A 273,483-nucleotide genomic window follows, 5' to 3' on the forward strand; every position below is an offset into this window, starting at 1 on the left:
GCAAAATAGTTAAGCCCATACCTAACGGCTGTATACTAAATGGTTGTATATTTACAATCACAATGAATTTTTGATAAGATTCATTACAGTTGAAAGGATTATTATTAGGGCAAGAGATTTTTTCCCCTCAAGATTTCAAGAGGACAATTTTTTTGGTCTTTATTTTACTAATTATAAAATAGTGGATTCTAAACATTGCTGATGTTTTTATGTCTTGTCACTGACACCACCAGGGAGTGCCATAATCCATAAGAAATAGATATAAAGATACACACCTCTAACCAAGTTCTACCTTTGGGACAATTTAGAGGAACTGATAGATATGTATACTGCTTTGAACTCTAGAAAGGAATGGACTTTGGAAACCCCCAACCAACAGTGTGGGATTTACCAGATCTTCTAGGTTTTACAATTTCCCCTCAATTGTTTTAAAAGAATTTCCAGGACTCAAAAGTACTTTGAAGTAATGTCTGTCCACATCCAGTGAGTGTTGTATCTCTATGACTGCAAAACTTGAAAACTAGGAAACACTAAAGCAACACTACTCACAAAATGAATAGTAAAACTAGAATCTCTGGAGTCAACTATGGAACAGGATTTACAAAGATATTGTCAAATTTATTTTTAATAAGTAAAAAATCACTAGTGGTACCATACAAAATCAAATCATTAATTTTTGCACCTGGTATTTCAATCACCAGCAGTGATCTCATGGTACAGAAATAAAACAGATAATGAAAAAAAATTGTCATTAAATTCACTGACTTTCCAGCTTAGTAGAACTAAAAAGAAGACATTAATGGCAATAACCGTTACCTATAGCAAAAAAAAAGCAATGACAAAATGGTTTCAGATTTAATCACAAAACAAACTTAATCCTTGTTGGTTTTATTTATAACTGCTAAAGCACTGATCTCTGTAAATAAGAACTGATAGCATGGTTCTGTTCTAAATTTAATTCTGAAGAGATGTGGAGATTTAGATCAAATATAAGCAAGCTACTAGATCATAGTTGAGAATTACTGAATGGCTACCTGGAAAATATCAGTTCTTGTCATAGAGCACAAAACAAAAAAGAACAGACTCCTTATAGAAAAGTCCTTTTATTGCTGCTAGCCTCTAAAGTTCCAAGCCATAAAGCTTTGATATTCCTGGATTCAATTTTAAGTAATATTAATTTTAAACATTATATTTGCAATATATATGATGGGAGAGGGTAGGATATGATGAACCAAAATTAATTGCTTATTTTAGAGGTAGCCATTTCTTTAAACTCATTCTGTCCATTTAGCCTCACCTCCAATGCAAATCACCCTTTAATCATACAAACTCACCCTTCACTCCCAAATATATTTTCCCAATTGGAAGATACTTTTACAAAAGAATGAAACAATACAGCTGGTTGACTAAGTAATTTAAACTATTTGTAAGTGGAATAAAAGGAAAGTTAAGTAGAGAATATAAAAACATACCAAATTGTAGTAATACTGATGTGAATCTAGTTTTTAATTTATCAAAGTACCTATTAATGGTTTGAACAGAAGAGCAGAAGAAAAGCAGCTAGAGGGAAATGATGTTCTGTGGTTACAAAATGCCAATTGCTTTAGAATGCATGATAGCCTTGGAAATAAATGAAACACTTGCTGTTTTCACCGAGTTTATAATGTTGAGTACATGTCACGTTACTTTAATGAAAGCATTTCTATGAAAATCTGCAATAGCTCATATCAGAAAACAGAAAGTTTCTATCAATAAAGACCTAAAAAAATAAATTTTTATCTTTGTCAACTCCCTTTCTGGGAATGTAGGATTAAATAATACATTTCCCTTTAAAATAAAATATTAAATTATTATTTTTTTCTGTCTATTAGGTTGCTGGAAGAAAAAAAATCAAGACAGCTAGTGATAATTTTTTAATTTCTACTTTTCATCTACTTCTAAGGACACTCCCTTTACAAAACCTTTTAGTCTCATATACTATAACAATCAGGTTTAGAGTTCCAAATAAATAAAATAGCCACATTAGAAGGCATACTGAAGAATCAAATGACTACCCATACTTATCTGTTCACATTCATGGATTCTTTAAGAGGGCTGTAAGAAGTCCATACACTATTGTTAACATTTAGTCCCAGTTAACACCTGTCATCTGATGTGCTCATGACTTACAACACTGATGCTATCAGCAAAGATCCTGATTTTGGGGAGACAGTGATATAACAAACTCGTTAAATTAGCAGAGGTAACAGGTCAGTAAACTGTAACTGTACAATTTTAAATGTCTACTCTTCATCCACTGCTACTATCACTCCTACACTGGTGTTAAATTCAAAGCCTCATCATGAGAGGTGCAGGGAGCCAAACACTGTATAGAAAAATGGGCCTCAAATGCTAAACAAAAAGAAATTCATAAAATGGGATTAAACCTTTTGGATAGTTGCATTTGCTACTTTCCATTTCTTGATCTTTTATCTCTTCTGGTCTTGGATACATATTTTTTCCTTCTTTTCATCCAAAGAGGTTAATACACAATTTTTTGGTAAGCATTATAAAATGGCATTCCAGTTCAAAGTTGCTTGTGATCACATCCACATATGAAGCACTACATAAGTATATACTATGCTTCAAAATGCTTTACAATTCTTCACTGTAGTTTTTTTTTTTTTTAACTGATGTTTCCCTTAAATTAAGGCTTCATCAAAGAGAAATCCATAGCATTATGAACTGACTTTTTAAGCTCCTGAATAAGTGCATTCTTTCCGAAATCAAGTAGTCCTAAATTTAAGACAACTTCTGTTAATCAGTGTCATGACTAAAGTAGTATCTTACTGGAGGTCCAGGTAAATCTTCATCTCCATCAGTATCTGGAGCAAATGACACAGTAAGATCCACATATTTCTTTTCAGTAGAAGGTTTCACAAGTTTATGCATTCTAAGAAAAACAAGGACAAATAATTTGGTAAATTCTGTAAAATTAAAGAGTGATTTGGTGATGATGTTGTCCAAAGAATCTGGGCTTGTTTAAATTTATTTTTAAATCCAATAATTCACCTGCTGTCACACAATTATTTTCTTTACTAAAACCTCTAAAATCAAGATACTCATTTACCTAACAGTGAATCAATTTTTACCTCTGCTGGTAATGATAAAGAATACAGACCATTTATTAAAAAACAAAAAACCCTACACAAAAAAACCCAAAATGTGAGCAATGCTTTTAAAAAATCAATATATCAAATATAGATTCCTGCCCTTGCGAATGAAGCTTATATTACTGGGAGGGGGGACCACAAACAATATAGTAACTATTAGTGATAAATGCTGTGAGAAAGAGAGAAAGTAAATCAGAGTAAAGGGGATTAAGGCATGCTAGGCTGGGGTACTGGACAGGATGCAGTATTAAACAGGGTTCAGAGAGGTCTCTTCAGGAAGTACAAAGACCAGAGGTGAGAGTTAGTCAGATGGCCATCTCAGAAAGAGTTGCAAGCTGAGGGAAAAACGAGATCAAAGGTCCCATGCTGGAGACTGGAATGTTCAAGGAAAAGGAGGCTAGTAAAACTGGAATATTGTGAGCAAGGAGAGAGAAGTATGAAAGAAACTTAGAGGGGTAAGTGGGAACTAGATATTTTAGGGCCTTGCAGACCCCTATAAAGATTGGCTGTTTTTGCTCCCTCTCTTCCTTTAAGTCTCTGCTCAAATGTCAGCTTATCCAACTAGAATATGAAGGGAAGAGGGAATACCTAGATTACCCTATATGCTGTAGCAATTTAACACCGCCTTATTCTGCTTTATTTTTCCATAGCCCTTATCACCATCTGACATACATGTCTAGTTGTTACGCAAACTCCTCCAGCAGGGCAGGGGCTTTGCTTTGCTCACTGCTGTATTCCTAATGTTTACAAAAGTACCTGGTACATAGCAGGCATTCTTTAAAAAAAATCTGTTCAATAAATGAAAACAACAATTTGGTATTAAAAAAAAACTTCAGTCTCAAAAGCCTAGTCCTTATGTGTTTGCACATAAGAGGTGGATCTACTTTTACCTGGTATATTGACCAAATCAGGTTTCTAAGCTTATTAGCTTAAAAGCTGACTCAAATATAATAAATTAACAAGGGTATTGTAATCCTATAAATCTTGCTTGACAGGCAGCCTGTGGAGCTTGGTAGATTCACTGTCTTTATTTATTGCCATTAGATAGGAGTAAATGACATATTTTTATCTGAACTTCAATAACCTCTATATTTAATTTTGTAGTGTGCATCCAACTTATATTTCAATTTTTGAGAATCTCTTGCATATAATGTTCAATACTTACGTTAACTTCAATCTTTTTGCATGACCAGGCATTACAGGAACATAAAGCATTTTGACTCCCTGTACCACCATTGTTGGCTCAATTCCGTACTTCTCCTAAAAGTGAATACCCAAAAGAGAAACAATCAAAGCTCCATCCAAATATAAAATGCTGGATGACAATGTTTTACAACCAGTAAAAGAGAGCAAACTCCTGCTAAATAATATTTATAAAAACCTCTAATGAAATTATGTATAAAACAGACTCAAAGCAACTAATGAATAATTGTCTCACTTTGACTGCATTTATGAAATCCAAAAGGGTGAAATCTTCTTTTCCATGTATAGTCCATCTGTCCCAAATTGTAAATGATATTCCATTTCTGTTGTAGAAAAATATTCAGAATAAAAACATTTACATTTTCTTCTCTTTAGTAATAATCAAAACCCCCAGAAGTCCACTATTTGTGATTTAGCTAGATATAAATGTGGGAGTAAAAAAGAAAAATATAACTTAAAATATTCCATAATTTTAATTCCCCATCACACCACACAGGTAACCACTTTTATCAGTACCTTATCTTTCCAGTATCTTACTATAAATCAATATGTCTTAGCAAGAGAGTTCTGTTTCTCTCTTTAAATAGTTACATGAGTTTTACTTTGTGGATGTTCCAGTTTCCTATTACCAGACACGGGTTGTTCTAATCTTTGCCAGAATGAATATCCTGTTTTGAGATGAGAGCAAATGTATCTGCAAGTTTGAAATATAGTGTTATATTTGCCTTAATATGGGTTATATTATTTCATACTCTCATCAGTAATGTGTGAGAGTACTTTCTTACGCTCTTGTCAAGGTAACAGTTTTCACATTTTTGGTTGTTAACCAATTTAAAAAGTGAAAAATGGAAGTCCAGGGGAATTGTTTCGCTTTGTTATACAGCTTTTGGAACTAGATTCTTAATCTCATTATCCATTAGTCAGACACTAGAGTGGCTTCTAATTCATCCGTGTTAGGCAGACACTGATGAAACCATAAGAAAGTACTGTGCTAAACAGTGTGGCAGATTAAGTGTTGTGAGAGTTCTACGGCTAGTTTAGTCAACAATGCTTCATGCTACATGGAAAAGAACGAAACTGGACTCCTATCTTACACCATACACAAAAATCACCGCAGAATTGATTGAAGACTTGGATGTAAGACCTGAAACCATAAAACTCCTAGAAGAAAACTTAAGTGGTAAGCTCCCTGACGTTGGTTTTGGTGATGATTTTTTAGATTTGACACCAAAAGCAAAGGCAGCAAAAGCAAAAATAAATAAGTGGGACTACATTAAACTAAAAATCTTCTGCACAGCAAAGAAAACCACCAACAAAATGAAAAGAAAACCTACTGACTGGAAGAAAATATTTGCAAATCATGTATCTGATAAGGGGTTAATATCCAAAATATATAATGAACTCATACAACTCTACAGCAAAAAACCCCAAAGAATCCAACAACAGAATGAGCAGAGGACCTGAACAGACATTATCCCAAAGAAGACATACAGATGGCCAACAGGTACATGAAGAGATGCTCAATTATCACCAGTTATCAGGGAAATACAAGTCAAAAGCATGATGATATATCACCACACACCTATTAGGATGGCTATCATCAAAAAACAAAAGATAACAAGTGTTGGCAAGGATGTGAAGGAATTGGAACCGCTGTACATTCTTGGTGGGAATGTAAAAATGATACAGCCACTATGGAATGGAGTATGTAGGTTCTTCAAAAAATTAAAGACAGAACTACCATATGATCTAGCAATTCCACTGCTGGGTATTTATCCAAAGAAAATGCGAATCCTAACTTGAAAAGATATCTGTACTCCCATGTTCACTGTAGCATTATCTATAATAGCTAAGACATGGAATCATCTAAGTGTCCACTGAAAGATGAATGGATAAAGAAAGTGTGGTATTACATACAATGAATTATATACAGTATTCAGCCATAAAAAGAATGAAATCCTGTCATTTATGACAACATGGATGGACCTTGACATTACGCTGAATGAAGTAAGTCCGAAGAGAAAGACAGATACTTTATCATCTCATATATATGTGGAATCTAAAACAAACAAATCCCACAAAAAAACTCAACCAACCAACCAGACAAAAACCAAAAAAATCCCAAGGTCATAGATATAGAGAACATTGATAGTGCCAGAAGCAGGTGGTGAGGGTGGGCAAAACGGATAAAGGGAGTCAAAAGGTACAAACTTACAGTTGTAAGATGAGTTAAGTCATGCATATATAATGTGCAGCATGGTGACTATAGTTAATAATACTGTATTGCATATTTGAGAGTTGCTAAGTAAATCTTAAATGTTATCACCATCAGAAAAAAAAAATTCTGTAACTATGTATGATAATGGATGGTGACTGGACTCGTGATGATCATTTCACAACAAATACAGGTGTCGAATTATTGTGTTGTACACTCGAAACTAATATAATGCTGTATGTCAATTATGCAATAAAAAAAGAAAAAAGAAAAAAAGAAAAAAAAGAAATGCTACATGAAGCATTTGAAGTGATGGGAAGGATTTATATACATACGAGAAAAAGAGAGATAAAATTATTTTTGCCTTTTAAAAGGTAAATAAATTATTTCATTCTCATTATGCAAGAGAAACAGACCTTCACGCATACCTGATTTCAGTTTTTCTTACTTCAGATGTCTCTGTAAACACTATAATTGGAATGGCTAAGTTAAGGAAACAATTTTTGTAAGCTTCAAATGGATAGTCACCAGCTACTTTGATCATCTCCAATGCAACCTAGATAAAAGAAGGTGATCTGATTATATAAATCACCTAACACTATTCAAGACTTTAATTGCATCTATATAATTTTCCTGAATTCTTCTCAAGCATTTCTGTGTAGAGAATAAAAGCAGCTAGTGGACTGGAGTAATATAAATTTCTTATAAACCTCTAAATATAGTAGCCTAAAATCATTTAATAATAGGAACAATAATTACAAAGCTTCTAAGAATAACACTACAGTATGGTATGATAACTAGGGCCATTCTAAAGATTCTCAATCATTAAGGAAAGACTAAATTGAAAGAAATTCAAATCACTAACAGGAATTATATTTATTTTAAGACAAAGAACTAAAATCCAATATAATCAAAGAGCAAAGACTAGGGCAGTTCATTTTATTCAAGAAAAATAGAGTATCTGGATTGTATGGAGGATACAAAGATGATTAAGAGGATTATTGCCTGTAAGAAAAATTATACTCTATCTTGACAGAGCTTATTTTTTTATGTTAAAATGTATTATCTGTAAAAGTTCAAAATACAGATTACTGTATTTTCAGAAATATCCTACAATTTAAAATTATAAGATCAATATGTATCCCTCCTTCTCTAAGATCTCTGAGTGAATGGTTTGGGATGGCATAACAGGGAAGACAGAAAAGAAGCAATGAAAAAGATGCATTTTCAAAGAGTAATAATCTCACCAAGCCAGAAACTGCAGCAGTGGATGTTGCAATAGCAGGTATAATTCTACCTGCTATGCGTTTTGTTTTCAAACGGTCAGCAGGTTCAATGCTATACATTTTGGCACGAAGATTTGATGCAGCTGTGATGAAATCTATGTGTCCATTATGATCATCATCTTTTTCAAATGAAAGCACTGCCATCTGAAGGTCACCTGATGACAAAAACCAGAAAAACAAAGTTTCCTAGTAAGTGATAAAGGCTTTTACTAGGTAAAAAGCAATGTAGCTTCACTACTGTCAAAGATTCCTTTTTGTTTAGGTTTGCAAATGTCTGAAAAATACAAAAATAAATAAATAAATAAATTTTAAGAAATCCAGGGAACTGAAGTTATTGAAGGACATGAAAATGATGGCTTTAATACCACTAAATTAGAAAAGTTTTGATATTAAAAAAAAACTTTCTAAAAAGTAGAAATTAAGAAAGCCATGTACATCTGCTATTAAGTGGTTTACAATAAAAAAGTCAACACTGGATACTGTTCAAAAATTGATTCCACAAATACTACTCTGAAACATTTTACCTATGGTAACTAAGAATAGGGTATAATAGTCTAATAAAAATAAGTGTCTTTGTGAAAGATTTCTAGATTAGTAGTTCCCCAAATCATTCTGTAGACAGGTGCAGTTTAATCTGTGATGAAATGAGAAAGTTAGAAATGATAATAAGTTTTTTCCAGAATTATATTAACTTAGGATATCAACCTCTTACTTGCAAAATAAATAGTCGGCTAATCTAGGCTTTTTTCCCTGAATTTTACTGGTTTTTGTGTAAAATTCCATAAGTTTGGAAACTGCTGATTTATGTAGTAAAAAAGATGTTGAGCAGGTCTAAAAACATGAGTTAATACAGATCTGTTTTTAAAGAATTAAAAGTTCACTTTCCCTATATTTAAGACCATTTAGCAAGGGTGCACATAGGTTAGGTTAGTATTCCCTGTGTGTAATTATGGAGACTAAGCAGCCAAGAAGAAATCTGTCTATGATTTTTTTCCCTAAAGTGTTTTAACTGGGTCTCAGAGTTAGTCTCCAAAGGACTCCATTTTTTATTCATTATGCTAGCCATATGTTAAAAAGGATTCACACAATAGAATCTTAAGAACTAAAACAATCAGAACAGCAAAAACAAAGCAGACTTACATTTCAGCCTTCTACGGTAGGGAAATGGTGAAGAAAATTATGAATTGAGTCACAGTTAAAGATGAACACTGACTTTCATATGATCATGAAATCAAGTAATATTATTATTTTTGCTGTTATGATTTAATTCCACAACTTTCCGAATGTAGGGCTTAGTGGAAATAAAAATCCCTTCAGTTCAAAACATTTTTATAAAGATTTCCCCTTACTTGTGGTAGCTTCATTAGATGAAATAGCCTTTTCTAGCTGGAAAACAGCATTCCTCTCATCTTCACTGCTAACAGGAACATGGTCTGGTTTCCTTGCAGTTTCATCTGTTTGAACAACCTTTAAATATACGTATGAATATTCATTAGTGATATCACATCCTACACCTAAGTTCGATTAACAAATCCATTTTTATCAAACAGGTCACAAAGAGAAAACATTCTATCTAGTTTAATTAGATTATCTATCATTATGGTCCAATGCATTTTACACCTTCTATTGGTAAGTAATCTTAGGTTTTTCACCTATTTATTATCTATTGCCTCACACTTGACATGTAAACTCTAAGAGAACAGGGATCTTTATCTTGTTCACTGAGAGAACCTCAATATATCTAAAATAAACTTGCTTACAGTGGATGTTAAAAATACTTACTGAACAGTTTATAAGATCTAAGTTCATACAAATCTCTTTTAAAATTCCGCACTAAAATAAAGTTAATCAGCAGTTTGTGATTCTGACAAATCAACTTCCAACCAAATTACATACTTCTAACTAGTGTAGAGCTGTTTTCTGTCTCCAAAGAAATTGAAGAAAACCACAAAATATATAATATGAGCATCTTTTAAAATATTTATTGACTGCTGACAAGAAGTTCTATCCCAAAGAATATGTCTTCCTTCATATAACTGCATGGTTACGGCAGCACACATAAGTAATTTATCTTTAAGAAATTACTTATTAAACACAAGGGCAGTGAAGTTAATATTCTCAAACCAGGAAACTAGCTACATCATCACTAAAATACTATTTCTTATTAAAAAGACAAATCTAACTTGCGTTTTTAAAAAATTTTTTTATTTTATTTTTGGCTGCGTTGGGTCTTCATTGCTGCACACAGGCTTTCTCTAGTTGTGATGAGCGGGGGCTACTCTTTGTTGCGGTGCACTGTTTCTCATTGCGGTGGCTTCTCTTGTTGCAGAGCACGGGCTCTAGGTGCGTGGGCTTCAGCAGTTGCGGCACATGGGCTCAGTAGTTGTGGCTCTTGGGCTCTAGAGCACAGGCTCAGTAGTTGTGACACATGGGCTTCGCTGCTTCAAGGCACGTGGGATCTTCCTGGCCCAGGGCTCGAACCCATGTCCCTTGCATTGGTAGGCGGATTCTTAACCACTGCACCACCAGGGAAGCCCCCTAACTTGAATTTTACATATTAAATATCATTATAAATATTCGAGAAACATTAGGTCAGGAAAGCAGTAATTTTTATTTGTCAGAATGTGTAGCTGGTATTTTTTGGCTGTGGCATCTGTTAACTACAAGTGCTAGACCCTGAAGCTTCGGTGGGAGCTGCTTCAAGGAGTTGTGAGAAAGCTCGTAAGTCATGTTAAAACTGTAGTTAAGTTGCTCAGGATAATTTATTACCCCTAAACTTCAATAGAGAAAGATGCAATTCAAGCTAGAAAATATACTGAAGGGCAGTAGAGACCTGTAACGTTATTGATGCATATTTCCTTGGCTTCTGTCTAACAGTTTTGTCCATTAGAAACATGGGCTAGGAATTTTCTTTATATAGGAATTTTGTTTTTCCTTTGTGTACTTTTGTTCTTGATAAACTACAAGTCTGAACATTTCACTCAGAAAACTTACTTACTTATACTAAATGAACTGCCTACAAGTTTTTCTTTTCCCTAAAATAAAAATGCAGAGTGGAAGACTGCACACACCATTTCCTACTTGAATTTTGCAGGAAGGCAGTCATTACCTCACATTTTCCAGTATAGCTAAAGGGTTAAGGGAACAAAAGTTTGTTTTGTGATTTATTTTTTTTAGAGTGCATACAAAAAGGCATATAATGAACATGTGAAATATTTAGTATTTTCAAACTTTTCTATTTACCCTGCCTAAATTTCATGTTTCATCTTTATTAATACTCCGTCTCTTTCTCCTTCCAACATATTTGCCTGACAAAATTCCAACCCTTGTTACAATCCAATTTTCCAGCTATTTATAGTAGCACCCAAGCAGCTGATTTTTCTCCAGCCACATTTACTGGAATACATTAAGTGGAATTAACATTAAGGGGATCCTAAATATTGTCCCGAAATACTACATCTTCTAATTCCCCACTTTTTCCACTCCCCTGGGCAACTATTTCAAATCTTTTTTTTCTCTGCTCAAACTTCCTCTGTCTTCTCCCTGTCATTCGGAGCTATTAAGCTTGCTTCTTTTTTCAACTAAGAAAATAATCTTTTTTTCTCACACACTCAAACCAATTCCTTACAAATCCTGTGAGCGCTACTGCAAAATACGCACAGAATCCAACCTCTTACTACAACTTCCCTGTTACACCCTACTTCATTCAAACCATCATCATCTCTTGCCCATAATATCCTAATAGCTATTTCTGCTTCCTCTCTCCTGTTCCATATAATCATTTTTAACACAATCACCAGGGTCATCCTTTTAAATATGTCAGATTGTGCCCTCTGCTTAAAATCCTCCACTGGCTTCTTAATCTCACAGTAAAACATGAAGCACTATCATAACCCTCACTATCTCTCCAATCTCACTGTCTACCACTTTTCTCTTGCATATTCTCCTCCAGAAAAATTCTGTTCTTCAAAGTCTTTCAAAGCCTTTCTCTGAACTTGTTCCTGCTGTTTCTCCAGGTAATGGCATGGCTTACTCTCTCACTTCCTTCAGGCTTTTCTGGTCAAATGTTACCATATCAGAGAAGCTTTCCCCTTTTATCTCATATACAATGACACCAGCTCCATCATCCTTTGTTTTCCCTGCTTTATTTTTTCTTCTTAGCACTTAATGCCCATAATGCAATATTATACAATTATTGGCACTGTTTTTTAATAGTCTGTCTCTGGGCCATTAGAATATAACTCCCACAAGAACAAGAATTTTGTTTTGTTCACTATGGGCTTCTCCAGGTTCAGAATGAGACTTGACATAAGTAGAAGTTCAATGAACTTGCACACATACCTTGTTGGAAGGTTTGAATTCCTGAATCTTTACTTCGGAAAGAATATTCAACAGGGTATCTGCTGATAAGTCCTGGTTTTTAAAACAGTAATTTTATCAACATATTCTTAAAATTCTGAATTCTAAAGTTAAAAGCAACCTAAAATAGGTCTTTTATCATACTAAAATGTTTGAATAATTTATGATATAACTGTTTATACCATATCTATTTGTGACATTTACTTTTATTTCTACAGAAATACCATCCATAAAGGCTGGGAGGTGAGGGTGGGTGTGTGTAAAAAAGTACTTATTAGTCAATAAATCTGAAATCATTGTTCTTTCCACAAAGTTTTTAAAAGGTAGTTTTAGGACAGGTTGTGAATATCAGACAGAGTGCCTTGAGATAAGAACTATCTCTTTATTGTTTTACAAAGTTCCCTGTGGAAAGATACTCAATATACATTGACTCAATAAATAAATGAGTAAATGGAATTCATATCTTCGGAAGCAGGAAAATATTTAAATGGTTTAAGATAAACTTAGATGAATTTAAGGCCATATACATGTTTATTATTAAGAATCTGCTTAGGAAAAACTGAGACATGGTGCTTCTAAGGTCACCTATAACTCTTTATCACAAAATTACCACTCATTTCACAAAAAGAATACCCAATTGAATGCCACTATTTTTACCAGACTTTTATGTTATATTCTACTGTATGTTAATTCCAAAAGGGATTAATGTACAACAGGCATTTTTATCTGGATCCAAAACAGCTAGTGCTAGTTATGGATCTGGCTCATATTTCCCATTCAGCCTAGTACCTAAAAGTATAGCAATTTATTCAGCTCTATTATGCATTTGGAAAGGAAAATTCAGTAATGCAGACCTGCCTTTCAAATAAAACTGTATTAGATTCTTTACTTATTAGTAACTGAAGATGATGTCTAAGAGAAAAGGTACAAATGACAAAAGTTAAGAAATGTCAATGTAGGGTAGCATTTTCAAATCTCCTGAAAAGCATGTAAGTTAATTTCACAAAATAAGTCAAACAAATGTTAACAAAGAGAATTGCTAAGGAATATTTAAAAATTATTATGAAACAGGTCACTTTGGGTTTTCAAAGTAATTACAATAATTAAAGTCAGTAGGTTATGTTTTAAAAATATAAGACTGCTTTTACGAATATTTGTTTCACTACTTAAATTCAGAAGAAAAATTTGACTTTCTTACTTAGTAATGCTGCAATGAGATTCTAAACTTCTGCTATATTAGAATGTGCAACACCACAACAAAATGAAAAGTTTATATTGAAGAATTACTCATAACATAAAACACATTTTGATGATGCAATTAGCTAAGTCATCTTATTCTAATCTTTTCTATCACTTGTTAGGGCTTGAAGAATATCTTACCTCTTCTGTAAATGGAATGCAATAGACTGTAGCATATAATTTTGCAGTGTTCAGAAGGAAACTGAAGTGCCTTTTGAAATTAAAAAATAAAGTGTGAATGTACAGTTTCAAAGATGTTTATCGGAAACTATAGCCTTTAAAATGCTGAAGATAAATAACCACAGAATTTTTGCAACAGGATTTTTTTTTTAAAGTTAGGCAATGAAATTCTGGTCTACACAAAGGCACTGCAGAAGTTATACAAGAGAAAACAGCAGATATTTATCCTCATAAGCACTAATATTCAGGTAGTGATCAAGACTACTTTGGGGAGAGAAGTGGCCAGAAGTAGAAAAATTAAAGTATTGAAAGAAAATTCATTTTAATTCATAAGAAAATATTAAAAATTTGGTTTTAAAGAGTGTACAATAAATTCAAATAAGCAAATGAGTTTGTTTAAAAAAAAAAAGGTAAATTTTATAGAAGAAGCAGTCAGGATAAGGTGACTACAATAAGCATCAGAGGAAAAAACTAAGCACAGAATTACTTGTTGAAAGGAAGGTTAACAAGCTAAGTGTTTAATTAAAATATATACATATAAGTGTGTTTGTGTACAAAATATGTATCTAATATAGACAGAATATATAGGTATTTATTCAAAGATCAACTCCTTTGAAAATTAATCTGAGATTATTTAGGGAGTTATTTAGTAGTAATAAAGTGTCTCACATACTGACTTCATTAAATAGGAAAACATTTGTCTTCATTTCACTTTTTTAATGAATAAAGTCAAAGAGATGACACTTTGGCTGCACTTCAAAGAAGACAAAAATAATAAGATTATTTACCATGTAAATAAACAGATTCATCTATGTGTGAGGAAAAGAATTGTGGCTGGCTTTGTTGGCCAAAATGCTATGTTAACGCTTAGATTAACAGGGATGCAATGATTTAACATTAAAGGGCATGTAGTTTTCACCCTGCAATGTAAACCTATACAGTTAACAAGTTTACAATGAAGGGTGTAAATAAAACTGTATATATATACTTACAAAGGTTCATTTAGATCAAATTTTAATGGAGAGGGGGGCCTCTTTGGTGATTGCCAAAACAAACCTAACAAAATACAAAAAAAAAAATTATTTTCTTTGTCAGCAGTCAGTAATAAGTTGCATTAAACTTTCTTCTCAACACTGTTATACTTACTGCCATCTTTTAATCGTGTGTCCAGAGGGAAACAGTGAAGAAGCTGAAGAGCCTAAAGAAAAAAATTGAATTAAAAAAAATCACTACTTAATATTAACTGAAGTTAAAAAAAAATAAACATACATATAAAAGATATACAGTGAAGTCTTCTAGTCACCCTTGTACTCCATCTGTCTATTCTCCAGTCACTGCCTCCCACCCCAACTTGGAATAACGTCTACTGCTATTTTTTATCAATACTTATAGTTTTTTGTGGTTTTTTTTGCATCTATGGCAAACATGAACAGATTATTTTATCCCTTTTACACAATTAGTGGCATATTTTACATATCATTCTGCTCCTTTCAAACAGCTAATCCTTAAAATAAGCAAAAAAACCCCAAACAAACCAGTAAACATACATACTATTTTATATTTTGAAATGATATGCTGTTTAAGAGTTGCTTTAAAACCATCTAGGGGGAGGGTATATATATTGGGTGGGATTATCAGAAACAAGATTTTCTATGATCTGGTAATTGTTAAACCTGGGTGACAAATGTATGAGGAATACATGGAGATTCATCATATGCTATTTTCTCGCTTATTTCTGTGGCTGAATTTTTCCATAATAAAAAAAAGTTAATAAAAGCCATAGAGGATAAGGACAAAAAAGAGTTCTGTAGATTTTGAAACATGAGGTCATTGATAGTCATGGTAAGAATAATTTCAATAGTCATGGGGAAAGAAGACACATTTACTAGATGAAGACACGGCAACAGTGAGTTTAGACCACTTTTCCAAGAAGCAGAGCAAAAAAGGAAGAGAAAAGCAGGGATAAGTATAATTAAAAGACTTTAAAAAGATGAGCTTATTTTATATTCCAATAGGTAAGAGCCTAAAGAGAGGGACAGACTAAAGAGAGTGCCGGACACATTCTAGCTTCTGTATGTAACGAGTAAGAATAACAGCTAATAATTCACTAAATATTTATGGGTATTTATTTATGGGCCAGGTTCTATACAAAATACTTTGCATGTATTAACTCATTTGATCCTCACCACTTATGCTATGAGTCAGGTATGAATTGATTACTCCCATTTTACAATGAGGAAACAGACAAAATGTGATTATTAGATATAGATGGGGAAGGCAAAATTCCAACAAAATTTCTGATGGAATCTCTATTCTCCCAGTCTCTTGCTTTATTCTGAAAAACAAACTTCTTTACGACTATTGACTAAATGTATTCTTTCTTCTCTTGAAGGAACCCCTATTTTATTAAAACCCATTTTGTACACAGAAAGACAAGTATTAGTTAAATGAATAAATGACAAGCCAATGGGTGGCATTTAAATGCATTCTTTAATTAGTAACATTCTGAGAGAAATTAGTTGTGTGCCTCTGTCACTTGTTCTCAGTTAACTTACTAATTTCTGAAAAGCTTCCCGAAAGAAAGAGTAGATATTTCAGGTCAATGAAATTAATTTCACAGTAATTAAATAAGTTTAGACTTTTTTAAAAATGTTTTATAATGCACACTTACCTTATGGTTAAAATATTTTTCAAACTTTAATCTTGCTAACTCTACACACTGGGACCAATTTCTAGGTCTTCTGCTAAGTAACTTAATAACTTGAAAACAGCCTTCTAAACTGTGTCCAGTTTGTATCTTCTAAAATGAGAGGAAAAAACAAAACAAAGCAAACATATGTCCAATGAATCACACAAACATACACACACATATTCCCAGGAAATGTTAGCCAAAGTCTGAAGTGCCAGCTCATGTGTCTTATGATTTTATTATTTTCACCTCAAGCTCCCTGTTCTTGTCTTTCTACTTTCCCTCTTTCTTTTCTTTTTTGGAGGAGGAATGGGAAAAGACAGCATGTAAAATGTTAATTCTAAAGTTTCTTATCTTACAAGGTTATCCTCATGTCTTCCTAGCTGTAAGTTAGTGCTATATATGTAGTTACTACAAGAAGCTCTATGAATAATATTTTACACTAAAAAGTTGGCCTTTTTAGTGTAGGATTAAAGGAAAGTATGAAAACAGCTTCGAAGCTGCCCTCACCATGAGACTAATAAATCTGAGACTATTCCATTCCTGAAATTTTCACTAGAACTTACCTCAGTTTTTTCCAAAGAGCTTAACAATCTGTTTTATTATTTGTAGCTGTCTTATCATTATTATCACATCCTTATTAGGTTGAACCATATGAATTGCTGTTCTGTGAGTCAAACATGGTAAAATATTTGCAATTCCATATAGCTTGACCAAATTAAAAAAAGAAGGGTTATTTGTGACCTGCTCACTTAGCAATTCCTCATATACTTACTGTATATAATAATAATGTATAATCTCTGTTTAAGGAGGTTAACTATTTATAGGCAACTTGAAAATAAGATTACACTGACATTAAGTGTTGGGGTTAACAGATGTAAACTATTACATACAGAATGGATAAAACAACAAGGTCCTACTGTATAGGACAGGGAACTAAATTCAATATCCTGTGATAAACCATAATGGAAAAGAATATGGAAAAGAATGTATATATAAGTATAACTGAATCATTTTTCTGTACAGTAGAAATTAGCACAACATTGTAAATCAACTATACTTCAATTAAAAAAAAACCGTATCAATTTTTTTACCTGTAAGACTTCTTCTGCAGATGGATAGGTTTGCCAAAATTTGTTAAACAATGAAGGCTTGTAGGAAAAGGAACTTTCAAACTATAAGGGAAAAGAGGAAACAACATTACAAATAGAAGTCTTTAAAAGTTGGAAATATCATCTTTTCTACTTCAAAGAAAAATTTCTTAAAAAATATCTCTATTACCTTATCTCTTGCCCATTGTATAGTGTGTTCAATAGCAGCTGGAAAGGATTTTAGGGTACAAAATGGTATTTCCTCTTCTGGGGGATCCCGCTATTTTATAAAGTACGACAACAGTTAAGAGAAGCAATGACAATTTTTTATGGATTGAATTTACTTGAGTGTTTTAAGACCACTAAATAAAATTAAAAAATAAAATAAATTCATTTTTTATCTTCTTTCTCCTAGGCATTAAGAGGAGAAGTTGATTCTTTTGACACTTAACCCACTTGTTTATAGCAATGTAATAACAAACACGAATTCTATTGTCACTTATTATCTGTGCACTCCTTTGGCAGCATGTAGTACTCATAACAGACTACCATATATGTTTACCTTTTTTTTTCCTTCAAGTATCAAGGTGACATTTAAAACTTTACAATATTCTTTATTTTGAAAAGTAATTCAAGAATTCCCAGTATAGTGCTCAGCATACTATGAGTTTCTTTCTCCAGGAAGAGAAAATATTTGTAAGCAGGAATCATGTTCTTGATGCTTGGTATAGTTTCTTGCAGAAAGTGTGTATTAAATAAATGGCAAATGTCTTTGTTGTGTCATGTGAAAAAGTACCATTGAAGAAATCCATATTCTCTTAAAGGGTACATGTGGTACATTTAGTCTCATTGGCTTACCCAATCTAAAACAACTCATTTTGTCTCTTTTTACTTAGAAATTTGTATTTTAGTGTGATGACCTATAAAATACCATGGAATATTTTATAAATCAAAGAAGAAAGCCAGATGGAGTATTCAATTTTTCTGAGTGTGAAGTGAGAGAGTATAAGTATAGGAGGATTGGGAAAGATGTGGTAGAATGAGAGAATCAAGGGAACTTTCTGAACTTTGTAACATCCCCTACTTTGAAGATCTTCTAGTATGACCCCAGCATATCATGATTTTCTCAATCTAACTTCCTTCAAATCAAACTTAGCAATTTTGCCTATTACAATGTTTTTACTATATAAACTTCTGATTGCACAAGAGTAAAGAGGAAACCAAATTTCAATGAAATTAAAAAATTTTACTAAACCAAACATATCCATTAAATAAAGGGATATTTATGCTTATAAAATAAAATTCTTCTTTTAATTTTACAGCTTGGGTTGACCTTTTTTTAAATCCCCAAGCCTACACTTCCTAGGCCAGTGATTTTCAAATATGGCAGTATCTTAAAATCACTTGTGGAGGTTAAAACAAAAGTTACATTTGTATCATTTATATAAAATAAATGGATATAAATGGCTTGGTCCCTCATATGGAGATACTGAATCTTCAGTAAGATTTTGGGTGGGTCACCCGTTCAAAGGTTGCTAAAAAATGAATCAGCAGCTCTGACCCCAGGCTGTGGACTGGTATCAGGCCATGGCCTGTTAGGAATTGGGCTGCACAGCAGGAAGTTAGCAGTGGACAAGCAAGCAAAGCTTCATCTGCCACTCCCCATCGCTTGCATTACTGTGTGAATCATCCTCCCCATCACTTGCATTACTGCCTGAACCATACCCACCCGCACCCCTCCCCCCACAATGGCAAAACTGCCTTCCACGAAACTGGTCCCTGGTGCCAAAACAGTTGGGGACCGCTGCAGTAAACACAAGAATAACATTCCAGAAACAAAATTTTGATGATCACAAAAAAATAAGTTCAGCTACATTTTAAAAAACCTCTGCACATATGCACAGACATCATTGGCAGATCAAAAACAAAGGGGATTAGGAACACTAAACCAAATTTGCTGACTCATGAAGAGAAATAAACCATGAGATATAAAAATGATGAGATATAAAGAAGAGACATTTACTTAAAAAGACTGGTTCACTTACATGACTATTATAGGATTCAGTTAAATGAGGTACAATAACTTCAGTGTGTCCCTTAGTGCCCATTGTTCCAGAATCTAAGAGGGGCCGTAGATTTGCTAAGCAACGGCTACATGAAAAGAAAATAGGTAACAAACATAAAAGTGAGCAATAACAATGTAAGCAGAGGAAACCTTACCACTTTCTACTGACCATTTCACATGTTGATCACTTCTTGGATATAATATTTTAGGAAATAGATATATTACCACCAAACAACCCATTTATTATTACCATCCTCTTCCTCCCATAAACTCTGTTGCTCAACCTGGCAATTTTTGTCTCCACCCTCCATTACCAAAGTTTGGTAGATTTAGAACAAGATACATTATGTTTATCTTGTTCTAAAACTCCTGCATAGAATGGATGAACAACAAGGTCCTAATGTATAGCACAGGGAACTATATTCAATATCCTGTGATAAACTATAATGGAAAAGAATATTAAAAAAAGAATGTATATATATGTATTACTAAGTCACTTTGCTGTACAGCAGAGAGTGGCACAACACTGTAAATCAACTATACGTCAATAAAAAAAATTGAAAAAGAAAAAACAAAAAACAAAACTCCTATGAAGTTTTAGGCTTCAACTTTTTTTCTCTGGGTTAACTCTTAATTAATGTGTTACCCTTTCTTCTTTTGCTTTCTATTTCTTCTTTGGTTATTTTCTGACTGTAAGTTCTACCTCACTATATCTTTCCAACATTTTCTCCAACCCAAACCTTCTTTCTCAACACTTACAATAACTATATTCTACACACTTTAATTTCTTAAAGTTTCTTTTTGCCTTTCTCTGTCCAAGATTACAAATTTTCCACTATACTCTCAACTGGTAAATTTTCCTGCTAATAAATCTGCTCTAGCACCCTAACATTAAAGAGGCATATAAAGATATGAGAAGGATTTTGTAAGCTGTATACATCATAGTCATTTATTCATTTACTTATTTAACAAATATTTACTGAATGATGCCATATATTGAGCACTGAGGATAGTGATGGGAAAATAACTGAATAAATGATTTAGTGAGGAAACAAACATTAAATAAATATGCATGTCAATAAAAAATAAGTGCTATGAAGGAAGGAAGAGTGCTGTGAAAGATTATCACAGGAGGATCTAATTTAGAATTTCAGGGTTAAAGAAAGTTTATTTGAATAAAGACATTCAGGCTGATACTGAAAGGATGAGGGAAAAAACTAAAGGAAGTGAAGAGTATGCAGGTAGATTTGGGGTCAGGCATTTCAGAACAAGATAAACAAAATTTCCTGAGGTTGAAGGAGAGTATGTGCAAGTTCCTGAGGTGAAAAGTGTTGGAGGCTCCCCTGTAAGAACTTACAGAAAGAATGTGTAGCTAGAATAAGGGGAGCCAGGAAGAAAGAGTAAATTTTAAGCTGGAGTGGTGGACAGATTGTAGATAATCTAAGAAAAACATTTAGGCCATTTAAAAATTTTTAAATTTTATTCTATCTGTAATGGGAAATCATCAAAAGATTTGGGTTCAAGGAGAATGATAACAGGAACATAAAGAAGAGTCAGAAAATTCAATAAATAGGTATGAGAAATGAAGTGAAAACAAGACAATTTCTATGAATCTGAATTTCAAGAACATACCTGTCTACATATCTCCTGGCTTCCACATTATCTAATGCTGTAATAATTATATCCTGCTTAGTATAGAACTCATCATTGTAAATCACCTCAGTGGCTGGACATATTTTGTTCAAGTGTGCATCTATCTTTAATTGAGGATTTATTTTCAGGGTTGCATCAGCAGCAGTATAGCTTTTAGGTTTCTAAACAAATAACATAAAAACAGAAGACATAAAATGGTAAACAGGAAAAATAGACCATGATTGAACTTATACACTTTATATATGAAGAATAATGTAATGAGACCAGTTTTCATTTCTAGTTTGTGGAAGTTACATTTATTGCAGCCATGCCACATTTAATAATGCACATTAGAATAATTCACACATTATTAATAAAAACAACCTCTATTTTACAGCTAAGTACTTTAGAATTCTTAAAATATTAGTTAAAAGTCAAATTAAAAGAACATTTTTCCCTAGTAATGAGGTCTGAATTGAGTAAGTACCTAGAAAAAAAATGAGATCCCATTCAATAAAATATTAGAAATTCAAGCTCTACAGAAAATAAACTCTCAGAGGTATGGTAACTTAATATCAGTACTTTGGTACTAAAATCTTTAAAAAATTTTTACCATTTCTGGATGGAAATATTAAAAAAATTATTATATATGTTTCATTTTTATAAAAAGATTGCTCTTTTCTTTCAGATTTAGTGATCATTTTTAAATCACTGATGTCATATCAAGTGCAATCAAAGTTTATTTGGGAGTACTGGCTCTGACACTAAATACCTATCGACCATTCTGTTTGAACGCATGCATCTAGTTTTAATGGTATTTGTCTCTTCTCATATTGTTAGGCTGAAATGTATTTACTTCTCCTTGCTATTAGCATATATACAAACAAACTGTAAATTTCACTAGAAATTTAAAACAAACAGGCCTTAATAGTTCTTTTATAGGTAAAATGCACAAAGGTCAGTGAATGAGTCTTGTGACATAAATTTTAGTTCACGTGAGTTCATTTAGTTCAATGGCCCCTATTAGGGGGTTCTTTATATTTGGATAAGTGAGGCCATTAGGTTAACTATGCCACTATTTAACCATATAAAAGTATGCTTTAATTATTTTTCTGTTCACGACACTTCTAAGCTTAGTTTACTAAGATTCTCAATGAGTTGTACAACATAAAGTGAAAAAAATTTCTAAAGAGCAAATTTGCTTGACTGACTAAACTGTTTCTTTTCCTGACAAATATTTTGATCTCTATAAAAAAGAAGACTGAAAATAAGTATTATTTTATAATAAATAGGAATGTTAAATAATCAAAGAGGAAAAGAGCAAAAAATTCTCTTAAAATTTACCTGTTTTGTAGTAAAGATTAAAAAAAAGATCTATAAAAACTTCAAATTAAGGAACCTGTTTTTATATACTAAGATGTTTCCAAAATGAAATACATAGAAACATCTTGATTATAAAATGAAAAAAATATTGCCCATGATTCACAACTCAGATTTTAACACCCAAAATCAGTGCAAAAATTAATTTTTATATTAAAAAATTACATATTTTCCCTACTGTCATTCCCATTATTTGATAATTTGAGAGATTCTATTAATAAAAAAGAAACTCTCTTCTTTTTTGCCTAACATAATAGATGATTCAAATTTGAAACAGTGTAACAACACACCTGTATGTGATGAGGACGAAACAGGAACTGTCTATTCAAGTTGGATTTTTCTATCAAGTCAGGATCTGTTACTGTAACCTAGTATCAAGGAAAAAAACGGCTGAAATTATATAAGAGATAAATTTAAATCTACTTTGCTTTTCTCTGAATGACTAAAACAACTCCCACAAGTTATTCTAAATTATTTTGGCTGGTGAAAGTTATAAGAATATGAGTACTCCAAAACTGGTTACCAATACCACTGCTTTTATGCTTATATTTAATGATAATGTTTAGCATAGGAACATGTCAAACAAAACAGTTGAAATCAAATGCAACTCCTGCTCAAAACTTTTTTTAACTATTCATAACAAAATAGAGGCTAAACATCACTATCACATTTTAAGAACATGTAATGGATTAGCGATAGAGGAGTTAGCTCTTCTTTCTACACATATTTATTCTCAATCCCAATCGACTGGGAAAAAAAGCTTGCACGTTTCAATTTGAAAGGAACTCTTGCTAAAGCAGAGGTCTACAAATTACAGTGTAGGAAGGCTGCCTGTTTTTGTAAATAAATTTTACTGCAATACTGCCATGCTACTTGCTTAAGTATTGTTTCTGGCTGTTTTCATACTGCAATGGCAGAGCTCAGTAGCTGTGACAGAGACTTAAGATCCACAAGCCTAAAACAGTTACAAACTGGTTAAGAAAAAGTTTGCAGACCCCCATTCTAAAGATGAAAGTAAACAGATCCAAGATAATCTAAAAAGTACTCGTAATGCATGTCACTTAAGCTAGTACTTGTAAAAGATTTCACTAGAAAGCTGTACTTCTCAGAGTGTGTTCCAGCTGTTAGATGTTGATTGGTATTCACAAACACATTCACTTTCTTTTAGCTGGTATTTCCCTGATATATATTTTTTTGTTTGTTTTCAACAATTCTATGTAATTATGTGGTAGAGGGTAGCTCTTTGAAATGGGGGAAAGCAGCACAGAAAATATCTTTTAAGAAAAAGCTTAATCAATGTATAATTATCGTGATTACTGATTAAACAGTTTTTTCTTCCACCTCCCCCAGCCCCACTTTTTATCTGCTCTGAATTTTTTTTTCCTTCTACTGGATTGATCAAGTGTTCTTGATCCTAATCTTCCCTAAACCCCCCACCAACCTCTCATTGAACTGGTATGGAAGTTAAACCTATTTTTATGTGGGTATATTCAAAATTTTAACATGTACGGTAACTTAAGATCTAAAATTAAAATCTCCATCTTCCTCCTGAACAATTAGAGGATATCTGAACTCTCCCTTCTGTTCTCTATGATATCAATGAACATTTTACTTACTTTTAACCATCCCATCCCCAAATTGGTCAATATTTTAATTAAAGGTTTTAAAAATCAATGCTTATTTAAATCTAAGAATGTTGATAAATGCCTCTATTTACCCTTGCTTCACACATGGCCTATATTAATCCATAGTTCTTCCAATGAGAACTAATAAGTGATAATGTTTCATCATTTTACTTGTCAATTATCTTTTTTTCTCTTAGATAATTTAGCTGGGTATAGAAATCTAGGCTGATAATTCCTTGCACTAAGATATGCTTCTCTATCTTTAGGTGTGCATTTATTGCTGACTAAGTAATCTCTCTTTTAATCTTTGCTTTTGATTTGTTTGGGATTAGTTTACCTTTTCAATCTGAACACACTTGTCTCTTCAACTCTGGAAACTATTGTCATTATCCTTAGGATATTATTACTTCTCCTTTATCTTCACTCTCTCTGGAAATTCTACTACACTTAAGTTGGACCATGAAAATGTATCCTCTTTCATTTAAAAAAAAAGAATCTTTCTACAGTACATTCTGGGTATTTATTTATCTTCTATTCATCAATTCTCACTACAGCTATATTTGAATTTTAAGTTCACTAACTATACAGAAATTCTTTCTTGGCTTTTTGTAAAAACTTCAGTGCCCTTTTCCCTCATGTTTCCATTCCTCTTTCTATGTCTTTGGTCATTATTTAACTTTATAGTTTGTTCTATTATCTGCAGCACTCCTATTATCCATAGTTCTTAGAGAGCTAATTCTTCTGTTTTCATTGGCTGATTCTTCCAGGTGGTACTTTTTTCTACTAGGTTGTCATTTTTCATTGTGAATTGTCTTGGATGGATGTTGATTTCTCTGCATTGTCCTATGTACTCTCAGTGTGTAAGTATCACCATGATGCAGTTTTGCATTTGTTTTAACCAGAGCTCTAGAGGTTTCAAAAGCCCTAAATTTGTTACATTCATTTCTCTGCTTGAAGTTTTTATATGATAAAATTTTGGCCCCCATACACCAGTAAGGTGCAGCTCTAAGTCTCAATTTCTCACAAATAGATTTCTAGTTAATGTATCAGAGATATATATTCAAGATAGAAACACTTGTGAGTCACCACAGCTTTTAGTTCAGGAATTATTTCCCTCTTGGTTCCTAGAACCAGGGGATTTCTCTTTCCTTCCTTCTAGTTAGTTTGGCTATATATGGAAACATTTAAAAAAAGAATAATTTATATAGCAAGACGATGTATTTGCAGTAAGCTAGAGATCTGTCCACATTAACTTACCTTGTCTTGTTACCTCAAGTAAGTAGGTTTACTTACTATAGTTCTTTTCCTGACTTTTATATGCGGATATGTATTATGAATTTCTAACAAGTAAAGTAGGTGATATCCAAACTTGTGTAATCAAGGATTTTTTTTTTTTTAAAGAAATACTTTAAAAACTACCAGAACTAATAGTCGTTTGTGGAAAACAATTTAGGAAATGCTGAACAGGAATAATATAACTGTAGGACATCTGCCTGTAACTGTGATAGTAAGTTTAATGAACTATAAAATATGAACTATTATATAAATTTTAGTCATTTAATTAATATTAGTCACGATAAATCTATGAAATCACTACAGTTTACATCTTAAAGGCAAACAGCATCAATGAAATACATTTTAATTTAAATATATGACATGGTTTTCCAATTAACTTACATTTATCATCTTAAGAATTTATACTGTACATCAAAGTTTATATTACTCACTCTTCTTTTGATACTTACCAACTGAAACAATATCTGAGTACTCTGTAACTTTCTAATGTTAGCTTCTCCCATCTTAAATATTTATTTAATAATAGGAGTATCTAATAGAAATAACAGTATTAACGCGCTTTATAGTTTGAAAAGCCCTTTCACATTTATCTTCATAATTACATTATGAGCCAGGTAGTACAGAAAACAGTTTCACAATATTAAAGAAAGAAACTGAGGAGCAGAGAACTCAGGTTATGTGCCACAAGGTCACATAAATTTTGAAAAATGGTCAGGGTAGAATCAGAATCTTCTGATTTTTGGCGTAATGCCCTATCCTCAAAAACCAGTACTTCAGAGCTTCCCTGGTGGCACAGTGGTTAAGAATCCACCTGTCAATGCAGAGGACACAGGTTTGATCCCCGGGCTGGGAAGATCCCACATGCCCTGGGGCAACTAAGCCCGTGTGCCACAACTACTGAGCCTGTGCTCTAGAGCCTGCGAGCCACAACTACTGAAGCCTGCATGCCTAGAGTCTGTGATCCATAAGAGAAGCCGCTGACTGCACTGAATAGCCCACGCACTGCAAAGAGTAGCCTCCGCTCTACAAAGAAGAGTAGCCCTGGCTCGCTGCAACTAGAGAAAGCCTGTGCACAGCAACGAAGACTCAACACAGCCAAAAAATAAAAATAAATTAAAAAACAAAAATAAAAAAACCCAATACTTAAGATCTAAGCAGTCAAATATGGTTCAAAAATGGGCAGCCACAGAAATATAAACTTTTAACTCTCAAGGATTTATAGCTTACCATTCCCTTCTCTTTCCCTGTGCCAACACCCAGCAAAGCAAAATTTTTTAACATTTCACAGCCTATGGCTCCACATCCCACCTATGGAGAAGAAAAATAAAATGTATCAAATTAAATAAAATTAAAAATCTACTTACTAAAGAGCAATTTCATCTTAATATTCTTCAAATGCTAAGTTAAAATACATACTTTTAAAAATAATTTGAACATTTAAAGTAACTTTTAAAAATAATCTTATTTTAAAATATTTAATGGTTCATGATATCACTGTGTGTCACTTAAAGAAAAAAAATATATAAATCATAGTAGGAAAGGCATAATATTTACAATTCCTTTAAATAGAATACATTTTAATATTCCAAACAAAAGACAAAGATTGAACTCATTTCTTTTATAAGATGGAAACAAACAGCATGAAACAGTGCAACACACATTATAATTAAAAAGATTATTTGTTTACAATTTTCTAAATTCATTTGATGAATATAATTATTCTAAGACAAACAAAAACTAATATTAGATTCTACATGTAGGTAAAAGCTTAGGATTAACTGCTGATTTTCAAAATATGATTTAAAAATGAATATTAAAAATCAGCAGTACTTTTAGGACTGATTGTAATAATTTAAAAAAGTAAGTGGCAGAAGTTTTATGCTACTGGGGAGAGCTTCCCTGCCAATGCACTAAGAAATTTAAGAAAGATCCACTTACATATTCCTACATTTGGTAAGAAAAAACAAAAAACTCCCCATTCCCCACAATTTTTAATGTATTTCTAGAAAATCATTTAATGTTCAAAACTATTATACTCGTATTTTAATTTTACATTTATTAATTCTCTAGATGATGCGTTGGCAAACCTTTTATATAAAAGGCCAGACAATGAATGTTTTTAGCTTTGTAAGCCATATGGTCTTTGTCATAACTACTCAATTCCACTATTATAGTATGAAAGAAGTCACAGACAATATATGAATAAATGGGCTTGGCTGTATTCTCGTGAAACTTTATAAAAACAGGCAGCAGGATGGATTTGGCTTGCAGGCCATAGTTTACATATTCTTGTTTTAAACATTTCTTGAATGTCTACTATGTTAGAAACTGTACTCAAATTTCCTTTAATAAATTAATCTGACACATAATAGAAGTTTGATTGTACTATTTATTCTCATTATTATTCCTACTTACTAAAAAGATATTCAAATTTTGCAGCTTCCGACACAAAGTGTCTCCAATGCAGGCTCGTAAGGCATCATATCTATCTCCTCTGTAGAAAACAATAAAAACCAAAAAAGTAGAAAGGCATAAAAAAAAATTAAGATTAGTTTCAAAACTGCTAGTACCAATTTAATGTAGTACTTTAAACTCTTTAAGAGTTTCTTCCAACCTAACAGATAAATTATCTTATTTGAAAGAGAAAAAAAACCTCATAAAGAAACCAGTTTTTTCTCTTTTCCATTTGACTTGATATTCTAAGCCCTAATGACTTAAGTGAGGGTGACTTTAGTTTATCAAAAAAAATGTTTAAGGCAGGGATTTTTAATAAAGGTTTGTAGAGAAGTCTACAGTTGGGCTTTTAAGTTGTTAACCCACTTAAACTGAAGGCAGAACTTCGGGTTATGTGTATTTTGGGGAGAACGAATTCATAAGCTTTTATCAGATTCTCAAAGAGATACGTGACCCAAAAGATGAAGAATGACTGATATAATTAAAATCTGCAGGTAGCAATTGTTTTCATCTAAAATCAGAATGGTGTTTTGAAATCTAACCATTCTCATGATATAAACTGAAAACTTTAAATTCATTATTTATAAAGTGGTAAAGAGATACTGCATTATTATGACACAATCCCTAAGTAGAGGAGAAAGGACTGCAGAAGTTAAGTGAGTTAGGAGAAAAGACATCTAAAACAAATGCATGTTTGCACAAAAACTCTTTAATCTAGTTGCCTCTTATAAACATACAGCTCAGAAAAAAGCAACAAAAATGTCAATATTACCGTGGGAGAAATTCTTCACTTTCAGGTTTGCCTAGGGATTCGACAATATCTGCTGCTTCAATATATAACTTGAAGTAGAAGATAAAAACATAATTTACTATGTAGAAAACTATATTGCTAGAAAAATTCTCTTCTGTAGTTATTTACTAATCATTAAAGAAAACAATGATAAACATGCCACTTCAGAGTAAAATAACAGATTAAAAAATATAATTGTTTCTTAGGCAACAGACATTCCTTACATTCTTTCATTGGAACAATGGTTAAATCTGGAGGAACTGTAAAAAGATATAATTTGATATATGTCATTTAGCCATCTTACAGATGATACAGTCTAATCTTAACAAATGAAAGGAAATTTCACCTCCAAATCCATTTTTTATAACTACATAAAAACTCTGGCAGCTTCATTCAATTTCAGCCTGATTTGAGTAATTTGATTACTTTTGATAGGAAAGTACCTAGTCCATATTTATTTTCCAACTTGGGTATACTATATGTCATCTATAATTATTACATACACTACAGAGGAAATGGTCTAGGAAGCCACAATTTCAGCACTTAGAATAATGTCAAACAGAATTAGTTTAGGTTAATGAAAAAAACCCCTGAGTCTCACTCCCATTTTCATTTTGAGTAACTTATGTGGCTAAATAATGTGAACACAACCATGAACACGAATAAATGGTTATTTATTTATTTAATTATAACAACACAGAATCTATATTAACAACATAATTTATATCCCCCATGCTGTTAATAGTTATATCTAAACCAGACTTTTACAATGGAACTTGTACTCTGTGTTAAAATAAACCAAATAATTCAGCAGCAAAATAGCATTAATTAATAGCATCTATAGTAAATTTACATTATAAATTTATAAATTGTAATTATTAAAACTAAATTTAAACTTTTTAAAACATAAAAAAACAAGATCGATGTTATATTCAAATGTTTAAAGTTTTTTAAAAAAGAAAGGGCCTGAAGAGTATCCTTTGATATACTCTGCCAATTATTCCTTCTGGCAACAGAAACCAGGGTTTTTCCATCTTGTGATGTTTTAACCTTATATACTTCTGAAACTTTTGCCATTCCTATGCTTTCTACCTTTAGAAGTTTATACCTAGAAACTAGGGAATCTGAAGATTCATGATGCCAAAAGACTCCATGGAACAGCTCAAGAATCTTGAAAGCATATGACTGCTAAACTAACAACAGTGGAAACTAAATATAAGAATAAGAAAATTCATTCTTTCACTCTCACAAATGAGGGAAATACATCCTACAATGCAATATGCCAGTAGCCTCAATAAATGATCTTGTCAGTTTCCATTACAGAATTAAGTTTTGGTGGCACATCACATCTAACTTATGCATCAAAAAATATTTTAAGGTTGCTTTTATAATTCATAACATACATTCATTATATGGGTGAATAATTCAATCTTAAGTACAAAAGAATATTAAAATAGAGAACTAACCCACTGGCACAAAGGAGAAAACTTTCCTGTCACAGCTTTCAATACTTCTTGGCTGGCAACACCTCCTACTGCAGCAGCAAGTGGGGGTAAAAAGCCTCGGGCAGTCCAAGAGAGCCAACGCACAATGTCATAATTTACTTCAGGCTGAAACACAAGCCATGAAAGACAATAATCTTAACAGTATTCACATGGTATACTCAAAATTTCAATGAATAATTATACCTTAACTTCTAAAGAGCTGCTCAATTTCCCTAATCATTTTTAAGTGCTAAAAAAAGTCCCAATCTCATAATAAAAAATCCAATTGCATGTCAGTTACCTTAAACAGTATTTTTTTTTTACCAGTACCTGCCGAATTTTGCTTTTTGACTCTTTTATATCACACTAGGGGACAATTTAGAATTAACTGGATTATCTACTGTTTATAGTTCTTGTTAGAGAACAGCACTGTGATGTCGGACAAACAACCAGAATTTTTAAAAACATGTTTTAATGAAAACTATGGAAAAACCTTGAACCTAGATAAATGAAAATAAAAATAAAATGATCTGTAAAAATGATAAGGAGCTCTCATTTGTGCTTGAACTGGTAAATAAAAAGTAAAACTGTCAAAAATGAGGCAATACATTGTTAGAAAAGGCAGTTCAGGAAAAAAATTAAGAGAGTAATGGCCCCTCTGCATACAAATCTAATCTAAGAGCCAATCATCACAACGTTCTCATTACCATACTTAAACTGAAATGATGCTCCTCAAAATAAAATTTATTAGTATTTATAAGGAAAAAATGGAGAACTGAATTTTGTAGCTATTATTTTAGCACAATTTCTTATTTGTCACAAAGATCTCTTCACGAGCTCTGGCTTCTCTTTCTCTTCCTGTTCTTTCAACATCAGTAACTAGAATCTTAACCTAGGATTCAAGTAGGGTTCAATTAACCTCTTGAAATTCTATGTAAAATAATAGTACTTGTGCTTTTAGGGAGGAAGAGAGAAGACTTTTATTACGTTTTCAAAGCTATCTATGACACAAAAAGGGGTTACTCTCCACTCACTATTCCACCCACTTCATTTCAATTTTCTATATCTTATTATTTTACAACTATTTAGCACTAAACTCAACTCGGATTACAACTTCATTTAAGTTGTGCCATTTTTGAATGCAGAGATATTGGTGGTAACGATAATATTAAAAACAATGAAAAGAATGCTAACAGAAGCAAGTAATTTGAGCATCTACTTTAAGTTGTATATTAAGTCCACATGTAATCTTCAAAATAATCCTAGGAAATATAATTTCTATCATACAAATTAGAAAACTGAAATTTTGAAAGATTAAGTAATTTACTCAAGATTTTACTGCTAGTAAGTGGTGAAACCAGGATCTGAACCCAAAAAGTCCAACTCTCTAGCTCTATTCTTATCATTGGGTTATACTATCTTTCAAGATTTTATATTTTTTAATAAACAAACATCCAAATCTGGGGAGTTTTTCGTTACCCTAGGATAATGACTATGGCCTATATCTACATTTCTCCACACAGTCTCCAAAAGATGATACACATCCACAAGAAGAGAAATAAACCAGAGGCAGGGCTTCAGCATTACTAAGAAACAGAGCATACTATGAACTTCAAAGTACCTGTAAATAGAAAAACAAACACCAAACCCCAACAGAACTATTTCTGGACTCCATATTGCTGCAAGCCTGAACAGAGAACAGGAAGCAAAGTAACCACAGAAAAGAGAATGAAAGGCCTAACGCACAGTCAAAATCATCCTGAGAAAACAGAAGGCCTCACACTAAGTGTAAAAAGTACTGAACATGTATGAAGTCTGGCAGATCTCAGCAGTGGCTATGGTGAGAGAACTTCTCTGGGGAGAATGATATAAATAGAAAGGGGGAGACATCCTTTGATAGAGAAGGCTAAAGAAGGAAGTAAGAGGAAGTTAAGCAGGATTTGGCAGACCCACAAGATACACCAACACCTATCCACCATAAAAATTTTTTTAATTAAAAAAAAATCATCTATTAAAGAAACTCCTTTTCAGTATCCTGAGAGAAGAGGAAGAGGGGCTCTAGAAATAGAAATCTGAAAAAGCACCCAAAACCCTTACCCTGTCCAAAAACATATACAGAAAAATCAGTTAACCAAACAGAGCTGATGTAAGGAGACAGAAAATTAGAATCAAAACAGTTCAGTACTGAAAATTTCTCCTCCAAACTAATCACAAGGCAGAGTAAATTTGACTGAGTGAATTATATATCCTCAACAAACACTTGGAGATGTGGAAAACAAACACAAAAAACCCCATCTTGAATCAGAAATTTAATAACTAAGAACCAAAATGATCCATTCCACCTCCACAAAAGGGGAAGAAATAAATAAATAAAAGAATATATGAACCTACAAATCAAATGGGCTCATGGTGTACCTGGAAAAACTGACTCAATGATAAACCCTGAGTTATAACCTGGTAAAACTGTTAGACTTCAGAGATGAAAAAATACTCAGGAAAAAAAAAACATACAGGGCCTCAAGGCAAAAAGACCAGTAAAGAGTAAGAAAAGTAAGCTGACAGCATGTTTCTCAACTGTAAGATACAAAGCAAGATATCAAGGAAGAAAGTTAAGAGCCTTGAGTTTTACTTTCAGCTAGCCTGCCTTTCCAGAATAAGGGCTACAGGAAAAATCTGAAACATGTAAGAACTCAGGGAATACCGTTAATTTTAATTGCTTTCTGAGAAATACATCAGAGACCAAACCTGATATCAAGTCTTACTATAAAGCTACAGTAATCAAGATAGGATGGTACTAGCAAGAGGATGGAAACAACCAACGGTAATACTGAGTTCCGAAAAAGCCCTACACATATATGTGGTCAGTAAATTTCTGACAAAGATGCCAAAAAAACTGAATAAAGAAAAAACTGTCTTTTCAATAAATGGGCTAGAATTACTGGATATTCATATACAAAAAAATGAACCTTAATTTATGCCTGGCAAGAGAGGAAAAAAAATGAATTAATAAAAGTACAAAATTGCACACGAGTTCAAAATGTATAGTCATGTACTCGATCTATGCTTTGCATGATATATAAAAATAAACTCAGAACAATAAACCTTTTAGAAGAAAATACAGGGGAAAAGCTTTGTGATTTTGAATTTAAAAAGGGCACAAACCATAAAAAAGAAAAACTGATAAATTAAACTTTAACAAAATTAAAAACCTGTGCTCCTCAAATACATTGTAATAAAATGAAAAGATAACTCACAGACTGGAAGAGAATGTCTGTAAAATAAGTGTCCGATAAAGGACTTATTTCCAGATTATGTAAAGAACTCTCTCAATCAATAAGAAGAAAACAATTTAATTAAAAAACAGGAAAAGCACTTTGTTATACAGCAGAAACTGGCACAACAGTGTAAAGCAATTATACTCCAATAAATAAAGACCTGAAAAACAAAACAAAACAAAAAAACAGGCAAAGATTTGAAAAACTGAAGCAGAATAATGTCAAGTAACTTGCCTACTGTCACAGAATCAATAAGTAGCAAAATTGGAATTTGACGGATAAGAGAACAGTAATATATAGAAGATTTATATGTTACATAATTTTTGATGGCCATAACTTTGAACATTCACCTTCTCTTCCAAGGTTTCACTTATAGATGTTGCTAGTTTCAACAGCTCTTCTGAATCTTGTTGGCATCTAGGATTCAAAATAAAACACTCCAATTTTAATTTTCTCAATTGCTATTAAACAGTAGGTCATATTAAAAACTGAAATTTAAGAAATATGTCAAAAAACTGTGCAATTTTGCCAACATATAGCACAAAGTGCTTACTGACTTGAAGGTAACTGGTTTATAAACACATTACTTCAAAATCATGCTCACCTAAGAAAAGTATATAAATAAGATTTAATTTTAAATATACAAGGCAAAAACTTTTTGTATATATTTTTTGTATATATTTTGTATATTTTTTTTGTATATGCTAGGAAGTAAAAAATTATATAGTAAAGCAATTGTATTCCAATAAAGAGCTTAAAAAATTATACAGTGGATTCATAATTTAATAATTCTCAGATTTTTTGTTTTAAAAAGTTATAGCTTTTGAAGATTTCAAAATGGGAAAATTCTTATTTAGTGTAACTCCATTCTTATAAACTGATCTCTCCACTCCTACCAGAAAAAAGACCAGGTCAGAAATGTTTATACAGTTTGGTATATCTAGTGGTATTACAATAAGAAAAAAGTTATTTCAAACAAAGAACATTACCCAATATTTGGCTTGCGACTATGGTTCTCCTGAAACTGGTCCAAGGCAAGCATGGCTGAGTGAATCTCTAAAGATGCCTATTTAGAACATCAAAAATTGGTCAATATTTATTGAGTGTGTAATATGTGCCAGGCACTGCTAACGCTTTTAAGACATTATTTAATTTAATCATTATAAAAAATGAATTAGCTTATTACTATTATCTTTATTTAAAAGATGAGGAAGCTGAGGCTTAGAGAAGTTAAAGGACTTGACTTCAAGGTCAGAAAGCTATATTTAAGCAACAGATCAAGTTTTAATGTCAGGCTGTATGACATTTTTTTATCCATATGAAACAAAGTAGTATCAACCGAACAAAAGAAACAAAATGTATAAGAGCACCAGATCCCTGTTGTTTATCAACATTTACAAATTTGAAAACTGTTAATATAATTCTTTACTTATCACAAAAACACTCACTGCTACAAAACTGACCCAGTGATTTAAAAAACAGAATAAACACTTCCAAGGTTTCTAGGGACGAGCTATGTATGATATAAAACTGTTCATCGTTCAGAAAATCTTTTAATATGATCATCTTTGCATAAATTAATGAAACTATCTTTTTACTAACCTGATATATCATTATAAAAGTAAACCTTTTTCCTATTACTCTAACATTTTCCATTACATAAATTCCTATTTTTAATCCTTAGGAGTCAGCTCTAGATACACGAATACAACCCTTATTTTTATAAAATTCGACAGCCTGACAGAAAGGTATATATGTGGTTGCTCCGTTTTAACTTCATAATCTCTTACCAATTTCCCCCCCCCCACTGTGCTGCCTTTCTCAAACCTGCAAAGTGTTTATTTACCTCAGGTTTGCTAAAATCGGCAATAAGGCACTTTGGATGTTTTATCTGCCTCTCTAATGGTTCCTAATAGAAAAAAACAAACAACAGAAAAGATCCACTATTACTTCAGAGCAAGCACGTGATTACTTCACAAACCACACAGAGCACTAAAAGAAATGGCTCCCTCCCAAAGGTCTGAAATAAATAAGGTGGGGCTAATATGTTTTGACTGAAATATAAAATAGCTACCATTCCCTGGTTACCTCTTTTCTTGTTATCACACTTTATTTTTTTAATGTTAAATGAAACTAGATGACCTGCTCCAAATAGGAAATTTGGGAAGAACTGGTGCAAACGTTTGTATACTAGAAAAAATCTATAATCTTAATTGAAGAGCTACCATATTTTTCTGATACGAAGTTATCAGGAATTCTTATGCCTGACAAGACTTGAATAAATACCCAGTAAAAATTTTCTGTGTGGAGTAAAGAATATACCAAGGCCCAAAAAACCCAACCAACCAACCAACATTCCACCCCCTACCCACCACCACTCAAAAAATCCAAACCCAATCTGAAATGTACTTGAGGCATAAACTGAAGCATAATTAAAAATTGGGGACAATGACAAGAGGAAGTAATGCAGGGGCAGATTTGACTAGCTGTAGCACTTTAATCTGTTGTTACGCTCTAACTTTGGCTTGAACAAAACCTTGTAGAGGACTTTAGTTAATAATTGTTCTGGAAAAGAAAAGGCAATCAAGTTAAAATCTTGAGAATTTGCAAGAAAAAACAGAAATGTGTTAGACAGCTTATACTGAGAAGTGGCCTAAGGATTTAAGTAGCAAAAGGCTCCTTGGTTCCTTGATACAAGTAGCCTCTATATTCTCTCTATGCAGATACTTATATTTCCTTTCAATGCCAGTTTATAAGAATTATTTAACATTTCCAACATAAACACTGTTTCTTGAAATCCAAAAAATTAAAATTTAAAACCCTGGATTAACAACTATGATAAATGAAAGAAATATTCCTTTTACTTTAAAAATGTAAATAACTGAATAATAAAACAAAACGCACTGAATCGATGCTTATTAAATCTTTCAAATATATATCAGTTACATCTTCTATCTTAGGAAGTAATTATAAGTATGATCAACTCTTTGATGATTCACAAAGGTGTAGTTCCTTTGAGGCAACTTATATACTTCAATTAAATGGATAGGTATTGCAGCTCTAAATTTTTTTCTTGATTTATTTCCATAGATTGATTCCATTTTCCTCAAAGTGTGTACAAATTAAAAAACAAAATCTGTTCAGCCTTTGAATTAATTTTATTGTTTCCCCCCCCACCACCATTCTTCTGTAAAGAAATACTTTTTTAAGTAGAAAAAAAATACTTACAAAGCAAAATGTTTTAGGAGTCTTAACTTGAACAGCTATGCCTCCATGTAAATAAGGTTCCAATTCTGTAGTATCACCAATGCTAAAAGAAAATGGTGATATCACTAAAAGAAGGAAAAAAGAAAACCATTATATACTGATATAAGTTTTTAAATTTGAAGGTTTATCACCATAAAAATGTTAATTTTTCCTGGTTTACAAAATTAAGATCTTAGTATAAATCTTTTTTATTTGGGGGGTGGGTGGAAGTGTGGGGAGCTAGACAGATTATTTTTCCCACACTAATATAAGGCATTAACAGAGTATTTTATTCAGTAATAGGCCCACAAGGGACACAATTAAAGTGGTACCTCAAACCAGTGAAGAAAAGATAAGATTACTCAATAAATATTTTGGAAAAAAAGTAATCTGGGAAAGTATTCCAAGTGGATAAAAGTTTTAAATGTCAAAAAAGATGCCAAAAAATTATTAGATAAGAGCATGGGAGAATAATTTCTTTAAAATCTTGCAGTAAAGAAGGCTTTTCTAAATATGACTCAAAATAAAAGCCATAAAAGAAAAAACTGAAAACTTTGACATCATATACACACAGTAAAAGCCATCACAAGCAGTCAAATGCCAAACTAGAAAAAAATTATTGCGACTCATATTAAAAAAAAAACCTCAGTAAATAACACCCTATATATTAGGAGTTCTGGAGAAAAATGATCAACAACTCAACAAGAAAGTGGGCAAAGGATAGATGATTCACATTAAAGGAAAAAGAAATAGCTCTAAAACTTAAGAAGATACTTAATCTCATTCATAATATGTAAAATGTATATTAAAATTATACTATAGTATTTTCAATCATACCATGAAATACTATGAGCCATAAAGGGGTGGGGGAGGGGGAAGACTATTCTACAATTACTGATGTGAAAAGACCTTCTAGTTGTTTAGTTTAATGAAAAGACAAAGGGTAGCTCTATTCACTGTATGTTACCTTACATGTAAAAATGCGTAAGAAAACCCTGGAAGGGCACACAATAAACTAAGAATCATGGACAGGTAAGAATGATGGGAGCCATAGGTGGGCAGAAAAGTTTTCACTATAAACATGTGCCTTCTATTGTTTTTGCTTAAAAAATTTTTGGTACAAAATGCAGGTTTTCTTTATTTTCATTTCTTGATATCCAGCGGCTTCTCCTTTTACATGTATAGCCTCAAGATTCAGAGCCAGCACCACAACCCACCATTGCATGGACCCCAAAACAACAAAGGATAATCCTAAATAATAAGCTGAGTCAATTTATGTAAAAATAGATACAAATTCTTTAATATCAATGATCTGAACCTGTATTTTACATATTTAGATACAGTCTGGGAAACAAAACCCAACAGTTTGTTACCACAGATTCTTAAATATAGGTCCAAAGTTGTTTTGCTATAAAGAGTTTGTAACAGGGACTGATTTTTTTTTTCTCCCCTAAGGAGCCATTTTGAAATATTTATGTATTTATTTTGGCTGCACTGGGTCTTAGTTGCGGCATGCAGGATCTTCATTATGACAGGCATGTGGGATCTAGCTCCCCATTCAGGGATCGAACCTGGGCCTCCTGCATTGGTAGCACAGTTTTACCCACTGGACACCAGGGAAGTCCCAAGGATGCATTTTTTTTTTTAAGAACTTTTATTGAGATATAATTGACATACAATGAACTGCATATATTTAAAGTGTACAATTTGATTCAAAGATGCATTTTGTAGTCATTAAAAGAAAAGTAAAAGTAATCCATTTACTAGTCTATACAGTAATCATATAATTATATTTTCAGATGCCCTAAAAATAAAACTGAATCACTCTCAGCTGAACAGATGTAAACATGCTGTCTCTGAGTTATAAGATGTCTAACAACGTCTTTAACTTTTTTAAACATGGCTGGAGGAAAATGACAAACTATGCAGCCTAACACTGCTATAAATTCATTATCTTCAACTTCAAATGGGCCCTAAATGAAGCCTGATAATTTTTCTATTTTTTAAAATGTTTACTTTCCTCAAATCTCTGGTCTTGCCATCTTACCTCTCCTCCAGGTCATGATTTCATCTTAGTCCACTAACAAAAGAGATTCTTACAGTTTCTTGCCAATAAAACCACAAATCTGCCTGCAGTAACAGCCATTGCATCCCTTTATCGAAGCCACTGAACAAAAACATATACCTTCACTTGAATACTTCATGGTCACCTCACAAGCCCAGACTGTACTCATCATCATCTCTTCAAAACCTGCTCCCCTTCTTGCACTCCCTAATGTGTAAATAAATAAGATGCCAGAATCTTCACTCACCTACCATATGAGATAAAGTTTCCTCTTAAATATCTTAAGACTCTTGCTATCTCAACTACCACTGTCACCCCTGAGATGTTTTATCTTTAAGTTCCTTGAATTCTATCTTGCTTCTTACTGTTTGTCTCTGCACAGAATATTCTTTTCATCATCTTCCTAAGCCACTGCAATCAATTTCAGTCAAGACACCCTGTCCCCACTGCTGCTGTACCAAAAGTGAGTAGGATTCCTTGCTAAGGCTAGGGTCCCCAGAATGCCTTTTCTCTCTTTATACCATCACTCTTAATGTTAATATCTCCTCACTTGGACTGAATGTCTTGGGGTCAACAATTGGATCATGTCTGTCTGAGCTGATGGTGTGTTCTCAACACTGAGTAGAGTGTCTAAACTACAAACGTGCTGAAAAATGAATAAGTATAAATGAATTGGGGACTTCCTAGGTGACACAGTGGTGTAGAATCCGCCTGCCAATACAGGAGACATGGGTTCGATCCCTGCTCCAGGAAGAACCCACACGCCACGGAGCAACTAAGCCCATGCGCCACAACTATTGAGCCTGCGCTTTAGAGGCCGTGAGCCACAACTATTGAGTCCATGTGCTGCCACTACTGAAGCCCACGTGCCTAGCGCCCGTGCTCCGCAACAAGACAAGGCATGGCAATGAGGAGCCCGCGCACCACAAGGAAGAGTAGCTCCCGCACACCGCAACTAGAGAAAGCCCGTGTGCAGCAACGAGACCCAACACAGCCAATAAATAAACAAATAAATAAAAATAAATACATAAATAAAATTTAAAAAGTATAAATGAATTAATGAAACATAAACTTACCAGTTATTTGTTGTGTAGATCCATTTAAGCCTGTCATTCCATTAATTTCTCGAAATGTTAGGACTTGTCCTGTTTCAAGTTTGTGAGGACGATTTTCAAGGCAAGTGACAATGCCAGGATTAGCCTAGAAATAAGAGTAATATACTAAATAACAAGTCCATGTCTTCCTTTTTTTGTATAAATTCCAAATCTCACACAAAAAAGCACCATGTTATCATAAAGTTCTCAAAACAACCAAAATTCCAAGTCATCCTTCTTCCATAGTTAAAGCAGTGCTTCAAAGAATTGTCACAAAATAGTGACCTATCATTTTATTATGTGATTTTGAAAGTTATCATTTTATTATGAATGTTTAAAATATAATTTCTACGTTTGGGGGAAACAGATTCCACAAAGGAGTTCAAATATTTCACGAAGATTCTTGTGATTTATAAAAAACATTTGAAATGACTGTATGTTTTAAAGTCATTTACGAGAGACTCTGTATACATAAAAGATGAGTCTAACTTTGAAGATCAAAGAAATGTAAGAGCGAAGGATGGAAATTTAAAGCCAGGAAAGTGGTAGTTTAAAGCTTATACAACACTTTAAAGCAAAGAAATATTATGTAGCCCTGCTTATCAAGATAAAAATAGGAAGAAATTGGCTTATCTCATCTAAAAGGGTCAATGAGATAGATCAGACACCTGGAAATTTCCTAATTGCATACAATCCATCACATTGCTTGAATAATGTGATAATAACTTAATTTACATAAAACCTAATGGAATTATAATTCTCTCACAACTGTGTAGATTCTGAAAATTCTCTTGTTTAATGATATCAGAAACACTATTATGATTACAAACATGTAGATAAAATTAATGTAATGTGGGTATACTAATATCTCAAGAAGAATAGAATTCATAAGGACTTTAAGAAGGAGAAATAATTTGCAGATAAGTGAAACGGGAACATTTATGATATTTTTCTAATTTTTTTATGGATAACCTCCATTATTCCTGAACTATTCAATAAAAGAAAATACCAGTGTAATACAAGACTCCTTGGAGCTTATTCTAACTCTATAATATTCTTAGGGAAAAACTAACAATAACTAGAGAAGGTAAAAGGCTGAATAATAACCATTCTGTAAGCAAAGAGATATACTAAATTATCTTTCATACACAAAATAATTTTTCTTGAAAAGGGGTGAGGAAGGCAACATTACACTGGGTTTAAAGAGACAGCATAAAAATAGAAGCACAAATCCTATTTGGTCAAAGTATATTATTTCCTTATATTTGTCTTCCTTTGAGCTTTAATGTAAATTGATTATGATTATAAAGAATGCAAATAAAGTTAATGGCTAAAAATAAAGAGCAGTAAAAATGGATCATAATAATTTCTCTAATTCTTTTAGGGAATAAAAAATTAAGCTAACATGATATTAAGAGAACATGGTTAGAAAATTCAGAGGTTTTGATTTGAAGGTTAATTCTTAAGCTTTTTTCCTCCAAATAATGTTTTAGAAATATAACAAATTAGAAAAGCTTTTGTCTATGATGACTTAAGTGTCCATTTTCCTGGAGTCAGACTATTAGGCCACGTGACTTATGACATGCTTAGTACATCTATGATCTGACACAATCAACAGTTCAGTAAACACTGACTCACCATTCATGTCCCATAGGAACATGACAAAGAACAAAATTAAAATTAAAATTAATGACCTAAGCAAATGTTGATCTATCAAGTGTTAAATAATGTTAGACAGAATCCAGAATACTCTCTTAATATACTAACTTCAATTTTAAACAAATAAAAAAACTGCGTATTACAATATTTTGCAAATATTACCTTTTAAAAAATAGTTAAAAAAAATCAATCATATACATATACAATAATATACATATATAATCATACTTGCGTTATATCTGAAATGAAAATTTCTTTTGGTTCTTCTCCTGTTGTATCTGTAACTTCAAATTCATCACCAAAATCACAAAACAACCGTGACCAAATTCCATGTATACCTGCACTGATGAACTGTGAAATGAAAAAACAAGTTCAAGCTTATACATTTATATAAAGAAAAAAACCCCTCAACTATTTTAGACCCTTTGGTGACAATTTTATTTATAATCAAGCATATTCTTTGAGATATAAAGTGATCACAAATATGATAAATTGTTTGTAAACTGGTTTCAGAATCAAGGATTTTGGTATTTTGGACTGGATATCTAGTGTTAACAAAATTAGAAGAAACATCAGTACATCATCATTGTACGTTCTATACTTTATCAATAACAAAATTCCTGCCTTGCCTTAAAAATCAAGCACAGAATATAAGAAAGATATCTTGGTTTAGTCGTCTAGCAGTGAATTCTTACTTTTCATTTTACAAAACAAGAATGGAGTGTCCATTCACCAAAAGTGGTAGAGTTAAAGGAAAATAAAACAGCTAAAAGCTGAGTGGAGTCAACAGGAAAGGGGCTGAGGAACTAATAGTGTACATCCAAGCCATGAATGGTAAAAATCAGATTCTTAAACACAATCATAAACGTTCTATTGAAAGTGATTTTTGTAACATATATATACTGTCCAGCCTAAGAAAATGTAAAGAAGTTGTTTTTGTGCTCATTTTTAGAGATACTGATAATAAAGAAAAATTCTTAATCTGTAACACATATCATCCTGTATAAAGTGATATTTTTTTAACAAAAACTAAAGTCTAGTCATATTTGGGCATAAGAATGTAGCCCATTAAAATGATTTATTATTATATGAGGTAGTGAAATGGCTAATAGAAAACTACCTCCTACTTGATCATGAACTGCCTTTACTACCAAAATAGGTACCTACAGCACTTTTTATGAGACATAAAACTAAGAAGAAATTTGTAAGCTTTTTTTTTTAAGTTTAAAAGCTGCAAACTCAAGGACAATTTCTTTCTTTGCAAAACAACTTTAAAGTATGAATACATGCACCAATCACATAAACAAGATTTTAGTTTATAACCTAGTGTAATTATTTTGTAAAACTTTTGTGTCCTGTTCTAAGTTTACTGACTACTCTGCGTCTTATTCATCCACTTAATTTGTGAACCAGAACACAAATGTTCTACAGAGTATAAATATGCTATGTAAATACCACAATCCAAAAATTTTCAGCACATCTATTTTATACAGTATGATGATAGTTTAGTGCCTATCTCAAAGGAATAAATAGCATTTGCCTTTTTTCCAAACAAAGGACCCCAAAAAGGAGGTGGAGTTAGTAGTATGTATTCAATTGCAGGGGATGAATTATGATTTCTCCCATCTAGACCTCTTTCTAGTCTTCTCAATGTCATCACTACTTACAATACCTAATTACTCTGAACAAAAATCTGGAAGACATTCTTTACCATTCTTTCCTTCACAACTCTTATTCATCCATTCTCAATCCCATTAGTCTTTTTTTACAAAAGATATCTCAAATTCAATGACTTCTTATAATCTCTATTTCCATCATCTTTGAATAATGCACCAGCATCTCTCACTTGGACTACTTACTGCATTAGCCCCTAACTGTTCTAGTGACCTCTACTGTTACAATTCAGCAGTCTTTTTCTTTTTGGTTTCACAATTCCTTCATTTTCTTAAAAATTATTGATGACTCAATGAGCTTTTGTTTATGTGGGTTATATCTACTAATATTTACTGTGTTAGAAAGTAAAATGAAGGAACACTTAAATCCCAAGAATATACACACACATTCCATTAGCTATCAGAGCAATGATATCACCACACATCAAGTAGACTCTCGAAACTTTACTGTACCCCATAAGAGAATCAGAGTGAAAAAAGCAAATAATATTTCAGTAATATGATAAAAATTGTTTGACTCTGCAGACTCTGTGAAAGGGTCTCAAGGACCCTCTGTCCTTGAACCACACTTTAAAAACCGAAATTAAAAAGAAAAATATTATTGTGATTGTCCTCATGTAAAAAGAGTTTCTTATATAACTCACTGAAAAGCTACAAATTGTAACACTGAAAGTGCTTTTCCTTTGGTAAACTATGTGTCATTATTAAGTGATACTATTACCTTAATTGGAGGGCACTGAGAACGGCAAAAGTCATTGATCTTCTTTTGCAATGAAAGTTTGATCTCAGTCAATACTACACACTGTTGAGAAGAATACAAGAAACTAAAGATTAGAAAATAAGCAATTATTTTGGTGATGTACAACTTCTAAGCCAGAAACATTTCAGTTTGCACTATGTTAAAAATACATTGTTTTCTTTGTAAAAAATACTATCCTATTGTATTCCATTTTAAGGTTAATACCTTCAGAGGTAGAGAATAGCAAAAGTAAAAGTAACACATACAGCGTCTCTAGGTATCCGCAAGGGATTGGTTCTAGAACCCCCTGTGGATACCATAATCTGCAGATACTCAAGTTCCTTACATAAAATGGCATAATATATACAGGAGAAAATCTGCCAACATTAAATTCAACTACCATCACAATTAGAAGCAAACCTTAACATTCTATGTGGTATTTATGCACACCAAATGGTTGGAGATTTTATCTGTTACTGCCATGGAAATGTTAAGTTAGTTATCAGAATATTAATTCAATGCTAGCTTAAAGGGATAACAATTACATTTTTAAAGAGATACATTAGTTGGCTTAGCTTTCCTTTACTTTTACTTCAGAGATTCAACAGATTCACAATATAACAACTTTTGTTTTATGACAGTGTCACTAGTGAAACCAAGTTCTGTTATTTAAGATAGCAGGTTAGAATTTTCAATGCTTGCTTTAATTTTTTACCATCACCCTGTGAGATAAGTAGAGGAGATTTTATAATTAGATTTTATCACAACTAACTTAATCTCATAAAGTTCAAATACTTTCTTAGGGTCATTCATCCATCAAGTGGCAAAAGCAGGTTGAGACTCTTAGTCCAGAGCTTTCCATTCTTCTGGTTCCATGAAATGGAGAACTCAGTTTCACTACAAATATCTGGGTGTGGATTTAGTTTTATCCAGCTTAGAATATGGGGTGATTCCTACAGAGCGGTAATCCTCCATGGATCTCTCACTTTTTATACATCTCTTACTAGGTATACCATGAATGCAAGGCTCTGAGCATTCTTTACATGGGCTGTTTCTCAGGATTGTATTTGCCTTGTGCAAACTTGAGAAATGAGGTAACATCTCCCTCTGGGGACAAAGAGCAAGCTTGTTCACTGCTTGCTATAAAAACAGCAAGTTTCCTGAGCTCAATGTTCCTTTCCTCTAAAGGAACCCACTACATGTGCAAGCATCCACCGAGCCTCTGCACTGTGCAGGTGGGATTTGGAGGAAGGCAGGAGGAAGCAAGGCAAATATCATGCTCACAACATTTACCATGCTCTGACCCAGGAATCTCATGTTTTCTGCCAGCATCCACGAAACTGTAACAGGCTAACTTATTAGCTTGCAATTAGGGTAAAATCAAATCCTATTAGACCCAGTACATTTGTGTTTCATCAATGCTGGAAAATTCTCAACCATAATTTACTTGAACATGCCTTTTCCTAGAAGTCGAATCTCATGAATTAGACATTTTTATTCTTATTCAAGCTCTCATTTCTTTTAATTTCTTTTTAATATATTCTCATTTCTGTGTGCTGTAGTTTCAGTAATATTCTCAGTTCTATCTTAATTCATTAATTCTTATTCCAGTTGTATCTACCCACTGTTTATTCATTAAGTTTTAATTTTTAGGACCATATTTTTTCATTTCTAAAAGTTCTATGTGGTTATATCTGCCTAATTGTTTTCAATAGTGTCTTATTTTCATATTGTATCCTTATAAGATTTAATCAGTTTGAACATCTATATTTTAAAGTTCCTATTCAATAATTCTAGTATCTGAAGTTCTTGGAGGTTTAATTCCATTGTTTGTTATATCCACTGACTCTTGATCATGCTGAACTGCTTTCTCCTGTCTTATTTTGTATTATGAACATAACCTCATAGGGGCTTTACATATTAGAATATATTGTGGCCTGGTTGAGGGTATATTCTTCTAAATCTTTTAGTTTTGTTTCTATCTGGCATTCTAGCATATCATCAGCTTAGTACTACATTTCATGTTAAGTTTTCAGCTTGGGAAATTTTAGAATACAATGGATTATAAAGTTCACTCTAAACATGTGCAGGCAGGCCTTTGGTTATGAACTCACAGAGAAGATCTATTTTTTTATCCAGAGCTCAAGAGAAAACAGACATGCTTCTTGTTCTGATGGGCAAAGACTGTTCTTAAACACCTTTTCATTAAGGGTGTAGCTTTCCGACGTTTCAGAGAGCTAAGAAGAGGTGGTAGGTCTCAATTACATTTTTCTATCTCACGTAGACAAATTTTTATCATTTCTGTGTGACCATTAATTCCCAAGAAGTGTGGTTACTGAGAGAGGCAAACCCTGTCCTTGAAAGTGACCACAGCCAACAGTTAACTGGTCTTCTGTTAGCTACCTATTTATTTTCGGTTTCTGAGCACTTCCCTTGCAATATTTTGACCTCATGTAATCAATGAAAAGGAAATATATTAAACAATTCTACTGTAGACCGTCTGCGAAGCATCTTTGTAGCAGGATGGATTTCAAGTTATCCAGTCAAGAATGGAAGTCTAAAAAGGGGAGAAAAAGATGGCGACGGAGTAGAGGGACGTGGAATATGCATCCCTCTCCACAGATGCATTGAGAATGCACCAAAAGACGCAATAATTACCACAGAGAACAAACTGAACACCAGCAGACGACCTTGGACACCAGAAAGGACCGCAAGGATCCCGACATAACCGGTAGGGAGGCATCTACGAGGGCTCAAAGAGGGTGAAGCAGCAGAGAGGTGGCAGACGGGAGGGAGTGAGAAACACACGGAGGGTCCGCACCGCAGCTCAGCGTTCCTGGACCGAGATGTCGATTCACAGCTGAACAGAGGGTCTGGGAGCGGGAGCATGGGAACCAGAGAGCTGGTTCACGGTGAGAAACATTGTTGCCAGAAAGGTGACGGACCGAGAGGACAGGAGGGAAGAGGTCCGCGGCGAGCAGTGCCTGCCCCTGAGAGCTGCCCGGCCATGATGGCGGCTGGAGGCTGCAGGCTCACGGGCGGCGGGGAGGAGCCGCGGCCATAGCCTCTCTCTCTCTTTCTGAGCCGCAGCAACAGGCAGTGGAGAGATGCCCTGTGGGCCACCTAAGGGGCTCAGGGATAACAAGTACCCTCAGGCACTCCGGCGGGGCTAGATTAAAACCCCTTGGAACCCTGGCAGCAGGGAGGCTGCAGAGAAAAAAAAAAAAAAAACTGGAAGAGAGGCCCAACTCTGAGACTTTCTGTTACACCTGAGCCACCTGCGTCCCTCTGCAACAGGCACCTCCAAGCCTGACTGAAACAACAGTGCACCACTGCTCACTCACTCCCAGGGGAAGGAGCCACTATTGTACCCTCTCCCTCCCCACACACCGATCCTTACAGACAAACAATAAAGGAAGCTCTGCTGGCCACAGAACAATGCAAAAGAACCCAAGGCGAGTAGAAAGACACTTACAGCTGAGACTCTAAGGAAACAGAAATATTAGTATCAATCCTATTGAACTGGTCCATTCTGGGATCAGTTCTGGATTTTTTTTTTTCCTTTATAATTACAATCTTAGTCCTAAGGGATCTACAAAATTTATAACATAATTTTCTTAATGCTATTTTTTATTCTATTTTTATTTTTTTTTTTGCCTTTTTATATACTCCTATTTCTAGCTAACTTTTTGGTCGTATGGATAATATATCTCTCATACTTTCCTTTCATCCCTATCTTTTATACATTTCTATTCCTTTCTTTTTATTTTCATATTTCCAATAACACTATGCTCTTCTCTTCCTCTTCCATCCATTTTTAGTTTATTTTATCTTAACATACTTATAAGCAAAACTATCGATTTGCTCAGACTCCTTGCTCTATTCTCCAGATGATGCACCGCCTTGGTATTTAATATTAGGTTTCTGTCTTTATCGTAGTTCTTAGTACAACTGTCTAATTTCATTCTGAGAATCTCCATTCTGTCTGGTGGTACTCTAGCTCTTTTCTATATTTGATCCTAGCTTACAAAATCTCCCTGGATTAGTGTCCGTATGTGTAAGGTGTTATTTGTTTGTTTGTTTGCTTTTGCTTTTCTTTCTGTTTGTTCTGTTCCAGTTGTCATCTTCTGTTGGGTTTCTCTTTGAATATCTGATAGCATACGGTGGTTCTATCAGGTCTTTCCAGAGCCTTATGTCCTAATGCATTCAGTAATTGTGTGTCTTATACATGTATGTGTTTCCTAGACTTAGTATTTGTTTAACCCAACACTTGGATATTAGTCTGAGGCTTGGACAGTCTTCTATAAACACCTCTATCGCCAGGACAAGCAACCCCAAAAGTTTGGACTACCACGAGGAAACAAAGAACACCATGCAGGCAAAGGAGCAGGAAAAAAAGCCACAAGATCAAATAAATGAGGAGGAAATAGGAAAAATGCCTGAAAAAGAATTCAGAGTAATGATAGTAAAAATAATACAAAATCTTGATAACAAAATAGAGAAAGTACAAGAAACAGTTCATAAGAACTCAGAAAAACAAACAGCAATGGATAACAAAATAACTGAAATTAAAAATACTCTAGATGCTATAACCAGCAGAATGACTGAGGCAGAAGAACGAATAAGTGAGTTGGAAGATAGAATGGGGGAAATAAACGCCACAGAGCAGGAAAAAGAAAAAAGAATAAAAAGAATAGAAGACAGTCTCAGAGACCTCAGTGATAACATTAAGCGTACCAACATTCGAATTATAGGCATCCCAGAAGAAGAAGAAAACAAGAAAGGGTCTGAGAAAATATTTGAAAAGGTTCTAGTGGAAAACTTCCCCAACATGGGAAAGGAAATAATTCACCAAGTCCAAGAAGCACAGAGAGTCCCATACAGAATAAACCCAAGGAGAAATACACCAAGACACATATTAATCAAACTAACGACAATTAAACACAAAGAAAAAATATTAAAAGCAGCAAGAGAAAAGCAACAAATAACATATAAGGGAAAACCCATAAGGATAACAGCTGACCTTTCTACAGAAACTCTGCAGGCCAGAAGGGAATGGCAGGATATAATGAAAGTCCTAAAAGACAGAAACATACAGCCAGGAATACTCTACCCAGCAAGAATCTCATTCAGATTTGAGGGAGAAATCAAAAGCTTTCCACACAAGCAAAAGTGAAGAGAATTCAGCACCACCAATCCAGCCTTACAACAAGTGCTAAAGGAACTTCTCTAAGTAGGAAACACAAGAAAAGGAAAACACCTACAAATACAAACCCAAAACAATGAAGAAAATGGTAAGTGGAACACACATGTCAATAATCACTTTAAATGTAAATGGATTAAATGCTCCAACCAAAAGACACAGACTGGCAGAATGGATACAAAAACAAGACCCTTCTATATGCTGCCTACAAGAAAACCACTTCAGACCAAGGGATACATATAGACTGAAAGTAAAGGGATGGAAAAAGATATTCCATGTAAATGGAAGTCAAAAGAAAGCTGGAGTAGCAATACTCATATCAGACAAATTAGACTTGAAAGTAAAGACTATTAAAAGAGACAAGGAAGGACACTACATAATGATCAAGGGATCCATTCAAGAAGAACATATCACAATGGTAAATATCTATGCCCCCAACATAGGAGCACCTCAATACATAAGGCAAATGCTAACAGCTATAAAAGGGGACATCTACAGGAACACAATAACAGTGGGAGACTTGAACACCCCACTTACATCAATGGACAGATCATCCAAACAGAAAATAAATAAAGACACACAAGCTTTAAATGACACATTAGACCATCTCGACTTAACTGATATTTATAGGACATTCCATCCAAAAACGACAGAATACACTTTCTTCTCAAGTGCACAAGGAACATTTTCCAGGATAGATCACATCTTGGGTCACAAATCAAACCTCGGCAAATTCAAGAAAATTGAAATCATATCAAGCATCTTCTCAGACCACAACGCCATGAGACTAGATACCAATTACAGGAAAAAAACTGAAAGAAATATAAACACATGGAGGCTAAACAATTCACTCTTAAACAACTAAGAAATCATTAAAGAAATCAAAGAGGAAATCAAAAAATATCTAGAAACAAACGACAATGAAAACACAACAACCCAAAACTTATCAGATGCAGCAAAAGCAGTTCTAAGAGGGAAGTTTACAGTAATACAGTCCTACCTTAAGAAACAAGAAAATGATCGAATAAACAACCTAGCCTTACATCTCAAACAATTAGAAAAAGAAGAACAAAGAAACCCCAAAGTGAGCAGAAGGAAAGAAATCATAAAGATCAGAGCAGAAATAAATGAAAAAGAAAGGAAGGAAGCCATGGCAAAAATTAATAAAACTAAAAGCTGGTTCTTTGAGAAGATTAACAAAATTGATAAACCATTAGCCAGACTCCTCAAGAAAAAAAGGGAGAAGATGCAAATCAACAGAATTAGAAATGAAAAAGAAGTCACAACGGACACCTCAGAAATACAGAAGATCATGAGAGACTACTACAAGCAACTATATGCCAATCAGTTGGATAACCTGGAAGAAATGGATACATTCTTAGAAAAATACAATCTTCCAAGACTGAACCAGGAAGAAATAGAAACCATGAACAGACCAATCACAAGTACAGAAATTGAGGCAGTGATTAAAAATCTCCCAACACACAAAAGCCCAGGACCAGATGGGTTCACAGGCGAATTCTATCAAACATTTCGAGAAGAGTTAACACCTATCCTTCTCAAACTCTTCCAAAATATTGCAGAAGGGGGAACACTCCCAAACTCATTCTACGAGGCCACCATCACCCTGATACCAAAACCAGGCAAAGAGGTCACAAAAAAAGAAAATTACAGACCAATATCACTGATGAATATAGATGCAAAAATCCTCAACAAAATACTAGCAAACCGAATCCAACAGCACATTAAAAAAATCACACACCATGATCAAGTGAGGTTTATCCCTGGGGTGCAAGGATTCTTCAATATACGCAAATCAATCAACGTGATACATCATATCAACAAATTGAAGGATAAAAACCATATGATCATCTCAATAGATGCAGAAAAAGCTTTTGACAAAGTTCAACATGCATTTATGATAAAAGCTTTCCAGAAAATGGGCACAGAAGGAAATTATCTCAACATAATAAAAGCCATATATAAAAACCAAAAGCCAACATCGTTCTCAATGGGGAAAAACTGGAAGAATTCCCTCTAAGAACAGGAACAAGACAAGGGTGTCCACTCTCACCATTATTATTCAACATAGTTTTGGAAGTTTTAGCCACAGCAATCAGAGAAGAAAAACAAATCAAAGGAATCCAAATTGGAAAAGAAGAAGTAAAATTGTCACTCTTTGCAGATGACATGATATTATATATAGAAAACCCTAAAGACTCTACCAGAAAACTGCTAGCAATAATTGACGAGTTTAGTAAAGTAGCAGGATACAAAGTTAATGTGCAGAAATCTCTTGCATTCCTATACACTAACAATGGAAGAGCAGAAAGAGAAATTAAGGAAACTCTCCCATTCACCATTGCAACCAAAAGAATAAAATACCTAGGAATAAACCTGCCTAAGGAGGCAAAAGATCTGTATGCAGAAAACTTTAAGACATTGCTGAAAGAAATCAAGGACGACATAAACAGATGGAGGGACATACCATGTTCCTGGACTGGAAGAATCAACATAGTGAAAATGACTGTACTATCCAAAGCAATTTACAGATTCAGTGCAATCCTGATCAAATTACCAATGGCATTTTTCACAGAACTAGAGCAAGAAATCTTACGATTTGTATGGAAACGCAAAAGACCCCGAATAGCCAAAGCAATCTTGAGAAGGAAAAATGGAGTTGGTGGAATCAAGCTTCCTGACTTCAAACTATACTATAAGGCCACAGTGATCAAGACAGTATGGTACCGGCACAAAAACAGAAAGGAAGACTAATGGAATAGAATAGAGAACTCAGAAGTAAGACCAAACACATATGGGCACCTTATCTTTGACAAAGGAGGCACGAATATACAATGGAAAAAAGACAGCCTCTTCAATAAGTGGTGCTGGGAAAATTGGACAGCTACATGTAAAAGAATGAAATTAGAACACTTCCTAACACCATACACAAAAATAAACTACAAATGGATTAAAGACCTACATGTAAGGCCAGACACTATAAAACTCCTAGAGGAAAACACAGGCAGAACACTCTAGGACATCCATCAAAGCAAGATCCTTTTGGACCCACCTCCTAGAATCATGGAAATAAAATGAAGAATAAACAAATGGGATCTCATGAAACTTAAAAGCTTTTGCACAGCCAAAGAAACCCTAAGCAAGACTAGAAGGCAACCCTCAGAATGGGAAAAAAAAGTTGCCTATGAAACAACGGACAAAGGATTAACCTCCAAAACATACAGGCAGCTCATGCAGTTTAATACCAAAAAAGCAAATAACCCAATCCAGAAATGGGCGGAAGACCTAAATAGACACTTCTCCAAAGAAGACATACAGATGGCCAACAAACACATGAAAAGATGCTCAACATCACTCATCATCAGAGAAATGCAAGTCAAAGCCACAATGAGGTATCAGAATGGCCATCATCACACCAATCAGAATGGCCATCATCACAAAATCTGGAAACAACAAATGTTGGAGAGGGTGTGGAGAAAAGGGAACTCTACTACACTGTTGGTGGGAATGTAAGTTGGTACAGCCACTATGGAAAACAGTTTGGAGGTTCCTTAAAAAACTACAAATAGAACTACCATAGGATCCAGTAATCCCACTCCTGGGTATACACCCAGAGAAAACCATAATCCCAAAAGAAACATGTACCATAATGTTTATTGCAGCACTATTTACAATAGCCAGGACATGGAAGCAACCTAAATGTCCATCAACAAATGAATGGATAAAGAAGATGTGGCATATATATACAATGGAACATTACTCAGCTATAAAAAGGAATGAGATGGAGCTATATGTAATGAGGTGGATAGACCTAGAGTCTGTCATACAGAGTGAAGTAAGTCAGAAAGAGAAAGACAAATATTGTATGCTAAATCACATATACGGAATCTAAAAATGGTACTGATGAACTCAGTGACAAGACAAGAACAAGGATGCAGATGCAGAGAATGGACTGGAGAACTCGAGGTTTGGGGGGGCGGGGAGGGTGAAGGGGAAGCTGAGACGAAGTGAGAGAGTAGCACAGACATATATATACTACCAACTGTAAAACAGATAGCCAGTGGGAAGTTGTTGTATAACAAAGGGCGTTCAACTCGAGGATGGAAGATGCCTTAGAGGAGTAGGATGGGGAGGGTGGGGGGGACCCGAGGGTGGGTTGGGGGGAAGTCAAGGGAGGGAGGGAATACGGGGATATGTGTATAAAAACAGATGATTGAACTTGCTGTACCCTCCAAAAAATAAAAAATTAAAAAAAAAAAAACAGATAAAGAAGAAAAGAAAAAGAATGGATGTCTACACTGATTTTTAAGTGGCTGTGATATTGTGATTACAGTAAGAAATATATATTTTGGTCTTCATTCATGGTTCCTGGCACATAGCTCCTACCATTCTTTTAATTTCCTATATAAAAAGTTATAGGTGCATCTTTTGTTATAATACTTAGTTTTGTCCTACTTCCTGAAGTAGCTTCAGAGTGATAAAGGTGAAGTGAATGTCTTGTTATTCATAACAAGCCCTTTCAGCCACACCTGTGTTTATGTTAATGAGGTGACTTTTAGAAAGCCCCTAAGGATAGGGGCTGGTTGTTAGTGGAACCAACCTTAGGATTTGAGGTTCAGAACTTTCAGCCCTATCTCCCAGACCTCTGTGGCTAGAGACTGACTTAGTCACTAATAGCCAATATATTAATCATTCATAGTTATGTAATGAAGCCTCCATAAACATCCCTGAACCAGGGGCTTAAGAGAACTTCCAAGTTTGTGAACATGTGGAGGTGCTGGGAAGGTGGCATACCTGGAGAGGGCATGGAAGCTTGGCACACTCTTCCCCATACCTTGATCTATGCATCTCTTCTATCTAGCTGTTCCTGAGTTATAGCCTTTTAGAATAAACTGGTAATCTAGTAAGTAAAATGTTTTCCTGAGTCTGTGAGCTGCTCTGGCAAATTAACTAAACCTGAGGAGGGGGCTGTGGAAACCTCTGATTTATAGTCAGTCCTCAGAAGCAGAGGTAACAACCTGGGCTTGCAATCGGCCTCAGAAAGGGTTGGAAGTGTGTGGATTCTTGTGGGGCTGTGCCCTTAACCTGTGGGTTCTGACACTATCTTCTCCAGGCAGACAGTATCAGAACTGAATTGAACTGTATGACACCAAGCTAGGTGTCCATAGAGTTGGAGAATTGCTTGGTGTGGGGGGAAAACCCATATGCATAACACAAGTCCCAGAAGTACTAAGATCTTAAAGAAACACAGGAGTGCTTTTCCCCAGACCATGGGTAATATCATAATTTAATCACAGGGAAAATCAGGGTCAACCTAGTCACTTTTAGAATTTCCAAGGTGCTGAGAAATTTTGTTTTTATTTGTTACCTAACATAGACTGAACTGTCGGTCCAGATTATTTACTCCTTTGTTCCTGGGTTATATGTTACTCTTTGCCCATGGCCTTAGGAAGAGTAGAATGTGCTTTCCTGCTCCTTTACTTTGGGCTTGACCAATGTGACCTGCTTTGGCCAATAGAATATTAATGGAAGCAACACAAACAGAGGCTTAAAATGTACCTGAATGGTTGCACTTGCCCCTTTGCATTTCTGCTATGTGAGATCATGTCTCAGGTAGCCTCCTGAGGTACATGGACCAGAGCCCAGACTGTGGAGTTCAAGTTTAGCCTAAAACTCCAATTGACATACACATGCATGAGAAAGAAATGCATGTCACTATAAACCACTGAATCTGGGTAGTTTTTCACGTACATTACTGTGAAAACAGCTGATTGACATATTTGCTTTGTGAGTAGTTCTAAAGGCCCTTTCCCTAAAATGAAGCACTTGAAAGGTATTAGTCTAAGTCTTTTAACCTAAAATTTTTTGATCTGCTCACTAGACTAGGTTAAATTAGTTATACTATATTAATACGTAATGATTTGTCTTATAATCTGTCAATAACATCTAATATAAAATGGAGTACCAACCTGGTATTTATCTAAGAAGGAGAGATCTGTGGTTTCATTTAAAGGCATAGAAGATGATGTGACACGAACGTATGGATTTAATTCTGCAATATGTTGAAGTACAGCTTCAGCCCTTAAAAAAAAAAAATCAGACCTTTACTCCTCTTTTGTTCAATAACTACATTCAATCTTTCAAACCTGGACACTTTGATGACATCAGAAAAACGTGAATGTCACAAAATTTCAATAGGAATTTAAACTGGAGAGGGAAAAATGAAGCTAAGACTTATTTTTACTATACAATCTTGAGATGTAGCATACTGTCATATTCCATAATAAGTCACACAATCTCAAAGTGTACCCTTATATGTCAATGCTCCTTAAGTCTCTTAATGATTCAGCAATAATAAAGACCTACTTAAACAATCTTTAAGAAATGCAATTCTACATAGCAATGTGAATGTATTAAAATTTTGACAAATATAAATAAATGTCAAAACATTCATCTACGGAAGAGTGAATTTACAGTGATGAGTTAAACAACTATGACTGAACTGGTGTTCTGGATAGAGAAAATATTCTAAGTAACTGAAAAAGTAAAAAAAAAAATCCTATAATAATACATCAAAATATCTTATCTTCACCTATTTCTCATATTAACAACATCATCTTCACAGAGAAAGAAGTTGGTTCCTAGATCCCATGCTTGGCATTTTTCTGTATCATGAATTGTAAGTGCCTTCAAAAAAGAGAAAAATATCTGTTAAAGTCAGGAGTAAGACAAGGATGCTCACTATGTCTAATACTATTTACACTGGGTTGGAAGTATTATCCTGTGTAATTAGACAATAGAAAGTAATTAAAGTCCTAAAAACTGGAAATGATATAAAGTTAGATTCATTTGCAAATGATATGACTATATACATGTGGAAACCCAGAAAAGTTCATGGAAAACTACTTTATTATTATTGTATTTTTTATAATGTAACAGTTTTTTAATGCCACTATATGATTTTTTTGGTAGAGATTAATGTTACATTAACTTGAATATAGTTTCATTATTCAATTCTGAAGTGAGATAAGGCAAATCTTAAAAGCAGGTTTTGATTACTTAACACAGTAAAATTGTAATTCCAAGTTACAGAGACATTTATGTAACAATATTTTTTAGCTACTAATAGCTTGTATATTGATGACAATAAGTAATACTTTCCACTTATGACATTTATCAATAACTTCTCAATAAAGTAAAAAATAATTAACACAATGGTCATTCTGCAATTCTAAATACTGGGAAATTTTACTATAGGTTTGCTGTAGGTGTGTGTATGTGTATTTTTATTTTTCAGATAGTACTGAACCCTAGTTGACTCTAAAAAATGAATAAATTAGGCATATTACCACGCACTTACGTTATGAGGGTGCCTTTATGTTATGTGAAAAACTACTTTAAAAAACAGTGAGAGAATTTAAATTTAGGAAAGTAGCATGTTATATAGATCAACATACATACAAAAATTTTAAAAATGTACATAAAACTAACATTTCCAAATGGTCATGTTCAAAGTAAGAAAGATAACTGACTAACTGGAAAAATATATTTTTAACTTATATTACAAGCCACAAATCTTATAGAAGGGGCAAGGTGTATGAACATGGAATATACTGAAAAAGAAATACACAGGGCCTTTTAAAATATTTAAGCATGTTCAACCTTGCTCAAGAATGAAATACCTTTTCTCATTCATTAGAATGGCATAAATCCAAAAATTTGATAATATGCTCTATTACTGGTGAGACTGAAGTGAATCAGGCATTCATTCTCACACATTATTGGTGGGAATGTGAGTAGCACAAAACCTCAATGGAAAAAAAATTTGGCAATCTTTAGCAAAATGACAAGTGCATTTCTCCTTTGATACAGCAATCCCACTTTTAAGAATCTATCACAAAGACACTGGAAAAAATATTAAATATATATATGTACAAGAGTATTAGATGTAGCACTATTTGTAATAGCAAAAGACTGGAAATAATCAAAATGTCCACAAATGAGGAACTGGGTATAATTATGTATGATACATCAGCACAATGTATAACCATGCAGCTATTAAAAAATAATGAAAAAAATATATTTATCACTATGGAGTGATATGCTGGCATGTGATAAAAAGCAGAGTAGAAGTATGGCACTTTACACGCATACAGACTTGCATGTCTACATGTACGTATTTGCTTATATTTAAAAACAGATTAAAAAAAGGTGATCTAATAAGGGAGGGAGGAAATAGGGTAGAGAGATGCTAGACTTACCTGAATATAATTTGCTTTATAAATCTGACTTTGGGTTATATGTCTCATATAACAGTAAAACTAAATCAAATTTAAAAAAGCAATCCATAAAATTCCAAAGTAAAATGAATAAATGGACAAAACCATCTATTTGAATTTGTTGCATAACTACACAAAGGAATTATTTAAAGTGACTTAAGAAAGCAGTTAATTTGTCTGACAAATCCAGATGGGATACTAAGGATAAAAAAAATCACCTTAAACTATTTTTGATAATCATATTGTTATTAATAATGCTGGAATTGCTATTCCAAAACTATGTCATGGACAAGTAGGATATAACATAGGATAAAGCAAATAAGTAATCAGGTTCATGTCATCAAGACCCAAAACCTTATAGTAAGAGAAGAGATACAAATGTAAAATCTAAGAAGTAAATACCCTATAATCCTAAACTTGAAACTCAGAAATTTCAGTGTTCATTCATGATTAACGTTTTAGCTCTGTCTACTGATAAGACTTTACAGTCGGTGACAATCAAAGACTACTGGGGTAGTGCCAAAAGGACTCAAGAACTTGAAGAAGATTCCCCAATGAAAGCATGAAACAATGTGAGCATCAATGAAAATAACAAGTACAATGGCTGAAAACACATCAAATATGTTTAAATCCATCATGACGTTCACATACACACATACAGCACAAGTTTCACTGGTCACTGTTGAGGGATGATAGGAAACTAGTGATTCTGAAAAGTAGTAAACAAAGGGAGAAAATCAAGTATTTATCCTGCCTGTTACACAAGTACTATTAGTGAAATCAAAGAAGTGATGAATGGAAACTTTTCTTTCTAAAATATTATTACCATTAATAAATGAAATAGAAATGAAAGAATTAAAATATCACAGCCCAATAAAACAATGAGTCTAGGCAATGGTCATTAATAGGTAGTAATAATCACAAAAAGAGATAACAGAATATTATTCCCTCCTGATGAGAGAACACAACATCACTTGTGAAGCAGCAGTGCCAAAAGAATCAAATCTGAATCTGATTCTCTGGATATAACTATCAGTTTACAAGAAATACAGAAATGGAGGTACATGTGATAAATGACCTGATTTCTTTAACAAGTAAATTGCAAGGAAGAAAAAAAATCAGGGAAGGGCAATCTATTGATTCAAAGAAACCAAGTTTAGTATAAGGACTTTACTGGGCTCCTGATTAGAACAAAACAAATTAAAGAAAAATTCTTTCATTAGACCATTGGGAAAATATGAACTCTAACTAGATACTTGATGATTGTGGTAGGCAGCCTTCTAAGATAGCCCCAATGATTCCCATTTCCTGATATTCAGGCCTTTGTGTAATCCCCTCTCCTAGTGACTTGGTTTTAATGACTACAGCATTGGTGATGGAATGTCACTTCTGAAATTAGGTTACAAAATATGGAAATTTATCTTGCTAGCACATTCCCTTTCTTGTCTTTTGCTTGCTTACTCTGATGAAACAAGCTACCATATTGTGAGTCACTGTATGGAGAGGGCCACATGGCAAGGAACTGAGGGTGACCTCTGACTAACAGCCAGCAAGGAACTGAAGTGGGAATGTTGAACTGGCACAATCTTGCCACTGAATCCTTTCAATAACTACATGAGCGAGTTTGGGAAGCAGATCCTTTCTTCAGCCTCAAGATGACTGCAGCCCCTGACAATATCTTGACTGGAGCTTTGTGAGAGACCCTCAGAGGAATCGGTTAAGTTGCACCTGATTCCTGACCCAAAGAAACTGAGGTAAATGCTGTTAAGTTGCTAAGTTTTGTTTAAAAATAACAATGATCTTTAAAAAACTGTTAACACTTTCAGGTGTGAAAGTGATATTGTGGTTATGTTTTCAAAAGGCTCTATTACCTTTTAGAGTTATATACTTAAATATTTAAGAATGATATAATAGGATATCTGAGATTTATATCAAAATAATTTGACAGTTAGGGGGCAGTGGGGAATGGGAAGAAGATACATGAAACAAATTTATCCATGAGCTGATAACTGCAGGTGCATGATGGATACATGGGGTTTTGCTAAAACTATTCTCTTTTTAAAAAAAACCCAAAAAACAAGTATTCTCTTTTTTTGGATAATTTTGAAATTTTCTATAATAAAAAGTTTTTTAAAAAGAGGAAAATAGAGAATTAAGACAACCTTGCTACTAAATGAAGAAAATAATTAGGCCAAAGTGAAAATAATATTAGCACTACTGATGGGGGAAAAAAAAAAAAGAGTTCATAACAAACAATTCTTCTTACCAAAGACGTTTACTCACTTACCTTAATTCCTGCAAGAACAAGATTCTTTGCTATAAAGGGGGGGGAAAAAAGGAATAACTTAATATTAGGAATTGTATATTAGATATTTCTTCATGGAGTTTGGTCACATTGTTGGCTGAATAATTTTAAAAAACTTTTTTACTACTTAAGAAACATAGATTCCTTAGAAAATATAGATGAACAAAAGGAAAAAAATACAATTTTCCATAATCAAACCACACTGAGATAATCACTCTTAAAATTTCAGCATATGCTTCCAGACATGCTGTTATGAACGTGTGTGTATGTGTGCTCTACCATAATGAATTCATTGATACAGAAAAAGATCATTAATAGCTATTAACATCACAAAAAGCAAGATAGTCATTACTGGTTTCTTGTGGAAAAATGTAACAGTATGAAATACCCTTGCTCCCGCTGCCACTGCCCTCCCCATCAAAACTGAATCTGATCAAGGTTTTGGATCTAATTTCCTTTATAGAAAATAATACAAGGGAAATGAATTAAATTCTTTAAATTATGTTGCTCAAAAGCATCATGTAAAATTATGAATAAAAATACTGCTTACCAATTTCCAAACCAAGACCACCCATACCACTTAAGAAAACATGGGACTTGGCCATCTTCTGCATTGCTGTGTCTCCAAGAACGTACCTCTGTCGACTACATGTAAAACACAATGAAAAACAAATTATTTTACCAAAACTGTATATTCTTTTAAAGTCATTTGCAAAGTAATAACCAGGCAGCTATATTCTGCCCACAGACTTATTTTGGATCACTTGAATAGTGCTCAAAATTTCTGAATTAATTGCCAAATACATGACATATTTTGAAATATTAGAATATCTGGCACCACAGTCCACATTCCCTCATGGCTACAGAGTTGAGCAGGAGTTGCCCTGTTTAGAGAGGGAGGACTATGTGGTCTAGACTTGCCACAGTTCCCATCTTTCTGCTCTCATTTATGACCTCAGTGGCCACCACAGGCATTTGAGTTTGCCACCTCCACTTGAAGCCTTTCACTGTGAAAAAGATTTATCAGGCAAAAAATTGGTTCCCTTCTTGGAGTTTAGATGACTTAAAGGTAAGCAGTTTTCAAACATTATTTTAAATATAAAAGCTGATAAATTATATAAAGGACCTTGTTAAGTTATCCATCCTAACAGTCACAAGGTAGTATCAAGATGGGAATTTCAAAAAATACACACTGGCAATTTTAAAAAGTTACATATACTAACAAAGTCAATAGTAAGAGTTTATTTGAAACAACACTAATAAACTTGATGCTATACTAGTTTTTGAAGATAGAGGCATTCCAATGGATTCTCACCAGAATCATTCTGAAAGATGAGTTCAGTATAAATAAATAATTCCAGAACCCTTTGGGTTACAAGCATTTCTTTTTGGAATTCACACACATGCACATATACACATGCTGGTTTAATGTATGTTTGTTTAATGTATAGATGTTTATTTAATTTCCATATTTCAACTATTGATATTCAATACAAAAGCCTGAAAAGGGGTTGCTTGTCTAGTAAGAAGAAACTTTATAAACACAAGCTCTCTTTACTATTTCCATCCTTATTCCCTACAATATATAATAAAACCCAGACTTTTCTTCTTTATTTTTTAAAATTTATTTTATTGAAGTATAATTAACTTACAATGTTGTTAGTTTCTATACTGCAAAGTGATTCAGTTATACACATATATATTCTTTTTCATATTCTTTTCCATTATTGTTTATTACAGGATATTGAATATAGTTCCCTGTGCTATACAGGAGGACCTTGTTGTTTAACCGTTCTATATATAATAGTTTGCATCTGCTAATCCCAAATTTCCAATCCATCCCTTCCCCATGGCAACCACAAGTCTGTTCTCTATTAGACTTTTCTTTTTAAATTGGTATTTACCATTTCTGCTTCAGAGATAAAATTGATGCATTTATTTATGAAATATTTATTGAACATTTAATATGGTATGTATGGAACAGGGTATTATATAGTCTTACAACCCTTATTTGTGTACCCCTAAACAATATATTTTTAAGTTTTCTCTGTTTTGGAACTTTATATAAACAGGATCATTTTGAACACTTCTAAGAGTTACTTATATCAATGTAGCTATTCATTAATTTTCATTTCATGTTGTATTCTATCATATTACACTATTCTATTGTGATAGTGTACCATAAGTTAGCTATTCTACAGTTTTGGACAGTTACCAATAATGAGACTACAAGTATTCCTATATATGCCTCATGGTACATGTGTAGTAGTTTCTACAGTGCATATATCTAGGAGAGGAAATGCAGGGTAAACTATTAGATAATGCCAAACTGTTTTCCAAAGTGGATGTATTAACATACTCACCTCCTGGCAGTGTACCAAAGCCCCCATAGTTTCACATCCTCAGTGTGCTGGAAAAAGTTAACATAGCAGGCCTGATCTTTAGCTTGCTTATAGGGCTAGCCCTTGGCCACTGCCTGTGAACTTGGCTTTTGAAATGTCTCCTATTTTTCTTCCCTGAGTTTCCTAAAATTTTTAGGTTTTCTTTTTTAAATACACATGTAAAACTCTAACTGATCTTAAACAGCACCCCAAATTTTGATCCATAATACCTTAAGTTATTATTCTCCAATTTTAATTATGATTCTTTTTTTGACTTATGGGTTCATCTGAAGTGTATTTTTAAATTTCTAATTTTATGAGGAACTTTAAAATTATCTTTTGTGTTGACTTCTAGCTTAAATGCACTGTGAATAGACATCACAATCTATATAATTTTCACTCTTTGAGACTTTCTTTGGTCAATCTTACAAATGTTCCATGTGTTCTTGAAAAGAATGTGTACTCTGTAGTTGTTAGATACAGCATTCCTTACATGTGCATTAGATTAATCTTAATAATCATGTTCATGAAATCTATACCTGTTCTGACTTTTTTGTTTTCTTATTCTTTGGATTATTAAAAGCAACATTTAAAAAATGCCCCACTGTGACTGTAAATTTGTCTATTCTCCTTATATATCAATACCTGAATTGTGCAGACATGTAAGAATAACAGCTAACACTCAGTGTTTATTACACACTACACACTGTTTTAGTGTTTTATTTGTATTAACTCAATCCTCAAAAATTCTATAAGTTCTATTATTATTACCATTTTTACTGAGAGGAAAACTTAAGCACAGAGAAACTAAGCAAGTTATAAACAGTGGAGGCAAGATTCAACCCAAGCACTCTGGCCTTAGCATCCATATTCTTAACCACTATGCTACCCTGTATGTAGATGAAGAAAGTCAAATCATTCTACAAGGCTTACAGGAAGAAAAAAAACAGTTCCTGACCTAACTCTTCCCTACCCCGATTCCCGAGCCCTCAGAACAACCACCCTCAATTCTTTTAGTTATTTCTTCTAATCTTTACCCCCTTGTTTCTCAATAGCACATTTGTACTTTTATTTCTTGATTTTTCAGTTTTACATATTATCTATTAATTTCCAACTAAGGAAGATGGAATGATTTTTTTGAATACAAATGTGGTCAAATCATTTTCCTGCTTTAAAAACTCCAGTGGTTTCCTATTTCCCTTATGATAAAGTTTAGACTCTAATATTAATCACAAAGCTGTTCATAATCTAGTCTCTGCTTGGCTCTCCAGTCTCACATTCAATCTATTATAACAATTACCACAGTGTATTTTCACTATTTGTTTTTCCTAGGAGATGCAGCTTCCTTAAGACAGGGCCTGACTTATTTACTACTGTAACCCCATTGACTAAAAGGGTCTGGCATGTAACACACACACAAAACCAATTTGCTAAATTAATGAAAGAAATGAACTGGCACACAAGAACACTTTTATGCTCTACTAAGCAGGGGGCTTGAATTCTTTTTCCTACATTCACAGTCACAAGAACTACATTTGAAAAATGTTTTTCATCTCACGTTTGTCTTCATCAATTATTTTTAAGATTACTTAGGGAAATAACTAATAGACATGACACAAACATGGTTATAAATGACAAAGGACATCCAGACAAAAGAATAAAATTAAGACATATGAGCCAAGGTTTTCCAAAAAATCATATAATCTCAGACGAATTCTCAACAGTAAACTAAATTACCTGCCTTTTCAATGTTTGGCCACCAAGGGGAAGGGCACTAAGTAAGCGCTTACTTTGTGCTAAGCAATGTCAGGTACTCTGTAATTGATACTTAAATCTCATGAGATGGGATTTAAAGAGCTGAGAGTGTAACTTCAAGACCAGCACTGTTACATTACAGCTGACTGTATTAAGTGGACATGCAACATATCAGTGAATGTATTCAGTAAAAAAGAAATTTCTAAGGCTAACTACTCTACTTTTAGAGAGCCCTATTTGTTAAAGATTCTCCCTTTTATGAAGGTATAATAGCTCTCTGCAGTTTTCACCACTAGTCCTAATTTTACCTCCTTGGGGCCATAGGGAACTCGTCTAATCCCTCTTCGATGTGACAGCCCTCCAAACATTTGAAGATGGTATTCAGGTTCCAGAGTCTTCTTTCTCCAGGCTAAACATCTCCAGTTCCTTAAACAATTTCAAACATGACATCATTTTGAGTCCCCCTCAACACTGATCACTTTTTTCTGGATGTTCTTCAACTATCTTCGTGCATTCATAAATTTATTAAAATATCTATTTCAAGCCAGGCACTGGCACTGTGTGGGGATCATGATAGCAACAACCTCGTGAGGTACCGTGAGGATTAAATTATATAAGGTAAAATATATAAAATACCTAGCAGATGCCTGTGACATGTTATTGGGAGAGAGAAATAATCAAATAATCCATTATTAAGCACTACATACAGAAGTACCAGAAACTGAGGGAACGAAACTGAAATACAGAATAGGAAGGGATTCTATCAGTGGAGGTCATGGAAAGCTCCACAACTTGGAGGTTCATCCAAGTTGAAATCTGAAGACTTGAGAGGAGTTAAAAAGTTAATCAAAGAAGGAAAAGCATTCTATGCCAGGAAAAAGAAAAACATGAAAAAATATGGCAGGGCTTCCTAGGTGGCACAGCGGTTGAGAATACGCCTGCCAATGCAGGGGACACGGGTTCGATCTCTGCTCCAGGAAGGTCCCACAGGCCACAGAGCAACTAAGCCCATGTGCCACAACTATTGAGCCTGCGCTTTAGAGCCCGTGAGCCACAACTATTGAGCCCATGTGCTGCAACTAATGAAGCCCACATGCCTAGAGCCCGTGCTCCGCAACAAGAGAAGCCACGGCAATGAGGAGCACACGCACCACAATGAAGAGTAGCCCCCACTCACTGCAACTAAAAAGAAAGCCCGTGCACAGCAAAAAAGACCCAACACAGCCAATTAAATAAATAAATAAATAAATAAATTTATTTTAAAAAAAAATGAAAGTTAAAAAAAAAAGAAAAAATATGGCAGATAAGAGATACATAGTATGTACATAAGACTTCCACTTCCGGACTTGGTTAAGTAACAGGGACCAGATTTATCCTCTTCCTGCCTTAAACAATTGAAAACTAGACAATATAAATGAAACAACAAATTTCAGACACTGGACAACAGACAACTGAGGACTGTAATCTCAGAGAAGAAAAATAAATGAGGTGAGCTTTATGATTATTACCCTAGCCACTGCCTGGAGAGTTTTCAGGATACAGAGCAGGAAGGGAAACCCAAAAAGAGCCTGGTGGTCTCACTGAATTGAAGAGGCAGAGCTGTGAATTTAAGGCTAGAATTTGTGAGCAGAAAGTTGCAAAGAAAGAATGCCAGACATCTGTAGAGGGTACTCCTTGAGTCCTCAGCTAAGTTAAGATGAGGAAACAACCTCAAGCTGGGGATAGAACCACGTGAAAAGTGCAGGTGAAACAATCACTGTTTTTAAACAGGACCAGAAATAGTTTGTGTTCCTCTCCAGCCTAGTGGAAAACCGTATAATACAGAGGGCACTGGATAGAATACTCAGAAGAATATTATATAAATACCGGGGGGAAAGTAGCCTCAAAATTAAGTCTTCTCTGGTCTCACCTAGCAAAGCTTAAAAGTAAGCCTTGAGAAAATAAAATTGTTTTCAACTAATTTAACTGTGTCCCTGAGAAAGCTCAAGAACTTCCCTGATGGTACAGTGGTTAAGAATCCATCTGCCAATGCAGGGGACACAGGTTTGGTCTCTGGTCCAGGAAGATCCCAGGTCCCCCAGAGCAACTAAGTCCATGCACCACAACTACTGAGCCTGCATTCTAGGGCCCACAAAGCCACAGCTGCTGAGCCCACGGGCTGCAACTATTGAAACCTGTGTGCCTAGAGCCCATGCTCCACAACAAGAGAAGCCACTGCAATGAGAAGCCTGCACACTGCAACGAAGAGTAGCCCCTGCTCCCCCCAACTAGAGAAGGCCTGCGTGCAGCAACAAAGACCCAAGGCAGCCAAAAATAAATAAATAAGAATAAAAAAATTAAAAAAAACAGTTAAAAATAAAAAATAATTTAAATAAATATATTAATTAAAAATAATAAAAAAATAAGTTAAAAAAACTCAAGACGTTTTAAAGGAATTCAAGATTATCCAGCACCCAAAAAGATAAAATTCATAATGTCTGACATACACTAAAAAATTACAGATATGCAAAAGAGCAGGAAAATACAACTCATAGTGAATAGAAAAATCAATAATAGAACAGACTTAGAAATGACAGATGATAGAATGCGTAGACAAAGACATATGATCAAGAAGCAGCAAAATTTCTAGAGATGAAAACTGTAAAATCTAAGATGAAAAATACTGAATGGAATTCACAACAGACTCAACACTGCAGAAGTGAACCTGAAGACATAGCAACAGACTTTACAAAATGAAACACAGAGATGAAAAAAAAAAAGACTGGGGGTAAAAAGACCAAAACAACAAACCCAAAAACCCAGAGCTTAAATGAGTTGTGGGACTTCACTTGGTCTAATATATGTGAAACTGGGGTCCCTGAAAGAGAATGGAGAAAGGGGGAGAGAAAAACATATTTGAAGAACTAAACTGTTAAAATTTTTCCAGGAGCACAATAAACTCACAGACCATAATGTAAACAAAGAACAAGACATATAAAGAAAACTACATCAAGGCATATCATAATCGTTTAAACTCAGGTATGAAGAGAAATTATAAAAATAATCAGAGAAAATAGATCACGCAATTTACAGAGGAAAGGTTAAGAATGACAATTGACTTTCTCCCGGGAAGCAGTACAAATCAGATGACAGCAGCACATTTCTGTAACAAGGTAGACAATGTCAACCTAAAATTCTACACTCAATTTCAAAAAAAGGAAATAAAGACTTCATCAGATAGAATTCACTGCTGGCAGACCGTCACTATAAGAAATGTTATAGTAAATCCTCAGGCAGAAGGAAAATGATACTGATGGAAATCTTAATTTACACAAAGGAATAGAGAATATCAGAAATGACAAATCTATGGATAAATACAAACTCTTTTTTCCTTATTTTTAAAACATCTTTTAAGGATAATTGACTGTTTAAGTCAAAAACAATAATGTATTGTGAATTAATAACATATATAGAAGTAAATATTAAGACTACAATAATTCAAATACTGGAACAGGAGAAACAGAGTACACTGTTGTAACTTTCTTATATGAGGGTGAGTCAAAAATCATCTGCACTCTGGCTGTAGAATTCATTTTAATTAACTTTTAGAAAAGAAAAATACATCATTTTTTGACATAATCTCCTTGGTTTTCAATACACTTTGTCCACTCATCAACAAGCTTTCGTGTTCCCTCATTAAAAAATGTTTTAGGCTGAGCTGAGGTGCACCACTGTCTTCACTTCTTCATCAGAAGTGAATCTTCATCCTCGTAGGGCTGCTTTCAGGGGACCAAACAGGTGACAATGCAGCAAGATCAAGACTATAGGGAGGATGCTTTAACATCTCAAAATGAAGTTTTTGCAGTGTTGACAGTGTGGGCAGAAGTGTGCAGACGTGCATTGTCATTGAAGATCACAATGCCCTTGGATAGCAGTCTTCTGTGTTTAATCCTAAGTTTAAGCTTCAGCTCTTCAATAAGCATCTCACTGTAACGAGCACTGTTGATTGCTGAACTTTTTCCTGATAATGTTCCAATACGCGCCCTTGAGAATCGCAGAAAACTGTAAGCATCCATTTTCCAGCTGATGGTTGACTTTTGAACTTTTTCTTGGTCAGCGATTGAGGATGTTTCCATTCCATACTCTGCCGCTTACTCTCAGGCTCATAGTGATGAATTCATGTCTCGTCAGCAATAATGATTCCCTTTAAGAAACTTTCACCTTCCTTAGAGTATCAGTCCAAATTTTGTATGCAGATATCCAAATGCTTCTGTTTATGCTCTTCTGTGAGTTGTTTCGGTGCCCATCTCCCACAAACTTTTCGAAACCTAAGTCTGTCGTGGACTACTTTGTTTTGAGGTGTTAAAGCATCCTCCCTATAGTCCTGATCTTGCTCCACTGGACCTTCATCTGTTGGGTCCCCTGAAAGCAGCCCTACAAGGACAAAGATTCACTTCTGATGAAGAAGTGAAGACAGTGGTGCAATTTGTGGCTCGCAGCTCAGCCTAAAACACTTTTTAATGAGGGAATATGAAAGCCTGTTGACAGATGGACAAAGTGTATTGAAAAGTAAGGAGATTATGTTGAAAAATGATGTATTTGTCTTTTCTAAAAGTTAATTAAAATAAATTCTACAGTGAGAGTGTGGATAATTTTTGACTCACACACGTATCATACAGGAAGTGACAAGATTTGAACATACACTGTGACACATTAAAGATGTACACTATAAACCATAAATTAATCACTAAAAAAGGCAAAAGAAAGTACAGTTGACTCTCGACTGAGTGCATCCAGTTATATGTGGATTTTTCTCAATAAATATACAGTAAGCCCCCCATATTCACATCCGAGGATGTGGAGGGCCAACTGTATTCATATAGAGGGCCAACTGCATTCATTGTACTACACCACTTGATGTAAGAGGCTTGAGCATCCATGGATTCCAACCTCTCATGAACACTAAGGGACAACAGTATAGTAACATGCCAAAAAAGGAGATAAAATATAATTAAAATGCTCAGTTATTCAACAAAAAAAAAAAAAAGAGAGAGGAAAAAAAAAGGAACATCAGTAACAGAGAGATTAGGCAATTAGAAAAAAAATAGCAAAAATAGTATCAATATTCCACATTAAATATAAATGATGTAAACACTCCATTAAAAGACAGACTGAATAAAAAGAAAAATCTGACTATATTCTATCTACAAGGAGCCCAATTTAAATATACAAACAAATGAAAGCAAAAGGGTGGAAAAAGATATAATGCTACCAATAATCAAGAAAAAAGCGGACTATTTTAATATCAGATAGATTTCAGAGCAAAGAAAATTATCACAGCAAAGAGGGCCATTTCATAATGATAAAATGGTCAACATATCAAGAGGACATAATTCTAAATGTTTATGCACTAATAACAGAGCTTCAAACTATGTGAAGCAAAAACTGGTAGAACTGAAATAAGAAATACACAAATAGGAAATTATGGACAACACCCCTCTCTCAATAATTGGTATATAGACAGAAAATCAGTAATAATACAGAACAGTTGAACAACACTATTAATCGGTTTGACCTAAATGACACTGATGACAATCCAATAAATAACAGAATACACATTCTTTCCAAACGCACACAGAACACTGACCAAGATAAACCGGATTCTGCATTAAAAAACTTGAAAAAAAATTTAAATCACACAAATTATATTCACTGATAACAATGGAATTATTAGAGATTAAGAATAGAAAGATCTCTGAAAAAACTCTGAAAAAAGAAAAAACTCTGAAAAAAGAAAATCACAAAGTTTTCTGAACTGAATGAAAATGAAGACATACCTGTCAGATACACACAAAGCAGTTCTTAAAGGGAAAATTTTTAGCGGGAAATGGATATATTAATAAAGAAGACTATAATCCAAAAAGAAACATGTACCACAATGTTCACTGAAGCACTATTTACAATAGCCAGGACATGGAAGCAACCTAAATGCCCATCAACAGATGAATGGATAAAGAAGATGTGGCACATATATACAATGGAATATTATTCAGCCACAAAAAGGAATGAAATTGAGTTATTTGTAGTGAGGTGGATGGACCTAGTCTGTCATACAGAGTGAAGCAAGCCAGAAAAACAAATATCGTATACTAACTCATATATATGGAATCTAAAAAATGGTACTGATGAACCCAGTGGCAGGGCAAGAATAAAGATGCAGATGTAGAGAACAGACTTGAGGACACGGGGTGGGGGGCGAAGGGGAAGCTGGGACAAAGTGAGAGAGTAGCATTGACATATATACACTACCAAATGTAAAATAGATAGCTAGTGGGAAGCTGCTGCATAACACAGGGAGATCAACTCGATGATGGGTGATGACTGAGAGGGCTGAGACAGGGAGGGTGGGAAGGAGTCGTGGGAGGGAGGGGTATGGGGATATATGTATAAATACAGCTGATTCACTTTGTTGTACAGCAAAAACTGGCACAACAGTGTAAAGCAATTATATTCCAATAAAGAGCTTAAAAAAAAATAAAGAAGAAATGTCTCAAAATTCAATGCTCTCAACTTCTACCTCAAGAAATTAGAAAAAGAGCAAATTAAACTAAAAATAAGCAGGAAAAAAAGTCCCGCAAAAGAACAGAAATCACTGAAATACAAAACAAAAAATATTAAAAAATCAGTTAAACTAAAAGCTGGTCCTCTGAGAAGACAATAAAATTGATAAACCTCTAGCCAGAATGATCAGGAAAAAGGAGAAGACAGAAAAATTACCATTATCAGGAATGAGCAAGGGAACATGGTTCAGATCCTACAGAGACTAAAAAGGATATTCAGGGAATATTACAAACAACTTTATGCCACTAATTTCAACCACTAAGATAAATGAACATATTCTTTGAAAGACACAAACTATTAAAGCTCACTCAAGAAGAAATGTGTTACCTGAATATCCTTGTATCTATTAGCTGTTAAATGTGTAGTTAAAAATTTTCCCACAAAGAAAACTCCAAAGACAGCTTCAATGTGAATTCTATAAAAAATTTAAGAAAAAAACCAATTGTACACAAACTTTCCAGAAATTTGAAGGAGAAATACCTCTCAGCTTATTTTGTGAGGTCAGCATCACCCTGATACCAAAACCAGACAAAATCATTCAATTAAAAATTACTCAACACCAGTATGCCCCATGTACATAGCTGCAAACACTCTTAACAGAATTTTTATGTATACGTGTAAAAATGCATCACAATCAAATGAGTTTTATCCTAGAAACAGAATGCAAGGGTGGTATAATACCCTAAAAGACAACATTGTAATTCACAACATTAAAAGACTAAAGAAGAAAAATAATATCACTTCCATGAATGCAGAAAAAGTGTCTGACAAACAAAACACCCATTTCTAATTTTAAAGAACAACAAAACTCACAGCAAACTAGTAATAGAAGGGCACTTCCTCAGCCTAATAAAGGGTATCTATGGAAAACCTATAGCTAACACCATACTCCACTATGGAGGAATGAATGTTTTCCATCAAAGACCAGGAAGAAAGAGAGGGTGCCTGCCTTTACCTCTTCCATTCAACACTGTATTGGAGGTTCTAGCCACTGTAATAAAGCAAGACGAAGAAACAAAAGGCACCCAAATTGAAAAAGAGGAAGTAAAATTTCTTTATTTTCAAACAACATAGCTGTCTAGAAAATCCTTTGGAATTTACAGAGAATTTTACTAGAATAAGTGAGATTAGCAAGAATTCAAGTTAAGAAGTAAATATGCAAAAATCTGTTGTGCTCCAATTTAAGAGTAACGAATAACTGAAAACTGAAATTTAAAAATTACCACTTACAATAGTATGAAAAAAATACAAATACTTAAGGATTAACTTGATAAAAGTTATCCAAGATCTTTGCACTGGTAACTATATAACACTACTAAAGACAGTAAAGAAATAAATTGACAGACATATCAATGATTCTTAAAGTTCAATAGTTAAAATATCAATATTCCCAAAACTGAACTATAGATTCAACACAATCTCAAACAAAATTCCAGGATTTCTTTTGTTTTTTCTTTTTTCTTTTCTAAAGAACTGACAACCTGATTCTAAAACATATATGGAAATTCAGAGAACCTAAAAGAGCCAAACCAACTTTGCAAAAGAAATCAAAATTGGAGGAATTATATTCCCAGATTCTACAATTTATGATAAACCCACAGTAGTCAACACAGTGTGGTACTGGCCTGAAGAGAGACACATATATCACTGAAATACAAGATTCCAGAAATAAAGCCAAAGGTATTTAATTTACTGAATTCTGCCAAAGATATCCAGAGAATTCAATGGGAATGGAAAATCTTTAACACATGGTGCTGAAACACTGGAGAGACATACACGAAAAAAAGTAAACCTTGACCCCCCCCACTTCACACCATGTACAAAAATTAACTTGAAATGGATCATAAACCAAAATTTAAGAAAAATGGTACAGATCAACTGGTTTGCAAGGCAGAAACAGAGACACAGATGTAGAGAACAAACATACAGACACCAAGTGGGAAAAGTGGGGTGAGGGGGGGGAGGTTGGAGTGGAATGAATTGGGAGATTGGGATTGCCATATGTACATTACGAATACGAAAAAAAATATCAAACTGTACACTTTAAATATATGCAGTTAATTGTATGCCAATTATATCTCAATAAAAGTTAAAAAAAAAGAGTTAATTCCATGAAACTTCAAGAAGATAACACTGGAGAAAATTTCAGTGTCCTTGAGTTTTGCAAACATCTTTTATTTTTTAATTATTTTAATTAATTAATTAATTAATTTTGGCTGTGCTGTACAGCTTGAGGGATTTCAGTTCCCTAACCAGGGATTGAATCTGGGCCACAGAAGTGAAAGCCTGGAATCCTAACCACTAGACCACTAGGGAACTCCCACAAACATCTTTTAGGTAGGACAAAAAAAAAAGCAAGCAGTATAAATAAAAAAGTTGTATCTTATCAGAAATAAAAATGTTGCTCTCCAAAACACATTGTTATATAAAAAGACAAGTCACAAACTAGGATAAAATATCTGCAATCATACAGATAACAAAGGACGCTCTCATAGATGTCCTTACAGAGATGTTCTCACAGAGAACATACACTATAAAGAACTCAATAAGACAAACAAAAAAAAGAGAGGCAAAAGATTTATAGAAACATTTCAACAAAGTAGATAGATGGCAAATAGGCTCATGAAAAGATGCTCAATATCATTAGTCATTAATGCAAATTAAACCACAACGTAATACTACTATATACAAACTAGAATGTCAAAATCAAACAGACTGACCATACCAGGTGCTGAGTGAACATGCAAGGCAATTCCAACTCTCATACACTACTGGTGAGAATGTAAAGCGGTACAATCATTTAGAAAATATTCTGGCATTGACAGGGAGGGTGGGAGGGAGTCGCGGGAGGGAGGGGATATGGGAATATATGTATGAATACAGCTGATTCACTTTGGTGTACCTCAAAAACTGGTACAAGAGTGTAAAGCAATTATATTCCAATAAAGAGCTTAAAAAAAAACCCACCACAATGAGATATTACCTCACCCATTTTAGGATGTCTATTATCAAAAAAACAAGACACAACAAGTGTTGGCAAGGATGTGGAGAAAAGGGAACTCTTGTGCACTGTTGGAGGGAATCTAAATTGGTGCAGCCACTATGGAAAACAGTATAGAAAAAAATTTTTAATGGATCCAGCAATTCCACTTCTGGGTATATATCTGAAGGAAGACATTGAATAGGTGAAATAAGTCAGTCACAAAAAGACAAATACTGTATGATTCTACTTTATGAGGTAACTAGAGTAGTCACTTTCATAGAAACAGAAGGGAGAATGGTGGTGTCTAGGGGCGGGGGGAGAGGGAGTGAGGAGTTAGTGTTTAATGTGTACAGAGTTTCAGTTCCGGAAGATGAAGAAGCTCTGAAGACGGATGGTGGTGATGGCTGCACAGCAATGTGAACATACTTAATGCCACTGAACTGTACGCTTAAAATAGTTTAAATGGTAAATTTTATGTTATGTACCTTTTCCCACAATATAAAATAAACTGCTTAAAAAATATATATATATACCTACCACACAAACCAGCATTCAATTCTAGGTATTTATCTAAGAATAAATGAAAGCATATGTCTTCCTTAAAACTTGTATGTAAATTCTCACGGCAGCCTTATTTGTAACAGCCAAAACCTGGAAACAACCCAAATGCCCATCAACTATTATTACGTGGTTAAATAAATTGTAGTATATCCATACAATAGAATACAACTCAGCAATAAAAAGGAACAAATTACTCATACAACATCATATATGAATCTCAAAATCATTATGCTGCCTGAAAGAAGCCAGGCCTCCCAAAGGTGTATATATTGTATGATTCCATCTATGTAAAATTCTAGAAAATGAAAACTATTCTACAGTACAAAAAGCAGATCAGTGATTGCCTGGGGGAAATGGTAGCTGGAAAGAGAAGAGAGGAAGGGATTACAAAGGGGCGCAAAGAAAATGTTTAGTGTGACCGATGTTATCTAGGTTGTGGTGGTGACTTCATGAGTATACCCATGTCAAAACACATCAAATTGTACACTTTAAATATGCGCAGTTTATATTAATTTATACCTCAATAAAACTGTGAAAAATATGTATTTATGTTGGGAGACCTCCTTCATGGGTCTTTCAACTCCTAGATGTCTCTCTAGATATGCCTAGTAGGCAATGTCCTGACTGCTCTTTACTTGGCCTTTTCTCAGGGTTGTATTTAACTCTGAGGTATGAGGTGAATTGCTCTCCAAGACAAAGAGCACGCTTGATTACTGCTTTGGATGGGTCTCCTAAATTCAGTGTTCCTCAGCAGTGATGTACGTACAAAGCATCCATTTGGGCCCATGGCATCACTCCCATGGGACTTGAGAGAAAAGAGAACCAACACCAGGCTGATGCTCATGCTATGTACTGTATGATAAGTAATGAAATCCTTTGTTTCTGACCCAGATGTTTCACATCTTCTGCTAGCATCCACTAAACAATAACGGGCTAGCGTTTAGCTTGTAAGTAGGAGAAAATCAAATCTTGGACCCTGATAATATTTACATAAATTTTGACAAGGCTAAAGAATAGAATTTCACAGAGTAAGTGGTGAGAAGTGACGTGGAGGCTAAAACGAAAGATATGGCCATAACTCATGGTACATTAGAAGTTACTGAACTCAAAGGTACAGTATTATTCTTCATGATTAATTTGCAATTTGTGCACATTTTCTCATTAAATATTTGTTGAATAAATGAATGTATGAAAAAATGAATAAATGAAAGAAATTATTAGACTTAAAGGTTAAGTAACCTAAGATCATACAGTCAATAAATGATGGAGAAAGATTCAAATTCAGATCTAATATGAAAATTCAAACTCTCAGCCACTGTTATGCTGTATCCAAAAAAGGGCTTAAATGTATATTTTTCATTTTGGCCTCATCAGTGTAGATTATAGGGAACGATTTAAGGATTTTAAGCTGAGAAGCCATGGACTCCGAGGTAAGTGCCAAAAATACAATTTTGAATAACTTATGAAAGATGGATTAGAGACAAGAATAGTCCTAAAGAGATCACATAAGAGAATATTACAATAGTTCAATTGAGAGATTCTAAATGCAGGAAGAGAAAATGAAAGAAGTGGAATTAAGAGTTGTTTAAAAAGAACTGAAAAGATTTAAAAAATTTAATTGAATATGGAAGATGACAAATAGGGAAAAATCTAAGATGACACCAATGTTTCTAGCTTAGGTTACTGAGTGGGTGTGGCACCATTTAATTAAGCTTGGGAATGACAAGAGGGAAGGAAAAGGGTTCCAATGGTTTGAGTGCTACTTTATGCTGAAAATTACTTTATACTAACAGTTTTTTTGTGAACTATTTAAGACTAAGATATTATTCTTAAGAGATATTATTCTTATTTACACATGAGAAGTATGAGAAGCAGAAAGATTAAATAATTAGTTTCGGTTCATATAAATGTCAGGATTGGATGTAACACTCTTCTCTAAATCCAGAGACCATGTTCATTTCACTGTACCATAGTGCTTCTCTAAGAAGTAGATATTCTAACACAACATTGTAAATCAACCACATATCAATTAAAAAAAAAGTAGATATTTGCTGAACACCTGCCTGGTTTACATTTAAAGCACCGTGTATGCATTTAAAAATAAAGGCCTTGAGCATGGAAGAAGAAAGCTGAAGAAAGAGACTCAAGTATAAGTATAGAGAGAATGCTAAAATCATGGAAATGGCTATGAACTAGACTATGAACAGAGAGAAAAATCCTAAAGTTGGAACCTGGCATTTATGGGGCAGACAAAGCAAAAACAGACTAAGAAAAGTCTGAGAAAGAAGTCAGAGGAATAGAAGCAAATCCAAAAAGACTTATCTCAAAAGCCAGAGGAGTTTCTCCTAGTATGCCAGTAGAATGCACACAGTTTTGATATTATTATGATTGTATTAATGCAGAAAGCTAAGAATACCCTGATGCTCTGATGCTGCTTTGATATTCACCCCTTGTTCATACAGTGGTCTCTACATAGGAACCTCTATACAAGGAACACACAAAAAGAGACAGCAAAGTACCACTTTATCACTATCTGAATTAGTTTTAATTACATCCAATGCAGAGTTCTTTGGTAAAAGCAGAGTTAGAAAACCAAGGCTTCAGTCCTAAATTGGGGCTCATTCATTACTTTAGATAAATCTTGAGATTAGCAGACTCAGGCATATCTTCAGAGGAAAAGAAATGGACAGATCTACAGAACTGGCTGAACTCTAACTAGCTCTCTAACTCACCCAACAATTTGCCAGCTATAAAGATGCAAAACTAAATACAGATGTGTATCAGAATGCTGTTAGAAGTGCTCCCCCATCCCAAAAAAGAAATCTTTAGATTCCGAGAATAATTTCAGGTTTAGCTGATCAGTAACTATGAGGTGATTCAAGATTGAGTAATAAGAAAAAAGTGAAATATACTTAGCAAGTCACTTTGTTAAAGTAGGTATTGAAACTGCCCTAAAAAAATTTCCTACTTAAATATATATACAAATGTCAGAAACTTAGGTAACATTCAAAATTTATAGATTTAAATGCCCATCAACAGATGAATGGATAAAGATGTGGCACATATATACAATATGACTCGGCCACAAAAAGGAATGAAATTGAGTTACTTGCAGTGAGGTGGATGGACCTAGAGTCTGTCATACAGAGTGAAGTAAGCCAGAAAGAGAAAAATATTGTATGCTAACTCATATATATGGAATCTAATAAATGGTACTGATGAACCCAGTGGCAGGGCAAGAATAAAGATGCAGATGTAGAGAATGGACTTGAGGACCTGGGGGGAGTGGCAAAGGGGAAGCTGGGACAAAGTGAGAGAGTAGCATTGACATATACACTACCAAGTGTAAAACAGATAGCTAGTGGGAGGCTGCTGCATAACACAGGGAGATCAACTCCATGACTGGTGATGACTTAGAGGGGTGGGATAGGGAGGGTGGGAGGGAACTCTGGAGGGAGGGAATATGGGGATATATGTATAAATATAGCTGATTCATTTTGTTGTATAGCAGAAACTGGCACAACAGTGTAAAGCAATTATACTCCAATAAAAAGCTAAAAAAAAAAAAAAAAAAAGATTTGTAGATTTTAGAGAGTTTTAGTTTTGTAGGAAAGCCTAAATGTTTACAAACAATTATAACCTGAGATTCAGTTATTCATATCTGGGAAAAACCTGTATACTTAGTAAATATTAACCAAATTTCAATAACAGTATCTAGGAAGAAATAAACAGTATTTAAAGTACTGATCTTATAAATATCAATATGTAAGATGCCAAAAAGTTACATGTTTTCTTTAACTTTTAGGTAAAAATGAATTTATGTGTATCTGGTCTGTTAAAAAGATATTCATTTGGACTTCCTAGGTGGCGCAGTGGTAAAGAATCCGCCTGCCAATGCAGGGGACACGGGTTCGAGCCCTGCCCTGGGAAGATTCCACATGCCATGGAGCAACTAAGCCCATGTGCCACAACTATTAAAAAAAAAAAAAAAAAAAAAAAAAAAAAAAGATATTCATTTGCTCAAAATACCCCAATTCTAGAGAAATGAGAAATTTTCTGTTTTTCTATCCTTTCAGCTTACAGAATTTTCCAGATGTAGGAGTGTCATACTGCAGCAGCCTCATATCAGACTCCAGCAGAGGGGAATGTCACACCTTGCCCTGATACTGGTTTTGCCTCAGGGTGAAATGTGTAAATACCTTCTTAATATCTCCTAATGTTAGTACCATAGGCACCTTTTTCAGACATTTCTGTCACATCTCTTGATTTGCCTAGTTTGTATTCCTGCCCACCCACTGAACTGTCAATTACCTTGGGTTCCAGACTGCAAAGTCAATTTGAATCCTTTGTCTTATTCTAGCCATTCAGTAATCATTTAATGAGTCTCTTTTAAGAATTAGACACTTTGTCATGGTCCTTCACTTTAAGAAACTCACACTTTAAAAGAAGTGACATACATGTAAAAAAACACTATGAGACAACATGAGTACTTTAAATAGTAACAAGAATAATGTGCTTTAGGACTGAGCAGAAAGGATTAGAAGTAACTCATGAGATTTCAGAGTAGATATTTGAGTGAGTCTTAAAAGCTCAATAGAAGGTGCTTTTGAAGCATGAAAGGGCGCTCTAAGAAAAGACAACTGAGGTGTAAATGTATAAACTACAGTAAGCAAGTAGTCTAGTATGGCCAGTATACTCAGGGAAAAGGTAGATCTGGACTAACAAATAGTGTTGGGAAAATTGGATTTCCAAAAGCAAAAGATGAAAAGATTAGAAATTAGACCTTTACCTTATACCATACACAAAATCAACTCAAAATGGATTCAGAACTTAGACAAAAGACCTGAAACTACAAAACTTCTAGAAGAAAACATGGGGGGAAGCTTCTTAGCATTGGTTTTGTCAAGGATTTCCTGGATATGACATAAAAAGCACAACAATAAAAGCAAAAACAGACAAGTGAGACTACTTCAGACTAAAAAGCTTCCACACAGCAAAGGAAACAATCAATAAAATGAAAAGGCAAACTATGGAATGGGAGAAATATTTGCAAACCAGGTATCTGGTAAGGGGTTTAATGTCAAAAATATATATGAAACCATAACTCAACAGCAAACCACCCCCCGCCCTACCTATAACCTGATTAAAAAATGGGCAAGGACTAGACTAGACATTTCTCCAAAGATGACACAAATGGCCAACAGGAATATGGAAAGGTGCTCAACATCACAAATCATCAGGGCAATGCAAAAGCATAATGAGATATCACCTTGCACCTGTAATGATGGCCATTATAAAACAAAAATAAAACCCTAGAAAATAACAAGTGTTGGTGAGAATGTGGAGAAACTGGAATACCTGTGCACTGCTGGTGGGAATGTAAAATGGTCCAGTTGCAATGGAAAATGGTATGGAGGTTCCTTAAAAAATTAAAAATAGAACTACCTTATGATCCAGCAATACCTGATCATATATGAACTGCTATATATGATACCTAAACTGCTATATTCTATAACCTTCAGTCCAGCAAAATGATCCTAAGTGAACTGTAAGCTTACTTACCTAGCTTTGCAAATGGAAAATTTAAACTCTGGTTTATTGAAAATTATGTTCATTAATCAGCCACTATAGGATTGGAGGGATATAAAATTGTTTCACAAGGACTGTAACAAATAATGAAAAAAAAATAGCCAATGCTATCTCAAGGAGCTGCAATTTGTTATCCCAAGAAAATGATCACAAGGACATTAAGAACATGGTAATTACAGATTAAGAGTCCAAATTTAAGATGACTTCTAAAGTATAATCATAGTCAGGAGACCATATGGTAAAACAGCTTTCACATAAGTAAAATCAAGTTAGTCTTTATCTCTTCTTCCAAGGGTATAGCACAAAATAGGACCTGAAATCAACATACCAGGTGGTATATATCAGCTCCTCCTAAACTGCTCAAAACTGACTCTGCATCCCACATAAAAAAATATAAAAAGAAATCCAAAATACATAATGAGCCTATTGTTCCAAATTCTACCTACATAAAACCTATTTTTTCATGATTACATATAGAGGAAATCTAAAAACTTTTAAACTGAGATTATACTATCTTCCATGCAAACATCTCAAAGTATTTTAAAAATTTACTACAAATGATAGCAATTTATGTGTTCTTAATTTTTCTTTAATTTTGAAAAAAAAGTATTTTGATTTCATGAAAAAAATATGGTAAAAAAATGTCCCATTAAATTCCATTCAAATCACAGCTCTTCAATCAAAAAATACTTCTCCACTGTCTATACAGTACAAACATGCAGTGTTATTAATGAGACTATACTGAAGTAAACATATTCTCTAGATGCAACTGTATAACTAAGTGAAATGAATTGTCTGAGACTCCTGCACTATTAAGAACATAAATATGTACTCCTGGCCAGAAACAAGAGGTACATTTTGTAGTAGATAGCAAAATCATTCTTAGTCATAACACCTAAACCTAAAGCAACCAAGATTTAAATATTATTCAAGCTTTCAGATTACAGTTAAAAAAAACAAAAGAAAGAAACCCTAATTTTTAACTTGGGTGGAACTCTTAGGATATATTTTACAAAATTATGCATAGGCCTAATGGTGTCTTTGAATAAACTACTCCATGACTGGAGAACAATGAATGGGGGAAATGTTTCAGTTTCCATAAAGTTCTTACCTGTATAACGCATCATCAATCTCCACAGATTCTGTTGGCATGATGGGCAAATTTGAATTCGCACTGAAAAAAGAAAACATAACTTATAAGGCCGAGTATGGCTATTCAATATTCATATTCTGTAATGTAAAATTTAATTTCTATATGGGACCAGATTCACCAGTTACAAAACAGGTTTTACAAACCAGATATTTTATTATTTACCACTTTATTTAGATTTTAAAAACAGGTCAAAATTAAATTCACTGACTGCCTGCCCTGTGTGTATTATAAAATTAGAGCCTATGGTTGTTTTAGTCTCAGGTGTTGTTTTATCATTGCTACATATATTCTGATGGATCTATATTTTAGCAATTTTGAGTGCCCCATAAACCTTCTATAATATACACACTCAGAATTTACCATATACTGATTATATCTAAGCTTACTTCTACATGTTTAACTTCTCCTCTGCCCTCCAGATTTTATACATCTGCCAGAACAGTATCTCTATTCTGATGTCTAACTGGTATCACGAACGTAACAAGCCTCAAACAGAATTCAATTCCTCTTGCTTAATCTATTCTTCCCGTCTTTCTCAACTCACTTGGGACCACCAAGCAAACGATACCACCATTTAGCCACTTGCTCAGGCCAAAAATCTAAGGATCGTAACTTGCTGCTTTCTTTTCTCTATCGGTGACTGCTGTTAGATCTACATTCAAAAGGGATCTCAAATCTGATCACTTCTCACAATTTCAATCAATACAATCTCAGCCCAAACCATCACCATATCTCATCTGAACTACTTCAAAGGCCTAATAACTATTCTTCTATTGCCCTTCCCTTCAGTTTACTTTCCATCTAACTGCCTAAACCTTTTAGAATGTAGTCAGAAATTACTCCCTAACTTAAAACTAGCCTTCAGTGAGTTTCCTTTACCCTTAGAACAAAATTCAAATACCTTAGCACACATAGAAGGCCCTTTATGTATGTCTCCCAACAACCTGTCCAACCTCAAAAGCCCACAACTCTCCCTCTTGCTCACTATCTTCAGTCACACTGGCCTACTTGATATTCTTCAAAAAGCCAAGCTTGCTATCACTTCAGAGTTTTTATACTTGCCATTCCCTGTTTCAAATGTTCTTCCTTCAGATCTCTGAATAACTGACTCTTACCATTCAAGCTTCTATTAAAATATTGCTTCACAAATATCACACAGACCATTCCATCACCCTATTGAAACTGAGCAGGACCCCAGAGGGCCTTGTTTGTAAAAAGTTTTAGCCTCCTAGGCCTTCCCTGAGTTCCAAAGAGCAAATTTAATCAGAGAAGTGAGAAAATGTAGAACTAAAGAAAAGCAGTCAAGGAAGACAAAGTAATAACAGTTTAGCTGTAAAACAAAGTCAAGGACCTTTTTGCCTTGCAGATGCTAAAGCCCCCACCAGGTGGAAGTTAACTGCGTGCTGACCAGCAGCACGTAGACCCCAGATCAGTTGGAAGCAGAAGGTTGACTGAGGTTCCAAAAACATTACTCTGTTACCTCACCACCAAGCAATCAGAGAACTGAGCATGGATCACACACCCCTTCTCCCTCAGACTGTCTTTAAAAACCCTTCCCTGAAAGCCAATGGGGAGTATCTTTGAGGATGAGCTGCCCATTCTCTTTGCTTGGCCCTGCAATAAACTGTACTTTTCTTCACCACTACCTAGTGTCAGTAAATTGGCTTTGCTGCGCATTGGGTGAGTGGACCCAAGTTTGATTTCGTAACACAATCAACTAAATGGCTCCCCTTCTCCTTAGGTGGCTCCCTAACTTGTTAACCTGCTGTATTTTTTTTTAATCACTTATCATTAACTATTTACCATCTGCCTTACCCTACAGAATATATGATCCATTAGGAATTCACTACTGTATTCCAAATTCCTAAGGCAGTACCAGGCATCTAACAACAAGAGCAAACATGTCACACACTGTTTTAAGGGCTTTAGATGTACTCAGTTAACACTTTTAATAACTTTATGAGATACACATTATTACTATTTCTATTGAACAAGGGAAAAAACCTGAGACTGACATAGATTAATTTAAATAATCTGCCCATGGTCACGGAGCAGGTAAATGGCAGAGCCTTGAATCTAATCAGTCTAGCACCTGACAACCACATCATACTGCCTACTGCCTCTCACAGCAGACACGAAGAAAGCACTCAATAAATAGCTGTTAAATGAATTTTAAAGATTAAAAAAAGGTTAAACATACTAGCATAAAAAAGATACAGAGTGATATATCATTTACTGCAGTTCATTCCAATTTTTTCACAGCATGGCATAAAAGAAAAATGGTAATAGGTAAACACTGGGAAACAGAGATGGTTCCTGGGCAGAGAGAACCAGCCGGGAAATTTGGGTCTGAACCACAGTGACAACTAAGATCAATATCATCTTGGCAAAAGTGTGATCCATTCTAGGTTTTGGGAAGCTCTAATTATCAATTACAGTATTCTAAAAACAATGTGATAGCACAAAATTCATTTTTGGAATCCAATTTCCTAGGCTTGGTATTGACTTGAAAATATATAATCAACATGTTATTATTTCTTTTATCAAACGTTGATTAGATGATCAAGTGATATCAGCTTCTAGCTAATAAAAACATACAAATACACAATATACCTTGGCATTGTAACAAAAATTCTTATTATAGTTTTCTTATCCCTGGTACATACACTTTCACTAGCTATCTTCCTTGCATGGAGGGCAAAAGTCTAGTGGGTAAAGCTCTTAAGAGCTACATTCCAACCAGTTCTGTCACTTAATGATACGACTGGCACCTACTTTTCAGAAAGTTCTGCCTTACTAGAACATTTAAAAATCATTCTTATGATAAGGTCTACATGGCAATCAAAAATGCTTAAAATAAGGGGAGGTTTTGTTTGTATTACATAATACCCCCCAAGTAAATTTAGCAGTGCTGGCAACGGCAGGCAATACCATGGTCCCAAAAGCATCGCTTCAGTCTGAAGCTGGTGAAAAAGCTACACGTTTATGAACATTCACATTAGCTCAAAATCAAATGTCCATCACTTCTATCTTTGGCATACTGTATTCTGGTAGTGGGCAGAATGTAACTATCTGCTTTATTACTATGAAATGAATGAAACAGGAACTACACGAACATTTCCCCTCTATTTTTGCAGGAATAGAAAAGACGTGAACCTCAACACCAACAGGGAAATAAGAAATAACTCGTATTTTTTTCCCTGGATCTCTCTCTCTCTCTTTCTTTCTTTTTCTTTCTTTAAGTGTAGTCACCAGAGGCCTCAGGGTGTCCTGACTACTACTGATTCATTATTACCAAGTTCCCTCTGGTAACAGTTTTCAAAGGAGGATCTCCGCGGAGGATAGCGCGCGGTGGAGCTTAGCTTTCACTTCACCGAAAGGAGGGAAGAAAGTGTCCGGCACCGGGGCTGGGAAGCTCACACCGAGAGACTCTGACCAGAACTCTCCGCCGGAGCCCCTCCCTCCCCTCCATGTCCGGTGACTGAGAGGAAAAAGGATGGCAGACCCCAACCAGAACTGAGAAAGCGCTGTAAGGGGCGATAAGTGGGCTTTCTCCTCAGCGAAGCCGGGAGGAGCAGAGGCCGGAGCCCACACCGCCACACCCACCCCGCGCGCTCCCCTCGCCGCCCAGGGCCGACTCTGCCCGGCCCCGCGGCCTCTCGCGCGCCACTTGCCCGCCCGAGGGAGAGAAGCGGAATGCCGGCCCCTGGGTCCTGCCCGCCACGCCTCGCTTCTCCGCGCCCACATTCGTCGCCTCACCTGCCGGCCCCCCAGGAGGAGCAGGACGCCTCTTCCCCCTGACGTGCGGCCACCGGCTGGGAGCCCTCCATCGCCTCCTGAGACGCAGCCACCGCTGGCTACTGGGAGGCAGGGAAGGGGGCGGGACCGCGAGGTCAAGGGGCGGGCGGTGACGTCACCGGAGGGGGAGGGCCTGGGGAGCGCACCGCCCGGCGGCGCCTTCCCGTCCAGCCCAGTGATGTCCTGGCTTCCGGTTTGGGTGTGGTCGCTGGGTGGGCTTTGCTGCAGGTGATTGTAGTGAGTGGCTCTGTTGCGACTGGGGTCTGGCAGGCGTAAAAAGGAACCAGAACATTGAAGGTACGCGTCACCTGCCAAACACAGAGGATTCCAGTAGCCCCCGAAATGATGGGATTGCGTTGCAAAATCCTTAAGCGTTTTATAGCAAGAGGAAGAAACCCCTTCATTTTGTAAATTTAAAAAACCGAAGGCTAGTAATAAGTAGTTCCTGATTTCCAGCCTGGGATTCCATTTTAAGACGTTACACATTTAACAAATAATTTTGGACGTTTACTACATGTCAAGCACTGTCACAAATTTGATAGAAGCATGTGATTTTATGAGCTATGAATGACGTATGTCATCCAGGTTGCCCCCTTAACTTTGTGAGTGAGGGACAGAAATTTACAGTTGGTGTAAGTAACTTGCCATATTAAGTACCAGAACATATGTCTAAGGATCTCTCACTAATTCCTTTTCCATTGACTACCCTTTCACTTTTCTTGGAAAACAATAAGAATTAGTGTGACAATAACATTGATTTATTTTTCATTCTAAATAAGTGTATTTTTGGAGAAATGTCTGTAGGATTTTAAAGATGGACACATACTTTGACTCTCTATTTATATCATCTGTAATGTATGATATTTTTACTTAATTAGAATTTCTTCCCTTTCTGGTGTGGTGAGAGGGTACGGCAAAAGGGCATTATCCTTTGTGCCTCTCTCTTCTCTTTTCAAATTGCACATCTCCAAATACCTGGAAACTTCATATTGCTTACCTATGGCATCATTCAGATTTCTCAATCAAGTGATTTCTGATTTCATCAGTCTCATTGTGGGAAGCCAAAAAGTGGAAAATAACATTAGAAAGTAAATACAATGAAGAAAACGAAAAAGATAAGGCAAGGAAAGAGTCTTGGGGAGGAGGAGAGAGACAATTTTAGACAGTAATCAAAGGTGGCCTCTTTGAAGAAGTGACATTTGAGCTAAAATCTAAGTGACGTGAGCGCTGTGAATGTCTAGCAGAAGAGCGTTCTAGACAAAGGGAAAGCAACTGTACAGTTTAAAATTTTCCTTTTTTAGGATTTGTCACCTTCTGGTGTATATTTGTTTATTTGTAAATTGCCTCTCTACCTTTAAAAAAGACTGGTCTTTTCCTGAAGAAAGAGATTCAAAACGTGAGGAGGAATTTGATTGGAGGGAGAGCTCCATTGCTGACTTTGAAAAGGGAAGGGGCCGCATAGAAAGGAATGGTAATGGCCTCTAGGGCTCACAGTGGCCTTCAGCTAGCAGCCAATAAGAAGAAGGGGACCAGGGCTTGCTAGGTGGTGCAGTGGTTATGAATCCACCTGCCAGTGCAGGTGGTGACACGGTTTCGATCCCTGCTCCAGGAAGATCCCACATGCCACAGAGCAACTAAGCCCACGTGCCACAACTATTGAGCCTGCACTTTAGAGCCCATGAGCCACAACTATTGAGCCCATGTGCTGCAACTACTGAAGCCCATGCACCTAGAGCCCATGCTCCGCAACAAGAGAAGCCACGGCAATGAGGAGCCTGCGCACCACAATGAAGAGTAGCCCCCACTCACTGCAACTAAAGAAAGCCCACGCAGAGCAAAAAAGACCCAACACAGCCAATTAAATAAATAAATAAATAAATTTATAAAATAAAAGAAGAAGAAGGGGACTTTGGCCTACTACAGCTGTAAGACACTAAATTTGGTCAACAACTACATGAGTTTGGAGGAAAACCCTAAGTTCCAGATCAGAACAAGTCAACTAATACCTTGATTTCAACCTTTTGAGGCCCTGGGCAGAGAACCCAGCTGTGATGGGCCCACAATTCTGACCTGAGAACTGTGAGCTAATAAATTTGTGTTTTATACTACTATGTTTATGATAATTTGTTATACAGCAATAGAAGATGAAAATACTGAATGTTATCTAAGACCCACATTTTTCTACGTTTTAACATCCTTGAAATTGCAATGTGTTTTTTCTTTTTCATTATACAGAAAATAATAGTGTTCTTAAAATTGAGGTCATCATAAATTTGGTTATAGTGTAAATTATTTCAAACAAACAATATAACAGATACCCAGATTTAACAGAAAATTGGAATATCGCTAGACTTTTTTCTAATAAATTTATTTATTTATTTATTTATTTATTTATTGGCTGCGTTGGGTCTTCATTGCTGCACACGGTCTTTCTCTAGTTGTGGTGAGTGGGGGCTACTCTTTGTTGTGGTGTGCGGGCTTCTCATTGCGGTGGCTTCTCGTTGCAGACCACAGGCTCTAGGCATGTGGGTTTCAGTAGTTGTGGCACATGGGCTCAATAGTTGTGTCTCTTGGGCTCTAGAGTGCAGGCTCAGTACTTGTGGCACATGGGCTTAGTTGCTCTGCGTCATGTGGGATCTTCCCAGCCCAGGGCTCAAACCCCTGTCCCCTGCATTGGCAGGCAGATTCTTAACCACTGTGCCACTAGGGAAGCCCTCACTAGACTTTTGACAATGAAGCTTTTGCCAGAAGAAAGTAGAACAACATATTTTGGGTACTCAAGGGACAAAGTATGGGTTAAAGATTTTATATCCAGCAAAACTAACTCTCATGTACAAAGGGTATAAACTATTATCAACACTTGATATGATGTCAATATTTGATGAGACTATCATTCTCATGAGCCCTTCTTGGAGAATTACAAGAGAATGAGCATCAGACAACTAAAATGATGAGAAAAAACATTGACTTAAGGATTGGTTCAGGTTCTTTACAGAAAATCATAACCTGTTCTGTGTAATTAATTCTTTATTACTAATTCTCCTGAGTTCTGTCACCTTAATTTCTGAGTTTTTCTATTTTCTCCCAGCTTTATCAAGATATAATTGACAAGTAAAATTATAAGATATTTAAAGTGTACAATGTGATGATTTGATACATATACAGTGTGAAAGGATTCCCTCCATAGAATTAACTGAGTTTTTCTAATTCTGAATCATCTTGTTCTTTCATACCTCATATCATTTGCTTAATGTCATTTAGCTACTTTACAAATAGTAACTTTCAGTTTTGATCTATTTTGTGGCACATCTTTCAGGCATGATTTCATTATGTGTAATGATGATGTTATACTCCTTATTCTCTCTTTTTAAATAATAATTTTGTATAGTATTTGAACTTAATACTTTTTCGTTGCTCATTTTTATGTGAAATTAATGTTCTTTAACTTTTAGTATGAGGCAGACTTCCTAGTCCAATAAAACTACATCCATCAGAAACAAAATTGTATTCCAAGAGTGTCAGGTTTCTGGCTCATTGCAAGGAGGGAGGCCACATTCTATGGAGGTCACCATGGGATGTCTCATAAAACAAAGGAAAAGATAGGTTTATTATAAGAATTTGGGAAGTGTAGAATTTAGGAGAAATTAAAATGAAGTAGTATTTTAATGGACACAAAAGAAAGGAAGGATGTATGTAAAAGGGTATACATTAAGGTCTAGACTATAACATGGACCCAGGGCACTATTTTTTTGGAAGCTATAGACTCAAAGTAGATGGGAAGTGTCCACAAACCCCTTTTCTGAAGTTCTGGAAGTAGAGGCTGTTTCTCTGTGTCATGTAACTTAGATCATCTGGCCAAGAATGGGATATTTCAATCTTAATGAAAGATTTCAAAGAGCAAGTTTTTTGACAATCTATAATTTTAGAGAAAAGAGTTCTCTGTGAGTAAAAAAAAAGCAGCCATTACTCATAGTAGGTTTTTTTGGTGACATGACAGCATGTTCTTGGGAGAAATATTATTTTCTGCTAACTTTACAGCTGGCTTTTTCTGTGTCTATTATCTATATCTGATAAATGGCAAAGCAGATTTTTAGTTTCTTAGTCCAAGCTCATTATTCCTTTCTCACAGGTTTCAGGAAAACTTTTCTAATACTAGATAACTCCTTTTTTGTTGCTTTGGTGTAGTGCTGAAAAATATGGTGGCTTGACTTCTGTGATTTCCTTCATTTCTGTTGTCCCTGTGCTGCATGCGTGTTTATATGTATGTATGTATGAATGAATGCATAGTTACATTCTCAAGGCATAGTACAGTAATTTTATTTTAAAATCTTTATTTTGGGTAATTTTAGATTTACAGAAAATTTGCAAAGGTGAAACAATTTTTATATATACTTCTCTCAGCTTCCTCTAATGATAACATCTTATATAACCATGGTCCATTTATGAAAACTAAGAAATTAATATTGGTACAATACTATTAGCTAACTACATCCTTTATTTGGATTTCACCAGTTTTTCACTAATGTCCTTTTTTTCTGTATGGATCCAATTCAGGATACTACAATACATTTAGAATTGCCCCATCTTGATCATCATGTAAGTGTAACAGTAATGAATATCTTCCTGAAATTTTATGTGCAAATTAGATTTCTATAAATTAAATAGTTCACCTCATAAATTATAAAGATAGTAAACAATATCTATATTGTATTTTATAATTACAGAGGCTATTTACATGCATTTTCCACTTCATACTCCTAAGTTATTGACTATTAGCACAGAAAGGATACTTAGCAGTCACCTAAGTATACAACCCCATTGTTTTACAGAGGTTGGCTCAAAGATGTAAAGAGTTTAAATGTCTTGGATAGATTCACATCATTATAGATACAGAGCTATGACTAGTTTCATCCCTTGTTGAGTATTTCTCTAGTATATTACATATACATAGATTCCAATAATCGGAACACTTGTTCCATGACTATCACACAGAATAGGAAGTATTGAGTCCTGAGTTCAGGCCTTCATGAACATGGCTGGAAAGCAGCCAACCTCCTGAGTTTTGAAGCAGGCTTCTTTGTCCAAAGGTGTTGTAGTAACATTTGAACTGGCTTGAAGCTGACTATTTAGAAGAACCCAGAGGGAATTCCTTTGTGAAGAAAATAAACCTTTTCAATGTGAATAATTATCCTCAAGTGGTCTATGAATTAAGATATGTACACATATGTACACATTTTCCTGAAATATTTTTTAAAAATTGCCCATAGAGCAATAAAAAAATAAGTCATTGTAGATTAATGACTAAAATACAGTTTTTATTATTGATTGTTTATTGTTTGATTTAACTACTTATGCAACAGTGACTAGAAGTAAAATATAATAAATCATGCTCCTAAATTCAACCTTCTAACATTGGTAGAAAACAGATGACAAACCTGAAAATCCCTAAGTGGGACTTCATGTTTTTGTGGCTTTCTGGACAATATGCTGTAAACGCATCAGGATATGTCCTAGTTGGATAATAAAGGCACCTCAACCCCTTTATGAAAGAGGATGTTCAGAGCCCTATTCCAGAGATCCAAATTTAGTCACAGTCACTGTTCTCCGTAGACTCAAACTATACTATCGAATTTCACATCTTTTTTCTTCACTGAAACAATGTTCAGATCATCTCCCTTCTCATCTTTGGCTTGTTTTCTCATCTTTAGTTTGACAGCCAGCACCTCTAGCCTGGGGCATCAAACTTCAGCACACACCAGAATCTCCTGGCTTGCCTGTTAAAGCAGATTTTTGACCCCACACTAGCATTTCTTCTTCATTGTGCTTGGGTAGGGGCTGAGAATTTGCATTTCTAACAGGTTCCCTGGTGATCCGTGCACTGCTAGACCTAGGACCATATTTTGCGCAGCTCTAATTCACTTCCTCTAACTCATTCTTTGGGCTACATATAAATGTCTTTTCAATATGGCTTTCCTTATTGAGTTCTGGCGTGCAATGATCTTTGTGTTAGTCTTTTGTTTCTGTTGCTTAGTTTATTTGCAGTCCCATTCCTCTTGGCTCTGATGTCTTTTTCTTTTTTTACAAATTTATTTATTTGTTTATTTATTGGCTGCGTTGGGTCTTCGTTGCTGCACACAGGCTTCCTGTAGTTGTGGCGAATGAGGACTACTCTTCATTGTGGTGCGTGGTCTCCTCATTTTGGCAGCTTCTCTTGTTGCAGAGCACTGGTTCTAGATGCGAGAGCTTCAGTAGTTGTGGCACATGGGCTCAATAGTTGTGGCTCGCGGGCTCTAGAGTGCAGGCTCTATAGTTGTGGCTCACAGGCTTAGGTGCTCCGAGGCATGTGGGATCTCCCTGGAGCAGGGATCGAATCCATGTCCCCTGCATTGGCAGGTGGATTCTTAACCACTGCACCACCTAGGAAGCCTGGCTCTGATGTCATCTTATACTCTGGATCCTGCCTTTAAACATGCCTTATATTTACAAGGGTATATATTGCAAGGGTCACATGGTTGGTTAACTCAGAACAAGTATTAGTAATTTCTGCTACAGAAAGTGTTTACAATTGGTTTTTTTAAGTAAAGATAACTGGAATATATGTGGACAGAGGGAGGGAGGTATGGAGATAGAGAACAAGTTGGTATGGAATTCTGTCACATAATGTGCAAGGCATCATAAAATCTGAGGGAAGCAGTAATGGAGAATACAATCCTGCTGATAATGTGGTTAGGGTTATTGTATATTGAGTGCTTGTAATCAAGGTACACAAATATAGATAGCCTCAATATCTCATATAAAAGCACAATTGTAATACTCCAGAGTAGATGAAGTTGAAGACTTCAGATATCGCTAAGAAAAACTAAGAAGCTGGGTAAATGGAGAACTATTCCTATAATCAACTATCAGCAGGAATGAGAAGTAGAAACTGGCTTTTCAACTAACCAGCGGAAATCCAAGAAATCCTGAAACTACACTTAGTTCAGCTAGCTTCTGAATCCTGTCCAACACTAGGTCATTAATTGCCTTTTCAATGATGTAGTTCCTAGAAGCACAGGTATTTGCAACATCTTTGCCAGTGATGGCATTCCAGAGAGATCTTCATCACTTAAAATTTGTTGTGGGTCTATAAACATTCTTGTGAGGCCATACTAGACAACACTATTCTTACTGAAGAAAGTACTGAAAGAGTTATCTCTCATAATCCTCTTATCACTGGGCTTTGGGTAGGACGTTGGATTTTATATTTCAGGTGGAGCTCCCAGCAGCTATTTCTAATCTGGACACTAACCTCACCAGTATGGTTAGAGATGCTTTAATGCAGGGTGGTAGAGACAGGAAGCAAAGGTGTGGGAATAGATAGAGTCCAGGTTATCATCTCCAATAAGGCAGCAAGAGAGATATCTGATCTAATAATTAGTGAAACAACAATTTTAGGATAAAGATGCTCTGAAGATTCTTTATTATCAATTAAGATAATATTAAGTAACAACAACAACAACCAATTACCTGCATGAATCCTCAGCTCTCTGCTGATGAGATTTCATGTTTAGTTTCAAATGTTGGGCAATTCTGGATGAAAGGAATAGGCAAGAAATAGATTTGCCTACCACCAAGTTTTGTGGATAGATCTGGTGATTGCTTCAAAGTGGGAGATGCTCCCATCACTTCTAATACTTCTACTGGACGGAAATGATAGTCATTGATGACATCTAATCACAGCTTCTCTTTAGTCATTCAAATTGCTGAAAGACAATTTGACAGACACCATACCCCTTCTTTCTTGGTTAAATCTCTCTTGTTTCTTGCTAACAGAATATCAGTTTTGTTCAGACATAAGACTGCCATGAGCTTCATGGGAGGCTAGATTTCTCCCTAACCCTAGATACTGAGTTATGACTGATCTAAAATAGTCAAAATCCCAATTTCCTTGGAGTGGACTGGTTTAGGCATTGGCATGTTAGGCAATTCAGGATAATAAGTGAGAGGTGGTCCCATGGATAGGTTTCTGAAGAAGATTCTCCCTGTTGATAAGAAGAGATACATCACGGAAATATTCCCTTTTGTGTCTTTGGACTTATTCTATGAAGAGGTGACTCCTGCAGCCGTTTCAGGTTTTTTCCTGGCACAAATGGACAAGCCTGAGATCAAAAACTGATATAGTGCATATGCCAAAATCCTAAATTCCCTGAAACTCTGACTCATCTAAGCTCTGGAATGATTGTTATGTGAAATAATTTCTTTTTGTTTAAGCCACTTTTAATTGGGTTTCTTATTCTTCTAGCTTAAAGCATCCTTATTGATAAAGATAGTATTTCTCTCCATTACTTTATAGAAACAGTAAGGCAGCAAACTTATATTACATCTGCACTCTGAAAATATCACAAAGGATTTTACAGAGCTTTACATATTTCATTTTTCTTAGCATATATGTGTAAATTTATATATGAAATTATAAATATATTTTATATATATATTCTTGAACCACAGTGTGGGTCTTGCTGTGTCACTCTTTAGGAACAATGATGATATTATACTCATTCCATCTTTTTACTGGAGAAGGAAAAAAGTTACATTGGCAATGTCCCACAGCCTCTCAGCCTGAAGTCAGAATTGATCATTCAGAGTTGCTCTAGAACACCAAGATAAGAAATTTGGATTTTGTTGTAAGTGTGATGTGGAGTCATTAGAGAGTAAGCAGAGGAGTGACAGTTTAATTATATTTCAAAAAGAGCATTCTGGCTGCTTTGTGGAGAGTGGATTATAGCAGAGCAAGAGGAATTTGGTGAGAAGTTTGGGGATCTAATCAGGTTAAGAGAGGTGATGAAAGATTAGACTAGGTCAATGACAATAGAAACAGAGAAACGGACAGCTTTGGAAAATATTTTGAAGACTAGATTTATTGATGGATTAGATATAAGACACTACGGAAAGGTAAATTAAGAATAAATCCTGGATTTCAGCTTGAACAAATTGGGCATATTTTGGTGCCAGCATTGAGATGGGAAGAATAAATGAGGAAGTGATTTAGAGAAGAAATAAAGAGTTCATTATCACATAATAACAGTATATTGAGTTTAAGATGTGCATATACAGAAATCACGTAGAAATTTGGATCTATGAACTTGTAGCTTAGAGAAGTCTGAGCTAAACATATAAATTTAATAATATATAGTACATACATATGTGTGTGTGTATGTGTGCATGTGTTTGTATACACACACACATATGTATATATATATGCCACACATACAGAGGACTGGGTGATACCCCCAAGGGGGAAAGAGTAGACAGATAAACCAAGAATCCCTAGATCTGGGCCCATGTAAATATTAGGTAGAAGAGAAGGAGCAAAAAATGAAACTGAGAAAGAACTGCTAGTGAGATAGGAGGAAAACTGGGAGGGGATGGTTTCACAGAGCTAGGAGGAGTGTCTCAAGTGGGAATGAATTGGTACAGGAATTCATCACTGTCCAGTTCTACTCAAGTATTGATGCTGGGCTTTCTCCTTAATTTGTTAAGGAATTACCACCCCATCTTTGCAAAGGAATTAAAAATATACTAGACTGATGAAAATTGCATTTCTACCCAGAATAGTTATTCAGATGGGGGCTCAGCCCTGTTTTAGGATAATGACTGTTTTCGTCAATGGCTAAGGGATATTGCACTGATATCTGAAAATGGAAGGCTATCACCAGATTGTGATAAGAAAAACAGCAACAGGGCTTCTCTCTGATGGCAATATTATTTACTCATTTGAAGAGGGAGGGATAACCTTCAGACATCAATTAAGCATCCGTGTAGCTCCCTGGTACTTGACAATTTCCCAACCCACCTCTTTGTCTTGTGGTCTCTCCCAAGTCAAGCCTTCTCCTCTTTCATCTCCTGCCACTCCAATTTCTCCAAGATATGGCCCAGTCCTCCTTCACCTGAGCTTCTTACAGAGAGAATGAACAATTGTTTTAATGTTGATGAAAATTTTTACAGTAAGTCAAGAACAGAGAAATCACCATTAGTTTTGATAGTAGGGTGATCTTTGGTGATCTCTACTAGAGTTTCACTGGAATAGTAAGGACAGACTACAAGGTGACAGGTGTTGAGGATTAAAAGGGAAGTAAGCAAGAGGAGTTATCAGGTGCGGACAACTCTTGAGAAGTTTTCTGGGAGGGAGAGTAGAGAAATAGATTGTGGGAGGTGAAGAGGAAATTGAATATATAGCTGAGGGGGATTTTCTTAAAGATGCAAAATAAAAAGCATTTTCATATGGCAGTGGGAATGATTTAGTAGAAAGGAGGAGATTGATGGTGTAGGAGGACAAGGGGATATCTAAAGAAGTGATGTCCTTGCAAGGTGAGAGAGAATGGTATCCATAACACAAGGAGAGGGATTGGCTTTTAAGAGGAGCAGGGACAAGTCTTCCATTGTAATAGAAGAACACAGAACAGGATGTAGTTTAAGAAGGTTTAATAGTGGGAAGTTGAGAGAGTGCTCCTCTGATAAATCTTCATCAGTTTCTGCATTTCTATTTCCTTGGGATCTATTTTCTATTGAATTTGACAGTGCTATTCTGATAATGGTTATATTTTGTCAAATAGATGATCATGGGATTGATATCTGCAATGGACTTGGGGAGACCTCACGAAGGTATTCTTGAGAACTACATCTATTGGGGCAAGCAACTGTTGTAGAGGAATCAGCTATCAGTAAAGATGGTAAGCACAGCCTAGAATGTAGAACACATCCAGCATATTTAGTGATAGATAATGGGAAGTTCAGGAGATCAACTAGTAATAGAGAAAGCGATGAATGAGAATACAGCAAGAGACGTCCAGTCAGGTGCGTGGAGCATAGTAATTGGAAATCTATAAATGCAGGGAGCATTAGAGATTTTGGTACACAGACCAGTATATAGTTTGCAGCAGAGATGCCTGAAATAAAATAGCATGTCTTCCTTAGTTAAAGTCAGTTTAGGAGCAGACTTCAGTCCCATTCTAATGGAGAGGGGGCATTAGAATGGCAAGAGTAAAGCAGAACCCCATTCTAGCAAGTCTAGCTTTCTGAAGAGATCATTGGGATAGTGAATTTGGCAAGAAAATAAGATTTGAATCCTTTACCAGAACTAGTGTATAAGTTTGGAAAGTGGGAAGTGGTCTCAGAAATAATGCAGGGGCTTAGTTCCAATCAGAGGGATTCATGTTTTGTGGAGTCTGAAGTTTTTGCAAACATCATAGAATCTACAAAAATAGTGTAATCATTTTAAGCAGTAATTGCTTGACATAACTCTAAAGTACTTTTTCCCCCAAATTATTTTGGCTGCATACTCCCTATTTATGTCTTATATAACAACGTTTTATAATATAATGTTTTATATATTGACAGTTTTAAAGTTTTTCTTTCAATTTCAAAATTCTTTATAAGTAACAACATCCTAACATTTAATCGCTTACATCGGGATGCATAAAACAGTTATACTCGCTGGCTTTAGTACTGTCATGGTTTTGTACCCTACAAACACAGGAATTCTGATAAATGTTACATTTCCAGTCAAAAAGAAAAAAATAATGTAGGCATTTATAATTGTATATGCTGCATTGTTAAGTATGTTTCTGAAAGGAGAGAATTTCTGTTTTAACTAGGATTTGATGAGTATCCCATCTTTTTCTTACAGTTTTACATGCTAAGTATATTAGTATATTAGTTTCTAATTGTTACATAATAAATTACCACAAGCAGAGTGACTTGAGACAACACACATGTATCTCACAGTTTCTGTGGATGTGGAGTTCAGGCATGAGACTGGGTCTTCTGCTCAGGGTGTCAGCAGGCTGTAATCAAGATGTTGGCCAGGCTATGCTCTTCTCTGGAGGCTTGGCTAAGGAAGAATCCACTTGCCAGTTTATACAGGTTGTTGGCAAAATTCGCTTCCTTGCATCTGTATGACTGAGGGTCCCAGCTTCTTACTGGCTGGCCACTGGAGGCTACCCTCAGGTCCTAGAGGCTGCCCACAATTCTCTGCCACGTTCTCTCTGCAAAAGTAGTTCACAACATGGCTGTTTGCTTCTTCAAGGGCAGCAGGAGAATTTCTGGCTTCTGTCAGCTGAGATAGTCATATATAATGTAACATAATCCATGGGAGTGATATCCCATTGCCTCTACTTTGTAATATAGCTTAATCAAAGAAATGATATCTCATTACCTTTTCCATAGGTAAAGAATGGTTGGAAGTAAGGGTAGATTATACAAGGGTGTGATTTATTGGGAGTCACTTTTGGGTGGACATGCTAAGGAATGAAAGAATTTCTGTACATTTTATACCCTGCTTTTCCTCCACTACTCCAATAGTTCTGGTGCCAAACTGTAGACACATCCATATCATGATATGACCTCTGGCCCTACATTTTCCTGTCACTATGCCAGGTAAGTCAGTATGGGGATAACAAGATTTTATCTAGTATTGTGCCTAGATGCTTACTGTGATGGTTAGCAGTGACTTAACTACACATGAAAGTGACCAAGAACCACAAAATATCCCTTTGGATTCAATGTAAATATATCCTTAATTGAATTTCCCCTTGGCTGAATCCCAAAGCTGAATCTATGACCATCCCAACATCACCTCATCTGAGGGATGAGTGTGACAGAGAGGAAGTAAAAGTGAAAAGAGATAGTCTTAACTAAATGCAATTTTAATATTTTACTTTTGTGAATTTTATAAAAATGTATAACCACGGGAAGATTTCTTTTCCAGGGCTCATGCGGGGGCTAAATGAGGAGCTTTGAAGTTGTTTCATTGACTTCATGGGAAATCCACTTCAGATTGCCACATTTTTAAATTATTAATTTATTTGACAATTATTCTTGATCTAAAGTGATAGTTAGAATTTTTAAAGCTTATGCAAATTTTTTATCCAATGGACTAGTTATAAAAGAAAGTCAATAATTGGGTGGAAGCTACCCTCTATTCATCCGATGAAGATTCCAACCACAGGAGTTTAAATGTTTGGATTTAGATTGTGAAAAACAATAAAATCTGTTCTTTTTGCTTAGGGCTACATTTATTGTGTAATTACAATGTTCCAAGACTATATTTAGTCCTTTATTCTTGGTGTTTAAATTTTGTGCTATTTAAACTTTGTGGTATACATAGTCCTGATTTTATTTTGAGAAGGTAAATGGTGATTGTAGCAGGTAGTTCTGCTTTCTGATCCCCAAAACATTGCCCTCTTGCTCTTGCAGAAAAAGAAAAAAGAAGAGGAAAAAAAAGAACTAATTTTTTTTTAAGTTATCAGGTGACTAAATGTTCAGAGAAATTGAGTGCTGCTCTCCATAAGATAAAACATAGTTTTAAGGTGTTTAGGGTAATCCTTTTCTCCTTTGCTAGTGATAGTTTAGAGGTGGTCATGTGCTCCAATGCTAGCCAATTTAAGAGAAAGTGCTGAGGCTTCTGGGAAAGAGAGATGCATGGTGAGAAACCACCCTTTCTTTATGCCTTTGAGACTTCTGGTTGGTGACAACTAACTTGTAATCACTAAAGCCTAGAGGAAACTGAGAAAATGACTCAAAGCTCTGAACTAACCAACTCTGCATGCTTTCTTCTGGACTTCCTGTAACATGAAATGAAAACATGTCACTTTTAGTCTGACATTTCTATTACTTACAGCAGAAAGCACTCTAACAGAAACAGAGTAAAATAAAAGTCATACAAACACACACATATAATATTTATTGTACCTTTTTCTCTTTATAAAAGCAATATATGTTCATTTTGGGAATTTGGGATACAGGTATTCACAAGAAAGAAATTTAAAAAAATCCTTCAGAGATAACTATATCAATACTTTTTGAATATTTTCTATTGTTCCTATGCACACACTTTGTATATTATATAATTAAAAAAAATTAGACTCATTGTTTTATACCTAATTTTTAAACTTAATAACCCAAAGAATTAAATTGAAGATTTAAATCAATTAATCTTAATTAGAGATTAAATTGAATCTTATTTTGTTTAGTCTCCTATGGACACAATTTATAGTAATTCGACAAACTCCAAGAATTGGTTCGACATTTGAAACTAGGCTAAAGGTAAAATAGTTGAAATTCAAATGTATTTTAACTGCTTGCAAATATTATCTCTTTGTGACTACTAAGTAAGTTCCGAGACCAGGGCACATTTTTTTTCTAACTCATTTACACTGATTTATGCTCCTGGGAAGATAATGTTTGTAGTACTCTGACAATTTTTGGTATGTTTGTTTTAAGCTATAATATCTCTGTTTCATAGGCTGAAATTAAATTTGTACAATCTTTAATTCACTGTTGTTTGTTCATGTCATGTATTACTAAATTGAATTGCAAGAGGAAATCCATTTTAAACCAGTTTTATATGTTAAATAGAAGAGGAGACATCCAAGATAGAATTTTAATTATTTGATATATTGGATTAACTCTGCAGAACATATCCTTTTTTACAGGGAATCCTCATCTTTATTATGATTGAAAATAGAGTAAATGACTGTAATACCAAATCCTTAATACCTTTTGTTGAGTAATATACCTTTAACTTAAAAGCCACATTGACCTTTTACACTATTAATTTGGTTTAAATGTTTATCCACATTATAATTTACAGACCATGATACTTATATAACAGACTTATTTCTGCAAAGTTTTTCATTACATGTTGAGCCTTAAGAGAGTTTTTAAGGTTGAAAATGGTGAGTGATCAAATTGAAACACTATAGTTTCAATATTAACATTATTAGGTATGTACAAACAGATGAATACATTCTGATACATTTTTATTATAATAAACTTCTTTATACAAAATCAATTGGGAATTCTTAATCTTTTTTGTGACATTGGCTCCTTTGGTAGTCTGGTTTGGCCAAAAAACCCTTCTTAGGATAATGTTTTTAATTGCATAAAATAATATAAATAGGAATAAAAGAAAAGCAATTGCATTGAAATACAGTTTTGTGCATGGACCACAGTTTAAAATATCTGCATCAAGATTTTGAATAGCCCTTTAGTTAAAGTATTAAAAAATGCCTGAAAACATACCTAAGTAGAACAGTTTCTTGAGCATCTAAAAGCCAAACTGACATATGTTCAATAAACACATATCTAATAAAGCCCTTAGATTGTATCTTGTATATTTTCGCCTTTAAATCCATAAGAATTGTTATCAGTTTGGGAATAAGAATATATATGATAAAGAGATGGTAGAGAAGAGTGGTTTTGTTGTGATTTATCTATATTCCTGTATCAGCTAGTAGAACTATAAATTCTTGGTATCAGTACACACACCTTTAAAGTTAACTTTGAACATTTTAGCACATTACAAATTTTGAGTCCAGCCCAATTCAACTGTAGAGTTGGGGTACTGATTGGCTAATTAAAGGTATGAGTTTAGTAAAAAAAAGATATGAATGAGAGAGTAGAAGGAAGGAGTTCAATAGTGCCAGAAATAGGACCAATGGAGACACAACTGGAAAATAACCAAGAATGTGGAAGAAAACCCACCACACACAGTACAACACTAAAAGGCAAAGTATGAGAAGAGAAAAATAGGGAAAGGAAAGTTTAATTAGCAATTTACTTAACACAGTCCCACAAGGTCTGGAATATGTGGAAATGACATTTCATCTTTTGTGTGGCACTACATATCTCATGTGAGTATTATAATATTTTACCTATTTCCTTAACAAATAAGTTGAACTGTGGTTGAATTTCTTTTAAGTCCCTTATATGGCTTTCTTATTTAATGAATATTATACAACCCTTTCATCCCATCCTCTTTTTCATGGAATGGGTAGAAACAGGCTTGAATTAAAAGAGGTATTGTGCTGACATATTTTGGAAACTATACACTTAATGTGACTATCAGCACCTGTTAGTTATACATTATGGAGAGCTTTTATTTTCCTTTTTCTAATACTCTTCTGTCTACTTTGACCTATATATAGTGAAACTGAGGTGTTCGGAGTTCATTTTTCATATTAAATAACTTTTTGCTTGTGCATTTGCTTGATTATTTTTTTCTTTTTAGTGGTTCATGGGTTATGGATTAAGAAAGATCTGAAGATAGAAAAAAAATTCCCTGATATTAAAAGGGAGGGTATATTATTTATAGAACATAGTCAGCATGTCTTTTCTTGATTGTATTTTAAGTGTTATTATTACTACACTTAATTACCACAAACTCCATAGACTACACAGCCGAGAGGAATGTTCTAACCCCTGCCCAAATCCGAACCCCTCTGAAACTCCCTTTTATGTGGAGGCATTTCACAACCTGTACCACATGAAGAATGGGATTAAAGAGAACTGTTTATAAGTCTGTCAGTGTGGAAGAGTGGATGGTGTGTTGGTTGCTGAATACTCCAAACATCAGAATGCTTGCGAAACCAAAGAAAAATATTTGATTCATTGCATTTTGTTCCATTAAACCACAGAAGGGAAAACTGATCATATGGGCAGGGGAAACATTGTCTCTGTGCTCTATGTATTTATTATCTTAGCATAAGATTGTAATTGTTGCTAAGCCCCTTTGGAGAAAAACTCTCCAAGGCATGCTGAGGTTAGGACCGTGTTTCTCAGCATTACTTTTTAGCATATGTTTGCCTTAGGCCACGGCTATTTTAAATATTTATATATTATTACACAAGAAGAAAGTGATTAAAAAACCTATATAATGTGTTATAGGAGCTCAGAAAGTGAAAAGATTAATTCAGAAGCTTATGGTTAAGTGGAAATATTTAATTATTTTTCCTAAAAAAACTTTTCCTTGGAATTGAGTTTCTGACAATGTGATTTCCAAAGGAATAAGTATAATAACATAAGCTGAAGCTCTGCTTTGTTTATATGTAAATGTGCTTGAATATGCTTTGTGCTTATCATTCTCAAGGGGGGAAATTCATCATCTTGTCCTTCTTTATGTGACTTCCTATGTAGTCTAACAATTACCGAGAGAAATATCCATATATAAGTGGATCGAAGCATGGATTTAAAAAAGCAAAGAGAAAGAAGAAGTGATTTACTGGATCTGACACCTTGTTTACCATTTCAGGATCAAACCAATACCAAATTCCAAGGACATAGTAGGGAGTCCAGCAGACAGTAAATGAAGTGGCAAATGCAACTGTCATCTTTAGGGTCTTCAGCCGAGCTCGTGGTATATTGTTCTTGGATTGATTCAGTTGTAGTTCTTTTAGATAGAGAAAAGGAAGGTGTTTAACAACCAGTTTTATTACAAAACCAAAATAGACAAAAAGGAAGAATCATAATTCAACCTGATGAATATAATGGAAGCAAATTTCTGATATTTTTAATAATGACAATTTGTTTGAAAAGCATGTTTATATTTCAAGTTTTTCACTATGTTACATAATAAATAAAAAATATTAAAGATAGTAGTGCTCTTAAAATAAATTTTCCATCAAACTAATGTGGGTTTGAAATATGGGGTTACGCAAATTCTTAAAATATAAATTTAAGACAGTAGACTGAGGTTTAGCTGAGTTGAACTCCCTGCCTTTTGGTTGTCATACCAGCATAACCATGCTTACTTTATAAATGCATAAATTTGCCCCTGTTTCCCAACTGGCTGAGCAGGAGGTGCCATCACCATTGTGGAGAAAGTTGGTGCGGGGAAGAAACACATGTATTAGAATTGGTATCAGAATCCTAGTTGGCATGAAGCACACTGAAGGAAGAGGACAACATGATGGAGTAGAAGGAGGTGAGCTCACCTCTTCTTACAGAAACACCACTGCTGAACAACAAATGATGGAACCTACCCCAAAAGATACACTATATTACAAAGACAAAGAAGAAGACACAATGAGAAGGTGGGAGGCACTCAACTGCAATAAAAACAAACATGCTGGGCTGGTGACCTACAAACTAGAAAATAATTATACCACAGAAGTTCTCCCATATGAGTGAAAGTTTTGAGCCCCATGTATGGCTCCCCAGTCTGGGGGTCTGACAATGGGAGGAGGAGCCCCCAAGAGAATTTGGCTTTGAAGGCCAGTGGAGTTTGATTGCAGGAATTCCACAGGCCAGGGGAAAACAGAAACTCCACTCTCAGAGGGTGCACACAGAGTCTTGTGCTCACCAGGACTCAGGGAGAAAAACAGTGACCTCATAAGAGACTGAGCTAGAATTAACTGCTAGTAGTGGAGGGTCTCCTGCGGACACTGGGAGGTAGCTGTGGCTCACTGCAAGAACAAGGACAATGGTGTTAGTAGTTCTGGGGAGTACTCATTGGCATGACCTCTCTTGGAGGCTGCCATTTTCTTACCAAGACCTGGCTCCACCCAACAGCCTGTAGGCTCCAAAGCTGGGATGCCTCAGGCAAGACAAATAATAGGGTAGGAACACAGCCCCACCCATCATCAGGCAGGCTGCTTAAAGTCTTCCTAGCACACAGCTGCCTGCTAAACACACCCCCTGATGCAGCTCCAACCACCAGCAGGCAGGTACCAGTACCTCCCACCAGGAAGCCTGCAAAAGCCTGTTAGACAGCCTCATCCACCAGAGGGCAGACAGCAGAAGCAAGAAGAACTACAACCTTGTAGTCTGTGGAACAAAAACTGCAATCACAGAAAGTTAAACAAAATGAGATGGCAGGAAACATGTCCCAGATGAAAGCTCAAGATAGAACCCTGGAAGAACAGCTAAGTGATGTGGAGATAGGCAATCTTCTGAAAAATAATTCAGAGTAATGATAGTGAAGATGATCCAAGATCTTGGAAAAGGAATGGAGGCACAGATCATCACAATACAAAAAATGTTTAACAAATACCTAGAAGAACTAAAAAACAAACAGAGATGACCAATACAATAACTGAAATGAAAAATACTCTAGAAGGAATCAGTAACAGAATAACTGAGGCAGAGAATGGATAAGTAAGCTGGAAGGCAGGATGGTGGAAATCACCATCACAGATCAGAATAAAGAAAAAAGAATGAAAAGAAATGAGGACAGAGACCTTTGGGACAATTTTAAATGCACCAACATTCAGATTATATGGGTCCCAGAAGGAGGAGAGAGAGAGAGAAAGGACCTGAGAAAGTATTTGGAGAGATAATAGCTGAAAACTTGCCTAACATGGGAAAGGAAATGGTCCAGGAAGCTCAGAGTCCCAGGCAGGATAATCACTGAGATACATAGTAATCAATTTGACCAAAATTAAAGACAAAGAGAAAATATTAATGGCAACAAGGGAAAAGCAGCAAGTAACATACAAGGGAATCTCCATAAGGTTATCAGTTGATTTTTCAGCAGAAACTCTGCAGGCCAGAAGGGATTGGCATGATTTACTTAAAATGATGAAAGGGAAGAAACTGCAACCAAGAATATTCTACCCAGCAAGACTCTCATTCAGATTCAATGGAGAAATCAAATTCTTAGAAAGGTACAATCTCCCAAGACTGAATCAAGAGGAAATAGAAAATATAAACAGACCAATCACAAGTACTGAAATTGAAACTGACTAAAAAACTCCCAGCAAACAAAGGTTCAGGACTAGATGGCTTCACAGCTGAATTCTATCAAAGATTTAGAGAAGAGATAACACCCTTCTGAAACTTTTCCAAAAAATCGCAGAGGAAGGAACACTCCCAAACTCATTCTATGAGGACAGCATCACCCTGATACCAAAAGCAGACAAAGATACCACAGAAAAAGAAAATTAGAGGCCAATGTCACTGATGAACACAGATACAAAAATCCTCAAAAAAAAAAAAAAAATACTAGCAAACAGAATCCAACAGCACATTAAAAGGATCACACACCATGATCAAATTGGATTTATCCCAGGGATGCAAGGATTTTTCAATATCTGCACATCAGTCGGTGTGATACACCATATCAACGAATTGAAGAATAGAATCCATATGATCATCTCAACAGATGCAGAAAAAGCTTTTGACAAAATTCAACACCCATTTATGATAAAAAGTCTCCAGAAGGTGGGCATAGAGGGAACGTACCTCAACATAATAAAGGCTGTATATGACAAACCTATAGCTAATATCATACTCAGTGGTGAAAAGCTGAAAGTATTTCCTCTAAGATCAGGAACAAGAAAGAATGTCCACTCTTGCCACTTTTATTCAACATATTTTTGGAAGTCCTAGCCATGGCAATCAGAGAAGAAGGAAAAAAGTAAATCCACATTGGAAAAGAAGTAAAACTGTCACTATTTGCAGATAACAGGATACTATACATAGAAAATCCTAAAGATGCTACCAGAAAACTATGAGAGCTCATCAATGAATTTGGTAAAGTTGCAGGATACAAAATTAATACACAGAAATCTGTTGCATTTCTATACACTAACAATGAAAGATCAGAAAGAGAAATTAGGGACTTCTCTGGTGGCACAGTTGTTAAGAATCCACCTGCCAATGCAAGGGATGCAGGTTTGATCCCTGGTCCAGGAAGATCCCACATGCCGCAGAGCAACTAAGCCTGTGTGTCACAACTACTAAGCCTGTGCTCTAGATCCTGAGAGCCATAACTATGGATCCTGCATACTGCAACTACTGAAGCCTGAGTGCCTACAGCCCATGTTCTGCAACAAGAGAAGTCACAGCACTAATAAGCCCATGCACCACAATAAAGAGTAGCCCTGCTTGCCACAATTAGAGAAAGCCTGTGCACAGCAACAAAGACCCAACACAGCCAAAAAATATAAACAAACAAACAAACAAACAAATAAATAAAGCTGGGATTTCTTTCCAGTGAGTTTAAAAAAGAGAGAGAGAAATTAAAGAAACAATCCCATTTACCATCACATCAAAAAGAATAAAATACCTAGGAATAAACCTACCTAAAGAGGCAAAAAACCTGTAACTTAAAAACTATAAGACACTGATGAAACAAATTGAAGATGACACAAACAGATGGAAAGATATACTGCGTTCTTGGATTGGATGAATCAGTATTGTCAAAACGACTATACTACCCCAAGGTAATCTACAGATTCAATATAATCCCTACCAAATTACCAATGACATTTTTCATAGAACTAGAACAAAAAAAATTTTTTTTTTAATTTGTATGGAAACAAAAAAAGATCTGAATAACCAAAGCAATCTTGAGAAAGAAAAATGGAGCTGGAGGAATCAGGCTCCCTGACTTCAGACTATACTAAATAGCTACAGTAAACAAAACAGCATGGTAGTGTAACAAAAACAGACATATAGATCAGAGGAACAGGATAGAAAGCCCAGAAATAAACCCACACACCTTTGGTCAATTAACCTACAACAAAGGAGGCAAGAATATACAATGGAGAAAAGACAGTCTTCAATAAGTGGTGCTGGTAAAATTGGACAGCTACATATAAAAGAATAAAATTAGAACATTTTCTAACACTATACACAAAAATAAACTCAAAATGGATTACAGTCCTAAATGTAAGACCGGATACTATAAAACTCCTAGAGGAAAACATAGGCAGAACACTCTTTTACATAAATCACAGCAAGATCTTTTTGGACCCACCTCCTAGAGTAATGGAAATAATAACAAAAATAAACAAATGGGACCTAATTAAACTCAAAAGCTTTTGCACAGCAAAGGAAACCATAAGCAAAATGAAAAGAAAACCCTCAGAATGGGAGAAAATATTTGCGAATAATGCAACCGGCAAGGGATTAATGTCTGAAATTTACAGACAGTTCATGTGGCTAAACAAACAAACAAACAAACAAAACCAAACTAAACAACCCAATCAAAAAATGGGCAGAAGGCCTAAGTAGACATTTCTACAAAGAAGACATACAGATGGCCAAGAGGCACATGAAAATATGCTCAACATAGCTAGTTATTAGAGAAATGCAAATTAGAACTACAGTGAGATATCACCTCACACCAATCAGAATGGCCATCATCAAAAAGTCTACAAAAAATAAATGCACGAGAGGGCATGGAGAAAAGGAAACCCTCCTACATTGTTGGTGGGAATGTAAATTGGTATAGCCACTGCGGAGGATAGTACAGAAGTTCCTAAAGAAACTGAAAATACAGCTACCATATGACCCTGAAATCTCACTCCTGGGTATATATCCAGAGAAACACATAGTTCAAAAGGATACATGCACCCCAATGTTTATTGCAGCACTATTTACAATAGCCAAGACATGGCAGCAACCTAAATGTCCATCAACAGATGGATAAAGAAGATGTGGTACATATATAAAATGGAATATTACTCAACCATAAAAAGGAACAAAGTTGGGTCATTTGTAGAGGCATGGATGGACCTAGATACTGTCATACAGAATGAAGTAAGCCAGAAAAAGAAAAACAAATATCATGTATTAACACTTATATGTGGAATCTAGAAAAATGGTACAGATGAACCTATTTACAAAGCAGAAATAGAGACACAAACTTAGAGAACAAATGTATGGACACCAAGGGGGGAAATAGAGGGTGGGATGAATTGGGAGACTGGGATTAACATATATACACCACTATGTATAAAATATGTAACTAATGAGAACCTGCTGTATAGCACAGGGAACTCTACTCAGTGCTCTGTGGTGTCCTAAATGGGAAGGAAATCCAAAAAAGAGGGGATATACATATATATATATATCTCTGATTCACTTTGCTGTACAGAAGAAACAAACACAACATTGTAAAGCAACTATATCCCAATAAATAAAATAAAATAAAAGATAACCAACAAGGACCTACTATATAGCATAGGTAACTGTGCTCAATACTCTGTAATAATCTGAATGGGGAAAAGAATTTGAAAAAGAATAGATACATGTATATGTATAACTGAATCACTTTGCTGTACACCTAAAACTAACACAACATTGTTAATCAACTACATGCCAATATAAAATTTTAAAAATTCACAAATTTTAGTTTTTGAGAATGCACCAGATTCTTGAAGCAAAAAAGGCACAAGCACATTTGTGAAGTTAAAGATGAAATAGTCAATTACACATTCAATGATATTTCACACACTCAATACACACACGTTCACACAAATATGCATAGTGTGTGGATACATTGTGTGGATACAGGAGATTTCAATGCAGTACAGAACAGCTTAACTGTAACAAGTCTACTGGCTACCATTTAATGAGTTGTACTTTGCTACATTCTAGACATCAGGGGTTTGATAGTGTTGTGATGGACCAGCAGAAAAATTTGTCAATGCTTCTTCTACTGGATAAATGGAGTAATTGTCCTTTCATGTTTAATTTCATACTGTAAATTTATAATATTAGAAGATATTAAATGACTTCATCTCTCAATTGGAGATAATAAAAGTATTGCCTCATGGGGTGATTTTGAATATTAAAAGAGTTAATATATGTAAACTGCTTAGAGCGGTATCTAGCACATAGTAAGTGCCACTCGCTTGTCTGCTTTGAGTAACGCTGTTAAAAACTGTCTACCCCCAATAAATACCAAATCTAAGGAATACATACTGTGGGGATCCTGATGAAGGACGCTTGTCAGGGTGAAGATGATTTTTGCATTGCAGATCAACATGATGAGAAGAGGGATGATGAAGAGGCAGCTGAAGGTGAGAAAATTATAAAAAGCTTGATGCCACCATTGTGGAAAACTGCAGTGTGTTACACATTGAGAGAAACCGTCTGTCTGTCCAGAGTCATCTGCTAAACGGATCATCCTGAAGATGTATAACTGTATGAGAAAATTTTTAAAAAATTAAAAAGTGATGTTGCTTATTTTCAAACAGTATTTGCAAGTTTTCTTGAAAGTTTTCTCTTCTGTATTCTGCTAACCTTCTAACATGTTCTTGCCCAAAGCAACTGCTAAACATCTTGATATTATCCTTCTGATATTTCTATAAAAAGTTATAAGTAGAGTTTTACTTAAAATATGTTTGGGTAATGTAAATGGACCTGCAGGATTTTGGATTTCTTTTGAAACTACTTCAACCTTGCAGCACAATCATCAACCAAAGATTTAAACCTTGTTTGTAGTTCAATATCAGATGCTATTTTGCTGAGTAAACTTTTTGCAACTGATTTTGCGAGTGATTTTATTGTTGCATTGCAGCACATAAAACTGTGTCTGGTATTTAGAATATGCCCTCAAAATACAAATTTAATTTTTGAGACATAAGATCTCATTAAAATGGTCAAAAAACATGAACAGACAGTTTACAAAAAAGATATAGCAGTGGCCCTTAAGCATATGAAATGTTCAACCTCAGTTATGATGATAGTGCCAACTAATTAAGGCTACACTGATATGCCTTTTTCCACTAACAAGACTGGCAAAATTAAAAAAAAAAATAGCACACTTTCATGCCAAGGCTGCTGGGAAACAGGGACTCTCATACATTGCTAATGGCATGGAAACTGGTACAACCATTAAGGAGGGGAATTTGGCAATAACTAGCATAACTACATATGCATTTACCTTTGACTCAGCAATCTGACATTCAGCTATTTACGCTGAAGATACACCCCTACCTCCATTATATGAAAATACATATGCACAAGGTTATTCATTGATGCACTGTTTGTAATTGAAAAAATTTGAAACTAATCTAAATACGAATTCATTGAATAGTAGTTGAATAAACTATGGTTGGCCACACAATGGAGTGCTGTACAGTTGTAAAGAAGAGCAAGCGTAATTTGTGTGTGTGTGTGTGTGTGTGTGTACACATACATACATTTATTCCAGCTCTGTCTGTGGAGGGAGCCTAGGAACAATGACATCCGAGTAGCAATGAGTACATCCAATACTCCAGCACCCAGAGTTTTCTAAGTATCATTCTCTACCAAAAGGAACCAGAGCTCATTGGAGAAGTGGATGATTCGAAAGATGAAAGCAAAGTAAAATATGTGCTTGGAACAGCTGTTGTGCCCCAAAGTCAGGAAACACCCAGAGAATGATGGAGCATGTAAAAAAATTTCAGGCACCAGCCTGAAAGAGCTCCCATTGGCCGAATCTGGGATAGTTTAAGCATGAAAACAAACAAATACAGATAGAAAAGAATGATAAAGTATTGAACAAAGAAAGAAACTATGACTCCGTGCTGATATAAATTACAAAACAACAACAAATAAATAGGGAGAGGAAAAAGCTCTTTACTGTAGAAAGTCAACTAATAAATGTAAAAGGCATAATGCAAGTAGTGATTACCATTTTGTAATCACTATAATAATAACTGATTCAGGCAAGAATCACCAGTGGATGGTAAAAATATGGGCGTAAGTTTGAGGACAATAGTTTGTTTATATCATTTCAAAGTATCTACCTGCAGGATACATATCATTATAAAGAGTAACATAATAACTTTACAGTAGAGAAATAACCAAATAAAGTTAACATTGCCAACAGTGGGACCAATCGACGGCTTCTGCTTCCTTCTAGAATGCATTGCGGAGAACCCAGTGCCACCTCTTAGGTATTTTTGCTTAAAGTGTGTGGATGAAGAATGTCACCTACCATATCAGTAAACAAAGGACGTTGTGGTCATCAAGTCATCAGCCACTGCAGTCACCCTCAGCTGTGCACCCTAAGGGGATTCAAGCTGGAGAAAAGCAGAATACTGGCCCTAGATAGTTAAGATGCATATTAAACGGATGATTTCAATAAGTCTGGAATCTTGCATCTTTCCGTACTTAGAAAAGCACTAAATTCGTTAACTTGAGATGTATGGTTTTTCTCTAACAGTAATCTCTTAATATTCCGAATATCCGGTTTTTGTTGCAAAAAACCCTCATATATTCTGGCTTCTCCTTTCCTTATTGGGAACAGTCCCTCAGAATGATCCGAGAGGCTGTCTTCCTGGCTTATGTCCTCAGAAAGTCTACTGAATAAACGTAATTCTCAGCTTTTAGGTTGTACTTTTTTTATCAGTTGACAAGTGTGTAACCTGAATCTACCCATGAGAAAACATCTGACAAACTCAAATTGAAGTGCATTCTACAAAATAATTGGCTTGCACTCTTCAAAAATGTCAGCATCATGAAATTCAAAGGAAGACCAAGAAATGGTTCCAGTTTAAAGGAGACTGAAGAGTTGTGGCAACTGACTCCCTCACATAATCTTGGATTTTCTTTTGTTAAAAGGAATATTATTGAGACAACCAGTGAAACATAGATAGGTATATAGATGAAATAATTGTACCGTATTGGTGCTAATTTCCTGATTTTGATACTCCCTACTGTGGTTATGTGCTAGAAAAAACACACAGAGTTATTGAATGGGAAATCATGTCTGAACATTTAAACAATCCAGAAAAAAAAAGTATACGAGAGAGAATAAGGCAAATAAGCAAATGTAGTAAAATGTTAATATTTGGGAAATCTGAGGGAAAGGTATCCTAGAAATCTTTGTATGATTCTTGCAACCTTTCTTTAAGTGTGAAATTATGTTAAAAAAAGAAAAAGTTGAGTCAACTATGAAGGAAATGTTGCAAGTGGTTTTCTTATTTTTTTTAATGAAGTTATTTATTTATTTATATATTGGCTGCGTTGGGTTTTCGTTGCTGCGTGTGGGCTTTCTCTGGTTGCGGCGAGCAGGGGCTACTCTTTATTGTGGTACATGGCCTTCTCATTGCTGTGGCTTCTATTGTTGTGGAGCACGGGCTCCAGGCATGTGGGCTTCAGTAGTTGTGGCATGTGGGCTTAATAGTTGTGGCTCACTGGCTCTAGAGTGCGGGCTCAGTAGTTGTGGTGCATGGGCTTAGTTGCTTAGAGGCATGTGGGATCTTCCTGGACCAGGGATCCAACCTGTGTCCCCTGCCTTGGCAAGCGATTCTTAACCACTGGCCACCAGGGAAGTCCTGAAAGTGGTTTCAAAAACAAGGTCTAGTGGACATTTATTCATTCTTCCCCCATTTGTCAAGAACACTTCTTACTTTGTCATTTCCAAGGTTTTCTACTGAAAAAGTTAATTTTACCATGAAACATTATTAAAATGAAAAAATAAGAGTGCCCAAGCACTTTAAAACTGATAGCAAGGTAATTCAAAAAAAAGTGTTACAGGATTTTTTCTTTTAAGCAAACAAGGAACAGTATCCATTTTCTTTACTTGTTGACTAAATTAGTAAATTTAAATTACATTTAATTAACTTAATAGGCCCCGAATTTTTTTTTCCTTTTTGAGGTGGTGGAGTGGGAGTAGAGTATGCCTTAAAAATACTGTTTTTCCTCTTTGTAGACAAATTTTAATAAATATAAAACATAAGTATAATAAAAATATAGACAAATATAATAAAATATAAGTAAGTATAATATGAAATATAAACCTTTTTCTTTTATTTGTAATTAAAATGTTGATTTTCAGTTTCAGATCTTTTCAGCTTCAAGGGGAAAAAAAAGTTTTTAAATCAACCCACTAGAGGGCGCCCAATGATCATATTATCTTCTTTAAACGCCAGAAAAAACATACATTCCGCTAATTCTATATTACCATCCAGACCAATTTTTCCCACATTACAAAGTGATCCTTTCAGTTTTCCATACTTCTTTGCAAACTGACCTTATTTAAAGTTCAGCTTTGAGTTTGACTCAACAGGTGTTGTGAGTTGAAGTCCCTGGAAGAGTTCATTTGCATAGAACCCAAGTCTTATATTTCCTAAATATCTTTTTATCTCCACCTCCCCAGTTAGCCTTGAAACCAGACGATATGAATCTGATTTTCTGCTCTGCACTGGGTCACATTTTTTACTTTAATATTTCATGTTTTTAAGTTATAACAATGAAACTTTCAATAAAATTGACTTTATAGTATTAAGATTTGAATTTGGTTGTCATCTTTATTTATGTAACAAATGCTTGTTTTTTAAGCAACTCCTCGGTCAAAAAACTATACTAGGTACACTCTGTCATAAAAGGTGAACATATATCTTGCTCTCAGGGAATTAAATATTTGGTAAGGGAAACACAGTATGTATGTGACACCTGTAATACAAGATAGATTGTGATAAGTTTCAAAGGAGAGGTATAGTGTTATGAAAATTCAGAATCTTACTTGCCCATAAGCTAATTTGTTTTAGGCTCGGTTCAATTTATTTTCAACTCCAAGGCCATGTTCAGTGAATGATTAATATAGAGATCCACTTCAGTTCCTGTGGTTCTTTTGGATTTGGATCACATTTTAAAAATTTCTTTGTGTTTCTTCTCTCTCATGTCTGGCCCCAGTTCTCATCATTGTTTGCTTTATTTTGCCCTAAATAATAGCAATCTGTTTTCCATCTTTACAGTCCTTGCAGATGCTATTCCTCTTAGCATATTATTTTTAATCTTCACCTTATCCACACTAGTAACAATGTGACCTAATGTTTTCCAAAGGTGATTATCTTTAGATGATGTGCTTCAGGTTCCTCTCATCTATAAAAGGGAGATATTAAGAATATCCACCTCTAGGAGCTGTCATGACAATTAACAAGTGAATATTTGCCATGCACTTAGAGTAGTGCCTGGCACACAGCACTATATAAATCATAACCATTATTAAAATAAAAATTTCGAGGCACACAACTTATAAATATGTATCATATATTTATTTATATATTTATAAATTTATACCATATATTTTTTCCTGCTCTCTCTCTCTCTCTTTTTTTTTTTGACCACACTGTGTGGCATGTGGGATCTTAGTTCCCTGAGCAGGGATGGAACACTGCACTGGGAGCAGAGTCTTAACCACTGGACCGCCAGGGAAGTCCCTCTGATATCTCTTAGCTATCTATTCTCACCTTAAGATTTTCCTGCCTTTTCCTTCTCCAGCCTCCGACAGGAAAAAAGAAAATAGACAATGTTGTATAGTGTGATATAGTTGTTAAAAGCTCTGGGTATGGAGTTAACTGGATGTATTGACACCTCCACTTATTAGATGGTAATCTTGGGCATGTTACATAGCATTCTTAACCTAAGTTTCTTTATGAATAAAATAAAGACAATAATTGTACCTAATTTATAGGGTTATTGGGAGCCTTACATGAAGTAATGAACACAGAAGGGTGTCCCCTTGTGGGCTAGTGGTTAGGATTCCAGGCTTTTACTGCTGCGGCCTGGGTTCAATCCCTGGTTGGGGAGCTGAGATCCTGCAAGTTGCGCAGCATGGCTGAAAAAAACAAACAAAACAACACAAAAAAACACCACAGAAGAGGGACTTTCCTGATGGTCCAGAGGTTAAGACTTCGTGCTCCCAATGCAGGGGGCCCAGGTTAGACTCCTGGTCAGGGAACTAGATCCTGCTTGCCACAACTAAAAGATCCTGCAGTCACAGTGTGATTTTAATGCAAACCTCTCTCAAGAGCCAGATCCCTCTGTGTGGGAGATGTCTCCTTTAGGCCCACATGGAAAGGTTAACAGGAGCAACTAAATATCCTGCAAGCTGCAAATAAGAATCCTGTGTGCCATAACTAAGACCCAGCACAGCTAAATAAATAAATAAATATATAAAAAATAAAAAAAACCCCAAAACACAGAAGTATTTAGCATGATTCCTGGCACATATTTATGTACTGAATAACTATTATTTATCAAAATCATCATCATTATTGCTATTTTTGCTCCTAGCATGCTATTACTATGTTCCAGCTCCATTTTTGGCATATTGTACACATGCAATGGGTATTGAATTTAAGCTGCTTGTCAAGGTCAGAAGTGCATTCTAGCCCTGTAAGTTCTGTGTGTAACAGGCAAAGCTTCACATTTATTCAGACCATGTCTTCATACCAAAAGATAAAGGATCGCTCATATACAGCAGACCCTCTGAATCTGTGGGTTCTACATCTGCAGATTCAACCAAATGTAGATGGAAAAAGTATTTGGAAAAAAAATTTCAGAAAGTTCCAAAAAGCAAAACTTGAATTTACTAAGCTCCACCAGCTATTTACAATAACATTTACATTGTATTTACAATTATTTACATAGCATTTACATTGTATTAGGTACTATAAGTAATCTAGAAATGATTTAAAGTATATGGGAGGATGTGCGTGGGTTACATGCAAATACTATGCCATTTTATATAAGGAAATTTGGGAAATTTGTTATCTGCAGCCGTGGAGTGGGCGAGAGAGGGAGGGTACCCAGGAATCAATCCCCAGGACAAAGAGGGATGACTGTATCTCTCCTGCAGGCCTGGGTTACCTATAGAATTGAAATGTAATTCTCCCTAGTAATGTGTTGAAACTAGTTATGTGAACTCTATTTGCAAATTATCTGCTACTTGGGAGTTCTTGTGGTCTTAGCTGACTGTCATTGGAAATCTTGTGAGTTTTAACTAGATATGGACACACCTAATTCAGGAAATGTTTTCTCCTTAACATGCTCTTACTAGCCTAACCATAACCAGTCTTAAATCAGATATCCTTTCAAGTCCTGTTTGTTGCCTTGCCTCCCCTCCCCTCCCTTCCCCTCCCCTCTCCTTCCCTCCCCTCCCCTCCTCTCCTCCTCTCCTCTTCCCTTCCTTTTCCTTTCCTTTTCTTCCTAGCCCTTCCTCCCTTTCTTTCTTATCCTGCTTTTAAAAACAATACTTCCAAGACTTGAATCATTATGCTCTGGCATGTAGAGATTTCAGAGTAAGTAGGACAGCTTGGTGACTAAGGAGTACTTTGGTCAAATTTACTTATCACTCAGAATAAATGTCATAATCTTCATATAAGCAATTTTCTTTGCTGTTTCTTAAATAATTATTTTATTTTCATACTCATATTTCCCTATTATTTTTTTCTCCTGACTTCAAAAACCCTATTATGAAGGAAATAATGAAGATAGGAAAAGAGGAAGGAATAAACATTAATGGGTGTTTAAGTATAAAGTTTTGTCCTGGATGATTTTATATATCTTACTCTTTACAATGTTCTTTACAATTATCCTTTTAAACTTAGTTAAGTAATTTACTCAGATAGCTGGTAAGAGACAGCATTGAGATTTGAAACTGTAACAGAGAAGAGCCAAATCTGACTGCATGTTGGATCTCTTTCTTTTACTTTAACCTTTGCTTCCTGTTGCTTTTGTTCACTGAAAGGATACTGTCTATACACAATGGCCTGCCTTGGAGAACCCTGCCCCTCTGCCTGAATGTTAAACCAAAGTGTCTTTGTTCAGGGGAATATTTGGACCCTGTCCACCTGTGGATGGCTGCAAGAAAGAAGAAATTAACACATCCCCTCCCCGAGGAAGGCCATTCCAGGGGATATTTGCAGAACTTATGGCCTTTTTACTTTACTTCATCATCTCCTCCCCCTCTCTGTGCCATAAAAGAAACTGGCATCCAAACCCTGAGAAGATGGTTATTTAGAGACATTAGTCTGCCATCTTCTCGGTCTGCCAGTTTTCTGAATAAAGTCTTATTCCTTGCCTCAGCACCTTGTCTCCAATTTATTGGTCTGTCCTGCAGTTAGCAGATTGAGCTTGGACTTGGTAACAAAATGAGCTTTGCTTAAATCCAATGTTCACGCTATTTCAACTATCCCATTGCCTTTCAGACTTGCCGGGGGATCTGGGGTCTTAAGAGGTTATGACTGGCACTAGTGAATAGCCAAGTACAGGACTGGGGCACTCTTATCCCTATTTGACCACAGCAACTCCACTTATATCTGTTTCATTTATTGAAGTTCCACATAGAATTCTGTTTTAAAAGAAAATTCCATTACTAGCAAAAAGTATGACATTTTGGCCACACTATGCTGAAACTTCTGAAAATATATCCCCAACATGTCACAGAACTCTGAGTTTATCAGAAAGGTGGAAAAGCAATTGGTGATCAGTTTGAAATTTGGTCATTCTGAGCTCTAGCAAAATGTCAGAAATTCCCAGATTCCCAGGAATGTGACAACTAGCTTGTTAAGTTTTTTTCTTTTTTCAACCTAGGTATGAATTACTCAAGGGATATAATATCAATATATGCACCAAAAGATGAAGATTAAAGTCACCCTTTCAATGTAAATTAGCCACGACGGGATGCGCCTTTGTCAACGGACTTCTCTAGGAGCGTGGTGAAGCTCGAGGTGTACTCACTGTGTCACATGATTGGGAGATGAAAAGTCCTCCCTACCTCTTGTCTTCCCCATCAAATACACATAACATTAGTCTCAGGGTTGAAACCTCTTTTATTCAGAGAGAGTGCAGAGAGCTATAATAAAAAGATAAACTGGACTGAATAAAAAGGAGTCTAACAGGCCAGGTGGCGTTGGGCAAACAATGAATCCCTTTAAACCAGTGCTTTTCAAACTGTGGTTGTACCCATCAGTTGGTTGTAATCAACATTAAGAAATGAAATGGATGGAGTAGAATGTTTATTTTATGAAAACTCTTCCCAGTTGTAAGTGTGTGAGAGAAAGAGAGACAGACTAAGTCTTTACAGAGTATGTATTTCTTTGTTTCTGTCAAAACGGCCTGAAGGACATTACTTTCAAAGGTTCTTTTTGTATGTTCTCTTATATGTGAAATGGGGACAATAACACAGCTTTTATGTACCTCACAGAGTCAATGCAAATACCAAATGAGACTATGAATGTGGGATTTTTCAGGAAAGTTCAGCAAAGTGCTTTATAAATTTAAAGTGTTGCTGAAAGCAAAAAGGAGTCATTTGTTTTACAAAATGAAATAGTACTACCATTTTCTGTGGCCCACGTTCACACAAATCGCTTGGGTAGAGTAATGTATTTGAGCTCAGGCTATTACATGAAATTCCTAAGCAATTCAAAATTAATTTCATATTTTCATTACATCAAGACAGGTAAGTGGCATTTTCTTTCTATTATTTCTGTGATATACTTAGATGAAAATAATTGAATTAATACATCAATGTTTTATTTATACCCTCTGGGAGAGTCCTTTAAAGAAAGTGAAATTGTGGGTTTCTGTTTCAGTTGTTATCACAAATTGACTTATTTAGACTTTTGTTTAGACTTCCTTCTGCATCAATATCCCAAATTACCAACTGCTTTCCAAACAGCTGTACTTACACTAAAACCTTATGCTGCCAGTATCATGTCTCAAATCAAATATTTTTAGCTCTTTTAATATCCTGCCTTCTCTCCCCTTCAAACAAATAGGCAGACAAACAAACCCTTCTATTCCCAACCTACCTGTCTATTCCAATGGTTTTAAAACTCCTCGGCTAAAAATATTAGAGTTTTACTTTGGTCTATTACTAACCACCCCCTAAATCCAATTTGTTGCCAAGCTTTGTTTTTTGGTTGAAATATCCCTCATAAATACTATCAACTTCCACTAACACTGAAACAGGAGGGAAGGGGGCAGGGCACAACCTTTAAAAGAATGACATAGCCCGAGGACATGATGAAAACTAGTGAGAAGCAAGTAGGCTCAAGATGGTGGAAGATTCGACTTCCAGTAGACCTTGAGCCTCATTGTATGCTCATTGTAATACGTGAGCGTGCTAAATGATACACCCACAGGTGCCATGACGGTTCTGAGGTTAACCATAAAAGGCCAAAAATTGGGTGGTGGCCAATTCCTGGAAGCCCCTGCCCCTTCCCCAGAATAATTGGAACAATCCTCCCTCTCATCAGCCTATGAAATTACCCAGCCCATAAAAACTAACCACGCCATATTTTGAAGCCTCTTGCCTCTTTCTTCTTGCCTTCCAAGATGGCCCACACTCTGTCTGTGGAGTGCATTTCTCTCTCAATAAATCTGATTCTTACCTGTTGCTTTGTCTCCAACTTCTTTTGCATTGAAGAAAAAACCTTAACTTCACTGGGAACAACACCATCCTAGCCTCTAACCTAATCATCTCATCACCAAAAACCCTGAAAAGGCTTCTTTGCCTCTCTCCACTCTTTTTGTTTGGGTTTATGTAATTTTCTTAAAACATTTTTGTTAAGAAATCATGTTAATAATGTACAACATAATGGCTACAGTCAACACTGATGTATGATGTATAGAAAAGTTATTAAGACAGTAAATCCTAAGCAGTCCCATCACAAGGAGAAAAAATTGTTTCCTTTTTCTTTTCTTTTTATTGTATCAATATGAGATGATAGGTGTTAGCTGAGCCTATTTTGGTAATCAGTTCACAGTACATGTAAATCAAACTACCATGCTGTACACCTTAAACTTATATATCAATTATTTCTCAATAAAACTGGAGATAAGAAAAAAAAACAAAATAAAATCATTTTACTCCTTGCACAGGACTCATGAAGGTTATAGGGCTTCCACATTATTTTCAGAATTTCCCCTGGATATTGATGTCTTCTGTTATATATATCCATTCCAACCCCATTGATTGAGTCATTTATCCAAACGTTTTTTCTTTTTTTTCTTTCTTTCTTTTCCTTTTTCAGTAAAAGGTGAAAGGTTTATTTGATCTGGAGAGAAACTGGAGTATCTAAACATTTAAGATTTCTATTTCTGCTGGGTATTTCATTGGGTACTGTGAATATTAAGTTGAACACAACAATCTTCACTATTGTAGGAGCATATACCATAATGGCAAAGACAAACAAATATATAATCACAGTATTTTCTCATAAAGAAACAGTGTGCCATGAGGTCAAAGGAAAGGCAGCAACCACCAAATCTAACTTCCTGCTACTCACTCTCAACTCTCAATCTTTCACTTCTGCCAAACAAGTCTCCTATGAAAAGTAATCACTTTTCAACCTTTGCTGAGAAGCACATGTGATCCTTGGCTCACTTTTTCCATCCAAACACCATTCATCCTTTAAAAACTCAGTTCATCCTTCTCTTACTCTAAAATCTTCCTTCGCCATTTCAACTCTTGTTCATCTCTCTCTCTTCTTACACTTGTAATAAGTTTTAAAACTTTCTGGTACATAGGTGTATTCATTTTATATAAGTTTTGTCTCTACAACTGAGTGACATTTCCTTTGAGGGCTAGTTCTTTGTTTCATCAGTACCTGGCTCAGTGTTAGGAACCTAACTTGTGTTTATCTTCTCTAAGAAAACAACATTATGCAGCACTCATATTTTAAAGACATAAAATGGAAAATTTCAGAGCCTAATCCTCTGCTAAGTAACCTCATTTTAAGTGACATATTTGCTAAACTAATTCTTGTATATGCAGTCACTGTGAGAATAATTGTAATATGCTTTTTTCCCAGGGAAATCAAAGCATTTTGGTTTTTCCCATTTCCTCTTCCATAACACACACACTGATATCCAAAAAATGTTAAGTGAGGAATTGGTGGGAGAATTTAGTTATCTAGCTTTCTAGTGCAAGAAAATGCACTGGAAAGAAAGAAAGAAAAATTTAAAGGGTTACAAATATTCAGGTTTTTTAAAATAAAGTACTGTTTCTTTTTCTTTTTTTAAACATAAAAAATGTTGTGTTTCATTACCACCCTGGAGAGCAAGCCCGGAGACATTAAGGCAAACAGCTAAAGTGAAGGCACATGGTAAAGGGCCACAGTTGGAATTAAAAGGGAAAAATTCCAGGAAACAGCTGTGTGTGTTCCTTGAGACAGCCAGCATTCTGCGGCAGCCACCTTGCCAATTTTATTACATAAAATACAGATAATCAGAAGTATACAATAAAATAATGGCTATATTGCAGGAATGTAATTAAGGTATCATCTTTTTTTTTTAGTATGAATTTATTTATTTATTGGCTGTGTTGGGTCTTCGTTGAGTGGGCTCAATAGTTGTGGCTTGTGGGCTCTAGAGAGCAGGCTCGGTAGTTGTGGCACATGGGGTTAGTTGCTCCACGGCATGTGGGATCTTCCAAGACCAGGGATCAAACCTGTGTCCCCTGCATTGGCAGGTAGTCTCTTAACCACTGCACCACCAGGGAACTCCCAAAGTATCATCTTATAAAGAGCTTTTATTTAAAAAATAAAATTCTGCGGACTTCCCTGGTGGCGCAGTGGTTAAGAATAGGCCTGCCCTCAACTGGGAGGATCCCACATGCCGTGGCAACTAAGCCTGTGTGCCACAACTACTGAGCCTACACTCTAGAGCCCGTGAGCCACAACTACTGAGCCCGAGTGCCACAACTACTGAAGCCCGTGCACCTAGAGCCTGTGCTCTGCAACAAGGGAAGCCCCCGCAATGAGAAGCCTATGCATGGCAACGAAGAGTAGCCCCCACTCACCACAGCTAGAGAAAGCTTGTGAGCAGCAACAAATACCCAATGCAACCAAAAATAAAATAAATACATTTATCAAAAAATAAAATAAAAAAATTCTGTTTAAAAATATACCACACAGGTGGAAAAGCAGAAAAGAAACAAGGATGATAACAAATTCTCCAAATTTCACTGTGGCCTAAGACTTAGGGGAGTGAACCTGACCCATAGGCTAGATGGAAAAGTACCTAACAGTCTATCTGCAGTCTTTTCCCTGCAATGTTGACCAAAATGTCTGTTAGGATGTGGCCACTTAACAAGAGGAGCTAGCTAGGAAACACTGATGTGAACACTTGGCAAGAAAGAGCCATGCTTCCTGTGATAGGAGAAGAGGCCTGAAAGGAGGAATGGAGTGGAAGCTTAGGAGAATGCCAGGTCAAAGCATGGGTAAGCCAAATCTGGGATGCAAGGAGGAGATGGAAAGGGGAAGAACTGGATTAGACCACCTTTCTCTCTCTACCTATCCACAGCACAATCCCTGATGCCCTACTAGTGCCCAGTAATCATGCACCCCCTTATCAAAATGACCCATCCAGCTCAAACAATTGCCAGAAGGTTTTTAGTGTCTTGCACTATTTAGTGAGTCCTGTGTGGCAGTTTTTGTTTGTTTGCTTTTTGTTTTTTATGCTACCTGGCCAGTTTAGAATGTCTAGATAAATTCCCGTTTGTAGTGACAAGCTTTTGGAGAATGATGGTAAATTCTCACTTTACTTCTTGACACATCCCGTACCCCGTGTTCATCAAATAGTACATTTACAAACATAGAGACAACTTGTTCATCTGTTATTAAAGGATCTTTGCCTTTTTCAAGAATGTGTCCTTTTCTTAAGAGATCTGACTGTTGATGAGGCACATTCAACAGGTCAATCAACCAGGTTGCCTCTGATGACAGATCTGCTTTCTGTAGGAGAGGGCCTTGCCTGAACCAACAGTCTTACAGTTTTGCTAACAGCCTGTTACAGTCTAGCCTACCTCCAAAAAAGCTCAAGTCAACCTCAGGGAAATGTTCAAATTTCCCAAAGTCTGAGATTTCCCACATTCCCTCTTTATTCAATCCCACACAGCTGTAAACTGCAGCACAACATACTAATCAAGTCAGTTCTTGATTACTAATCAACTAATAGTTCTCTCTGAGCTGCAATGACAGAAGACTGAAGAATCCCAAATAAAACAAGTTATATGCACTTTCTACCTATGCCAATTTCATTGTTCCTGAAGATTCTCTCAATTTACCATGTCAACCTGAGTGAAAGGAAAACTAGATGGAAGAATAGAATGAGGATGAGGTCAAATTTGAGAATAGCTACATTGTGGGGGAGCATTTACTGTGTACCAGAGATTATGATAGATACTTTAACAAACTATTCATTTAATTATCACAAAAGGTGCATAAAGTAGGCATTACCTCCATTTTATAAATGAAGGAACTGAAACCCAGAGAGGTTCAGACATTTGCCCAAGGTAACAGGGCAGAGCTAGGATTAAATCCTACACTATAACTTCCGTAACCCAAGCTCTTAGAGATAATACAATACTGCCTTTGACAAGATCTTCATTCAAATTTATATAGGAAATCTGTGATCTTCGTGTCCTAAAAAGTTTACAACACTGGTTTACCTGCGGTCCAGCAAAGATGCTACTGAGGAGCCAGGCCAAGCCAATCATGAACTGTCTGAGCTTGCTGTTGCTTTTCACAGCTAGGGGCCTTGTGATGGCCAGGGAACGGTCCAGGCTGATCACCACCATCATGAAGGCGGGAGCGTACATGGAGAAAAGCTTCAGATAGCTGAGGACTTTGCAGAGGAGTTCTCCAGCATACCATTGCACAGTAATGTTCCACATTCCGTCCAGTGGCATGACAATCAGAGTCTCCAACAGGTTGGCTAAGGTCAAATGTTTTAAAAGTACCTTCATTCTTGAGAGTTTTTTCCCTTTCTCTTTCCTTTGAGTCCACTTCTGAAGTTTCAACAAGAAAGAAGCATTGAAAGTTGTGGAGAGTAGAAAAAGGAAGAAAGTAACTGTCACTCGAATCTTTCCAGATAAGGTCAGGGTGGGGAGGTTGCCCTGTGTCAGTGGGATGCTGCTGTTGATTGCTGAGCAGTGATTTTGATTCTGTTCAGGAGAGGCACTGTTTTCCATCCTTCACGGCTGATACAGCTTCAAGACTTGTATTTCTGACACTTCTAATGTTTTAATCGTAATTGCACTCAAAGTCCTGTTTTATTTCAGCCTTCTTTGGATGGAAATGTCACAGGTTTATATTTATGTCAAATTTTGTCCCTGAGATACTTTAAAGTGAAAGATCAAGGTGAACTTGTTTTGTGGGCTTATAATCCAACAGAGTGCTAAAGCAGAGCAGATAAACACTTCCTGAGGGTCAAATGTAACTGTAGTATCTCAGCAGATGGCCTGGTTTTCACAACATTTTTCCTAAGTGAAGAAGGACATTTGAAGCTTAATTTTATATTTAAAATTCACTTATGATACTATTCAAATAACTTTAATGAAGAGATTTTCTAAAAACTATTACATGTTAGTGTTCTGTTCAACACATGCAAAATGAAAAAGAAGCAAAATACTAAAAAAGAACTTGATCCAGTTAAAATTTGTCTTAAGAAACTAATATATTTCTCAAAAACATTTGTTTCCTTTTCAATCACACCCTGCTGAGCATTCAAACACTAGATAAATATATTTATTTAAAACCACCTCTCACAGAACACCAAATTAATACCTTAGCAGATAGAATCAATTTGATCTAATACAAATTGGGCTGCATTCAAATTTATCAATCAATCTTAATAGTCAGATTATCCATGCTTAAGTTAGAGTAAAATCATTAACTATTTTTTCTGTTATTGCCTTGATTTTATAATTGTCTAAATATTGTACCTGCCATAATTGCATATATTGCAAAGTGTGACTAGGTATTGGAGAGAATACTGTACAAATGCTGTAGCCATATCTATGTATATTTATATATAATATGAACATTTGTTTATATCCCTTTACATGCAATCTGATTGTATCACATTAGGGCCACTTAGAAACTTTCTCTATGTTATTGCTCTAACTGTCATGATGAGTGCTTGATGGTGTTGTTTACTAACACTGGTATGACTTAGGTTGCAATTTATTAAATCACCAGTTTGATTTAATATGTCAACTAATTTGCTTCTGTGGCAGCCAAAGAAGGAATAATGTTAAGAGTAAAGGTGGCTATTTTAATTTAGATGGTCCACTCTTGTGGGCTTAATTTCTTTGTTCTGTCTTATATTCATTTATTTAATAAATAATTACTAAATACCTGCTATAGATATTCTCCCGGCCTTAGCAGGTGATTAAAACGTGAGTGTGGCACGGTCCAGGCCCTGAAGGAGCCTATCTGGTACTAGAGAGGATTAGATGAGAGCACTGAATTTACCTTATGTGCCTTCTCAGTTCCTTCTGTGCTGGCTCCGGGGTCTTGAGCAGCTTAGACCATTTTCTTACCTGGGTTCCCCTTTCTCTTGTTGCGGTGAGCAGAGGTTACTCTTCATTGTGGTGTGGTGGGCTTCTTTTTGCGGTGGCTTCTCTTGCTGCAGAGCATGGGCTCTAGTCATGCGGGCTTTAGTAGTTTGGTGCATGGGCTCTAGAGCACAGGCTCAGTAGTTGTGCTGCACAGGCTTAGTTACTCCGTGGCACGTGCGATATTCCCAGCCCAGGGATGGAACCCGTGTCTCCCGCATTGGCAGGCGGAGCTTAACTATTGCACCACCAGGGAAGCCCTGGAAATATTTTCTAATGGATTATTTTGGTTCTGAAATAAACTGCTTTAGAAAAATTAGTGGGAGGAATAGATGAGTCAGAAATCAAGAGGAGTGTGTGTTTTTTTTTTTTTTAGAAAAATGTAACAATGAATTTTAAGCGAAAATATAGCATAAATATACAGTTCACTCTACTCATCATTTGTGGTAGTTAGGTTCTACAGAGCTGAACTCTGTATTAGTGAATACTGAACTGTTGCTCCTAGTGAAAATATAGGGTTAGGTTTCCGCAAGCCAAAAACATCATTTGCATCATACAGGTTCATTTGCTAACTTCCTTGTAAAACAAGCCAAACTCATCGGTGTTGAATACCTGCTCTTCTACATAATCCTTTTCCTGTATAACACATAGCAGATATTTTAAAAATTCTTTAATATGATACTGTAAATCAACTATACTTTATTTAATAATTCTTCCCAAGATCCCTGATAAGCAGAAACACTGTATCACCTTTCAAAATGTACAAACTGGGTACCATAAGTTTCTTTGGCTTTCTGTCTCATAACAGTGCTGTCCATTATACTATAAACAATCAGCCCTCATCGCATGCATCCACAAATTTCACCACTTACACAGCTTTCCCTGATTTCATCACATACTATAGATTTCACTTTAGCACTCTCTGAAGCAGCCTCATGTACAGGTCAGAAAATTTCCTCTTCCTTTTTCTGGGTGTACCATGTTTTTGATTAATTAACACTGAACTCATGGGCACAGAACTATAACTTTTGCCTGACAAGGCCCATATAACACATGCATTTTTCTCCGTAAAGCACATCCCGGCCTTCTTGTGTTTAGGAACACTGGACAGGACTTCAGCACTATACTTGGGGGGCCATTTTAACAGTGAAATTACCAACAAAAAGCACAAAAATGTGAAAAACATGATACTAAATATACCATGAAAAGGATGCTAGCTTGAAATTTGAGAGCTGAAACAAGAAACCAGAGCATTCCTTGTTCATCCTTAGCTGGGAAAATTGCACCATGGGTGACTCAAGTATTTCCCCATTCTGTGCATGAACGTGCCTGGGAAAATCTTAAAATCATGTGAATATGATTTGGGGGTTAAAAATATATTTTAGCAAATAGATATATTTGCAAATAATGAAGATCAACTGTAAATAAGAATCAATAAGTCGAATAGCATAGTTAAAGAAAAATTAAAAATCCCACTAGAACTTCCAAATAATTTAAACTGTATTACAAACAAAAATGTTCTAACATTAAAAATATAGCATTATAATCTAGAAGTTCACAATAGATTAAAATATATTTGTTGAACTCCAGTTATTTTGATTTTATGTAGAATATTGAAGAAAGCTATTTTTTTCACATCTGATACTTGATAACATAAATTCTGTACCTACTGCATTAGCTATAAAAGGTTCCTTAAAATCAAACAGTCTTGATTATAACAGTTTATTATTCTGAAAAACTCAAAAGACTTTGCATATATATCATGACAATTAATCTGATCAAGGCCATATGCTTGAGACAAAGCAAAATAAGGTAACCATTGGATAGTTTTATAAATCTGAAAAGCTATTATATGTGGGTCAGCAACCAAAAGAATAAAGGAAAAAATGTTCATGGTAAAATCTTATTATACTGAAGTATATTTTGCCCTTGTCTTCTACATTTAGGGAAAGAAAAACTGACTCATAAAAATTTCATTGTTTCTTTCCTTTCTATTTCTTTCCCTTTCTCTTTCCAAGATTTAGCTTAGTTGAAACTTCTTCCAATATGTATTAGTCCATCAAAGTAAGAATGGAAATAGATGAAGACAGAAAGAAAGAAAGAAAGGAAGGAAAGAAGAAAAGAGGAAGAGAAAGAAAGAAAGAAAGAAAGAAAGAAAGAAAGAAAGAAAGAGAAAGAAAAAGAAAGAAAGAAAGAAAGAAAGAAAAAGAGAAAGAAAGAAAGAAAAAGAAATGAAGGAAGGAAAGGAGAAAGAAAGAGAACTTATGACAACGGCAAAAAGGTGATTGGGGAATGAAGTAGATGAATGGGGAGGATTTTCTCAGAAGCTGGAACAACATGCTCAAATACAATGTTAGGATATTCAATGTGACTGGAAAAGGGACTCTGAGTACAGGATTGGCAAAAGATGAAGCAGCCATCAGATCAGGAAAGTCTATATTACCTACTAAGAAGTCTGGGCTTTATGTATAAACAGTGTCTTGAAGGATGGAGTAATATGGTGTAGATATGGCCAGGCGGAAAAAGTGTACTTCAACATAGAGTACTTACTTGTAGTGTTATCTGTATAATATTTTTTTTTATTGTATAATTATTTAATTCCCCCCATTAGCCCAATAAGACAGGAGCACAGTTGACATTACAAGAAAAGGAAACAAACTGGGTGATCAAATAACTTGCTTGAGGTAATAAGTCAGTGGCCGCTAATGGAGCAGCAGTCCTTTCACAGTGAGAATCTCTAAGTTCTTGCTATAGGTCTCCTTCTATTTCTCAGTGTGAAGAGGTATTATGTCTCTTTCACTTTTTTTTTTTTTTTTGGGGGGGTACACCAGGTTCAATCAACTGTTTTTATACACATATCCCCATATTCCCTCCCTTCCTTGAGGCCCCCCCCTCGAGTCCCCCGCACCCTCCCTGCCCCAGTCTTCTAAGGCATCTTCCATCCTTGAGTTGGACTCCCTTTGTTATACAACAACTTCCCACTGACTATTTTACAGTTGGTAGTATATATATGTCTGTGCTACTCTCTCGCTTCTTCTCAGTTTCCCCTTCACCCCCACCCCCTCCCATACCTCGAGTTCTCCAGTCCATTCTCTGTATCTGCTTCCTTGTTCTTGTCACTGAGTTCATCAGTACCATTTTTAGATTCCGTATATGTGAATTAGCATACAATATTTGTCCTTCTCTTTCTGACTTACTTCACTATGTATGACAGATTGTAGTTCTATCCACCTCATGACATATAGCTCCATCTCATCCCTTTTTATAGCTGAGTAATATTCCATTGTATATATATGCCACATCTTCTGTATCCATTCATTTGTTGATGGGCATTTCGGTTGCTTCCATGTCCTGGCTATTGTAAAGAGTGCTGCAATAAACATTATGGTACAAGTTTCTTTTGGGATTATGGTTTTCTTTGGGTATATGCCCAGGAGTGGGATTATTGGATGATATGGTAGTTCTATGTGTAGTTTTTTAAGGAACCTCCAAATTGTTTTCCATAGTGGCTGTACCAACTTACAGTCCCACCAACAGTGCAGGAGAGTTCCCTTTTCTCCACACCCTCTCCAACATTTGTGGTTTCCAGACTTTGTGATGATGGCCATTCTGATTGGTGTGAGGTGACACCTCATTGTGGCTTTGACTTGCATTTCTCTGATGATGAGTGATGTTGAGCATCTTTTCATGTGTGTGTTGGCCATCTGTATGTCTTCTTTGGAGAAATGTCTATTTAGGTCTTCTGCCCATTTGTGGATTGGGTTATTTGCTTTTTTGGTATTAAGCTGCATGAGCTGCTTGTATATTTTGGAGGTTAATCCTTTGTCCGTTGTTTCATAGGCAATTATTTTTTCCCATTCTGAGGGTTGCCTTTTAGTCTTGTTTATGGTTTCTTTTGCTGTGCAAAAGCTTTTAAGTTTCATGAGGTCCCATTCGTTTATTCTTGATTTTATTTCCATGATTCTAGGAGGTGGGTCAAAAAGGATCTTGCTTTGATGGATGTCATAGAGTGTTCTGCCTATGTTTTCCTCTAGGAGTTTGATAGTGTCTGGCCTTACATGTAGGTCTTTAATCCACTTGGAGTTTATTTTTGTGTATGGTGTTAGGAAGTGATCTAATTTCATTCTTTTACATGTTGCTGTCCAATTTTCCCAGCACCACTTATTGAAGAGGCTGTCTTTTTTCCATTGTATACTCGTGCCTCCTTTGTCAAAGATAAGGTGCCCATATGTGTTTGGGCTTACTTCTGAGTTCTCTATTCTATTCCATTGATCGTCCTTTCTGTTTTTGTGCCAGTACCATACTGTCTTGATCACTATGGCCTTGTAGTATAGTTTGAAGTCAGGAAGCCTGATTCCACCAACTCCATTTTTCCTTCTCAAGATTGCTTTGGCTATTCGGGGTCTTTTGCGTTTCCATACAAATCGTAAGATTTCTTGCTCTAGTTCTGTGAAAAATGCCATTGGTAATTTGATCGGGATTGCATTGACTCTGTAAATTGCTTTGGGTAGTACAGACATTTTCACTATGTTGATTCTTCCAATCCAGGAACATTGTATGTCCCTCCATCTGTTTGTGCCGTCTTTGATTTCTTTCATCAATGTCTTAAAGTTTTCTGCATACAGATCTTTTGCCTCCTTAGGCAGGTTTATTCCTAGGTATTTTATTCTTCTGGTTGCAATGGTGAATGGGAGAGTTTCCTTCATTTCTCTTTCTGCTCTTCCGTTGTTAGTGTATAGGAATGCAAGAGAATTCTGTGCATTAATTTTGTATCCTGCTACTTTACTAAACTCATCAATGAGTGCTAGCAGTTTTCTGGTAGAGTCTTTAGGGTTTTCTATATATAATATCATGTCATCTGCAAAGAGTGACAATTTGACTTCTTCTTTTCCAATTTTGATTCCTTTTATTTCTTTTTCTTCTCTGATTGCTGTGGCTAAAACTTCCAAAACTATGTTGAATAACAGTGGTGAGAGTGGACACCCTTGCCTTGTTCCTGTTCTTAGAGGGAATTCTTCCAGTTTTTCCCCATTGAGAATGATGTTGGCTTTTGGTTTTTCATATATGGCTTTTATTATGTTGAGGTAATTTCCTTCTATGCCCATTTTCTGGAGAGCTTTTATCATAAATGCATGTTGAACTTTGTCAAAAGCTTTTTCTGCATCTATTGAGATGATCATATGGTTTTTATCCTTCAATTTGTTGATATGATGTATCATGTTGATTGATTTGTGTATATTGAAGAATCCTTGCATCCCAGGGATAAACCCCACTTGATCATGGTGTATGATTTTTTTAATGTGCTGTTGGAGTCTGTTAGCTAGTATTTTGTTGAGGATTTTTGCATCTATATTCATCAGTGATATTGGTCTGTAGTTTTCTTTTTTTGTGACATCTTTGCCTGGTTTTGGTATCAGGGTGATGGTAGCCTCGTAGAATGAGTTTGGGAGTGTTCCCCCTTCTGCAATATTTTGGAAGAGTTTGAGAAGGATAGGTGTTAACTCTTCTCGAAATGTTTGATAGAATTCGCCTGTGAACCCATCTGGTCCTGGGCTTTTGTGTGTTGGGAGATTTTTAATCACTGCCTCAATTTCTGTACTTGTGATTGGTCTGTTCATGGTTTCTATTTCTTCCTGGTTCAGTCTTGGAAGATTGTATTTTTCTAAGAATTTATCCATTTCTTCCAGGTTATCCAATTTATTGGCATATATTTGCTTGTAGTAGTCTCTCATGATGTTTTGTATTTCTGAGGTGTCCATTGTGACTTCTCCTTTTTCATTTCTAATTCTGTTGATTTGCATCTTCTCCCTTTTTTTCTTGAGGAGTCTGGCTAATGGTTTATCCATTTTGTTAATCTTCTCAAAGAACAAGCTTTTAGTTTTATTAATCTTTGCTATTGTTTCCTTCCTTTCTTTTTCATTTATTTCTGCTCTGATCTTTATGATTTCTTTCCTTCTGCTCACTTTGGGGTTTCTTTGTTCTTCTTTCTCTAGTTGTTTTAGGTGTAAGGTTAGGTTGTTTATTCGATCATTTTCTTGTTTCTTAAGGTAGGACTGTATTGCTATAAACTTCCCTCTTAGAACTGCTTTTGCTGCATCCCATAGGTTTTGGGTTGTTGTGTTTTCGTTGTCATTTGTTTCTAGATATTTTTTGATTTCCTCTTTGATTTCTTTAGTGATTCCTTGGTTGTTTAAGAGTGAATTGTTTAGCCTCCATGTGTTTGTATTTGTTGCAGTTTTTTTCCCTGTACTTGATATCTAGTCTCATGGCATTGTGGTCTGAGAAGATGCTTGATATGATTTCAATTTTCTTGAATTTGCCGAGGTTTGATGTGTGACCCAAGATGTGATCTATCCTGGAAAATGTTCCGTGTGCACTTGAGAAGAAAGTGTAGTCTGTCGTTTTTGGATGGAATGTCCTATAAATATCAATTAAGTCGAGATGGTCTAATGTGTCATTTAAAGCTTGTGTGTCTTTATTTATTTTCTGTTTGGATGATCTGTCCATTGATGTAAGTGGGGTGTTCAAGTCTCCCACTATTATTGTGTTACTGTCGATGTCCCCTTTTATAGCTGTTAGCATTTGCCTTATGTATTGAGGTGCTCCTATGTTGGGGGCATAGATATTTACCATTGTGATATGTTCTTCTTGGATGGATCCCTTGATCATTATGTAGTGTCCTTCCTTGTCTCTTTTAATAGTCTTTACTTTCAAGTCTAATTTGTCTGATATGAGTATTGCTACTCCAGCTTTCTTTTGACTTCCATTTGCATGGAATATCTTTCTCCATCCCTTTACTTTCAGTCTATATGTATCCCTTGGTCTGAAGTGGGTTTCTTGTAGGCAGCATATAGAAGGGTCTTGTTTTTATATCCATTCAGCCAGTCTGTGTCTTTTGGTTGGAGCGTTTAATCCATTTACATTTAAAGTGATTATTGACATGTGTGTTCCAATTACCATTTTCTTCATTGTTCTTGGTTTGTATTTGTAGGTGTTTTCCTTTTCTTGTGTTTCCTACTTAGAGAAGTTCCTTTAGCACTTGTTGTAAGGCTGGTTTGGTGGTGCTGAATTCTCTTAATTTTTGCTTGTGTGGAAAGCTTTTGATTTCTCCCTCAAATCTGACTGAGAGTCTTGCTGGGTAGAGTATTCTTGGCTGTAGGTTTCTCTCTTTCAGGACTTTCAGTATATCCTGCCATTCCCTTCTGGCCTGCAGAGTTTCTGTGGAAAGGTCAGCTGTTATCCTGATGGGTTTTCCCTTATATGTTGTTTGTTGCTTTTCTCTTGCTGCTTTTAATATTTTTTCTTTGTGTTTAATTGTCGTTCGTTTGATTAATATGTGTCTTGGTGTATTTCTCCTTGGGTTTATTCTGTATGGGACTCTCTGTGCTTCTTGGACTTGGTGAATTATTTCCTTTCCCATGTTGGGGAAGTTTTCCACTAGAACCTCTTCAAATATTTTCTCAGACCCTTTCTTGTTTTCTTCTTCTTCTGGGATGCCTATAATTCGAATGTTGGTACGTTTAAGGTTATCACTAAGGTCTCTGAGACTGTCTTCTAATCTTTTTATTCTTTTTTCTTTTTCCTGCTCTGTGGCAGTTATTTCCCCCATTCTATCTTCCAACTCACTTATTCGTTCTTCTGCCTCAGTCATTCTGCTGGTTATAGCATCTAGAGTATTTTTAATTTCAGTTATTTTGTTATCCATTGCTGTTTGTTTTTCTGAGTTCTTATGAACTGTTTCTTGTACTTTCTCTATTTTGTTATCGAGATTTTGTATCATTTTTACTATCATTACTCTAAATTCTTTTTCAGGCATTTTTCCTATTTCCTCTTCATTTATTTGGTCTTGTGGGTTTTTTTCCTCCTCCTTTGCCTGCATGGTGTTTCTTTGTTTCCTCGTGGTAGTCCAAACTTTTGGGGTTGCTTGTCCTGGCGATAGAGGTGTTTATAGAAGACTGTCCAAGCCTCAGACTAATGTCCAAGTATTGGATTAAACGAATATTAAGTCTAGGGAACACATATATGTATAAGACACACAATTACTGAATCCGTTAGGACATAAGGCTCTAGAAAGACCTGACAGAACCCCAGTGTGCTATCAGATATTCAGAGAGAAACCCAGCAGAAATTGACAACTGAAACAGAACAAATCAGAGACAAAAGCAAAAGCAAACAAACAACAAATAACACCCTACACATACAAACATCAATCCAGGGAGATTTTGTAAGCTAGGATCAAATATAGAAAAGAACTGGAGTACCACCAGAGAGAATGGAGATTCTCAGAATGTAATTAGACAAGTGTACTAAGAACTAAGATAAAGACAAAAGCTTAATATTAAATACCAAGGCAGTGCGTCATCTGGAGAATACAGCAAGGAGTCTGAGCAGATCGATAGTGTTGCTTATAAGTATGTTAAGATAAAATAAACTTAAAAAGGCTGGAAGAAAGGGGAACAGAAGAGCGTAATGTGGTTGGAAATATGCAAAGAAAAAGAAAGGAATAGAAATGTATAAAAGATAGGGATGAAAGGAAAGTATGAGAGATATTTTGTCTGTACTATCAAAAACTTAGCTAGATATAGAAGTATATAAAAAGGCAAAAAACAACAACAACAAAAAAAAAGAATAAAAAAATCATTAAAAAATTATGTTATAAAACTTGCAGATCCCTTAGGGCTAAGAGCGTATTTAATAAATCAAAAAAAAAAAAAAAAAAGAACAAAAAATATCGTTAAAAAATTATGTTATAAAACTTGTAGATCCCTTAGGGCTAAGATCGTATTTAATAAATCAAAAAAAAAAAAAAAAAAAAAGAGGGAGGGAGAGAGAGAAAGAAAAAAAAAAATCCAGAACTGATCCCAGAATGGACCAGTTCAATAGGTATTGATACTACTATTTCTGTTTCCTTCGCGTCTCAGCTGTAAGTGTCCTTCTCCTTGCCTTGGGTTTTTTTTTTTTTTGCGTTATTCTGTGACCAGCAGAGGTTCCTTTATTGTTCGTCTGTAAGCGTCGGTGTGTGGGGAGGGAGAGGGTACAATAGTGGCTCCTTCTCCTGGGAGGGAGTGAGCAGTGGCGCACTGTTGTTTCAGTCAGGCTTGGAGGTGCCTGTTGCAGAGGGCGCTGGTGGCTCAGGCGTAAACAGAAAGTCTTAGAGTTGGGCCTCTCTCGGGGTTTTTATCTTTTTTTTTTTTTTTAAGTTTTTTTTTTTTTTAATTATTTTTTTTTTTGGGTGGATACACCAGGTTCAATCAACTGTTTTTATACACATATCCCCATATTCCCTCCCTTCCTTGACGCCCCCACCTCGAGTCCCCCCCACCCTCCCTGCCCCAGTCCTCTAAGGTTTTTTTCTTTTTGATGCTGTTGTTTTTTTTTTTCTCTCGGCAGCCTCCCTGCTGCTCGCGTTGCAAGGGGTTTTAATCTAGCCCCGCCCGAGTGCCTGAGGGTGCTTGTTATCCCTGAGCGCCTTAGGTGGCCCGCAGGGCGTCTCTCCACTGCCTGTTGCAAAGGCACCGAAAGAGAGGGAGAGGCTACTCGCGCGGCTCCTCCCCCCTGCCCTTGAGCCTGCAGCCTCCAGCCGCCATCATGGCCGGGCAGCTCTCAGGGACGGGCACTCCTCTCCGCGGACCTCCTCCCTCCTGTCCTCTCGGTCCGTCACCCTACCGGCAACAATGTTTCTCACCCTGACCCATCTCTCCGGTTCCCACGCTCCCGCTCCTGGACCCTCTGTTCAGCCGCGGATGGATGTCTCGGTCCGGGAACGCTGAGCTGCGCTGAGGACCCTCCGTATGTTTCTCACTCCCTCCCATCTGCCACAGCTCCGCCGCTTCACCCTCTTTGAGCCCTCGTAGATGCCTCCCTACTGGCTATATCGGGCTCCCCGCAGCCCTTTCTGGTGTCCGAGGCCGTCTGCTGGTGTTCAGCTGGTTCTCTGTGGGAATTACTGCGTCCTTCCGTGCATTCCCAATGCATCTGTGGAGAGGGATTCACTCCACGTCTCTCTACTTCGCCGCCATCTTTTCTCCTCTCTGGCATACTTCTTAAATGCACTAACAATGTACCTGTTTTCATATCAAATTATTTTGGAAACATAAATATTAAGTGTTTTGTACTTTTTTCCCCCACAGGAATTTTATATACTTCCTATACACAAAGAAATCAGATAAAGAGGAGTACTATGACTTAAAGTATTAGCCCATCTTGTTTTTTTTCCAAGATACCAAAATATGCATAGTGTGACATTGTTTTATGGAAAATCTGATTGAAACAATAAACATATGAAAACATAGGATCTCTGTTGTGAAGTAATATGATTTTGAATAACATTATATCGATCCAGAAGACGGTACATTTTCCATTGCATAACAGACATCTTTCTTTTTTTTCCTTTTTTTTTTTTTTTGCCTACCAGCATTTTTTTTTCCAGAAAAGCTCCTTCCTGACCTGAGAGGCTATCAGTAAAGGGCCCCACCTCCTCCACTACAAGTGGTACCTTGATCCTAGCTGAGCCAATCATAGGCATCTCAGGACTTTTTTTTTACTCAAGGCAATGTGTAGGAGAGCTCTATTTTTGAGGGACTGTTAGCCTACCACTAAGGTAAATCTAAGTCCAGAGCCAATCAGCCTGTCTTTACCACCTTAGTGGGTAGCATCTGGTCATGAATGAAGACAGAGGAGAGGAAAGTTAAGATGTGGCTAGAGATCAAGACATTGTTTGAGCCCCTGGATCTAGCCTCAGCTGTGCCATCTGTAGATCCTTATATTCTTAATTAGATGAGTTAATATATTTCTTCTTTTCACTTAAGCTAGTGTTAATTGAGTTTCTATCACTTGTAACCAAAGAATTCTGGCAAATATGCGTACAGTTTTTTGTTTATTCTTAACTTCTAGACAATAAAAATGTAGAAATATTAATTCTCATAAATTTATAACTAAAGGTATATGAAAATATTTTAAAACCAATTAAATAATAAACCTGCTATATTAATTCATCCACAAATTTTATGACAAATATTTCATTTTAGAATACTATGCTATGGTAGATACTTAGTTACAACCATATCACATAATATAGTATAGTTGTTATAAGTGTTGGCTCTGGAGTTCAGTTGTCTGGTTTCGAATCCCAGCTCAGCTAATTATAAACTCTCTGATCTTGACTTCTCTCTACCTCAGTTTCCTTATTTATAAAATGAAGTTTACAAGGGGACCATCCTCACAGGGTTGTGGTGAGAGTTCAGTGTAATAATATACGTAAAGTGTACCTGGTACATAGTAAGTGATCTATGAATGTTAACTACTATTGTTAATGCAATTATTTTTTGGGTCCTTGAAAAAAATTATATCATAACAAAGGCTATTAGTGATAGCTGTAGGAATGTCAGTGATGAAAAAGAGAAGGCAAAACTGCTATAGAGATACTGGTAGACTGCAGTCTGGGAAAGCACCCTGATGAAATAATATTCCAGATAAAAGCCAACTGATCTGGTTATTTGGCAAGTTGGCATGAGGCATAAAATTGCATTTTATAGATATCTGTGCCATAATCTAGGATCTTTCTGTATGGGAAAAAGGAAAGTGGAAGCAACATTTTTATATTGTTTATTCTGTTTGATAATTTGTATTGTCGAGGAATTTTAAGACATTGGAGATATGTAATATGGTGTTATTTACATAGTGTATTTAAACCTAATAATGAAATATAGACCATGTGTCTGAGGATAATTTTACTATTGTATGTGTATATGTGAGAACTGTCGTCTAGTCTTGCTTTCACATGAAAGAGAAGTAGAGAGAAATCAACAAGCATCAACATGTGTCAAGGGATCTATCAATGCACTCCATGGGATTATCACGCTATTTTGTATCACTCAAGGAGCGGAAGCCATAAATAGAGGAGGGATTAGCGTTGGTACAAAGACTAGAAAGAAAACAGGTAAACAGATTTTCCTGAAAAATTTTTACAGTCAGTATTATTGCAACTCACTAGCCTACAATCCACCAATATTTGGATCTTGTGGAGTCCATGTGATTGAGCAGGGGATTGTTTACAGAAGCGAGTTTATTGCTAACACCTATTCTGTGGTTTTTCAAGGAACCTGGATCTGCAAACCAGTAGAGAAGACCTCCTTAGTAAAGTGTACTCCATATTTACTCATACAATTCCCTTCAATCTAGAAAGGAGTACGATGGGAATTATATGTCCTGAACCATTACTATCACTAAACCCTTGTCAAAGTCTAATACACAAACATTTTTCATAATTCTAAAATTATATATGTTTAAATTTGCAATCTTAAATGTACATAAAGAGAGGTGATTCTAATTTAAATGTGGTTTGGAATTACAAACATATTTAACAAGGATATAATTTTTGAACTTTAATCTAAAAGCATTTATGCACTAGAGACCAGTTTTGGACATGATCCAGTCTCTATCATATGTCACTCAAGTGTAGACTCCAGGCTTATTTGGAAGGGCACAAAACTCTCCTATTTTCATTCAGATGTTGAAAAAAAAAGTAGTTTATATTTACTCACCACCAGCACTGGGCTATTGTTTTTCCAATCTTGTGGAAACATCCCTCCAGTTCTCAGAACTGTGTAATTTGGCTAAACTACCCTCTATACTCCTTTATGGTTTTCATTTACTGATGTTTAGGCCATTTTACCAGAATGATGGAACACCTTGGCATCTAGATTTTTCTTTGTTCTAACATTTCCCATCATCCTGGATAGCTTCAACACCTATTGGATGAAACCATAGCCTTTTGGTTTCTTTGATTCTAATTGTCTGCATATTTCTGTGTTACTCCTTGTCATCACCTGGATCAGCTCCACCTCTGAAATGCTATTACTAGCATTATGATTGCAGTTTTTTCACTCCACTACTTTTTACTCTACTTCTGCTCTTCAACTTCATTAAGAATGCTAATTTTTGACTCCTTCCTTTTCTCCCAGTGTATTAATTTACCTCTTACTTTCCATCTTTCTTTATGCAACTAGATTCCATAATTTATCCATACCACTACTCTTTCAATGGGGATTCTTAACTTCTTAACTTCCTCCCTACTGTAATCTGGGCCAACCATACACTGTGAAAGAAAATCATGTTACAAATTTACATTCTCAAACCAACACCTCTCCTCAGTAGTTATGTGTCCCTTGCCATATTCCTTTCTCATTTCTAAGAGCAGCCAATCCAAACTCTTCTCATTTCATAATTTTAAAAAAATCATTATTTTTTAATTGTGTAAAATATACACAACATAAAAATTGCCATGTTAACCATTTTAAGTATGCAATGCAATGACATTAAGTACATTCTTTTGTGTGATCATCATGACCATCCTTCTCCAGAACCTTTTCCATCTTGCAAAACTGAAACTCTATACCCATTGAACAAATACTCCGCATTGTCCCCTTCCCCCAGCTCCTGGCAAACACCATTCTACTTTCTGTCTCTATGAATCTGACTATTTTAAGTACCTCATATGAGTGGAGCTGAACAATATTTGTACTTTTGTGACTGGCTTATTTCACTTAACATAATGTCTTCAAAGTCCATCCATATTGTAGCATGTCTCAGAATTTCCTTCTTCTTAAGGCTAAATAATATTTAATTTTATGCACATAGCACATTTTGCTTATCCACTTATCTATCGGTGGAAAGTTGTGTTGCTTCAATCTTTTTGCTATTATGAATAATGCTGCTATGAATATGCATGTACAAATATCTATGTCCCTGCTTTTAATTCTTTTGGGCAAATACTTAGAAATGGAAATGCTGGATCATATGGTAACCTATTTTTAATTCTTTTGAAAAATTGCCATGCTGCTTTTCAGATAGGCTTACCATTTTATGTTCCCACCAGCGATGTACAAAGCTCATTTCATAATTTTTAAATTTCTCACTCTGAACCTAGTGTCTTACTTAGTTTTAATCCATAGAATAAGTAGAGAGTAACAGGTAGCAATCTCTCCATTTCTTGTCCTTGTCCCTTTTGATTTCCCAGCTCACCTACATCAGCCCACATCTGTATTTACTCTCCTTTTCAGACAAAAGGATGTTTTTGGTTCTTTCCAAGGTTAATCTCCCCATCTGTTCTTTGAATCAAGGACCTTGTTTTGTCAATAATTGTTTTGTGTATTTGTTTTTTCCTAATATGTCTTCATTTCCTCCACTGTCTTTTCTCTCCAGGCATATACATTTTTTGTTTGTTTTTGGTCTTGCCTGCCTGAAAAATGGCAACCTTTCTGGATTTTAAGACCTCCTCTGTTGTCCTAATTACCTTCCACTCATAGCTAGGTGACTTGAAGTAGCAGTCTATACTGAAGTTTCCAGTTTCTCATTCCATTCTCCACTTCTTTTTTTCAAAAATCGAGTTATGATTAACATACAATATTATATTAGTTTCAGGTGTATAACAGTGATTTTATTTTTTTATACATTATGAAATGGTCACCACGATAAGTCTGGGTACCATCTATCACCGTACAAAGTTGTTACAATATTATTGACTGTATTTCCTATACATTACACCCTTATTTATTTCATAGTTGGAATTTTGTATCTCTTGATCCCCTTCACCTATTTCATCTGTTCCCTCACTCCCTCCCCCCTGGTAACCACCAGATTGTTCTCTGTTCCTGTAAGTCTGTTTCTGTTTTGTTTTGTTTTCCAGATTCTACATGTAAGTGAAATCATATGGTAATTGTTATTTTGTCTGGGTTATTTCACTTAGCACAATACCCTTCAGGTTCATCCATGTTGCTGCAAATGGCAAGATTTCATTCTTTTTTATGGCTGAATAATATTCGTGTGTGTGTGTATGTATGTGTACACACCACATCTTCTTTGTTCATTCATCTATTGATTTTCACTTAGATTGCTTCCATATCATATGGTAGTTCTATTTTTAATTTTTTGAGGAATTTCCATACTGTTTTCCATAGTGGCTGCACCAATTTACATTCCCACCAAAGTGCACAAGGGTTCCTTTTTCTTCACATTCTCACCAACACTTGTTTCTTGTCTTTTTCATAATTGCCATTCTGACAGGTATGAGGTGATATCTCATTGTGGTTTTGATTTGCATTTCTCTGATGATTAGTGATGTCAAGCATCTTTTCATGTGGCAAGAATAGTAGGCAGTGAGGAAAAGACAGTCTCTTTAATAAATCGTTCTGGGAAAACTAGACAGCTACATGCAAAAGAATGAAACCAAACCATTTTCTTATACTATATACAAAAATAAATTCAAAATGGGTTAAAGACTTAAATGTAAGACCTGAAACCATAAAACTCCTAGAAGAAAACATAGGCTGTAACCTCTTTGATATTTGTCTTAGCAATATTTTTTTTGGACATGTCTCCTCGGGCAAGGGCAACAAAAGCAAAAATAAATGAGACTATAGCAAACTAAAAATCTTTTACTCAGCTTACTTCTAAATGGTTTTTTCCATCAACGCACCTTTCCAAATGTTACCAATAAGCAATTGTTGAATTTGATAGACTCTTTCCAGCAATTATCTTACTTGACTTCTCGATGTTATGTCACTATTAACCATCCCCTTTTTTTTCTGATTCCTGGACTACCATGAGACCAATTTCTCATGCTTTTCTGTTTTTCTGATCTCTTACTGTTAGCCCTTTAAAAGCATGTATACCTGAGTTCTGTTACTTAGCTGCTTCTTATTTTATATACTTTATCTAAGCTATTGCATCCTTGCCCATAAATTTAACTACCAGCTAGACGACAATGATTCTTAGGAATATGTCTCTAGCTGAACTCTTTCCTGAGCTTGAAGTTTTTATTTACAGTGATATATTGGACATATGTACCTGAATATTTCACAAGCACCTCAAATTTAGCAAACCCCAAACTGAACTTTTACCCTCCTTAAATATGCTCTTTCTCCTGTACATCCTCTCTTCAGTTGCTCAGGGAAAAATATGGAGTTAGCAGGTATAACTCCTTTTTCTTCTTCCTTACATCTAATCAGTCCCACAGTTCTGGTTACTCAACTGTCTTATGGTCTTTTCATTCTTACTGTGTCTTAGTTGAAGCCCTTATTAACTTTCATAGGCAAACTATTTTAATAGAGCCCACTATCTCTAGCTTTCTTGCTTCTAGTTCATCTGCCACACTGCATATATTGAATTTGGCAGTTAGAAAATCATTAGTAATCCTGGCTAGAATACTTTCAGTGGACTAGTAGGGCAAGAGTCTGTAAGCGGTAGGTCAGAGAGTAAATAAATTGAGAATTTGAAACAATGGTTGTAAGCTATTCTTTAAAGATTTGAGCAAGAGGGGAATAAGAAAGACAGAATAGAATAGATTAAGGGAGAGAGCTAATAATATTTGCAGAATATTTGGAAGAGTGTAATAGAGTGAAAATTTGGAAAATAGAGGAAAAGTTCAAAATTAATGAAAAGTTCAAGTATCTGTGTAGATGAAAACAGAGTGGATTAAGAACACAGACAAGAGATAAGCTTTTCTTTTCTTCCTAATAGATTTATATTTGTACTTATCCTTACCTTCTAAGCTGAGGATGAACAAGTTTCTTCTAGTACTCAATTGGGAAGGAAAGAAATTAAAGGAGTAGTTGCTTTCTTTTTTTTTTTCTTTTCTAGTTTGTAGGAGGAAATGTCATTTGTTAAGGAATATAAGGGTGTGGTGGGATATTTTCAAAGACTATAATGAAAGTTTGACATAGCACCATAAACGATGCATTAAAGGATTCTACAGTGTGTTAAGGATCCAGCTGTAACATATGACACAAGGCTTTACATTTATAAGGCAGTAAGATTTCATCTAGCTGTGCTCAGGAGATCGCATATGAAAGCAAATAAGGTAGATAGATTGCTTTGTGTTTGGAGATTAGGATGGGTGTGGGGGGAATTAGAAGATGGTGAAATCATTGAGGGTGCTGTCAATAGAGTGGTTGAAATAATAAAACATGGGCTCTAGGCTGCATAAAGTTAGAAGAGAGTCATGGTGTTGAGGGTGAGGAGCTGAGAGAAAATTGAGAGAAACAGGAATTTAAGTTTGTCGTGACTTTGAAGAATAGCTTTAAAGGGACAGTTGCAAAGATGGGAATCTGTAATAAGAAACGATAATTATGTATTAGAAGACTTGTTTGCATGTCTTCTAGCTCCCAGAGTGCAAGAATAATGTGTAAAATGAATTGAGTGAATAAAATAAGGGTCCTTCTGGATTTATCACTGATTCTGCCTTCCTAGATAACTTACCGTGGTACTTTTGTTAGTTCTAGGACTATTGTTTATAAACAGCATCAGAGGTATTTGAAGTATATTAAGCATGTGGAGAGGCAACTTCATGTAGCATTCAGAGTATAGGCTGTGGAGTCTAATTCCCTGAATTTAAATCTCAGTTCTGCCACCTAATACCTGTGTTGGTTCAGACAAGTTAACTTGATCTCTTTGCCTCAGTCTCCTCATTTGAGAAATAGGGTTTATAATAGTATAAACAAACATCACAAGATTGCCATAACTTGACTAAATTATTATTTGTAAAGAGCTTAAAACAGTACCTGGCACATGAAGATACTATATAAGTGTTGTCAAATAAATAAAATATTTAGGATGTTGGAGCCACCCTAAGTCAAGAAAATTCCATGATCCTTAGGCTTGTTGTTGGACCCCGTTGTGTTTCTCACTCAGAGAGGGCCAGTTGAACTAGAGTCACCAATGTTCAATTTCATCTCTTCATTGCTTACTCTAGGTTGAGTCTCATCCCCACTCCCATTCACAGCTTCTTATAACAATAAGGATGATTTAGTCCTACAGTTCTTTAATGAGACCTATCTGATAGCAGTATAATTTTAATCAGTTACATTGGCTATAAAACACACAAGTCCTTAAAAATTGTCAGCCTTTTGAGACAATTGAACAGGTTAATTGGAAATTAAAAACCATATCAAAAAAATCCTTTTGAAAATGGAATAAGCAGATTTACCTGGCAGGCATCCACACGTCCCTCCAGGAACCCGGCACACAACATTCCAGGTGTGATTGCACCAGCATATACCGCTTTACTATTGCAGGTCTTATTATCTATTATCTTCACTAATCCTTTTTGGAGTATATTAGGACTTGTTCCTAAAGGAAAAAAATTATTGCTAAAATCAATATTAATCTCCCTGGCTAGGTTATTAGTATCTAACATTATGTAAAATTTCCAAATCAATGTAAAATGTTTTAATCAAACTTGTATTTGTGTGCTTTCTTAATAGCAAAGAAGTAACATTATGAACACACCAAGCATTGTTAAAAATGATCATTTTTAGAAATACTTAGTGTGTGATGGAATTTCTTTACTTTGGAATTGTTTTGGAAGTTTAAATTTATTACATGTATGCTTTAGAAAACAAAATGAAAAATTCATATTCCAGAAATGTGTATTTTATGATCATGTTTAGATTTTCTACTGATTGTTACTATAATTCTGAGTGTTGGAATTTTGTGGGGTTTTTTTTTTTCTGCTTTCAAATGCATTTATGAACACAAACAGTCACTAGATCTTTACATTATCAGGGTCATGGTTTAAATGGTCTTTGCTCAAGTATTGCTTTATCACAGGGGGCTTCTCATTTTACCCCATAAAAAATGTGCAAATTCCTTGTAGTTCTTACTTTTGCTTTGGTACTTGCCTGCATAAAATATGCTATGTAATCTACTTATTTCTTATATGATTATTGTCTTTCTTTGCTAAGAACATAAGCTTTGTAAGGGCAGGAAGATTTGCCTATTTTATTCATTAATATATCCAAACAACCTAGGACAGTATTTGGAATAAAGGTTGTAATCAAAATAAGTGTTTACTGAATGAGTGAAAGAATAAATGAAATGGAGGAAAATGAATAACATTTAAATGATACATTTCTGTAAAAACTGCCATTGTTAAGGGAAATTAAGGTAAACAGCTCTATGAAACTGTAGTTTCTATATGAATGTTGTTGAGGATGATTTGCAGTCCATTGCACATCACCTCCTTTAAAATGACCCAGAGAGAGAATTTCTCAGGTTTAATTGTGATTCTGAGTATTTTTTTAAACTCCTAAAACTCAAACCATGTAATGATGGAAGGTTAGGAACTCACCATCAGACTTTAATGTTCCCCATCCAGTGACCACCGCATCAGAATTGGGTGAGAATGTGTAAGAAGCTTCTGGAAGACATGCTCTTCGGATGTTGCTTGTATATAATATCGGTGAAGATAGATGCACAAGAGCAATGTCATTATTGTGTGCGGCATAGTGGTAGCTTTCATGAATTATAATATACTTGACACTTCTCTGTATTTGTGGATCACTTAAAAGCAGCCCAAAACTAACATTCCATTTTTTGGGATCCTTGGACCTAAAGAAAATAGATTTATTTATTAAAAGTCCTGTATATTGGAGTTGTAGAAATTAATATCTTATACATTTTTAAAGAACTAGATAATTTTGAATTCCCATAGTGCATATAAACATACAAAAGCAAAGCTATATTTAAGAAAAAAATTAAAATAATGATAACATGGATAGATTTTGAAAAACTCGATAAGCTCTATTTTAAAAGATAACTCATGGAAACTACATTTTATTCTTTTTTGTACAGAAAAGACTCAAGAGGATTTAGATAGATAAATATAACAACACAAGATAATAAGAAAATAAAAAGTGGGCAAGGATATGGGACAAAGTAAACTTATGGAAATTAAGAAAATAGTTTAAATCCTCTTTTGTAATCATTAAAAACTATAAATAGAAAGATATTTCTGACTTTTACTATTACTTGTTAATCAAGAGTTGTACATTAAGCATTGAAAAGTCGTGCTGCTGGAACATTTTAAAACTGTCAAGTTTGAGAGGGGTTTTTGTTTATATATAAAAGCAATAAGTGCTATATAAAACCAACAGAAATTACTGAAAGAATCATCAAACAAAAGGATAAAAAACTTTTAGGTATAAAGAAGCAAACTTTTGGTGTAGCAATATATCCTTTAAAGAAACAATCATTTCAAATAGAGATATAACATAGAGGATGCAGGATGGATTCAAATACTTATGATTAAGTAAATAAGACCAAATGTAATAATGATGAGAAAGAAATAGAAGACCCATATTCAATTTGGGATTTATAGTTTCCTTATAAAATTGAATTAAGTAGATTTAGCTTGGTGATTCTCAACTGAGAGCTATTTTGTCTTCCAAGAGATATTTGCTAATGTCCAGAGACATTTTTGGTTTAAGTCTTGTCCTCTAGACTTTGACATTTGGTGTCTAGAGGACAGGGATGCTCCGAAACATCGTATAATACATAGGATAGCTCCCCACAACAAAGTATCATTTGGTCCAAAATGTCAGTAGTGCCACTGTTGATGACTCTGCTCTCTCTGAATACATCTTTTTTAATTTATTTTTTTAACTGATAATCCGCTGAGTAATTTTGAGCTATACCTCACAATATTGTACAGTTGGAAGTGTAGTTGTATATTCTTAAAAGATCTGTATCAGACTTTTAGGTACTTGAATGAATTTGAGGCCTTTAAGTGTCCAGAGCTTACTTTATAAAACAGTGAGCAGCAGTGACAAGCCAGCTGTTACTAATCAGAGTGGCTCCACATCTGTGGACATTGTTCTGTTGAAGGCTAGCTTGCCAGGGCCATTCCCCTTCCTCGGCATCCATGCCCCCAGCTATCTTGTTACCAGAGGGAGTTATTGTGTGTTGTCCACAACCTGCTCAAAATTGAGTCATTAGCATACAATGATATTGGTACCACTTATGCATGCATTCCTATAGTAAACAACCTTCCTATAACATGGGTCACTATTAACTTTTAACTGAGAAAAAACATAGTCTTGGAAAAGTTAGGGCTAATTTACTGATGACACGAGATTTCCTGAGAATTCATTCAAAATAGATTGACACCTTTCTTCCCCATCCTCATCACTCACATATATCTTTGTGTGTGTATGGCCTTCCTATGACCTGTTGAAAGAGGTAGGTGGAATTAAATGTTAAATTTGGAAGATAATTATTGTATAACAAATTACAAAGTTGCATGGGGAAATGTGTGCTTTTTAACTTTGTGAACAGTTGTTTAAAGTAATGATTGCTATTAAACACTCATAAGAAAGTGTGAATGAGATATTGATTAGAGACAGAGTAGACAGAAGTATATTTGCATTCAAGTTTCAATACATAATACTTGGATAAAAGGAAAAACACTTGAAGATAGCCAACGCTTTCCCCAAAGTTATATGCTTCTCTGTATCAGGACTGTGTTTTAGTGTCAGTTTAGATCCAGAGAAACTGCTTCTCTTAAGTCTTTGAAGCAAATCTGCAGTAATAGTGTACCTTCACTATTATTTGACCTGTCTGACTCTCTGATTCTCTTGACTATCTTGTCTGACTCCAACTAAAGCACTGAGCTTGTCCCTTAACAGGTTTTGATACTTTTTGAGAGAGATTGTCAGCCTCACTAATAAATACTTTTAGAGAGCAAGAACTGTATCTTTAAAAAAAAAATGTATCTCCAGAACCTACTGGAGAGAACCCATCACATAAAATGAGCTCAAACAAGTTCTCAAGTATATGTAGAAATGAAGTCTATGTAGTGTAATCCATGAGACATCTTAAAATAAAAATATTTGACTGCAAAACCCTCTTCTGTATTAGGTTTGTTCCTAAAAATTTGGAGAGGGAATAAGACTTGCCAAAATCAATGCAGTGGGCGTAGATTAAAGTAGTGGTCTCAATCAGTGTCAATTCTGCATACCACCTCCCATCCCCAGAAGTAATTTGGCAATATCTAGAGACAGTTTTGGTTGTCTTCACTGGGAAGGGGTCAGTGTTGGGCTACTGGTATCTACTATGTAGAGGCCAGGAACACTGCTAAAAATTCTGTAATGCACGAGACTGTCCTTGAAACAAAGAATTATCTGGCCTAAAATGTTAGTGGTTAAGATTGAGAAACTCTGAATTAAAGAAAGGTGTTTGTATCAAGAATAAGAATATTTAAATTAATTAGAAAGGTTAGATGGTCAATTGCTTCACAGAGATGTTTATTATATGTGACAAGATGTATCTTGAGATATTCTTTCCTGAGGGTGGAAAGGATTAGAAGGAGGGACATGTGGACTTTGAAAAAACCTTCACTAGCCCCTTGAAATCCTTAAGTTTGCATATTGCTTCTGATTCTAGATTGTTCTCTTTGATGAAACCCAAACTTCGGGTTGTTAAGGCATCCTTTTCATTAACATCACTGAGTTGAAACAGAGCCTCTGTGTGTGCTATTTTTGAATGAGAGAGTCCTCACATTGACTCACTAAGTGTAACTCCCTTTTCTTTCCCTCTTTCTTTCCACTTCCTTATCATGGACACTACAGAGGATAAAGCAAATAATGCAGAACCTAAAGGTATAAGGGTTCCTCCCAGTCCTCCCTTCGGTTTGGACAACTCCTAAAGGAAGTTGGCTTTTACTCAGCTTCCTTCAGAGGAATATAAAAACAAAGATGCTTCTCTGTGGGCTAGGAGAACCGTCCCTGGGTGACTCTACTTCCCTGTTTCTGCTCTTACTCAGAATTTTAATCTAATTTATATCCATGCACCAATTTTCATTCTGAGTTGTTATTTACTCATGATTGTTGCATCTGTTAAGCCTTTAGCTGCCTCCTCTGCAGTATTACCTTGTTATTACCTCTGCTGAAATCTTACCTGGCACCTTAGTGCTTTTGTTATGTCAGAAGAGGTCGTGTGACAAATTTCAAGGATTTAGGAATACGATGAAGACTCTCTGGGTGATACTTTCAGAAACATTAGATAATCTACAAGCTCTTAGAGTCTTGCTACCCTTCTAACTTCTACTCCATCAGCTATTACTGCACTTAAAAAAATTTTATTGAAGTATAGTTGGTTTACAATGTTGTGTTAATTTCTGCTATACAGCAAAGTGACTCAGTTTTATATATATATATGTGTGTGTGTGTGTGTGTGTGTATTCTTTTTCATATTCTTTTCCATTATGGTTTATCACATGATATCGCATATAATTCCCCTTGCTATACAGTAGGACCTTGTTGTTTATCCTATTACTACACTTTAATACACTTTATGCCACATGCCAAACTCTATTCTCTCTTCAACCCTGTTGATTTTTCTTGCCTACCTCTCCCTTCTCCCTTCTTATTTAAAGTACAATTAAAACTTCAGATAAACCAAGTCAAATTCAGGATACTGGTCTGGATGGCTGTTTAGTGTTCCAGATGGGGGCATGGACAAATTGGCGAATGTCTCTCTTACCACTGCTTTTGCTCCTGTGTTGACTATCTCTCTCCACCAATCCGACAAATTCCTAATTGTGGATTTTGATCATACGAGTATTAAAGTTTTTAACTGGAATAATTGACTTAAAAATGTCTTATTAGTTGCTTAAGGATATGCCAGTCAAACTATATCACAGAGAAAAGCAATTTAATACAGATTTGTGTTTAAGTTTTACCCAGGTTTCTCAGAAATGACTATGCTGTCACTGAAGGATAGTAAGCCATTGGGGTCGGTGTCACCTGGCTCTGGAGGGCAATTCCTCTAATCCATCTGCTCCAATCAACCTCAGGTAAGAGGAGTGCTTCTCCTGACAGTGTGCTCCAGGTTCTAGCAACCTTGAGGATCACATTTCCCAAAGCGGCTAGTGGGAGAGTAGAAGCAGAATGCCTTGGCCAGCAAGGAGCTGCTTGCATGTAAGGCAGCTGACTTCTTAGTACACTAAACTTGGCTTCTAGGATCAGAATTCCACAGTGAGTTCCTAGGCCTGAAGTTTTCATAGGCAGAGTAGAAAATGCAAACAGCTGACATCTTTTGAGTGCTTATTATGAGCGGATACTCTTTTTAAGTACTTGTACCTTCGTTTATAATCACAATAAGTTGGAACTGAAGCTTTGAGAAGTTAAATAACCTGTGTAAATTCATCCAGTTAGTAAGTGGCAGGTCTGGGGCTCAAAACTAATGTGCAGCTAGTTTTAGACTAATTATCACTGCTTGTCCCTCGATCCCCTTTGCCATTATGGCATGCGATAAATATGTTCCTCATTTTAAATCCATGACATCAGTCAATTTAACACCATCTACAGTCACCTTCATACAAGTTTCTAAAAGAAAGCTTCCCATTACACCTTTATGGATACTACACTGACTTTCAAGTGGAGGGTTTTTTGTTTGTTTGTTTTTGTTTTTTTTTCCCATCTAATGAATTTCTTACTAGAAAATAATTCTTTGTTAATTGAACTTACAGGTATTGAGAAGATCTTCTGCTGTTGGCACTGAAATGTCTAAAAGTCAAGAGAGAAGAAAATGGAAATATTTACACTTAGGAACACATTTTGTTTTAATATTAATTCATATTAATTATTTTGTTTTGGAGAACACATTATTCTGTAGGCATAATCATTTTATTCAATCTTGACTATGTAACTACTATGTTCATAGATTAGCAAAGAGTAATAAAATCTTAGTATTTGTTATTCCGTTTCTAAAAAGACTCTCAAGTTATTTGAAAAAGAGGTCTGGGTCCTAGAAAGTACTAAAATATATTAAAAAATGGTAATCTTTCACCACATCTTGAGTACAAATCACCAGATACTGAATGCATTTGACACTTTTTATGCCACTTTAAATCCTCTTGGCCCATCTTATCCCAGCCACAGTATGGTGACCTGTTCCACACAGATTTGGATCTGCTCTGCTCAGGAATAACAAATGCCCTTCTCAAGCCAGCACCTAAGACTTCTCACTTTCTGCTTCAAAGAACCCACTGGACATTCCCAGATGCACAGTAGGAGATGAGGGGGGTAACTCCAGAATAGGCTGAAAGCTGATGGACAAATGCTTCCCCCTTTAGTCACAGGGGAACACAATTCTGAAGGATAATTCATAAGGTCCTATAGGATGGAGCTAGAGTTGCCACTAGTGATGGCCAACTTCCTTTCCCTATTTTATTCTTTCTGTCCTTTGTTTACTCTTTCTCAAATCAACTACTGAATGCAAGTTTCTGTCTCAGGTTCTGCTTTTGAGGAACCAGGCTAAGACACTCAAATAGCTACATATCAGAACAAATAATACTTGTAATTAGGAGAGAGTATATACATTGTTATAGTTAGCACATTTTTTGGTGTTGCGTGCATTTTGCTATATTTTGCTCATATAAAAATCAATACATTTTGGGTAGTAAGTTTCAATTATCCAGAACATTCAATTAAGCATGCCATTCTACTTCTCATTTATTTTGGATAAAAATATATTTTAATAACAAGGTACACTTTAACATTGTTTACTCATTCCTAGACATCTAGGGAATATAATAGAGTGAGGTTTACTCCAGATAATTTTGCTATGGGCCCCACATCCCTGCAAAATTTCAAACCTGTTTAATTCATATACAAAGTATGTGAGGAGAGGGTGAGTGAATTATAATTATGTCCCAAGTTTCAGATGCAGAGAACTGTAAATCCAGTAGCCATTTCTACTTGAGTTTCTCTTCAAAAGGAAATCACCAGTTCCTCTATAAGTTAAACACTATAAATGTCAATGTCAATTCATTTTTATTATGCTCCTGGATTTCTATAAATCCAGGAGGGAGTATCCAGTTATATACGCCAATTACAATTACACACTCATATTAGGTTGCACAACAAATCAGGGAGACAAAAGAATCCTTTACCAGAAAGTCAACCTGTCTGAACAAAAAGGCAGGAGAAATTCAGCAGTTAGATGAACTATGAGTAAATATGTGCCACACCTACTTAAACAGATGGCGTATTTCCATCTAATCCTTTACGATTGCCATCCAGAGGCTAATTTTTATTCAACATGATACTGGTAGAGCTTGATTTTGAGCTTTGTGTGGTTGGTAAAATATATCAAACCATATTAAGATTTTGGAAAATAAACTCCTGTAACTCTACTGGAAAAAGTTAACTCCTATATCTTAAGAACTAATTATTTAGAAACCCTACTTTGTTCACAGACTTTCTTCTTTCTTTGAGGTTTTCTTTGTTGATGCATGATATTCTAAAGAGAAGAAATGTTTTTGAGTTAGAACTTACTTTTAATAGTTGTATTATTTCAGAGCTTAATATAATAACTATCACTTGGGTAGGTGGAAGACAGACAGGTACAATGAATGGGGAAATGACATAAGCTGTCATTGTTTTCGACTGAGTCACCACTGTGGCTGTCAAGCCCCTTGGCTCACATTCAAAGGCTGGGACTCCTATGGATTTACCTCTGAACCAGGGAGTCAATACTGTAACCTAAGATATTCTGTTTACCATATACCACATAAAGGAATGACAAAAAACAGTGGCACTGCCCCTGCCAAGAAGATTCCATCAAAGAATAATATGACAAAACAGTTTTAAAAACAGCCCAGCAAATGTTAACATTGGTCTTCTCTAATGGGCTGGGAATCAAAAAAGTAGAGACATGTACCCTCTCCTCATTGAACTTGGGAGTGCAGTGGGAGAGATGTACAATTAAGTAGATAACTTGATATTATGTGATAAGTGCTATGGTAGATGTATGCATAGAAAATTGGATGCACCAAGAAAATTCACCTAACACAGAGGGATGATGGGAATAGGAACAGTTAACATTCTTTTGGAAAAGAGTCAAGAAATTAATTTTACTGGAGCAAAATAGGCATAATTCACTCACTATTGAAGATCAGATTAGAAATGATGCATAGATGCTCTCTAAATGGACTTTTGGATCTGTAGTGTTGCAAATCCGTGACCATTGTTTCATATTTGTTGTCTTTCTGAGGTTAGGAAGTAAGAAATGCAACTTTGGATGCACTGGTAAGAAGGAGGACTCCCTAAAAATCTTCTATCTAGTGAAAATTTTATTTCTTAAAAAAGAAGTCTGAAACATAACAATAATGAAAACTAAGCTGTATGATTCTAATAAGGAAGAATTGTACGGTAGCAGTAGATATATCTATAACATGAATTTTACATAGACTGTAGGGCTTTAATCCTATTTAGGTGAATTTACTATACTTTACATGAGTCCAAATGTTAAATTAATTGATTCATCCTACTTTTCAGATAGTTTATCTAGGGTTATAGCAGTAAAAATGTAGAGGAGATCAGCTGAATTCTCTTATGAAGTATGTTTTAATAGCTATTTTAAAATGTTCATGCAGTAGATTTCTGAAAACCTTAAAACTAAAATACTTGGACTTACTGAGCAAGATAACTACTATAAATAAAATTGTTTTATGACTCGGAAATGATCATCTTTCACCATGTGAGTTCATTCATAATATACTCATCAAAAAAAAAGCTACTCAGGAGCATTAATATGACTGATCTACATTAAAAGACAAAGAACAGAGCATGGACCTGGATTGTGGTTGAACAAAATCTGAATCCCTCACTCACTCACTGCAGGTTTTGATTAGTCACTTGGCTGCAAATTTAACCTCAATAAATCCTTTTCTTTATGTTTCTAATAGACTGAAAATTATCTCTGTGGTTGGATATTACATATTATTTGTCATTCCTCAGGGTGATGTAGATTAGTTTTTCACCATACAGATCTTTGGTATGTTTGCCATTTTGACTCTGAAGATAAAATTTAAAAATATTTTATTAATATTTAAATAATTATTATAAATTAACTAAACAGTTAATAACCAGTTGTATATGCAGGTGGTAGTTTGAAAGATAGAACTATGCTCCTTGCAGGAAATATGAAAAATCAGAAGTATCTATTTTATTTGGATATTATATATGTTTCTCCAACGACTTAGCCATTATTGATTTTAAGCTTTGGAAGCAGTATAGAAGATTACTGTAATGAAGAGAGGAGACATGCACCAAGGAGTATATTTAGACAGTTATGTTGATGTAGTATGCAGTAGGTAATGTAAGTGATAACATCTGTCTTCATGCTTTTGAAATGCCATCCTTGTGTTTCTAAAAGGCCCTTTTGAGGACACAAGTTGGACAAGGAAGTTAATATTTAAGATTAGCTCTCAGTTTGGAAAGTTTCTGGTTTGGCTCTCTCAGATAACGAGACAGCTTGTGGAGTCTACATTTTGATGGTACAGCTCTAATGTTGCACCCAGCAGAGAATTAGTTTGTGGATTTCTTTCATTTCATGCCCATTGCTTTCTTTAAGACTCATCTTAAGGGGTAGCTTCTCCAAGAAGCTTTCCTTCTAATCTCCCTTTTCTCAAATAATTCCTTAGCTTCATATTCCCTTGCCAATTTGCGTATAGTAGTTTTTGATGTAAAATAACCACCACCTGGTAATATTCACTTGTTCATTCTGAACAAATTAAATTTTTTGTCTGGAACTTATTTCAAGTTGCTTGTTTTAAATGTATCTTTCTTACAGTAAAAAATTCTTCTGGGAACTATATATATTTGAAAAAATATAGAAAAATAAAAATATTCAGGGAGTGATTAATATATCCAATTGCAAATATGACAAAATTTATAGACTTATTTTATGCATTACTTATGAGTAAATGCATGACAATTACATGGTTTTTGAAGTTGAACAAGTGAACTTGTTCATCTGTCATTAAAGACAAATCACAACTATTGCTCTTCTTACTCAGAACACATAGGACTCATGTGTTTCTTTGGAAATTCTACATAGGAGACAAAGAATGTAGAGGGTACAAAGAATGGCAAAACTGGTTTGGGAGAAATTTCTGAAATCTTTAAGTTTCTATGTGTCCTGAGTTGACAGACTTGGGAAAGATATTTCTTTCTTTTTAAAAAGAGATAATATTTTTAATGTCTTTATCTCACATTAATAAAAGCTCTTCAAAGGAGCCAAACTCATCAGGACATCTAAGATCTAATCCCAAGAAATGTGTATGGATGCTTTTTATAATGCAATTAAAAAATCATATTTTGTCAGAAACAGAACTCATTTTAAGAGGAAGACAACATTAAAATTGGCATTTACTATATGGTACTTTCAGCTATTTAATGCAGGAAATAGAGTCATATGCAACTCATCAGTAATAAAAAAGAAAAAATCAAAGTGGTTTTGCCCAATAGCTTTAGTACCTTCACAATCTTATATAAAGTGTTTACAAATGTCAAAAGATTTCAGGCTGCTGGAATGGAAGATAAAATATCATTATTATATTTTAGTAGTAACTCCGTTACATTTAGGAGTAATTCCGTAATGCTAGCTTTTCAGAGTCTTAAAAAGATATCCAAATTTCTCAAAGACATAAAAAAACTTCACATTATAACTCATTTAAATAATATTTGTTATGACAGTAACTCCAAGATCTAGCAACATAAGAGATAAGGAGCCAAACTCATCAGGACATCTAAGATCTAATCCCAAGAAATGTGTATGGATGCTTTTTATAATGCAATTAAAAAATCAACACTTTGTTATAATTGTAGTAGATTAAGGTGCAGTTGTCATAAATATCACTTATGTACTCTTTGCCCAATTTCACCCAAAGGTAATATTTTGCAAAGGTGTTGTAAAGGTAACATCTTCAAAACTATACTGCAGTATCATAACCAGGATATTGACATTGGTGGTGCTAAATTACAGAACATTTCCAACACCACAAGAATTCGGCATATTGCCCTTTTATAACCACATCTGCTTCATCCCACTATATTCTGTTCTTAATCCCTGGCAACCACTAATTTGTTCCCCTTTCTATAATTTTGTCACTTCAAGAATGTCATATATTCATATAAATAGAATCATACAGGGTGTAACTTTTTGGATTGGCTTCTTTAAGTCAGTGTAGTTTTCTAGAGAGTCATCCAATTTCTTTTTGTTGTTGAGTAGTATTCCATGTCATGATGTACCTTGGTTTGTTTAACCATTACTTGTTGATATCTCTAGGTGTTGTTCAGTTTTTGACTATTAGGAATAAAGCCGCTATAAAAATTCATGAATAAATTATTGTTTGAACCCAAGTCACCATTTGCCTGGGATAATGCCAGGGAGTGTGACTGCTGGGTTATATGGTAGTTGCATGTTTAATTTTTTGAGATACTACCAGAGTTTTCCAGAGCGGATATAGCATTTTACATACTTTTTTTTTATTTAAGCTTTTTTTTAAAATTTATTTTTTAATTGGAATATCATTTCATTACACTCTTGTACCAGTTTCGGAGGTACACCAAGTTCAATCATCTGTATTTATACACATATCCCCATATTCCCTCCCTCCCTCCTTCGACTCCCCCCAACCCTCCCCGTCCCAGTCTTCTAAGGCATCATCCATCCTCAAGTTGAACTCCCTTTGCTATAAAGCAACTTCCCACTGGCTATCTATTTTACAGTTGGTAGTATATATATGTCTGTGCTACTCTCTCGCTTCATTTTAGCTTCCCCTTCACCCCCCGCCCCCCCCCCAACCTCGTGTCCTCCAGTCCATTCACTGAATCTGCATCCTTCTTCTTGTCTTGTCACTGAGTTCATCAATACCATTTTTAGATTTCGTATATATGAGTTAGCATACAATATTTGTCTTTCTCTTTCTGACTTTACTTCACTCTGTATGACAGACTGTAGTTCTATCCACCTCATTAAATATAGCTCCATCTCATCCCTTTTTATAGCTGAGTAATATTCCATTGTATATATATATGCCACATCTTCTTTATCCATTCATTTGTTGATGGGCATTTAGGTTGCTTCCATGTCCTGGCTATTGTAAAGAGTGCTGCAATAAACATTATGGTACATGTTTCTTTTGGGATTATGGTTTTCTCTGGGTATATACCCAGGAGTGGGATTACTGGATCATATGGTAGTTCTATTTGTAGTTTTTTAAGGAACCTCCAAATTGTTTTCCATAGTGGCTGTACCAACTTACAGTCCCACCAACAGTGCAGGAGAGTTCCCTTTTCTCCACACCCTCTCCAACATTTGTTGTTTCCAGATTTTGTGATGATGGCCATTCTGATGGGTGTGAGGTGATACCTCATTGTGGCTTTGACTTGCATTTCTCTGATGATGAGTGATGTTGAGCATCTTTTCATGTGTGTGTTGGCCATCTGTATGTCTTTGGAGAAATGTCTATTTACGTCTTCCGCCCATTTGTGGGTTATTTGCTTTTTTGGTATGAAGCTGCATGAGCTGCTTGTATATTTTGGAGGTTAATCCGTTGTCCATTGTTTCATAGGCAACTACTTTTTGCCATTCTGAGGGTTGCCTTCTTGTCTTGTTTATGGTTTCTCTCACTGTGCAAAAGCTTTTAAGTTTCATGAGGTCCCATTTGTTTATTCTTGATTTTATTTCCATGATTCTAGGAGGTGGGTCCAAAAGGATCTTGCTTTGATGGATGTCATAGAGTGTTTTGCCTATGTTTTCCTCTAGGAGTTTTATAGTGTCTGGCCTTACATGTAGGTCTTTGATCCATTTGGAGTTTATTTTTGTGTATGGTGTTAGGAAGTGTTCTAATTTCATTCTTTTACATGTAGCTGTCCAATTTTCCCAGCACCACTTATTGAAGAGGCTGTCTTTTGTCCATTGTATATTCGTGCCTCCTTTGTCAAAGATAAGGTGCCCATATATGTTTGGGCTTACCTCTGAGTTCTCTATTCTATTCCATTGATCTTCCTTTCTATTTTTGTGCCAGTACCATACTGTCTTGATCACTATGGCCTTGTAGTATAGTTTGAAGTCAGGAAGCCTGATTCCACCAACTCCATTTTTCCTTCTCAAGATTGCTTTGGCTATTCAGGATCTTTTGCGTTTCCATACAAATCATAAGATTTCTTGCTCTAGTTCTGTGAAAAATGCCATTGGTAATTTGATCGGGATTGCATTGACTCTGTAAATTGCTTTGGGTAGTACAGTCATTTTCACTATGTTGATTCTTCCAATCCAGGAACATGGTATATCCCTCCATCTGTTTGTGTCGTCTTTGATTTCTTTCATCAGTGTCTTAAAGTTTTCTGCATACAGGTCTTTTGCCTCCTTAGGCAGGTTTATTCCTAGGTATTTTATTCTTTTTGTTGCAATGGTAAATGGAAGAGTTTCCTTAATTTCTCTTTCTGCTCTTCCGTTGTTAGTGTGTAGGAATGCAAGAGATTTCTGTGCATTAATTTTGTATCCTGCTACTTTACTAAACTCATCAATTAGTGCGAGCAGTTTTCTGGTAGACTCTTTAGGGTTTTCTATGTATAATACTGTGTCATCTGCAAAGAGTGACAATTTTACTTCTTTTCCAATTTTGATTCCTTTTATTTCTTTTTCTTCTCTGATTGCTGTGGCTAAAACTTCCAAAACTATGTTGAATAATAATGGTGAGAGTGGACACCCTTGTCTTGTTCCTGTTCTTAGCGGGAATTCTTTCAGTTTTTCCCCAAGGAGAACGATGTTGGCTTTTGGTTTCTCATATATGGCTTTTATTATGTTGAGATAATTTCCTTCTATGCCCATTTTCTGGAGAGCTTTTATCATAAATGGATGTTGAATTTTTCAAAAGCTTTTTCTGCATCTATTGAGATGATCATATGGTTTCTATCCTTCAGTTTGTTGATATGATGTATCATGTTGATTGATTTGCATATATTGAAGAATCCTTGTATCCTAGGGATAAACCCCACTTGATCATGGTATATGATTTTTTTAATGTGCTGTTGGATTCTGTTCGCTAATATTTTGTTGAGGATTTTTGCATCTATATTCATCAGTGATATTGGTCTGTAGTTTTCTTTTTTTGTGACATCTTTGCCTGGTTTTGGTATCAGGGTGATGGTGGCCTTGTAGAATGAGTTTGGGAGTGTTCCCCCTTCTGCAATATTTTGGAAGAGTTTGAGAAGGATAGGTGTTAGCTCCTCTCTAAATGTTTGATAGAATTCACCTTGAATCCATCTGGCCCTGGGCTTTTGTTTGTTGGGAGATTTTTAATCACTGCCTCAATTCCCGTACTTGTGATTGGTCTGTTCAAGGTTTCTATTTCTTCCTAGTTCAGTCTTGGAAGATTGTATTTTTCTAAGAATTTATCCATTTCTTCCAGGTTATCCAATTGATTGGCATATAGTTGCTTGTAGTAGTCTCTCATGATCTTTTGTATTTCTGAGGTGTCTGTTGTTACTTCTCCTTTTTCATTTCTAATTCTGTGATTTGCATTGTCTCCCTTTTTTTCCTGATGAGTCCGGCTAATGGTTTATCAATTTTGTTTATCTTTTCAAAGAACCAGCTTTTAGTTTTATTTATTTTTGCTATTGTTTCCTTCCTTTCTTCATTTATTTCTGCTCTGATCTTTATGATTGCTTTCCTTCTGCTCACTTTGGGGTTTCTTTGTTCTTCTTTTTCTAATTGTTTTAGGTGTAAGGTTAGGTTGTTTATTTGCTATTTTTCTTGTTTCTTAAGGTAGGACTGTATTGCTATAAACTTCCCTCTTAGAACTGCTTTTGCTGCGTCCCATAGGTTTGGGGTTGTTATGTTTCCATTGTCGTTTGTTTCTAGATATTTTTTGATTTCCTCTTTGATTTCTTTAGTGATTTCTTGGTTGTTTAATAGCATATTGTTTAGCCTCCATGTGTTTGTATTTTTTGCAGTTTTTTTCTTGTAATTGATATCTAGTCTCATGGTGCTGTGGTCTGAGAAGATGCTTGATATGATTTCAATTTTCTTGAATTTGCCGAGGTTTGATGTGTGACCCAAGATGTGATCTATCCTGGAAAATGTTCCATGTGCACTTGAGAAGAAAGTGTATTCTGTCGTTTTTGGATGGAATGTCCTATAAATATCAGTTAAGTCGAGATGGTCTAATGTGTCATTTAAAGCTTGTGTGTCTTTATTTTCTGTTTGGATGATCTGTCCATTGATGTAAGTGGGGTGTTCAAGTCTCCCACTGTTATTGTGTTGCTGTCGATGTCCCCTTTTATAGCTGTTAGCATTTGCCTTATGTATTGAGGTGCTCCTATGTTGGGGGCATAGATATTTACCATTGTGATATGTTCTTCTTGGATGGATCCCTTGATCATTATGTAGTGTCCTTCCTTGTCTCTTTTAATAGTCTTTACTTTCAAGTCTAATTTTTCTGATTTGAGTATTGCTACTCCAGCTTTCTTTTGACTTCCATTTGCATGGAATATCTTTCTCCATCCCTTTACTTTCAGTCTATATGTATCCCTTGGTCTGAAGTGGGTTTCTTGTAGGCAGCATATAGAAGGGTCTTGTTTTTGTATCCATTCAGCCAGTCTGTGTCTTTTGGTTGGAGCATTTAATCCATTTACATTTAAGGTGAGTATTGACATGTGTGTTCCACTTACCATTTTCTTCATTGTTTTGGGTTTGTATTTGTAGGTGTTTTCCCTTTCTTGTGTTTCCTACTTAGAGAAGTTCCTTTAGCACTTGTTGTAAGGCTGGATTGGTGGTGCTGAATTCTCTTCACTTTTGCTTGTCTGGAAAGCTTTTGATTTCTCCCTCAAATCTGAATGAGATTCTTGCTGGGTAGAGTATTCTAGGCTGTAGGTTTCTCTCTTTCAGGACTTTCAGTATATCCTGCCATTCCCTTTTGGCCTGCAGAGTTTCTTACATTCCCAAAGCATTGTATGAGTGATTCAGTTTCTCCTTATTCTTGCTAGAATTTGGTTTTGTCATCATTTAAAAATTTTTAGCCATATCATAAGTGTGTAGCAATATCTCATTGAAGTTCCAAGTTGTATTTCTCTAATTGCTAATGATATTAAACATCTGTTCATGTGCTTATTTGACATCTATATATTCTTTTTGGTCAAATATGTCTTCACATCTTTCCTGCATTTTCTAAATGAATTGTTTGTTTTATCATTGTGTTTTGATAGTTCTTTATATATTCTAGACACTGGTCCTTTGATATATAGTATGCAAATATTTTTTCCCAGTGTGTAGTTTTTCTTTTCATCCTCTTAACAGGGTATTTCACAGTGAAAAATTTCAATATTGATGAAGTCCAACTTATTAATTTTTCCTCTGATGTATCATGCTTTTGCTGTCAAGTCTAAAGAACTCTACCTAGCCCTAGATGCCAAAGATTTCCTCCTATATTTTTTTTCTAAAAAATATGATCCTGTATATCAATTTTGGGACAATTGATATCTTTACTATATTGAGACTTCCAATCCATAAAGATGATTTTTCTTTCCATTTATTTAGATCTTCTTTGATTTCTTCCATCATTGTTGTGTAGTTTTCAGTATACAAGTCATACACATTTATTAGAGGTTGGTGAGAATAGCAGTATAGGGTTTCCACTTGGCCTTTGCTGGCATGGGTTGGGGTAAGGCCATAGCTTTTCCTATAGTGTTTTGGCTGGAGTACAGCAGCTATGCTGATGCTTTCCTGGTCCTTTGGATAGAAAGCACAGACTTTGATGGAGGCATTTTTTCCCCCTTCACCCTTGGGAGTTTTGGGGCTGCTGGCTTCTTCAGTCCAATTTCAGGATATATAAAGCAAACTCATGGGACTCTTCCTCATGCTTGCTGTTGCGCCCTGAGGTCACTGGTCAGTCTGGGCTCTTATTTTTTTTTTTCTGGTTGTATTTTTGCAAATTAAGCTTTTTATTACAATTAGCAGCCTAACACAGGCATCACCTGTCTTGCTGAAATGTGATATTTCATCTAAGACTCTCATAATCATAGCCCAATGGAGGAGACTGTGAAACAATTCCCTGCCTATTTTTCACCAGCTTTATATGAAATGATTTTTATTCTTTATACATGCTAGTTATCTCCAAGGAACTCAAGGAAATTTAAAAGTGTTTAATTCTCCTGACACCCAGGGAGTGTAGGAGGTGAGAGAATAGACTGTATAGGTAGGGAAGAAGAGCCATGTGGCAGGATTAAGTGCCCTGCAAAAGAGACTCATCTAGTCCCCTGAGCCCACCCTATTTATTTATTTATTTATTTATTTATTTATTTATCTACTTATTCTTATTGGTGTATGGTTGATTTACAATGTTGCATTAGTTTCAGGTATACAGCAAAGTGAACCAGTTATACATATACATATTTAATCTTTTTTTTTTTTTTAAGATTCTTTGCCCATATAGGCCATTACAGAGTATTGAGTAGAGTTCCCTGTGTTATACAGCAGGTTCTTATTAGTTATTTATTTTATGTATAGTAGTGTGTATATGTCAGTCCCAATCTCCCAATTTATCCCTCCTCACTTTTTTCCCCTCTGGTAAGCATGTTTGTTTTCTACATCCGTGACTCTACTTCTGTTTTGTAAATAAGTTCATTTGTACCCTTTTGTTTTTCAGATTTCATATATAAGTGATATCACATAATATTTGTCTTTCTGTGTCTGACTTATTTCACTTAGTATGACAATCTCTAGGCTCATCCATGTTGCTGCAAATGGCATTCCTTTGTTCTTTTTTTTTTAGCTCTTTATTGAAATATAATTGCTTTACACTCTTGTGTAAAGCAGATTTTGAGGTACACCAAAGTGAGTCAGCTGTATGGGGATATATGTATAAATACTTTGTTCTTTTTTATGGCTGAGTAATATTCCATTGTATATTCTTATGTTTGTTTTATATATAATAGCTAGGGGTTTTAACTGTATTTAGTGGGAAAAATAGGGAAAAATATATCCATTCCATCTTCTTGGAAGGTAAAGTCATGTATCCTTTATTGAATATTTATAAATCTTTTTTTCTCATATCTTTTTGTCTGTTCTCTATGAAGTTATCATCTCGCTATTATTCAGACTTAAAACTTGGGTGTTGTATTAAATTCCTTTCACTGCTGTGTCTCATATCCAGTTGTTAAGTTCTGTCAATTCTATAAATATAATATCTTGGACATATGTTTATTATTTCTAACATTATTTCACTGTGGCTAGCTCAGGTTTTTAATTCTTCACACTTGCACCATTGTTATTCCTTCCTAACTGATCTCTTTGCTTAAAGACTCTCTCCCACTAGTTCATTTTACACAATATCATCAGCTAAATTTTAGAAAGAAAAGCTTTGACCATATGTTTTTCATGATTTAATAAACTTTAATGGATCTTTATACCTACCAAAGCACAAACTCTTAAACCTAAAACTAATCACTCTTAATTTTGATTATAACACACTCAAGCTGAGGATACAGAATTCTGCAGCCTCAAAGGCTTAAATTCCTGGAAATGAAAGGAAGCTAGGAGAAACTTGAAAGGGGATAGGGGAGTTGGTGTAGCTATAGGTACAATTGACCTCTTAGAAGTATGTGAAGCAAGTGGGATTTCCAAAAGCCCATAGTAAGTTTGAGCTTGTTTGCGTTTGGTGGTGGTTGGCAGTGCACTCTGGCAGTTTGTATTAGTTAGAGCTCTCTAGAGAAACAGAAATTATTTAGTTATTTATTGTGAGGAACTGGCTCACAGGCAATGATGGAGGCTGAGAAATTCCATCATCTGCCACTTGCTAGCTGCAGACCAAGGCAGTAGTGTCATTCCAGTCAAAGTCCAAATGCCTGAGAAATGGACTGCCAATGTTGTAATTCCTAGTCTGAGGGCAGGAGAAAAACCAATGCTCCAGCTCAATCAGCCAGGCAGAGAGAGACAGAGTTCACACTTCCTTTGTCCTTTTGCACTGTTTAGGCTCTCAGTTGATTGGGTTATGCCTACCCATATTGGGGAGAGCAATGAATTTTACTCAGTCTACCAATTCAAATGCTAATGTCTTCTGGAAACATTCTCACAGAAACCCAGAAATAATGTTTAAACAGACATCTGGGCATCCTGTAGCCCAGTCAAGTTGGCACAAAATTTACCATCACACAGATGTATCCCAATCTCAGATGGGTAGTGCTGGACATCAGTCAGGACAGTAGTGTCTGGGCTGCAGGTGTTAAATGCCATGGGTAAAAGACTCCAACAATTTTATGGGTAGGTGGTGAGAGCTAGCATAATTATTAGGACACCAGCCCAAGTGGCTGAGTTTCTGAGAGGAACTTCAGTTTTGGAGGAGAATGAGAATGTAAAACCACAAACTGATAAAATAGAAATCATTCAAAACTGTCTAAAATGGAGAAGCAGATTTGGAATAGTCAAGAAGTTCAAGGAAAGGATGTGATGCAGAGAGCAGAGGGCAGAAGTTCAGGATTCATCTCAGGTATACTGGATCTAAATTGGCAAGATGAATTTAGAACTCCATTAAATAAAATCTGTTGGGATCTGATCAACTAATAGCTTGCATATTTTGGTCTAGAGTCTCAGTCATGCTAGATGGATCTAGCAGGTAGTCCAGGCAAGTAAATGAATGGAACCACTAGATGGAGTATGATAGTGTTAGTCATTTAAAATTAGGGCCTGACTATCAAAAATAACCAGTATAAATTATAAGGTTTTTCCTTTCATAGAGATTAGAAAATAAGGATGATTCATTTGGAAGAACATTCTTGTTTCACAGATAGTTCTGTGGCAGTGTGTCTTACGTGCCCTATTCATAGTGAGTCCTTTAATGCAATGACTATTAATAATTTTTAAGTTCTCTTAAAGTATCTGGACACTGTCTAATAGCTATATCATTCAATAATATATGTATATGTTTCAAGCTTGCATTTGAAAAATATTTAAAGAAATATTATTTTAAGTAAATTCCTGGCTTTTTGAAAGATATTTTGAAATGCCAACAGGAATAGTGCTCCATATCTCTTGGTAAACTTGGCAACATTTTCTCTGGAATAAAGTCAAGAATTGGGAAACAAGGGTATCTGAGGAATCAAAAGATATATCGAAAGCTATATCAAAAAACCAACTCACTGAAGCTTATATAATTAAATAAGAGGGCTCAACACACCCTCATTCAAAAGCTATTTGATTTTTCCATTTTTAATGTAGAAATTACTATAAAATAGTTGAAGTGAATTTGAAGAAGATAGGAGAAAGAATGTAGAGAAAAAAAGTGACAGCAAGAGCTTTTTTTGATATTGAAGTATGAGAAAGAAATAAAATAGAGAACAAAATGAGAACTTAAAACCCCTTGTATTGGGGTTATTTGGTGAAGGCGTCAATAATCCTCCTTTTCCCCAAATGCTCTGAGGGCATTACAACATCCACTATAAATTAATGGAAGTCCATAGTAATATCAAAGAGGAGGTGGTAGGTTTGAGAAATATTTTTGTAAAAAATATAATTTTAAAGAGAAATTTTTTATCCTGTTTAAAAGATAAAACATAAACTCTTCAGAAAATTTGCCTATTTAGAAAGACTTATTTCCAGGGAATTGTCAGTGGTCAAGGTCTTATACTACTTAGACTATTTTAAGAGATACTTTGCAAATAAAACAGGTTTATAGAACTGAAGATTGGTTCTTGGTTAAGAAAGGACACTCTGGGGAACAACATGCTTTTAAAAAATGTCCTCTATGCAGATGCAGAGAATGGACTGGAGAACTTGAGGTTTGGGGGGGTGGGGGGTGAAGGGGAAGCTGAGATGAAGTGAGAGAGTAACATAGACACATATGTACTACCAACTGTAAAATAGATAGCCAGTGGGAAGTTGCTGTATAACAAAGGGAGATCAACTCGAGGATGGATGATGCCTTAGAGGACTGGGACGGGGAGGGTGGGGTGGAGTCGAGGGAGGGAGGGAATACAGGGATATGTGTATAAATACAGATGATTGACCTTGGTGTACCTCAAAAACTGGTACAAGAGTGTAAAGTAATTATATTCCAATAAAAAAATCTCCTCTAGAAGTTATCAAAGAATGATTGGTTAAAATTGCTTAAAACACGGTACAAATGTAGTCATGCAGCATCTCAGGATCAAGCCACAAGAACAAGGTGTGTTCTACTAACATCATTTATATCTCAGTATTGGTCAGCTACTCACAAATGAGTGCTAGGCCAGAGCTTCACTCTTCTTCTAAAAACCTTAATAGTGGGTCAGGACAATCATCCTTGTGTATGAATTTCTATTACTTTCACATACTTTGAGTTTTTACTTTAACCAATTATGATTTAGCATAAGTATTTAAAATATTTTTCATGCTTAATCAGTAGATGGTTAAGTGTAGCAGTATGTACAAGGCATTTTTCTGTAGAAAATAATGATTATTTTTTAAAACAAGTTACAGTCATATCCTTAAGTATGCCCATTAAAGTTATGAGCATTGAACTTTATAAGGCATTTCATTAAAACCCTCACTTCAGCTTATGAGGCATTTCTTGGTTTTCCTTCCAAAGCTTCCAAGAGAGAAACACCATGTGGTCATCCTTGCCATTGTGTACTTGGTAGATCTAGTCTAGTGTTACATTTTCTTCTTAGCTGTTGGCTTGATAGTTTATGGCGGTGATAGTCAAGTGCATCGTGCTGTGAGGTCAACTGGTTTGGTGAGATATCACTTGCACTGCTTTACTTGTTCCTTTCTTTCTTTCTTTCTTTCTTTCTTTTTTTTTATTAAAGTTTGAATTACATAAACATTAAGTATCATATGTATGTTCTGTTTTGATTGTTAAGCTATAAAATAAGATCATGTAAGCATGATCTTATAGTTTACAAAGAAGATAATTTAAAAAGGAAAAACTGATTGTGTTAACTAATTTTAACTATTAAGGTTATCATTTCTACTTTAAAAATAATGTGATATTGTTTAAACATACAGCATAAGCGAATATAAATTCAGGGGTTTGGGAATGCATAAAAATTTTCACCAGTGAAGTCAATGGTGTTAGATTAAGAAATTTGCCTCATGAGAGATTTTTCAGGCAACTATTCTATCACGGGCAGGGGAAAACTATACCATCAATGTTTTTTCTAGGTTTTATGCCCACTAGTCAATTTGAAAATCTTCTGATCTAGTAAGTTTAGAATTGATGGAGAAAATATTTCTCTCTCATTGAAGAATACACCATAAATGCTGATTGTTAGTACCTAGGAAGGTAGTAACAGTGTCATTTTCCTGGAATTCAGGAGTGAGTGGAAAATAAAATTACATATTACGTTCACAGGTCTTAATAACTGAAGCGTTCTTTATATCTTAAGTCTGGGGATAGAAATGTCTACTAGCAGCATACATGTGCCAAACTCACCATCTGCTTTCCTCAGCTGGGGTCTGGAAGAGAATTAAGCTCTAAAGTCCTAGGTGGCTTTTGTTTTAATGAAACTTCCCTTTCATGCAACTGGAGTGTCTTCCAGATGATACACAGTTTATGCATATTTTTCTATATGCCTTCTTTCTAGGCATAATAGTATAGGAACCCTGGTATTGTATTCAGCCATTCATTGTAACTAATAGCACTGGCCAGTGATGTCTTTTTCCTCTGTGTTAGCAGCTTGTACGAAAATGGAATTCACAACTTTGACACGCTTAGGGGCAGGCGCTAAGCAACTGAACCAACCAGGCAGCATAAGAAGGTCAGGTTATTCAGTAAGATGCTGTGACAGCAACCTTGGCTACCTAAATAAGCTTTCATAAATCCCTAAGCCAGAAACCCATTTATGTGGTGACCAATGAAGGTTCTTAATCTCTTTAAGTAAGAGCTATCTTGCATGTGAGCTTTGTGTTAACTCATTTCATTGTGGTTTTGGAGCCCTGGCCCCGTTGGCTTCTGAGTTTGATCCTGCACCTGTGAACACCCAGTCAGTTTCATAAGAAACCTAGATTCTGATGAGATGTGAAGGAGAGAGAGGGAGTTTATAGGCAACAGGTAGAGGCTAAGACAGTACCAAAGCACCGTATGTGCTTAAGTGTATTACGCTTATCAGCCACTGCTCTTCATAAACTTGTAGGATGGCATTGTAATAAATAAAACTGCTGAGAAAAACCATAAACCTAGGAAACACCTCCCAGAAAGTCTGTTTTCCTGGGATCCTACATAATGTTCTTAAAGTTTGGAGGAATCCCAGGAATATAATGCTGCTTCTTTACTACGTGAGTTCATGTTTTTAGCAGATGAGTTTCCAAAAATATGTCTTTGGTGGTGAATTCTCTATAAATCAGAGAACTGCTTTATTTCTCTGTGTTTTTTTGAGGTCATCACATATAGGATAAGCTGTGTGAGAAGGAAGGTTCTAAGACAAAGCATCTAATATAACCCGAGGAGAGTCACATTTCAACAACATGATGGATTTTTATCCAGGAGAAGCATGTTCAGGTTTTGCCTTTTGATCCTTTTGATGTTCCAGACAAATGAACAATTGGACTAGTTTTTTCTTTTCCCCACAAATACTTAGTCCTTTAGTCCTTCCTGTAGGGATAGGATACTTTTCTGCCCTTGATCAAATTTGTTGTAGCAGAGAACTGATAGCCTAGCTTAGATGTGCTAGGCGTTGGCTATACATTTATCAAGACCAGAGAGACATTGACTGTTCTCGGAATGGAGGACATGTGTCCCTATCTTTAAGAAGCCATCTTTCACAATATTGTTACATGACCAAGAATAAGAATTAGATTGTACATAAGATTGAGAGAGATGAACTCCATCAAAGGGCTATCAAGAAATAAGTTTGATGTTTAAGAGATTCAAACGCAATTCTTGAATTTGGGAGTCTAGATTCTTGAGACATCCAAAAGAATCAAGAGAGAAATCATGACCCGCAGAACAAGCCATAAGAGTTTGAGTTTAAGGCTGCTTTGTTTTGCAAAGAAATGTTATTTGGGACCATGATTGCTCTTTTAAAAAAACTCTATTATTAAGTAAAGTTTAATTTCCAGAATACAAGAATGATACTATATCAAAAAATTGATTAACATAGACCTTAATTACTTTAACAGTGGTTAAAAGTAATTACCATTATCTGTGAAATGATATGAAAGAGAGAAGTATTGTTTTCATTTGCCCAACAAAACACCATATTCAAATTAAAAGATGAAAATCATTCTGTACCATAAATAAAAAGGCTTACCTGAAAATCTAAATGAAGAAGAATCTATACATAAAGACCCAGTTTTGCCCTTCAGCTTCTGATGTAAAATGGTTTCAATCCTGTCCCAAAATTTTGCTGTATTATTTCTATAACAGGATTTAAACTTAAGCACAGCATGTATTATCACTTTTCCTTTGGCTCGGCTGCAGAACAGAAACAGATAAAGAAATTATGCTTTTATTACTGCGCCTCTATCATTCTTAGTGGAGTCATTCTATCCTTTGTTAAGCAGAACTCCTAGCAGTTTTCCAGTTCCTTCAAAGGTAGTGGAAATGGTGCTTTACGGACATGATGAACAGTAAAGAGACTGTGACCTAGACACATGGGAACTGAGTTTGTATTCTAGATTCACCATTTGGCAGCTCCTTGACTGCAGTGAGGAGTACAGTACTCTGTACTGTACATCTCTATAACGGGGATAATAGTATTATTTACTGGGTTATTGTAAACATCATATATAATAATATATATGGAGGCATTTCAAAAATTTCAGAATGCTGTGCAACAATTATTTATTAATATAAATGTATCTATGTATTATAAATGCACTATGGACCATGTAGGAAGGGCCAATAGCAAATAACAAAATGAAATGTGATAGGTAAGGTGAGAGATTGATTGATTGATTGATCGATTGATATTTTTTAGTAGAGGCACAATTTGCAAAACTGGGTCAGTTCTCCCTTCATGAAGATATGAAAATTTTACTTTTCTTTGGGCAAAGCCAATTAGCAAACAGAGATGGCCTGAGATCTCGCTCTCACCCCAGCCTTTAAAAACCCTGCAGTGCTTTGCCTCAGGGAAGTTAAGACTTAGTTCTGGTTTCTCTACTCTGTTGCAAAAGCCTTGAACAATGTCTTCCTTGTCTGTTCAGTTTTGTATGGTGTAATTTGTGCTTTGACAGCCCTATGGTGGGAAAAATTTTGGCATGATTGTTGGAGAAATAATTGTATGACTATCAAGTGTTGAGTGAGCATGAGGGTATGAGATGAGGTCAGAGAGAAGCAGGGCCATATCAGGTAAGGTTATGCGCACTATATTAGAAATGTGGAATTTGTGGGAAACTGCCAGAGGATATCAAGTAGGGGGATGATGTCTTTTTCTAATTTATTTTGATTGCTGTATGGAGTATGTATAACAGTGGAGCAACAGTGAAAGCTGAAGATTAGACAAGTTGATGCAATAATCCAGATATGATTGCTTGAGTTCAGAATGTAGCTTTATTATATATTAAATATGTGACCTTGGCAAGTCAATTAACCTATTTTTGCTTCAATTTCCTCCTCTGCAAAATGAGAAACTAGTATGTACACACCATACAGGGTTGCTATCAGATTAAATGAGTTAATATAAATAAAGTTCTCCAGGGGTTCTGGTTAAGAGTATGGATTATTTAAAAAGGAACCAAGAAAATTAAATAGCACAAGTTTTAAGAAGAGGTATATTCCAAAGCATATTAGCTTTTCTGTTTGTGATTGTGATTATTATTTTTCCACATCTATTGCAGGTTATCTGTTCCTCACCAGTGTTTGGATAAACACCTTTGCTGCTAGAAAATAACTGTAGAATTAGGAAGGTAAGGTAAAAAAGTGAAGCTGCTTGGGTGTAAATATATATATACATTTGTGTGAGTGTTAGGGCCTGCTGCAAACAGTGCAGCTTCAGTTTCAAAATATTGTAACCATGTGGGAATGTGGGTCCCGTGCTGTTGTTAGATCTTTTGATTTTTTAATATATTCTGAGAATTTTTCTTTTTATGTGAAATTTTCAAACTTTTACATTTACTCCACAATTCTAAGCAAGATGTGGTACATAAGCTACCAGTTTGCCACTCCTGGGTCAGACATTCTGTATGTGGCTCTCTTATCTTATCCATTCTTTTCTTATGTTGCAATTATCTGATTTTAGATTTGCTTTTTGATTTTGTGCCTTCAAATAAAAAACAAACCCATTTAACCTTTACCTGATACTCACCATCAGCTGGAACTCTTGGTTCTGGTTTAATAATTTTCCAACAGACCTTGAATACATTTTTTTCACATTTGAAAATGTTAGTGGTTTTGAAGCCCCAAATTTAACCTTTTGATTATATACTATGCAAAGATATTCTGTTGAATATGAGACATGAAGGCAAAGGAAAAGTTTATTCTCTGTGCCTCTCAGGCTGTTTTACACACCTTACTTGGATAACATGAGATTTGACATACTGTCTTCTTAGTCTTAATCCAAGAAATGTTTCATTTATCTGTTAAAAAGTAAAACAAATAATAACTTATGTTTTTAATTTTTAAGTTTTCATTGTGGAGAACTTCAAATATACATGAAAGTAAATAGAACAGTATAATGAACTCCATGTACCCATCATTCAGCTTCACCAGTTATCAATAAATAACCAAACCAGTTTCATTTTATTACTACCCTCATCTTAGGGATTAAGTAATTCCTTAATATCATCAAATACATAGTGTTAAAATTTCCCCAGATCTTATTTAAGAAAGAGATGTAATGTGTGTTAAACATGGGATTTTTTTGAAAATTACCTTTATACTCGCTCAATTAATTCACAAATGTCCTTAAATCAATAAATTGTGCAGCAAGGTGAGGCAAAAATATTTGCTTACTAACAGCAATGATAGGGAAGAATATTCACTTTGGAGAGACAAATTCAAGGGTCCAACAGATAGAGTTTGTCTCCCACAATGCCATAAAACTAAACAGAAGTGACCCCTGAAGGAGGAGATCTTTCTTTCTTTCTTTCTTTTTTTTTTCTGTACTACAGCAGCTCGCTTTTCACCTCTGGACTGCAAACCATTTCCCCTGATCTTTCAGTTATGTGCTACCGATGGGTTCAAAGCAGGATATGTAGAAATCTCTCAGAGAAATTTTATGTAAGAGTCATTTTCTCAGCTGTTCTAGATCTTAACCTAATGGATGATTTCTCACAGCAAGACCTTCACAGGCACGTTTTGTCTTAAACGTTGCACTGTCCATGGTTCTACTTTGGCAAAGATAGTCCTTCAAAAACAGTGACTCATTATTGGAATTGCAAAGATTTAATTTATATTTTTCCTCTCGCGCCAAAGAAATTGGAATATGTTCATTTATTCAATAAAAATCTATTGAAATTAAACATGAACAAATTAGATAGAACCACACTTTCTTGGGGATTCAATGAAGGAGACAGATAATAAGCAGCCTAAGAAATAAATATATAAATATGATAATCTGAGATAGTGTTAGGTGATACAAAAAATGTAAAATAATGTGATGGAGTGATTTAGGGAGTAGTATTTGAATGATAAAATAATATCTCTTTCAAGAGATTTGATTGAGACCTGAAAGATGTAAAGTTGACAATCAAGGGGAGAAGAATATTCCAAATGGAGTGAACAGCAAGTGATATAATTTTAGGTAACAATGAGATTAATATATTTGAGGGATAGAAGCAAAGTTGTTGTGACTCAAGTAAAGTGAGCAAGGGAGAGCGTATAAGTTGAAGTTGGTCAGGTAGGTAGCAATGTGATTACAGAGAGCTTCTTTGGCCATGGTAATAAGTTTGGATATTATTCCTAAATATAGTGAATGGGGGAATCCTGACAAAATGGTAACTAAACTATACTGTATTTTTCTTCTATTCTCTCTTCCAATCTGCCACTCCTGGGGCCAGGTGGAACTGGGTTTTATGGGAGTCCTAGAAACAAGAAAATGATGAGGAACTTTCTTTTCCATTGGTCAGGGAAGAACACAAAGAATAGTCTGAGAGTCCTGTGCGAGGATAGAATCATAACAGGCCCTAGGAGGGCCAGCAGAGGTGTGTGAATACCCAGGGATAAGGTCGACATTGGACTATGTGAGTGTATTTCCATGGCCCCACAGAGGCCAAGAAAGAACTGCAAGGGACTGAAGCCTCCATTCTCCTGATGCTAGGCTAGTACTGGGCAGAAAGCGGGGAGCTGGAAGACTTCCTTCTGGGTCCTTGGTATGGAGGTGCAGAAGGCCTGCTGCCCCACCTTCAGCTTACAGATTTAAGAACATCTCACCTTATATCTTGTAGGAATGTCTCCAATAACAAGACAGTGGCCTGCATAAACCAACAAGGAAAAATGATAATGCGAATAAAGAAACCCAGCAGCCAGAGAAAGGAAAGAAGAGATTAGGTGCTCATCAAAAGAGAACTTTTAGAGAAAACAGCAACCTAAACAATGACAATAAAAGCACACATAAGAATATTCAGGTACATCAGAAAATGACTATATGGCACTAAGAAGCACAATTTTCAAGTTAAAAACTTTAGTAGGTCAGTTTAAAAAGATATGTCATTCTTGAGATCCAAATTTGTGGCCTGTAAGGCCAAAAAGAACAAATACATCAAAATCGTAAAATTTAAAAAGAAGAAAACAATGAGGGAAGATAAACAAAACACTTAGATCATTATTCCAGAAGTGGCTATAAATAATAGGATCTTGAAGAGAGAAAGAGGTAGAGGCAAAAAAATAATAATAGTAAAATAAGTAGGAGGAGGAGGTGGTTCTGAATTAAACAAAGATCAAAATCTGTAGGTTCAAAGAGATAGACTGAGTTTCAGGCAGATTTGATGTATCAGGGGAATATTTTTGAATTTTAGATACAAAGAAATATTTCTACAAACTTCCATATTGAAGTAAAAATATACTGACAGAAGAAAAAGAATCATTTCATCTATAACATTTGAAGGTGGAAGCTGGTGGAATAATATCCTTATACTCTGAGAGAAGAAGCTGACAATTTAGCAATCCTATTCTCAGTCAAGATGTAATTTCTTGTTAGAGTAAAAGAAAGGTATTTTTGGATATTCAAGAATTCAGTAATATAGCATTCACATATCACAACTGAGAAGAATACATGACTAAGGATTCTAGGAAAGCAAGATATAAACTAGAATTGAGGTCTCGATAGAGGGGCAGGTGAAGAGGAGAGGGAAAAAATATTAAGCAATGAAACCTGAGGGGTGTGTATACAATACAATGAATGTATAATTGAAATGCTTGCAGCAGAAGCGACATGCTTTAAGAAATAGCCTACAAAGAGTTTAGCATTTGAGGTGCTATCTTAGCAAAACCTATTTATTAGGAAAAGGAAGGGAGGGCAGGAGAGGGAGGTGAAACGAGTGCTAAAAAGCCTTATCAGGAGTAGGGAATGGGAATATGAGGAGAGGATAGAAGTGAAAGTATGTTAAAGGCTTTCTGTTCTTGGGTTTGGGTTTAGGTAAGAAAAATAATGTTTTGTTAGGACTAACAATTCTTTTAACAGTAGAAAAATATTCATCTATCTTTGAGTTTCAGGATGGATAAGTTAACTATTAACTAAGTACATTGAAATTTTCAAGAGGAAAAGAATAGAATGAAAAACAGTGAAAATCAGGAAGAATAAGGAAAAGAAAGTAAAAAAATAAAAGACATTATTTTCTTAAAGCAAACTGGAGAAATAAAATCAAGAATATTACCTGCTACAATTAATGAGAATAGATAAAACTTTGTTATTAAAGACTCTACCAAATTGCATTCAAAACTGAAACCTAGTTATTTACTATTTAAAATAACCATACTTATAAATAAAGGTGTGAATGACTGCTGAATATGAAGCTATGAGAAGAAATGCTATACAATTAACATGGAACCCAATACAGAATCCAGGAATAGATCCTAGATTATACAGAGACTTAGAATACAACAAGGATGACATTTTATTTTATTTATTTATTTTTCAAATTAACATTAAAATTTTATTTGGAAAAGTCTAGTTTAAATTAGGGAAGATCCAGGTTTATTTCATGTATGAACATGTGTACCCACTGTTTAAGAACCAGAGGTTTGAGTCCTAAAACACAGAAATTCTGTTATATTTTATTTTGTGTGATTTCCATTATGAGGAAGAAATGTAATGGTATATTTATGATTTTATATACTGCCTTATCAAATATTTTCCCCAGTACAAGGGAACTTCTGTTTGACCATGTACTAAAATAATGTGTACTGATGGATGTTAACCAGACCTCTTGTGGTGACCTTTTCACAATATACACATAGAAGGAATCATTATGTTGTATACCTGGAACCAACACAATGTTGACAATGTTAAATGTCAATTATATCTAAAAAACAAAAGAACTGAACCCTTTAAAAAATTTTACATGTCTGATGACTGGAAGAATTTCCCACATAGTAGATTCTGGCTCCATAATACCAAGACTCATTTATCCTCCTCTTCCACATACTTCCAATGTTGATGCTCATGATGCGTTCATCACCATTCTAGGGCCCTATCCTCCTCCTCATATGACAATGGTAGTTTTCTGTGAGATGTGTAAATGCCAGAAGCTATCTGTGCAGTAAAGAATTAACTCAGTGGGCTTAGGGTGTTCAATCCCTGAACATTCCAAAGAAGGAATGACCCTTGATCAGCTTCTGAAAGGTAACCTTTAAGCCCTTGGAATATCCTGCCTGAGGAGAATGTCTTTGTTTACCTGGGGCTTTGGGTTGCACCAGACAGGTTATGTTAACACTGTAATCTGTGGCGAATGCCTGCTTCTGTTTGTCTGGACCCCTAGGTCAGGGTATATCAGTTTCACCTCTGGAGGAGCTGCAGACTAACTAGTTAAGGTCAGTCATGTGGACACTCCATGTTTATGTTACTGTCCCCCAGTAGTTACTCTGGATGCCCTAGCTCGGGTGAGATTCACTGGTTGGCAATATTTTATATGTGTTGTCAAACCTTTTGTGAAGGGGGACAGTAATTATAGGTAGCTTATGAGTTGTTATGATGATTAAATGAGATAATATGTCATATGCTTAGAACAGTGACAGACACTGTTCTAATTTAAAAAAAAAGAGCTGTATAAGGGCTTATTAAATAAAACTAAGGGGTCAGTACAGGAAAGCCAGAGTTTAGAACCTGAAAACATATATCAAGCATCAGATCTGGGATGATGAAGTTAGAGCAAACAACCAAAAGGTCAAAAGGGAAAGGAATCTGGAGCAAAATATATATATATATATAAGACACGTACTCACACACAAAGTATGAAGTAAAGGGAAACTGATTTGTTTCAGGACATAGTTTCCAGTCTAACAAAAGTGCTAGAAGACCATCTCGTTGGGTTCTGGCCAATAGAGAAGTAGGATTAAGTATAGATCCTGGCAAATAAATCCCTCTTGCTCTTTCTTACACTTTATTCTGCAGAAAATTTTTTGTGAAGCAGTGGCAGCACCAGTGGCTGCTTTGGTGAAGGAAGCATGTTGCGCTTCTCCCCAAAGCCATGTTAAATGCTTATGAAAGGACAACATTTTAAATCATAGGGATAAGTGGAATTATTCAATAAGTAGTGCCAGCTCAACTGGCTATCTCTACCTGAAAGAAAAGTATCTTTGGGCCCCCACCTTGTACTAAAACTATTACCATGTGGATAAAGACTTAAAAGTAGAGGGAAAAAAAACTCTGTAGGAAATTGAATACATTTCTTTTATGGACTGTGGGATCCATCTGAGTCAAAACCAAAAATTCAAAAAATTAAAAATAAAGTAGACATAAGATTTACAAATGGACAAGGATAAGATAAAAAACCCAGTAGAAAAATTGGGCAAAGGACATGAACAGGAGATTCACACATGAGCAAGCCCAAACAGCCACCATGTAAAGAAAAAGATTCTTAACCTCAGCACTAGTCAGGGAAAAGCAACTTAAAGTGACAATGATATGCACTTATCGAACTAGCACAAAGTTAAAAGTGTGATTGCACCTATTGCTGGCAGGGATGGAGAAGAGTACTCAAATACACAACTAGTGGAAATATGAATTATTTTCAACCCTTTGGAAGACAATCTGGCAACATTTATTAAAATTAAAAATCCTCATTTGATTAAGAAATCTCTGTCTAGAGACTTATCAAATGTATATTAATATAAGGATGTATGCAGAAGGATAATTTTTGCAATGTTGGTTATATTAGTCAAAACCTGGAAAAAAAGTAAATACCTATAAATAGGGGAAAAGTTAATTATACTGTGCTATTCCATACTAAAGAATATTATGCAGTCATTGAGAAGATTATATTAGACCTTTGCATTGACTTGGAGGAATTTCTGCGTGATACTGCTGAGAAAAGCAAACAAGTTTCATAAAATTGTGTGTAATACGCACTCTTTTCAGTAAAATACTGACAAGTACCCCTATGTCTTTTGTTTTTCTATATATTCTAATTAATCAAGGAAGAGAATAAGGAAGGATACACACTATTTTGTTAATATGGATTACTTTAAGGTGGAGTTTGGGGATGTATGTACAGAGGGAGGGAGAAGTGGGGGGAAAAAAGCGGAAAAGAGGAACACTGTACTTTAAAAAATCCATTTATGTGCTTTTATTCTATTCCTTCACTTACATAAGTTTTAATTAAAAATTTTTCTTTTTTATGTTTACATCTATATATAAATATGAACGAACTTGAATGTCTTTGAAGGGTTTTTAAGCTGGTGAGTGATATGATTTGATTTTTATTTTTAAAGGATTGCTTTACCTCCTGTGTGGAGAATAGATTATAGGGAAATTAGGCAAAAGTAAGGAAACCACTTAGGAGGCAATTGTAGGACTTAGACAAGAAAAATAATAGGGGCTGCAATTAAGCAGAGAAGTAGATAAAGTTATATTTTGGTGGTGGAGTCAGTAGAATATACTAATTTGTTGGCTGAGAGGAGTATTTCTTTGTTAAGTTTTTAGATTGAGGAGCTGGGTTGATTTTGGTGTTATTTACTGAGAAGGATAAGGCTGGAGGAGAAACAGGTCTTGGGGTAAAGATCTAGAGTTTCTCTTTGGAGTCATCGGTGTATATGGCTTTTAAATAGAAAGTCTGGATGAGGAAATTAGAGGGAGTATGGATAGAGAGGAGAAGATAAAAGGAAGGGGAAAGATGGAGAAGGAGGGAGGCGGGGAGACTCTGGACAATACAGAAGGGACCACCTATATTTAGAGATCTACAGATGATAAGGAATCAGCAAAGGCAGCTGGGAAAAGCAGCTGGTGAAAAAGAAAATATGGAGGAAGAGGTATCTTGGAAACCAAAAAAGAGAAAAGTTTCAGGAGGGAAGATATATAATGGTGAGAAGTTCAAGTAAGAAGTGACCGTCAGATATGGCAACAGTGAGGTATTTGGTGACCTCTATAAGAGTGGTTGCATGGGGTGGAGAGAAAGAAATTCCAGCCAGACTGTGTTAAAGTGAGAACAGGTAACAAAGGAGGTAGAAATGACAAACATATCTAACTTTTTCAACAAAATTTTACTCAGAAGGGGAGCAGGAAAATGATGCTGGAGGAGAATGCAGAGTCAAGAGCAACATTTTTAGATGAGAGTGTGTGAGCTAGCTACTGATATCTCTAAAGAAAAGACTGTGAAATACTGTACTGCACTCTAGAAGAGCAATAGTATTAGAGTTGTTTCCTGTGGAAAAGAAAATCCTGTGGAAAGAGAATAATATAGCTACTTATATGCTTAGAATAATTCAACTGTTGGCTACTGTCTTAGGCTGCAGAAACATTTCTGCTGATCCGTAAATCTACCTTTTTCTCTTTAAGCTGTGTCATCATTTTTCTTCTCTCACTCCTTCCTGACTCCCTTCCCTCTGAATTTTTTTTCTTCAAAAATTATTTGAATATGAGGAGATGATTTGGGGCAATAGATATAGGGAACATACCTGTAGCTACAAAGAGAAGACAGTAAGTGACAAAATTAGTACCATAGGCTGTGGTTTCTGTAGGTATTTAGAGACGGGAGACAACATTTTGAGTTGGAGTGGTCAGATAATGGCATCCTAGAATTGATAGTAATAAATCCACAGATTCATGGAATTTAAATCTACAAACCACCATATAAATAATCTTAATCAGTCCTATTCTTCAAATAAGTATATAGAGTCTTGCACAAGCTAACTACTTATGAAATTGAGTGATTACGCCAGAAACACAAGTAATATCACTTCTTATATTTTCCAGATGGCTAGTTGATTGTCCCAACACTGTTAAACATGAAATTGCATCTTTATCATAAACTAAAGGATTGTACTGGATTTATGACCAGTTTGGACAGAACTGATACAATTAAAATAATGAGTTTTCTGTACAATTTGTGTTAGTTTTGTTCATGTATATCTTATAGTTTTTGTAGCTATTAAGTGGAATTTAAAAATAATGTTTATATTTTGTTATTTTTGGTGATTAAGAAAACTATTACTTCTTAATGTGTTGGTCTGGTATCTGGTCACCTTTCAAAACTCTGTTATTATTTCTAGCAATTTTTCAACTAAGTCTTTTGAATATTTTAAGTATGTAGTAATGTTGTCAGTAAGTAATGACCTTTTTCCCTCATTCTTTTCAATGTACAAATGTTACTTCTTTTTCTTTTTCTAATTGCATTGGTATGGACTTTTAGTAGAATGTCTGATTCAGTCCTTTAATTAATTTACAATATATTATTTCCTGTGGAAATAATTAATACCTTATATAAATTAATTAGTTACCCACTATGACTTTCTTTCATAACCTTTGCTTTCTCTGATCTTGAGTTTATCTGAAGCTTCTGTTAGGAAGACTCACTTTCTTGAAGGCTGGTATTTTACCTCCAGGGCTCCAGGGCATTGTGGTTTTGTCGGCAACTTTACTCTTAGTGGAACTCTAGTTTTTGTTTGTTTGTTTGTTTTGTTTTGTTTTTCTTTCAGAGCTCTAGTTTTTGTCTTCCAGAAACTCCTCACTCTTTTAGTCTATTGGTGGCAACATTTCTGTCATTGTAAGACACATTGGGTTGTTTTCATTTGTCTTCTCTCATTTCAGTGAGATTTGAGGAGAGAGGGGGATAAATGCTTGCTTTTTATCAGCCATCTTGCTTTGGAAGTCAGGCTGGAAATACTTTGAAGGAATAATTAGTAAAATTTGGTAAATGGCTAGATAATGGAGAAGGAGGGGTCAAAATTGACTTTGAGATATGGTGACTAAGTAAGTGGGAGAATGGGAATACTATGAACCAAACCAGGGCAAGAGACTAGACTGAAGACCAAAAATGATGCCTGCTAAATGATACTTTAAAAAAATAGGCTTCAAAATGAACTCAGACACCAAGCCCTAACATATAGTATTTGTTTAATAAGGTGTGGGTAGATGGATGATGTAGAACCATCCTTAGAGTGAATAGTAATTTCAGGCTCAGGGTGTTCCAAGAAGCTATAAGGTGGATTTAAAGGAATTTCCCCAGTAACACTCATACAATCCTGATTTTTAAGAAGCTTAGTCTCTTGGCACACCCTGTAGGAAAAGGGTTGTTAGATATTTGACCTGAAACCAAATGCCAAGTTTCAGAAACTCACTTAGAATTATGTTAGTGTTCATTGTTACCACTCCACCCCCTACAATCATGTCTGCAGACATCCTGTCCTGAGCATCTAGTGTTTATTTTTTCTCTCCTTATTTTCCAGCTGTAGAAAACTAGTGCATCAGTAATTTTTGTAAGTTTTCTTCATGCCATTTGAAATATGAATAATATCTCTGTAATGTTAGTTGCATTTTTTGGATAAATCTTGGATCTTCTCAATTCCTTCATGGTTAAAAAATTAATGCAAAATAATTTTCATTTACTATGTCAGATCAGCATTTTTTTCAATAGCCTGTATAGGAGAGTACAGTAATCTTGAATTTAGTTTTCTTATAAGTTTTGAGGGGCATGAAACTGAATGAACATTAACATAATTTTTACTTATATTAGATGGAACAGGAATCCTGCATATTATCCTTCACTTTATCTTTGAAAATTTATGTACTTCTAATCCTGATGAATTCCATAGATAATCTGTTATTTGGTGGGCTGCAAAGAGAGGCATAAGCGTAAAGGTGCATATACCCACACCAGGTTTAGGTTGGCTCAGATTGGCTCAAATTTTCTATTTGATGAATGCCCTGTTTATATAATGACTAAAGATGCCCCCTGCTCTTGGGTACTCTGGTAAGTGGTTTGATGCATAAGCTTGGCTGACCTATTTCTTATGGGTAATCTTAGATACCTTACACATCTCAGGTATCATTTTGGTCATCTATAATCCACTGCATTTATATGTGAAAACCACATAGGATTTGGTTAAATATTTTGAAATATTTGACCAGTCATGTGAAAACTGATGTACTCTGAAATGTGCTTGAGATTTTATAATGTTTGCATGCTTATTAATTATAGGACAATAAATCATAAAGAAGAAGGAAGCATACTTGGAGTATGACTTTGGGTAAATTAACCTCTTCATGCCTCAGTTTCCTCATATAGAAAATGAGGATGTCAGGATAATCAAATAAGTTAATATATAAAGTGCTTAGACCAGTACTGAGTATTAGTAAAGCTAAGTTTTGTTGTTAAGGTGCTACCTCACCCCTAAATTTTAGAATTTATATTCACTGTAGTTGGGCATCATATCCACCGGAGAGCTACAAAAAAATAAGAAATAACAGAGATTTCTTTTTGAGTTTCCCACTAGAAAACCATATATTTAAAACATGAAAATGTTCCCTATGAAGGCTTATTTTCTGTAGTGGAAAAAAAAAAACTATGATTCATAGTAAAGCAGCATCTCTATTCAACTCCTTTTCTCCTTTTAGAGTGATTTATCATCAGAATTATTTAATGTAAATCAGAAGAAAAACAGGCTTTGTGCCTTATAATAATGACCAATAGGTAAACTTGAGTGATTCACAACTCCATTTGGTACATAATATCATCACCAGTGTTGTACTTATGAATGTTGTGTATATGGTAATAATTATAATACAAGGAGCACTGAAATAAATGAAAATAGAAAGAAAGGCATGTAAAAGCAGGCATTCTGACCCATGTAAATGAAAAAGTATGAGAAATATTTGGTGACTGTTTTAATACAGGTGAGTTAGAAACTAGGAATAAGGGCTGCTAAAGGAGGCTGAAGTAAGATGTCAGGATTGGTGGCTGATTGACCGAGATGATATGATAATAGATCAGACTGATAATTTTGGAATATTCATTTGTGAAGTAAATGTAGGTTAATTGATTTGAATATGTTGATTTGAATTTATAGCAGAAAAAGTGAATTTCTTAGTGTGGGCATATTTGGAGTTATTTTAAAGTTATATATTAGCTTTGTTATATACTATAATTTATTAGGTCTATTAATGGAACTTATTTTAGGTAATTGTTTTAGACTATCCTTATTTTAAGGGTTTACAGAATAATAGGACTTCTGCTAAGATTATGACATATTTAACCTTATGTCATGCCAAGAACATTCCCATGGTGTAGGTATTTGTCATTTCATTTTTAGTTGGAGTAACTGAGGTGTGGGTAGATTAAAAAACTTGTCTGAAGTCATACACCTAGTAAATGGCTAAACTTCGAATTGAACAAGGACTCTGAGTCCGAAGCCTATTTATTAATCAGTGTGTTATATTGCTTCCTTGTCATTTCCTTCTTTATCATAAAGCTAAACTATAAGTGGAATTTTCTTTCTCCATTTTCTACTTGCTAACTCTTAGTTTAATGGTAAAAGCACACCTAAACTTTTAAAGTCTTTAGATTATTTAGAAATTGGGAGGTGGTGGAATGCTGTGGAAAAACTACAAGCTTTAATCAGAGAGAGTTAGGTCTGAAAATGTCCTGTCAGGAATCTGCTCAGGGAAATGGGAGATGAATGATGCCACCACTGCTCTTGGCAGAATTTGGTTTGGTTGATAGAATTATTTGAGTTAGTCAGAGTGATATCTATGATAAAGGAAGCTTATGTCCAAGGGGCAGTCAAGACTCTTCATTATGTCTTTACTCAACTAAAGTTTAACTTATGACAAAGCATATTCTCAAGTAGACATTTGAAAATTTTTACGGCACTGAGGATCAACAAGAAGATCTTTATTTTGGGCTGTATATTCTCTTCTTCATTGGCCATTTCTCTTCCTTGAAGGACTGGTTAAGTTAGGAGCAGAAACAGCATGGCCTGGGTCAGGTATCTTGGAGATAGAGTAAGTTTTATTCATTTAATTTATTAATATATTAGCAATATTCTTTGACTGTCTATCACTTGTCAGGCATTTCTCAGGTGTTCTCAAAATGTGTCCCTCTTACATTTTTCCTCCCATACATGTTTTATAACAGACTTTCTGAAAGGGCTCACTATCCTCATCTGGAACTGAGGTAGTGGTAAGAAATAATATCAAATTATCAATCATTTCCAACTTGGAAGGTGATTGCTAGAATTCTGGAATTTGAGGAAGCATAGCATTTAAAAAAATAATGCTAAGAAAAGAATTTCAACTTACCAAATATGTTATCTTTTTATTTAGGTCCATATATTCTTGTGAATATGGTTTTTTAAACTCGCTGTCATAGTCAATGTTATTGACCTTAAAGCTGATGTCATAGTAGAAAAGTGTCTTTCCTGAGAAGGAGAAAAAAAATAGTTCCCACTTTGCTTATTGTATAAGTGCTTTCATTCTTAAGAAAATCATATGAAATTTTAAGTAACTTGGCATTTAAATAGTCTTAATTCCTAGTGATTGTTGAAATAACTTTGACATGTATATTAAATCATAATATTGCCCAAAAATGTAAACAATTTTGTAACATTCCAATAAAATTCTTCATGTGAGTAGCCACAGTTAATTATTTTAAAACATCTTTCCTATGCACTCACAAATAATTTAAAAAAAGCAAAGAAAAATGAGATAGCATTTTTCTTGGATTGTATTGTCAAAGATGACAAAAATAATCATACTCAGGCTGGAGTAGCTATATGTATATCAGATAAAATAGACTTTAAGCTAAAAATAGTAATAATATATATAATATAATATAAACCTATTACTATACAATGGTAAATGTGTCAATTCATCAAGAAGACATAACAATCATAACTATGTATGCACCCAACATCAGAGCATCTAAATATATTAAGCAAATACTAGCAAATCTCAAGGGAGAAATAGACAACAATGTAATAATAGTAGGGGGCTTCAATATCCCATTTTCAAGAATGGATAGATCATCCAGAGAGAAACTCAACAAAGAAACATTGGACTTGAATCATACTTTAGAGTAAATTGACTTAATAGACATATATAGAACATTCTATCCAACAGCAGCAGAATACATGTTTTCTCAAGTGTACAACAGAGCATTCTCCAGAATAGATCATATGATAGGTCACAAAATAACTCTTGGAGCATTTAAGAAATTGAAATCATACCATCTATCTTTTCTTACCATAATGGTATGAAAGTAGAAATCAGTAACAGGAGTAAAGCTGGAAAATTCACAAATATGTGGGAATTAAACAACACACCCCTAAGCAGCCAATGGATCAAAGAAGAAATTGAAAAGGAAATTGAAGAACATCTTGAAACAAATTAAAATGGAAACAGAACATACCAAAACCTATGAGTTGCTTCAAAAACAGTTCTAGGAGGGAATTTTGTAGTGATAAACACTGACATGAAGACAAAAGAAAGATCTCAAATAAAAGCTCTAAATTTACACTTCAAGGAACTAGTAAAAGAACAAACTAAGCCCAAAGTTACCTGAAGGAAGGAAATAACAAAAAAAAAAAAAAAAAAAAAAAAAAGAGGAGAAATAAATAAAACAGAGACCAGAAAAACAATAGCAAAGATCAAGGTTTTCTGAAGAGATAAACAAGATTAAAAAAACTTTAGCTAGACTGAGAAGGGAGAAGACTCAAAATCAGAAATGAAAGAGGAAACTTTACAATTGATACTACAGAAATACAAAGGATCATAAGAGATTACTGTGAACAATTACACACCAAAAAAGTTGAATAACCTAGAAGAAATGGATAAATTCCTAGAAACATACAACCTGCCAAGACTAAATCATGAAGAAACAGAAACTGAAAAGACCAACGAGTTAGGAGTTTGAACCAATAATCAAAAACCTGCCCAAACAGAAAAACCCAGGGCCAGATGGTTTCCCTGGTAAATTCTAGAAAACATTTAAAGAATTAATGTTAATCCTTCTCAAAATCATCTAAAAAATAGAAGAGAAGGAAACACTTTAAAGAAATTTTTTTATTGGGGTATAGTTGATTTACAGTGTTGTATTAGTTTCAGGTGTACAGCAAAGTGAATCTGTTACACATATACATATATCCACTCTTTTTTAGATTCGTTTCCCATATAGGCCATTACAGAGTATTGAGTAGAGTTCCCTGTTCTAAACAGTAGGTCCTTATTAGTTATCTATTTTATGTATAGTAGTGTGTATGTGTTAATCCCAGTCTTCCCATTTATCCCTCCCCCTGCCCTTAACCCCAGGTTACCATAAGTTTATTTTCTATAGCTGTAACTCTATTTCTGTTTTGTAGATAAATTCATCTGTAGTCTTTTTTTAGATTCCACATATAAATGTTATATGATATTTGTCTTTGACTTACTTCACTCAGTATGACAATCTCTAGGTCCATCCATGTTGTTGCAAATGGATTTATTTTGTTCTTTTTTATGACTGAGTAATATTCCATTGTGCATATATACCACATCTTCTTTATCCATTCCTCTGTTGTTGGACATTTAGGTTGCTTCCATGCCTTGGCTATTGTAAATAGCACTGCAATGAACATTGGAGTGCATGCATCTTTTCGAATTATGGTTTTATCCAGATATATGCCCAGGAGTGGGATTTCTGGATCACATGTAGCTCTATTTTTAGTTTTTTAAGGAACCTCTATACTGTCCTCCATAGTGGTTGCACCAATTTACATTCCCACCAACAGTATAAGAGGAGAAGGGAACTTCTGAAGTGTAAATTCATTTTAAGAGGCCAGCATTACCCTGATACCAAAACCAGATAAGGACACTACAATAAAACTATAGATCAATATCCCTGTTGAATATGGTACAAAAATCCTCAACAAAATTCTAGCAAAATGAATTTAACAACACATTAAAAGGATCATACATGACAATCGAGATTTATCCCTGGAATTCAAGGGTGGGTCAATATACACAAATCAATAAATTTGATACACTACATTAATAGAATGACAAATAAAAATCATATGATCATCTCAATAGATGCAGAAAAAGCATTCGACAAAATACAACCTTTCATGTTGTAAAAACCCATTGGGTCTAAAGGCAGCAAACATCAACATAATAAAGGCCGTATATGACAAACCCAAACTCACAGCCAGCATGATAATCAAGGGTAAAATGTTGAAAGCTTTTCCTCTAAGGTCAGGAACAAGATAGGGGTGCCCACTTTCACCACTCCTATTCAATATAGTTCTGGAAATCCTAGCCAGAGCAATCAGGCAAGAGAAAGAAAGAAAAGGCATCCAAATTAGAAAGAAAGAAGGAAAATTGTTATTTGTACGTGGATGACCTTACATATATAGAAAATCCTATAGACTCTGCCAAAAAACTGTTAGAACTATTTGGGTCAGTAAAGTTGCTGGATACAAAATCAGTTGTGTTTATATACATGAACAATGAAACATCTGATAATATATAAGCATGTTGTGGTAATCATTTTGTAATATAGAAGTGTATGGTGGTAACAATTTTGCAATATATAAGTACATCAAATCAACTTGTTGCATACCTTCAACTTACACAATGTTATATGTCAATTATATCTCAGTAAAGCTGGAAAAAGAAAATTCCAAAGGAACATAATATTTTTGTTATATATTTTTATTTGTAAATGCTGTATGACTTCTTAATTTTCTATTAGGATATCAGGGTTGAAAATCTAGGGCATTAAGACAGTATTAGTTTCATTAACTTGTTGGACTACTAAACAAATTTTAAACACTAGAAAGGAAAGCCATTCCTTAGCTCTGTTATCCTGTTACAGCACTGAGTCCTGAATTAGAAGGTGTAGTGATAAATTAAGTGCTACTATTGGTATTTAGAGGAACTAGCAAACTATTATACGAAAGGATTAGTTTCTCTCCTTCAAATGTAACCTGGGATTTGAACAGAGAAAAGAAAAATTATGATCTAGGATCTCTTCCAAGTGTTATTTTGATTGTTTTTTCCTCCTAGAAGAGTCATATTTTTCAAATAATCCAGATTCCCTTCCCTACTCTTTATATCTTTCCAAAACTACTGAAAAGTAATATCCAAAGCTACTGAAAAGTAATCTAAAAATGCTGTTCAAAGAAGTGGATTTATGTTGAATTTTCTTTTAAAATGCCACTTGGCCTATAAGAAATAGAATTCTTTCTGTAGCATAGCAAGATTGAAGGAGCCTTGGTCCCTGACATCCTGAAGTGACATACTGAACCTGAGTCACTGACCTCTGAATGTATTTGTATCTGAATCTTATAAATAAATGTATCTCTTTCCCTCTAGATTAGTGGTTCTCAAACCTTGGCTGAACATTAGAATCACCTGCAGAGCTTTTAAGTTAAAATTTCCACTCCAGAGAGCGTCTTTGAGTGGGGCTTTTGTGCTAGTAGTTTTTTTTTTTTAAAAAGCTTTCCAGGTGATTCTAAGGTGCAGTCAGGGTTAGAATTTATTAATCTAGATCAGGGATCAGCAAACTATTAAATCTAGCTTGCTGCCTAGTTTCATATGGCCCATGAGCTAAGAAGGTTTTTACATTTACAAGGTTGTAGTTGTATGAGAAATTACAACACTCTTATTTCCAAGATAACCTCTTCAAATATTCTTATCTCCAGTTTCTGCCACTTTTATACCCTTGATGAAAAGCAGCAAATTCTGTGTCTGTCTCAAGTGAGCACTTCTTACTCAAAGGTTTATGGGCATATGCTATAACGATGACTCTTGGATTGGCTGTGGTAGCAGCTGGCATTATAATCTACCTAATGATAGTGTTCACACAAATAGTCTCTGTCTCTAGAAGATGAAATGGACCATAGTAAAACACTTAGTTCTTAGGAAGATGGCCTCTGTACAACTCTGTTTCTCTCTATCTAAATTCTTTTCCCCTTACAAACTGTAATGGATGTTTAGCCTGAAAGCCTCTTTTCCAAATGAGTATTTTTTCAGAAAATACTACTATGCTTTAAAGCAGTAGTTGCCATCCTGTGAGCCATGAATTATATGGCTTACATATAATTCATATGTAATTATATTAATTACATATTCACATAATGTATGTAATTACATAATATATATTTGGCTTCGATAGCGGAGGTGGCAGGAGAAGATGATTCTAGGGAAAATTATTTATAAACACACCAGGCATTGTTTTTTTAGACTTAATAAGCAATGATTTTTGTACATATATGTATTACTGATTTTCAAACATATGTAGGTATAATTAACTAAACACAGGTTAACTTAGCGTTACTAAATTTACATTACTTATGTCTTTTTTTAATTCAAAAATAATTATTCTCTTGTGGAAGTGGAGAAAAAAAATTTCCCCTATAAAAAGGTCCTCATTCTTTGGGACTTCCCTGGTGGTCAAGTGGTTAAGAATCTGCCTTCCAATGCAGGGGACGTGGGTTCGATCCTTGGTTGGGGAACTGAGATCCCACCTGCTATGGGGCAACTAAACCCGTGTGCCCCAACTATGGAGCCCGTTGGCCACAACTAGAGAGCCCATGCACTGCAACTACTGAGCCTGTGTGCTCTGGAGCCTGCATGCCACAACTAGAGAGAAGTCTGTGCCCCACAACTAGAGAAGCCCGTGTGCCTCAACAAAGAGCCCACGCACTGTGATGAAAGATGCTGCATGTTGCAATGAAGATCCTGCGTGCCACAACTAAGACCCTATGCAGCCAAAAAAATAAATATTTTTTAAAAGGTCCTCACTCATAAAAAGGCTAGGAAAGAGTGGGTTAAAGAGAGTAACAAGAATAGGACAGAGAACTTGGCACAAAGAGCTATTTTTAAGAAAAATCAATTTTGAAGGCCCCACAATTTTTCTATTGTATACAAAATATATAGAAAATTTGTACTGACCTTTTAAATTTTATTCCTCAATAACAGGGAATTCTTTTTAGTAAGAATTCTATAAGAAAACTTTGTATAGAGAAAAAATTACAGGCTCTAGAATAAGAAAGCTTAGAATCCCATATTATAAACTTTTATGTTTAACTCTGATTATCTCTTCAGAAAGTTATAAGTTCAGAAAAGGTAGGGACTATGACCACTTGATTCACTAATATTTTCCAAGAATCTAAATCTTTACCAGGAATTTAAAAAAGAGTACACCAAATCTGTGGGTTTAGAATGCCCTAAGCCAAAGTTTGCTAAAGAACAATGTCATTAAATGTTATTAGCCATAAGAAATTCTCTCTGCCTAATAATCTTGTCTGATTGCTTTCCTTTCCTCATTCTCAAAATTCCTAATTTTCCCAATAATGGAATCAGTAATTCTGTGATTAGAATATTGAGTACTCACCATAAGTGACAAAATAAACAATGAGTCCGATGACTACTATGGCGATGACCAGCATTAAGATCCCCAGGGTAATCTTTCCACACCTTGTGATTTTCATTTTTGTGTTTGAATCTGTTCTTTTGAGCAGAAAGGACAGGAAAGCAAGTGTTAATATGAGCAAAATATAGGATACTCTCAGAAATAAATATGGTAAGTGTAAGAGTCTGTTTTGTTTTACAGCAACGATGGACCCAGTGGACTGCTGAGCTTGGAGGACAACATGTAGAGCTAGTGAATTAATATTTCACCTGCTTTCTTTTTTTAGCACATATGAATAATATAATACTAAAATCAAGCTTCATTCATTCAACAAATATTTGTAGATGACCTACTAGGCACAATTGTAGGAATAAAAATCTCTTTCCTTATGGAGATTACATTTTATTGAGGTCAGATAGGCAACAAAGTATAATTAATAAATAAAATACATAACTCATAAAAAGATAATACATGCTGTAGGAAAAGTAGAGCTAGGTAAAGAAGATCAGGAATGTGGGCTTGTGTATGAGATGGTGATGGTGGCAGGATGCAATGTTAAACAGAGTGATAAGATTAGGCCTATTGAGAAGGTAAAATCTGAGCAGACTTGAAACAGGCAATGGTGTTAGCCGTACAGGTATCTGGGATGTTCCAAGCAGATGAAATGACTCTACAAAGGTCCTGAAGGACAGGCATGTTAGGAAGGCAGTGTGGCTAGAGCAGTGAATGAGGGGTAAAGTAGTAAGAATAATTCTTAGTGGTACCAGGGCCCAGATCATATGGGGACTTGTGGGTCATTGTAATAATTTTTTTTTCCCCTCTGAGTTAAATGTGAGATGTGGAAGTCTTTGAGAGGAAGACTGTGATGATTAGGCCTAATTTCTTAATGGGACCTCTCTGATTGCTTTGTGGAAAGTAAATTATACAGGACAAGGTTGGAAGCAGAGTGACAAGATAAGAAATGATTAGAATAATTGAAGCACAAGTTGATGTTGGCTTGGACCAGAGTAATGGAGGTGGAGGGAATGAAAAGGGTTTGAAGTCTGGATATATTTTGAATACAGAATTGATAGGAGTTCCTGATGAATTGGTGGAATGTGAATAGAAAAGTGGTGTCAAAGATGGTTTCCAGTTCTTTAGCTTGAGGATTTGAGGGAGGAAGTTATCTTCATCTGAGATGGGAAGGCTATTGATACAGCAGGTTTTAAGGGGATGATTATGATTTCAGTTTTATGTTTTAGATGTTCACTAATCCAAATGAAGATGCAGGTTGGATATACAAGTCTAGACTTTCGGATAGAGGTCTGGGCTGGTGATATACATTTGGCATTCCCCAACATAGAAATTAGGCTCTGGGACTAGATGAGATTACCAAGGGAGTAAGTGTAGCTGGAGAAGAAGACGAAGAAATGATCACTGGGACACTCCCATATTAAGAGATAAGGGAGAAGAGGAAGACCAAGCAAAGGAGGCTGAGAGTGTATCAATTTGGAGATAACTGACATCTTTACTATGCTGAGTTTTCTAATCTACTAATATAGTATGTCTTTCCATTTAATTAGATCTTCTTTGATTTCTTTCATCACTGTTGTGCAGTTTTCAGCATACAAATCCTATAAATATTTGTTAGATTTACACATGTTCTTTATTTTATTTTTATTTTTAGCAATTATAAATGGTATTATGTTTTGATTTCAAAGTCCATTGTTTGCATATAGAAATACAATCAATTTTTGCAGTTTACCTTACATACTGTGACATGTTGGGCTCACTTTTTAGTTCTAGGAAGTTGCTTTTTTTTGTTTTTTTTTTTTTTCGGATTCTTTGGGATTTTCTATGCCCTATTGGCAAATAGGGTCAGTTTATTTCTTACTATCCAATCTGTATGCTTTTTCCTTTCTTTACTTATCTGATTGCTCTGACCAGAACTTCATCACTATGTTAAATAAGAGTCATGAGAATAGACATTTTTGTCTTGTGCCTGATATTAGAGGGAAAGCATTTAGTCTTTCACCATTAATTATGATTTAAGTTTTTTGCAAATGTTTTCAAGTTGAGAAAGTTTCTCTCTATTCCTATTTTCTCTAGAGTTTTTGTCATGAAACAGTGCTGTCTTGTCAAATACTTTTTTACATCTAATGATATGTAACATTTCTTCTTTACTTTGTTAATATGGTGGATTATATTGCTTTTTAAAAAAATATTGTCTGCAACAGGTTTGCTTCCCTGTCATCCTCCAGAGCCTAGGTGACTTGCCTGAAAGTCAAGACCTCAGAATAGGAGGTATGGACATGCCATTTTCATGTTGCTACAGATTATATATATATATATATATATATATATATATATATATATATCATATACTGGTATATGTAAATGGGAAGCTATACTAGAAGGTGAATTATATTCTATAGGAGGTCATTTGCTAAATAATGAATGGGGTCCCCTTCCCAACAATTAAATCAGAAAAATATAAGCTTGAACTTCCAGTCTCCAATGTAAGCAGCAAGACTGAAATAATCAATTTTATTTCTAGCAAAGAAGCACAGTGGATCCTAAAGAGTGACTTCAATTTCCCAGTTTTAACGTGGTGGCTCTACAATGGAAACCGCAAGCAGCAATATAATAATAACGATAATAATAATAATACAAACTTCTTTCACCACCATCATGAAGTTAACTTAACCTTTCTAAGCCTAATTTGAAATATGACCATAATGCTTACAACTACCTTATAAGGGTTGTTTGAAGATCTAATAAAGTAATATATATAAAACACACTGAGTTCAGTCCCTAGAATACCTAAACGCTCAACAGATAAAAATTCCCTCCCCTCCTGCAATTCACTAGCATCTGTAGCCTTTGCTGCTCCTGCATCAGCCTCCACAGGCTATGCTGATGTTTTGGTCATTAAACTCTGGCTCCTCCCTCAGCCCCCAGCTGTTTCTCTCGGTTCTAGTTGTCTTACTCCTGGTTTCTAAGAGGATCCTGTCTATATGTAGAGATAATGCCAGTACCAACTGTGGATTCAAGAGGTGTTTGGAGGGCACTTGAGCACTCAGCAGTTTTTGATTGTTTTCCAGAGTTAATTGGTTTTGGCTCCACAACTGGCTGTCTTGACTTCTACAAGAAGAGTGCCACGTATGCACAGTACTTCAGCAGTACACAGACTAAGCAGAAAATTAAGTGTGCTCACAGGACAAACCCTTAGCAAGAAGATGTCTTTGCCTATTTTCTGCTCCCCAGAAGATCTGTTAAATCACAGGGGCAATAAACCTTCAATAAACTCTACAGATGTAGCCAAAAAAAAAAAAAAAAAATTAAACCAGACTTGCACCCCTGGCATAAACCTCACTGTGGTTTTATTTTTTTTCTTTTATTTTCGAGGTGTGTGTGTGTGTGTGTGTGTGTGTTTGTGTGTGTATGTTTAAATTGCAATTTCAATTTACTCAATAATTATGAGTCTATTCAAATGATTTATTTCATATTGTTTGAGTTGGGATAGTTTGTGTTTTTAAAAGAACTGGTCCATTTTGTCTAAATTGTCAGATTTATGTGTTTAGAGTTGTTGGCAGTATTCCCTTATCCTTTTGATGTCTACATGTATGTAGCTATATCCCCTGTTTCATTTAGGATATTAGTAATTTGTTTTTTTTCTCTTTTTTTCCTTTGTCAGTTTTCCAGAGATTTGCCAATTTTATTGACATTTTCTAAGAACCATTGTCTTTTTTTCTCTTTTTCTTTCTTCATCTCATTAATTTCTGTGCTTATCTTGGTAATTTCCAACTTTCTGCTTGCTTTGGGTTTCTTTTACTCTTCTTTTTCTAAGTTCTTACAGTGGGAGCTGAAATTATTGATTTGAGACTTTTACTTTTTTCTAATGCATGCTTTTTTTTTAAAAGCTCTTTATTAGAATATAATTACTTTACACTCTTGTACCAGTTTTTGAGGTACACCAAAGTGCTAATGCATGGTTTTAATGCTATAAATTTCCATCTCACCACTGTTTTAGCTGTCTCACAAATTTCATATATTTTATCTTCATTTTCATTCCATGTATTTTTTTAAACATCCTTTGAGAATTTCTCTTTAAGTTCTGGATTACTTAGAAAGGTGTTGTCGAGTTTCCAAATGTTTTGAGAAATTTCTTTTTTTTTATCGACTTCTAGTCTGACTCCACTGTGGTTGGAAAACTTATCATATATGATTTTTCAATTCTTTTAAATTTGTTGAGGTTTGTTTTATGGCACTGAATATGATATATCTTGGCATATGTTCCATGTGTTCTTAAAAAGAATGTGTCCTGCTGTTGTTGGAGTTTTCTATGAACATTGACTAGGTCCTGTTGATGTTGGCATTGTTTTTTCTATATCCTGCTTTTATGCATAGATATTCAACAATTGAGAGAGATGTGTTGAAATCTACAACTGTAATTTTGAATTTTGAATTTCTCTTTTCAGTTTTTTTTCTTCACATGTTTTTCTTCTCTGTTTGGTACATACACTTTTAGGGTTGGTATGTTGTCTTGGCGGATTGACTCTTATCATTATACAATGTCCCATTCTGGTAATTTTCTTTGCTCTGAAGTCTACTTCTTTATCTGATGTGAATAGAGCCACTCCTGCTTTCTGTTTAGTAATGTTCTAAATAATGTTACATGATAGGCCTTTATTACAAGTAGACCAATATTACAAATGTGATATTATTACATTTGAAGTGAGTTTCTTATAGACAATGTATGACTGGGTTATGTTTTTTAATCCATTCTGTTAATATATGTCTTTTACTGGTGTATTTATGCTATTTACCTTTAAAGTAACTATGAGTATTTTAGGGCTCAAGTCTGCCTTTTTAATGCCTTAATCAAAATAGCCTTCAGAAGGCCTCTGGAGGCTAGAAGTATGAGATCAAGGTTTCAGCAGGATTGGTTGCTTCTGAGGCCTCTCTCTTTGGCTTATAGATGACTTCTCCTTGTGTCCACTCACAGTTTTCTGTCTGTATATATCTGTGTCCTAATTTCCTCTTCTCATAAAGACACCAGTCACATTGGATTAAGGTCCACCTTAATGACCTCCTCATAACCTAATTACCTCTTTGAGAACCTATCCCCAAATGAAATCACATTTTGAGGTATTAGGTTAGGTCTTCAATATATGAATTTTAAGGGGACACAATTCAGTCCATAACATATTTTTGTATTTTATGTTTGGTTTATATATGTTAACATAAATACTTCATATTTACATTACTAACATAATATATATATATATTTATTTGTATTATATATTTTATATGCTATATACCCATGCATACAATCGAAAGATGTTCCTGATATATATATCAACATTCATTGAAATGACCATACTAAATGTTGATTAGTTTAAAAACACTCATGTTAGTTTGATTTTAATTTGGAAACAGAGTCAAATATCTATCAGAAAATTTATTTTTTAGTTAACAGTCATTCTCTGAAAGGTGATATTCCCTGAAGAAATATTTACTAGGTGCCCAGTGCAGATAAATTTCAAAATCTTAAGCTTTTTAGAAATTTCCTTCCACTTAAAAAGAGAATCCACTTTATTGATATATTGTTTGTCAAAAGTATGTTTGCATCCTGCACATAAAAATTAATATATCTCAATATTTCTATGGAAGTATGATGTTTATGAATCCTTTTGGTCCATAATAAAATAAAAAATCCTAAAGCACATCTCACTATGTAAATGTTTGGAAGAAAACACTTTTCAGTTGGACCAATTCACTTACTGAGTCTAGAACAGTGTATAACATAAAGTTTTGGGAAAAATAAAAGACTAAATGATATGGTAAAACCCTTGTAACTTAATTTCCTGTAGATGAGTATGTTATCCTAAAGCATCCTCTTCCATACCCAAAGGTATATATCTGTATGTTTTCCTCAATAAAGCTTGCCATGGAGTAAGCCTCAATGAAAATGTGATAAACAGAGTGTGAAATCTGATATGGCAGATACTTGGAGTATATTTTCTATTTATCTCAATTGTGTTCTTCTAACACATTGAACTATATAAAGATGCTGCTTTTGTAGATCAAAAAAATTGAATATTGTCAACTTTACAACAATTCAACCTATTGATTCAGATACATTTCATTTATTGTTTCTCCTTATTTGTCTGTAAGGTGACAAAAAAGTGATTCTTGTAAACAAGAACTTGTTTACTGGGGAGATTGTTTGACTTTGAACTTCTCTTCAGTGTAAAGTTCCAAACATGAGAGATGCATGGCCTTTTGGAGCTGGCAGGGATTTTGCAAATCACCCATTCCTGTTTCCTAAGTTTAAGAAAGTGGAAATTGTAGGACAATATTTTCTCTTTAGGACCTTTCAAATCTATGGAAGACAAACATTCTAGGCAGAGATTTCTCCTTTGGTTATTACCAGTATATTTAGGGTTAGGGTTAGAGTTTGGTTTAAGATTCTTTCCTGATCTTCAGAAGGAAACTTAAACCATATAGGGCACTCTAACTTACAACTTAGATTTGAGCTGTAAGATAATTACAGCCCAAATCTAACATCAGTACTGTGACTTAACTATCTTGATTCACAAATATAAAATTATGGTTAGTGAACAAATATTAATTCTAAGGCAAATGAAATGTGTATTTCTGTCATTTTTACCTGAGCTTTCAAAGATGCAGATGGCCTTCCTACTTACAAAGGGTTTTATTGATTTGGAAAGTAGTTAAGCTCTGTGTGAGTGGTGTGTGCGTATGTTTTTGTGAGTGTGTATTCCTAAATTCAAAAGAAAAATGAAAATTTGTTACCATCTGGATTTGTTAAAATATTCTCTAAAAACAATGTGAGATTTAAATTCCACTTTCTCAAAGTATTATTATTATGTGAGTTGTTAGTTGAAAAATAGACCACTATTTAACAGAAGTTGGGTCTTAGGTGGGAGCTGACATGAGGAACAGAAAAGCTTATTTTGATTTCAGCAACATGCCTTAATTTTCCAGAGTTTTATTTATTCACCACGTGCATCTTGAAGCTATTCAGGTGTAATAATGATAAAGTGTAATAATGGTATTGAGGATGATTTAGCAGTTTCAGAAAGTGTGACTTGCTGGTGAGTTTTCATAAAAATTATTTCCTTGAAAGGATGAAATCAGGGTCTGTCTATACATTATTTCTCATATTGTTTTTGGAGCATAAGGAACTAAGCAAGTTAACGTGGACATAAAACATTAATTAGAGCCAAGGCCAAATATTTTTACTAGAGTTTTTTGTTAATTAAATCATAAGGATTAACACTCACAATTTAATGGAATAGATTTCAGGGGTTCTTTTATAGTTAATTAAGTTAAATATAAATGTGAATGTGTAAAGTGACTGATTATTGAATAAGTTACATTCTGCCCAGTATTAAACTGTTCACCTAGAATCTAGATGTTGGCAAGATATCAAAGCCAGAAAAGTTGTTTAAAAATTGTTAAAAATATGGATCTGGCCCAATGGGTTTATCAAAGCACGCATTTTGGAGTGACAGGAAAGACTGTAATGTGTATGTGAATGTTTATCTTTGTGTGCTAACTTGATTAGCTTAAGAATTAAAAATTATTTGTCCATCTGTGTGCATGGAACCAGTCAGCACATTTCTTTGACTTTCAGGCCAATTGCTATCTAAGCATATGGCACTGCTAATGGAAAGAAATAAAATCCCCTTTTATTCTTGTTTCCAACTGAAACATTAAATTACACCAGTAAAAAGGTATAGCAGTGAAGCACTGTGATGTTTCAATGACCAAAATTAAGAACTAAACTTTTATTTACCACTTCCTATAGGTAAAATAGCTTATTGTAAACATAAATATTAATGTCTCTATATCAACACACATCATTAAGAGTAGATAAATATAACTATCTTGTGTTCTTTCAATTTTCAAAGTGAAATTATCTTTTAAAAAGTAGAATGCCCCAATTTTACTTCAGAAATTTCAGCAATTTATACATACACTTCTCATGAATGTTTTAATTGTGATGGAAAGATTTCTAACAAAAACTAACAAGCAAAAGAAACTCTAATGATTAAAATTTATCAATCTTATTCTTGTTTTTCTTTTATTTAGAACATACATTGTTCCTACTTCCATAAAAAGTTCATTTTGAGACTATAAAATACAAATGAAGCTACTTTAATGAATTTGGTCCCTTCAGAAAATTTCCCTGAGGAGCAAGGGTAAGCCCTCCTGCTGCCCAGCCCCCTAAAGCCACCTGCTCTGCAGTGGTGTCCATGTCTGCTCTCTCCGTGGAGGCTGTCCCTTTGCCATCTTCTCCCTGACTACTGTGCAGAATAGGTCATTCTCCACCTATTTAGCTTACGAGATTCTGTGACTTTTATGTGTTTTATGATAATGGTGTAATGATAATACTTAGCACTCCTACAACTTTTCATCTTCAAAGCACTTTCTGAGCATTTCCTAATTGTACATTAGTAAAACATGAGCTGTATATATGCTGTTCCATAAATAATAATCACATGACCAAGCAGAGTCCGAGTCTGAGACAAGACTGCCACCCAGGCTTTTGAGAGGACAGCTGTGGAGCATTGAAATGCCTGCAGGTGGGGCAACATGCATCTCAGGAGGTGACAGTCTGGACATATGATGACTGTAGATCAGCCCCCTCAGGCCAGTGCTTTGATACTATGTAAGCTGGGTCACCTAGAACTTAGAGAAAGGGGAGGAATATGGTAACTCACTTGATAAAACCCCAAACTGTCTAAGAAAATCCTGAATTGGCTAAATCTGTCAAGAATAGAGCATACAGCTGTGGTCATTAGGCAGAATGGGGGCTTGAAAGAGATACAATTGGAATACAATGGAATACTACTCAGCCATGAAAAAGAATGAAATTTGGAGGGTATTATGCTAAGTGAAATAAGTCAGAGAAAGACAAATACTGTATGATATAACTTACATGTGGAAAATAAAAAATACAACAGGGACTTCCCTGGTGGTCCAGTGGTAAAAATTCTGCTTTCTAAGGCAGGGGACGCGGGTTCCATCCCTGGTCGGGCAACTAAGATCCATATGCCACAGGGCAACTACGCCCATGCACCACAACTACAGAGCCCACGAACTCTGGAGCCTGTGCAAGGACATGAGCAATGAAGATCCCATATGCTGCAATGAAGACCCAACAAAGCCCAAAATTAAGTAAATAAATAAATATTAAAAAAATACAACAAACTAGTGAATATTACAAAAAAGAAGTAGGCTCACAGGTGTAGAGAACAGACTAGTGGTTACCAATGGGAGAGTAAAAGGGGGAGGAGCAATTCAGGGGGAGGGGACTAAGAGGTACAAACTATTATGTGTAACATAAACTACAATGATAAATTGTACAACACAGAGAATATAGCCAATGTTTTATAACTATAAATGAAATATAACCTTTAAAAATTGTGAATCACTGTATTGTACACCTGTAACATATAATATTGTATAGCAACTATACTTCAATAAAAAAATTTTACAAAAGCAAAAAAAGGGGGCTTTCATAAAAGCTTTAGTTTTTAAGCAATGAGTATCAAGGAAAAACATAGGGTGGTAGCTTTAAAAAATTATGTAGAAGAAAGATGCCATAGAAAGAGGCTATATGGAAGTTACAACTCTGTTTCTTTTTAAATTCCATAATTTTATGTTTGAAATTGTCTTCTCTATATAGCTAACATTTGTGATGATGTACACTAGAACACTTTCAAAAACTAAGAGTATCTCCTTTTTTTGCTTATTATAAATCTGTGTCCACTTTAAAAACTACAAATAGAACTACCATATGATCCAGTAATCCCACTACTGGGCATATACCCAAAGAAAACCATAATCCCAAAAGAAACTTGCACCATAATGTTTATTGCAGCACTATTTACAATAGCCAGGACATGGAAGCAACCTAAATGCCCATCAACAAATGAATGGATAAAGAAGATGTGGCATATATATACAATGGAATATTACTCAGCTATAAAAAGGGATGAGATGGAGCTATATGTCATGAGGTGGATAGAACTACAATCTGTCATACAGAGTGAAGTAAGTCAGAAAGAGAAAGACAAATATTGTATGCTAACTTACATATACGGAATCTAAAAATGGTACTGATGAACTCAGTGACAAGAACAAGGACACAGATACAGAGAATGGACTGGAGAACTCGAGGTTTGAGAGGGGGCAGGGGGTGAAGGGGAAGCTGAGACGAAGCGAGAGAGTAGCACAGACATATATATACTACCAACTGTAAAATAGATAGTGGGAAGTTGTTATATAACAAAGGGAGTCCAACTCAAGGATGGAAGATGCCTTAGAGGACTGGGGGGGGGGAGGGTGGGGGGGACTCAAGGCGGGGGGAGTCAAGGAAGGGAGGGAATACGGGGATATGTGTATAAAAACAGATGATTGAACTTGGTGTACCCCCCAAAAATAATAAATAAATAAATAAAATTAATTAAAAAAATCAACCAATCAACCACTGAATTGAAATGAGAATTATTTAAAAACTAATTTTTAAGTAAATATTAATGGATGCATTGACATATGAAGTAAGTGAAAACCTAAAACCTTTTGATAATTATCATGAAGCAACGTAAACTAATGTTAAAGATAAAATATAAAGTGGATAAGGCAGAATACAAAATTGTTCTGTATTGTTGGAGGAGGTCATGGAAAGGAAATGACTGCCAGCTGACTCACAAGCTGGACCTGGGCAACTGGAGGCTTCTTGCCCCCTCTCCTGTCTTTGGGATGTGGTTCTGCCCACCATTCCCACAGTGGGAGCCTTTTTCAAGGATGCAGCCTTTAGAGCAATGTGTTGCCAAGATCACCTGGACTGTATATGTGACTGAGCTCAGTTAAGGCCTCTAACTACTGTAAACTTTAAAGATTCTGGTGGACAGGTACGGAGATCTGCTCTTCTTGTGGTCACCCATGACAAGCTTTGCATGTAAGTTCTCTTGTTTACTAAAACTGCCACCTACCAGTCTGGAGTGGTCTGCCTCTTTCTTTAGTCTCTCCTTTCCATCTGTGCACAGGGGCCAGTTTGGGAACCACAATTATGATTACAAACTAAGTAAAATTATGCATATATTTAGATGAAAACTGGAAGAGAATATGAGAAAGTGAAAATTGATATTATTAGCGGTCACTGATTTTTTTTTAAAGCTTTTCATTCTCTTCCATTATTATAATGTTGTTTACACAATACATTCTTTTAAAATGAACATTTAAAAAAATTATGGCTTATTCGTGTATAGCCATTTGTAACATTTCAAGTGAAATTTTTAAAATGGATCTCTTTTAAAAGTAAGTATAAAATACATGTTATGCACTTTTCTATCTAATTTTCAAATAGAAAACATTTAATGAAGGGAAAGTTTGAAAAATCACAAAGGATAAAACAAAGATATTTCAATCTTTAAAAGATACTTGGGAAAGGATAAATTTTATTGGTTTTTAAATTTAATAAGTCATTTAGAAGATACTGTTCTATGCAAAAATTTTTATTTAGAACACCTCAGACAAGGGCTAGTCTAAGAGGTAAACCTAGAAAACATGCAACTCATGATTTGAGAAACAGTATCATGGATTTTGTTAATGAATATATATTGTGTATACTCATTGTTGGTAATTCCTATTTTAATTATTTTTGTAAAAATTGTTTAACTCATAAAAACTAATTAGTCAAATTATTCTTATCTGAGAATAATTTCTTTGATTTTTTTTGTTAATGTTCATATCATTGTGTTGCTATGAATATGTATAATTCCTTTAAGTTCCATAATTGTATATGTTTTAAAGTATCTGTGTCTCTGTATCTGTATCTCTGTATGTGCTTGTCTCATCCATTAGCTCTGTAACCTTTAGCAACTCAGGCTGTACACTTAAAAATTTTTGGCAGAATGTACTAAAGTTTTAAACAAATGCATTCTAGATATTTTTTCCAAACGTATTTTGATTTTGGAGGCCATAATAAAAACAATGACTGCATATAAGATAAAATTTTTTGTGGCTACAAACTCCATCCACTTTGAGAAAAAAGTTAATTTTTCCTTTAATGCCATTGAATTTTTTTAAAATAAATTTATTTATTTATTTATTTTATTGGCTGTGTTGGGTCTTTTCTGCTGTGCGCGGGCTTTCTTTTAGTTGCGGTGAGTGGGGGCCACTCTTCGTTGTGGTGCGCGGACTCCTCATGGCCGTGGCTTCTCTTGTTGTGGTGCACAGGCTCCAGGAGCATGGGCTTCAGTAATTGCAGCACACAGGCTCAATAGTTGTGGCTCACAGGCTCTAGAGCACAGGCTCAGTAGTTGTGGCGCACGGGCGTAGTTGTGGCGCACGGGCTTAGTTGCTCCGCAGCATGTGGGATCTTCCCGGAGCGGGGATCGAACCCGTGTCCCCTGAAGTGGCAGGCGGATTCTTAACAACTGCGCCACCTAGGAAGCCCAATGCCATTGAATTTTAACTCTCATTTTTTCATGTTTACAAACATTCATTGAATGTATGTTATCTATTATGCATCATGATGGGATTTCTGAGATGAAAGGCAACTGTTTTAATTTATTGAAAATTTAAATCCCGTAAGAATTTTGTGGAAAGTTTGTGTACATCTGTTGTGTGATTGTGTAAATCTCATGAGAAACCTGTGACATAAACTGACCATAAGATTAATTGCCGTATATTTTTGTCTCCTCAGTCCCAATGATTATATCAATCAATATTATTCAGTTCCATAAGAAACCTAACCTGTAAATATACATACACATATCTTGCTTTCTTAAATATTAAAAACGTATCCAATTAAAATCCAATATGTCAAAATGTAGGATCCTATTAAACTTTTCCATATGTATGTAAGTAAATCTGAAATATATACTCACATATCAGTAAATATTTTCTTTTAAGTGATGGACATCATCTGCTTGAGGCAAAATTATCATGGAGAATAGTCTCATAGATTATAGGCCCTCTAGTTCTTATTCCTCCTTTTTCTTTGTGTCATTTATGAGCCTGTTTATTTGGTCCAATTTTAAATTATTATCGAAAAATTTTCAATTTTACTTATAAAATTTAAGAATATATTTTAGAGGAGTGTAATAAAAAAATCTTATTTTTGAGTCAGGGTAAAACAATCCCTCTAATTAGAGGGGTCTTTCTTATGAAAGAGTTATTCTAATTTTCTTTCTTTTTTTTTTAATTTATTATTTTTTGGGGGGGGTACACCAAGTTAATTTTCTTAATGTTTGCTTTGAGTGGAGTCCTACAATTATGTCTCTACGCTGGCATTTATCCAACAGATTATATGAACCTACAAGGAAATGAAAGTCACCTTACATATGGGTATCCAGAAAGGAAGTCTTCATTTCAATCTCATGCCATTGTTACTGATCCTTTGGAGTCAGGCCTTAACAAGGGTCCTCCTGACTTATGTCTTGCTCACGAATATAATGAGACTGAGTTTTGTTCAGAAACAAAGGAAAGCATTATTCTAGGATCCAAGGATGGAGAGTTTTGATCTCCAGCTCTAGAGTATATGGCAGGCTGCCAGCGGGGCTACTTTATAGGATTCTCAACAGCTGGCAGAGTTTTCTCCAGGTGGGCGCAGTTCTCGTGGGAGGGGCGCAATTCTCATGAGGTGGACACAGTTCTCGTGGAATGGGCGCAGTTCTTGTGGGGTGGGCGCAGTTCTCGTGGGATGGGCGCAGTTCTCGTGGGATGGGCGCAGTTCTCATGGGGTGGGCGCATTTCTCGTGATGTGGGCGCAGTTCTCGTGAGGTGGGCGCAGTTCTCGCGAGGTGAGTGCAGCTGTGCTGCTCACAACCCAAATCACAGTGCTGGGCGCAGCCTCTCCGCACACCGGCCACCTCCGCCATCTTGGACTGCAGTATCATGTGCAAGTGGTTCTGTACATGCCCACCAAAGGGTCCGGCACAGCGTTTCTGTGCCGGGAACGGTAATCCAGTGTGTTAGGTGCAAGGCCTCTGCACACGGCCTCTACAGACAAGTGAAACTAGACTAAGCACAAAAGAAGAATGTAGACCTTATCACCTAGAGTCCATCTTATTTTCCCCCGGGACCCCAGTGGGCTTTGCCAGCAGTACTGTGGGTAAGTGTTGCCCTGAAGTTAAGGGCATTTCATTTTGCAATTGACGTTTCCTGAGCCAGGTTTGGAAAAAAAATGAAGTGACAGTCAATTTATATAAGATATGCTTGACAAGTTTTCTACAGAGAAAAGTTTTAGAGAAGGGATTGTAAAAAGCTTCAGAGATTTAGAAGAAAAACAGTTCTCTTGTTCTGATAAGTGCTACAAACCAAATGGAGATTTCTTTTTTTAACCAGAATAATGTAATTATATAGACCTTAACATCTGTAGGATAATTTTAAAGTTTTTCTTAAGTGTTTTTTTTTTATTTTAATTTCGTCCAAGCGTATGGTATAAACATATCTTTGGAACTAGTGTTGATGAGTTCTTTATAATCCTATTTTTATTGCTCATGATTTTGACAGTTCATTCAAATTTATATCTTTCTCATAAAATTGCTCTGTCAAAAGTAGAGAGAAAGTGATATTTAAAAAGAAACAAGGTTGCATCCTAATCGTGTTAAGGACAGACAAAATATCAGTGAAATTACCCTATGAGGATGCATAAAATCATCACAAAAGGACCAAAAGGCAGAGTTTTTTTCATGTGGTCCCTGATGAGTGAGAGGTATTGAGTTAGGACAGCATTAGAACTAGAAAGGAAGTTTAAAAATTGCAGAAAATGCTACAGTAGTTTTAAAACCGTACTAGAACACTACTTCTGGCTGACTTACTTGAAACCCAGAAGTCTTTACCAATACCTTTTGTACCGTCATCCTAGGTTCCTTCTAAGCATCTGCTGTCATTGCTTTGATATGATGGAAGCTTTAGTTTTCTTTCCTTCCATGGAGGGAGTTGTATTGGAGGCAGTGGCTAGAGGGAGTTCAGGGGATGCATCAAGTCCCTGGGGTTGTCCACTCTCATCGGAGGAAAGGTCCAAACAGAAGAACATTTTCATTATAATGAGGACTTTAGTAAAATTTTAAGGAAGGAGTGATTAGTACAAGCTGAATGAAACATTCAAGAAAACTTCTATTCATAAACAAAATGCACAACCTCATTATTTAAACTGCTTTTACTTTTATTATTGCAAGTACAATTGTTTAACCTGAATCATTTAACATGAATAATTTAACTGAATCATTTGATCTGGCCTCTTGTTACAGAATGGGATTTTATGTATCTTTTTATTTTACCCTCAAACACTTATAGTTTAGGAAAATTACTAATTGTGGAAGAAATAGAGTCAGATATTTGAACAGTAAGTACCATGCACACCAGAAATGTTTAAGTATAATAACAATGTTAATATTGATAAGCAATCCTGCTAGATCTTTAAAATGCAAATAAAAATGAGTTTTAAAGGATTAATGTGGATCATGAACAGAAATAAAACACTTTTTTTCTGATATCATGATATATACTTTTAAAAAAAGAGTTTCATATATTTCCTTCAAAAATTCTTTCCTGAATGACCTGAGAATTAGAGATTGCTTCCCCTCACCATGTTTGAAATGCCCAATAATGTTCTGCTTCAGAGATGTGAGAGCCATGTAAAACAGATGTACAACTTAATGGCTTGCTGTAAAGCATATATTCATAGAAGTTTGCTAACAAACCAGCCTTTCTTTTCGTGATTACATTTCTGCTATGCTCCTCTAAAGGTAAATATTGTCTTGTATTTGTGGTAATAAATTACTTCCTTTTTTTTAAAAATAAGCTTTTAATGGGTAAGAATGAATTCCTAAACAATACAGCCTTTGTTTTTGTTTTTGTTTTTGCCTGTGCTGTGCAGCATGTGGGATCTTAGTTCCCCAACCAGGGGTAGATCCTGTGCCCTCCACATTGGGAGTGTGGAGTCTTAACCACAGGACCACCAGGGAAGTCCCCAATATAGACCTTTAAACAAATAGTATAGTATGTATTCTTTAGTGACTGGCTTCTTTTGTTTACCTTTGTGTTTTTTTTAAAGTTCAGCCATGTTGTTAGGTGTGCCTCTAGTCTACTCATTTTTGTTGCTGTATTGTATTCCATTGTATGAACATGACAGGATTTATTTGTACATTTTACTGTTGATGGACATTTGGTTATTTCCACTGTTTGGCTATGAAGAATATGCTGCTTTGAATATTCTTGCACATGTGCACCCATTTCTAGAGTATTCATTTTGGAGTAGAATTGCTAGGTCACAGGATATGCATATGATATCCTTTACTTGGTAATGCCATTTTTTTTCCAAGTTAAAGCAATTTACACTCCCCCATCCTTGCCAGTGCTTGATATCTTCAGACTTTCTATTTTTATCCATTGGTAAGTGTGTACTTGTGATACATTATGGTGGCTTTATTTTACATTTCCTTATTTCTAATAAGGTTGATCCCCTTTTCTTACATTTATTGGCCTTTTAGATTTCTCTTTTTTTCTGGTATGCCTGTTCCAATCTTTTGTCCGTTTTCCTGTTGAGTTATCTTTTTTCCTTTTGATATATGGTCATTCCCTATGCATTCTAGAGACAAGGCATTTGTTATATGTATTGTAAATATTTTCTCACTGTCATTTTGCCTTTTTATTTCTTAATAGTGTCTTGAATTGAAAGTTCTTAATTTTAATAAAATCAAATTTAACTTCTTTCCTTTAAATCCCTTTTGTTCTGATACTAAAATCACTTTTTGATCTTCTTTAGATATCAAAATATTTCTTGATCATCAAGATATTGCCTTATATTTTCTAAAAGCTACATTTCCCACTCCTTCTTCTAGTCATCTAACATGGCTTTCCTACATCCCTGAAATTGTAAATGCCATCAAATAGATATTTCAGGTCTTAATCCTTCTCCTGAGCTACAGATGTGTATTTACAGTTATTTATCTGACCTTATTGCTTGTACATTTCAAATGTAACAGATTCAGAGAGAAACTGTCCTTTCCTCACCTCCCAAACTTGTTCCTCCCAAATTTTCTATCTCAGTGTTTCAGGCCCCAAATTTTAGTCAACCTAGATCTCTTCCTTGCCCTCAGCCTCTAGTCTATTAGAAACTCCTATTGTTTCTCCCTCCAAATGTTTTCTGAATTCCACTATTTGTCACCATCTTCACTATTAGCTCCTTAGTCCAAGTCTGTCATATCTTTTCCCTGGATTACCACATTCATCTTCTGACTCATCTTCCTTCTTCTCTTGTCCTCTTGCAGAGCTTTCTCTTCAGAGTAGCCAGTGTTACCCAGCCAGGTTCATCTGCCTGACACACAGCAAGTCCAAGGCTAAGGTGGCAGAGGGTTCCAGCAGAGAAAGGGTTTATCTGTTGTTGAACTCAAGTTTGTGTGCCTGAGGCAGAGGGAGACTAAACAAACTGAAACATTGGAATTTGGGGCAGAGAAAGGTTTATTACGAGGGCAAATCAAGGTGTATGGGAGGCTCACACTCAAAACACCTGAACTCCGCAATAGTCTTCAGGGAAAAATTTTTAAAGGCAAATTTAGGGGGAGGGCTTCAGGATGTATAGCTTTCTTCTGATTGGTTGGTGCTGAGGTAACGGGGTGGTGGTTCGGGAATCTCAATCATCAGCCTTCTCATTCCAACCAGTCAGTATGCTTATGATTATGCTCAGCCTGAAGTTACCATCCTCCACCTGGGTGAGGAGTTTAATTCCTGTCAAAGAACTGAAAGAAAATATCAGATTGTTGTGTACATGGCTGGAGGAGGAACTAGTATTCTGCTTGATCATCACACTATTTATTCTTGACTGCTTTTCCTTTGTTTTGGCATTCCCTCTCTTCCCTAATTAGTAACTGTTGGAATCTGCTCTTTGGAACTCAGGGAAGGACTATGAACAAGAAACAGAGGGGATGTGAAAAGGCTTTTGTGCCCAGGAGGACCCCACAGGATCTTGCTCAGTGTCAATCCCCCCCTTTTCTTTGATACTCCTTAATCTTGAGGGGGAATAGGTATGGGACAAGAAAGGGAACACGTTTTGGATAGAGAAGTTAATCATAAACTCAGTAGAGGAACTCAGCTTTAGGGGGACTCTGTTCCATATTCGTGAGACAGCCAAGTGAGGAGATGGGAGAACAAAATATCAAATCAGCATCCCCAAAGGGAGGGGCTTGGGATATTTATGGGATAAAGAAGCAGGGTGGTCTGAGGTGTGGGGAGCATAGGGAAAGATGAGTAGAAATAAGAAAAAGATGAGGTAATTGTGGTGCTGTACAAATGTAACTAAACTACAGGCTTTTTCACGGAACTTTTTCATGGAACTCATGCTCAGAAAATGGTGGTGTTACCCTGTTCTGAGGGTGCCAGGTTACCTGGCCCTCTGATTTTAAAAGGTCACCAAGTTGTCATTCAGGCACACCCAGTTGGAGGGTCAGTGGTCCCAACCAGTCTTAATGCTGGAGCTTGAACTGGACACAACTTGGGCAAGCAATTTATTGTTTAGGTTACATGCCACTTGGAGGACATACATGTTTTTGTAGTAACAATTAAAGGGAGCTTGATAATTGAAGGCAGGTTACAGGTTTAATGGATCTAACTGATGATTAATCTTGGTTTCACCAGTTTAGTCTTTAGAAAATATAAAATTGATCATATAATTTCCCTTCAGAATTTTGCCTTCACATTTAGAATAAAATCAAAACTTCTTTTGATGGCCCACATGCCTGTTTCTTCAACCGCATCTAACACCAGTCTCTCTTTTATTAGTTTTGCTCCAGCTACATTGACTTGTTATTGTTCCTCAAACCCATGAACTTGTCACCTCAGAACTTTTACACTTCCTTTTTCCTCTGCCGATCTTGTTCTTTCCTTGAAGTTGACTCAGCTAGCCTAAAATAGTGCCTGGCAATTTGTAAGTGCTCAAAAGCTGTTGATAAACAAATGGATGGGTAAAAGAAATGAATGGTTAGATGGATGACTTTTGCAGGGTAAAACCCTTTGTTAGTACTGTATCAACAGATTTTTATTGCGTTAGTAACTTCAGTCTAAGTTGTATGATTGGAGGTAGGAAAATGCCTGAGCTCTGTTTGCTTTCTGAAATAATTTCTCATTTCATTCAGTTATCTTTTTCTCTAAATGGCTTTCTACTTAATTTGGATTCTGATCAGTTTGATTTCTTTGCTCTGGACGGTTTGTTTCATGGTCGTGTACCAGATTAGCAAACAGATATCCTAATACCGTGAAATTCTTCTTTTTCTCAGATCTTATACTTCCTCAAAACTATTTGCTTATCATGGGTAGAATCTTAGTCTGGAAAGCACCATGGAAATAATCTGCTTTTAAGCCTGACCCATTGCAGAAATCTTCTAAAACATTTCTTCAGGTGATTATCCAGCTTCTGCTTAAATATCTCCCCTGATAAGAAAACTGTTCCTTCAAAAGACAACTGATTCTTATAGACACGAATTACTAGAAATGTAGGGGAGTGGGGATGATCTGTTTTCCTCAAAGGAGATTAATTCTAATTAATTGATTAGAAGTGAAATGGACTGGGTTTTGAGATTTGGATTATGTAGACATAAAAAATATAAAAAACTGTATTTTGGATCTGTTTGAAGATTAATGTTTAGCAAATTGGAAAATAGGAATTGAATTGTATAAATTAGAGCCTGTGACATATTTAAATAAATAACCTGAGAAGTTCTTAGCTCCCTTCTCTCTAACCACAGAGTAATTAGTATGGTTCATGGCAAATTGATGCTCTGGAAGACTCACTTTTGGTATTATTATAAAATATTTTCCCCAAGTCTTCTAGAACTACCTCCTTTTTTGGTTATCCTATAATAAATATCCTACTCTATATCATTGCCTCCATTATATTATATTTCTATTTGTCATACAATATATTGAATGTCTTAAAGACAGGGACTATGTCTTGTTTATCTTAGTTTCATTAGTATATAGTAGAGAGTAGTATAGTAGAGAGCCTGCAATATGTAGGGCTCAATAAATTTGCTAAATGAATGATCTATACTCTGTAATTAAGATCTCCCAGTAGTGTAATAGTCAATTGCTTGCTCTAAACTTTCTTGAATAATTCTCTTTTCATTAGTTCTCTTTACTATTTTAAACTCAGGAGGATTCAGTTTGAACATCAAATATTCACTTTGTTTGCCATTTAAAAAAATTGGTTAGTCTGTGTGTTTTCTCTGTGCTGAAGAGGATTCTCCGTGATATTAATAACTCTTCCTGGCACTGAATTAGGATTCTAGAATGTTTCTTCCAGAGTTTCCAGAATGATTTTTTAAGAACTAAAAAGATTTATGAATTACCAGCCCTCCCATAAATATTCAAAATTGCTTTCATGGAGTTACTTAGCTGTCAAGAAAATAGAACTCATCAGTACATTAAAAAAAAAAAAAACTCTTAAAAATAGATGTTCTTCTGGTGTTCAAATATCTCTTCATAAAAATATGAATATTTTATTTTCAGTGAATAATTGAATTTGCTCTATTTTCTGCTAAATAAGTACTTTCTTTTATATAGCTTTCAATATATAGAAATAAACTAGTATGTTTACGATTATCTGAAGGCACACGCACACACGTGCAAACATACCAACATACCCACGCACAAACACATTCCCCTGAGGCTTACTCTAAATGACCAGTTTAATATTGTCCTCACAGGGCGCAGCCAGGGAGTGTCAAGCTGGACACTTGCCTTATTTACAGAGCTTGATTATAAGGCAGCAGAAAGTGCCAAGCCTTTAGAATCTAGTTGGCAGTTCTAGTGTTGGAGAACCAATTAAACAAATTGTTTTGGATTGTCCTTCATTAATCATAACTTCCATAAATACTTAGGCAGGGAAATGATTTTGAAATAGCTTTTTTGAAATAAGGTGTACCAATGATTTATGTGTACATTTCACTGAGGGTTGGTTAAATCAACTGCTGTAAAGTAAATGACTTCGATGTAGGTCTCTTCACAATTTTACATGAGGAAATACAAGATGTTTTCACTACAATGCATGTAGTTGTTCTGATATGCAGGTGTCATAAGCTAGCTTTTAGAAGGAGGAAGCTCTGACACATAGGTGATCATGCATAAGCAAGCTTTAGCTGTGCCAGAGTCCCATAAAAATTCTGTCACAGTCATAATTCAGGCTATATGCATTGCTGTGCCATTCAATGTTAATACATTTCATTTGTGTTGTTTGGGTGTGTATGGGTGTAAGGTGGGTAGGGCAGGAAAGAGAGAGAGAGAGCACGAGAGAGAGAGCGCGAGAGAGAGAGTCAGAGGAGAGAGAGAAAAGTTTCTTCACTAAGATCATTTTATTGAAATTACGCTATTTAACTTTGTGTTTGTTTTGCAAACCAACTCCTCCCACTCTTCCCATTTTTTTTTCCTTATGACTTTCAATTCATTACTTGAATTTAGCTACTGAGGATCCCTGAACTTTCAAAAATAACTGCCACTGGTGATCTTTAGTTCTTAAAATTACTCTTATTTAGTTGTTTAAAAGCGCTGTGAAAAAAAGAGAGAAAAGAAAAAAAAGCACTGTGTATGTACATGGTTGTAAGTTACCTGAGAAGGTTTAGTAGGTGTATTTACTTAGCTTCTCTATGAAGGAGATAAATTCTCTCATTCACATAGATGAAGAATATTTTAAATAAAAGTTATCACGAAAATTATAATTCTTTGGGTCTCTGGTGAGGAATGAATATTCTAGCTTTGATTGTAAATGCCAGAAGTTCATCGGTTAGTTCCTATGGGAGCATGTTCTTAAAGGATATTAAGATTGCTGTAGGACTGTACAGTGACTTCATACATGTACTTTTAGGACTTACACCTCCTATAAAATATTAAGTAACCAGAAATTTCAAAACATAGTATTTTTCTTGCCTCATACTTTTCGGTCCTGAATGTTATCTACAACTTCTTCTTTTGCAAGTTTCTATGCTTTGCCCATTTATCAGTTTTGATGAGACTTCCTCAGAGGCAACTCCTCTGACCCTGCGGACTTGTGCAGTTTCCTCTAGATTCCACTCTCAGGGTATCTGTTTCTCTCACTACTGGCACTTAGGTTATCACAAATATAGTATAATTGTTACCTCTGTAACTAGTTTACACATAACCACGATACTATGCAACATTCATATAGTTTTCTTGAGAAAATATAAGACCCATAGTAACAGAGAAAGATTAAATAGTGTTAAACATATTTATGTAACAGAATGTCAAAATAGGACACTTTCTTTTTACAAAGTTTTGGAATTTTAGACAGGCACATCTGTATTCAGACTCTGCAACAAAGATGTATGTATTGCACTAGATCCCAGTTTGTTGAGTTATCCAGTCACGGTAGGCTGTCACTCGAGTGTACACTCCTGGCTTATCTGGCAGACCACACTGATACCCCCAGCTTACTATCCCGACGAGGAACCAAAGCCTCCGTGAGTCTTCTTGTACTAATGGGCCACCAGAGTCACCCTGAAGGAAACAGAATGATTATTTAAGTGTGAAAACAACCCAGAAGTATCAAGTTTACTTCTATGGCAGTAGAATTCACATCCATTATGACAGTAAAGTTAGTCTGACATTTCCTGTTGAAATACTATATATCAAGTCATGAAAATTAACAGAATCCTCCAAGTACACACGTTGTTCCTTCAGCAAGTGTGAGAAGCACATTTCCCAGACTCCACCAGTCTGCTACCCATCCCAGGCTCACCTCCTTCAGGGGGCCATCCCTGACCTGCACTTTTCCTCCCCACTGTCACCCCTTCCAGCTTTGGGCTATACTGGTTTTTCACTGCCTGTGTTCCCACATCCTGTGTGTACTTTCACTGCTGCTTCATTATTTTGTACAAGCACATTTGTGTGCCTGTTTGAACTTACTCCCACTGGATCAGCTTCTCTGGTGGTAGCAGCTGCACATCTCTGCAACCCTCAATGCATTTATGATACCTGTTCAGTGTCTGTTTTTCAGGCTATACTGTAAGGTCCATCAGGGAAGGGGGAATACATATTTTGGACACTGCTGTATCCTAAGCTTCTAGCCCAAAGGAGATGCTAAGAAAATATTTACTGAATGAATAAGGTTTTAGAAATCTCGCTTACCTTCTTACTCATAGCACAATGCATGATGTTTGATGTACAGTATATCAAAAAATATTCTTTTGGTGAATAGTAGAAAAGAAATTTAAAGTAAAGCATTCCTTATGAAATACTTACCAACCAATTATAATAATAAACCAATGAACTAAATATCTGTGCATGTAATATATTTGGGGAGAAAAATTAAGGTATCTTACATGCTGCATGATGGGTTAAGCCTGTGGATTTGGAGTTAGCCTATGTTTGAATCTTCTACTTACTAGCTATATAATTTTCAGTAAGCCACTTAATAGCCCTCTGTACCTCAGCTTCCTCATCTGTAAATAATATTTTTATGTGTTTAATGAGTTTAATACACACAGTACTCTGAGTACTGCCTGGTAAATAGTACTAATAAAAGTCAGCTATTATTACCAAGTGTGCTTCTAGGATAGTTTGCTATTCATTTGACTGCTTTTCATAGTAGCTAGTTCTTCCATACCTACTTAATTACTGGTTTAGATTGGGAGAAGTGTTAGGGTCTGAATCACCAGCTTGCATGGCAAGCGCTACATGGAGCTGATTGGCACCTGCCTCCTTTAGATCATGCACACGTGCTCCAGTTTGCCAGTCCTCAGCACTCGCCCCTCATTGTGTTTTTCTGCTGCTACTTCTACAGTAAGAGATTTCTCTGCATAATGTCTTAACAAAAGTGGGCAAGCAAATATTGAACTAAGAGGGACATGTAATTTTTCCTATATCTGGGCAGCTTCACTGCCTGATTGGGCAGACACTTGAGCCTGTGTTCTGTCTTTTAGACCATAGACTCGCTGGGTTCAGGTAATGCTGTGTAAGCACAGAGTCTGGCACATAGAAAGTAAGTAATGCAATTAAAAAAAGTAAACGAATGAACAAAAATAGGGTCTCATAAGCTTGTATGTAAAGTGCTATTTTTTTGAGGCATAAACTCTGTGAATTATAGTATTTCAGCTGAAAATCAGTGAAGCCCAGAGTGGAATGAACACACAGGAAAAGGTTCATGGTAAGTTATGGCTTGAACTGAGCTTGGAGGAAGAGCAGAATCTGTATTTCCAGAAGCTAAGGTGCATCATGCATTAAGCATGTGAATAAACGCCCTCTTATATCTCATGTATATCCTTACATCAGTTCTAATGAATGCTCTCAGCAGATCTGAAACTATCGGTGTAGAGGTGTGTGGCTTATTTGATCGGTGGGTTCTTTGTAAAACGATGAAAGCGGAGAATTTTTTGTTACAGGATTAGCAATAGAAAAGAAGGTAATGGGAAGGGGAACAAGAAGCATTTCCTGCCATCATGACATTTCCGCTTAACGGGAATAAAAACCAGTGTGTAATTAACAGTGTCTTGAAAACTGATGAACAGTTCCCCTCCATCCCCACACAACTTGCAGTCAATAAAAATGTTTCATTTTGGGGGAAATGCTTATGGACTGGGGTCTTTGCCAAAACTATGTAAGAACTACAGCATATCCTCTTTTTCAAGAATGTAAGCAGTAAATATAAAAGTCAGCAATATTTGAGGAAAGAATAAACCTCATTTTTCTGCTTATGATTCATTCAGGAAAGCAGTAACAGATTCATCAAGAGAACGGATTAATTTTTCTTAATTCCAAAAATGTAATTTTGGATACTAAGTAGTTGTTGCTGTTGCTGTATGGGGTTGGGTTTCAGACATAGGAATAAAATCTATTAAAAGATATAACCACATCAGTTGTTTAGATAATTTAATTAAAAATTTAGAATTAAAATCTTATTCTAATTACATTAGAGTAAGAATTCATATTTATTGTTAGTGTTTTTATATTTGGTTGAAAATTACAAAGTAGATCTAAATAGTTTCTTTTTTACCTTCATTAGTGCTATTTTACAATTGTGGAAGCTATTGTGACTCAAGTAACTAAGTTCCTTGCATGAATTTTCTATCTTCAAGGTACTGATATTGAGGTGTCATTTATGTTTATAAAATCAACAATCTACGACTCTTAGATGAGTGATTTATATAAGTTCATAGTAGAAGGTTGAGATGAAAGTTATTGATGTCAGTGATCATGGTCTAAGTTGACAACAGTAAAAATAGCTGAGATAGCTGAGATTTCTTTCTTGCTTAGTATGTGCCTGACATATTTAATCTCCATCTAATCTTTAGTTAGATACTATTATTATCTCGATTTTATAGATAAAATAATTGGTTATAGAGGTTAAGGAATTCAGATCTGGGTCGGTCTGGTTCTTGAGCTTGATAGTTAACTACTTTACAACTTGGCTTCTAAGAATCAGTGTTTCATGATAGATCAACTTCATATAAGAATCTGTAAAATCTAGCTCATATATTTTTAGAGGATTAGGGCTGTATTACATTACCTCCAAGCCTATCATAGTATGACATGCTAGTAAGTGCTTGTAAATTAGGATGGTGATGTGGATCACAGTGACTCGCTTACCTGGCATGCATCCACTCCACCTTGAGGCAGTCCAGCACATAGCATTACAGGCAAGACGGCTCCATTATAACCAGCTGGTGCGTTACATACATCATTACTTATTATATTGACCCGTGCTTGTACTAGATCTGGAACTGTGCTGCCTGTGAAGTATAAAAGCAGAAAGAAAATGGACTTCAGTGTAGATAAATTAATGATTCTGTGGTGAATATAGGAAGGAATAATTGTACTCTAAACATTATCTCTTCTTCAGCAAAGAAGGCTATTGAGGATGTATTAAGAGTTTTTTCTCACCAAAAATTTCCATAGTAGAGATAGATAACCCCTTTACACAGATTGGTGTTTTTCTTTTTCTGCGTTAGCTTTGTGATATAGTGCCCCTTAGACCTTAAGAGGGCAAAAAAAATCTGCTTACTTAAAATTGACCAGTAGAATTGGAAATATGCACTGACTGACTTTGAGTTAGAAAATTACATATTGATTAACCTTTAATATAGTAACAAAAGAGAAACCAATCTGGTTTCAAGGCTAAGGAATGAATTTATTTCATTTTGATATTCCTTCAAAATGGCATTGCCATTTTTGTGATTGGCACAAATTTTATCTACTACATCAGATTACTTTGGGCCATGAAAGCACAACGAAATATTTTCTAGGACAATTAAACCTTTGTTTTATTTCCTGGAGAGATGATCTACAACATGGGTAGAAACGTGGATATCGTTAATGATATCCTTCTGCTCTCTAGCTAATACTCTTATTTTCCCCTTGGCCATGATTGCTCTTTCACGTCACCCTTATTTTTTTTTCTCATTTTATTTGCTTCATAAACAAGTGTGAATAATACTTATGTACAAAGAGTTTCCTGTTCTAAAGGCAGGATTTCTTTCCCTTCAGAATACTTTAAATGGCTGTTAATATCTGAAAGGGTGTTAAAACCCTTAGAGAATACCTATCCAAATCCTTTTTTAAAATTAAAAAATTTTCTTTGTAGGGGAGCCATTTGATTCCTATAGAGTCTCTGGATCATGGCAGACCTCATGTTTCTGCATTGCTTGCTTTTACATTTTTCTATAGGTGAGAATTCCCTAGACAATTCTAGAGACATTGCTTTGCTTTGCTGAAAGAACTCTAGTTAGAGCTTAGGATGACCAGACTATAGGATGGTTCTGTCCATAGAACCTGCCCTTCAGGTGTTCCTTAATTAAAAAAATACATAATAGCAAGTACCAGGAGATATTGCTGTTGTTTTATTTTTCCTGAGATACGCACCACTATATCTTCGAGATCCCCATCCTGTTACATAAGCAGTGGAACCAGGTGGAATATTCTGGGTAGCCTCTGGGAGACACACCATATGTACATTTCTGGTAAAGGTGACTTCTCTAGCAAGTCGTACAAGTGCAATATCATTTTCATGAGTTTCAGGTTTATAATTGTTATGGATTAAAATACTCCTTACTCCTATTCTCTGTTCAGGAGATGTTGCAGAAATACCAAAGGTGGCAGTCCATTGACGAGGATCAGAGTAGCTGAAAATATGAAAACATCCTATTTGAATAGAGAACTGGTGAGAATTTCAAATATTTGGATTTTGTGTTCTCCCCCCCTGCCCCATCGCAATTGAGGAATCATATGACCAACATTTCTTTGCGATCTATTTCTGTAACTCTTTACTGGCACAATGAGTGATCATTTGTCTAAAGAAACATAGAAACATTTTATAAAACATGTCTTTGGGTGATGAACATTCCCGTGTTCTGGATTCCAATGAGGATATCCTGATACTTTGATGAACATTAGTATAATACAAAATTTTTTTTGATTTCTCCCTATTCTTCATCCTTCCTCTCAAGCAAATAAGCAGTCTGAAATAATGTTCACTTTAGTTTTAACTGATTCCTTCCAACTGTTATTTTTTTTCCTTTCCTTTAGCCTGAAACTCCATTTAAATAGTAGTGATGATAAGGGGTTTTATTATTGGATGAATGATTTTTCTGTACTGTGTGATGCTTCTTGAAGATTTTGGTGCATGTGTGTGCATGTGTGTGTGTATAAATACACACATATGGGGGGGAGAGAGAGAGTGAGTGTGTGTGTGCACTAATATATAAAAAAATAGAAGGCATTATCTTTGTGACCTAGGAATAGAGACTTTTTAGCCAAACTCCCAAAATACAAACCATACAGTTAAGAATGGATGAATTTCATGAAATCAAAATTAAGTGTACCATATATAAAGAACAAACTAATGGTTACGAGGCAGGGGGAGGGACAAGGTAGGGGTAGGGGAGGTACAAACTATTCAGTATAAAATAAATCAGCTACAAGGATATATTGTACAATGCAAGGAATATAGCCAATATTTTATAATAAATGGATAACCTTTAAAAATTGTGAATTACTATACTGTACACGTATAACATAAAGTACTGTACATCAACTATACTTTCATAAAAAGTATGTAGCATAAAGAAATCAATTAAAATACACAAAAAACCAAAAACAAAATTAACTGTGCCATAGACATGTTTATAAGATGAATGAGAGACCATGAGGAAATACTTGCAATATTTAATATCAAAATTTTTGTAGAATATACAGAAGTCTGTAAGCCAACAATAAATGGAGAGAAAAACAATCATAAAATGAGCAAAAAATGTTAATAGGCATTTCATGGGAGAAGCCCAAACAGCCAGTAGAAATAATGATACGCAAACTCACTAGTGAGCAGAGAAATGGAGATTATAACAATAATTAGTATCTAAAGTATATTTGTAAGAATGACAGAAATTGAAAAAAAATAATACTGTGTTGGTGAAAAAAGGTTGAACTCTTGCATTACATGTGAAGATGGAAGATTCTGGAAAACATTAGTGTATTTGGCACACTGTATATATACTTCTGTGTACATATGTCCAAGAAATTCTTGAAGGTTTGTAGAGAGGCACATATGAAGGCATGAGAGAAAGTGTATCTGTGCTGCTCTTTGTGGCCGTGGGAAGTTGGAGCAACCTGGCTGGATGCAGGGATATGGTGGATGCAGTGGTGAACCAGATTAAAGTTCCCAGGGTTGAGCAAATACAGTAAGGAACAATATGAGAGTTACACACAGTGTTACTCATATAAATTAGACACACACACACACACACACACACACTAAAGGATTTGTAGGTAATTGCATATTTAAAAACATATGTCAAATATTACAGGGGCAGGGAAGGCAGTGGAAGTGGAATCCAGGTATGACAGGAGAAAAATAAAATGAGGGAAAGGCCTGTACAAACTGATGAAAATAAGGATCTATGAATTGTAAGATTGATTAATGCAACATGCCTTTAAGGTTGAATAAAAACAAAAGGTAACCAAATAATTTGAGAGTTTTGTGGAGGTTAGATAATGGAATTATATGGAAAATAGAAATTATATATCCAGGAGATACTTTTATGAGGTACAGAGCTTGCAAAAGAGTAAATGCTAGTTAAAGATTGTAAAGAAAAAATATTTGACAACAAGAAATACATGAATTTTTTACATTAAACTTTGTCTCAGGGTCTGTATAGTGAAGATTCTAAAAGATGCTCTTTTCTTTCTTCCCTGTCTGCCTCCCTTGCTCCGTTCTTTTCCTTTCTTTCAGCAAATGAATAAAAGCATGGTTTTGGAACCAGACGAATTTAGATTTGAATCTTGGCTGTGTCACATATGGGCAGTGTTATTCAGGGCAAGTGACATTATCTCTAATGCTCAATTTATTTATGCATAAAACGTGATTGATTGATAACCCTCTAACACAGATGTGAGTATTAATTGAGACAACTATAAGGTGTACCAAGATAGTAGGTAACTGTGGTCTTACCTTCTGAAGCAGTGAGCTGCTGTCAGGATCCATGTGCTACTGATCAAGACAGCTCCGCAGCGGTGAAGATTACCCCGCTGTAGACTGACTTGCCAGGGCCAGTCTCCTCGATCAGCTTTAGTGCCTCCTATGATTCTCTCCTCAGACAATGTTATTAGGTCTGGACGGGTCCCACAGACTAGTGGGAAAAGGGAATTAATGTGCTGGGAAGATCATGATTCTTACATTTGGGAGATACTTTAAAAATTTCACCATCATTTATGACTTTTATGTCTTTTATGTATTCTTTTCCAAGACATGCTAGGCTTTCCAAAAGCATGATCAATATGTTATATTTTGAGAATACGTAATGTGACTGTTGCTATAGACTGCATTTTAAAGAACATTTCTGAACTTAACTGGCATGGAGGCTTAAAATTCTGGAGCAGCTTCAGCATTCTCTGCAGTTTCTCATGAATGGAGGTTAAGGTAGGTCAGTGCTGGAGGCCACAGGTTCCCTGGGAAATTCCTATCTTCTCAATAGCCTTGCTACTCAAAGTGTGGTCTGTGGACCTGCAGCATGGTCCTCCCCTAGGAACTTGTTAGAAATGTTGGCTCTGTGTAGAAACAGCCTAAATGTCTGTCAGTAGATGACTGGACCAAGAAGTAGTGGTGTATGTATACACGCAAACGTGTGCGTGTGCACGTGAACACACACACACACCTTGGAATGTTATTCAGCCTTAAAAAAGAAGGAAATCCTGTCATGTGCAACAACATGGATGAAACTGTAGGATATTGTGCTAAGGGAATTCACCAGACAAAGACAAATACTGCATGGTATCACCTATATGTGGAAATTAAATAAAAGTTGAACTCCTAGAAACATCAGAAAGTGGTTGCCAGTAGGTAGGGGAAATAGGGAGAGTTTGGTAAAAGGGTGTAAGCTTTCAGCTATAAGATGAATAAGGTCTGAGAATCTAATGTATAACGTAGTGACTATAGTTGACAACACTGTATCGTATAATTGAAATTTGCCAAGAGAGTAGAACTTAAATGTTCTTGCAAAAAAAAAAAAAAGGAGAAAAAAAAGATGGAGGCGAAGTAGAGGGATGTGGAATGCATCCCTCTCCACAGATGCATTGGGAATGCACCGAAGGACGCAATAATTCCCACAGAGAACCAGCTGAACACCAGCAGACAGCCTCGGACACCAGAAAGGAAGGCAAGGAGCCCGACATAACCGGTAGGGAGGCATCTACAACGGCTCAAAGAGGGTGAAGCGGCGGAGCTGTGGCAGACGGGAGGGAGTGAGAAACATATGGAGGGTCCGCAGCGCAGCTCAGCGTTCCTGGACCGAGACATCGATCCGCGGCTGAACCGAGGGTCCGGGAGCGGGAGCGTGGGAACCGGAGAGCTGGTTCAGGGTGAGAAACATTGTTGCCAGTAGGGGGTGGACTGAGAGGACAGGAGGGAAGAGGTCCACGGCGAGGAGTGCCTGCCCCTGAGAGCTGCTGGGCCATGATGGCAGCTGGAGGCTGCAGGCTCACGGGCGGGGGGGGAGGAGCCGCGCGCATAGCCTCTCTCTCTCTTTCTGCGCCTCTGCAACAGGCAGTGGAGAGACGCCAGTGGGCCACCTACGGTGCTCAGGGATAACAAGCACCCTCAAGCATTTGGGCGGGGCTAGATTAAACCCCTTGGTCTCAGCTTCCCCTTCACCCCCTGCCCCCTCTCAAACCTCGAGTTCTCCAGTCTATTCTCTTTATCAGCGTCCTTGTTCTTGTCACTGAGTTCATCAGTACCATTTTTAGATTCCGTATACGTGAGTTAGCATACAATATTTCTTTCTCTTTCTGACTTACTTCACTCTGTATGACAGATTGTACTACCAACTGTAAAATTGATAGTCAGTGGGAAGTTGATGTATAACAAAGGGAGTCCAACTCGAGGATGGAAGATGCCTTAGAGGCCTGGGGCGGGGAGGGTGGGGGGGACTGGGGGGGGGAGTCAAGGAAGGGAGGGAATACGGGGATATGTGTATAAAAACAGATGATTGAACTTGGTGAACCCCCCCCCCAATAAAAAACAAAAAAAAAAAACCAAAAAAGAACCCCTTGGAACGCCAGCAGCAGGGAGGCTGCAGAGAAAAAAAAAAAAACAAAAAACCGGAGGGAGGCCCAACTCTGAGACTTTCTGTTTACACGTGAGCCACTGGCATCCCTCTGCAACAGGCACCTCCAAGCCCGACTGAAACAACAGTACGCCACTGCTCACTCACTCCCAGGGAAAGGAGCCACTATCGTACTCTCTCCCTCCCCACACACCGACGCTTACAGACACACAATAAAGGAAGCTCTGCTGGCCACAGAATAATGCAAAAAAAACCCAAGGTGAGTAGAAGGACACTTACAGCTGAGACTCTAAGGAAACAGAAATATTAACATTAGTCTGAGGCTTGGACAGTCTTCTATAAACAACTCTAACGCCAGGACAAGCAACCCCAAAAGTCTGGACAACCATGAGGAAACAACGGAAAACTATGCAGGCAAAGGAGCAGGAAAAAAACCCACAAGACCAAATAAATGAGGAGGAGATAGGAAAATGCCTGAAAAAGAATTCAGAGTAATAGTAAAAATGATACAAAATCTCGATAACAAAATAGAGAAAGTACAAGAAACAGTTCATAAGAACTCACAAAAACAAACAGCAATGGATAACAAAATAACTGAAATTAAAAATACTCTAGATGCTATAACCAGCAGAATGACTGAGACAGAAGAACGAATAAGTGAGTTGGAAGATAGAATGGGGGAAATAACTGCCACAGAGCAGGAAAAAGAAAAAAGAATAAAAAGAATAGAAGACAGTCTCAGAGACCTCAGCGATAACATTAAGCACACCAACATTCGAATTATAGGCATCCCAGAAGAAGAAGAAAACAAGAAAGGGTCTGAGAAAATATTTGAAGAGGTTCTAGTGGAAAACTTCCCCAACATGGGAAAGGAAATAATTCACCAAGTCCAAGAAGCACAGAGAGTCCCATACAGAATAAACCCAAGGAGAAATACACCAAGTCACATATTAATCAAACTAATGACAATTAAACACAAAGAAAAAATATTAAAAGCAGCAAGAGAAAAGCAACAAATAACATATAAGGGAAAACCCATAAGGATAACAGCTGACCTCTCTACAGAAACTCTGCAGGCCAGAAGGGAATGGCAGGATATACTGAAAGTCCTGAAAGAGAGAAACCTACAGCCAAGAATACTCTACCCAGCAAGAATCTCATTCCGATTTGAGGGAGAAATCAAAAGCTTCCCAGACAAGCAAAAGTTCAGAGAATTCAGCACCACCAAACCAGCCTTACAACAAGTGCTAAAGGAACTTCTCTAAGTAGGAAACACAAGAAAGGGAAAACACCTACAAATACAAACCCAGAACAATTAAGAAAATGGTAATAGGAACACACATGTCAATAACCACCTTAAATGTAAATGGATTAAATGCTCCAACCAAAAGACACAGACTGGCTGAATGGATACAAAAACAAGACCCTTCTATATGCTGCCTACAAGAAACCCACTTCAGACCAAGGGATACATATAGACTGAAAATAAAGGGATGGAAAAAGATATTCCATGCAAAAGGAAGTCAAAAGAAAGCTGGAGTAGCAATACTCACATCAGACAAATTAGACTTGAAAGTAAAGACTATTACAAGAGACAAGGAAGGACACTACCTAATGATCAAGGGATCCATTCAAGAAGAACATATCACAATGGTAAATATCTATGCCTCCAACATAGGAGCACCTCAATACATAAGGCAAATGCTAACAGCTATAAAAGGGGACATCGACAGTAACACAATAATAGTGGGAGACTTGAACACTCCACTTACATCAATGGACAGATCATCCAAACAGAAAATAAATAAAGACACACAAGCTTTAAATGACACATTAGACCATCTCGACTTAATTGATATTTATAGGACATTCCATCCAAAAACGAGAGAATACACTTTCTTCTCAAGTGCACACAGAACATTTTCCAGGATCACATCTTGGGTCACAAATCAAACCTTGGCAAATTCAAGAAAATTGAAATCATATCAAGCATCTTCTCAGACCACAACGCCATGAGACTAGATATCAAGTACAGGAAAAAAACTGCAAAAAAGACAAACACATGGAGGCTAAACAATTCACTCTTAAACAACCAAGGAATCACTAAAGAAATCAAAGAGGAAATCAAAAAATATCTAGAAACAAATGACAACGAAAACACAACAACCCAAAACCTATGGGACACAGCAAAAGCAGTTCTAAGAGGGAAGTTTATAGCAATACAGTCCTACCTTAAGAAACAAGAAAATGATCGAATAAACAACCTAACCTTACACCTCAAACAATTAGGAAAAGAAGAACAAAGAAACCCCAAAGTGAGCAGAAGGAAAGCAATCATAAAGATCAGAGTAGAAATAAATGAAAAAGAAAGGAAGGAAGCGATAGAAAAAATAAATAAAACTAAAAGCTGGTTCTTTGAGAAGATTAACAAAATGGATAAACCATTAGCCAGACTCATCAAGAAAAAAAGGGAGAAGATGCAAATCAACAGAATTAGAAATGAAAAAGGAGAAGTCACAACGGACACCTCAGAAATACAAAACATCATGAGAGACTACTACAAGCAACTACATGCCAATAAATTGGATAACCTGGAAGAAATGGATACATTCTTAGAAAAATACAATCTTCCAAGACTGAACCAGGAAGAAATAGAAACCATGACAGACCAACTACAAGTACGGAAATTGAGGCAGTGATTAAAAATCTCCCAACAAACAAAAGCCCAGGACCAGACGGATTCACGGGCGAATTCTATCAAACATTTCGAGAATAGCTAACACCTATCCTTCTCAAATTCTTCCAAAATATTGCAGAAGGCGGAACACTCCCAAACTCATTCTACGAGGCCACCATCACCCTGATACCAAAACCAGGCAAAGAGGTCACAAAAAAACAAAATTATAGGCCAATATCTCTGATGAATATAGATGCAAAAATTCTCAACAAAATACTAGCGAACAGACTCCAACAGCACATTAAAAAAATCATACACCATGATCAAGTGGGGTTTATCCCTGGGATGCAAGGATTCTTCAATACACGCCAATCAATCAACGTGATACATCATATCAACAAACTGAAGGATAAAAACCATATGATCATCTCAATAGATGCAGAAAAAGCTTTTGACAAAGTTCAACATCCATTTATGATAAAAACTCTCCAGAAAATGGGCATAGAAGGAAATTACCTCAATATAATAAAAGCCATATATGAGAAACCAAAAGCCAACATCATTCTCCTTGGGGAAAAACTGAAAGAATTCCCTCTAAGAACAGGAACAAGACAAGGGTGTCCACTCTCACCATTATTATTCAACATAGTTTTGGAAATTTTAGCCACAGCAATCAGAGAAGAAAAAGAAATAAAAGGAATCCAAATTGGAAATGAAGAAGTAAAATTGTCACTCTTTGCAGATGACATAGTATTATACATAGAAAACCCTAGAGAGTCTACCAGAAAACTGCTCTCACTAATTGACAAGTTTAGTAAAGTAGCAGGATACAAAATTAATGCACAGAAATCACTTGCATTCCTATACACTAACAACGGAAGAGCAGAAAGAGAAATTAAGGAAACTCTTACATTTACCATTGCAACAAAAAGAATCAAATACCTAGGAATAAACCTGCCTAAGGAGGCAAAAGACCTATATGCAGAAAACTTTAAGACACTGATGAAAGAAATCAAAGACGACACAAACAGATGGAGGGATATACCATGTTCCTGGATTGGAAGAATCAACATAGTGAAAATGACTGTACTACCCAAATCAATTTACAGAGTCAATGCAATCCCGATCAAATTACCAATGGCATTTTTCACAGAACTAGAGCAAGAAATCTTACGATTTGTATGGAAACGCAAAAGACCCCGAATAGCCAAAGCAATCTTGAGAAGGAAAAATGGAGTTGGTGGAATCAGGCTTCCTGACTTCAAACTATACTACAAGGCCATAGTGATCAAGACAGTATGGTACTGGCACAAAAATAGAAAGGAAGATCAATGGAACAGAGTAGAGAACTCAGGGGTAAGCCCAAACACATATGGGCACCTTATCTTTGACAAAGGAGGCACAAATATGCAATGGAAAAAAGACAGCCTCTTCAATAAGTGGTGCTGGGAAAATTGGACAACAACATGTAAAAGAATGAAATTAGAACACTTCCTAATACCATACACAAAAATAAACTCCAAATGGATCAAAGACCTACATGTAAGGCCAGACACTATTAAACTCCTAGAGGAAAACATAGGCAAAACACTCTATGACATCCATCAAAGCAAGATCCTTTTGGACCCACCTCCTAGAATCATGGAAATAAAATCAAGAATAAACAAATGGGACCTCATGAAACTTAGAAGCTTTTGCACAACGAAAGAAACCATAAACAAGACAAGAAGGCAACCCTCAGAATGGGAAATAATAGTTGCCTACGAAACAATGGACAAAGGATTAACCTCCAGAATATACAAGCAGCTCATGCAGCTTAATACCAAAAAAGCAAATAACCCAATCCACAAATGGGCAGAAGACCTAAATAGACATTTCTCCAAAGAAGACATACAGATGGCCAACAAACACATGAAAAGATGCTCGATATCACTAATCATCAGAGAAATGCAAGTCAAAGCCACAATGAGGTGTCACCTCACACCGATCAGAATGGCCATCATCACAAAATCTGGAAACAACAAATGTTGGAGAGGGTGTTGAGAAAAGGGAACTCTCCTGCACTGTTGGTGGGAATGTAAGGTGGTACAGCCACTATGGAAAACAATTTGGAGGTTCCTTAAAAAACTACAAATAGAACTACCATATGATCCAGTAATCCCACTACTGGGCATATACTCAAAGAAAACCATAATCCCAAAAGAAACTTGTACCATAATGTTTATTGCAGCACTCTTTACAATAGCCAGGACATGGAAGCAACCTAAACGCCCATCAACAAATGAATGGATAAAGAAGATGTGGCATATATATACAATGGAATATTACTCATCTATAAAAAGGGATGAAATGGAGCTTTATGTCATGAGGTGGATAGACCTAGAGTCTGTCATACAGAGTGAAGTAAGTCAGAAAGAGAAAGACAAATGTTGTATGCTAACTCACATATACGGAATCTAAAAATGGTACTGATGAACTCAGTGACAAGACAAGAACAAGGACGCAGATGCAGAGATTGGACTGGAGAACTCGAGGTTTGGGGGGGGCGGGGGGTGAAGGGGAAGCTGAGACGAAGTGAGAGAGTAGCACAGACATATATATACTACCAACTGTAAAATAGATAGTGGGAAGTTGTTGTATAACAAAGGGAGTTCAACTTGAGGATGGATGATGCCTTAGAGTACTGGGACGGGGAGGGTGGTGGGGAGTCGAGGGAGGGAGGGAATACGGAAATATGTGTATAAAAACAGATGATTGAACTTGGTGTACCCCCAAGAAAATAATAAGTTAAAAAAAAAAAAACAGGAGGGAAGTGATAAATACATGAGGTGATAAATGTGTGAACTAGCTGGATGAGGGGAATCTTTTCATAATGTATGCATGTAACAAATCATGACATTGTACACACATCAGGGAACAAATATATATTTTTCTCCAACTTTATTAAGAATAATTGATAAATATTGATACAATGTATATACTTAAAGTATACAAGGTGATGATTTGATGTACATTATATTGTAGAATGATTACCAAGTTCAAGATAATTAACACATCTAGCACCTCACATAGTTAACTCATTCGTGTGTGTGTATGTGTGAGGAGAATACTTATGATTCTGAGCAATTTCAAGTGTACAATACAACATTACTAACTATAGTCACCAAGCTGTGCACTAGGTTCTCAGAACTTATTAGAAGCTGCATTTTAACAAGTGATTCATGTGCACAATGAAGTTGGAGGGAAACTGCTCTCATCATGAAGACTCTAGTGGTAATGTAGTTCATTGTGGACGGTCCAGTCCACATCCACAGCTGACTCTGTCTTACCAAATGTGCTCTGGAGAAGAAGCTACTTTAGGGCCACAGAATATTCTCGACGGTGACTGAGGGTTTCTAAGTATCTAGATGAGGTTTATTTAAGTATCTTAAGAGAGCCCATGACACTCCAATGGCCAAAGTGTCATGAGCTTGATCACTCAACTCCTCTCAACTCCCACTAATCACCACAAGCAATTTCTGTTGCTGGACCAGCTCTGAGGTAGTGACATTGCTTCTATAGGACACCATCCAAAGGTATTTTTTTCTAACAGATCTCCCAGATAGAGGAGGACTAGACTTCCATTAAAAATATACATAGAGGGCTTCCCTGGTGGTGCAGTGGTTAAGAATCCACCTGCCAATGCAGGGGATACAGGTTCAATTTCTGGTCCGGGAAGATCCCACATGCTGCGGAGCAGCTAAGCCTGTGTGCCATAACTACTAAGCCTGTACTCTAGAGCCTGCAAGCCATAACTACTGAGCCTGAGTGCTGCAACTACTGAAGCCTGTGCGCCTAGAGCCCGTGCTCTGCAACAAGAGAAGCCACTGCACTGAAAAGTCCATGCACCGCAGCAAAGAGTAGCCCCCACTTGCCGCAACTAGAGAAAGCACAGCAACGAAGACCCAACGCAACCAATTAAAAAAAAAAAAGAATATACATGGAATATAGGTTCCTTTGTTACATGCTCCAACCAAATTCTGTAGTAAGTTATTTAAGCACATTTTAATGAAAAAGAAGCATTAATTAAATATATAAAGAAGTTGAAAAACACCCCTAGAGGATTCATTAACTTACAGAATCACATAAGCATCTGGGATAGGCCAGCTATCAAGGTATATAGAACTAATTTCTAACTACGTTTGATTAGCCAGAAAAGTAAGCTGCTGTTTTCTGGGGGTTATATTTCTGCAATCCTAGCTTGAGAGTATACATAATGACATTGGAAAGCAGTGACTTTTCTACTATGTTACAGGCATAAAACTGATACTGCTTTTTGAATTTTTTAAATTATACTTTATGATGAACTTAAATCCACAACAAAGAAAGTTTTTCCGGTCGTTAGGAGAAGCCATGTAAATGGTGCAACCAAATATAATTTACAAGTCTACCAAAATGCTACCATAGAACTAGGGCAGGAAAAACTTTCCAGATCTGCCAAGAAAACTTTAATGAGACTAAACAATACAGAGTGGGTGGAATGGCACTAATAACCTCTTCCTTCTTCTAAAAGGAGGGGAAATCCTAAACATCACTTTGTAGGCCGATGACGGAATCAGCAATGTCTTATCTCAACAACTACCCACATGAGTGAACTAAGAATAAAGATACCATCTCAGTAGACACTGCCTTGGAAAAGACTACAAATCACTTCAACATTTACTCTTTTTATTTTGGTAAACCACATTTCCAAAGTAATTTAAAAGCTTACCTTGAGTTAACATATTTACTGTATCCTGGTCACTTAATGCTGGTGTTAAAAAAAAAAAAAAAAAAGAGCAAGATCAATACAGAAAGGATTGTATATCATTTCACCTTAATTTCTTAAAGTGTAGTCCTCAGATAACCATATTCAGAATCATTTAGACAACCGCTGAAATACAGATTCCTTGGCTCCATCCCAGACCTGCTGAAAGAATCTGAGTCACGGGCTCCAGAAAACTGTGTTTATAATATTCCCCCAATTAACTGTATGCACACTAAAGTTTGTGCTTTAATTTCTCATAAAACACTTAAAAAGATACTTAAAAGATATTTGAAAGATATTTCTGATCTCAGGTCACTCAGTTTACTTGGGAAAACAGAAACATGGTCATTGAGATACAATGTAATAAATGCTGTAAGAGAAGTTAATTTTTCATTTATTCTAATATATATGTATGTACATATAACTATATCTGTATTACTCTGTTGATACTATTTGTACTACTGGAGGTATGACAAAATATAGGGGGTCTTCCCTTACATAATTTACAGGTAGAAGTTGATCAAGGAATCATTCAAATAAATTTAAGTGCAAAGTAGAAGAAAGGAGAGAGTTACTAGTGCTGTCTGATTCACAGATGTTATCATGATGAAGATAACATTTGAGTTGTATTTTGAGTACCTAAAAGGATTTTTCAGGCAGATAAGAAGTGAAAAGGCCATTCTAGATGAAAGGTAAAGTGGACACAAATGCATGGAGGTGTAAGATGTTTGTGGAGTAATAAAGTCAGTAGAGCTAATACAAGTGTTGCACCTGGGGAAGTGGTGGCAGAGCACAGAAAAGAAAATATGTTGGTATCAGATAGTGAAGATGTGTCTATTCCAGTTTACAGAACAGTTTTCTCTGCATGTACTACAGCCATCTCAAACTCAATGTCACCAACTTTTACTCCAAATTTGCTACTTATATTTCCTCCTTTAGTAAATTACACCACTTCCACCAATAGCTAGAAATCTGAAATGGTCTCTAATGCCTCCTTTCTCTTCATTTTCCACATCTTATTGGTTTCTAGATTTTGTACCTTCTCATTTCTAATTGCCCTTTGAATTAGCCCCATCTTTGCCATCCCTTTGACTGCTACTTTAGTTCATGCTTTCATCATTTGACACCTATATTCTTAACAACAATCTTCAAACTGGATCCCCTGCCTCCACTTTTGCACTTTTCAATGTATCCACCTCTACTCTGCCAGACTGACATTTCTAAAAATATAGATCATATCAGATTATATACTTCTGTGCTTGAAATCTTTTAATGAGAAATCAGCTTCTTATTTCCTATAAGATAAATCTAAACCTCTCAGATAGGTTTTCATGCTCTCTAAAATCAACTTATACAAACTTATTAGCTGCCAGAAAACTTACAGAGTAGGATGAAGACAATACAAAATCATGGAAACAATATTGTGGTTTCAATTGTGATAAATACTGTGAAGGAAAATGAAGATGTGTATGACAGAGGTAAGCAAATTAGTATTGGAAGTTAGAAAAGGCTTACATTAGAAAGAAATGATTCAGATGATACTTGGCAGATGCAAAGGGGTGATCTAACGTGTGTTATAAGAAACTGGAACAATGTATGCAAAGTCCCTGAGGCAGGAAGGAGAGAATCTTTGCAGAGGGAGAAAGTGAAGGTGCGGCCAGATTGTGGTGAATGAGGAAGAGAATGTATAATAAATGGCTAGAGGGGTAAGTATGAACCAGATCATACAGTGTTTTAGATGAGATTGCCATATCATTTATTGTCCAAACCAGAATACGCAAGGGGTAATATTAATATTAATAGCGGTTCTTGGACAACTGGCATGAACCCAGGACTGTCCTGGGTAAGCCAGGAAATATGGTATTCTGCTTACAGGCGGTGTTTATGTTTTGTTTTTATTTTTGTTTTGTGGAAAGCCATGGGAGGCTTTTTTAAGGAAGACTGTATTTTAAAATATTTCCGTGATCAACATGTGGACAATACATTGGAAAGGGCCAAGAAAGTATAGACGGAGAGTAGCTTGGAGGCTAGTGCAGTAGTTCAAGTAATAAATGATTTTGGCTTTGACCAGTGTGATAGCAATAGGGTTGAAAAAAAATGAAAATAGATTCCATTCCAGACAGAAGTAGAGAGGATTTTTCAGAGGGGAGGTAGGGATACTGTTAAATCTTCTAATTTTCTTCTTTATTCTATAAGTATTTACCAGAAACCTTCTAATTGCATGCTCTGTTCTCAGTGAGATGGATCCTTAATTTTGTTCTCTGACCTTGAACAGCTATTTACCATTCTTATAACATACCTACAAATTGAACATCTGACAGCAACATCCCTTATAAGGAGTGTTGAAAGGGAAAAATAATAATTTTTAGCAAATAAAACTTACTATGTGAATGCTAAATGGTTCTTTAAAACTTAAGAATATTTTATATTAAAGAGCTATATATTATAGTTAGCTTCATAATAAGTTGTTTTCATAAAGTTTAATCCCAAGGAAAAAAAGTCAGTCTCTTATTAAATTAAAACATGAATTAGAATTGGTGGAGAGATATATTGAAATGAAATGATGTGTAAAAAAAATGATACTTGCGTGTTAATTCAGTGGAAAGGTTCATTGCCAACGTTCCATTGTCATTCAGCGTTTGTTGTAAAACAGACTCAATTCTGCTTTTCATTGATGCTCCATTGTTATTTCTGGTGAATTTAAATTTCATGACAATATCTGCTATCACATCACTACCACTTTGCCTGAAAAACCGGAAAAATATTTAAAAAAATGTATAACTATGATAGTTTCCTGTTGTTCTCTTCATAGTCTTCTTGATTAAGCATTAAAAACATTACTTAATAAATTTAACATTAGAACAGGTTCACATAACAGTGTTTGTGTTGTAATGATATATCACAATGCTATCCCACAAACACTTGATTTCAGTGCATAGTACACTGTACCCACCATTCAGGATAGCTTGTTTTGAAGTCAGAATGCCAGAGTTTGAACACCAGGTCTGCCATTTAGTGCTGGACTTAAGTGTTTTTGTGTCTTAATCTTTCTGTATCTGTATCCTCACATTAAAATGGGCTGTTGTGAAGATTATATGAATTAACGTATGTAAAACTTTTGGGAAGAGGACATAGCATACAATAAGTACACTATAAGTATTAGCTATGGTTAGACTTCAGAAATCTTCAAAAAACACCACTCATCTCATTAAACAAACTTTTAAAGAGATGAACTTCCAAATTTATGTGACTTATAGGCTCAAGTTAATTCTCTGGTACCTTCACCTCTTTACCTGGCTACAAAAGCAAATTTTAACTTCTGTAGTCATAGGATAAGATTTTTATCTCAGTTTCGATTAACTGTTGATATTTCTCACAAGAACCTTGATCATTTGACTAATGGCTATAATTATCTAAAATCAAGATAATTTCCATTTCCTTCCATGTAAGTTATCATGTAAATCACTTCCTCCAGCTAATATTGGCACTCTCCTTTTCTGAAAATGAATGTGCACTAGGCACATTTGGTTTTGATGCTTTCATACTCATTCTAGGCCACCTCCTCTCAACTCAATTGCTAGTTGTGCTATAATATTCATCCCTGATATTAATTTACTATTTACTAAGTAAGTGTTAAATAAGCACCTTTTTTTTGTGCTAGGCACTATTCTTAGTTTCAGAAATTAGTTATGACCAAGATTCACAGTTGCCATTCTCTTGAATAGGGCAGTTTAGATGAAGAAGCACACACTGAACAAATAATTACATCTTCCATTTCTAGCAACATAAAAACCTAATTTATTAAGAAAAAAAGCTTTTCATATAAAACAACCAGAAATGCTAACTAAAATATAATAAGTTCTACTTGAAATGCGAAGTTGAGCTCCCATGAAAATAAGGGAAATCTTAGAAGACTAGAAGTAAAGAATAAGAATATTACTTGATAAGCATTAGAATATCCAATAGGTTTGTTTCTTAGCATTAATAGACACTGTAGATGATGCCTTTGGCTAGTACAAAATAGGGAGATGGACATGAGGTTTCAGGATAAGGCTACGTTTCTCAAAGAACTAGGCATTCAGTGAAAGCATAGATTAGAAAGAAAAAACCTCACATCAAAAAAAAAAGTTTAGTTGTCTCAAAGGTCCAGGTCTGGATGGAAAAAACATTCTCCTAAGAATCATAATCATGAGCCTGACTTTATGAAAGTTTTGGATTTACATTAGCACCACCTGCATGGTTCCAGACACTTTAAGAAATTAACCAAAAAATGGTCCATGTGATGCCTATCCTCCTAGAGTACCTGATAGAAGCAAATGCTTTGGAGGTTTGTATGTTAAATCCAGGCTGCATAGGATCCTACTTACAAGGTGGGATTAAAAATAAGCATGCAACCTCAATGGTAAACAATACATCATGAGCTAAAATCAGCAGAACAAGAACAGCATCCTCCAAAACTTCACATAATAAAATTAACAGATATTCAGTTAAGTATATTGGAAATGACTAATGACATAAAAGGGGAAATTATAATTATGAGAAAAGTATAGGACATTTTCAAAACAAACCAAGCAGATTCTCAAACAAATGAGGTTGCAGACAGGTAAACATAGTCAGTTTTTTTTTTTTTTTCATAGTTTTTGATTGAAATTAAAACTCAGTGGATGAGTTACACAGAATAGCAGACAAAGCTGAAGAAAAATTGGTTAACGTAAAGATAGAGGTGAAGAAATCACGCAAAATGTAACATGGACAAAGACATGAGAAAGATCAAACAGAGACAGAAGACGTCTCAATATTTAGCTAGTGAATTGCTAAAGAAGAGCACAGAAAAATAAAGGAGCAGCAGGGTTACAAGAAATAGTGAGAATTATGTGGAATTGATAACGACATGAAGTTTCAGATCGAGATGAGTCTGAAGCACACTAAATAAAACAAAACCCACACACAGATACATCAATAAAACTGTGAACTGCAAAGGCAAATGCAAGAGACACTGACAGTATAATTACTTATTTGTAGGTGTTACAAATAAAGTATAACTAAAACATCAGTAATGCATGAGTAAGAGTCCTGAGTTCCCTGTGTTATTTAGTAGAAGGGTAGTGGATTAAAACAACTCTCCTTGTAAGTTTTTAAGAATAATCACTAAAATAAGATAAATGGAATGTAGAACTTGTAAATTAGTAAATGGAAAAAAGAAAATGAAGAAAATGCAATCATACAAGAGAAGGCAAGACAGTAGAAAAAAGCATTAGAAAAACCAGGGTAAAGAACACAAGATAATATGGAAGAAATAAATCCAAATGTAACAGTCATCACAATAAGTTGAAATTGACTAAACTATCTAGTTAAAGGCAAAGATGGTTAGAATGCATTCAAAAATGTAATCTAGCTGTCCTCTTGTTTTAGGAGAAAAATCTAACCTGTAAGGATATATGAATGTTGAAAATGATAGATATATTGAGAAAAACCATAAGAAAGTCAGTGTAGCGTAATAGTATCAGATATGAGATTTTAAGATTGAAAGTCATTAATTAGTGATAAAAAGGATTAATACCTTGATAAAAGAAATAATTCGTGAGGCAGATATAATAATTCTAAACATATAGGAGCTTGATAATATGCATTCAAAATATATTGAACAAGGAGAAATAGGAAAATCCATAGTGGTAGATTTTATTTGAATGACATAATAACTAAGCTTAATGAGAAGGAACAGAATTCCTATGATCATGTCTAATAAGAATCCAGAAACAGACTTATAGGCATGTGTAAACAATATATTACAGAAGTTGTATCACAAATCTGAAGGAAAATAACTCATGTAAAAAATTAAAAATCTGCCTCATACTACAGACAAAGCACTTAAATATGAACAGTAAAAATTTAAAACTTATAGGCAAATATGTGAGAATGTCTTTATATACAGGAGGAGAAAGGATTTCTTAAGGAAGACATTTTGCAACTGATTTTCCACAGAAAAAACATACAAAGTGAAAAGATAATGCTGTAGACAGAGAGAATACATTTGCAACTCAAAGTAACAAATGTTTGCCATCTCCTATAAACACAGAACTCCTACAAACCAATAAGAAAAAGACAAACAATAGAAAAAAAAAGCCAGAAAAGATATGAATATGCAATTCAAAGAAGAGGTATCTTTAGTGAATGATAAACATGTAAATAGATGCTCAGACAGGACTGTGTTGTATAACTAATTTATTTGATCGTCATAACAACTCTATCAAAGAGTCATGTCCCTTCCTCTTGGAAACTATAACAAACTGTCTTTTCGAGAGTCATCATTTCCTGATTTGTTGGCTTCACTGTACCTCAAATTTTCTCTTGATGCAGCATATTTTAAAACAGAAGGGGAAGGGTAAAAAATGGTGTGTGTGTGTGTGTGTATTTCAGACAGAGGGAATAGCTTAAACATGAAGATCTTGAGGTTAGAGAGTGAAGAACTGAAAGCAGTCTAGTGGAATTGGTGAGTAAAGAATAAAGTGGAAAGTCGTAAAAGACTAGCCCAGAAATAGGGATTTTAGGAGAAAACCTGATATAGAAAGGTTTAGTGAACTTTGATTTTTATATATACGTGTGTGTGTGTGTATAAAACAAGGAGACATACATATACATCCACTGTGTATGTGTCAAGAATATATATGTATCTTTGACGCACATATAATATACATATACACATAATATGTGTTTATATATGATATTTGACATCGTAAGGGTGAGGAACGGCAGAAGAACTTTAACCAAATATTATGTTTAGCTTTTCGTTTCAAAAAACCTTTCTGGCTGCTCTGTAGAATGTGGAGTGGAGCAAGACTGAAGGAAAGGAGACTCACTAGGAGGCTATGCATGGTCCAGGAGAGAGATGGTTGAGGGCAGTGTGTTTGAAGTTATGGATCTTAAATGTATTTAAGAAATAGAATTGTGGAGGTTAGTTGATTGGAGTGTGGGTTGGTGGAGACACAGGAGTTAAAGATAACTCTCATATTTCTTTCTTGAGCAACTAGGTTGAAGGTGACACCATTGACAGAGGAAGGCAACACTAGAAGAGTAACATCTTTGGTGGGGGAGAGATGATAAGTTCTGGTCTGGACTTATTAAAGGTGAGTTGTCTGCAAGATAGCCATATGACGATATCAAGTAGATGGCTGTGTATATTCACATCTAGAGAAGAGAGAACTTGCCAGAGAAACAACTTTGATAATAATTAGCATATACGCGGCAATGAATCCCCTAAAAGAAGCTTCAGTGTGAACTGAGATGAGAGGCTTACAGCACAGTCTGATAACATTTGAGGAATGTAAAAAGAAGAAATAAGAACTAACAAAGAAAATTGAGAAGGAATAACTTGAGAGGTAAAAGGAAAATCAGGAGTGTATAGGGTCATAGAAACCAAGGGATAGTACTATTTCAAAAAGGATTGAAAACTCAACAGTGCTAAATACTGTTGAGAGGTCTGAAAATAGGACTGATATCATTTCTTTGGAGTTTGTGATTCAGATGTCACTGTCAAACTTGACGAGAGCAATTAGTGTTTTGTGGTGAGGTCAGAAGCCAGGTTGCAGTGGACTGAGCAGTAAGTGAGAAGTGAACAAAAGGAGAAAAAAAATACAGATCTGTCCTACAAGTATTGGAAGCTAGTGGCTGGCACAGAGACTTCCTCAAGAAAGTGCTAAGAGAATGTGCACTAAACTGACTGAAATGCATTTTGGAAAATGCTCTTCCCCATGGATACTTCTTATTTCTCGAACTCCTCAGCAAAACTTAATTGACCAGAGCTCCATGCTCCTGGGTACTCAACTAGGTGACTCTACTGAGAATAGGAAAAATTAATTTTCTTGTGGTATTAATTTCTGAGAAAGAATTAGTATAATTTCTCTCCCCTCTGAAGAGCTTTTGTATATTGTTTGAAGGATTGAACAATATAGACCATTTGAGACATTTGTGGTAGGGTCAGTAACAGTGCCTATTTTAGTTGGGAGAATATTACATCACATCACAAGAATAGGTCCATATTCAACTAAGGTAGCAATGGCGAATAACTAGCATGCATCCTGCTACTTCCCCTGTTATTAATTGATAGCAGACATGTTTGTATTTTGCTACACCATCCTTTATATTATAGCATTCCAGGCAGACAAAAACCAAAAGCCACTTTTGCTGTTGGTTTAGTGTTCTGATCTTGGATGAATATGCCCAGGACCACAGCATTGCACATCTCCACAAGGCATTGTTTACTGTATCAACTGCATTGTGAATAGTATCTCCTGGAGTTATATAATAGAATAGCTCTGTAACTGTACTTTCACCCAACTGTCTCTCTACCCTTTCCTAGTTTTCCCACCAAGAATTGAGGAAATATAGTTTTTTACATTAGTAGGTATATAGACCAAATGTGACATGTTTTGCTTTTGCTTGAGATTGGTTTTTAAACTTCCCATGATACTATTTTCATATTGCAACACATTGTGTGAACATCTCATTCATTATCTATACTTTGAACAAAGTCAAATGCACCAAATTGTACCTATGCTTATATATATTTTTTGATGTAGTTCCACTCACCTCAGTTTGACAACATGAGCTCTGACGAACTGATTTCTTAAATTTGACTCTTTGAATGTTTTAGTAATCTGTAGAAAGAAAGGGAAAAAAAAGCACCTCTCTGTAATTACAGTTCTTTCTCTCCTTCCTCTTTCTGCCCACGCTTGCAGTATGGGACTATGTTAATGAGGAATAGAGACTAGAGTTTTTTAGTTTAGTTCAATTCCATCTCAGAACACATGGGAGCGATTTAGGCAGGTTAATAACCTTCTGATGCAGTGCCTGTTTATTCATCTATTACACAAAATGATAATGGACAGGTTGCATCTTCACTGGAAACCCTTCTAAACATAGCAGATGTTTTGCTCGATGAGAGCCCATGTTACGTGATTTGGTGGCTGTTTCCAAAGAGGTTGGGGCATAAGCCAACTCAACACTAGGTGAGTCCACCAATACAACTTACAGTGTGTGTGATCCTGCAATAACTGTTGTTAAATGGGTAAAACCAGATTAAAATGAGTAGCAGTATAGAGCTTGATGAGAAGAAGGAAGAGAAGAAAAGGGCAGTCTTTTCCTTATTGTTTCTGATTAATGCCTAAGCATCATAAGTTATTTTTAGCATCAGTTGCTATTTCCTGATCTAACTTTAACTTTCCTCCTCAATGCCAGCGAGGATGATCCTCTTGAGGTATAAGGTTTAGCTTCACAGTGAACTAGAAGTGATTTTGTGAGTGGAACAGTTCCATTAAGATGCAGGGTGAGATGTACTGAGCTTTCATAATGGGGAGTGGATTCTCTTGGCTTGTACTGTGAGGTTGGACCAAGGTAGAGGTGAACATGAAAGGTGAAGATGGGGAAATTAAGTAGCATGCTGAGTATTATATTAAGTCAGGATTTGAAGCCAATTCTTCTTGAAACTGTAAAGTTTATGCAATGTCTGTCACACTGTATTATATCTTATTTTTTCAATATCCATTCTTCAGGCCGATATCAGACCAACCAGTTGTTAGACAAAATGATAACTTTTTTCTTTCTAGAGGCCTTGAACATTTTTTTTTTCAGTTTCTTTTTTTTTCTTTAGATCTTTATTGGAGTTTAATTGTTTTACAGTGTTGTGCCAGTTTCTGCTATACAGCAAAATGAATCAGCTGTATTTATACATGTATCCCCATATCCCTTCCTCTTGAGCCTCCCTCCCACGCTCCCTATCCCACCCCTCTAGGTCATCACCACTCATCAAGTTGATCTCCCGGTGCTATGTAGCAGCTTCCACTAGCTATCTATTTTACACTTGATAGTGATGTATGTCAGTGCTACTCTCTCACTTAGTCCCAGCTTCCCCCACGCCCCCCCATGTCCTCAAGTCTGTTCTTTACATCTGTATCTTTATTCTTGTCCTGCCACTGGGTTTATCAGTACTGTTTTTTTAGATTCCATATATATGAGTTATCATGTGGTATTTGTTTTTCTCTTTCTGACTTCACTCTGTGTGACAGACTCTAGGTCCATCCACCTTACTGCGAATAATGCCATTTCATTCCTTTTTGTGGCTAATACTCCATTGTTCTATATATATATATATATATATATATATATATATATATGCCACATCTTCTTTATCCATTCATCTGTTGATGGGCATTTAGGTTGCTTCTATGTCCTAGCTATTGTAAATAATGCTGCAATGAACACTGTAGTACATGTCTTTTTGAATTATGGTTTTCTCAGGGTATATGCCCAGGAGTGGGATTGCTGGGTCATATGGTAGTTTTGTTTCTTAAGGAACCTCCATACTGTTCTCCATAGTGGCTGTATCGATTTACATTCCCACCAACGGTGTAAGAGGATTCCCTTTTCTCCACACCCTCTCCAGCATTTATTGTTTCTACATTTTTTGATGATGGCCATTCTGACTGGTGTGAGGTGATACCTCATTGTGGTTTTGATTTGCATTTTTCTAATAATTAGTGATGTTGAGCATCTTTTCATGTGTTTGTTGGCCATCTGTATGTCTTTTTTTGGAGAAATGTCTATTTAGGTCTTCCGCCCATTTGTGAATTGGGTTATTTGCTTTTTCGGTATTAAGCTGAATGCACTGCTTATATATTTGGAGATTAATCCTTTGTCAGTTGCTTTGTTCCCAAATATTTTCTCCCATTCTGGAGGTTGTCTTTTTGTCTTGTTTATGGTTTCCTTTGCTGTGCAAAAGCCTTTAAGTTTCATTAGGTCCCATTTGTTTATTTTGTTTTTATTTTGTTTTTGTTTTTATTTCCCTTACTCCAGGAGGTGGGTCAAAAGGATCTTGCTGTGATTTATGTCATAGAGTGTTCTGCCTATGTTTTTGAGAGGCTTTGTACATTTTTTAAGAATTATGAGGCTATTAGTTTTTCAAAATAATTTCCTTTTTAAGAAATTCAAGAAGTACTAGTAAGAGTTAAGAATAAAGCAAAATAAAATCACTCAACATAATGTGATCTAGAATTATAGAATGCTATCATTTGGTGAGTCATATTCTTAGCTATGTAGAAGAATGGATTTTAATGTGTTTATTAATATGGTGTATTGTAGGAGGTAGTTTAATAAGCTGATTTATCTTTAATTTTACTTGACTTTAACAGAAGTAAAAGGACCTAAAACTGAAGGAATTGCTAAAATTTAGATAAATGTTTCTTGTGATTATATTTTAATTCATGATTTGGTATTGCATATTGTAGCATGGGCTAGGCTGGACCAAAATATTAAAAATCCACTTTAATTATACCATTTTTGTTATGTGGAAAATATTGAGGTAATTTAGTGAGGACTAAGATAATAAGCAACAACAACAAAATAGGCAACATAAAGCAAGTTGATTAATTGGTTGATATCCATAGACAAGGATAAAAGAAGAGGCCTATGGATAAGCTTCCTTATTTCGTAGAGTGGGCAAAAATTTTGTAGACTTTTTCATCAGAACTTATCAAACACTTGGGAGAAAATCAGTGAGCAGATGCTTGAAGAGGAGGACAATGGGATAGTGGAAACTATAGTAGACAGGGGACACAGACAGAAGTTTGCTTGCTATGAGAACTTGAATGGATCTTAAAACCTTTCTTCCTCTCAGTTTCTTCGTCTGTAAAAGGAAATCAGTCCAAAGTGTGCTTAAAAAATTGATCTGTACACAGTTGACTACTGCAGCTCCCAGAGGCTACGCATCTACTTTCAGTGAGCTTTAAGGCAACGTTTGGGCCTTTTCATTCCCTTCAGAATTATTATTGATACTTGTTTAATGGGTCAGTTGAGTTTACTTTCACATCTCTTTTCGTTTTTGTAACCTACATTATTGACCCTTTTATTACAAAAACAAGTAAACAATGAAAAAGGAACTATTTTATATTTCCCTCCTGATTGAGGGTGACAGTACTATCTTTGAATTCTAAAATAGCCTAGAATCCTCAAACCCAATAATATTCATAATCAATAAGAATTGAGGTGAGATATGGATTATTTAGGTAAATTCTGAGAAAGTAACCATCATTAAACCAGTTAATAGATGAGGTCATATGAAGGGTAAAATATTACATATAGAATGTCTGTAATTGTCACATAATTTTCATCTTGAGGGGGAAAAGATCTTATTAGCTACCTCATGAAGGTAAATCACCTTCTTATTTTCAGTACCTTCTTACTTGATAGGTATGGTTTTTATTTTGTTTTGTTTTTTAGTATTTAATGATGAAATTACATGAACAACTGATGAGGTGGAGGCATCTCTAACATACCTACCTCATAACATTTCTTGATAGGTATAGTTTTGTTCATATTAGTCATGAGCTGAATAATAGGAATGATGTTGTTTTTGTGATTTCAATCACCCTCCAGTTACAAACTTTCTTTTCTGTTTAATCAGAAGATATGGAAAGCTCAGTTTTCAAGAAACAGATAAAATATGTGGCAATATAATCTATCTATTACTACAATAGTCTTCAAATATTTTTGATTATGCACTCCTATGGGTAATACATTTTGTGTATGCATGGCCAAAACATGTATATTTATTTATAAATTATACACATGTAATAATACTGTTCTACTAACAATGTGAATTATAAGATATTGGCAAAAATAGAAATTAAAAAGGCTGAGTTATAGAATAAACACTTAGGTATTTTATTCCACTTATTTTTTAGTAGCAATATTTTCAGTGTTAACAATATGACTGGATAGAATTTATAATTTTTGAAATGCTTTGTGATAAAATGACTCAAAGGTATGATTCTAAGTTTAATCTAAACACTGAAGTTTCCACACAGTTATGTGGCTTCAGATGCATGAAGTGTATCACTGGCAAAACTTAATAAATCACGGCACTAAGTTGTCAGACCTACCCATCATGCAAGGGTTTTGTTGAAATTCAACAAGTGACTTTCCATCCTCCCTGATGTCAATTGGCTACCCTTTCAAATCAAATCAAAGGAGTTTCATTATATATGTTTAAGAAATGTGTTCAAAATCAGCCAAACATGGTAGCTAATTTTTGTTTCCCAGATTTTTATGTGTGCATGTCTAAGCACTTAATTTTCAGTAAAACAAAACAAAACTCAATCACCTAATGCTGGACATATTGTTAAACATGTATTTCCAAAGTTTTCTCTTATTTATTTAAAATGCAGTTAATTTCTCACACTTATACCCTTAAGGGACAAGGTGTGTATGCATGTGTGTGTGTGTTTAAATATCTTCTAAGAAGCATATTGATTTACCTAAGGCATTGTTTCCCATGGCAGTATGGCTCTAGCCAGGAATAGAAGATTGTCAGTTCTCATATAAACTAATTGTTCATTTACTTGTTCATTATTGTGCTTGCATATTAGGGTTATCTTCAGATTGCAGGTTTTTAAATTTATTTTGTGTTTTGCAGGATTCTTCTCAGTCCTCATGTTGATTTTGGGGGAGGTTTAGTTTACTTTTAGAACTAGATAATATAATTTTAAAATCCAGTGGAAACTGCATATCATTTAAATCTACTGAGAGCGGGTAAAAGTGTGCTGATGCCCAGTCAGTTCTACTGTGTTATTGCCCTCCCCACCCCATCCCTCAAGATATTTTCACACACATTGTGTGGAACCGGTTGACATAAAACCAAAAGTGCCAGTGTCAATCCATTTGTTAAATAGTAACAAAGCTAAGTTTCTTTGTTTGTTCCTTTACTCCTTCCTTCCCTATTTTCTTTTTCTCCTGTTTAAAAAAATTTTTTTAAAGAGAAAAACACATGTAAAGTGACATTTGAGTATTTTCTTCCATGACTCCACTAAAATTATTGTGAATCCCTCCCTGGTATGACAACTCCATCTTGGATACCACTGTGAGCTTCATCCTGACTGCAATGACATCTTTATTTTGTGTCCCTAGGAGTTAGCACAGGAACCAACAGATAGGATGTACCATTTAGTCATGCATTCAACAAATATTTGAATGCCAGCTATGTACTGAATTCTCTTTTAGGCATTAGGCAAAAATCAGTGCTTGTTAAATGGCTGTACTAAAAGCCCTGATGGTATAAGGGATGTGATAAGATTAATTACAAATTGATACTCCTGTCTTTCTCTTCTTGTGCCCTAGTTTTTTTTATGGTACGGGCATCAGGTGTATTTTGGAAAAAATTGCGATTGTTGTTTGCAGGATCTGTTGCAATACCACCCCTGATGCCAAAGGGGAGTTTCAGTTGATCCCAGGTGTGAATCATTATTGAAGTCCCCTGTTTTATTTAGAGAGGCTCGTTCAATCAGAATGCACTCATGGTTCTGATACACATATTTTGCAAACAGATGCTTTCATTATTTCTAAATCACCTTGTTTATTTTTTCATTCATTCAACAGTTTTTGAGCACCTGTTGTACTTCACGCCCCCTCTATCAAGCACTGGGATACACTGGTGGAGAAGATAAACAGTCCTTACCATCATGGAGCTTACATCTAAAGGGGGAGATAGGCACTAACCAGATTATCATCCACATTTAAGCAGAATTATAACTGTGATAAGTGCAGCAGTGTAGTAGAGGGATTTGATCCAGTCAGTGAGATTAGAGAGACTTCTTGGAGGAATGCTTATGAAACTGAGATCTTCATGAAGAATCAGAGTTAGCTGGTTGAAGAGGAAGAAAAAGCCTCACAGGTGGAGTGATTGGCACATGCAAAGTCCTGAGAAGTCACTGAAGTGTTTTAAACAAGAGGATAATAAAGTCCGATTTGTAATTTGAGAACAGTCTTTCTGGTTGCATATGGATAAACAATTTTAGGTACAAAATAATGCAAATTAGCTATGGTGCTATTTTGGTACTTCAGCGTAGAGTGATAGCTTGGATGGGTATGGTGGTAGCAGATATGGAGAGAAATGAATGGATTTGAGGAAAATATAGGGGATAAAACATACCAGGGTTGGTAATAGATTGGATATTTGGAGTGATAGAGAGCAGTATGTCAAGGATGAATGCTAGGTTTCCAGTTTGTAAAACTGTATAAATGGTATTATCATCAATGGGGTTAGGATTATTGGAAGAAAGCTGGTACGGCATGGGGAGATCATGAGTTTGATTCGGTGACATAATATATTTGAGATTTTTAAAAATAGCCAAGTAGAGATATTAAGCTGGCAGTTGGGGGAAAAGGTCTGAAGTGCAGAAGAAAAGTCTGGGCTGAAGACAGCATGAGTCATTAGTATGTGTGTTGGTAGAAGTAATGGTCATGGATGAGATCATCTAGAGACAGAAAATAGTGTGAGAGGAGAGCAGGGCATAGGTCAAAGTGTTGGGGAATTTCAACATTTAATGTCAGTGTAGAGGAGGGTGAATCTATAAAAGATACAGGGGAGAAGGAGTAGCCAGAGAAGCAGGATGAGAAAAACAGGTGATTGGGTGGCAGGGATGTCTTCCGTGAAAATCACATAATCATAGATTTTTTGAGATAGCATGTACTATAAAAATCACCCAGTCCAATGATTTTATTTTACTAATGAATAAACTGAGAACCAGAAAAGTGAATTGCTTAATATAATAGAAAGTTCTGGGGTTGTTCCACTGCTCATTAAGTACAACAATTCTGACTGTGGAATAAGGATAGTAATGGTACTCATGTTACCACTGATAAGTAGTATGAGTCTTGAATTTGAAATCAGGAGACCTTGGTTTGAATTTTTTTCTATCACTTCCCGGTTGGATGGCTTTTGACATGTTTCCTAACCTCACAGTCTTTACCTACCCATCTATAAAAATAACATGCCCATTGTGAGTTGGAGGTTAGATGATATATGTAAAAGCATTTTATAAACTATAAAGCACTATATTAGAGTATCATTCAAAGTGTTTCTACAGAAATATGAATATGTAAGATTAACTATAGAAACCATACATCAGAAGAATTTCAAGGGGAATCTTTCTCTGCCAGATGTTTAATTATAAAGCCACAGTAAATAGCTTGGTACTTGTACAGGCAAAGATTAATCAGTGAAAGAGAGGGGAGTACAGAAAAAAAGAAAAGGAGGGATTTAGTGTATGATAAAGACAATGCAACAAATAAATCCATTGCATTACTTAATATACTGTTTTTGTGCTACCACCCAGCTATTTTGGGGGGAAAAGCTGAATCTCTATCCTATTACAAAATAAATTACAGACGAATCAAAGATAAAATTGATAATTTTAGCTACATAAAAAATTAAATCTCTTTGGCATTTAAAAAAAACCCCTACATTATAAGCAAGGTTGAAAGTCAAATCATGTGTTAGAGAAATATAAGCAAATGAATGACAGGCAAATTTGAATATTCTAACAAGGAAAGAATTTTTTCCCTAAATTTATATTAAAAAACCAAATGCTCCAGTAAAAAAATGGGCGAGGTCATGACCAGGCAATTCACAAATGTAATTATAAAAATGACCTATTACTATATGGAGACAGATTAAATCTTACCAGTAATCAAAGAAGTTCAAACCAAAATAATAGTAAGATATCACTTCTTACCTATTGAATTAGCAACAGTTAATAAGATTTAGAATGCATAGTGTTAATGCTGTGGGGAAGTAAGCATACCTATGCGTACTTATATACTGGTGGTAAGAATGTAAACTGGGACACTTCGGGAGTGCAATCTAGAAACTAAAATAAATGTTAAAAATGCATAGACCACTATATTGATATAAACAAATGGTTGAATTAATACATGGAGAGACTAGACAAATAGAAGAATTTCAAATATTCTTTAAATATTCAAAGCATAACTCGTTACTCCTCCACTTCTTATGTGTGGCCTGTACATAGTGTCTTACTTCCAAAGAGTATATAATATGAAAAAGAGAGGGAGTACCTTTACAGTGTAGAAGTCTGACAAACACTACTTCAGGCAGGTGATCAAGGTCAACAGTGATAAGTCATGTTGATATTATATACCCTACTTCATACGATGTAATGAAAATGACAGTTTCCCTCTATAGTCTTCCTCCCTAAAACTCCAAACCCCAGTCTAACCATTAGAAAAAACATCAGAAAGCCTCCAATTGTGGGACACTTCTACAAAATGCCTGACTAGTACTCCTCAAAACTGTCAAGGTTATCAAAAACAAGGAAAATCTGAGAAACTGTCATAGTCTACAAGAGCTTAAGGAGACATGACAACTATGTAATTTGCTTTCCTGGATGGGATCAGGAAACAGGGAAGAACATTAAGTAAAAACAAAGGAAATCTGAATAAAATATGGAATTTGGTTAATAATGATGTATTAATATTGGATCATTAATTGCAATAAATATACTGTTGTAATGTAAAATGTTAATCATAGAGGAAACTGGGTGTGATGTATATGAGAATTCTATATTATCTTTGCAACTTTTCTGTAAATCTAAAATGCTTCTAAACTCTATTAAAATTGAAGAAAAAATTTAAAAATCTCTAGAGAGAAATAAAAAAAATGCATAAACCCTGTATTCTGATCATTCTACTTCTGGGAATATGTCCCAAGAATATGTGCAAGGATGTATCAACAAGATTGGTCATCAGAATAATGGATATAATAGTGAAGAACTGGAAACAGTTTGAACATCTGTCAACAGAGGTTGACAGGTTAAATAAAAAGTACATTTACACACTATAATACTATTTAATTATTTTAAATGGTGTATTTCCTCATTGATATTTAAATACCTCTATGACACATTTTTGAGAAAAAAGTAATAAAAAAGCACGTATAGTCTTATTCCATTGACATGTATGATCATGCAGTTTACATGAAAAGTACTTGGAACATCAAAATATTAATATTGTGTATATGAGTTTTGAGATTTTGTGCATATTTATTTTTTCTTTATATTTTTCAAATGCCCTGAATTTTCTATATTTGTATACTATCTTTACAACAAAAGACAATACTAAAATTATTTTCATTTTGATAAGGTTTATACGTACATTATGATTTACTTTGTAGATTACTTTTGAGAGTAATTTAAGAACAACAAATTAGATTGTATAATTTTTTTGTCATTGGGGATTGTGTTTTTTTTTCTTTTTTAAATTAATTTTTAAGCTCTTTATTGGAATATAATTGCTTTACACTCTTGTACCAGATTTGAAGTACACCAAAGTGAATTAGCTGTATTTATACATATATCCCCATATCCCCTCCCTCCCATGACTCCCTCCCACCCTCCCTGTCCTGGCCCTCTAAGGCATCACCCATTATCAAGTTGATTTTGGGAATTGTGTTTTAAAGACTTACTGAATACCTTCCAAAGGTGTTGGTAGTGCTTTTCTAAAAGAAATTTATTTAGTTTATGTTTTCACACTGCTGAGTATGTACGTTGTGCTTTATGCCTTACGCTGTTTCTCTCCAAATTATTCTTTTGCAATTTTACACATGCTCTATGAAGGATGAGCTGACCTAACATATCTGATCTGCCTGGCAGGAATTGAGTGACCTCTTTAGGGCTGAGGATGTCTCTGGCATCTTGCTTTAGTAACAAATAGTTGGGTTCTAATTCCCTAAAATGAAGCTGGGATTCTCAATATACACACTTTCAGTTTGCTCCCTTTCATTAAACTGGGTAAATAGCTGAAACATTACAAGATGTCTTTGTGTGGATGTGAAGACTTCATTGTGAATAATTGTCCTCAGACTGGCCTCCTGAGATATTTTATTTATTTATCTCTAGCAGCTTCTTCAAAAAATTTAAGAATGTCCATTGGTTTGAAGTCTAAACAATGGGCTCTTGTGACGCAAATGATATAACTAAATTTTCCTGTTGATTTTTCAGGAGTAGATTGGGAAGAGAAAGTAGGAAGCTGGGGGGTGGATTGCTTTGGTAAGCCTAAAGTGGAAGTTTTATCTGCATTTCCACATTTTCTGGAATATGCTCTAATTCAAGTTTTAACCCCTTGGCTTTCTTCTGGACCACTGTAAAGAGCTTCTAACTAGTCTTACTGTGTGTGGGCTCTTCTCTTTATAATCTAATTTTTACATTCTGAACATGAACCTGTCAGATCCTGTTTGCATCATTCTGCCTCTAGCTCAAGACTTTTTGTCTACAAAATAAAACTTGTTAGCTAAGCACATTCTCTTCTCTATGCCTTGGCTCATGTTTTAGCTGTGCTGTGCCCTACTCATTCTAAAAGCCAACCTGAAAAATCATCTTTTATAAGAATCTGTCTCTGATCTCCATGATTGGATATAATATTTATCCTCTTTCCACAGACTTACGTCTGTGTTGCTCTCATGTCACATATTCACTGCATATCTTATATTATAAATATTTGTAGGCTTGTTTAATATTCCATGTTAGTCTAAGCTCGATGAGGGCAGATCCAATATCTACTCCACTTTTTGTATGTCCACAGCATTTGGCAGGATTGATGTTTAATAAAAGTTTATTGAAGGACCAGGAGGCTCCCACTTCTGACATAATAAACTGATGTTCCCCAATATTAACCTTACCTCTGCCGCCTGGCTTAGATTCTGTTCCCAAATTATTCTGATTCAGTTGTTTATTCTGATCTCATTAAACACTTAAAGAATACACCTAACTTCCCTTGCTCTAATTTCATGCTCACCAAGCACTTTCCTCAGTACTTGGCTCCCAGTATAGTTTGCCTCTAGGGGAAAAGGGTGTTAGACAAGCAGATGATTCGGTCCTCCAGATATTATAGTTCTCATTGTAGAGTAACTCAGTGGTTTCCAAAGTGTGGTCCTTGGACCATTAGCATCAGCATCACCTGGGAACTTGTTAGACATGCAAGTTCTAACTACTGAATCAGAAACTCTGACATTGGGGCCCAGAAATCTACTTTTTAATAAGCCTTCCAGCTGATTTTGTTACATGCTGAAGTTTTAGAACCCTTGGATTAATTTATATCCTTAGGAATCTTAGACAAGGTAAGGGTAAGTGAGCAACCCTGAGATTGGTCAGCTCTGACTCTGCAGGGCTAAAGGCCAAACCCTGGTCTGTGATGATAAACCAGTGCTAAGGGTCTGCTTGTGAGGGTTCCTGGCAGGCAGCCTGGGGACCTCTTCAAGTGAGAGCTCAAGCTTGCTTTGTATATTTTCTGTGTCGATCATTGAACCAAAGTATGATGTCGTCCAAACTGTGTTAACATGTATTTTAACACCTACTACCTATGTGTTTAGTTGGATAAGAGAAAAGGAAAGAAGGCAAAATGAAAAGGATTTAAAAAGACAATCTCAAGGGTGAGAAAAATGCTCAAATTGTGCAAACAATAGGCTTCCAATCTTTGAAATCAGAATCATAAAAAATATGTTTACTCATGACCTAAAACTTTTCATTCATGATGTAAGAAAATATGAATTAGAACAAGTGTTCAAGCAAATTGACTTGGAAAAATCACAACAATACACATCTTTCAGCATTCAGGAAAGGAAAATATGCAGAGCATCTAGCAGTTGCAAATATATCACAAAATATTAGGTTTATTATCACATTTGTTATATAATATAATAAAGAGGAAAGGCAAATATTAACTTACCATAGACTCAATTCTTCCACTCAGAGTCCTATATTTTTGTGTAACTGGTGAACTTAACTCATCACTATATTGAACATTTAGGATTTGAAAGCTGCTTTGATAAAAGTAAGGTTTTTGATCTATAAAACAAAAAGCAGAATCAATCTCACATTATTAAGTACTTTCATCATTATTTTATACAGGATTATGGGAGGCTATGTTATACAATTTAAAAAAATTTGATTCCCTTAAATGAAAGAAAACTCTAAACTTAATATAAAGGTAACTGTAATAAAATTTTTCCAGTTTTTTAAAAAGATTTGCAAAGCTGGAACTGTTAAAAATGCATGAAAATCAGAGTGGCATTATTTGAGAAATTAAGTTGTTCAGTGGTATCATACTTTTCAATCTTATAAATTTTAGGGAGATTTGTGATTGCAGATTTATTCAGGAAATACTAATGTCTATAGTACACTCATTCATTTGTCATTAATAACATAATTCTGAATAGTTTTAAAAATTATTTCAAATACTATTTTTTTTAGAGGGATTAGTGACTTGTCATTAGTTTTCTGGACTAAGCTAGAAAATGACCGTTTGGACAAGATAGCTAATCTGATTGTTCAATGTGAACTATTTCCATCAGAAAGGGTCTTCCAGTGGACATATTAAGCTATGTGAAGGAAATAAAAATTCCTAAAACACACTTGCTCATATGTTAGAAACATTATGAACATGGATATAACCTAATCTGTCTCAGGAAAAAAATCCCCACTTCCATTTGATTATATACATAATTTCTGCAGAGATATACCTCAATCAAGGAGAGTGTTTGAGACCCTAGGGATGGGGTAGTGTGGTCCTTTGTGGCAGAAGGACAAGTTTTTCTAGGGCCGTAAGTGGTCACTGGCATATACTCTGAGACAATACAGTGCTGTTAAGAGTGAAAATTCAGTAGTTTAACCTGAAACTTGATGTTTGTTTTTCTTATTTCTGTAATTCACCTTGGACATATTTGTCTCTAGGTGATTTGATTAAAAAATGTAGTCAAAAGCAAAATTTAGTCACAACTTTGCAACTAGATTGACGGGAAAGGTTATTCTAGTAACTGGAATAAACAAATTTGTTCTTGCTCATTCCCCACACTCACACATACCCGTATGTCTTCACACTCCGCCCCATTCCACCCCAATGACTTAAATAATTTAACAGGATTATAGCTGAAATTTAAAAAAAAAAGTGTATTCTCAAGTGAAGAAAACAGATTATAACATATTATCTAGTGAAATTTGACACATTTTATCTACATTAAAATATCTGAAAGAATATTCACCTGGGATATTAGGTTAAGTTTTTTGTGAAGGAGCAGGGTATATGCATTCTTTACACTATTTCTTTCTGTGTTTCCTATTTTTATGATGCAATAAAAAAGTAAAGAAAATAAGAGAAATAAAAAGGAACAGAATCCTTTTTAAATTTTGTTTTTAATCCCTTTCTATTTCTTAATTGCAGATTCATCTCCTATCATAAATGTTCTACTCTTAAGATTATTTTCAGGAGACAGGTTGTGAATTAACGAATATTTAGGTACATCCAACTTGAAACTTCAGGTCCCTTGCAATATTTTAAAGGAAATCATGGTATTAATAAAAAAAAAATAAAACAAGTGAACTCTAGCATCAGAAATATTGAGTTTTTTTCCTTGGCTAAAATAATTCTTATCCAGTTAATAATGTTGTTTAGTATACTAAAAAAGGCAAAAAAAAAATAAAAAGAAGAAAAAGAAAAAGTACTGAATTAGAGAAAATATAGACATGAGCATATACTTAGGGGTATATGAACAAAATCTATAATTATGTTTTATTAAGAAATAAAAGTGGCCATAAAAGTGAGAATGCCAAACTTTTAATCTGAAAGTATATTTAGTTAATTCATTTGAAAAGTGGTATTTAAACCTTCTGGTACTTACCAAAAGCTAGAAAGTAGACAAGTAGAGCTACAGTCACTGCTAGGATCACCACTGCTGCGGCGACAACAAAACACACCATGTATGGATTCAGGGATCTTGAGGCCGATGACACCCGCGCTGGCCTTAGAACAAGGGAAAAGATCAAAGGCCACTCATTTCACTCAGAGAAGCCATCATTTCAGCGCTATGATCATTTTCTGCCTTCTGAAGTCTCTTAGTTTGCACATGGCCCTATTATAGAAAACTGATTGTTTCTTGATAGGAATATAGTTCCGGAAATGAAATCAAACTGAACAACACTCTCCTTAATGGTTTTTCTTTCAAATTTTTTTTTCAGCACTAAAATGTTGAAATTTAGGTAGTTTGATAGAAGAATAAGGAAATCTGACCTATGGTTTGCAATTGCTTTTCCTTCTTCTGCCAGTTGATGAAGTTCTCAAGAATAACAGCTATTTTCTGTTTTACTACAACTCCTTCTAAGACCCTATGTTGGACAGTACAGCAGAGTAGAGTAAGTTCCCTTACCTGGGCACCATACCCAGGGATGTGCTGAAGAGAGATCATTTTGGGTGGGGAGAGGGGCAGAGGGAGTCAGAAGAGTAGTATTTCTAACTGTAATATTCTCCATACTATTAAAATGGGGATATGGCTAGAGGCTGAGAGCGGAGATCCAGGAGAATAACCAAGCACCTGTAATTAATTAGAACTGTACCACCAGCAGAGGATTTGTGTGACTTTTTTTCACCTGTGAATTCATCAACAGCAGTGTAAGCCAACAGATTTGTACTAACACAGTATCTGGTATTATATTACGCATGTAATCCAAGTACTTCCTCACTGCCTCCCTCTCTACCACACACACGCTCACACTGGGGAGCTCACTAGAAGAGCTGAGTGTGAATTCCTTTTTATCCCTTGTTTGCTTGGAAATCATATTGTCACTTATCTGAGATTTTCTTCATTTGAAAAATGGAATAATACTTGCCTTACAAGGCTGATTTGAAGATCAATGAGGTTATGTTGAGTGTATAAAGTATAAATTTCTATTAAATAGGTTATCTACTAGGCTGTGAGGACCTTGAGGATAAAGATGGTTTTCATGCATATGCTTCTGACAGTTTGTACCTGGCATATATAGGTGGTTCATAGATTTATGATATTTATGAATATTTGCTGTATGTGTTAACTCCTGGGTGTGTTTTAGATTTAAAAGCCTTAACAGAGCTGAAAAGCAGTTACGTATAGCCAGAATATAGTCAGATTTCCATTTTTTTTTCTACGTGTTTTGCTAACACTCTCATGTAAGTGGGAAGGGAATGCTCTGAAAGTCAGTGATTCCCAGACTTTAGGTTTCACAGCAGGGTTGCCTGGTGGTGTTTGGGCTCTACCCGACTCACATACTGATTGATGAAAGAGCATCTCCTGGTATTTTTACATTGTACCACCTACACATTGTATGCTATGGCTGTGGGACCAGTATCATTTCAGAAGATTATTGGAGGTGGGCATAGACCTGCCAACTTTCAATTTCGTTGAATAAACAAATCAAACATTACAAAAATTGACCATGCACAAATATTATTTTTTAATAAAAGGGCATTTAAATTCATAAAAGCAGGAAGGGCATAATCTCAGAATAACAAAAAAGATGAATAATTTAGCTTTATCTTAATGATGTCTTCTTACTCCATTTCTCTTACTTGTTCTTTTTGCTGTGCTAGTGAAAACTTTCACTGACACTCGTCCAGAGTCCAACATTTAGTAATGATTAACTGTAATTTTTTAGTAGGATAAAATTGGCACATTGACATTTGCTAACTTTTTGAGCCTCAGTTAACTCTTCTATTTCCTTATGGGTTTGTTGTGCCAGTGACATGTGATCACAGTTGCACAGTGTCTGGTATTTGTAAGTTCAGTAAACATCAGGGTGCTCGGTGGGGGGAGAGCCAAAAGAAGAGCTGGAAGCAAGCCAACCCAAATAAGTTTCATACTGATTGACCTTGCACCTCAACAACAAGGAACTGACTATTTTTCCAGAGATGAGTAGAAGTGTCAAGATTTATGAGTGTAGAGTGAGAAGTTACTAAAAAACAAGGCTTAAGTCGGAAGCCAAAACACCAAAAAACAAAAACCAAAGCCTAGAGTCAGCATAGGCTTTAGCTTGAATGAGCCTTCCATGGGAATGGCTTTAGAACCAAACTTACTTTAGTTCATGGAAAACATATTAAACTCAATGGCTAAAAAGTACTATGAGACATATGACTCAATAAATAAAGGGTGTGGAGCTCAAATTACCTTAATCTCACAAGCTGTAATTAATTACAGAAGAATGGGTTGTTCTACCTTATAGAAATAGCTGAAGAAATATCTGCTCTCTTGTTAGCAGTGCAGCTTGTCATTGAACCTCTCTATGTGGCTAATTATAAAGCTTATGCCAACACACACTAAATTTTGTACAATATTTGCTTTGCAAACTATTAGAGAAAATATGTATGCTAACACTGAATCTGCAAGCAAATATTTGCTTTTAAAGCAGGATCCTGATCAATGAAATTTTGAGTGCTTGCATGTAAACAGCGAAACAAATATACAGTTGTGACATGTTTTATCAGCTTCCCTCTCTTTCCTTCTCTTTCTCATTGACTTGGAAAATTACATGAATGTTGGAGAGCTTAATCTATGCTCTTATTATGATATGAGAACCTAAATGTCAGACTTTATACATGCTTATTGCCAATCTTCATAATAGTCTAATAAGGTGGGTATTATGATCCCTATTTGGAAGATAGGAAAACTGAGGCTCAGAGAGTAAATAACTCAGGAGTGACAGAATTGGAAATGTAAACAAGGATGGTTAGAATAAAAGAACATGGACTTCCTTTGATATAGACTTCCTCCCTCACACTATAAGAGATGGAAAAGTTTGGGGACTCCTATCTCTTGTGACATCACTTGGAGGAGGAAAAGAGAATCAACTATTGAGTGCTTATTAAATGGAGTGCTAGGATTTTGTTCTTACACATAGTAAATGTGCAATAAAATAATTATTGATTTAATTTTAATTTGAAAGTATACCTTACATTAATATATCAGATTTTTGTAGGAATACTAGTTAATTTGGGCCATTGACACATAGTTAGAACTAATATATGGTTGTGGATTAATGAAGTCACTTGGCAATAACTTTCCATTATTTATAAGAATAGAGGAAAACAATGACAGGGTAATTGCAAATTCAGATATACATAGTATGCCTGTAGAGGACTTTTGGACAATTTTGCATCCATTTAAATAAGATTTCAGGTATGGTAATAACAAAGATTTGATCCATGATTGTTTCCTCCTGATATGTATTCTTCCTCAGTGATCCCATCCTTTGCCCTGGTTTCAGCCAGCATGTAATAGGATAATATTTCCTAAGATAGATCTTCAGCCCACACCTCTGTCTGTGAGCTCCACACCATTATTTCCAATTATGCACTGGACATCTTATGAATGTTTTACAACCTCCTTAAATACAACAATTCAAAACTGAACTTGCTATCTTTTTCTCCAGACTGCACTCATGCCCCGCTATTTCTAATATTGATGAATTTCATTACCATCTACCTGGTACTGTAAGTTAAAGATCTAGGAATTAGCTGTACCTGTTCCCTCTTGGTAAGTTCCCACATTTGAGAGGTCATTGGTGCTTATATCTACTGCCTAAATCTTTCTGTACATTACCTCTATCTCTTTCTTAATTCTGGCTGTTACTGTCTTGTATTATGTGAAATGCCTATTAAATTTTCTCCCTTCTTCCATTAACTAATCAAGAGACATTCGGTGAATGACCGCAGTGTTCTAGGCAAAATTTAATTTTTGGGAACACAGTGAAAATAAACAATCATAGCAGTCCTAATAATGGGGGCGGGGGGAGAGAAATGAGTAAGATAAAAAAATAAAGCAAAAAAAAAAAGGAAAGAGGTGGGAAAATGTGTATGTATGGGGTGCTGAAAATTTAGATAGAGTGGCCAAGAAAGGCCTTGCTGAGGAGTTGACATTTGAGTAAAGACCAGAGGAGGTGAGTGAGCAAGCCATGAAGATACCAGGGGGAGAATTATCTAGGCGGATGAACAGCAGTTTGAAGGCCCTAAGCCAGGAGCTCACATGGTAAATTTGAGGACCAGCAAGAGAGGCAGCTGAAATTGATTGAAGTGACGAAGTTAGGGGTGGTGGGCATTGGAGGAAAATAAAGTCAGAAAGATATAAGGTATAGGGAGTTAGTGGTTGGAGGAAGATCACCTAAGGCTTTGAATGTAAGAACTTCGATCTTTATTCTTAGACAAGTCTTTGTGAGTTTTGAGCAAAAGACTGACATCAGATCTGTTTCTTTAATAGGATCACTCTGGGCACTTCCTGAGGAATAGTGGGCCTGGGATGGAGTGGGAGACCACTTAAGAGGTCATTAAATAATCAAAGTGAGAGATGATGGTAATTTATACAAGGATAGTAGCAGTGGAGGCGGTAAGAAGTAGTCAGAATGTGGATATATTTTGAATTTAGACCCTAGAGGATTTGCTGATGATTCACTTATGAGATGTGGGAAAAAGAGGAATCCAGATCGAATTCAAGATTTTTGCCTCTTTCCAATCAACACTGTAAAATCCTTCAAGGGATTTAAAAAATGTAAATCTTAGGGTCTGACATCTTCCCTTTCCAATACCTCATTTGAAATTTATCTACAGCTCATCAAAATCCTCATGTGGCATTCAAACCTTCCATTGCATTTAAGGCCAATCATATCACCTCTGTAGCTTCATCTTCTTCCACATCCTCACCTGCCCACTTGACCCCGGCCACATCAAATGTGACAGTCCCTTCTGTGTGTGATATGTTTTGCCTGGAAAATGTCATACCTGGATAATTCTCTTTTATCCTTAAAATAATTTAAACATCTTTCATTTCGCTCCAGGTAGTTACCTTTTTCTCCTCTTGCTGCCCCTCATTTGATCTCATAATGCTCAATGAATTTCTCTGTTAAGTCCTTATGCCTTCATGTGCTTGTATCCATATCTAGGCTGTAACTCATGAAAGGTAGAGTTGCATCTTGTCTGCCAGGATATGCCCCATTCCTACACAATACCCATTACAGAGTCCACATCAGGCATTGCTATGGACAAATTTATGAATGACTGCAAAGAGGCATTTAAAAAATAAGTTTTACTATAGTTTGGAGGGAGTTTATGTAAGATTGTATGCTTTACATTCTTATTTTAAATACTGACAAAATATAGGTCAGAGAATAATCTCTGCAACCTATAGATTGCCTACCATGTACTGGCTGAACTTTTCTACACCATTTAATTTAATCCCTATTAAAAACCCTAGTCTACAGATAATGAAATAGAAGCTTAGTTACTCAGCTAGTAAGAGAGCTGGAATGCAAATCCAGGTCTGTCAAGCTCAAACTACAAATGGCCACTTCAGATGGGAGGAAGTTTTCTGTTAATTATCATGTTGTTGTTATTAATTTCTATCACATTTACTACCTTTTTTTGCTACCTTATTGTTAATACTAAAAAATGGAAAGTTCAAAAATATTTCTATAGCTCTTGTATTATAGGATATACAAACATATATTTGAGTGTATATATTTACATTTTATGCTGGAGTTATGAAGAATATGAGAAATGGTTCCAAAATAGAGGGACTTACTCTATTTTAATCCCTATCATTAACTTTAGATGGTATCATGAGGCAGGCAATAGAGACTATCCAATTTAATGATTTAAGTTTTTAAGTTGAGGTATACTTTGTTCAAACAAGGTCTTGAAAGGTGTGGAAGCTTAATGATTAAAACAGATGAAAATGGAGTAGCTTCTCTGATTTTGAATTGTGGGAAAAGGACCCCATCCTATTTTCAGCAAATCACTGATCTAGTCCAATACTTTTATTTTTTTATTAAGCTTTTTTTTTTTTTTGTCTTGATAAACTGAGGTGGCTCTAAAAGAAAAGAAAGACACAGGATTATTCAGGATTGCACAGCTGGGTGATGGTAGAGTCAGTGCCATAATTTTAAGACTTCTTGACTTCTTGAATATGTTTTATTGAAACATGATGCATTCTGAAAACTCTCGGTTCATATGGAAGATAAAATTCCTATCCTTGAATCACAAATCCACCACATTGTATGTACATGTACCTTTGGAATGCACTACATTACTTTCTTTTAATTCAGTGGTTTACTTTCCAACTTAATTTTATCTTGGGTAACATTTAAATAAGTTTATATTCCTTGATGATATAAATCAGTTTATACCAGTTGAGGATACAGAGACTGGGCAAGTGGTTAGGGGCCTGAGCAAGCCTATACAATGCTTTTGTGAGAATTAGGAGAAGGCACCTTCTCTGGGAAACAGACAAGGGTGTTCCTTAGGCTGCATGCAGCTTTACTCTGGGGTAGACAGCTTGGCAGGGAGCATAGACACAATCTCAGTTTTCAGGTTGCCCCCTGAACCAGCATTTTTGTGCATTGTACAAACTGCACAACTGTATACAACAGATCTGAAATGATGTTTCAAAGCTTTGGAATCTGCTGCTTGAGGGAAAAGCCAATCTAGGATTCATTTTTTTCTCATAAAGTTTGCAAATTGATATGGACGAATGACTAATAGGTATTATGTAAGCACGTGCCTATGTTTGCATGTATGTAGTAGTTAAGTTGGGGGGTTGATGATGGTTCAGGAGAACCTGTTGCCAATGAAGCCAAGAGTGTGGGCTCAGTTGCTTCACAGGCTAGTTAGGTTCTTCCTTTCCTAGGACTCAGGCTGTATCCTGGAACTCAGGCTCTTTTTAACAGTTCCAGGCCACAGAATCAACCCCATGAGAGAGTGTGGCCATAATAAGACAAACTCATCCTTAATGCTGGGAGAAAAATTAATTCCTTTTCTATGATGTCTATTCATACTTTATCTAATTGGTTCTAAACTTGAAGGAATTATTTTCATATACTGGAATTTCATGGACATGAAATTTTTATTTTGGAGATGTAAAAGGTTTATTGCAGGGCCAAGTAAGGAGAATGGGCAGCTCATGTTCAAAAGCCCAGAACTCCCATGGACATTCTTTCTCCAGTTTATTATTATTATTATAGAATTGAAATATATTTTAAGATGTTTTACAGCAATTATTACTTGATTAAAAAAAATTCACTGAGTTCTGGTGTTTGAGGATAAATCTTGGGCTGCATTAAACACTTATTAGAGAAGGGAAAAAGTATAGATTATACTTCAGCATAGTATGTCAAGTTTTAATTTACTTGGACCCAGCTACATTGAAAAGTAGTTACAGTTTTGTAATATATTCTTTGTTAATAATGTTCACTTTACATTTCTGCAATAAGTAAGGAAATTAAAAATTATTTCTTCTTTTTAAGATTTCCTTCATTCTAATATCAGTCGTATTTTTGAAATGAAAGACCTGAGATATAAAAGATTCCTTTCACTGACTTTAAACTTCCGAGCATAGTGTTTAATTCCGACATCGTAAAAGACTTCTAAGGAGATGTGGAAAGAGAACTGGAGACGTGGATTCAAGTTCTCTGTCTGTCAAATTTAAGCTATTAGATCTCACATAAATCATTTTTTCAAACTCCAGTTGTCTTATTTTAAAAATGGATACAACAATACCTTCCCTATCCAAAGAGAGAAAAATAAAATATATGTGACAGTTATTTGTAAAATTCTGAAAAAGTTTTTCAGAATTTAAGGCATTATTATAGGGACAACTGAAATATACTAGAAAGATCTCAAGAACTGAAGACTGTTATTCCAGTAACTGCTGAATGATCTTGAATGAGTCCTTCTAACATCGTGCAGTCTCAGTTGCCCTGGCTGTACAATGGTGATACCAAAACCACTGCACAGGATTTTGTGAGAATTAAAGCAGATAATATGCATGCTATATAAACTATAAAGTACTAAAGGAGCACAAGACACCTTTGGAGTAAGATGAAATTCTTTTCATTAATCAATTTAATCTTATTTATTACTCTCTATTCATATTTAATTTATACTATCGAGAAAAAAAATGTACTTCATTTTAAAATACTCAGTTTTACCTATTTACCTATTCTACTCTATCTCCACTTTTTAAACACTTACTTTATGCACATTCTTTTTTAGAGATGATTTCTAATTTATATCTTTAGTTGTAATGTTTTTCATGAACTCCAGTTTTTTCCAACTGACATCTGGGTGTTATTACACATATACCTTATACCAAAAGAAAGGAACATGTCCACAGCTGCCTCTACTGAGGTACTTTTTGGAGTAGAAATTTAATATTAGTTTTCTACTCTTCTTCTAAAGTCGTTAATTGCTTTACTCAGAAATAGTTATTGGTTTTACATGCCTGTTATTTTGCCAGACATGCAAAAATAAATAAAATTCCTTAAATAACTCTACAGTGATAGGTAAGAAGTGGCACATAAGCACTCCAAATGCTATAGAAATTGAGAGGTCAAAGAAGTAACTTTTGGTTAAAGGATGGAGAAATTGTTTCCAGTCTTCATGGAACATGTGGCATGTGAGCTATGTTTTGCAGGATGGGCAGGATTTCTGAGTAGCTAGAGAAACACGAACAAAAGATGCAGAAAGTGCAAAGTGTGCTTGGAGAACAGAAATTGGCCCTGTATTGCACTTATGGATCGGTAAACGGAAAATAACCTGGAAAACTAACATCAGTTGAGATTATAGAAGACACTAAATGTGATGGATTTGGAGTCTTTGTTTGCTTTAGGACATCATTGAGGTTCTAGAAATGAGGAGTTACAGAAAAACAACAGTGTTGTAGAAGGGCTAATCTGGTGGCCTGATTGGGCTGCAATGGGAGGGAGCCGGGAGGCAGGAGGTCTTACTGGGGAGACTAACTCATTAGTCCATGAATGGGATAGGACAGGCCTAGGGCTTGGTAGAGACTATGGGGTGGAAATGGGAAGGATTGAGGGAAACATGGAAGATGGAAAACTAGGACCATTCCCCGATAGAGACTTCAGTGCCAGAGGCAAGTGCAGCAGCTCAAAATGAGACTGAAGGCTCAGACTGAGTAATTTAGCAATTAGTTATACTAGTTATATGAATAGACAATTTGAGGTTTTTTCTGGATATTTTAACAATATTTAATTTTAATAACTATTGTATGATAATTCCCAGCAGTTAGCTGGAAAGGTATGTCTAGCCTGAGAAAAGATCTTGGAACTGGGGGTATCCTTTTTTGAAGCCATTATCTGAGAGAGAGTAATTTAAAGCTCTGAAAAAAAGTGTATGAAACCAACTAATTTCACTACATTTGGATTAAAAAAAAATATAATGTAAATGTTTAGTAGATATGCCAACACACATAAATTTGATTTCATAAAGAACTTCCCATTATTATAGCCTTAGATATCCAGTAATAAGTGAAAGCACTTGGCATTGTGAAAATCAGTGTGTATATAATTTAGGCAGCTGTCAATTAATACTTACTAAACTCATATAATCTCACAGTTGTCCTAAGTGAAATAATTTTTACATATGAGACTGAAAAGGCAGTGAACCATGACCCAGGGAAAATGAACTTTTCATTGTGGCTTACAAACAGAAAAGAAAGAAATACAAAATTTTGTCTATACTTCTTTAGCCTACACCTGATTTATTTATTTATTTTTAGGTTTTTTTTTTCTTTTGGCTGTGCTGCACAGCATGTGGGAGCTTAGTTCCCCAATCAGGGATCGAACCTGCACCCTCTGTAGTGAGAGTGTAGAGTCTTAACCACTGGACTGCCGGGGAAGTCCTAGCTAGCCTACACTTTAAAGAGGCATGAATAGTCAAATGAATGAAATAACATAAGTGACTATTCATGCTGGTGCTTGGGTGTATGGTTATTTAAACAGTTGACTGATGGTTTAATGGAGTAGGAGTGGTCCTTCATTAGCTGAATATTTTGTGTACTTGTGGCATGATGTAATGAGACCAAGGTCAAAGGTTTCATTGCAGGTAGATTTTCCCAACCAGTTCACTGCTATAGGCTGAGCTTTTGTTCCTGTTTGCTGTTTTGCAGGTGTGTTCATTTTGTAGTACAGATGTGCCCTCCTCACCCCATAAAAAGTAAGGAAGTGGAGCATCTAATTAAACAAAATGGTCTTGGCACAAGCTATGCCACCAATATGCCACATTGATCACCCCATTAAGGGCTTCATGTTGAATGCCATCTGCTTCTCTTGTGTGGGCAACATTGTTTTTGTGCATTTTAACACTTTCTTAAATCTTCAAGATTAAGAATGCTGATGCTGAAATGTTTTTCAGACATCCAAGATAACCCTGGGTATATATCTTATAATATTTTGTCACAATTTCTTGGTGCTGCATGGCGATGCTACTTTCAGGTATTTCTAATGTGATTCCATGTTTCTTTATATTTCTGGCCTTATCTCCTACTTCTTTCTACCTCCTTATTGTGCTCCAAACATCCTGGCACTCTCCACCTCAGGGATTTTGTGCTTTCTGTTCCCTCTCCTTGGAACACTTTTCTTAGGTTTTCCTAGGGCTCACTCCCTCCCTTCCTTCAAATCTTTACTAAATTAACACCTTCTCAATGATCCTTCCCTATTTAAAACTGCTTCTCGTCCTCTAGCACTCTCTACCCTCTTTAACTGCCTTATTATTTTTCATAGCACTCAGAGCCTTCTGATATACCATACTACTTATTTAGTTTGTCATTTGTCTCCGCTCACTGGTTTAGAAGCTCTAAGAAGGTGGGGATTTTCCTTCCTTCTTTCATTCATTCCTTCCTTTCTTCCTTCTTTCCTTCCCCCCTTCCTCCCTTCCTCCCTTCCTTCCTTCCTTCCTTCCTTCCTTCCTTCCTTCCTTCCTTCCTTCCTTCCTTCTCATGAATAATGTCTTTATTTTAAGAAGGCTGCTCCCATTATTCTGGTTTCTCTATGTTGAACATATTCAAGAATCATTCCAAGAAAGGCACTGGCTAGAAGCAGGTATTGATTCTGATATTGAAAAGAGTATAAAGAAATGTGACATATATCAAGAACAAGTCTTTGTTCATGAATCAGGCTGATTTCATAGGCCTTTTCAGGGGAAGAAATTCTTGACTGTGGGAGACTTATCCAAAGAAAATCAAAGTTCTTCCTTTTCAAATTAGAGCTCTAATACGGCCTTGTACCCATTGTTTTAAAGTAAACGTTTCCACTACCTCAACATAATAAAAGCCATATGTAACAAACCAACAGTCAACATCATTCTGGTGAAAAACTGAAAGCATTCCCTCTAGGAACAGGAACAAGACAAGGGTGCCCACTCTCACCATTATTATTCAACATAGTTTTGGAAGTTTTAGCCACAGCAATCAGAGAAGAAAAAGAAATAAAAGGAAACCAAATTGGAAAAGAAGTAAAAATGTCACTGTTTGCAGATGACATGATATTATACACAGAAAAACCTAAAGATGCTACCAAAAAACTGCTAGCACTAATCAGTTAATTTAGTAAAGTAGCAGGATACAAAATTAATGCCCAGAAATCTCTTGCATTCCTATACACTAACAACAAAAAATCAGAAAGAGAAATTAAGGAAACACTCCCATTTACCATTGCAGCAAAAAAGAATAAAATACCTAAGGAGGCAAGAGACCTGTATGCAGAAAACTATAAGACACTGATGCAAGAATTCAAAGAGGATACAAACAGATAGAGGGACATACCATGTTCTTGGATTGGAAGAATCAACATTGTGAAAATGACTATACTACCCAAAGCAATTTACAGATTCTACGCAATCCCTATCCCAATGGCATTCTTCACAGAACTAGAGCAAGAAATTTTACGATTTGTATGGAAACACAAAAGACCATGAATACCTGAAGCAATCTTGAGAAGTAAAGGTGGAGCTGGAGGAATCAGGCTCCCTGACTTCAGACTATACTACAAGGCTAAAGCGATCGAGACAGTATGGTACTGGCACAAAAACAGAAATATAGATCAATGGAACAGAATAAAGAGCCCAGAGATAAAACCACACATATATGGGCACCTTATCTTTGACACAGGAGGCAAGAATATACAATAGAGAAAAGACAGCCTCTTCAATAAGTGGTGCTGGGAAAATTGGACAGCAACATGTACAAGAATGAAATGAGAACACTTCCTAACACCATACACAAAAATAAACTCCAAATGGATTAAAGACCTACATGTAAGGCCAGACACTATAAAACTCATAGTGGGAAACATAGGCAGAACACTCTTTGACATATATCAAAGCAAGATCCTTTTGGACCCACCTCCTAGAATCATGGAAATAAAATCCAGAGTAAACAAATGGGACCTCATGAAACTTAAAAGCTTTTGCACAGCCAAAGAAACCATAAACAAGACAAGAAGACAACCCTCAGAATGGGAGAAATATTTGCCAACGAAGCAACTGACAAAGGATTAATCTCCAAAATATATAAGCAGCTCATGCAGCTTAATACCAAAAAAAGCAAATAACCCAATCCACAAGTGGGCGGAAGACCTAAATAGACATTTCTCCAAAGAAGACATACAGATGGCCAACAGACACATGAAAAGATGCTCAACATCACTAATCATTAGAGAAATGCAAGTCAAAGCCACAATGAGGTATCACCTCAGACTGCTCAGAATGGCCATCATCAAAAAATGAAAAAACAAATGCTGGAGAGGCTGCAGAGGAAAGGGAACCCTCCTGCACTGTTGGTGGGAATGGAAATTGATACAGCCTCTATAGAAAACAGTGTGGAGATTCCTTAAAAAACTAAAAATTGAACTATGATATGACCCAGCAATCCTACTACTGGGCATGTACCCTGAGAAAACCATAATCCAAAAAGATATGTGTACCACAGTATTCACTGCAGCACTATGTACAATAGCCAGGATATGGAGGCAACCTAAATGCCCATCAACAGATGAATGGGTAATGAGGATGTGGCACATATATACAATGAAATATTACTCAGCCATAAAAAGGAATGAAATTGAGTTATTTGTAGTGAGGTGGATGGACCTAGAGTCTGTCATACAGAGTGAAGTAAGCCAGAAAGAGAGAAACAAATAATGTATGCTAACTCAAGTATATGGAATTTACAAAAATGGTACTGATGAACCCAGTGGCAGAGCAAGAATAAAGATGCAGATGTAGAGAACGGACTTGAGAACATGGGCTGGGGGCAAAGGGAAGCTGGGACGAAGTGAGAGAGTATTGACGTATATACACTACCAAATGTAAAATAGATGGCTCATGGGAAGCTGCTGCATAACACAGGGAGATCAACTTGATGATTGGTGATGACTTAGAGGGGTGGGATAGGGAGCGTGGGAGGGAGGCTCAAGAGGGAGGGGATATGAGGATATATATATAAATACAGCTGATTCACTTTGTTGTACAGCAGAAACTGGCACAACAGCATAAAGCAATTATATTCCAATAAACAGCTAAAAAGAAAATGACATAAGCATTTCCAGACACTTATTTCTGATATTTGTTTGATATTTATCTTACTTTAGACTAAGGAAAGAGATGGTATATCTGAATTGTCACACTCATGCTTCATTTTCCTCAAGCAGATGGTCTGGTTAAGAGAATGGAATGGACTGCTGAGGAGGGTTTGAGGAATGCTGTTGGACATAGATCAGTAAAGCTTGCCAGGTTTCGTTTACTCAGCGTATACCTCCATATTCAAAAATAGAATTAGCCCTGCATAATTATTAATAGAAGATATTTGAAGACTCCTAACTGACAAAGAGTCAGTTGAAGACTTAAAGGCATATTCTGGTTACTGCTCTGCTAAACTTAATAAACACTTGCTTTTATAAGGAAGGACAACTTTGCTGGTACAGCTGGTACAGCTGACCAAAGGGTGGGTTCTGAGTCTGTAACTGAGATTATGGAGCCTTTTCAGTGTGCAAACAGGCACAGTGGCTCTATGGTACACAGTGGCACTGTCTGCAAAGGTGAGCCTACGTAGGTGATCTGAAAACAACAGAACAGATAAAATATTTATGGAACTTGACGATGCTGATATTTTAAGAATGTTTCTCTAGGAATCATCAAATCCACAAAGTCATGGGAGTAATGCTCTCTTGACTCTACCACTGTCAAAAAACATGTACCTGGTGTTTCAATACCAACAACTGTAACAGAGAAAGTTCTGACACAGGTTACCTGTCTCCTTGCTGATTGATGTTAGGGAGAGCTTAGCATGTACTCTAGAGGGCACTGCTCTTCTGTGTTAGTTTTCCACCTGAGTTCTAGAAAGTGTTGAGCCCAGAGTAGTTTTAGAGCAAGAAACAACTATTTAGTTGAAGATTTGCTTCCTTGCCTAGTTTCTTCCAAATAGTATTTTTTCCTATATAGATTTAGTTTCCAAAAACTAGATTTTCTTTCTCTTTTCTTTATTCTTTCCCTTTATTTCCTTTCCTTTTTAAAAATTTTTTTTTAACTAAAGATGATATTCAACCGTTTGGCACCAACATTATTTTGCCATCTTTCTGCAAATTACAAAGACATATTCGTGACCTATAAGCATGTGATATTTTATTGTCAAAATTCTAATTTAAAAATGTGCATTTGAAATTAATTTTTAAAATTAAATGTCTCTATTGGGATGATGAAAATGTTCTGAAATTGGATTTTGGTGATGGTTGCACAAATCTATAAATATGCTAGAAACCACTGAATTGTACCCTTAGACAAGTGAACTTTATGATACATAGTTAAATTTCAACAAAGCTGTTAAAATTGTTTATCTTTTAATGATTCTTAACTTACTGCAATAACAAAATTACCAAACTTTCAAAGAATAGTTGACAGTGAGGGTGGACTTGAACTCACAGAGACAGAAGAGGACTCAGTAACCCATTCAGTTCAAGTTTCAGTGCCATTTCCTGGAAAGCAATTCTCAGCTAGGTGTTGAAATACAGTGGTGTGTTATTGTTAATAACAACGACAAGAGCAAGCACTTTATTACAAGTAACAGTTAAAGCATCAGAGTTTTGAAATGATTTACTTCTTACACAATTTAGAGCAGACAATTCTAGCATAACATTCCTCTCACTCATTTGTATTTTCTTTCTTTCTTTTTCTTTTTCCTTTTTGTTTGTTTGTTTTGTTTTTTTTTTGAGTGGAGTTACAAGGAGGTGCGTTGGAAATTGCTTATAAGCCTGACTAGATCCATGGGAGTATGTCACAAATATTACTGTTACTTGTCGGGGTGGAAAAAAAAAACCTAAGAAATCCTAGAGAAAAACTTATATTTTAATTCCAGATGCTAAATGACAAAAAAGCCATTCATTTTCTGTGCATTCTCCAATTCTCCTATTTCTTCCTTTCTTATGCAGCCTGTACTGCCTAAATAGCAGTGTCTCCCAAACTTATTTGAGCACAGAAACATTTATTTCCAAAATACCTAACACTTTGAGGAGCACAGTGTTCTTGGAACTCAGTTAGGGAAATGTTCCTCTGTGAGTTCTGACTTGCCAAAGGCACCAAGTGTTTCTGTAAGAGAGGAATGGCAAATCATATCACACACCCAGCTTAGAGGGCATGCTCATTAATATTTAAACACACAAAGACACTTCTTGCTGTACCTCTCACTCCATTTTGAATACTTGGGAGACTACGTTGTAGCTGTTTAGCTTTGTTGCACTTTTATTCAGTACTTCTTATATTTTAATGTATGTATCAATTGCTTGTTAAATGCAAATTTAAACTTAGTGAATCTGGGGTTGGGCCTAAGATTCTGCATTTCCAACAAGCTCCCAGGTGATGTTGATGCTGTTGGTCCAGGGACCACACTTTGTGTAACAAGGATTTTGGATACAATTAGATCAGAGTAACTCTAAGACAGAACAGAGGGATTTTTACTGGAGACATCCTAGTTTCTTCTCTGTTTCTTAAAGTCCAAGTACACAGACACTCCTTTTCTGCTATAAGATCATTATGAAATGTCCAAAACCTTAATTTACTGATTTGTCAAAATATACCAACCCTAATATAAAGCTAGATACATATTTGCTTTCTATAGGAAGTAAATGGGTGAAATGTTTAGGGGCCCTTACTTCTAGCTCAGTGTGGCCCGATCTGTAATACTAAATATCAGGATATTCCCTGTTCCATTGTTTCTAGAAAGTGTGTCCCAGTGAGGTGAGAAATTTGGTACATCACACTCTGGAGAAGCTCAAGACAGCATCTTTTGCCCCGAATGTGTTCATCTTCCAATGTTTGATTTGATTGTTATATATAGACCCATATATTAAAAAAATTCTAACAATTACCAAGGAAACAATCCTGTTTAATTTGTATAGAGACATATATATAAGATTTTAAATATTGTTTACTTGGGGGGGTGTGAGGCAGGGAGGCAAGAAAGGAGGAACAATGAATGATGGGGTTGAAGAAAGAAAAAAAAATGTACAAGTTAAGTAAAAATGTATTAGTTAAGGGTCTAAAGCAAGAAAGAAATTTCAGCACAAATTGGATGAAATAAGTTAGTGGGAATGATAGAATAGAGAATCTAGAAATTTATTGAACTATTCTTTCAGAGCTACTGGTTCAGGGTTATTACCAGTAACCTGGAAGAATTGGAGACTGAAACGAGAATCCCATATGTATTTATCACGGTTAGTTCTATTTAAGTATATCCAGTAAATGATAATTGTTCTCATAGAAAAAAAGTAGATTCTAATGAATCATGGACCAAACCGAAGATTAGTTGTTTCAAATGCTCTTGAGTAACATTTGGTTGCATCCATATATTTTTAAAAACAACATCTTGTACTCAAACCGTCTGAACTTAATCCTAGTGGCTTCTTGCCCAGATTTTCTGAAGAAGCAGAGGAAAGAATTGAGATTCTCAGCATCATTTTCCCAGGATGATTTTGTGTCATAATGAAATTAGCAGGGTTCCAAGGTCTATGACAGTAGTATTTTTGAAGCCTACATAGTAGAATATATTCCTCAGAACTGTAGTAAAAGTGCTGCAGGTATATCTTTTATCTTGGGAAGCAGTATACATAAGTTGGTGTGTGTGGGGTGGTGGAAACACTGTTGAAGAGATCAGAAAAGCTACTTGACACTAGGCAAATCACTTCTCTGGACTTTAGTTTTCTCCTTTGTCATTGAATGAAGAATCAGTGAGTTTCCTTATCACCTTCACACTCTTCCTTCCTTTTCCCTGCTTCACATGGATGGTTCCTTCTTGCTCTATGAGTACTCCATTAGGTAGATTCTCTCATGTCTACTACACACTCTCAATTTTTGCAAATACTTTATTCCCCTAAGAATATCTGTCTGTGTGCATGATCCTTATCTATCACCTCATCCCCACATCACCTTACTCCACTGCCCAGTAGACTAAGATTTGTGAGAGAGGCCGTGGTTGAGAGTACAGACTCTGAAGTGGACCCCATGGGCTCAAGTTCCACTTTTGCCATCTACTTGCCGTGCAAACCTGGGCAGTTACCTTACTTCTCCTTATTTCCCTGTCTGCAAAATAGAGGTGACATTAGTACCAACCTCCAGGTTGTTGTGAGGATAAATAAGTTAAAAATTTGTTAACACAACTAGAGCATTGTCTGACATTTGGCCCCATGTGTGTGGTCAGTCAAATGAGGAGAGGGATTGAGGGATTGAGAGGGATTGTGATTAGTTCTCCATTGTATCTCCTGAAGTTTTTGATGGTCTGTTTTTAAGTGTATCTGCACAATGGGAGGGTGGATGAGATGATGGAAGTGAGGCCCTGTCTACTCTGAACATTGCTATGGCTTCTTGCATGGACATGAAGAGCCGTACACATAAGAGATTCCTTTCTGTCTCCTGAACAAATGTATCTATTTACTCGGCTTTTTTTTTTCTACTTTTTTAAAAAATAAGTAATATAGAAAGATAATATAGTACAATAATGATAAGCACAAATTTTGTGTTCAGACAGGCACAATATGACAAAACCTCTCTAAATGAAAAAAACCTCTCTAAGCCTTAGTTTCCTCATTCATAAAATGGGGATAATCACATGCCTCAGAGGGTGGGGAAAATTAAACGGGGTCCTGTTTGTAAAGTATTTAGAACTCTGGCCTGTATTCAGTAAATGGTAAATTCTACAGTCCATTTTTTAGGTAGAACCAGCTTTAGCAGCATATAATATCATTTTTTTGTAATGGCATTTTGTACGGGTGGTAACATTCTGCAGAATCACAGAATGTTAGCAGTGAAAGGGAACTTCAGGGATATCCACTCCATCTTATCCATTCTCCAGACGAATAGATAAATTTATTCTAAAGAGAGATTAAATGATGGTACAAAGATCCCTCTTGGTTTTTTTTGTCTGTGTTCTTTTTCTGAGGTCTTATTTATTTATTTACTTATTTATTTTCAACCCAGGACATGGTGGGCACTGTATTAACACAGAGTTTATTGAATGAATGGTGGAAAAATCAATAGATATTGAGTGCTTATCATGCCATTCTGCTAGACACTGGGGATATTTAAAAAATGGCCAATTGTCCTTGCTTTAAGGCACTCATGACGTTCTGAGGGAAGATAAGATATAGCCTATTAGCAGCATTTCACACCCTTGACCATTTCTTTTTATTGAAACACTCTCTATTAATTTCCATGATTCCACTCTCTTTTTATCCTTTGACTTTCCTTTTAAATGTCTTTTGCTGATTGCTTCTCCTCTGTACAAACTTTAGAGTCCATTGTTGCCCCATGCTCTTTCTTTGGGTGTTTACTTTTCTCACTAGCTGATCTCATTCAGTCAGCTTCAATTCCCATCTAAGCTAATAGTTCTCACTTTTTTGTGTATGTGAAAATCAATTGAGAAGTTTGTAAAACCATGAAAGTGAATCACACAGAAAGTAAGTAGAGCTTCAGAAGAAAAGAAGTTATACCTCAAATTACTTAGAATTTGGGCAATAGTAAAATGAGAAGGATCCAGCAATATAAACTCAGAAAGTTTGACCAGTGAGTAGGAGAAAAATCAAGAGGGAATGATGTTTTGGAAGCTTTGTGAAGACTGTGTTTCAAGGAGAGAATGATCTGCCATGAAGCTGTTAAGTAAAATGAACTCTAAGATCTGACCACTGGATTTTGTGTGATTGCTGGCTACACAAGAGCTATTTGAGAGCTGTAGACATGAGAATCTGTTTGTGATGGCATAAGAAAGAATAGGTTCAAGATAAACATGCACACACTCTATGGCCCAGAAAATTCATTTGCAAGAACATACCCAAGAGAAACTCTCGCACATTTGTACCATTGGACCCATTCAAGAATGTTCAGAGCTGCATTATTTGTAATGGCAAAATCCCCAAACAGTGGATATGTAAGTTATACTGTACTCCTACAATGGAATCTCTTATAGCTATGAACATGAATAAGTTATTACTATACACCTTATAAAACATAATTTTGATCCCATGTAATGAATTTAAAATATAAGTAGAAGTAAACAATATGTTCTTTAGGGAGATATATATCATAAAGATAATCAAAGAAGTTTAGATACCATGACAGAAAACAGTTTCAAGGGCAGGGTGTGGGGAGGGCAGTTAGTGAACAGGATTTAATTGGGGAAGGGACCACAGGGTCTTCTAAAATACTGGTGATATTATTTTTCTTAATAAGTGCTGAGTACTCAGAGGTTAATTTTGAAATTAGTTTTTATGTGTGATATATTTCATAATAAAAAATTTTAAAGTAAAAAAAGTGAAGAGTTAAGAAAATAGAAATGGAGGCAGTGGGTCTAAACAAACTTCTACGAGTTTTGCTGTTAAGGGGAGGAAATGAGAAATGAGGCAATAGCTAGAGAAGGGATGTGGATCAAGGGAGGAATTTTTTTTTTTAACTGAAGATAGCATGGTGTGTCTATTCCGATGGGAATATTCCAGCAAAGAAGGAAATTACACGTTTTAATTTGTGTAATTCATAATAAAAAAAGTCTAGGTTAGAAAACTATTAGATGGATCTATTTATCCACTGCCTTGAAACCTCAGCTCACATATCCTTTTATTAATCATTGATACACTTGTTTATACTTCTGGCACGTGGATATTGTAAATATTCCATAGAATCTGGCATTTCTTTCTGCTGAGTTATTCATCAGTGTAAACTTTTCCAAAGTCAGTTTTATTTTCAATAATCTTAGTTACCCAATGAATGATTTTAGACTTGGAATGGTGCTTTAATTTTATATATCATGAGCATATGCTAAATTTAGACTTAAAGAATACGCTGAAAAACTGAAATTATGGCAGGTTTTTTTTGCTCAAGAGAATGAGATCCTTCAAGTTGGAGCAATACCTTTTAAGGATTTGGATTGGGTATCTTTAGGTTTCCTTACAACCACAGATATTGATTCTTGTCCAGATATTGACACTTATTTTAGAGGTGTCAACCATAGACATCTTGGGAGCTGGAGTGGCATGAGTCAGATAAGTAACACATTTCTGAGGAAATAGCTTGAGTGCCTTCTGGAGGACAAATTGGCAGTAGATATAAGAGAGTTTGCTAGAAAATACATGGTTCTAGGTGACCGATTGCAGTTACCATGTATTATAATGCCATCATCACTCTCCAGCCTGTACCAACATTAGAAGTATATTCTGGCCAAATGGGCAACTGTTTTAGCATGTGGCTTGAGGCTTTTATGGGCGATACCTTGTACTTTAAATACAACATTTTGGGTTCCCTGACTGTAAAGATAAGTTGCTATCCACTTGCCTAATTTCTATTAAGATATATATCCTTTGCCTGCTGACTTACAATTTTAAGCATGTTTTTTGAAAATTAAAATAGCAATTCATAAACCAGAATTGCAACAACAGGCAGAATTTGGAATGCATTTCTGACAGTTACAGCTTTTTTTTCCCCCATAGCATTTGATTGGCTTTGGCAGATCTTTGTGGTCAATTAATCATATCATGAGCACAGACAACAAGGAAGAAAATGGCAGTAAGATTTGTTATGGTGGGAGGAGTCCTGCTAAGACGTGTCTGTTCCTGAGCTGCGATATGCTCATTTACCTTAAATCTTTCCTTAAACTACATTCTGAATTCCAGCTTTTAATCTTCATCTTATTTTCCAAACCTCATCTTATACTTTTCATGTAATCCAGTGCAAAAGACATTCTCATAGAGACCCTGAGAAAATCTGGAATACTTAAGGATTTGAAATGAATAATAATTGTATCATGATAACACAGCTGCCCAGGTTCCTGGGTCCTCTGACAGGATTTCCTTCTTCAGAGAGGGGAGAACAGGTAGGTAAAGAAAGAAACATAGCATCTTTGCAAACTTCAGGAGAGGACAACCTAAAAGAGGTCTGGGAGTTTAATTTATACCTAAAAGTAATCAAACCATTCAAGATACCCTATTGTCAACCAAAGATATCACAGAATTACCTGGAGATTTACTTAAAATTACCTCAAAATGACCGAGAATTACCTAAAAACATATTACTTCCATTTCCCTTCCCCAACCCAATTTGGATACCCTACCCGCTCAGAGCACATGGAGGAATTGGAAGATAGTGACGTTTGAGGGTTTTTTTAAATTGAGTATAGTAAGGTGTGTCTTTATGCTGATGAAAATTTTCCAGTAGAGTAGGAAACTGTTTTAATTCATTCCTTGCACTATTAAACTCAGGCATGTGTCCTGTCAAAATAAAAATTTTTTTTACTTTTAAATTACCCAAGCCATTTGAGTATGCTCTCCTCTTCCCACTAAGAATTCTACTCTTTACTCACGTTGACAGAAAGTATTGTTTTCTAATCATGGGTCCTCAAATTGATGAACAGGTTCCATAAGTTATTTTCAAAATTTCACCAATTTGGCATAGTGACTCTGATTATCTCGTTCCAATAAAAGTCAACTGACCAACCAACCAATGAACAAAACTAATTAAGTGATATATTTTTAGGTTAATAAAAAAGGAAAAACTGATTATTTGTAGATACAGCTTATTTTTAAGAGATAAAATATTTCAAAGTGTGATCCATAGAAACCAAGTTGCAAAGAGGATTCTTTGTAATTGTAAATTTTGGTTCTGATTGAGTGTAAGGATGGATCAATTTAGAAATTAGATTGATTCAAGGCATTCTGAAATTGTATATCACTTTCATTATTTCCATTGTTTACATTTCCTTTTCTTTTGAATGACATTTAGCTGTTTATGAGATTCAATTTTTTTAAAAAATCAGAGAAATATGCAAAATTAAAAGTTTCAGCAAAATACATTTCAAACTGTATTGTGATTACCAAAACAATACCACATTGTTGGGACTTCCCTGGTGGTGCAGTGGTTAAGAATCTGCCTGCCAATGCAGGGGACACGGGTTCGAGCCCTCGTTTGGGAAGATTCCACATGCTGTGGAGCAACTAACTGTGCGCCACAACTACTGAGCCTGGGTCTAGAGCCTGTGAACCACAGCTTCTGAAGCCTGCATGCCTAGAGCCAGTGCTCCGTAACAAGAGAAGCCACCACAACGAGAAGCCTGTGCACTGCAGCTAAGAGCAACCCCTGTACCCCACAACTAGAGAAAGCCCATGTGAAGACTCAATGCAGCCAAGAAAGAAAGAAAGAAAGAATTATGTAACTCATGTGAGAAATCAATATGCTAAAAAAAAAAAAACCACTTCTAAAAAAAAACAAAACAAAAAAAAACCACATTGTTATAGAAGATTTAGGAATAATGGGAAAAATATAATTCATAAGCTCACCATTGTAATACAGCAAACATGATTAGTTTTATATTTCTCATTAGACTTTTTCACGTGTGTAGTTTTACAAAGTGATAGTCAATGAGCGAATACAATTTTGTGATTTATTTTCACATAAAATGAGAACAAATTATTTAATAGATTTTAACCTATTTTAATGGGTTATTAAACCTATTCCTTGTATGAATATGAAATTATTTTTTATTATTTTCTTATATTATTACTTGTTAATTTTTGTTATTTTTGGAAGCAGACTGCCCTACCCATTTTTTATGCACATAATTGTATATGTATTTTATTATAATTATTTAAATTTTGATTGAATTTTCTAAAGTTCAGGAGATTTAAAATAAACTCAGCTACACTTAACATGGCCAACAGATTGTCCATATTTTACTTATTTCTCTTTTAAAATGACTTATCAGTATCATACTTTTCTTTGTTCATGAGAAAACAAAATGAACAATATACTCATAGATGGAGACACAAACATCAAATTATACAATTTTGCGATTGTACCATCTAACTCTAGATTTTGCTACAATTTGTTGCTTTTCTGTGTGAAAGTATATGAAGATAAGCAGCTATTAACTGAAAAGAAAACTAGGCAAATACTATTTTTTTCTTAAGTATCAACAAAAACTTACTTGAAATTAATAATATCATAGTACATAAAAGGTAGACAGATATAGCCTTTGCTTTCTTAAAGAGGACTTTGGAATTCACTGCATATTTAATAGCTGGTAATGATATTGTGACAGGAGTAGAAATACAAAACCCTTAAAAAAACTTTAAAACAACAGAGGAATTTTTTAGTGATTGCATTTTAAAAGTCACACATCAGTATTTTGAAAAGTTACACACAAGAAAACAAAAACACTTCCTTATTTAAAAATGGTTTCATAACTCTAAGCCATCTCTTTAGGTTTATCCATTTTGTTAGAAATTTAGTCAAGTAGCCAGCACCTTATTTAAGCATGTTATCCAGCATAAAAAATATCTAAGAGTTTCAGTGAAGTTTTGAGAAAAGTAACCAGAAGATTGCTAGGCATAGCCAAAATTTCTTAAGCTTCTGTACATTTTTCACATGCTTTATGATATGGTCAAAACTTCAAAACTACAGAGGCAAAAACAGGACTTACCTATACATTTTAATCCTGAGTAATAAAGAGGTCCTTTTTTCTGCCTATCCAATTGCTCTGAGATTCCTGCTCAAATGAATGATTCTCCTATGTTATGTGCGATTTATGAAAGGACTGAAGACAAAGGAGGAAATCCCATGTAATTAAAACCTAACTTGTTAAACAAGTCTGAAGAAATCAACTTGAACCAATCATGTGACTTATGGAACGGAATCAAAAATAGACAGGAAATTTTACAAATCAGTAAAAATTTTATCTATTCTGGTAAATTGTGATTAAACATAATAACAGGTGATAGGTATTTTGTGAAAGCTTGCAACTACTCCACAGGCTGTAGTGTCATAGTTTTTAATTTAAAAAAGATGTGACACTCTTACCCACGTTATCATGTTGTCATCACCTTATTCTTCGCCATAGCAAGCCAAAAACTATCAGAAAATATTTTGCATATATTAATTAGTAGTACTACCTTTAAATTCTCCCTTCTCTGTGATAAAATTCTGTTTTTCTCATAGCATTTGAAACAGATTCAGAGAAGTAATTGAGTACATATACAAAATTGTGGGATAAGCA

General features: G+C 35.4%; 3 protein-coding genes and 1 long non-coding RNA gene across 6 annotated transcripts; 1 reads left to right on the forward strand and 3 right to left on the reverse strand.

The window, feature by feature from the left end:
* Window positions 1-543: 543 nt before the first annotated feature.
* On the reverse strand, window positions 544-84,597 carry UBA6 (ubiquitin like modifier activating enzyme 6). Of its 3 annotated transcripts, none has more exons than XM_057726408.1 (33): window positions 84,481-84,597; window positions 80,680-80,742; window positions 60,250-60,344; window positions 59,682-59,710; window positions 55,708-55,802; window positions 55,085-55,196; window positions 43,874-43,954; window positions 41,708-41,830; window positions 39,803-39,926; window positions 36,644-36,747; window positions 35,262-35,324; window positions 34,405-34,481; window positions 33,766-33,832; window positions 30,123-30,266; window positions 28,639-28,706; window positions 27,828-27,906; window positions 26,640-26,720; window positions 22,782-22,859; window positions 21,112-21,293; window positions 19,460-19,565; window positions 17,605-17,694; window positions 17,418-17,498; window positions 16,306-16,434; window positions 14,781-14,832; window positions 14,627-14,690; window positions 13,596-13,665; window positions 12,198-12,269; window positions 9,206-9,323; window positions 7,818-8,011; window positions 6,999-7,126; window positions 4,591-4,678; window positions 4,318-4,412; window positions 544-2,932 (listed from the first exon to the last, which is right to left on the reverse strand). In XM_057726408.1, the coding sequence occupies exons 1-33, from the start codon at window positions 84,549-84,551 to the stop codon at window positions 2,797-2,799; spliced, it is 3,159 nt and encodes a 1,052-aa protein (XP_057582391.1). In that variant the 5' UTR covers window positions 84,552-84,597; the 3' UTR covers window positions 544-2,796. The 3 variants fall into 3 exon arrangements, with proteins under 3 accessions (XP_057582391.1, XP_057582392.1, XP_057582393.1); XM_057726410.1 differs by having other exon boundaries at window positions 2,829-2,864; XM_057726409.1 differs by lacking the exon at window positions 35,262-35,324.
* Window positions 84,598-84,722: 125 nt separating this feature from the next.
* Window positions 84,723-97,926, forward strand: LOC130848020 (uncharacterized). Its single transcript, XR_009052510.1, has 4 exons — window positions 84,723-84,816; window positions 95,112-95,228; window positions 96,859-96,933; window positions 97,753-97,926. It is a non-coding gene; the product is annotated as an uncharacterized LOC130848020 (long non-coding RNA).
* Window positions 97,927-100,444: 2,518 nt separating this feature from the next.
* GNRHR (gonadotropin releasing hormone receptor) lies at window positions 100,445-122,841 on the reverse strand. The gene is made up of 3 exons (XM_057728133.1): window positions 122,240-122,841; window positions 107,989-108,208; window positions 100,445-101,725 (listed from the first exon to the last, which is right to left on the reverse strand). Exons 1-3 carry the CDS (start codon window positions 122,759-122,761, stop codon window positions 101,481-101,483), a joined length of 987 nt encoding a protein of 328 aa, XP_057584116.1. The 5' UTR covers window positions 122,762-122,841; the 3' UTR covers window positions 100,445-101,480.
* Window positions 122,842-209,701: 86,860 nt separating this feature from the next.
* Window positions 209,702-273,013, reverse strand: TMPRSS11D (transmembrane serine protease 11D). The gene is made up of 10 exons (XM_057728624.1): window positions 272,911-273,013; window positions 248,998-249,119; window positions 247,050-247,168; window positions 235,068-235,135; window positions 229,069-229,226; window positions 226,446-226,484; window positions 216,909-217,086; window positions 214,325-214,584; window positions 213,053-213,195; window positions 209,702-209,965 (listed from the first exon to the last, which is right to left on the reverse strand). Exons 1-10 carry the CDS (start codon window positions 272,916-272,918, stop codon window positions 209,804-209,806), a joined length of 1,257 nt encoding a protein of 418 aa, XP_057584607.1. The 5' UTR covers window positions 272,919-273,013; the 3' UTR covers window positions 209,702-209,803.
* Window positions 273,014-273,483: the final 470 nt, after the last annotated feature.

Source organism: Hippopotamus amphibius, chromosome 3, assembly GCF_030028045.1.
Source record: "Hippopotamus amphibius kiboko isolate mHipAmp2 chromosome 3, mHipAmp2.hap2, whole genome shotgun sequence".
Taxonomy (NCBI): domain Eukaryota; kingdom Metazoa; phylum Chordata; class Mammalia; order Artiodactyla; family Hippopotamidae; genus Hippopotamus; species Hippopotamus amphibius.

Coding starts and splice junctions, on each gene's coding strand:
- TMPRSS11D (XM_057728624.1), bottom strand. Junction 217,087..226,445: donor AGTAAATATGTTAACTCAAG/GTAAGCTTTTAA, acceptor TTTTCCCACTAG/TCTGTGGGACCCGTCCAGAC. Junction 213,196..214,324: donor GGGATCTCGAAGATATAGTG/GTGCGTATCTCA, acceptor TATACTTCACAG/GCAGCACAGTTCCAGATCTA.
- UBA6 (XM_057726408.1), bottom strand. CDS start 84,551: ATGGAGGGCTCCCAGCCGGTGGCCGCACGTCAGGGGGAAGAGGCGTCC. Junction 17,499..17,604: donor TACAATGGGCAAGAGATAAG/GTAATAGAGATA, acceptor TTTCCCTTATAG/TTTGAAAGTTCCTTTTCCTA. Junction 9,324..12,197: donor AATTCAAACCTTCCAACAAG/GTATGTGTGCAA, acceptor GTATATTTAAAG/GTTGTTCAAACAGATGAAAC.
- GNRHR (XM_057728133.1), bottom strand. CDS start 122,761: ATGGAAAACAGTGCCTCTCCTGAACAGAATCAAAATCACTGCTCAGCA. Junction 108,209..122,239: donor GCATCTTTGCTGGACCGCAG/GTAAACCAGTGT, acceptor TTTCTCATACAG/TTATACATCTTCAGGATGAT. Junction 101,726..107,988: donor CCTTCATCAGGATCCCCACA/GTATGTATTCCT, acceptor TCTATCTAAAAG/AACTACAACTGAATCAATCC.